This window comes from Etheostoma spectabile, chromosome 11 (genome assembly GCF_008692095.1).
Source record: "Etheostoma spectabile isolate EspeVRDwgs_2016 chromosome 11, UIUC_Espe_1.0, whole genome shotgun sequence".
Lineage (NCBI taxonomy): Eukaryota > Metazoa > Chordata > Actinopteri > Perciformes > Percidae > Etheostoma > Etheostoma spectabile.
Genome location: NC_045743.1, coordinates 8,840,986 through 9,067,149, shown reverse-complemented (window position 1 = coordinate 9,067,149; position 226,164 = coordinate 8,840,986). Strand labels below are relative to the sequence as shown.

Sequence of the window (226,164 nt, the reverse complement as noted above, 5' to 3'; positions counted from 1 at the left end):
TTTGCATCATGATTTTAAATTTGGTTTATTTGGTCCAAAAAACATCATTTGTAGACAAAGGGGATAAATTTTATATTGGGATTGGGAAAATTTCCCCCTTTTTCATTAGTCCTGAAACTTTAAAATACATAGGATATATAAACTTCCCCAAAACCCAGCGTGTTCCCGGGTTTAAATGCTCTTTTAAAGGGGGGCCACTATGTCAAGTTAATTTTTGTCCAATCCAATTGATTTTGGGGAAAGGTTGAAATCTTAGGGGACAGTGAGGGGGCCCCCTGGGAAAAGCAAAATTCCAGTGTCCTTTTAAAAAATGCCATTTGTTGCTCGTCCTCTTGAGGAAGCTGTTGCGTTGGTGTTTTAATTTTTGGATCACAAGGGGACTCTTTATTTGGGAATTTTTTTCTCCCCCCGGGATGAGTCAAAAGGGAAAATAAAAATTGCCAGGTAAGTGGGAGTGCTTTTCTTTCAAAAACCTTCAGCTGTTGCTTTTTTTTTTGATTTCCCCTGTTTTAAAACCCTGTTAAGGGGCCCCCTTGGGGGTACATTTCGTTTCCCCCCCCAAGAGCTGAATGGGGGAAGGCTAAATGGGAATAAATTTACGGCTCTGTGCTATACAAACCCCCTAACTTCAACTCTATTGAAATTATTCTCTGGGGTTTTAACCCGGCAAAAAATTTTTTTTCTGTCTTTCCAGGATAATGGAAAGTCTTTTTCAGGCTCAACTTTTAAAGGGTTATTAACAAAAAGTTTTGTTGTAGGACAAATTATTGGGTATAAAAAGGGGAGGGAATTTTTTCTTCTTCAGTTCCAAGTGAAGTTTCATTCAAAAAGGGGTATTTCAAAAAAGGGAATTTATTTTTTTTTTTGTTTTTTGAAAAAAAATTTTTTCTTGGGGTTTTGGGGTTAATCCTCTGGGGAGGTAACTGTGGGGACTGTATATCATAAACCCAGCAGGGATTGGCTGGAAAAAACTGGGCGATCCCCCAATAACTGGGGATTAAGGGAGCCCATTGGAAAAGGGAAAAGTAGGGGAAAAGGGTTACAGGTGACCAAAAGAAGGATGGGATTTCAGGCAGGTAAAAGTGTGGACCCGATCAACGAAAAGTCATGTTTACTGAGAAAAAATTTTGCAAAATTTCCAAAAATCCCTGGCACAGCTGATGTCTATTTTAAAGTTCCCCCTAAAAAAAAAAGTTTTTTTGGGATTGAACTGCTTTGAAAATTTGCGGGCCCGAAATTCCCTAACCTAAAAAAACCACCCCTTGCAGATTTAATAGCTGTTTAAAATTACGGGTTGGGGGAGGAGAACTGAAAAATGGTTGAGGAAAGAACCAGCAAAGGGTTATTACATAGGGGGGTTATGAAGCATCCAGAAACTCATTCATTAATGCCCTCTTTTTTTCCCAAACCCCTTTTTTGGCTTAAAACCCCCCTAAAAGGAAAACATGATCCCTTGGGCCCCATCTTTAAGGGTGTAGGGGTTTTAAAGACCAAAACAATGAAAAAATTTTTCCTCCCCCTTTTATTTTTTTTTAATTTAAGCCAAAACCCAAATAAAAACCTTTTTTTTGGAATTAAAAGAAAAAAAGAAAATATTGGGGAAAAAATATTTGTAAAAACACAAAAATAAATATAATTTTGTGAAGCAATATTTTTAAGCCATGCTAGTGGTTTGGCTCCATGGATGGAATTTAGTACAAGTATCAATAAGGCTCAGATAATGAATCCTAATGACTTTGATGACCCCTGATTTTTTGTCTAGTCACAGAATCAGTATCAGCCTTAGCTGTGATTTGTGTTTATTGCTAATTAGTAAATGTTAACATGCTAACATGCTAAACTAAGACGGTGAACATGGTAACCATTATACCAACTAAACATTAGCATGCTAACTTTGTAATGGAAAAAATGTTAAAAGAAAGTTCAAAGCACTGCTGTGCATAAGTACAACATCATTTGCATGGCAGGAGACTCTTAGTCCTGTTTCCTGCTTTACTATCTCTTAATTGTGTGGGGAACAATTGGATTTATTGTGTGACCTCTTTTGTGAGTCCTGATCCCCGGGTTGGAAACCACTGATTTAAGTTAGGGTGCATTTTTGTTATGCTTGTGCCTCTTTGTTGGATCTCCTGCATTTAGCTTCATAACTAGTTTTGGCCTGCATGTGACATGACCGCATGTGTAAAATTAGTAAGTCTGCCACTGGTATAAGGCAACAGGGAAACATAAGATTTTGGGACACCTTTGTGGTTAGTGCAAAGTCACCTTTTTTTTGTTGTTGCATTTACTAACCTGCTGTAACTGCTTTAATTGAGCCTTTACCTTGATTAATGTGTAGTATTCTGTTGTCTTTATGCCTCAGGCCAACCTATCATATACATACAATAATAATAATAATAATAATAATAATAATAATAAAACTGCTTTCTTACTTTGTAGTTAATTTAATTGAACACTTGATAGAACAAATGTAGTGTTTACTGCTTTGCTGGCTAAATTAGATAACTGGAACACTAATCTGACATCACTGTATGCTTCCCCGTGTTAGAGTACCCCATAACCATTTATTTTAACAGTTTTTTTCATGACTGCAAGAACTCATAATATTGTGACAAAATAAAAAAAGCAAAGACTAAATCCATTGTGTTTTTCTTCATAACTATGTGACTTGTCTCAGCATGCGAGCCATTCAAACAGAGTAAGTTACCAGTACTTTTTCCTCCTTTCCATATTGATGCAGTTGAACTTGTACTTGCTCCAGTGATATATATCAACATCTCCCGTTTTCATTTATTTCCTGTCATGTTAAGTCTAACACACTCTCACCAGAAAGTGTAGCTGCTGCATTGGCTGTATCCTTTCTGTATGTCCGTTAATTTGTCTGTGTGATAAGACTGCTGTAGCCTCTGCATTGGCAGCGTATTGTGCTAGTGAGACTTGGTCTGAGACATGGCTGGGATTGTGCCAATGGAACAATCTCCATCCTGGCAGTGCTATCCACCATGATGCTCCCCTGATGGCCATGAAGATGAAGATGCTTCCTTTCTCATCCCTCTTCCTGATTAGACTGCTGACGCTATCACTCAGACATACAGGAAGAGAAATTCTGCCTCTCTGACTGCTGTGTCTCCCTTCCTCTGAGATTTACTTTGATAGAAAAGCACTACCAGAAATAGTTTAGCACCCGGGCTCGTCCCTTCCTTTGTTACTGACTTTATGACCCTATCTGTAGGAGTCTAATTATAGTCAACCTATTATTGGGTCTTCTGCTGTGTTTCAAATGAAACCCAACCTGAAATATTTAGGCATAAATGTTATTTCTCATTACATTCCTCCATGTTATGTGCTTCTCATTTGCATAGCATAATCTCTGTCAATTCTATGTTCCAACTTGGCCTTTTTTCTGTTGCTGTTTATAGGATGTGGACGAGGAAATTGAGGCAGAATACAACATCTTGAGGTCCCTGTCCAACCATCCTAATGTGGTGAAGTTTTATGGCATGTTCTATAAGTCGGACAAAGTATCAGGTGGCCAACTTTGGCTGGTCCTTGAGGTGAGCTCTTCTTATCTCTTAGTCTCTCTATCAGTGCCTTAGATCACAGTTTACTGGTTACCCCAGAATGCATCTTTGCCTTGCATCCTTGCACACTATAGCATGTAATTTCAGTGTAAACAGTGTACCAGTGCTAATAGTTTTGTATTTTGGGAATCACATTTGTTTGATTTTTTTTTTTGCTGAGAGTTTGATAAGAAGATTGATACCACTCTCTCACTCCTCAAATGACCACATGAGGCAGGCTCCAAAAGCAAGTCAGTTCCCATTGACCCCCATGTTAAAACGCCAAACTTTACTGCAGAAATGAACATGTCTACAACCACAAAAAAAGGTTTGTAGGAAAAAATCTTAATACTACTGCACTGCAAATTACAATTGCATGTTTTGGTGTGGTCAGGCTCATAGAGATAGATAGTTTTGAATTTTAAAATTGAAGTGAATTTTGCGCTTGGTCTGAAAAGACCTTAAGCCACACAAAAACTGAAAACTGAAAATGGTTGGATATACCTTTGTTCAGAGCCAGGATAGCTGTTTCCCCCTGTTTCCAGTCTTTGGGCTAAGCTAACTAACCAGTTGGTTGTAAACTTTAACTTAGAGATATGAAAGTGGTATCAATCTTCTTATGTAGCTAACTCTTTGCAAAATAGCAAAGAACCAGAATTCTCAAAATGTCAGACTATGTCTTTAAAAGTACCCTGTGGAGTTTGACCTCTAGCACTATGGTTGCCTGCAAACAGACCTCTGAAACTGCCGGTCTTTTGACTTATAGTTTTGTGCCATTGAAGTTTTTTTTCCAAGGTTCAAAAAACAATTGACCAATCAGAATGGGGATGTCATCTTTCTACATTGTTAGCTTGCTAGTTACGTTCCTGCAGCCGTGAGAAATAGCAGCAAAAAATGGCATCAGGCTCGGGTGAGATTGACGCAGTTGCACAAAGTGTTGTAAGTCAACTTACAGAAATATAGCTACTTTATATGTAATATCTCATGCTCTGCTAGTATATTGACAAGCATGCGGGTAACACCATCCATTTCTGAAACTGCAGAGTGCATTATTGCAAATATGTAGAGCACGAAAGTTTTAATAAGGAAGAAGAAGACAATTGCATCGGTGCTAAATAAAACTGGCATGTTCCTCAAAGACTGGCCAACAGTGCAGCAAAAAAAATCTAATTATGTGCTAGAAAATGGAAGGAAAATAAAGAATGCTGACCGATGTATGTGGATGTCAATGAAAATTATATTTAAAAAATAAGTTTGCAAATCTCTTATGAGAAACCGCTTGAAGAAGACACTTTGAATGTAAACATAACTATTTGTTTACTGGACAACTCCACTGGGTACCTTAAACTCTTCCTTGTCTAAATACTGCATTTTTGTTTGTGTGAGCCCCAAAATATTTGACACTTGGTTTATTAATTTAAATCAAATACTTAAGAAAAAAAGGGCCTCAGTTTGTCACAATAACCTATCTACATGTACTGGATGTTGATGCTATAATGCTACCATGTGATGCTGCATTGCTTCCTCTTGTGTGTGTGGGCTACCTCTCCCCATGAATCGTTATCTAGACTCTAGAGTGTTGAGTGATGGACGAGTCACTGGAGTTTCTCTGTGTCCCTCCCAGCTGTGCAATGGCGGCTCTGTCACAGAACTCATCAAAGGCCTGCTCATGCGAGGCCAGTGTCTGCAGGAGCCGGTTATCTCATACATCTTATACAGTGCCCTCTTGGTAAGATGGCCCGCTGCAAAGCTGCTAATGTTAGGGAGGAGGTGGGATGCAAACGTGCAGAAAACGTGCTGAGCATTAATTTTCAGCAGGGGAAGTATGGCAGTCGGTAATGAATGTCCCTACTTCTGAACAGCTGTGGGAGTTCTTTTATATAGTTTGTACTGCTTAACCTTTTGATGCATCATATTCTAATTGATACTAATGACAAATTACTAATATTGTGATGATGATTCATGCTGACCATCTTGTGTTTTTTGTCCTTTAACTTAAAAGGGTCTTCAGCATTTGCACAACAACCGGATTATCCATCGTGACGTCAAGGGCAACAACATCCTCCTGACAACTGAGGGAGGAGTCAAACTGGTTGACTTTGGTAATGGTCTTTGAAAGAGGCAATTTAGCCAATTCAGGGACTTCTGGAAAGAGACAAATGTATCAAGGTCTGAGAAATGTCTCTCAGCTTAATCTTTTCTCTGAAGTGCATTGTCAGATAAATAAGGTATTTTTGGTATTTGACTGAACTATGGGAAGTGTCAGCAGCACATCCCTGCAACGCTGTTTGTGAAGGCGAACACAAGCACAGGATAAATCATTTTATGTGCCCCACACTTTAGTCCCTTGCTCACCATAACATCTTTTTATTTCATGGACCGTAGCCTTAACCCAAGGCTATTATTGCTCATTTAAATTGCATTATTTGATCCTTTGCATATTAAAAGAAAGCTGTTATGGCAAATGACTTTGAGTCACCCCTAGGCATGTTTATGTCCTCTGTGTCATGGAGATGAAGTGGACTCATGCTGATAAAAATCTGTCCTACATAATTTGAAATGATTATAGCCCATTATTATTGCCGCTTGGCAGGTTGCCACACTAAATTATATGCAAGGATTTATTGATTATTTCAAACATTTAGTCTCTATCACAAATTGTATTTGTATTCTGAGCAAATTCACACTGATAAACATACTAATATCTAAATTGGAATCACTATAAGAGGTGATACAATATACTTTTTTTTTTTATTTTTTTTTTTTATTTTTTATTTTTTTAGGTGTTTCAGCTCAGCTGACCAGTGCACGATTGCGGAGGAACACATCAGTCGGGACTCCGTTTTGGATGGCTCCTGAGGTCAGAGTCCAATGCTAATGATGTCTACTGTATAACAATGCAAACAGTTAAATAGAACACAGGTTTTTGTGCCTAATTGAACATTTAAAATGAGCAAAGTCTCTATAATACTGTATGTGCCACGAAAAGAGAAGGAGAGAAGCTCAGATATTTCGGTGTGACTCTCCCCCTGTGTCATTGTGTATTCCCCTCCACGGGTGCAGCTCTTGCGGTCGCCTCAAGGTTAATAGCTGAGAGGCTGTGGCCCCTCGGCTTACTCTTTGGCAGAAATGAGCTGTGGTGATTGGGCTGGTAGAAAGGGACCTCAGGGGCGCTTAGAATAAACTCCGCTGTAAAATGTAATGTCAGTTATAATTACTGACTGTGGAAAAAAGAGGCTCGTACCACCAGCAGCTGAACCATCCTACCTTTTATAGATGTTTATAGACGGATTTTAGGCAGCAAGTAAGAGACTGCTATAACAGGAAGTCAATTTCGGCTTTGTGATCCTTTTAAACATAATTCTCTACAAATTATTACTTAATTACTCTAAGGTGAGATTAATAAAGTGCTTTATGTCAAGAATCTGACACAATGGTCAGGTAGTAGTGAATTCACTGTTGTGTTGTATTGCCAGGTCATAGCCTGTGAACAGCAGTACGACTACTCCTACGATGCCCGCTGTGATGTGTGGTCGCTCGGCATCACAGCCATCGAGCTGGCAGACGGAGATCCCCCGCTGGCTGAGATGCATCCAGTTAAAGCACTCTTCAAAATCCCTCGGTGAGTCCACTAGAGGGCGCTCCTACCACACAGCTGGAGGCTGCCCACACAAGCGTGCTCAAAAACAGCTTTCCATTATGTCAGGAGGACAATGGCAAGCTAAATTTGGTACTAGAGGTGATGAAAAGAAAAAAATAACAGTGTCTTTCTTGACAATTGAACTTGAAATTTAGAAACCGAAAACTGGATATTTGTGGTTTATCAATGTTTCTTGCTGCTATTGCATTTTAATTTTTCCTATCTGAAAGACAGCATCTGCTAAATAATCAGATGTAGTAGTGTTTGGCCTTAAAATTAATGCAGTGATTCAATCTGTAAAAATATTCACTGCTGGAGACAGTGTGTGTCTGATGATCATTTGAGAGCTTAGTGGCTACACGCGGTTGACCTTTTGTTATCAGCACAATTGTGCAATTATCTCTCAGTTAGGTAGAGATATGCCCTTCTGATTGCAATTTGCATTGGTGATTAGCTCCATTCACATTGAGATGAGGCTGTCACCTCCTCCCCGTCACAATGTTATCTCCTCCCTGGCAAGCCAGGGGAGGAACATGGGTGACTTGTGTGGCAGGAATTATGGCGCTAACGCAGCATAAATTCATCCAGAATTTAAAATAATTACAAGAGCGACTCAGTAAAATGGATGCTACTAATTCAGAATTAGGTTTTTCTCAGATCTGCACCTTATAACACGTCACCTTTTTGGAGGAGTGGATGTGCTGTAACTGGGTTGTAGGTTTGGGTACATTTTAAAAATGCAACCTGAAACTGGATAAGTGGTTTCTGTCAAGTAGCAAGCATGCTTTCTTATCAAACAGCAGCCATAATAAGAGGGGGCATATGCATTTCCCATGTTAATGTCCAATCCTATTTCATTACTGCAGAGCACATTACTCTGACTTTGGGGATAACTAGGATGTTGATAGAATTTGACATATATCTTTTAACTGATGGTCCTCTCTCTCTGTTTGAATCAAAATAGATAGTTTGCCCTTTTGATATGAATTGGGACCTTGGGCTTTGTAGTTGTGGTACACAGTATATGACAGCAAATGTGTTGAACCACAACATTATTCTGTTAACATGTAATTTATCTCAAATATATTTTCCCATCACTGCTGCTCGGCAGACAATATCATGAGTAAAACGTGTTGTAAATTATGACTCCTGTATGAATTACTTTCTAAATAGGAAAATGTATTTCACCTTTGGGCTTTTAGTGGCGGTGAGAGTGATACATGATGAAATCAGAGGGATTCATCTTCACCGGTTTTGATCATTGTAAAGTTCCAGATTGTTTTTTCTCTATTTAATACGCAACAAACCATTACCAGAGAAGTATTGTCCTTGGGCAAAGCATGTTTTATGAAACCATATGAGCACTAGAACATGTAATAAGCATTTTCATCATTCTGATATTTTACAGTTGCACACAGTAATGCGTTTTCAGGCTCTAAAGGGTTCACTGTCATGTTGTTAATCTTGTGTGTATCATCCACTTTATCATCCCTCCTCTCTAAACACATCTAGACAGTAAACAACAAATATATAACATATAATACAATATTATATTCCATATATGAGAAAAATTCACCCCAGTTTTGAATCATGCTATACATTTTCTTGAATGTCCAAGCAGCGTGTGGTCAGCTCTCTGTCATTGTACATTTACACCTGTCCATGATTACTTTTTTCTGAGAATACCACTGAAAGATTTTTCCCTTGTCAAGCTAAAGATTGAATGGCTCCTGGTGATGACAAAATAAACACTTGACTACAGGGGCTAGCAGCAGATAGCCATTATCTCACAGATGTGGCTGTGCTAAGGGAAACCTGCACAGGTGGAAATGCTTCTCATCCCAGCCGGCTATGAACGATTAGAGAAGCTGTGATATCTGTCAGATGAGCTCCGTGAATTAGGGTCACCTTGATGCGTGGTCTGTTTGTGCTTCCGAAATATATGATACTTGATGAGCTGTGACATACTACCGATGCATGCACATGTTTAAATCCCAGGTAGATCATTCTGATATTTTTTTGTAGCTTCAGTTTATATATAGATAAATTCAAGACTTTTATGAATTTGTTCTTTATGATTAATAGCAACTGAGTGTGTTACAATGTGTGTGACAGATATGTGATGTCTACGGTGACCATGAATAAAGGCAACTGAACATGTCAGAGGATAAAGTTGTTAAATCATCAACTGCAAAATTAATTATGGATACTCAAGACAACAATGCTCTGTGATATTTGATATGCGGTAAGAGTGTCCATGTAATGTCAAACCAAAGTGTATGTAAAATACGTTGTAAAGGTTAGAGGCAATTGGCAAAGACATCCGAAGGTTGTGTTTATTCGGCCAGATCCCTGTAGATATTAGCCACATATTTAAAAGTATGTGTATCTGTCTGAGCGGAGACCAGAACAAGCGAGATGAAAGACAGAGGTAAATGATGGCTTGTCAAAAGCAACAAAGGCTAATCAAATCATGAGGCTCAGGGAGAGAAACCCAGACCAGTGTGCCTGTAAGAGACAGCTCTTTAAAAAAAAAAGGCCTGAGTTAAAATCTGTGGAGCAGAACAGCCAAGGGTGAGGGATATCAGTGCAGTTTCTGGTGTTTCTGACACAGAATAAAACCTTTTCTAGGGGTGAAAAAAAAGTATATATATATATATATATATATATATATATATATTATATATATATTATAAATTGCAGATTTGTTTTCATTTGCTTGACATGTATTTTTAAATCCTGTCCAGGCAAAATTGTTGTTCACAAATCTTTTATTCATCAACAATACTAGGAGCCTAGTCTAACTGGTGGACCAACTAACTGACAATGCCAAACCTTTCGCCTTGGTGCTAGCATGGCTAATGATTGCAGTTCAGTGCCATTTGCTTTTTTTGAGAGTCTTTGGGCAAAACAAATATTCATAAACAACGGTGAAAATGTTTTACTTCTGAGTGATTACAGTTGATAACTTCTGCTATCTTTAAAGAACAAGCATGCCTTTAATTGTCTAAATTGCCGTTTCATGTATACAAAACTATGTTTGGATAGATTTACACCTTACAAGCCATTCAAAACACCATACACCTTAATGTCACAGATTTCACATTATCAGACACTTTCGCAGTCTTGACCCTTGACAAAAGATCATTGGCTGGTTGGATAATATTTACAATCATGATTAAAGGCTTAAATATCTCCGTCTTTGATAATGTTATTTTACTGCTCTGTGTGGTGTCTAGGATGGCAGCGTTTGGCGATGTGGCCGCCAGAGACATGATAAATGTAGCTGTAGTTCTGTGTGTTCATGCATGCATGCGCAAAGAAGGGCTGTTGCTCTCGCTACGGTGATAGATGAGCTGAAATTTTAAGCGGGTGAGCCATTCGCTGAATAAGTCTTTATTTTGGACCCTAGTAGTCATTCTCTCTTAAGCCTTGTTTCTGCTTTAAGAGACTAATTCTCTCTTTTTGCTGAAAACAGGCCAACAACCAAAGAAATACATTGTTCACCAGTTATTCACAAGGTCATTTTAAGATAGATTTACAATATTCGGTGATTTTCCTTTATAACTAAAAAGAAACAACTCAACATTGCTGCCTTGTTTTGGTAATTGAATAACCTTTATGTTGTCTTGTATAGTGGATTTTGAAGACTGTGGAGATCTGGCAAAGAAAGAGATATTTACAGTATGTCTCGATAATGATTCTATGTGAAAATAGAGAGCCTTTGGACATATTCCAAGTAAGTGAGCACTAACAATATAAAATAAAGTGGAGCAGTGAAAGTTTAAGTGTCACTCTAAAGAATTTCTTGAATGAAAAATACTGTTTTGCTACATATGAGAAGGGGAAGAGTTATAAATTCTACATATGACATATTCAAATATTGCATTGGCCTGATTTTTGTCTTCCTTCATGGCTTAGTTACAGCTGTCAAGTGCTGCTGACACCTCTGTGATTTTGCCTCAATCCACACTGAGTAACGTCTGACAGTACACGCTCTGCCTGGACCTAGATTTGAATAAGCCATTTGTGTTTACAATATGAGCCAGCACTCTCACAAATGCTGAAAGAAAAAAAAAAACTGCCTGAATTTGCTAAGCACAATGAGGGCACTTGACAGTGTTATCAGTAGTGTGCTGCTATATTGACTTTCTAATGTATAAGCAGTATGCTACAACATCAAGGCGAGAATGTGTCTTCAGGCTCATATTAGAGGTTGCATTGAAGCAGTCAGTTACTGGCTTTGATCTGCACTTTGGAAAGGATTGCCTGTCTGAATCCTTATCAAAGACTCTACTAACTTAGTGCGGCGGAAAATGACAGCTTTTGCACCCCAACCTTCTCTCCTCCTCTCCAAAAAAATTGAAAAAAAGATGTTAAGTATGTTGTCGTTTAATGTGTAGCTGCATCTACCTCTGGTTTGTTTGTGATAAACAAAATCCACCAAATTCATGCATTTTTTTCCTTTTACACAAAGGATTTCATATTCTACCTGTCTGTCAGCTTTGTGAAACAACACGTGTGAACTAATGCAGTTCATAAATGTCTCGACCAGGTCTGACACTGTTTGTCTGACAGTGACAAAAGGCTCAGCCTCCAGCTGTCAGACCTGTGGCTCCCTGTGAAGATGACTGTACTCAGGCCCGTCCAGCCTTGGCTCCTCATACAGACCTGCCTCTTGTCATCGTGCGCACTTGAAAAGTGTTAGCCTCATTATAGATGGCCTCCATAAATGCTGCTGACAGAGGTATAACTAGCTCCCATAACTTTTGGCTCCCACTGGCAGATGCTTGCTGCCAGACAGTGGAGGAGCTGTTATCATTTGTCAATTTTTCTGTGGCTGCCACAGACCTGGACCCCGACCAGCTTGTCCTCGGACCAAAAACTCTCACAGGAGTCTGACGGTCACACTCTGCTTGCCAGCAATCCTTTGTCAGCTTATTCAGGAGACAAGTCTTTCGTTTTCAGCTATGATCATGATGTCATTTGTATGCATTTAATGAAGTCGATTTCCATACTATGCTGACTTTTGTATGTGTGATTATTTTCAGAAATCCCTCCCCTACATTACGAAATCCAGAGCAGTGGTGCAGAAGTTTTTGCCATTTCATCAGCCAGTAAGTGACTCCTCTCAACCTGTCAAACGACCTATTCTGATGAACTATGGCTGATTATGATTTTTAGAATTTATTATTAATATATATATATATATATATATATATATATATATATTGTCCACAATGAAATGATAAAATGTACATTGAGATAACGTTTTTTTAAGAAGAGCTTAACATTAGCTTTAGTAAATTGTCAGGACGCGGTAATGTGCATGTAAACATAAAAGTAATTGAAATTTATGTTTTAGAGCCAGATTCTATCAACCCTCTCGTCTTCCTGTTCATTGACTTTCATTTGTGTAAATCTGCCACAGAGGAACAAGCTAATTCACCTGAGTTATCAGTTCTATCTGAACTTATCATTTCCTTCTCTGTGCAAAGATAATAATGTCAGGGGTGGCTCGTAATGGTTGCTCAGAATATACAACCTTAATATATACCACGCAGAGGTGTGTGCGGCTGAAACGTGAGAAAATGAAATTCATTTTGTCTGGGGAATTATTTATGTGCGCATGGTTTCCAGTTTATATTTTTCTTTTAGGTTTGTATTGAAATGCATTAACCGAAAAGGATTCATTGAAAAAACAAACAAACCTGTGGTAAAGGTCTGTTGTTGTTTTTTGTGTCACTTGAGTTATTGACTGGTCTGGACAGAGTCAAGGCATATTACCCCTTAAACAACCAACACACATTGTAGTGATATTAGTTTTTTTTCTACTTTTACAAGTGTAATTGCAATGGTGTTCATTGGCTACTTTTTTGGATTGCAAGTCTGTAATATGTGTCAATGGATTATGTGATAGCAGATATATCAGAAATAATCTCCCTGAACAAAGCCAGCAGAGTTTAATGTTGGGAGGCTGGACAATGTTATCAAGCTTTGCAGGCTGTTTGTGAAGCCTTTTCAGCCCTGTGTGTGGGTGTGCGTGTGCGTGCGCGTGCATGCGTGTGCGTGTGCGTGCATGCGCGTGCACGTGTCCATCACCAGTGTCTGCACTTGTGCAGCCAGAAAGTTGACTTCTGTGACAAAGTGGTCTGCCGTTCAGCATCCCGCCAGCACAGCCCTGCTAATAGCAGCAACCTCTGCTTAATGTCCTGACACTAATGAATTCATGGAATTAACTTTCAGAGCCAAACAAACTGATAAAAGAAACAGAATTCCAATGTAGATTAAGTGGTAGGAATTAGATTGGTGTTTTTCTCCTATCTCGCTTCTGCCTGCAATTGTTGGTGTTGTAGTGCTCGTGCACACATTCAGACATTCAGACGTTTAAAGTCTTTAGCTGAACAAGTAATTGAACAGTACAAAAGTGAATTGTTGATGGATGAATCGTTGCTGTCAGGTGGGAATTTAAAGTGCTTTAATTTCTGATTTTGTTTTACAGTATATCAATACTGTCTCTAATGAAAGCCAATTTTGCTCCCCTGGGTGTTTGGTGCTTAACAGTCAATATTTAGCAAACATTTATATCAGTAGCTAACTGATGCTGAATTGTGGGCATGGGGCAGTATCACAAAGAGACGTCACCTATTGGCAAACACTGCATATCACAGATAGGACTTACTGCTGTGCCAATGCAGGGCTTGTTGTCTGTCAGTACTGATCCAGACAAACCAGCGTTCTGTCATGTTCAGGTGAGGAGACAGTTTCTCCTCAGTGGTTTAATTCATTTGGATTTTAAGATAAATAACAGATAGACAATATTGGAGGCTACCTATGTCTGTAAGTGTTTAAAGCTTCCTCTATTTTTGTGATTGTAAGGTGTCTGATAAAGGATTTTGAAGCACGTCCATCCGTGACGCACCTCCTAGAGCATCCCTTCATCAAGCAGGCCCACGGCAAAGATGTTGTACTACCACAGCAGTTAGCTGCTCTCATCCAGGAACAGCAAGAACTGGGCTGCAAAATCAAAACCAAGTAAGTAAGTCCATTGATATTACATTCTAAAATTGCAGAGTAAATAAAATGCTGCAATGACAAAGCTAGTTGCTTCATTTGTGTGCTGTCACTGGAAATCTGTGTCGCTGCAGATGGGCACTGACTGAGTGGTGATATTCTTTCTGTCCAGTAGGGGGCAGGGTCTCATCTTCTTACACACAGTGATGATGATGACACCCAGTAATGGACATTACAGTATGTGATTAGAGAGAAGTTAGGGGAGTGTGACTAATTCAGAGGAAGTGATTGTGCTGACTAACCTTAGATTAATAAACTCCATTTATGCCAGTGGATGGAACAACCATCTGATGGGGAGTCCTTAGTACAAAGCACTTTCCCACCCAAGATTGAGTTACCTTTAAAAAAAACAAAAGTGACATTTCAACTGTACTACCTTCCTTTTGCTTGGTTTTGAATAAGATAAGTTGGGTTATTTTCTTCACAGATTTTAAAAGTAGCTACTGTACAAGTTGCTTGGAATAGATAGATAGATATGAAGAGGCAGGAACAGTGATTGGACAGCTCATATCCTAAAATGTGTAAAGATGAATAGTTTACCCAGACACTCTTATGGCAGTGAATGACAGAGCAGAAAGTCTCCTGTAGAAGTCTTACTAGAGAAATATTGACTTTGGCACTGCTTAATCTTTATTATAAAGGAGTTCGCTGAACCTGCCCTTGACTGAGAGTCTTGATGTTGTGCCAGCTCTGTTTACTCCCGAGAGTGTGCAGAGTTGGTGCCTGAGCCTGATCCCGAATTCCTGTCCACAGTGAAAGTGGATAATGGGATTAGGAGCTTGTAGGGCGAAAACTGGGCTTGTCTGGTTTAGTCTCTCATGCCACAGATCAGCACACAATGACTCCAGATAAGAATAAAGACATAGTGAACTTAAAAGTAGCTGCCGTAGGTGGAATAGTGTGATTTACTTCAAAGCAGAGAGGTAGAGGCTAGAGGTCTCAAGTTTTTTCTCCAAAGGGACACAAAGACTTAGAGGGACCATATTGAGCATGCAGCTTTTATTTCTGCACTGTTGAATTTACACTATATTCAGAATATAAAATGAAAACAATGGCAGAGGAGGAAACAATTCCTAACCTGAAGCTTGAATATTTCTTTTCATTTTACAATAGATTATTTATTGTAATAGAATATAGATACATCTTATGAATGAAATATTTTCATTTTTTTGAGAAGTAACAAAAAGTGTTTTTTCAGTAATTGTTATATACCAACAGTAAAGGACATTTATGTTTTTTTCTATATTTATCTTAAAGTTCTCATGTTATGCTTTTTGGCTTTCTCCCTTTCCTTTATTGTGTTATATATCTTTTTTGTGCACGTTATAGGTTTACAAAGTGAAAAAGCCCAAAGTCCATCCCAAAGAGACTTACCATCTTCCAGAGAAAATGGTTCACAAAGTATGTAGTATAATTTTTTTGAAGCAACAAAGTCATTGTTTTTAGCAAACGTTACTCAAAAAGGAGTAAATGCGTTTTCAGTTGAGGATTAATGCACAATCATCGGTATTATTTTGACCATTAATGAGCTCTTTGACAGAAGAATGAGCTATATCAGGCATTGGCTACACAGAAAATGCATGTTTGTAGGATCAATTCATTGTTGGGTTGGGTCTTTTCATTAGATTTGATGAAAATAAGACAAGTATAGAATATCACCATCCTTATCCTTTGTATATACATGTGTAATGCCGTAGGCACTCACAGACACAGCCCCCTTCACACACTCTCTGGTGTCCCCTGAGGTTTTCCACAGTCCCTTGGAGCCAGCTGGCTCCGTGTTGACCTCTGCCCACTGGGGCTCTTTGGAGAGTGATAGGTCAAAACACAGATGAAGTGCAATCACAGCCTGTGATAATGGGAGATGTGTCTCCTGGGAGAGCTTTAAGGGCTTCACACAAACCTTGGAAGTGACTGGGTCTTACACCCAGCCAGTCAAACTACTGTTGCTTATTTGGTGGTCACTTTACAGCTTTCTGATGCATTATCATGTGCTTGGCTTCATACAGGCAGGAGCGGATCAATACTCGTAAAACCCTCATAATAGAGAGTTGTCCTGATGATGATCTGGTAAACCTGGAGTTCTTAGATGAGGTAAGATTTAATATGTTCATTTCCTCATGTATTGATCAGTCAAAGGCACAATGTTCTTGATGCAATGTGTGTTTTTCTTTCCATCTCTTTAGGAGACAATAATCAGCCATCTCCAGAAGCGGTATGATGAGCTGCAGGTGTACACTTACGTTGGAGACATCCTCATCGCTCTCAATCCTTTCCAGAATCTCAGCATCTACTCTCCCCAGGTTGGTTATGGACCAGTCACACAAATGTTCCCAGTGGATTCCCAATCCAAAGGGAAACAACTGGGAAGGCTTCTTTTTAAAGTCAGTGTGAATCAGTGTTTATTTTAAATATTGAAACAGCCAAAAACCTAAATAAGAGAATAACAACACATGTAACAGAAATGTAAAAAAAATGTACTGCTTTCAACACAAACACATTTTATTTTTTTTATCCATAGTAGCGGCATGTCTCAAGGGATAGCAATGTCAGTCAGTCGTCTGGTCCACCACTTTGGTCAAGTCTGGAATATCTCAACTATTTAATAGATTATCCTAAACAATTTTTACAGACATTCATAATCCCCAGAGGTTGAAATCCACTGACTTTAATGATCCCCTGGCTTTTTTTTAGCACAACCATGAGACTGACATTATTTGTTTTTAGTGAATTATCCCGAGTTGTTAGATGGATTGTCCTGACATTTGGTGCAGACATCCTGTATATGACCCTCATTTAGCACCATCAGGTCATAATTTCAGTTTAACCAATATTTATGATCACATACCTGCGAAACCATTTACATTCCCATCAGCCTCAGTTTTACCTTGTGTTTAGCGCTTATTAGCAAATTAGCATACTAACAAGCTAAACTAAAACGGTGAACATGGTGAACTGCTAAACATCACCATGTTAGCAATTTTAGCACACTAACATTAACATTCAGCTGAAACGCAGCCTCACAGAGCTCCTAGCATGGCTGTAGACTCATGGTGTGTTCACAACTTTAGAGTTAGCGTTTAATGTAAATAATAAAAACAGGTAAAAATTGAGTTTGCATTATTACAACAAAACTCAAATTTTGGATATTTTTTGTAAAAAATCTGTACAATTAAAAATAATGTGCCTTTTGCATGTGCCTTATCTTAGTTCTCTAAGCTATACCACGGTGTGAAGCGGGCTGACAACCCTCCACACATCTTTGCTACTGCAGATGCAGCCTACAGAGGCATGGTGACATTCTGCAAAGACCAGGTACTACCCAAAAAACATTTGATCGGTGGAGTCTCAGATTGTATAACAGATAAAATGATGATGGAAATCTGTAAAGAAAATTATATTAAACAATTTACTGAAATGTTTTATTTCCTATAGAGGTTGAATAAACTTTTTAACATACTGTATGTACTCACTTTTGGACGAAAGCGGTGACGTCTGTCCAGAAAAATAGATTTAATTATCTACAAGGCTTTTACATGGTTAAAAAAGGGAAATGTCTGATGTTTTAGACACTAGATTTTGTTTCCTTTTTGTTTTAGTGCATTATAATCAGCGGTGAGAGTGGTGCGGGAAAAACAGAGAGCGCTCATTTGATTGTTCAACATCTTACCTTCTTGGGAAAGGTATAGTAACTGGGTGGCCATCCTTTTATTGTTAAATTGGTTAATATTTGTGCTGAATACTGAAAGAATGTCAAAGTATAGTTCTATAATAATTATGGTTTATTAAGAAACATGTTGTTGCTCTCAGGCTAACAATCGGACGCTGCGGGAGAAGATCTTGCAGGTGAACCCCCTTGTAGAGGCCTTTGGGAACGCCTGCACAGCTATCAATGACAACTCCAGTCGCTTTGGCAAATACCTGGAGATGAAGTTCACACCCACTGGAGCGGTCATCGGGGCCAAGATATCCGAGTACCTGCTGGAGAAGTCGAGGGTCATCAAACAGGCTATGTATGTGCTGCTTTGGCTTGGTCTGACTGGAGTTCTCTTTGTCACATTTCTGACTGCTCTGTTTGTTTTCTTTCAGGGGGGAGAAAAACTTCCACATATTTTATTACATATACGCTGGGCTTTACCACCAAGACAAGCTGAAGACTTACAGGCTACCAGACAGGACACCTCCCAGGTTAGCACAGCAGTTTGACTTTGACAGGTTCATGATACATCTTTCCATTCCCATCATGTTGGAGCATCAGCATTAATACTTATGATTACATCTGCAGGTATATTGACAGCCAGCACCGCAAAGTGATGCAAGACATTGTCTCCAGCAAACTGTACACGGAGCAGTTTGACGCAATTCAGGAGTGCTTCCGAAATATTGGCTTTACTGAAGAGGTATTTTAACATAATACTCATTCAAATACAGTATTTGGTTGCAAAGAAATGAAATGTGTTCATTTTTTCTTGTCTGTTTTTTAGGAGGTCAACTCTGTTTACCGAATTCTCTCAGCCATTTTGAACACCGGCAATATTGAATTTGCTTCCATCACATCCCAACACCAGACTGATAAGAGTGAAGTGCCTAACTCGGCGGCCTTAGAGAATGGTGAGATGCAATACATCAGGTGATGTGTTTTCTAATAGTCAGCGATGCTCTTCTTTTAGCCAAAGATACAGGTAGGTTTAATGGTCTTTGTGAAGAAAAAAGAGTTTGTAAATGTGATTCAGATGGGATTAAACAGGAAGCTATTCTATGCTCTAATCCTCCTTGTTTGATGATTGAAGGACTGTACTCTGTAGAAGAAGATTTTAAGAAGAAAAGCCTTTTGTGAAATGTGTTCACAGGTCTCTGTGGTATGGTTTTTTGTAAAGTAATGATTAATGTTTTGTTTAATAGTTATTTTGTGACACATGTTGTGACTTTGTGGCAACTTGTATGTGCAAAACAAACAATCAGTCAATCATGGCTTGTTACCCAGAGAATAGGGGAACATTTTTGTAAGGAGTAACCATAATATATCTGAAAGCACAGAACCCCTTTCCATTTACATAAAACATGTAAAGAAGCTGAGAAACATCAACAGTAAGAGATTGCTGGGGTTTATTTTATGCTAATGATAAAGGTAGATGAGCTCCTGATTATCACATTGATTAACTCTCTCGTCTTTTCTCTCAGCTGCATCTCTCCTCAGCATCGGCACTGAGGAACTCCAGGAGGCGCTGACCTCCCAGTGTGTGGTTACCCGGGGCGAGACCATCATCCGCACCAACACAGTGGACAAAGCCGCTGATGTCCGTGACGCCATGTCCAAGGCCTTGTACGGACGCCTCTTTAGCTGGATAGTCAACCGCATCAACTCCCTACTGCAACCTGACATGAATATCTGGTGAGTGTGTGCCAATGGTGAAGATCTGTGTGGACGTTCACTGTTCACCTTTATCTGTCTGTAGAGGCAGATGCAAACATGCAGAGGAGAATATAAATGGACAAGCACAAGACAAGCAAAAGAAGAGCAAAAAAAGTTTTAATAAATTTTTGATACAGAGTTGCGTGCAGAGAAAATAATGTTCAGATGATTAAAAAGACTTCAGAGAGACTGCAAAGAGGCTGTTCATTGATCCAAAAGAATTCCATGATAAATATGAGCATCGACTGTCAAGGAGTTGTCTCTGAGATGTATAAAAGCCAGAGTTCCTGTCTGCATTCCAGTCATCTTTGCCGTTTCCTTATTGCCATTAACAACCCGGTAGCACAGGCTAAAGGTGACCTCTACATACAGCGGGTAATGACTGATCATGAAAAGTAGAAGCTCCAAGCACTGAATATGAAATTCAGAGTGTTAAGTCTTCATGCTGTGTCTTAGAAGTAAGTATTGTTTGTGCAGAGATTGAAAATGACTCAAGGTTAAATCAATAAAGATTGAAATGAACCCATTTTAGAAGCTCTTACTTTTTGAAAGCTGATGTTTATGATTTCTCATCAGACTACAGGACTGTATTTGGGTTGAGCTTGGATTATCATTAAAGTTTTATCAATTAATATGCCTGCTGGGGATTTGCTTGTACTGTAACATAGAAGAATAAGTTTGTTTGTCCCCTTTTTCCTCCTTTGAAGTGCCGCAGAGAGCGGCATGAATGTGGGAATCCTGGACATATTTGGATTTGAAAACTTCAAGAAGAACTCATTTGAACAACTGTGCATCAACATTGCAAACGAGCAGATCCAGTTTTACTTCAACCAGCACATTTTTGCCCTTGAACAGGTAAGTTTGACATATAGAGGGAGGTTATTGATATAATATGTCTGTCCAAATACAGTACATCATGGTTATTCATGTCAAATGATGTGCTTGGAATGAATGCATCCACACAACAGTAGCAATAATACTGTGTATAAAAAAATCCCTTTAAAACACTTAGATAAGTCAGTAATTTTAGTATTAATTGTGTTTTTACATCCATCAGGGCAGAGATGCTCTCTAAATGAACATTTTGCTTTTAGCCAGGCTGCGATGTGTAAAGGATTACTTATACCATTACGCACCACCAAATCACACTCTTAATTGATTTAATGATGTTGTTTACCCTGAAGTGCGAGAGGTCTTTTTTTGTCTTGATGGAAATGAACAGATATTAATCAAGAACCAGTTTGCTATCATGCCTTTTGGTCTGTGTAGTTTTAACTTTGCAACAGTCCTTCTTAAAACTAGGTAAAGAAGGGCAAATTTATTCATTTACTGTAGCACTTTTTATTACTTAGTTATCTGCTTTACATTTAAATGTATACAGCAACACATGTACTGAAGAATACACAAAATAACATACAAATGAGATAATTCATTGAGGCAGGATTTCACAAATAAAATCTGATAATACTCTCTGTTCATTGATTTATATATTCCAGCTCTCTCCAGAAGCAGAACTGGAAACAACATTTCCCGTTTACAAATTAATCACAGCAGTGATAATTGAAAATAAGGCCTTTAAGCCTGTGGAAAGTTTCTCTTCTACAAACAAGTGCGAGCTGCCCCTGATGAAGGGCTGGTGCTCTGCGGAAAAGGGTTTCTACAGTCTCGCTGTACACAGAAACTGATTATTCTGAGTTAATGACTAAAACATGAGGACAGTTTAGATCCATTGGTTCCACTTTATTAGTAAAATATATATTTAAAAGAACTTTTTGATCCAAAATTAAATAGATGCAATAATATGATAAGACTCTGGGTTATTTGCAAAGTGAAATAAATTATAAATAAGTAAGTGTCTCTATTTGTTAGTTTAGAGCTGTTCTGTTTTATGTATTCAGTCAAACCCTCTATTATGCTGTAAGCTTCAGCAATAGACAGACTCAGCCGACTGCAGCTGTTTGGTTTTGTTGATTAGAAACTCCTTTTTTTTACCCTCAAAGATGCACAAATAATATTTAGCCCAGATTGTTTAATTGGGTCAGTTACAGAAATCCTTAACTAGATTGTTCTACATTCACTGGTTCTAATTAGATGGAATACCAGAGCGAGGGGGTGGATGCCAGCCTGGTGGAGTACGAGGACAACAGGCCCATCCTGGACATGTTCCTGCAGAAGCCCATGGGTCTGCTGTCCCTGATGGACGAGGAGAGTCGCTTCCCTCAGGCCACTGACCAGACTTTAGTGGGTAAGACTGGAGCTACTTCTGCAAAATGCTCAGACATCAAACAAACAAAAATCATGAAACATGAATAAAGGAGTTCATAAGGCCACTACAGCTCTTGCCACACAGCTTAGATACTTTAAAATGTTCCTACCTGTGCTGCTTGAAGCATCTTTTTTGTTTATTAAACTATTTTGCCTTTCTGCCAACAGATAAATTTGAGGACAATTTGCGCTGCAAGTACTTTTGGATACCTAAACGTGTGGAGCTTTGTTTTGGGATTCAGCATTATGCAGGAAAGGTATCAAAATGAGTCTATATCCGTGCAACAAACTTCCTTGTTCGTTGGTGTGATAAAAGATTTACCAGTGTATTAACAATAGCTGAAATGTTTAAATGTCTGTCAAAAATGTCAATTGATTTCAGTGATATCTGAAAATATAAGGCCTTATAAAGACAAATCAGATTGGCTCCTTTAAATGTGAGGAGCACTTGGAGTTTATGTGTAGTGTTGTGTGTCCTTCTTGACAGGTAATGTACAATGTGAATGGCTTTTTGGGGAAGAACAGGGACACTCTTCCTGCAGACATCGTCGTAGTTCTGAGAACATCAGAGAACAAACTTTTGCAGCAGCTGTTCTCTAGCCCCTTGACTAAAACAGGTATGCTATGATGTAGGCCTCAGTGAAACCTTTCAGCCACTAACGTGAACATTATTCTACCACTAACCACAATGGAAATGGTAATGAAAACTTTCCTTTTAGAGAAACTATTGTTAACAATGCAGGTATTCTGTGAATTGTGCATGTGTCTACTGCTTCCATAAATGTTCAGGTAAGTGGGTTTCTTAAAAACGCGGCTCCCAGGCATCTCCTGGTCCCCCTTCGTTTCAAGCCTCTGTGTGCCATGCTCGGATAAATCTGCAGTCTCCATTATCTCTTGAGAGGCTCAGCTCTCTGCACGGCGCTCTGTTTTTATTTTCACTAAGCTGTCCCTCTTGGTTTCCCACTGCTGAATGCTATCTACAGATTGTGGGTGCAGTGGGATATTTTTATGATAAGGTTTCTAAATACCCAGGGGATGAAGAAACAGTATTTAGAGAACACAAAAGAAACTCTTCCCACCTCTTTTCTGTTGGTTAAATGAAGGCAGAGTAATATGCTCGTCATTAGCCGTGGCTGAGGCCTCCTGGTCACTTGACTTAGCTGAAATGCTAATAGATGTGTTACATTATCAGATTCCCACTTCCTACTTTATTTCAGCTAAGCCACATTATGTGATTCACTTCTTTTTTAGGGACCTGTAAATGCTTGCTTTCAGTCCCAGGAGCTTCAGTTCACAAAAGGCACCTTAGCTGAGTAGAAATCTGTCTGATGTGTCTGTAAACTTCAATTGCAGGTTGTGCACATGGGAGCCTTCAACCATTTACTTTCTGCAATTAACAGCTTCAGAGGAGTACACTCTATAAAAGAAATTCAGTGAACACTTCATTTTAGCACACAAAGGCACTGAATAGATACTAAGGTGCTGACATGTTTACTGCTGCTGAAATAGAGTCTGTTAGATCTAAAAGCTTCTTTATTTCCTTTTTCCTCTACTGCACTTTGTGTGTCCTGACATTCAGACCGGTGGATCAAGCTAATGTGAGGATTTGTCACAGAATAAACTGTTACTGTGTTGTGCAGTTTGAGCCTTTTTATCCTAAAAAGCTCTACCAAACCTCACAGTAATTATATAGATTCTTTTGCATGTTCATGTAAAGGCAGTATGACTGCAATCTGCTCCTTGGAGTTGGAGGTCCAATTTTCTTATTTCAGTTTGTAAAACTGCAGATCATCTCATTAGATAAAAGCTATGAAACGCTCTGCTTTGGCTTATCATTCTGGCAAAGATGGAGCACTGTTTAAAGTGAGATACAGTATAGCATGAGAAAATTATAAATCTATTCTTCAGGGTAAAATTTGTGGGGGGATTTAATTTGCATTTTACTTCACATTATAGATTTACTGTTATCTGTGAAATTACCATTATCTGGAGGGATCTGATAAAAATCTGGTTTCACACCAGGGTGGTTTTACACTCTGGATCGCCTCCTCACAGTGTAACCACTAGGGGACACCCTCGTAGACCTGCAGCCTGACACTGTGATGGAAGTAAAATGATGGCTCTGGGATGTCAAACTACACACTTACATTCAGTTAATGTTAATGTTTCTGCTGGCACACACAACAAACAGTGCAGGGATGCAGGAACAATTCCTCTAAACCACATCATTTTCCTCTCTGTTATGTTTAAATGTTAAAAAAACAAAGGTTTAGTGACACACAGTCCACATTTATGTAATACTCAGTAGACCATTCATTTATTCCACACGGTAGATTGAGAATGTCATTGTCTAAGTAGTGATGCAGTTCAAATTTGGAGAACAGCAGGAAACTAGGACGGCCCCAGAAAGTAAAAAGCTCCCAGGCGGTGAATAGAGAGTCCACTTGAGCCTTACAGAATGTGGGTCCTTGAGGCTTGGACATGGAGGGGTTTCGTCAGAGGAAATAGGATGTATTTGCATGGACAAATGCATCAGAGCCAGGGCCTTTCCCAGATCAGGGGGATCACAGTGTTTGAATTGGCTGGGCTCAGCAGGGCCTAGCAGGGATGGGCAGTCTGCGCGGTGTGTGTGTGCGTGTGTGTGTGTGTGTTTGGGGGTGCTGGGGGGGGGTTTGGTTGGGGGCGCAGGGCTGCCGGGTTGTGCTGCACAGCACATCTGTTCATACACACACACAGCACCTTGAAATTGTCAGTCCTTTGTCAGAGCACAGTGACAATGTAGGATGTGCAGAGCTGTGTACCCTGTGAAAAGTTCACAGACAGTCGAGTATAATGACATATTTTACTTTTTTTTTTGCTATTGTTACTTCGCAGATTAATATTTTACTTTAAAAAATGTGATTAGCGCTGTGATATAATACACCATCCAGAGCAAATAAACTAAATCAGCTTCACTATGATCTGCTATACCATTCATTTACACTGTAATGCGTAATAATAATTAACATGACATCTAATACGTGATGTTACACTGAGCTAACTAAAGATTTCAGATGCAGAACTTTTACTTGTAACAGCTTATTTTTGTTGTTTTGGTATTGCTACTTTTACTAAGTAAAGGATAGGAGTACTTCCTATACTTACTATAACCCTTGTAATACTGACCCTTAAAACATTTCTTATTCCTATTTTACAATTTTATTACTAGGTGAGTTAACAAAACAAGCTCCATAATATTCTACAGTGGGATATTAGGGTTTATAAGTTTAAGACCATCATGTACGTTGAACAATTTAAATTGCTTTTACATCTTCACATACAGCCACAGTTGCAGTTCTGCCATCCTCCGCATCTCACTCCCTCTCCCTTCATGTCAGGAGATCCTCCTGTGTAGAAATGACAGGCATCTCCCAGCGATATGACATATTTGGCTCTTTGTTCTCTCCCAGTAGAAGCCTTTTTCATCCCAGTGGGCAGACACCCCAGTCTTTCACTAGACTTCCACACATTCTTGCTACCAAAAGAGACACTCACCAAGTGATACTTTTGTTCAATTTCTCCCCTAATCGTGGTATCGGAGAATGTTTTGAGTCAGCAGTGGGATTTTTGACGGCCCCACACATCAATAGCTAGGAGCCAGCGCTCCTAAGTCACATGGTACAACATCCTTTGATAAATGCAACACTGTGTTGTGTCACTAAAAGCCAATTACACCATGCTTTTTATGATTGATCTGCTCTGACAGTAGTGGATGGCATTTAAATCAACAGCCCCCAGAGCCATCTCTAGGCATACATGCTGGTGGATATGGAGGGTGGGGAGGGTGGCGGAGGGTTATGGGTGCTTTAATCTCATTTGCTTGGTTGCTGAGTTGAGTTTCTAGATCACATGTTTTCAAAAAGAGAGCGGGAGAATGGCGGAGATATCCAGCAAGCCTCTGCTCACTCAGCTCGAGAAGGCTGCTCTCTCTTACAACTTTGATTGTCCCCCGTGTCGACAGCTTGATCCACAGCTTCTGAAGTACAAGGCGCACACTGGCACTTATAAAAGCATGTAGGGAGGTGTCATATTGAACGCAGGATTGCTTTTTAATCCCAAGCACATTGACTGTTCTTGTCAATAGAACCCCAATACAACTGCCAGCTTGAGCTTTTTTTTCCTACAGGATTCTTGCTGGGCTTAATTTTCAAAGTGAATGCACAGATGCCAAGGAAGGATTTTTCTCTCTGTGCCCCCCCCCGTCCCCCCATCTACCCCCATACACACTGCTCTGCCTCACTCTGTGTTTGTCCTGGAAGTCTATGCCAAGAGCAACATGCGTGAAGCAGAAAAGATCAGTGGGACGCTCCTCCACCGCCTGTTTCTCAAGACTGAATGACCTGATGGGAAATATTCCCCTCACCTTCTCCTCTTTTAATTAATAAGCTTTATATGAAAAAGTTCTCTTCTCTCTTACTTTATTTTCATTATATACCTACTTAAGAGCATTGGCAAAAGTAAAAACTGCCTCAGTAACTAAAACATATGTGGCCTTCTTCAGAAACTGAATCCACTGTCAAAGAACAAGTCTTTTTTTTCTGCTTGTCTCTGTGTTTGAATAATTATAATCCACATCATTAGACAAGTTTCCCACTGTATCTAAATTAGAAGGTCTTCTTTCAGACCGGACATCATAGGTGTTCCCTTGGTTTCAAGTCTCAGGAGACGGAAATCTTTGAGGATACTGACTATTAACCCATGCTCTAATTATCTAGTCAGGAGCGGGTATGAAACCCGCCAGAAGAATGAATTAATACGACCCGCCATGGAATACATGAAGAAAGCAGTGAGTGTCCATTTGCAAGGCTTAGGTACAACTGTCATAGTTTCTCTCATCACGGCGCAGCCCCTTCATCTCCCCTTGATGGTGTCATGGAAGTGAGAGGCGTGAAAGCACAGTGACACTCCATGAGCCCGTTCCACTCGCAGCCGCTAATTCATCATGACAAATGTGCTCAGATGATCTGGCCCAGCAGCACTAATGGGGAGAGGAGAGAGCGCACTTCATTTGCACAAGACCCACTCCAATTAATCCATCCAGCTTTACTCTGGGCTAATTGGAGCGGGGCCCTCCCTGCCTGTGTGCTGGTAATATACCCGACACAGTTTAACGGCTACTGTTCTCAAAGATCATACTTTTTTTTGCATATGTGTGTTTTTTTATGTTGATTGTGCCGAAGGGGAGTTTGAGGATGTAAAATCTGTCTCTGTGATCCTGAAACACAAGGGCCTCTCACAAACATGTGTTCATAATGAGCAATTAACAGCTCACATTTCCATGTTATCATATTTTACACTTTCCTTTCTTCTATTTTTAGGTAGATATATATGAGTGGAGAAATAAATAATTACATATTAGCAGATATGTCATATGCTAAAAGCAGTATCATCACTAGCTTAAAATTACTCTCACATCATATGTTTTGGCTTGTTTCGACTACAGGTGTGTGTGGGTGTGTGTGTGTGTGTAATGTAAATTGCTTTGGCTCACTTTAAAACCTTTGGCACAAGTAGGACGTTCTTTTTATGAAGTTAGTAGTGGTCTTGCTGTTAATGGATTTTGATATCTCCAGTGTTTGATTGATGCTTTTAAACACACTTGGTAGTGCAGAGTCCTCCAAGAAAGACAGTTGTGATCCAGTGTTTAAGTTTTTGGCTCGTTGTCAGACCATGTCTTTAAGAACTGACGTGAGTCTTGAAATGATATAGCAGAAGCCGACTACATATTTGCATTTTAGAAGTTCATCTGTGTGCGGTAGAAAATCTAGAACAATTGTTGGCCTGTCACTTCAGCTTTATCTTAAAAAACTTACAAAGGTTTTCCTCCTTGCCATACACGGCTGCTTGGGTAATGCTGCCTCCTGTGTCTGCAGACATATTTTTCTAAAGGTGTGTGTGGCACATCTGTGCAGCTATTGTTTATTCATGGAGTAAACCCTTTGAAATGTGTTAAGATACTTCCCACTCATTATAAAAATCCTGCCACCCATGGATTAGGACTTTGATGTCACCAATCCTGCTTCAAAGGCTTCTTTCACTGCTATTAATCACAGTTTAGCCTCTGAAGATACAGCCAGAGAAAACATTTGGACATCTTGTGCAGAAACTTTGAAATGTTCAGACTGTCTTGCATATGCTATGTTCATATCCTTTCTGCTGTGTGTGGGGCTGTTGGACTGCTGTGCATGCAGCTGCGCTCCTGAGTCCATGGGATTCAGCTCAGATTTAGGCTCCCTCTGAACTGTCTCTCATACTGGGCTGCCGTATGAACACTACTTTTAACAAAGTAGTGTACCTTTGATTTCCTTATATATTGTATGTTAAAAAGGAAGATCACCCCAAAGTGTTTATTGTGTTTATATGTTTGATAGTTCACGCTCAATAGTCATTTCTTTCCTTTATTACACACAGCAGTTAAAACTGTGTTTCAGCTTTCAATAAGAACTGACAAGATTACTTGATGACTGTTTTCATGTTTTGGTATTGAACAGGAAATCTGGCGATGTCCCGAGCCCGAATCACAGCTGCCTCCAGATCTCTGCCACCGCAGCGTGGTTCAGGGCACACCAAGGTGAGGCTCCTGTTGCACAAATCATCACATCTGAGAACATAATGTTTTTTTATTTGTTGCTCAGAGGCATTGCACCATAAGAAACCCAGTAAAACGTCTGCTGTGAAGCATAGCCATATTAATTGACTACCCTGTTATTTTTGCTGTCTTGCTTGTGGTAATGCAGCATGGCCATCTGGCTTTTGGTATCTACGACATAAAAGTAGTTTTCAGACTTACGACTACTATTTTGTTAATGTGCACTAAAGTATTTGGAAAAATGTGTAGGTCCTCTGAAATCAGCTCAAATAACTACATCAACATACTTAAATAAGAGACCAAAATAGTTTTTTTGAATCGTATATTCCACAATAATTCTTGATGTAGCAACACTCAAAGGACATACTGAGAAGTACACTGACTGTGTTTGCATCCAATGTTGTTTATCAATTATATTCTTAATTTTTATGGTGTGACACGCACACACGCATGCACGCACGCATGTTCGCACGCACACACACACACACACACACACACACACACACACACACACACACACCACACACACACACACACACACGTGTGTTAGTACAAGAAAGCTAGCCAAAAGTTTCTCGATAGCAGAACTTTGTCTCTCTTTGACTCACACTTCAACAGCTTCATTTCACTGTCTATTTTACGTTATTTAAGGGGATTCATTTGGTCAAAGAAGAATAATTACTCATTATGAATTACAATGGAAAACCCCCTAAAGGTGAATTTCAACTTCTTGTCTTTCCACTTCTCGCTTCCTTTATTTGCATGTTATTTGCCTACGTGCCTTACTCAAAGTCTCCCAAATACCTATTGAAGGTAAGACTTCTGTTTAAATACTAAAATTAGTCTAAATCTAATTCACAGAAATCCACTGATCATCATTGTAATCCAAACTGAAACTTCAGTAATTTTAAATTGTGTGCAGCTTCACTCCTCTGACATCAATCACAGTCTGGCTTTCAAGTATTGTTTTACGCAGCCTCAATTCTGCAGCAATAATGTAAACAAATTATCTGTTTTGTATGTTTTTAAATTAAAGACATGCTTAATGTGGAGGACAAATACAGGCCAACTTAACTGTGGAGAAACTTTGTTGAACTTCCCGTAAGCACCTACTCAGTTATTCTTGAATGAGAAAGGGCTTCCTAATAACTACTCAGTGTGATTGATGTAAAATGTATGCCGTCATGTTCTCAATCAGAGTTGGGCAAAAGTTTACAGAAACTGACACTTACAAGAACCAGTACGACAAGATAAAAGAAGTGTGACAGTTGTTTGAATAGTGGATAACCATTTCTATGTGATCCGCTTTCAAAATAAAGTGTAAAAGCATCCGATTCCTCTCATCATGTAAGTCAGAGAACGTTTGACTTACCTTTCTTTCTCTGCACTGGGATGGAATAAAGAATTAAAATATGCACTTTGCTACGTAGACTTACTATAAAATATCCATTGCATCATTAATTTTGATGAAACCATGAACTGCAAAGGCCATTAGAAAGCTTATATTGTGTCCTCGTTAATCCGTCGTTGTCGGGATGACTGTCTGCTTGGTGACGGCTGGTCTCATTACTCAGAATGCTCTGCAATTTTCCCATGCCCCACAGCAGTGCAGAATTATTCTCTAGATTGTTAGCTTTAAGTGTTAATGGGGCTATGTTATACAGACAGCACAGTTAGCTATGTATTCCCAACTGGCCCATTTAGAGGAAGAAGACCTGCTGTAATAATACCTTTATCTCTACGGCCCAAAAAAGGATTTCAGGTTTGCAAACAAAGGGAATTCTTTTATACTCTGCTTTATGCCCTTGGCCTGATCTGGCCTGTGTGTAAATGAAAACTATGTTTGGTTCAGGTGCACCAGGAGATATGCGTCACCCTAGAAACCACAACATAGCGACAACCTACCCTCCTTTTTCCCCGTGTGGGTGTTTTTCTTTTTTGCTTCTAACTGTCTGAAAACAACCGTTTAAACGTGTAAGAACCCTCTGTTCAATTTTAAAATCAAAATTTTGTTGACAAATAACTTTCCCCCAAATTTTTTTAGAAAAAAAATTTTGACTTTTGAAAAAAAAGCAAAAAGGCCATAAAACAAAATGAGTTGTGTCAATGTTAGCTACTAGCCAAACCCCTTCCAGTGGGGGTGATGTTCTTTTTATTTGAGTGTTTTCTTTTAAATAAATTGCTATTTTTTTTAAATTTTACCACTCGGGGAGATGTACAAAAATGCTTTTTCCACATTCTGTTCCTCTAAGATGAGTGAAATACCCCCCCTAAAAGACTTTTATATGTGTATTTTAACAAATTGAACCTTCCCCTTTTATATGCTAATTCCGGAACCCCTGATAAAAAAAAATGCACATTAGAGAAGACCCGGGCATTACAAAGAACGTAAACCCCAATGACAAACCAAATGAAAACAAAAACTTTTTACTACTTCAAATCATTATTTATTTGCTTTTAATGAAATTCAACATTTCTGTAGATGTTTTACAAAAAAAAGACATACAGGGAATGGAGGGCTGAACAAAAAAAATCTGTTTGCACCAAATGGCAGACAGACACAGTTGCAACTAGCTGGTGAACATTGTGGAGCATTTAGCTGCTAAAGGGCCAGAAGTTTCCTGGGAGTTTTTTGGGACCAAAACGAGTTAAAGGGAGGGGACTGGGCTTAATTTTTGTTAGGTGGCCAGAATTTATTCTACAAATGATTGGTAATGTGGATCTAAATAAAATTAAAAAAAACTCTGTTAATTCAGTTATTTAGGTTATTATATGGAATGAAAAAACCTGATTCCTTTTTTCTATATATTTAAATTCCTAATTTTGGGTCGTAAAAAGTTCGGCAAATCTTATATGGACTTACACCACCTGACTGGGATGATGTGAATTAATATGATAACTTCTCTTTTTTCTTCCTTGAATCTGCCCACTGTTTATCTTTTTTGCCATTGTATATCTGCAGTACTCCCTGATGGACTTGCTGTCTAAGATGGTGGTGGGTCAGCCACACTTTGTGCGCTGCATCAAACCCAACGATGACAGGCAGGGACTGCGCTTCTGCAAGGAGAGGGTGATGTTGCAGCTGCGCTACACCGGAATCCTGGAAACAGTGAACATCCGTCGGCAAGGCTACTCCCACCGCATCCTGTTTGAAGAGTTTGTCAGCAGGTAAGAGCGTTGTCAAGAGAGGCAGCACCTACACTCTGCTACATGCACACATGTGGAGCACCGACTCAACCCCAGAGTGCAGAACAAGTGAGCTGTGCTCTGCATCACACACAAACACAGGTTCTTTAATTAGACAGGGGTACAAGTTGAGCAGGGCAAGAGGCTGACTAATTGGCAGTCATTAGTGATAGTGCAAGACAAAATCCTGCAACTCTTTTAACTGGGTGGATATTTCAGTCTTAAAATATGGATAAAATTCAAACAGGGAGGAACTGTGATTATATGGTGTGATGCATTAATTGATTTCCTTTTACTATTCATAAAGAGTTTGTTCTTTAATTCAGTGACCTGGAAAAGCTCAAATGTAGTCTCATGTGTGTCCCATTGGTATTACATTAGAACACAATTAAAACAAGATTTCATCATTAGCGGGACTTTACATAAGGGTGTTGTTTTTGTTTTTTAAAAATGTAGGACAGGATATGTTAACGTTAATAAGTGTTACGTCTACCTGTTCAGGATGCAAGATCCAATACTTCATTGCCATTTCAACAAAGTTGAAAAGAATTTGGTTTGGTGAGCTCAAAAACAACAAAAAACCCCACTCACATACAGTGACCACCTCAGGACATAGAAATAAATGAAGTAATAATAATAAATAATTAAAACAAGCATTCCCATCTGGCTGCTGTCAGTACCACACCAGCTATGATCCATACCACTGTATACAGTTCAATACATACATAACCATACATACATAACCATTCTTACAGATGGGAATAATAGCAGCACATTAATAATTAATAGTTAAGGGCTCAAACAGCCTCTGGGTAAATGCAAGCTGTCCTGATTCAGATACCTTTCAGTGTTTTAAAAAAGGGAGCGAGTTAAAAAGATGGTTAGCAAGGTGAGAGGAGTCACGATGAATATTGTGACCCTTCTTTCATATTACAGCAAGGGATGACGGCTCTTTGCATATGACTTTTTTATGCTGTGTGTACCATTTTGTCCAGACGTTTCCTGTATTGTGCTGAGGTGTTTCCATACCATACATCAAATGTCCAATCCCAAATTTAAAAAGTGTATGTCTACACATCCAAAGTCCGGTTAAGGAAAAAAAAACACACACATAAGACAAGTCTGTGGGAAAATGCAGAGAAACTTATGTTTGATCAATTTTCCTTTGAAATATATTCTCGCCCCCTCTAATATGGAGACTTTAAGATGATATAAAATTTAATTAACTTGGGCTTGTGGCCTGTAGGGAAAAAACTTTGAGAGGGATGGTTAGTCTCACTGCTTTAGGAAGGATTTAAAAATCTAATTTTGGTGTCCTAAAATTTTGAATGTCCTAGTTTTGGTCCCAATATTTAATATTTTAGTGTTTGATTGTTGAAAACCATCAAAAACCTGAACAATAATTTTACAGTTTTCCCTATAACACCTGAAGTGTTTATGAATGAGAAGGTGTATTTCCACTTCATACTACATTTTAACCTTGCCATTGAATCCATATGATCCTACCTGAGCCAGGCAGAAGTCATACAGACGGAGCTGAACGGCTAAACTGCACTTTTAGTGAAAACTGATTTAAATTTGTGCTCTTATATCAAAGGCTTGTCTGATGTTGCCAAGTAGTGCTTTGTATTTACCATCAAAGAAATAACAGGTATCAACAGGAATTAGAATGAAAGGCTGTAGACTGAGCTGGGGAGGGGAGTTCAAAGAAGTTTTTCGTCATGTTGTTCTTCTTTTTGACCAATGCCAGAACACAAGAGATGAACCAGTCGTTTTAGTGCCTTTATGTCCCTGAGCAAACAGTTAGAGACACTTTGTCCTATGCTGGTATTTTGTAAACTACAACAAGAAGATCAGTGGACGGATCCAGACAATGTGAGCGATAAACATGCAGTGGAGCTGATGAACACCGATAGGCCCGGGCTGATGGGCATCTTCTGTGGCCACTGAAATAAGAGACGGTGATCCATTCAAAAGAGCTCAAACAAAGGGTCTCTGTTGAAGACTCATGTCTCAGTCAGGGTCATTTTTCTGCTTTGATTAAGCAGGCGATTTTCCAGCTGTGATGATGCTTCTAGTAGTTGTGGGGGGGAAAATGCGAAGATTTCTAGTCTCTCCTTGACCAATGTTGGATTAAATAACTTTCAAACGTGGTCAGTTACTAAAGTTGAGCTCCATGTTTATAGTCAGTTATGTAATCGGCTGTGTAACCCAAATACTTGTAGTTTACTTTTGGATTATTTACCCTCACTGTTACGGTAATCCTAAATCTTACAGTTTACACTAAATCAAACAAAAGTAGTAGAGTAAAATCAAAAGGAATACTCTTATCGCTTTTCTGTCTGTACACTGCAAATTATACTACAGCCAGCAACTTGTCTTTTTTTAAATATACTTTCATATTACTTTTTAAACAAAGAATATAACATGTTTTAGTGATCTGTACATGTGCTGGTAGGCAGATATTGTTTACATTTGAGAATTGTCAAGCTAGCGGTTTCCCCCAGTTTGCAGTCTTTATGCTAAGCTAAGATAACAAGCTGCTGGCTGTGGCCTACTATTTAGTGGGCCGTTATGAGAGTGTTATCAATCTTCACATCTAACTCGAATCGCAAATAAGTGTATTTTTCAAAATGACAAATTTTAAATTCTAAAATATTATTTTACTGGCAACAAGCAGTAATCCATTACTAATCAATAATTAATAATCCACTGTGTGTTTGCGACAAGAAAATCGGAACTCTTGAAATTTTGTAATAGTTTAGTAATCCCTAAATGGTGATTAGATAACCTTTTTCCAAACATAATCTTTAAAGATTATATTTTTTTTTTAATTCAATTCTATGATCTGATCTCAAAAATCTTGCTACAACTTGATTCTGCTCTTGAAGTGCCGTAACTACATTAGATCAAATATTTCATTGTTTTCCCCGCTTCCTTTTCTCATAGATATTACTACCTTGCGTTTCGGGCTCACCAGATGCCTGAGACCAGCAAAGAGAACGTTGTCGCCATACTGGAGCGGGCCAAACTGGAAGCCTGGGTGCTGGGGAAGACAAAGGTAATGTGATTATTACACCAATAAATGAACCAATAAAGACATTTATGTTCGTATTATACATTTAACCTAAAATCACCAATAACCATGTATATAAACAGCAGTACAGAGACCTAGACTGAGATACTGGGATGTTCTAACCTGGGCGAAACATCCGATCAGGTTTTTCTTAGGTACTACCATGTGGAGCAGCTGAACCTGCTGCTGAGGGAGGTGATGGCTCGGGTGGTGGTGATGCAAGCTTACACTAAAGGCTGGCTGGGCGCCCGACGTTACCGGAAAGTGAAGCAGAAGAGAAACCGTATGGCTGTCATCATCCAGTCAGGTACACTTGTATTAATTAAACCGTAAACAGAGGTACATAATTATTAAAACTTTCTTTGAAAAAAAAAAAATGCAAATGAACTTGAAAATTCTGATGTATTCTTTTTATCACATAATGATGAAAGAGGTGCAAATTTGATGTGAATCTGACTGCTGGTTTCTTAATGACCTCTAGTCTATTATGTGCCTGTGAGTCTTCATAAAAGAGATGAGTTTGATAACCACAGCTTGACCTACATGGGTTAAGAGCAATGCTTCAGAGCAGACAATAAGACCTCAGATAGTTCAAAGGGATCTATCCATCTGCCACCTGGTTTAGCAGTGTTTTGAAGTGGGATCTTGTGTAATATGTGAAGTCTATTTTGTTTCACAGAGGCTGGTCAGCAGTCTCTAGCACACACGCACACACGCACGCACGCACACACACACACACACACACACGCACACACACACACACACACACACACACACACACACACAAACCGCACACTGTCTCTTTCTTTTTTTTCTAGCCTGGAGGGGCTATGTTGCTCGGCAGAACCTCATGCAGATAAAAAAAGAGCGGGAAGAGGCCGCTATCTGCATTCAGTCAGGTAAAGACATTTTTACATTTTTCTTCTGAACTTTTTCATATATCCAAGTGCAAACCTCTGGAATTTCTCATGTGTCCGGTGGAAATACATGCCACTTTTTCATCAATTTTCAAAAAGAAAATGGATAAAGGCCTGCAAACCTTACGTCTTTGTGAAACACCTTTTTGATCTCAATGAGTGGCCTACGAAACAGTGATAATTAATTAATAATGCATAAAGAAAAGCTTTTGAAACTTTGGGCAGCATTTGGTCCCCATGTTTCAGAAGAACAGTGCATACTGAGATCCTTTTTTTCCTTTCATCTCTTTCCCAGTAAAGGCAAGAGAGGGCTTATCCCTTCTGTTTCCTCACGACTTCCTCTCTCAAATTCCTGGCCTATTACACAGCTCTCACATACCAGAAACAAGATGCCTTTTTATACTGTCAACCTTTTCATCTGAAATGTAAATTAATTCTTACTCAGTGTGCCTTGACGAAGATCAAAGTGGGCACATTAACCTTCCCATCCCCTCCCCCTCCTCCTCCTTGGAGACTCTGACTGGAGGACAAGGGAGGGTGCCAAAAGGGGCAGGAGAGAGGAGGGCAGGGGGAGGAGATTTGGCATTGTTTCCCCTGGCTCTCCTAAGGGCTGCCCTCATCTGGCACATGGAGCATCTCAGCCGCCTGCACACCTTGTGTAAATGTCCTCCATTAAAAAACCCTTGTAAATAACGCTGCAGAATGGGTAAACATGGTTTTGGTGTGAGAAAAGCCCCTCTGTTGCCGCTGTCTTTCTCTTTAGAGAAGTATGTTTGTGTGTGGCCGCTGGGGTTCGGCGGGGGGGGGGGGGGGGGTTGGGGGTGTCCTGAACCTGACACAAGTGGGGCCTCAGCCCCACGGCGGAGCACTCCAGCACATTCACATTGTGTGTTCTCTGCAGCTTATAGCCTTTGAGGTGGGCTGCATTTGCATTCTGAAAATAAACAGATGCCTTTCAAATGTATGAGCCTGGTGGCTTCTCAGATCTCAACGGGGCCTGGGGGACATGCTCACCATCGATCAGATTAGACCATGCAAAATAGAACCATGGCTCAACAATGTACTTGAGCTTTATTTTCCTCTGCATATAATTTTACAAGAAAAACACAAAGCCTGTTGACGGAGTAAGTCATCAGGCTCCTTTTACTATCCATCTAAACCCAGTGTGTCTTCAGAATCACACAATGTTTTCCCACTGCTACACTATACTCCTTAAATGGATGATAAACACATTTCACAGGTTGTTTTATATAAATTGCTGTGAATTGTGTGAATTGCAACAATTATATTTGATAACTGCCTCAGTGGACTGTGTGTATGTTGTTTAGATAAAAGGGAGAGGGTTTTCTGACCATCTGAGAACTGACATTCATGTCCTGCATAGCTTACAGGGGCCATCGGGTGCGTCGGGACCGTGTACCCCATGGGCACATATGTCACCCTGAGGCTGGAGGAAAGACCACCAAGGAGGAGCATACGGGGTGAGCCTTTACATCTTTTGTCCTTCAGGATCGATTCTCATTGAAAGAATGTTTTCCTGCGGTTTTGATTTGATTTGATTTTGCAGTCTTTACCTTTTCTTCTTACAGCAACGACAATGGGCTTCACATATGACCTAAAATGAGACTATTAGAGACGGCTTATTGAGCAAGAGGTCTAACCTACCTGTCACTCATATTCAGCCCTGCTGGACGGGCTCCTCTTGCACTGTAATGTACTGTTGTTTCAAGCAGAAGAAAAAGCTCCTCCCTAAGCACCGCCTTTTGTTCACTTTTATAAACGTAATAAATATCTTTCAACCAAGATAGCACCATTGTCTGACCACAAATGGAGCTGGGTGCTGCACTGGTCTCCAGATGTAAGAGCTGAAGACTTTCGTGTTTATTCAGCATATGGGCAGGGCAGTCATTAAGAAAGTATGTGCTAAGGATGAGAGCAGCCACTGACTGAACAGCAGCAGTGGTGTTGATGTCGTCTTTTAGCTACGTGTTTAGCTTTTCTCCGAACCACAACTCATACATTTAAATATTACAAATACCCTAACATTAGGTTTGAGATGTTAGACTAAACATGTATCTATGAGGAAAAGCATGACATTTTTCTTTATGCACAGGAGCCTCAAAAAAAGAACGCAAATAAATTATGATGATGTGTGTGTGTAGAGTTGTGTTGCCTATCAGCACTCATAGTAAGCCAAGTCATGCTTATATAAAATATCGTTCAAATATTGGGTGACTTTTGGTCAAGTTGTGCATCTTTCTCCAGACTCAAACTCCAAAATATTAGATTTACACATCTGAAAATGTTATGCTTGTTGTATACTCAATCTGAGCGGAGCCTCATCTGGGATTTTTCTCTCAATGTTTACAATCATATTCCTTGGTGAGAAAAACTTCAAACCTCCACTTAACAATTCTGTTTAATCAGTATTGGAATCTCTCCATATAGATTTATTTTGACATGATCTGGCCCATTTTCCTCCTGTAAGATCTATGTTCTCACCTACATGCTGTTCTTTTCCCTTTTGATATCCCTCCTCTCTGCCACGCATGAATTCTGTGTTTGCATCCAAATAACAGAGCCTCCGGTTGCATCACCAAGTCCAAACTGGATGAGATTTTGTTTTTCTGGACTCAAAGCATGACTGGCATGCATCATTGTGTTTGCAGATGTCTCATTTGGTGTTTTTTCTTTTTCTTTTTTTAAGTAATTCAGTGATCATACACAGAAACATGTCTCTGTCTTGCTCTCTGCAAATTGCATAATCATAAACCAGAGCTGTTTTTCCATTACACATGGAGACATATGCAATTCGTGTTAATTTCAGTTAAAAATGCTTCTTACTTTCACAGGTCTAACAGCCTAGAAAGCAAGGAGGCACATACGGATCACATTCATAGAGGAAATGTAAGTAACAGAATATCAATGAGCATTTTCTTATGCCTGACTTTAGCTGTGTATGTAAAATGCTGCTATTCTACAAAGCAGCTTTAACCCAGATTATTCTTTGGGAATTTTCTGAGTCCTTGAGACAAAAGACTTCTCTTGCTCCAACCTTCATCTCAGCGGAGAAGACAGGGTGGTACGGGAACGAGAGAATCAAAAGGCTGGAAATTCACGGCTGAGAATAAATGCTCGCTCTTCCCTGAGGTGATTTGTCTTTGCGCTCCTCTTTCTACAGATGTTAGACCCCTTTTTTAGTAAAGACCTGAGGTTCTTTGGTAGCACTTTGATATCCAGCTCGGATTCAATATGTGAAATAGAAGAGCCACTCCGTGACTTGGAGCACATCACAGTCTTTGAAGTCTGATCCAATTTTTGCTGCTCACCATTTGATGTTGAAAGGATGAAATGAGGAAAATGTACAGTTTTTGCCAGTAACTCTGCTGAGCATATGTAAGATTAAAAAAGCAAAATCCTTTGGAGGATGTACTTAGAAATGTTAAGCAGATTAATACTTTCCTATAGCTCTTTTATTCAAAGATAAAATTAAATATGAGAGGAAGTCTGAATGAGCTGTTTTTTACCCTCACAATTAAGTCAGTGTGGTGCTGTTTGCTAGGAGGTAGGGCTAGTAAAGGGGGATATGCAATTGCATTAGCATTTGATTAACATTGCAAAGCACATTAATGGGTTTGAGTTATATGAGTGCCAAATTGTAAATTGTAAATAAATGAATGTAGTGTCTACATGACTAAATTGAAAGAGGAAAAAACACATTACAGAGCTTGCTTTAACTTGTGTCTATTTATCCGCTGCTTTCATTGACATTGCTCTTCTGGGTGTGTTTACGCCTCCTCTTTCAAGGTTGGCCTCGACAGCCTCGACAGACAAGTGAAAGACTTCAAGAGAGACAAAGGCAGAGCAGAAGACAGTGTAACGAAGCCTTGCAGGGAGACAGCTAGACTGCGAGACATGCAGTGTAAACAAGGTAAGCCCGAGCAGAGCTGGCGGGTGCAGGTAATTACACAAAGAGACAGCAAAAATCCCGCCTTAATAGTTAAAGTGCCATTTTTAATACAGGGCCCCTTTCAACCTTTCATCCCAGCCAATCCTCTGTTGCTATTCTTTGTTGACAACAAAAAAAGAGCAGTGTTATGGGTGATCATTTCTGCGGTATTTTAATAACCCAGGTCAGCTCATCATAAATGTCTCATGGCATGTGTGAGGGGGGCGGCTTTCAAAGTGGCATGACTACTTCAAAGCTTCCATTCTTCCGCATGGCGAGCCCTTCACTAACGCTTTCATCAATGACTCTAATAGACCTGCACAGTAACGGTGACAAGAAAATACACAAACCCTGATTTGTTGAACATATATTTAGTTTGCTTTTTGCCCCAGGTGTTGAATTACATTCATTCCTGTTGCCTGGGAGGCAGAGTGGGTGGCTGTGCGGGGGGTCTCCGATTACGGCCGTCACCTCGCCCACCACTGGGGTAGCCTGGGTAATGGGAGCCCGGCCCTTCATTAATGTTATTAGAGGGGTATGAGTTAAGAGACGGAGGTGAAATAGCATTTAGCAGCGCGGCTGAGAGATTATGGGGATTAGACATGATAATGTAACACAGACAGGGCTCTCCAGCGGGCCTGGGATTAGTGTCAGCACGCCACAGCAGGTCTGGGTTAGATAGCGGCTAATTCGGTAATGCTGCATACAGGTGACCCCCGCTCCCAGGCATCACTGCTGCTGAAGCAGTGTTTGATGAATTTGTAATGTCAGAGTGATTATGGAGGGCAATGTTGCAGCCAATGCCAGTATGAGGGCATTTTGCTCAAAGTATGTTTTGTCCTGTGTCACTGGAGCTTCCAGTCATTTTCTAAAAGACTTTTTAGATAATGGCTGAATTACCTTCTTGTTTTCATTTGTAGTTTGACACCCAGCTACCTAAGAAGAGGATGTAGGATGTTTCACTTGATGTTTAAAAGTCCCATTCCTTTGCACTTAGGATCCCCTCACCATGAAATTTAGCCCAATTCTCTACTTTTTACTGTATCACCTAATGCAGTAATCCCCGACCTTTAGTCTACTTGAAACCCCTATTTACGGGCTGTGGCCTTGTTGTGGAAATTACTGTTAAGTTTGTTTAATTTGAAGACTTTTTCAAAGCACGATGAGATGAGAGCAAAGCGACAAATATAATATCATATAATGTATTTCTTTTGTATCGCCTTGATTAACTAGTGCACATTGTTATAAAATAATGTCAATGTGGAATTGAAGATAATTTAAACCTATTTCCAAATGAAAATTTCTAGAAATTAGGCTCTTTATAGATACAAGAAAGAACAAATTAAGTTTCTGCTTTAAACTAAAGAAAAATTGATTTTAGAAAATTCTTGCCAAAAACAATTGTTTCACAATTGGTAAAGTGGAAATCTTCTCAATGCACTAGCAATTAGTTTCACTTGTTTTAAGAATTTAAGGGTGGTTATTACAATGGTCAGTTACCTTGGGGACCCATTGGAGGGTCCTGACCTTAGGTTGGGAACCACTAATTTAATGCAACCTAAAACTTTTTTGTTTAGTCTCTCTAGTTTAATCTCTAGTTTAGCATTTGGCACTTGAATAACCTTTCATATCTTAGGGTTAAATTCTATTTAAATGTCCTGCCATTTGCTTATTCTGTGTGGCGAGCAGGCAGATTTTCAGGTATTCACCGCCGCCCTTTCTCCTGCCTCGTTTATGTTCTGAGGCCTGCTTGTGGCTCCAACTTCTTTCAGGAAACCCCATTTGAATATGTTAAGGGAGGCCACGGTGGCTCAGGCACCCAGGGCACACTTTGATCGCTGCAGATCTGAGGGCATTTTTTTTCATCCCGAGGTTGAGCGAGTTGTGGAAGCCTTGCCCTGCCAGATGTTTGGAGACCAGGCTCCTTCCTGTGTCTCATCCTGCTGTCGCCTCTGGTGATTGCATCGGTTCTCTCGGGCTGGAGCTCGACCTGGAGTGTTTCAGGACACCAGTGGAGAAAAACAGAAAATTAGCCATGGAAATCAAATTACCACACCCCTACAGACACATGCACGCTTGCACACACTCTGTTCCCATTAATACCAAAACACCGGGGCGTGACCTGGAACCTCTCAATGTGTTTGACGGATGTTGGGTTTTTTTCTAAGTGATTTAACAAAGCCTAGTGTTGGGCTCTGTCCAGTTTACTTTCATGTGTGAAACAAAGCAGATTAGAGAGTGAGAAAAATAGGATATACTGCATATGTGACATCAGGCTATTCTCACTCTTTAGCAAAAATACCCACAATGTTGCATTTTATGGTGGGAAGAGAGCATTTAAGCACTTTGTACTCCAGGCGCTCTCAGATGTCTGCAGCACCAATCTTTGATTTCCAGTGTTTTGTCAGTGAAAAAGTTAAACATACACAGTGAGGTCATGTAAGCTGCACTCTCGTCACCTGTCTCCCAAACCTGAATATTAATACATCATGTTTGGAAATGAGTCACAGAGGCGTGTGTAAAAAGAAAGCCTTTGCTAGCAAGCAGCAGATATGATCAGAGTGCTGCTTATGCTCCTCGGCGTGGTAAACAGGATGGTGCTGGGGATCAGTCAGAGCTGACTTTATGGTTTATGAAAGCTGAGCTACTTATGTTAACAGGCTTTTTGAAGATTATAGTTGTGGTAAACATACATGTCAAGAGAGAGACACTGATAAAGTGGAGCAACAAAACAGAGACCAATTACCTCTGCGCCTTGAAGATAGCTAACCTGGTCGTTTGAATGGATGAGAAAAGAGAAAAATGAAAGGGGCTAAAGTAATTGAAGTTCATGTTGACTTACTGGTTATAGTTATGTCCCCTCAGTGCATACAATGGTACAGTCAATAAGAATTGATTTTATTTGTAGCCCTGAGTTCTCTCTGGGCTTTATTGCTGCAGCTTGGAGAGCTCATTGGAAATGTGAATGCTGTTTTACCCACACTGAGGTCAAACCCACACTCACCAGTACATCTCACTTTCCTCTCTTATCGCTCCCTCCCTCAGCTCTTAAACATCTTCCCACATGTCCTCCCACAAGGTTTGCAGCCACCAGGTGCTACTTCACAACATACCACCACCACCACCTTCAAAGCAGCAGCAGCATCACCACATCAACATGCATCTGCCAGACAAATGATCCACCCTCTTCATGTTCTCTAGACAAATACGCTCCCACCCTCTCGCTGTCTCTCAGCCTTTTGATTGATCTGTCTGTCTCCACATATTGCAGCGTCTCAACCGGATGGCTTCAGTTTTAGGCAAATTACAGGCTCCGCATAGCGGCAGCAGAGATTTGGAAGGGATAGGAAAGACTCAACTTAACTGAAGGAGTTGCCTCTGTCTGACGCTACCTACGTAATCCTCTTAATGTCAGTGGGAGTAGTTAACAGGATGTACTTCCAAACTACTCATCATCACAATTCCAACAGAATAATCTCCTCAGACATAAAAATCTAGGTGGAAAATGATATTCCAAGTTCTCTGTCATTTTGCACATGTGGATTGACTCATTTGATGCAGTTAAACTAAGTTTTTCCAAACACAAAACCTTATGATTTTGTTATTGTTGTTGAAAAAATACAGTATTATATACAATAGTTACATTTTTTATCTAATAAAATTACAAAGGATCACACCAATCAGGAGAAAAAAAGCTTAATGCCACTCATTTGCATATTTCATCTATTTTTAGCCTGGTTTCCTTGTAATTCATGTCTACCTCCTCACTACTTAAATGAATTATGTCTGTGACAAATTTTTGACTTCCACAAAGTTCCAAGATTTTTCCTTCACACAAACATTTCTTTAGAAGTCAAAGTTCCAAAACGGCTGTCAGTGGAAATGATTGATTTCAGTGTGAAAAATTGGTTGTAAGTAACAACATCCTCTGCTTGCATTAGTGAAAACAGATGCAGGAACTACTTTTTTCAGCATTATCTGCTCAACTTGACCAGTCTGTCTTATAATTTAAAGCACATGAGTTGCCATTTTAGTATGATGTCCAAAATGACGAGAGCGGTAATAAATCTCAGGAGCCCTAAAAAGTTCTGGAAATCCTCTTTAACCCTCTTCTGTTTGGAGTCTTTTTTTGCCACTGAGAAATTGTGTGTGTGTGTGTGTGGTGTGTGTGTGTGTGTGTGTGTGTGTGTGTGTGTGTGTGTGTGTGTGTGTGTGTGTGTGCTTGTGTGTGCTTGTGTGTGCTTGTGTGTGCTTGTGTGTGTGTCTGTGTGTCTGTGTGTGTGTGTGTGTGTGTGTGGAGAGGGGTCTGGGTTGCACATGCCTCATTTAGACATCAAAGGCCCCTGCTGATGATTTTTCCTTATAATCCATGCCTTTTGGTGCCTCTGCTCCCTACATCTGAATAAACAAAGCCCAAGTGGTTCTATGTGGTCTGGGTGAAGTCAGGTGATTGCAGCACGTGATTTGGGAAGTAAATCGATACAGATTCTGATTTTGAAGGGATTGCAATGTGGTATTTAGAGATGGAAAATGAGTCATCTGATGCTCTTTGAAAATGAAAGAAATACCTATCTCAAAAAGAATTATAGCCCTTTTTATCTCAAGAAGAAAAAATGTACACTATGTAAGTTTCTCACTGAGAAGAGCAAACTCTGATTGGCTTTCTTTTGATATGGAGAAATCAATATTGTATGAGCCGCGCTGCTTCTGTATACCCAGTTGACCATTATTCCTCCCCACCCCAAACAGCAGACATTACCCACCATCATTTAGCAAACCCCTGGTGTGAGCCACTGACTGACCCCTTCCCAGCTCGGCTGCACATGTCCAAGCCATGCTCACCTGCCAGAGGCCAGTTTGGCAGCCTCCTTGCCTGTAATATATCTGTGGGAACAGCATTCCTCTGGGGCTGGCCTGGATCAAATGGCAGTGATTTCCCAAACAGAGGCACAGAGATGGGAATTCTGACCCATCCTCTGATCTGCTACACGCACTAATCGCTGCAGGTCAAAATGGATAAATGGTGATGCTCAACCCCCATGTGTTGTGTTTTGGGCTCCAGATCTGCAGCGGTATATCCAGCAGCTGAGCCATTTAAGGAAAACATCTAATTGCGATTTTCTCAATATTGCAATAGTGATTTAAAATGCAATTATTTTTAGCCCTGTATTTGTTGATCATACTAACCACAACCAGAAATGCATCTTTGCAAAACTAAAAAGTACTGCAGTTGAAAGGTTTTGAGCTAAATCTTAACGTCAGCATGCTCACAATGACCACGTTATTGCTAAACATCATGTATCTTAGTTTGGCATGTGGGAATATTATCAGTTTTGCAAGTAGTAGGTCATAAACCAAAGTATTAACCTAATTCAATTTTTGACCTGATGATGATGAAGATGAAAAGTCTGGCAATCACCATAGATTTCCAAAATTTCACGGTGGCGCTGGAGGAAAAGTCAGCAGGATTCATCCTCCACGGATAATGGCTATCTGACAACCGTCTAAGAGCTGTAGAGATATATCAGTCTAGACCAAAGTGGTTGCCCGACCGACAGGCCGTGCCATCCAGCAATGTCGGTAGTTGTTAAAAATGATGGAGGTGTTGCTTCCTCGACTAAACCATTTTAACTAAAGTGTCCAGACACCAACTTGCAGAAAGCATATTACTCTAGAAACAGCCATGACTTATCTTTTCTGTTTGGCCAACCCACAGAATTAATTTGACTTAGCTTTGTTATTTACCGGCGACAGTCGTCATCACATAGCCGGAGAAATCAGTCGCAAAGTTCAACTTTCACTTGCTACAGCTTTTAAGAAACAGTTACAATGTTAGGATCAAGATTGTGGCACCTGCGGATTAAAAATAGCACTCTTTCCAATTACAATTTTGATATAAGAACAGAATCATTTAGCCCTACAACAGATTTCGTCTATTAGGTACAGCAAAGGGTCTTGCTTGGACTGAATACAGTTTAGACTCTTTTGTTTTTGGGAAGTTGCTATTTTTTTAAAGAAAAACAAGAGAAATGTTTGTTGAAAACACAGGCTTTGCAGTCTGTTTTACAAAGCGATTTAATTTTGAAACTTTGTTCAAGGACATTATGATTCATTATTAGTGATTGAGTGCTTTGATGCAATTTCAGGGGAATAAAGCATTTGCTTATCAAATCCATTTCTGCATCATTAGCAGAACAATGTCCTATATACAGATATTGTTTAACTTAAATGCAAAGTGCAAACGTATTATTTGTGCTGGTTTCTTTTCTTTTTTCCCATCCCAACATGACAAGCTCTTTTAGGTCTCACAAAGCAGCAACGCTGTACAATTTATCTCAATGTAATATTTAAACCTAAATGCTTTTGAATGCAGCCAAACCAAGCTACTTGTTTAGAAGAAAACACACAGTTGTGTTTTTCCTCAGTACACGAGATCTATCCAAATATCCTCTAATACCCAGGGGTGACAAGGATTCACACAGTGGACGGTTAGCACCTCTGAGGCATGGATAGATAAGATTCACGGTAAAAGTTAGCTAATATCTCAGAATAGACTGGAACTTTCTGGGCATTTACAAAGTGTGACTTTAGTAAACCTGTGCTGGTTTGAATAACATCAAGAAAGCCGAGGAAATATGGGGGGGAAGCTTGCCCTTTGATGTATAGGATTGAGATGTGATGAGGTCTGTTCAAAGTGAGTACAAAGTAGTGTTAAGATGGAAAAAGCAAATGCAGCTTTAGTCAAGGTAGAGAAGCCGAGGTAGCAAGAGATGATGAAGAAATGTCCTGTCTCACCCAAAAACGTAGGCAACGAAGATGAAACGTTATCTGACATTAAATATAGATGCTTCCTTGTAAAGGTGTCTCGGCTTTAAAACACACTTTTGTAACCTATGAATTTGAAACCCTGGATGTGCTGTAGTAGAAGAATGTTATAAGCCTAATTGACTTATGTTTGAATAATCAGGTTATCACGTAGCTTATCTTTAGTAAGTCATCATTAACTTTTCTTTGGGGAATGAATAATTAATTCTTTAGTACACTGTTTTGAATAAGTAAGTGAAACAACGTCATTCCGCCAAAGATTTGGTCATCTACCGGAAGAGAAGTAGCGGAGAGTAGAGAAGAAGTCATTCAATGGGTGGGCAATGATAACTTACTTCTTACTCTGTGTAACAGACTAGTCACGGCTCACTTTTGTGTCTTTTGGTTCAGAAGTAGGAGGGTGAACTACATCTAGAGTCCTGTAGATTTGCAGAGTCAGCATATGATTTTTTTCAGATCCTTTGTTCAAATGTGAATGGTGGAAATGTGCTCTTAATAGGCCAGCTAATGGTCGTCACTTCACTTTAAAGGGTCAATATATCCAAGTCGCCACAAATCAAATTCTAAAAACTTTAATTGAATTGGGGTGGCAGCAAACGTCTCAGATGCAGATATTTTATAACCTCAACAATGAAACCAAACCTATCTGTTATAAGAGGTACCACAAGGCCCATGTGGAAAAAACTTTTTGATTTAGGTGAACTCACTCTTTAAACGTACAATATGTAACTTTCTGCCGTAGGGGTCTCTCAATCAAAACAATGGATGGTAATCATAGACTTTTGATTATGTTGTTAGGTTGCGTGGAATTATAGGAGTTTGTTTTGGTAAATGCCAAAACATTCATACTAAAAATAACTTTATGAGCGTGTTGAATGATGTCGTAACCTTATAATGTTACCCACCAAGCATTAGCATTAGCTGTCTCTCAACCAGCACATTGTAATACCCTAACAGTAAGCTGGATCAATTGATATTAAGATCAATCAATATCAATAAGTAAGGTCTCTGCTGTATTACTGTGTTGTAAGTAGCCTGCAATAAATGAAAAATGTCATATGGCAGAAAAAAAACAGTATTACGTTAACTGAGTGTAACTCTTTCTGTGACATTGTGTGATGTACAATTACTCTCGAACGTATCATCTGGGTGCAATGGATTTGACGGAAGTTAGAGGAACCAGAGGGGTCCAAGGTTATGTGACGCCACTGACAGGCGACGACACGAAATGTCCCATGTCGAAAATAAAAAACAGATTTCTCTGGGTTCGAAAAATGTTGGGAACATTTGGTATAGTGTATGTACACAATTCAACAAAATATATAACACGGGTGTAGTCATTTTTAGAGGTTTTAATGCAGAAATGTTACATATGACCTTTGAAAGAATAGTGAACATTTTGGGGAAATGCGCTTATTCACTTTCTTACTAAAAGGTGATGACAAAATTGATTAAGACAATTGATACGACTCTCATCCTATACACTAAGTATGAACTAAAGCTGGCAGCAGGTCAGCTTAGCACAAAGACCGGAAACAGAAGGAAACCGCTAGCCTGGTTCTGTACAAAGACCACAAAACCCTCCTACCAGTACCTTTATTTGGGATTATTTTACATGTCTGCGTTTGACCAGCACCTGGCTGCATTTTACTGCTGTGCAGTGATTTCCGTTCCAATACATTAAGTTGTGCAACTTGATCATGATCTTGTTAATTGGCAAATTAATTTTGTTGCATGTATTCCAGAAAACTGTCTTCAGCAGAAAACCTATACCTTGTAAAAGACTAAGACAGCCACTCTAAACAACTCCTCGCAAACTTCCTCATTTAGGACTCACGCTACAGCACATACTAACTACTTCTTTAATTACAAGATAAAAATAAACTCCTCACTGAGACAAATGTTTGAAACAATGAAAATAAATCCTCTACTTAAACTAAATGTACTGAATTGTATCACCGCTTATTAAGTGACTACACATCCACAAAATATTATAATAATATTACAAATACAATTATCAGCCCTTTTTAAAGTTGCAACTCTTTTTCAGTGTCACCGCTCTGCAGTCAGTGTTAATTTTTGCTAGCAAATGTTTGTAGCAACATTTTGCGATGTCACAGCTGTCGTGTTTATGTAACGGGCACTACATTAGTTTTCACTTGTTTCTATTCAAAAGGAGTGGTAAGATCTGATCTGAGCCTCAGTGTAACCACATTCCAGTCTCACCTCTGCCTCCTTTATTGTAGCTATTTAGCATATTGCAGGAGAGCTATAATTAGATGTGGTTTATGTAATGTTAAACTGTTATTGAGTCAGCTCATCGATGAAATTACATAACCTGAAACCTAAACCGTCATAAATCTAAAATATGTTTTTACCATTTTGTCACACTAGCGTGCAGATTTAAAAAGTGGAGGGCAGATTCTGTTTACTGCTCCTGTCATCACCATCAGTATCATGTCGGTGCTTGTTGTTGTTTTGCTTGGTTGGATCCCTGCCCTCATTTTTCCTCTGTTGCAGGTCCAGTTATGAAGCTGCAGCAGAGAACTCCTCGCCGGCGGGGCCAGCAGCCCAAGCTGCTCAATAGCCCCGAAGACAGCCTGTACTACAACCAGCTAAATGTGAGTTCAAAGTGCCGATAAAGGCCTTTGTCTGACTTTGGTTCCACATGATAATACAATTAAACCTACCTGTGCCAGACCCTGGAGCCCCACCCCCACGCTTCTCTGCCTCTTGTCTTGAACATGTGCTTATGCTCTTTATCTGTTGCTTTCATGTCAGGATGTCTGCCTTCACGGTGAATAATTGATGTGGTTTATCAAAGCTGAGCAAGATGCATGCTTCATCAGACTCACTTGAGCCCTTTGATCAGAAAAAATTATGCTGTGACTTCTGATATTATCAGCATCTGCTTGCATTCAACACAAAATCACTTTGAATTAAAAATTAATGACTTTCTGCTCATCTTTTGACTGTGTGCTCTTGGCCCTTTCCTCAGAGAACTCTGGATTACCAGGGGAGCAAGAGGAAGCCGAGAAAACTTGGGTAAATAACTGCTTTCCTACTTACAGCAACTCTAAACAGAACAGGCCCTTTGTGGAATAGGAGAATCCAGAAATGGAGTTGTTTTCTTATAATGTAAATGGAGAGCCGAAAATATCAGGCTTTTTATGAGTTGCTCTGCGTCATTAGAGAGGGGGTTACATATTAAGGCTTTGTCAGCATGCTAATTTTAATTGTTGAAGGTCTGACTTGGATTTGTACTATAAATTACATTGTGGTTCAGCTCAGTATACTTAAGAAACACGTGCCTCATTGCTGCATCTGCAAATATTGTTTCTATTCTAAATGTCTAGTTTTTTACATCAAGATTGTTCTGTATCACAGTTACTTCTCAACCCTTTCTTTCCTATCACAGTCAAATCAAAGTGCTGGATGGAGAAGATGAGTACTACAAATTACTGTCAACTGTGGAGTCAATCCCTGAGGAAGAGAACGCAACCGCCCCCCCCTCCCACTCTTTCTAGTGGGCTTCTTGTCAGTCAGAGCTGAGCCTTACAACCATGTCAACCGGTAAGACAGACGCACAAGACATGCAGACAGCCACTCCAAAGAACATCCTCTTTGTTGGATGTGCTGTGGTACTGTATGTGGAGCAAGTAGCAGCAGTGCAGAATAAGTGACCTATACAGGTGTTGCCCTCAGCTGTTAATCCAAAGTGGTTGGAAAGTGTTTACAGGAACAAATTACTCATCAGTGTAATTATTACAACAGTTTTCAATAAGCATTGTGCTATGATTTTTGTAGTTAGCCATCAAAGTTTCTCCATTTCAGCTCAAGTTTCATAGCCATAATGCTTGAATATAGATGTCTGCAGATGTCTCTTATCAAACTTTTTTTCTTGTCCTGTGCCTGACTTGCTGCTATTATGCTTCACAATGTGGCAAAAAATGTGTAATGTTATTATGGTATTTGTCATTTTTCCAGAGGTTTTTCCGGGGTCTTAAAACCTGCACCAAATAAGAAATTATCAATCAGCTTAAAAACTGCTGTGAAATGAAACAGATGTTGCATCAATAAATTAATCAATGACAATATGTAATGTGTAATGTGAGGGGAGGTTTCATTAATGAAAAACAATTTGCAAAGTCACAATGAAACACTTACTTTTGCACCATTTGTTTTAATGTCAGATGTTTAAGCTCTATGCCAGGGTTGCAAGAAATGATTACTCTTATCAAGCGTGTATGCACTAATTATTTATTGATTGGTTCTTCAATCTGAAATGTTGAAAACAATGCCTGAGAGAAAACAAATGTCTTCAAATCGTTTCTTTTGACCATGTGTTTGACCATCAGTCATACTATAACATTTATAGTGACGCAAACTGAAAAAAGCGAACAAATCCTTTAAGTTTAAAGCTTTACCCAGCGTAGGTTTGGTGTTTTATCTCAATAGAAGACAACAATATCAGTTTGTTTCTTAAAAAGTAAAAGGATCATTGATTATTTTCTGTCACTTGACAAATCTTATTGTTTCAGCATTGCTCCACATTTAGTCTGAGGAAGCCCTCATCTTCAGGCAGCATGTTTCTTGTTAAACTCAGTGGTGTTAACTGGAATTGGTAACATCTACCTATTTTTGAGCATTATGTCTATCGTCTAAGATGGATCCAGAGACAAATCCTTCTGAAACCCCAAACTCTCCCTACGAGTTCTCCCACAGTGAGCCGCTGTAGTTAGAGGGGCTTTGTGCTGTCTGAGTGCTGGAATCACCACATATAGCCTCACAGAGGCAGAGCTAGACCTCACTTTTAATATCACCCTGAATACAGGAATTTTTTTTTGAGATATGAAGTGTCGGAAATACAGGGCTAGCGAGTTGATTTGTAGAGGATTTTATTATTATTTTTTTTTTCAATTTGCATATCATTTACTGCATCTCCCTTTGTTGACACCCGAGGGTGTGAGAGGAGATTTTGATCTTAATAGGAAGAGTAGGGTGGTATGACTGAGGATCTCATCCTCCTTACATTCAGTGGGGAAAACATTAGAGCTCTGCCTAGATAGCGAGACAGAGATAGGGGCTACACTTAGGTTGAGGTTCACACAAATCCTTGTGGGTTTAAAGAGACCCAAAGTGTTCATCAAATCATCAGTATTATGAGGGTCAGACTGGAGTTGAGACACTGAGGTCTGATTCATGACTTCAGCATCACTGGTTAAATGTGTTATTTCTCTTTTTGAAGCATGTGAAATATAAGGCATTTCTTTACTTGACTCTTTAAGATGATACATGGTTTCATCATTTGCCCACACTTGTGGTTTTAAACCCCGTCATTTTCTGACCATAATTATGCTATTTGTTGTGTTGAACAACCACGATGTGTGTCGTGGTTGTATGGTTAATCCAAAGTGTTGTTAAATGTTACACATATCCTGGTAGTACACAGGGATTGAAGACGTATTCAGATACTTCACCTTAAAATAGCAATTTAACCATGTAAAATACACCAGTACGAGTCATAACATGTGCGAGACTAATATCAGAAAAAGTTTTAAAAACGATGTCTATACAGAAAAGGGTTCCTGACATTGTTACTTTATTATCTACTCAATATTACATTATTATTACTGATGAGTGATGATAATGGGTAATCAGCATTTTATGTAACAGTTGTGCTGAAGCTAATTTTACTATTACTATATACTGGTAGTTTATTTTATAGCAATGCATTGTATTTTGTAAGTTCATCATATGCAAAGGAACTAGTCTTGTTAGTAAAAGTACAACAGTTCCCTGTGAATTGTAGTGAATCAGAAGTATTATTTAATTTTAATTTAAACTTTTTAGTTATCCCCAGGGGGGAATTACAATTTACACTCTGTTAGAAGTCACTACACAAAGGTCTGAAATACACACAAACTCAGGTGAAAATTGGAGAGATGTCAGAGTGAGTAGGCTGCCAGTGCCCTGAGCGGTTGGGTATGGTGCCTTGCTCAAGAGCACCTTTGCAGTGCCCAGGAGGTAAATTAGCACCTCTCCACATACCAATCCTTACTCCTTACGTTGGTCCGTAAGGGACTTGAAAACAGCCACCCTCCGGTTCCAAACCCAACTCCCTATGGATAGTAATGTATATTTGTAACTTTACATTTTTAAATGTACTTTGTTAGATTCCACCACTGCATTGACAATACTTCAGAGATGTAACACAAAAGCACTCCTTCTTTATTGAATTATGAATACAATATTTGCCTAAAATTTTTTATTGTTATGTTCCTCTTGGGGTTGCTTGAAATTTGGTTCCAGTTATCTGTGGACAACATTTTCTCAAATCAAGACAAAGTAGATGTCATGCTCACATAATTAGGCTGCATGGATTATAAAATCCTAGTCTTGTATTTAATATTATAATATATAACTCAAAAGAAAATCCAAAGAGCAATGCCCTAGACCTCTATCAGTGTTATAATGTGGTGTCACAGTTAGTTCAGAAGCATTTCACCTCCGGTCGTAGCCACAGATCCTGCAATAATTAAAATCCTTGTTGTGCATTACTCCCTTGCTGGGATAGTTGGTTCCTCTGAAGAGCAGTCTAAAATAGGTCACCCCAGCACCCTGTAGTGCATCTTAAAAGTACACTGAATCAATTAAATGTGATCATGCTCCCTTGATTATTTTGGCCCTGTTTTACCACAGAGAGGAATTTCAAATAGGCTCACTAGCTAGAATAACAAGGTTGGACTGTGGTGACAAATGGTTCCAGAGTGGGTGTTTCTTCCCCTGTTTTTCCCTGCCAAATTAACTCCCTGGCTGATTGCCTGCTTTAGCATATGAGCGGAGGTGTGTATGTAATTACCTTGGTTAGCTGATTATGTGTTGCAAAATGCAAATGTTATGAAATACTGTTGTCACATTCATGACAGAGGCTCTGACCTAATGAACTAAAGCTTCTGTTTGCTTGGACTCCTGGTTGTCTTACGGTTCTGTAGGCAGGACGGTGAGGGACAGACACAGTGTCAAGCCAGTTTCAGAGGCCTGACACCTGTGTTTTCTTTAATACGTCTACGTAAATCCTTCTCCCTCTTGTTTTCCCTCATTAAATCTGACAACATCTGTTGTGGGAGAGAGGACTCCTTTAATGTGGCTAACTTTACTGCTGGTGTTATTCTTGCCATTTTAGCTATTTGCTTCATGCGCCGCACTTTCATTAAAGCTACATCCAAGGTAGCCCCAAACACTGTTATCCAAAGTTTTAAACCACCTTTATGAAAATCGCTCGAGCTGCAGCCTTAATAAATGATGAAAAGCTTTTATTTTCTAAAGAAGCATACTTACCTTTTCACCTAATTGTGATGTCTCACTTCAAAGAGAGAACATGATTAGGCCAACATTGTCCTGTTTCTATATCCTTTGAGTTCAAAGGGAGAGTTTGAATACCAGTATTTCATGTGCAGCCTTTTCAAATACTGTTTTAATGCAGTTACGTGCTTTTGATATCCCAATGTCAGATTTCCACCACAGTAGAATATATCACAGTACATCATGATTGCATACCACAGCTTTAAAGTAAAGAATTAATGGCAAGTCTTGTTTTTGTAAAAAACAATTTCCTACCAACTTCGAGGCCAGGGGACAAACAAATACCAAGCTCAAACTTAGCGTTGTAATGATCTTTGCTGGCAAACGATTGGTGCCAAAGAAAGAAAGAGTTTCAACCAGATGTCAGATGTGTGTGAGCAAAAGAACATTCACCAAAGACGGCATTAATAAAGAAAACTGGTTAAGCCGGATAGAGACAAGGAGAGTGAGGAAGAAGGAGATAAAAGAGTCTGTTGAGTACATACATCAAAGGTCTCTTAATGACAAGGGATGCCATTAGGGTTACGGTGGCTTTTGTTTCAGCTTCCTCACACCTGCTGTTTGTTGAGGTCACTCTATGCACTGTTTTGTTGTTAACATTTGCATGAATAGAAAATGCACGGAGTAGGAGATAAGAGTTTGTTCTGGCTGCTAGTCTTGGTGGAGACCAAATGTTTTGGTCAGAAAAACATCTTCTTTTTCATTTGTGTAAAAGCTCGTATAAAGGTTGACATAGAACAGTAAAAACAGTATGGAAAAGCTGTTGTCCTGTATGCCATGGAATTCATTGACTTAAAAGTTTTCTTGGTTCCCCCGGTGCTGGAATTGGATTTGACAAATCAGAGCGTGAAATTGTGATTAGCCTCTCTCAGTTTGTAGATGGAGTGGGGCAATAGCAGACTTGGCATGGCCAAAGGTGTAACCTGTTTTGTTTTGCCCGGTGGTGCTTTCCCAGATGGTAAGACCAGCTGCCATTGAATAAACGCTGGACGGGTAACAGTGTGAGAATTACCACAGCCCTGTTTCAGTTTGAGATGCATTGCAGAAAGCTTGTCTTTTTGCCACTGCCAGGAGGATCAGGGACGTGTCACCCAGTGTGCAATCTTTGTATTGAGGTCACAATAAAGCAATGCCCAGTATTATTGTAAAAAAATAATAATAGATTTCTCTTATTTGGGTTGCTGGCCATGGAGACCCCCCCCCATTGTCATTTTACAGTTTTTTTTGTTACAAGCACCTAAAGATCAGCTGCTTACATATCTCTTGCATGCTCTTTCCTTCTTATTTTTAACCATTTGTAACAATATTTTAAAGCTAAATAAGTTGGTTGACATGGTCGACACAGTACTTTTACAGGAACATTACATCTGAGAGTGAAAGACCCTGTTCCCGTAAAAGTACCCGTAACATCTTATAGACACATATGTATTACATATATATACATACACGTATATATGTATGTTTATATATATGTGTATATATGTATGTTTATATATATATATGTGCATATATATATATACATGTATGTATGTTTCTTCCTGTATTTTACTTATTGTATGATAGTGTTAAGATAAAGGTTACAGTTCTCCATACAGTTTATTTTGCTCTCGGGTTTTTATTGCTTCTCTAAAACAGTAACATTTATAATTAAATCTTTACTAAAAGGAGCACATTTAGATTATTTTACCCACTACAACATGGAATTGTGTTGTAAAGAAAGTTAAAAACCTGAAACAAATTGATGTTAAAAGTATCACAAATTACATTTTGCAAAAATTTGCCATTGTTATTGTGTTCTGTTGCAGCAACCCACTGAAAACTAGTCACTAAGTGAAAGAATAATTAAAAATGTAAGTATAAATAGCCACCTGTTCTTAAAAGTTGAAAACATCTGACTATCTGAGGATCACAGTATATGTATGCTGATTAGTGATCTTTTTATTGTATATCTCCTGGGAGCGCACTGCAGGCTGTAACCTTGTACATTATCAATAGAGGGGGAGAGTTTCCCTCTTTAGGGCTGGATTAACGCATCCAGGGTGGGCTGAGAGAAGGTAAAATGACCTGTCCCGCCTTACGTGACCCCAGGCCAATCCTGCACATTGCCAAGGCTTTGCTCTTTGCTCTTGAATATGCAGAGATCCCCAGCTTCATAGGCTCGGAAGAGAAAGAGAGAGAGAGAGAGAGAGAGAGAAAAAGAGTTGTATCGCATTGCAGAGAAAATTAGTGAGACCAAAGTTGGAGTTTCTGTGTGTTGGGGGCTGCGAACAATGGCAGCTTTCTCTCAGACAGCAACTTCAAAGGTCTGCTGAGTGACTGCTCTGAGTTATACATTGTTGTAGATCACTGAGGAAATTCACAGATGTTTTCTCATACGAGACACCATTATAGCTGCTCAAGTACCCAGTAGCCTTGAGCATTTCTCCCTTTCCCCCCTCTCTCTCTTCCACACACTAGAATTCACTCTTACTCTCACACATGCACCCTTACCACCTTCCCTACCACCCCCGTCCTCTCAGATATCTCTTGTATGAGACAGATGTGGAACCTGTTTTTTCCTCAGCTGTCCAGAGAATGTGAAGGGTTTGTGTTGTGGCATTGCCCCCTGACTCTGTCAAATCCACAATTTTCACTGTCAGTTGCTCAAAATGTCCCAATAACATGCAGCTCCACTTTCTCAGATCTCTTTGGGGTCAATACAACAAGTAGTATATCATTTAAATAAATTGATATGACTTGAAAACCGCAACGATAGTGTTTATTATTTTGAATGTGCTGCATAATGAGAATTTACAATGTAGTTTTTTCCCTTTCTCTTCTGCAGATTGCCTTCTTCAACTTTGAACTGGACCTTAACCAAAACGAACTCGGCAACCCCCTTTATATCTGTTGTAAATGTATATTTATTTCTAGTAAACCAACATTTTATATGAATCAAATAAATATATTTAAACTACTCACTAGACTATTGGAGTATTTTTTCTTCTTTACCTGTTGAACTTGAAAATGTTTCATATCATTTTGACTGCAGGGAATTCAGATTTCTGAGGATTAGGAGTCAAAAGTGCAGAAAACCAGAAACTGACTTACGGTTTTGTCTGACTTTCATATATGTAAAAAAATACCTGCTTGATGTTCCTGCCCTTTAGATACAACAACTGTGTGTGTTTTGTGTCCTATTACAACTGCAATAGTCCCTAAATGCAGCTTCATTTACATCTCTGCATCTTAACAGTATTTCCCTTGATCAAGTCTCTGCTTAAGTGCCAAATGAAGTAGATAAATGGTACAGATTGGTTCCATGTTCAAACGAATGTACAGGCCGAAAACTATGGCAGCCGGGGTTCCTCTAAGTTAATTTTACCATCAAATGCAGCAGGAAACTTTTCTTTTAGACAAACCACTGCTGAGGTGACCCTGTAAAACTTGTGGCATTGCCACAAGACGGATGAAGGTTTGGAGCAACTGAATTACCTCGGGGACTGGTCATTGTATCCAGCACACAGTAATGAATTTCTTACAAACTATATCAAAGTCCTGCTCAGCCGAATCCATCTCTCAGCTGGAGTCCCATGAGATGCATTAAAATGTAAGAACTTGCATTTAGGGCTGAACCAAGTATCTCAAAGGAAGACATCAATAATTTGGTAATGCTGATGGTTCACAGAATTCATGCAGTTGTCACATATGTCTGAATTTGCGTTTGCATAGCATGACAGCTCACATGTAAAGTTGATTTAAGGGAAAATCCACCCTAAATCAGAATTAATATTGCCTACTTTAAGTTCCTCAAATCAGTGCTGCTGTTCAGGATCATGTGAAAATCTTAGTTCTGTTTTAGTGGGGATGTCCCCTTTACTTTAACAGTTTTCTGGTTTGACATAAGTGAGCAGATTACAACATTTTACATTTATCTGACATTTAAACCTGCATGCAGAAACAAACTCACAGCTCTTTTCTGTACAAATAAAAACTTTTGAAGTTGTGAGGAATGGCATAAAACTGTTAACTGTGGCCTCTTTGCTGGTCAGTAATTTAGAAGGTAACAGCTGGTTAACTAAGTACACAGCTTTCAGCCATTTTATAATCCTCTTTTCGCCTATTTTGAGCCATGTTCTGTCAAAAATCCTTTATGCATGTACAAACGTACAAGTCCCAGTAAAATTATATTTTGAGATCACTTTCTTATCAACCTTAAGCAGTAACTATCAGTTTAAATAAATGGTTAATTAATCATTTAAATCGTTTTCATAGTGCATTATGTATCCGTTATAAGCCATCAATAACAACTTCGGGGTTGCCTATGTAAGATGGATCTGTGTAAAAACCCTTTATTAATGAATTATTAACATACTGCAGACTGCAGAAAAGAAAGTGAGAAACTGCTGTAGTATTTATATTATTAGAAATAGAAAGGATGAACACCAGTCAAAGGATTTTTTTTTTACAACCTGACAACCCAAAACATGTTCTTACTGATCTATAAACCATTTGGCCATTTTATAATACTGTTTTTACCGTTTTAAGCACCTTTGTATCACAAATTCTTTCATACCAAAATGCACAAAGTGAATTCATCCAGTACCAAACAATTCACAAGTATTAACTAATAGCTTTTTAATGGTTACATTTTTTTAATTTACAAACGTTTCATACATCATTCAGAATCCTTTAATATGAGCAAGTGTCGGGTGGCCAGATTGTACACAAATCCCTTTGGTGGTTGTTTATCCTTTCTGTCTGGTAATAATTTAGTTATAAATATTGGTATAACATGTTGATGAATGTTTATAGGTTTCTGATTTTCTTCTCACTGTTTTTGTGCTGGAGGAGGATTTATAAAAGCAGTGGTATAAACTATTAGTACAGCAATTAGTTATAAACTCTGTATAAAGGGTTCTTTATTAAAAAGTGATACAAATATGTCTTGATCATTAGAAGACTTCTATCCACTCATTAGAAAGTCACAACCATTTAGAATATATTTTAATTTGACCTCTGTATAACTGGTAACTTATAAAAGTACTCACACTCTTGTAAACTGATTTAATACGATGTGGTGGCCTTGCTGCTTTGTGCATATTTTAAATGCTCTACACAATAAACTTCATCATCCATAGCTTGATGTAAACAAGGTTAATCTCAACTAGTTTTTTTTTATTTTTTATTAGTCAACAGTGTGACTACAACACTCCTGTAGCCAGTTTTGTAGTTTAACATGGCTCCAGTGCAGCTCAGCAGGACCCCCCCCTTACCCTCATGACTGTGTGTAAAGCCGTGGGAGAGGACTGGGAACATTAATCCCTTCAAAGGAACAGATCTAATTCAAAATCTGCCGCTCCAAACTAGTTGAGAGGACAGTGATTGTTTCTTCAGGGAAGCCAGATAAAGATCAGAGAGTTGATATAGAAAACTACAACTTCCATTCCGACTGCTCTGCCACAAAAGTTTGAGTATTATCATAAGAAAACAGCATACTTCTGCCTTCATTAAATGTTCTGAAACAAAAATATGATATGTGTCTCCTTTGTGCGGAAGACCCCTTACATTATAAATACCTCTGTGTAATGCTTCGGTGTGAGATCCTGTGCTGAACTTCCTCCCCAGACACATTGAAGTTACAAGCAAAGAGGTTATAACCTCTTGGTTACAAGTTTAAGGAAATTGAGGCATCACCATTTCAAGTGCTGCTTTTGTCACCTGATTTAAAACAGAGGTTTCCCTTTTGTGTCATGTTAAGTAACTTGTTATAATTTGAATTAGCTGCTGGGAATTTACCCTAAGGCGCTAAGCTTAGGCTACATGTTGATGCTCAACAAAGAGAAAAAGAAAAAAAAACTAAATTAAGAATAAGGTTCTGATAAAACAATGATTGAAATGGGTGAAGGGGCATTACACATTTAAATTATTCAGAGAGGGCATAATTAAGTGTTTAATGCCATGTTGTAGTTAAAAGGAACAACAAAGGAAATTTAATTCAAATTACAAATGTAAAAGAGACGCAGATTTTTGAGAGATGAGAACTTTGTGTTGAGTCATTTGATTTGGTCTCTTTCCTCCATCAAACAGTTGGGCAGAGCTGGAGATCTCCAGAGATAACAATGTCACATTGTCACATAGGGTTCTGCTACAAATCCTTAATTACAAAAAGAGGATCAGATGACTACAGCATCCAATACCGGGGTCTCCAGGCGGCATGGGGGTCTTTGATCAAGAAAATCCAATTATTTGTGTATATACATTTCCCACATAGTGATTACTTCATTAATTGTCCCGCCTTTATCTCCTCCCTTCCCATCCCCCTTAATAATCAGCTCCTTTATCCAGACCAACAAACACACCATAGGAGCTTTGTGGATTCAAAGGATTTGCTTTCCCCTCTCAAAGAGCCGCTATTCTTTGATGATTGGGCAGCGGCAAACTTCAAAGTAATAAATCTTATTTCTGACTGGCTGGCGGCCCACCAAAGTCCTTATCAAATTCTAAGAAGTGATCCCTCACTCTTCAGATAGACCAAGGATATCTCGGAGAGAGGAAGCACTGGAGAGTGGAGACCTGCTCGACGCGGTATTTTACTGCGAATGCACATATTTAACTGAAATTAGTGCTTTTATTTTTATTTGTTTTCATCAGAGAAGGAGGAGGACGTTTATCATGGCAGCAGTGGCTGTACTGCGGAATGAAACACTCCACGCTTTTCTTCAGGTTTGTGCGCAAGTTTCTGTTTACTTTGACGACTTTAATAAGTTGTGAATTTACTCCTCTGAGTTGATTTACGTTTGGGTAACGAGTCTTTTATAGTTTACAAGGATAAAAGTCGTGCTACTTTGAGTCCAGTGTCATATAATTGTATTACTAACCCTAATGGTTTGCGTCGTAATCTGCTGTAACATAACGCCAACTTTTATGTCACATCATCGCGATTCATGCGACAGGATCGATTTAGTGTAGATTACATTTAAACTATTTTTTAAATAACGTAGCACGTTATTTGTGTGTTGTTGTTGTTGTTTTTTTTACCTCATAGAGTGTAGTAAATAATGATTGTAATATAGAACATGTGTGTCTCGGTTATCCAGGATCGCACTCCAAACTCTTCTCCAGAGAACTGTAAGCACTCTCCGCTGGCTCTCCTGGCTGCCACTTGTAACCGGATCGGGCATCACCACGGATCAAACCACACAGATTTCCTCCAGGTCCCTTACGACCCAACTCTGGGCTCCCCTTCGCGTTTATTTCACCCATGGACTAACGAGGGAAGCCCTCAGAGCAGCCTGGCCAGCAACTCTACTTTCGGACTATCCTCCAAACCCCAGTTGTCTGCGCACATCCAGAGCTCCTTCAGCTCGCACCACGAACTGCCCCTCACTCCTCCGGCGGACCCCTCGTACCCCTATGACTTCTCCCCTGTGAAGATGTTACCTTGCTCCATGCAGTCTCTGCAGTCTTCCTGCCCTCCCACCTACGTTCCCGCCGTCAGTTACGCAGCCCCGACTCCCATTCCGCCTGCAATGCCAAGTTTTGTCACGGGACCCTCCGGCCTTGTGCATCAGCAGCAGAGACAGTTATCCCCAAACCCTGGAGAGGATATTCCGTGGTGGAGCCTCCAGCAGGGGAACCATGTCAGTCACTCTGCCTCCCTTGGTCCCCATCGCTTCCAGCTGCAGAGGGGCTTGGTTCTGGGACATACGGACTTTGCGCAATATCAGACGCAAATCGCGGCTCTGCTGCACACAAAGTCTCCTCTCGCAACTGCGCGGCGGTGCAGAAGGTGCAGGTGTCCGAACTGCCAGTCCTCCACGTCCAGCGACGAGCCTGGGAAGAAGAAACAACACATTTGTCACATACCGGGATGCGGGAAAGTTTACGGGAAAACTTCTCACCTCAAGGCGCACCTGAGGTGGCACTCTGGAGAGCGGCCGTTTGTGTGCAACTGGCTGTTCTGTGGCAAGAGTTTCACCAGGTCGGATGAGCTGCAGAGACACCTGAGGACTCACACGGGGGAAAAGCGCTTTGTTTGCCCGGACTGCTGCAAAAGGTTCATGAGGAGTGACCACTTGGCAAAACATGTCAAAACTCACCAGAACAAAAAAAGCAAGTGCCACGACAAGACACTTGACCATGTCAAAAGGGAGGACACGAGGAATATGTTGTAACACACCTTGTAGTCATTTTAAACAGTAGAAATCACTAGTGCAATACAGTCAGTCTTACATTAGCAAAGTACACAGTGAGCTGCATTTTTTTATAGGGTATTTTGTTTATTTTGATGGTTGATTTCTTACATCCTGACAATAGTCTCTAACATTGCTGGTCTGTGTAGCACATATTTGTACATAAAGTTTCATAAGTTAATTTGGGACCATGGAGAAGTTATAGCTCATGAGTTTGAATTCACTGTCTATATCATACCAAGGAAGACAAGTTTTCAACTTGTGTTTGATCATTGTCTTCGGTGGAAGATTTCACTCCCCTGTAAACTATATTTAATAGCTTTTGTTGAATGAAAGTGTCAGTTTTTTGCTCCATATGGGGTGTTTTTAAGCATGCTCTTGAAAAGATCTGCTATTGTTGATATGACCCAAATACTGTGTGAGAATAAAGATTATAACATTTTCCTCAACTCTAAATGTGAAAAATTCATTTGATACTCAGATACTAGTTATAGGTGATGAGACAAGCAAGTTTTATATGTAAAGAAATACATTCAGTATTACCTGGATCTGTGTAAAATGGAAACCCCAGTTATTAATTTCCAATTACTTTATTTAGTAATATCTAAAATGTAAGGGATTTGAGGACTTGCAAAAAACTGTGTGCTAATATTTAGTTTCCAGCTGTTGGTTGTGGTCAAAAAGGAGTATTTCAACCAAAATAAAACCATGTTTAAAATCCAACCTTTTGCCCTACTGCTGCTGTTGTTTAACCTTTAACATAAGCAAAGCGATGTTTAAGTAGTGACAGAAGATTAGTTGGTCTGGACTGCATTTGGAAATCTTCACAGAAATCATAAATGTACGCTGTCTAAAAATGTACAGTACAATGTTAACAGTAAAATGTAGTTCTGCAAACCCATAAATTTGTCCTCCAACTAAGACTAAAACTGATATTAAGCATGTAAGAGATCACGCTCTATCACACGTAGACCTGAGCGCTTCAAAGGTGTGTACAGGTGTTAATATTCTTCAACATAATTTAATTCAACTCCAAACCCTACCTTTTCAGGAAAGCGATACTAACGTCAGTAAATTATGAGGCTAGAGGTTTTATTAAAATGTTGCTTCTTTTCACGGACATACCTCAAAATAAATACAATTTTACATTAAGTTCTTTGGAGTATACACATTTTCTTCAGTTGATGTTATTTTTTTCTACCATTAGACTCAACTGTGAAAAATGCTCTAATTTGTTAATGCACTCTAATAGATGTGGTGTATTTGTTTTTTTTTTCTGCCACAGTTTTTGCGTTTTACATTTACATCTGAGGACTTTGAAGTGACACCATAGACTGAGAAGAGACCCATTAGACGAGAAACACTGGAATCTCACTGGATTCATGTTACACACACTTGTACACACAGTATGAGCAGCAAGTGTAATGTCTCACCTGTCTGACTAAGTCAATCAGAGCCTTAATGGGAAGTTGTCAACAGTTAAGGTTTTTTTACCAAACTAAATGGCGAAGAACTCTTAATCTTTTTTTAGTCCAAAAGAGTGAAAATAATTGCATTTGTATGGCAGATTGGAGACTTATTACACACAGACACCTACATTAAGTAAAGTAACTACTTGCAGATCAGTATTTTATGTTGACTTCCTCCACCCACATGTTCCCATGGCGACTGGGGATTAAAAGTGACCTTCTGGGGACGAAACACCTTGATTTTCTAACCTTGAAGCAACTACTTCCATATAATTAATCAAAACAGAGAAGTGATGAACTCCTCAGTGTCAAATAGTGCTGGATGATGACAGAAGGATCCAAACATCCAATTCAGTAAGTTAATTATTAGAGAGCAGCATTGTTGCCTGTCAGCAGGGACAGCCTGTTGTTCTGTCTGTCTTATGAGGGATCAGTGAAAATGTCAGTACGAAGAGAACAACCGCTGCCATTCAATGGCATGTTGTACTGTCAGTCTGCCTCAACAGCGCCCCCTTCAGTTTCCTCAGTGGTTCATCAGAGCAGACAAATAGTTGGACTACTGTAGAGGTCCTTTTGTATACAGAAAATCTTTTCCATTTTTTGCATGTTGTACATTATATCCTGGAAGGTTCAACAGGTTTAAATCAATTTTTATTACTCAATTTTGTTATAACGCGTATTGCTCAATCTTTATTTAACAGTGCAAACATAGTTGGTTTTGGCTACCTTGTTGAGTTTGCTGCAATATCAACCAGAAGGTTCTGCCTGTTGGAAATCCAGGTCGGTTTAGTTCATTATCTTGATATGCTTTACGCTTAAAGGTGTAACTAATTGACTTGGAAATCAATTTAACACCCATATGTAAACTATTATGCAGCCACACCAACATTCAAAATAGAGGATTGTAACTACTCATTCCCAAACTGTCTTCAACCTGAATTTAAAGGCCTATAACCAACGATGGATGCTGTAACTTAGCCTCAGCTAAAGGCCCAATAGACATGATATCAGTTGCACCACTTCTCTTTAAAGTATACAATGTTGTCTAACATTTACATTATAAATTTAAGGACCAACACTAAACAACAATAAAAATACAAGTCATTAGGTTAACTACTGTTGTTAAAGGTTTGTTTACATCAGTATTATTTGTGAATAGCAACAATTTTCTTTTATTTTATGTTTTATTTTTTTTAATGATCATTAAATAAAAAACACAAAATGCAGGTTTTCATCTATAACTCAGTTATATAATGAATATACCTATAATTGATATGGTAAAAGATTGCTGATTGGACAAAACTTTGTCTGCAGCAGTTTTATGTTATATTTAGCAACTATAGTACTTGAACCAGATTTGTCATGTCATTCCGCATCGTATTTGTGCACATCAGGTATTTTATATATTAAATGCCGCTATATGCACTTGGTAGTAATGGGCTAGTGAGAGTTTCCAGTTTTACCACATCCCAAGAATGGACAATCTACACTGCATTCATCACAACAAGATGAGCTATGAAAGGAAAACTTAAAGTATGATGAGATGTGACCCTGTGAACTGAAAAGTCTTTACCCACAAATTTTATGATCCTATTATGAAATGATGCCTGTGGATGGATATGTTAAATGCACCAGACGGGCTGTGCACAAAGGCATGGTTTGGCTTTGATTTGGCTTCATTGTCCAAAATTGAGTCACTATTCCTTAACACAGCAGGAGGCCATAATGCTTAATTAATAACTCAAAGGATATCATATACTGTGGCTGAAGTTTGTTTTCTAAAATGAAAAAGATTTAAGACCAGGTGGCGCTCTTACCAGGTTCCAAGGGTTTTTACTGAGCTGGGGAAGAAAGCCTTCTCTTACTCCGCTCCTTGGTCTTGGAATAATTTGCAAAACTTGATCCATTTAAATAATCTAGTCCCATTGGAAGAGTTTAAGGCCATGTTAAAATGTCATGTAATTCAAAAATGTAACTGCCCTATGTGACCTGTCCTTTCCTCTATGTGAGATTTTGTCTGTGCTGTATTTGTTTAAATTGTAACTGGTGTGCCGTCTTGGCCAGGTCTCCCTTGAAAAAGAGATTTCAATCTCAAGGGACTTCCTGGTTAAATAAAGGTTAAATAAAAAAAAAAAGAACATTTAAATATTCATATTACAATTGTCTGTCCATGTATGATTTAAAATGATTTAATTTATACTTTCAAATAGAAAGAAAATCGTCATTAATATTTTGGATCATAATATTATTGTAAATTAAATGCTCATTCCTAATTATCTTTTTTTGTATGCAATTCCTGTCAGGGTTTCACTCTTTTCAACCCCGCTTATATATAAAAACAATAAATTGTCAATCAATTGTTTAAGACACACTATAACATAGAGTAAATATATATGTTTATTAACGTTAAATAATGTGTCAAGTATAGACAGCCCAACTAGTGTATACACGCTAAAAGTCAATACTGCACCAATGCAATACCCAGTACCATACAGACAAAGGGCTATTTTGACCCAGTATATATCTATATATATATATATATATATATATATATATATATATATATATATATATATATATGTATTGTATTTCAGTTGGGTGATTTACCCAAATTAAAAGGGATAGTTATAATCTACTCTAGCTCTTTTTAAACTTATGTGTCACTATTTGTGACCGATTGTTATTAATACATGTATCCTTTGCAGTTTTGAACGTCACATGTCTATAATTTTGTTCGACTAACGATACATTTATGATTTTAGGGTAAAACTTGAGCTTGTTGTGTCCAGCGCTGAGTCAAAACTAACCATTCTGACACCGTAAAGGAAACACAGTATTGGATCTGTAAACTGTCTTAATTTTTTACATGGATACAAAGTAATTATGTATAATATAATAATATATGATCATATTTATCATTTTAATTATGTTTGAGTACTATATATATTAATTAAGTATTTATTTATAAATACTTTATCTCTTTCAACTTCACAAACACCTTCCACTGATGAAGGCCATGGGATGCAACTGAAAGCTCTGAAAGCGATCTAATAAGTTGACCTTGAGATAAGAATCTTAGTCAAATTGTTTTGAACTTTCAGGGACTGCTGAAAACAAAGAGTTCAGAATTATTTCACTTCTGGTTTTGAAGATAAGTTATTTTCAAATGTTAACTGACTGAATTAGACCCTTAAATGTAAAATATTTAAATTAAATAATTCATTGGTGTCCCGTGAGCTTTGGGGATCAGGTTCAGTCAGCACAGGGACAAAGTCTTTCATCAGACGTGATCCTTCATCACTGTGGCATTGGCTCTGCGGAGGCTGTTCAAAATAAAATGACTGACAAGCAATGGCATGACTCAAATCCCTGATGTCAACAGCTCTGCTGCACTCTACGGAGGATAGTTATGTACTGCCTGACATTTTACAGCTGGTGTTACATTTAGTGTAGCAAGTGGAAAAAGGTTTGTCTAGACATTTAAATAAATAATTACTAAATATGTGAGCTTAAGCTGGACTGTCTGAGAAGCATCTTTGTATCAAGTCAATGCCTCTGTGCAACTCCGTTCAAAGCCAACGGAAACTACAAAAGTATTTATTTCTAAATATGTCTAAATTTGTAATCGTTAAATGTACAATCGAAGTTGATGTTCAGAAAAAAACTTTAAAAAAAGGCTAACCTTTGGTTTGCTTATTAAAAGGTTAAGAGTGCAAAAGCTCTGATTGGTAAACAGAAACAGGATAAAATAATCACATTTTTCCAAACCGAGCATTGGTGTCCACCATAAAAAACAAAAAACTGCCAGAAAATGTTTGTGTTGATGTAGGATCTTGTAGCTGATTGAGAAAAGAGGTTTTCGGGATCTTTTAAGTAAAATGTGACACTGTTGATGAAATATTTAAACCAAAGTCATGAAACAATAATAATCTACTTATAACATCAATTCTTTTTTTTAGGGTGTCATGTAGGGCTTATCTACTAAAGATAGACAAAAAGGAGACAATTTGCAAAAATGAAACAAAAAACACAGGCAGTGATTGGAATGGAATGGCTTCAAATGATGACCGAACTTTTACTGAGAACATTTATTGTTCACTATGCTCCAGTTTTACACACAAGAAATAACAACTTAGGCCTGGCGGACACGGATTGCATCTAGCATCTCACGTCCATCTGTAAACCAGCAGGAATACACATTAAACAACTTCCTGTAGGCTTCTTCAATATAAAAGCACTTCCTGTGACAGTCTGCAGCAAACTAAATTACTGTTGTGTACCTTTTCAAGTATCAGTTATAAATCAAGTAAATAGTGAGTTATAGTTACACTGTAATTTAACATGTTTTAAACTAAACAACACACATTTCTAATTCAAGTGTTTTAAACAAAACATTTCACAACATTCTCTCGCCCGATGAACCACTGTTCATCACTCTTCGGCCTGTCACCTAATTAATCTCCAAAGGTTGAGTCAACTGAACAGGTCTCTTTAACAGACTTCCTGTAGAAGTACGAACAGAGCAGGAACGAATAAGTCCATCTCTTCCTAGAAATAGCTCTGTTATTCTGCCCATTTTCCAGGTCTGCCTGGGGGTGTTATCCTCTCCGATCAAGATGGCCTCTCCCACCTTTAGGACAGTGGGTGTGGGTGTGTCACACTTGTGAGTTGATTTCAAGTTCAGCAAGTTTGCCAGCTGTTCCAAAAGCTGATTATTAGTCTCTGTCGGTATCTCCATCACCTACAAGTCCTCTTGACTCACATTGATTGCTTGAGATGGAGGAAGTCCAGTCTTTGAGGGTAAGGAAGTCAATCTTTTCCCAACTAGAAAATGAGAAGGTGTGAGTGGCAGGGGCTCGGATGCTTTGCTGTCCACATAAGAAAGAGGCCTGGAGTTCAGCACAGCCTCCACCTCTGCAAGCATGGTTGTCAGTTCCTCAAAGTTTAGTGAAGCCCTCCTCAGGTCCCTCTTTGGGCATGTTTTTACAGATCTTACAAGCCTCTCCCAGAAGCCGCCCCACCAAGCAGCACGCTCGGCAGTGATCCCTTTGTCAGTAAACGGCACTGTAAGCTCTGATTCCTTGAATGACCTCCATAGTTGTTTCAGGTCTTGTTCTGCTCTCTTGAATGTCTTAGCATTGTCTGAGTATATAACTTTACACAGTCCTCGTCTCTCAATAAATCTCTTTAAAGCTAAAAGGAAACTTTCTGTAGTCTGATCTGAAACTAAATCTAGATGCACTGCTCTAGTCACAGCGCAAGTGAAAAGTGTGATGTGTGCCTTCTCAGGCTGACCACTGACTGACATATGGTCCTGCAAAATCTACCCCAGTAACTTCAAATGGTGCGTGGGGACTCTGTGACTCTATCTCTGGGTAACGGAGCTGTAACTTGCTGGGCTGTTCTTGCTTTTAGTCTCGGGCAAATGTTACAATGTAACACTACCCGCTGGATTATCTGTCTACCCCTAAAACCCAGATTCTCTCCCTCATTTGCACTAGAGCATCTCTGACACCAGAATGTAATATATTTTTAAGTAATAATGCCTAATATTGGCCGATATTAGTCAAGGATGCTGCAAATGAAAATGGCTAGTTGATTTAAGACAAAAAATTATAATTTATCGAATTAATCAAATTTGAACATGTCTGTCAGTAGCTTGTTGAGCTTTACATTGTTAGTTCATTTTCTTATCCTGGACTGGGACACACATATGGTTTAATAAAGTACTTATTGGACTTTAACTTATCAATGCACTTACATTAACGAGCGTAGCTGTCCTCAATTTAGGTCGTCCTGTACGTCTCATCTCAATTTTTTCCTGCATTCACCGGTTAACCCTAACCGGTCATTGGTCAAATTTGCGGAAAAGTTGCGGTGATTGGTCAAAATTGCAGATCAAACCAAAGTCGCGGTGATTGGTCGAATTTGCATGAATTGGCACGACTGTGACATTGCAAAATCCTGGAGGGACTGATTAACACTGCCAGTACTGGATCATTTGTGCCTTCTTGTGGGAAATCAGCAAGTTTCTGGCCCCTCTTCTTTAATTCCGTTTGGACGGGTTCACAGGGCACTTTCATCACAGCACTGCACACTTGAGGAGTCTCCACTGCTTCATTGTCAATTCTTTGCTGTGTATTTCATGCATTTTTCAGAGATACCTTTACAATGTTGCGCTGTGCAGTTACGGGACTAGTAGAGCCAAAGGTGTGAAGGTTTAGCGTCTCCTGCCTTATTACTGGTAGTCCCAAGACTTTAACCACGTCCTCATGAATGAAGCTTCTCTGGCTACCTCCACACAAAACACCTTTAACTTTTGTTATGTGTTTTGGGCCTAGGCACACATAACATCTTCCCAACCTTTCTCTTGTGTGCAGATACAGACTTTTGTGGACAGTGCTCTGGTTTATGGTTACCATTACAGTACATACAGTTCTGAGGGGCATTACTGGCGGTGTGCAGTGCAGTGGCTGAGGGCACACTCCATTTTTTAGGTTTGTTTTCACTGAAAGACTTGGGCTTAGCACTCAATCTGTTATCTGGTGAAATGTCCCTTTGTGTGTTACCTGGACGTGAAAGCTGAAGTGCTCTCTCTCTGCTTTGGACCTCGGTTTGCAGGAATTTGATGAGCTCAAGAACCTTCCATTAATCATTGAGGTCTGACTTGCTTGTAGGTACGCCAGTGCTATGTCCCCCAGGTTAAGAGCTGCAGAAGCACTGGGCATGGCAGGTATCCATATGTATCACTGGGAACCCCAAGGATTCTAGATGTGAATCTGTATTTCAAAATTCATCATAAAGGTGTCTCAAAGCTGCAACGTCTGATGACTTCTTTACAGGAGTTAGGCTCAGCAGCTTGGACTTATGTACACTGATTACAATGTATTTTCTTTCAAAACGGTTCTGAAGCAATTCCACTGCTGCATCATAATTGCTATCAGTCATGGTAAATCCCGTAACAGCCATGGCTGCTGCCCCAGTCAAATATGACTTCAGGTAGGTGAACTTCTCTCTTTTACACAGAACAGTGTTGTTGTGAATATTAGTTTCATACTGAGACCAGAATTCTTGCCACTGGCACTGCATTTCTCTATCATCAACTTAGGCAGTTTAACAGTCTGTGAATTAAGAGATCTGACTGAATTTGCACTTGCATCGCTTACCCGCGGGTTCTCTGACTCGGCTTATTGTGTGCCGTTTCTTTTTCATCCTTTCAAAGTACTCCATCATCACGTTAGCTACGCTAGCCACTAGCTTCCAACTTTGACAGTTCAAAGTCCCTCAAACTTGACTTTCCCGATTTCGGCAACCAAAATGGAATGGAACGGCTTCGAAGGACAACCGAAAACGCCTGTCTTTTGCAGGGAACTTTTATTGTTCACTATGCTGCTTCAGCATCTTAATTTTTCATCTAAATTGAAGAAGACTAAAACAAAATTGAATTTGTGGCTTCAAAGAAACATTTCTATTTTAGGAAGGATTCTTTTGACTAAATCAGAAGGGATTTCAAGATTTGTCTATCCTGCCCTCTCTCTCAATGTCCATGATTCAACATGTAAAGACATAAATACCATATTTACAAATTTTGTGTGGAAAAACAGACACCATCATTTAAAAAAGCAGTGCTCTCTGGCTCTAAGGGTAAAGGTGGATTTGAACTTCTGGACTTTTTGGGCTTGAATCACACCTTCAAGGTGAAATAGTTGAAGGAATGTTTGATAGCACAGAGTCTTTGTGGTACTTCATTCCCAATAACATTTTTAATAATGTAGGAGGTCTTACATTTTTTTTGAATTGTTACTACAATACTACAAGATTGCCGTTAAAACTATCCCACTTTTATCAACAAGCTCTTTTGGCATGGCAGCTGTGTCATTCCCATAACTTTTCTCCACACAACTCTATCTTGTGGAATAATGAATGCATTACTAAGAGGAACAAGTCACTCTATTTGCAGAAATGGATCGATAGAGATATTATCTTCGTAAAGGATCTTTTTGATTGTAATAGCCAATTATTTAACTATGAATCCTTTCTCAGAGAGAAGGCTTTCCCGATAACGTTCAAAGAATATAATTCAGTTTTGAAATCTATCCCTAATGGCCTATTAGAATTAATGAAAAGTTATAAAAAACAAAATTAAGTTCCTGGTATTAATTTTACTCTTTATATAAACGGTATGGATATTATGAACAGAAATTGTACTAATAAGCACATTAGAAAATGCTTTTTAAATTTTTAAATTCTCACTTCAATGATATTAACTGGCATAGGGCACGGCTTGTTCCTTTTAGATATTGTATCTTGAACAAAGTGAGGGAATTACTTTTAAAAATATTGCATAAACCATATCCTACAAACTTGTTTATCTCAAATTCATGCCAGTTGACAATTATTGCAGTTTTTGTAAGACCAAGTAAGAATCGTTAACTCACCTTTTTTATTGTTGTTCATTTTGTGTTACATTATGGAAAAGTTTTGAAAATGATATGGTATCTAAAACAACACATACATTCACACTTAAAGGGAAACATATTATTACATATTTTGACTGTAAAGATCTACACAGAAAAAAAAACATTTGAGAGAAAAAAGTTTTCATACCAATCTCTCTCAAAATACTTTTTAAACTCTCAAATATATATTTTTTTGGTATCAGTTTGAAAAAAAAAATCTCAAAAAAAAGTTCTCTCAAAACGTTTTACTTCTTGACGCAAGACCTAAGTCTTTGCTCCCGATTCAAGTTTTTGCTCTCATCACAGGATTTTTCTCTTGATGTGAAAATAGTGTCATGGGCGGGGCCACGTTCCTATTGGCCAGTTGGGTGAGCACCGTCTTGTCTTGGGAGTCCATCTGAATCATTACACCATTGTCACCGTCATAGATAGATAACTAGCAGCCAGCCCACTTCTAAATAAATACCTTTTAATTATCTAAACACTTTTTAACAGTCAAACTGAAGCACTGGCGGTGAGCTCCAGGTCCTGCAGCCACATCCCTGCCGAGACTTACATCCACAAGGGAAAATAAATATTTTTTAAGACAAAGCAGCTACTGTTTAAAAGCTAGGGTATATACAGTTCTTTGTCATGTTCATCGATGATGATTATAATTTTAGAATGTTTAGAAACATCAATGTTTTATTATCAATTCCTTGCTACCTGGATGCAATTCTTGGCTGCAGTTAGGGTTAAGAGATGCATTATTCAGCAGAAATTACTGTTGCTGCTCAAGCAGGTGCAATTTTTGGCAAGGATGCAAAATTTGGGCATAACATCAGCAAAGCAAGCTCTGGTCATGGCTAGGGGATGTGCCGCTGCTACTGGGTGTGTGGACTGGTTGGTTAGTTTGCTAACGCTAGCTTGCTATTCCACCAACACTGGTGGTGGGCTCCAGGGCGGTTGTGCCGCTGCTACCGTGTCTGGAGCTCTCCGTGTCCGGCTAGAGATCAGATCAGACCAGATCAGGTCGAGGCCGGCAGCAAAGCTTTCAAGCAATGTTTCCACGCTGCGGCTGCAGGACCTGGAGCTCACCGCCAGTGTTTCAGTTTGACTTTTAAAAAGTGTTTAGATCAGGGGTCTTCAACGTTTTCCAGGCCAAGGACCCCCAAACTGATGACGAGATGGAGCGGGGACCCCCTAATTATATATATTGTATAAAATTGTGTTATATCAAACTGGTCCTATAGTGCCATGTTTGCATTGATGACTGAAAGACATCTTCTGCCTCCATTTATCTGTTTACTACAGTGTGTTGAATTCATGTTAATGTGTATTTAAAGACATTTCAATTAGTGGAAAAAATTGCAGGGGGGTGGGGGGAATATAAAAAAAAGTCTAATCAACCAAAACTTTCGCGACCCCCATGCAGTACCTCCGCGGACCCCCTAGGGGTCGCGGACCCCCTGTTGAAGACCCCTGGTTTAGATAATTAAAAGGTATTTATTTAGAAGTGGGCTGCCTGGTAGTTATCTAACTATGGCAGTGACAGTGGTGTAATGATTTAAATGGATTCCCAAGACAAGACGGTGCTCACCCAACTGGCCAATAGGAATGTGGCCCCGCCCATGACACTATTTTCACATCGAGAGAAAAATCCTGAGATTGAGATGAGAGCAAAAAATGTTTTTGAGAGCAAAGACTTTTTTTAAAACTGACAGCAAAAAATATATATTTGAGAGTTTAAAAAAATATTTTGAGAGAGATTTTTTTTGCTATTGGGATGAAAACATTTTCTCTAAATCATTTTTTTTTCTCTCATAAAATGTTTTTTTTGCTATCAGTGTGATAACTTTTTCTGTTAAACTTTTTTTTTCTCTCACATCCTTTTTTCTTTTTCTCGCATGTAACAAAGAAACGATTCTAGCTCCACATAAAAATATCAACTCTTGCATGGTCTCCACACGCTGCGGAGCGGAGGAGGTTCTGTCTACTCCACACAGCATTCCGGGATGGGAGAACAACGTGCTCTGGTTCTATGGCATTTCTTTAAACCAATCACAATCATCATGGACGGCGCTGAGCTCCGCACGGAGCCGCTGCAAAATGGTCGTGCGAGAGTTTACACAATTTGGACAGATCTAGTTAGCTGTCTCAATTTGCAATGGAAGGATCTGAGGAGCAGTCAACCATAGTCCTTAAAAATCCACCGGAGGTTAAAATTCCAACAAAAAAGAAAGCTGAAACAAACGGAAATCAGCAGAAGTCTATGCATCAGGCAGAATTTCTGCGGCACCGGAGCCGTCCCGGAAGTTGATTGTCAAGGATACAGTATACACTTACTCCTGCATAACGTTGCATTAAAAGATAGCACTTTCAGATCTTAAAACTGATTTACTTTTTGACAGTACTTTGTAACAGTTTTGGAAGGATCAAGCAAATTATGTCATCCTGTCAAAAGAGGATTTAAAATGTGTACTTAACTGAAGACAGCAAACAAATTACCGTTATGAACAGTGATGTGTTCATTATTATACACACTGAAGTGTGTTTGAACAATAATGCATTATTTAGAGTAGATCAAATTTAACAAACTACATAGTGACTAAAAATCTTTAAACTGAACTGAACTAAATCATTTTTATTAGCAAAGTAATTCGTGTTTGTACCTCTACCCTCCACTAACTTGCATTGGAATAAATGGGTAGCCGCTTTCACAAATACTCTTTGAAGTGGACCATAAGTAAGAGATTCAAGCTCAGATCTTATGTGTGTTCACACAGGAGCGTTAAGAGTCTCTAGCTGTGAGACAGTGATGGGAGATTTTACTGTCTCACAGGAGACTAGTTTAAACTGCCCCCAGTGGTCAGGACAACACATCAGACTCATTGGGTCAAAGACAATAAACCTTGTTTTAGAGTAAGATGACCTTATATTGCATCCCATGCCATCTGCAAAGCACAACAGCAGGAGAATGAAAAACTCCCAGTTGTTCCTTAGTATATTTAATGTAAATGTGTTACTTTACTTCAGAGATGTCATTGCTCTATAATTTCATGGAGACTTGAAGATTTATTTTCCATTGTCAAATAATTCCTCTGATTGTAATTAGCCATTTTGAGTCATTTACATTTTTATGAGAACATTAAAAGATTGCACTTTTGCATATTTTAATTGGCTTTTAAAGAAAATGGGTTATTGGGTATTAAACCATGAAAAATTAGTAAATTAGATTCTAAGTTTGACTTTTTATATCTAGACATTGTTGTAATAAAGAGGACATTTCATGCCATTTCTGATTAAAAATAGCAACTCTTGGATGGAGGTTTGTGTGTAAGAGGTCAGAAGAGGCAGGCTCACGCTGGGCTGCACGTTTATACATCAGTGCACAGTGATTAAAATGTAATTAAACATGTTATGTTTCTTCATAACTGATTTCCATCTTTTCCATTGATTTTAGTGAATACATAAATATGTTTAGATTTAGATAAGCATTTACATAGGTTCACAATGTATGCCCAATAATACAAGGGGGCAGGGCTTGAACCAGCTACTCCCTACGGATGTGTTGTTTTCCTGAGCTTTCAAGATCCAATTTGTTTACAATCTGTCCTTGACCCTCTTTGAGGTTAAACTTTAGTCAAAACTTCTTAATTCATGTGTTATGATAGCCTCCTATATATCTTCTTTCAAGCTGCCTGGCTCTGTTCGAGTGTAACAAAACCCACCTACCAGCACCTGTAAAGCTCCCTTATAAACATGTTATTTCAATATTTTAAGTCTAAGAAAATCTATCTTTAGCTGTCAAATTAATTTACTGGAGTAAAAAGCACAATATGTGCCTCTGAACTGTAATGTAGTAGAAGTGTAAAGTTGCAAGAAATGGAAATATGGAAAGTACAAAACAGCAAAATTATACTACAAGTACTATAAGAACAGTACTTTACTAATTGTATTTATTAGTAGTAATGTTATTTTTGACCACTGTCATTATGTTCACATTACTTTTTTTAGGGTCACCTCAATCACAGCAAAGCCTCATCCTACAAGACCAATACGTTCTTACAGGGGGATTTACAATAATGATAATAAGATTTTACTGTTCCAGTTTGTTATTTTTCAGGTTGCAGATTTTCTGCACTTCCTAGTGGCCAAACATTATATCCTTACCATTGTCATGTGACATGTACAGGAAGTAGGTGTTCAGAATCACTGTTTTTTTGCCTCATCTGGGTGTCTGATATCAATCCATTTGCTCCTGCTCACATCCTCAGTCCTGTGGTAACATTATATGTATGTATTGGTTTATTTTCATTACACACATTTTTCTCAAGTGTTATTAGTAAAATATATTGTATTTAGTGAGTTTTGTATTGAAATTAGCTCAACTGTTTAATGTTTTCTTACCTCTTATGTTAAAGCTGGGTTAGGCAGTTTTGTTTTGGCATCATTGGAAAAAAAATCCATTATAAACTTTCAGTATATTTTAATTCAAGTGGTCTGAGAGAAAACTAGACTTCTGCTGCTCCTCTTGGCTTTGTTTTCAGGTTTCAGAAAAACTAGCCACAAAGAAAGACTTTGGCCAATCACAGGTCATTTCAGAGAGAGGGTGTTCCTATTGGCTGTTCTACAGATGCAGATGCAGACGCAGATGCAGATGTACATCCCTTTCAGTGAAAGTGAAAAAGTTGCTAGGACAGAGAGGGGAGAGCTGCTAGAGAATAGCAGTTTTTTCAAATTTTGGAGATGTTTTTGCCTTTTTCAGAAAACATCCTACTACAGTTTTAATGTGTTCTTGGGACACACTTTGTATGTTGTTGTGTTTTCAGTTTCACCCTTTCCTATCTGATAAATGTGTTGATAAAAGGTCATCTGTACCAATATCAGATTGTAAAACTACTCTAACAAGTAGAAGTCTAGCTTTTTAAATCCTACTGAAGTTGAAGTATTATCAGCTACAGTGGGGCTCGATAGTTTGGGCACCCCAGGTAAAAAATTGTATTAATGTGCATAAAGAAGACAAATTTGAAAAATTTGGAAAATCTCCAAAAGGCATCCAATGACAGATTAGACATAATAACATGTCACAAAAAGTTAGATTTTATTTCCATCATTTACACTTTCAAAATAACAGAAAACAAAAAAATAGCTTCTGCAAAAGTTTGGGCACCCTGCAGAGTTTATAGCATGCACCGCTCCCTTTGGAAAGCTGAGACCTGTTATGGATTGTTCTCAGTCATCGTCTGGAAAGACCAGGTGATGTCCATCTTAAGGTTTTAAATGCCCAGACTCATCTGACCTTTCCCCAACAATCAGCACCATGGGTTCTTCTAAGCAGTTGTCTAGAAAACTGAAACTGAAAACAGTTGACGCTCACCAAGCAGGAGAAGGCTATAAGAAGATAGCAAAGCGTTTTCAGATGCCAATATTCTCTGTTCGGAATATAATTAAGAAATGCCAGTCATCAGGAACAGTGGAAGTTATAGCAAGATCTGGAAGACCAAGAAAAATATCAGACAGAACAGCTCGCAGGATTGTAAGAAAAGCAAGTCAAAACCCACGTTTGACTGCACGATCCCTTCAGAAAGACCTGGCAGACACTGGAGTTATGGTACACCATTCCACTATAAAGAGATACTCGTACAAATATGGTCTTCATGGAAGAATCATCAGAAGAAAACCTCTTCTACGTCCTAACCACAAAAATCAGCGTTGGAAGTTTGCAAATGAACATATAGACAAGCCTGATGCATTGTGGAAACAAGTTATTTTTGGCCGGAATGAGCAAAGGTACGTTTGGAGAAGAAAGGTCACAGAATTTAATGAAAAGAACCTCTGTCCAACTGTTAAGCAAGGGGGGGATCAATCATGCTTTGGTGGTTATATTGCAGCCAGTGGCACAGGGAACATTTCACGAGTAGAAGGAAAAATGGATTCAATAACATTTCAGCAAATTTTGGACGCTAACTTGATGCGATCTGTGAAAAAGCTGAAGTTAAAGAGAGGATGGCTTCTACAAATGGATAATGATCTAAACATACCTCAAAATCCACGGTGGATTACATCAGGAGGCGTAAACTGAAGGTTTTGCCATGGCCTTCACAATCTCCTGACCTCAACATAATTGAAAATCTACGGATAGACCTTAAAAGAGCAGTGCGTGACAGACAGCCCAGAAATCTCAGAGAACTGGAAGACTTTTAGAAGGACGAATGGGCGAAGATACCTCAAAATAGAATTGTAAGACTCTTGGCTGGCTACAAGAAGCGTTTCCAAGCTCTGATACTTGCCAAAAGGGGCGGTACAAGGTATTAACTCTGCAGGGTGCCCAAACTTTTGCAGACACCATTATATTGTTTTCTGTTATTTTGAAAGTGTAAATAATTGAAATAAAATCTAACTTTTTGTGACATATTATTCGAATGTCTAATCTGTCATTTGATGCCTTTTGGAGATTTCTCCATGACATGACAAAGAGCCTCAACTAGTTACTAATATTAATGTTGGTTGGAAACCACTAATTTAATATTTAACAATGGGTTGTACTTTATAAGATGATCATATTTGTTTTATGCAGAATTTAAATCTGAACAACAACTAGTAACTAAAGCTGTCAAATAAATGTGCCGGAGTAAAAAGTACAATGTTTCTTTCTGAATTGTAGTGGAGTTTAAGTGTAAAGTTGCATGGACTCATGGCCCCAGCTCTTCTAATATTCTAATTACAACCCTAAAACTGTCTCAGATGAGGTTGCTGATGTTATCACAGCTTCACCTGCTTTAAAAAGATCAAACATGGCTTTTCACATAATGCAGCGTTAGCCCATTTTATCCTTGATCCTCAGTGCTGAGCTCTGAGTTGAACATCACCATCTCAGTGTCTTATCTCAGCAGGGGTCTGTTTGCTTAACGCTGAATTTTAGAATAGTTGTCTATAGACTGATTTTTGGATATAACTTTTATCAGACTTACAGTTTTTGGTGATTTTATTCATTAGGAGTTTTTTATTCAAAGCAGACCCATAACGCCAGATGAGTGTTTCTTGAGTGGAAGACATGGCTGAAAAGATGTTAAGTTTACAAGATGAGGGAGAGACCAGTGACACCAGTGAGACACCGTGTGACAGTGGAGGGAAATTCACTGACAGCTGCAGGCTCAGAGAGAAACAAGAACGACCAGGCATTGTTTTTCCTGTCAAGGAGATTTCTTATTTCTTTTCACAAGCTTATTTTCCAGTCACAGGTCAGACAGCTAGACTTGTTTAAGTCAGATTTTGCTCACAGATTGCAGTAAAAAATAATCACAAACACAAAGACATGTCTCCCTGGGACCCCTCCTCCTCCTTGTTTTTTTCACTCTCTACATTTGCATTATGCCCCATCTTGTGGACAGTTTCATACAGCTACTGTTAAAAACAAAACAAGCTTGCCCCATTTCCCTTTAGTTTTTACATCTTTTGTTGTATTTTTACACCAATCCCTTGCAGCTGAGAAACAAAAGACTTCATGACAGACGTTGGCAGAGGGCAGACACACAATAGATGTACGATGAGTATTGATTGTGCACCAAGCGGGATTATTAAGCAGACAAAATGGGCAACTGCCCTGCTGATAACTGTTTCAATGTATGTTAGTATTGCTTAAAGATAGATTTAAGAAATGTGAACCTACCCGGCTTAAAGGCATGTCCTGCATTTTTAATACTTTTATCTTGTAGATGGGCCCTGTTCAAAATCTAGTCTTTATCATTTATTTTATCATTTAATATTGTGCATATTTCCTGGAAAAGATATATGTTTAGTCAAATTGCCAAATCCTAACTGACACATAGCAATGCTTGCAGCCCCGAGAAGGAGGAACCAGGAACTCAAGGGAGGCCCAAAGCTGAATTTTGCCTCTGAGCACCTTTAGAGAAGTCAGGGCTGGACAGCAGCCTTTAGAAGCACACGCAGGCTGAGGAGCTGTCCAGTGCTGAAAACCCTTAATACTGTCCTCAAATGTGCTGTACATTTTCATGTGCTTTATATCAACCGTGTCACATGACCTGCAATCAGATCCACGATACAAAAGATAACAAAAGCCCAGAGACTGAGTGTGATTGCTTGTGATTGGCTTGTCTCCTGTGTGTCCCTAATGTCCCCGCGTTCAAGTATGATGGTGACGTGTTCCATATTAATGGGTCCGTTTATTATTAGCTTCTTGAAGTATTTCTGGAGTGGCCCGTTTGTGTCTCTGCTCCTGCAGGAGTCATTCTTGGTTTCTCACTGCCACCTTGTGGATTTCGTGTTTTTTGTTCTTTCAGTGTGTAATGATGTTGTCGGTTACATCTTCACCATTCAAAAACCTTCCTGCCTGCACAAAAAGTGGGAAAATAAGACGTTTATGAGACAGGTGCATATTCTATATATTACGATAAATAGTGTTAAGATCATCTGCAAACGTTTTTTTCAATCGACCTCAGTTCATAATGTTGACATGGCAAACTCATTCATGATTGGAGGGGCTTAGGGTTAGAACAATAAGGATTATTAATAAGGAGTATTTAGGATTGTGATTGCGTCTTTACGGTTGTCCTCTTGTTTTTCTTCCCTCAAAGAACAAAACCAGCGACCCTCTCCCCCTCCCCTCTTCGATCCTGATCTTTCCACGTAGCCCAATGTGTTGCTCATATCATCAAACTTAAAGTCCACGTCCGTGACCAGGATTCAAACCAGAGCTACATAGATCCAAAGACAATCAACCCTTTCAAAAAAAGTCACACTTCAGGGGCCGAAAGCGGCACCTATCAGTGTCAAACCTGCGGACTACCCTTTAGACGAGTCCGCTCCACAAATATGCAGTACCGATGGAGGTGGGCTACTAGTGACTCATTCGTGCGCAATGACAATAAACAGACAAGGCTTGCTTTAAATGTCTGCTAATCAAACCTACTCCAACAAAAGCAAGGTCACCTTGTGTGTGGTCTAGCAGAGATCTGAAGCTCAGGTCCGTTGTTTATTCTCCTTCTCGGAGTGGACCAAAGAGCGAAGCTGTCTCTCCTTCAGGACTAAATTTGGTGGTAAATTCACTTTTTTTTGTGACTGCACCTGTTCACCTGGACCCACATCATCACGGTAAGTGGCTTTATGCATTTTTAGAATCTCACCAGTCCAAACTAAACGAATTCTTTCTTAATTGTCATTGAAGATGCTCTAACAGGTGTTTAAGGTTCCTCTGCAAAGAGAATAGCATTAAGTGACAGAATCGGCCTGTAGCTTGTGAATGAATTGCACGTGTTTATGTTGCACGGGATTATTGTTACGCTGAACAATTCTCATTTAGTCTTTAAGGACCGGTTGGGGGTTTGGAAAACGTCATGCAAGTCGTGTTTTTTTTTCTATGGGGGACTTTAATCTGCATTAGATCAACAATGCAAATAATCACCTACAACTGATATTCGTCATGCAAGTTTGTGGATCCAAAGCCAGGCTTCTGATGACGATATAGGCCAAAATATTAATTGGAGAAAAGTACAATTTTGCCTGCGCTTTGTAGGCTTTATTTGTATATTTTGCACATAGCATTAACTCCAGATATTCACCATTTGCGTATTTCATAGCCTTCGCTATAGAACAATTAATGCGGTCCTATTTATTATGACGACAAACATGAAGGTGTCTGGCGGCTGTAAACCATCATCCATCCTGAGCAGGATCAAGATATGACACTGAAATGACATGCTCCTGTCAGTGGCTACTGGTTCAATTGGGGATTTTTCTTCTGTCAGTGAACAGCTGAAGAAGCTGAGCTTGTCATCTTAGATTCAGCGTTTTTCTTTGTGCCGGCTATTTGGAACTCAACTTATCAGACAGGCTGTGCCCTTGTCATCTACAGGTCTGTGTCCCACACTGAAGCATCTCCTTTTAAAATACTCTTTGTTCTTGGGGTTTTTCTCTTTCCCCGACAGTGAGCCTTTATTTCTTATTTTGATGGTATAAAGAGAGATTTTGGTCGCATTAAAGAAAAAAAAAAGTGACCGGGCTTTCTGAGGTGAAGACTTTGGCACAGGGTCTCTGGAGTGATGGCGGCGTCTGCACCCTCCTCCTCTGGTGGCGAACCGGATCCCAACTCGGCAAATTTACGACCACCGGGCTCAAGTAGGTCCATCACAGATAAAATGCTATTTCATGTGTGCTATTTACTCTGTGGGCAATGCCATTAATCATTTTCATCGAGGGAGAAGAGGAGAGGGGGGGGGGGGGGGGAGGTAGTATCCGCTGCCATTTGAGAAAGCTTCCTTTGCCACAAATCACCGCCGCATTTCATTCACCACACCGACCTCCCGGCATCTGCGTGACAGATGAATGCTGCTGTCAAAACCTGATGTCCTCTACTAACAGTCGCAATTAGCACGGGAAACAAGCCCGAGGCTGCACCACCGGAACATTCTATAAGAACAAAAAGATTATTTTTTTTGTGCAAAAAAAATGTGACTAATTATAATTATTATTGTTATTATTATCATTATTATTATTAGTATTGTTGTTATTATTATTATTAAAAGTAGTAGTAGGGGTGGTGTTTAATGCATTCATTTTTTTGTGTGCATTTGGCCAAATGGGCTCGGGCTAAAGTGCCTGCATGGAGAAATGAAAATTGCCCTAAAGTGGCTGTTAATTCAGCCATATTAAATTGCTCCTAATGGTACACTTAAGCATAGTAGTTTTTGAGAGAATGGGTAATGTAGAAACCATACAGCCAACCCCAGTCCTTGCATTGTCAGCTAGAAGAAAGAAAAATATAAGCCTGATCCTCCCAAGGAATAGAGGTCTAAAATCATGTTCAAGGTGTATATGCTTCTGACACAAGAATTATACAGATGTTGTTGATTTTTTACCTTTTTTCTTTTTAAATTAAAAAAAAAGCATGCACTTACATCTCTGTACAGTGCAAACGAGCTATTTCTTTTTACAGATGGTTGATTTAAGTATCGGAATGGATTTGCATCGTCTTTGCAAGTGTCTGGTAAAACACAGTGATTGTATAAAGTTAATTAGGCCAATGCAAAAATTGCCTGCAGCTAGCCTTCAAACTGCACCTCTGCCAATGTCTATAGCCTGGTCTGAATGCTGTTTGCCCGCACATCTGTTCTTGTGTCTTTTCTTCATTTTTTTCTGTTTTTAGTAGTCCTTTTGTGGCCCATCTCATTTCCTCTGGCTTGAAAAAAAAAAATCATTGTGGGGACTGAGTTAATGTGCGTCCAATGAGCTGAGCAGGGCAATGATTTATCTAATGATCCAAAGTAAGGGGTTAAATTGGGATGTGGGACTGCCCCCCCGCGTCCATCTACAACCCATCCTCCTCCTATTCCTCCCCTCCCCTAAATTGCTGCTTTTGAGGATTTGGTCTATGCTTCCCACCCAAGGTGCCCCATCCCCTCTCTGGCTGGAAGCCCTTGATAACGCAGTAATTCTCTATCTGTCACTGGCCAGCCGGCTCATGTCTACTGCTACCGCATTTAAACCGGCGCCTATTCACTCAATTCGATCTTTAGTTTGGCGTGGATCCAAACGGCTAATTAATTTGAAGTCCTCGCCTAGGTCATGAACGGTGACATACAGTGGAAATAGGCTAATTCAGATCCAGGGGCCTGAAGAGTGCCGGTTTAATGTTTAAATAATCCCAATACACCCATGCGGGCTATTTTTGTTTCATCATGCGACATCACTTGACCTCACACGTCTCTCTATTTATTTTCAACATTAAATTGTTCAAGATAAAAATGTAGCCTAGGCCTACCTACACTGAAATTGGATTTTTTTTTTCAGGCTTTTTGAGGCCCTCGCATTGTTTTTTGTTTTTGTCACTTCAGGCTATGATGCTTGGTGTGGAGTTGCTAATGGATGTACTAGAAAATTGGGAATGAAGATATGTGGTAAGTAGCTCTATTTTGTTTTAAATAAAGTTATGCAAAAACTATGAATTGTCAAATAGAGATAAAACTGCTATTTATGGCCTGTATCATATTACTCGCGGCTCAATGGAAACGGATTCCTCGAGGAACAGGATTTTGAAATATCATCCAAACAACGATCAACTAATTAGGTTGACCGATATTATTTAGTTCATAACGATCACATCTGATCTAGCTAATTTAACCAAAATGCAAAAATGCGAGGAACATCAACTGCCGAACCCATCAATGTATCTCTTAGTCAAAGCTGATGAAATTGAAGAGGGAATTAGGCAGGTGGGATTTTCCGATTTCTACTTTGAGAGTCTACTATTCCCGTCATCTACCACACTGACCAAGGGCGGACTGACATCTACCATAATGGTGAATGCCACGCGCCAGTGCGCAGCACAATCTTATCTTAAGTATTTTTGACCGACACGTTCTGCTGGTTTCATTTAGGCCATTTAATTACCCATAATGGGTAGCCTACATGTGGACTACATTCTCCCCAGCAGGCTTCATTGATACTTCACATCACATTATCAAACGTTCATTTGGCCTGTGTTGTTATCGGCTTCCTGTGCTGTTTGCTGCTCGTTGTCGGAGGAGCTTTGGTAACAATTTGTCGTCGCTACACAACAGAAAGTTGGTTTTTGCTTGGATGGAGTTTGATGCTGATGTCACCGGGTTCATCCTCCCACAGAGCCCTCCGCCCATAAATACGACTACGGAACAGGATGGGACCCGATTGTCATGAAAGAAGTGTGTGTGAGTGAGTGAGTGAGTGAGTGAGTGAGTGAGTGAGTGAGTGAGTGAGAAAGAGAGCAGTGTCGATCCTCGGAGATAGACAGAATGGAAACAAAAGTCAGAAATGAGAGCGGAGGATTAATAGTGGGCCTGGTGCAGTCTAAAAGCTGCAGCTATACATGTATGGCGAGTGTAATCACCCCGCGGATTCCTCTTCTTGTGATCGTTTAGGGTTTTTACAGAAGAACAACAGTCTGGAGGAAAGGAACAGAATTGTGAGTTCCTTCAAGGAGCACGCAGCCAAGAACCTGTTCTCCTGCGATAACAGCGGAGGTGATGCGCGTTTCAGACGCACGGAGACCGATTTCTCCAATCTGTTCGCCAGAGGTAGGTTATATGCTGGAGAAAAATGCGTAAGTATTTATCCTTTGGAATAAAATGTTATACATATATAGCGCATACAGCTTTGAGAAATGAACAGTGTGTGGACATTTGAATCTGGATTCAATCTGGATTATAAGAACTGCATTTGATGGTGGGTGTTAGTTCCTCAATGCTGCTTTTAACCCAACCGTTGGAGGACTTGCACGAAATAAATGAGTACAAGTAAATATCAACTTGCTGAGAAACCCAGAGGTCACAGAAGGTTCAACAGTAAATAGTGAAAAGGACCCTCAAATCTCCCAGCATGATGTAGGTTTACCAGAAGAGACACAAACAAACATCAATATAATGGATTTATTTAATTTTGTAGATCTGTTGCCCGCCAAAAATGGAGAAGAGCCAACCATGCAGTTCTTGCTGGAGATTGTGGAAATCCTCACCAACTACGTCAGGAAGACCTTTGACCGATCCACCAAGGTCCTGGACTTCCACCACCCCCACCAGCTGCTGGAGGGCATGGAGGGTTTTAACCTGGAGCTCTCTGACCAACCCGAGTCTCTGGAGCAGATCCTGGTGGACTGCAGGGACACCTTGAAGTATGGAGTGAGAACAGGTAAGAACAAAGATGCCCGAAGGCGCGCAACATGGCCTGCTGCAGTCAAAAACTCTGATTAACTAGTAACGATTACAGATACAGTAAGCCGTTTTCTCTCTCACATTCTCAAATGATGTGTTGTTTTTCAGAAGACTCTGTTGCTTTGTTGTCTCTTTATCGATCGCAGGTCACCCCAGGTTCTTTAACCAGCTGTCCACTGGATTAGACATTGTTGGGTTGGCAGGAGAGTGGCTTACCTCAACAGCTAACACTAACATGTGAGTGCTGGGATGCAGTGTCGTTTGTCACTGTAAAAATAATGTGTACTCCATAAATACACTCATGCAGATAATATTTGACATATAAGCAAGAATAAGTGGATCGAGTTTGGAAGTCATTAGGTTCTATTTTACCTTTTAAAAATTTTAATTTTACTTATTGTTTTTTAAATGGCCCATGTAAAAGAGAGTCTTTCAGTTACAATTGAAATGACATGCAGTAATTACTGTTGCTGGCAGAAGAGTACCCTGTATGTTCTAATAGATTGTCAATCAAGCAGGAAAATAAGAAGTAAAGCTCCCCCCCCCCCCCCCACACACACACACACCACACACCCACACCACATAATTGTACGCAAGCTGTGGTCACATAAATCAGTCCTGCAGGCAAACTAAATTGCATATTGATTCACATTCACAGTTTACATGGTGTCTTTGTTTTATTCTTGTGACATAACAATGCCAGGAGGGCGAAAGAGCCTCCCCCCCCTCAGACCAACTCCACACAATGTGGACCGCCATCAGTTGGACTCAGTGATGAGTTTTGCCATTGCAATGAGAAACTTATCTTTAGTTTTTCATGAGGGGTGTTGAGTCATCTCAGTCGTCATTCTCTTTCTCGATTAAATTGCATTGAATTGTTCTAGTTTACCTTATAAACTGGTGGCTCAGTGGATGAGGATTAACTTAGGGGATAAGACTTGAACAAAACTCTGGGACATTCTGACGGCCTAGTGGTCCAAGGTGCATACCATACGTCCCAGGTTGGACTCCAGTCATGGTCCATGTTTCCCATTCTCATTATTGTAAACCATTAAATAAAGGTGAAAGGCTGATATATATTTAAAAAAACTGGACCAGTGGGGTCACATGCGGCTTCAAGGAACCTTTTTGATTATTGCAGCCTGTTTCTTAACCTTTTAACAGGTTGTGAAAAGTCACTATCACTGATTGAACTGCATGGCCTCTTACATTCTGGAAAAGACATTTATCACGAAAAAATAATTTATTTAAGAAAATTGCTAAAATGTACAACTGCATTACCAGATAAATAGGTTAAACACCAGAAAAAAGGGATTTGTTCACCTCCTTTTCTTATTAATTGCTCATAATTTCTCTTCAAAGTTGTAAAATGAAAATGGTACCATACAGTAATTTATCAGTTTTATCAGTCCACAGTGGTGAAGCTTCTGAAGATTATATTAGGATTTTAGTGTAACAGAGGTGGAGCCTATTTTAAAATTCTGTTAAACCATGATTAACAGTCCTCAAACATGTTTTAATAGCCTCATTCCTTCTAACACGGTTCAACCACCAGTCTGTCTCCCACAGCCTGTTTTAAAGAAGCATGGTAGTCAGCTTTTGTGTTATTGGCGATATCACCAAGGATAACTTGAACCAGAGGGTGGAGGTTGCTTATATACTTGTAATTTACCTTTATTAATTACTCCATCAACCCTAATTACCCCTGGCAGATATTGACTGACACTAATCGACTGCCAATCACTTCCAGGTCTTACATAATCTGAATGATTGAGCGTTGTCTGCATGAATTAATGCAGTGAAATTAATGTGCGACATCTGCAGCGTGGCATCTGACTTGTTTATTTTTTCCCTCTTCCGATCACTGTGTGTGCATGCTGAATATGCTGTGGGGCACAATGCGACATTCTGCAATGCTGCACTGATTTATTTACTTTCTTTGCGTGAATAGGCAGATACTTATGTAATTAGACGAATATTGGTCAGGAGAAGATGGATGAGCCTGCCTGTTTTGTAATTCCAAATTGACTATGCTCTTCTTTGAGGCAGAGTGGTTTCAATGTACTTTGATTAGACGAGAAAAAGTATTTGCTGTGTCATTTCACTGCATCAAAGGCCATTTCTAAAAGAAGAAGATGGTTTTATCATTGACGTGCTGTACACTTAAAGTATACAAATGCATGTTGTTAAATATCAGTGAATTTCGTATTGATCCCATCAGTCTCTCATGCAGCCTGTAGGTAAAATGATATTTGACTTGAATCAAACAGAGAAAACTGTAGTATTTGTTTACTTAACACACAACAAAACACAAATGTTAAGTTACACTGTATGCTCAATCAGGTTTTTGTCACATATTAAAATGTTTTTTTTTTCCCCGGTCGGTTTCAGGTTTACTTATGAGATCGCCCCTGTCTTTGTGCTCATGGAGCAGCTGACACTGAAAAAGATGAGAGAGATTATCGGCTGGTCTGAGGAAGAGGGCGATGGGATATTTTCTCCAGGTGAAAGACAAACCAGTACCTCAATAACTCTCAAGACCTCATGCAAACATGTCAGACACTTGTTATTATTTCATACTATAAGATATACACCTAGATGTTCTGGGGATTTTTTTTTTTAGGTATTTAGGTTATGAATTTGAAGTTTTCATTTCTGAAAGATCTCATCTGGTTTCTGGTAGTGAAAGATATAGAAAGATAATACAGTACTCATAATGCAGGTTGGTGCATTTCAGAATGATATACTAAATTTGGATTCTAATTATTAATGAATTAATGTGTAAGCATCACTTTAATGTTGCAGCCTGTAAAGTTGGGGCTAACTTTAACCACCTTATATACTGCTGAGTAGTTTATTCTTTAATGATGCATCATAATTGATGTGTTGATTACTTTTTATTCTGCAGTAACTACTAATTAAATTAAATGGAGTGGAGTAAAAAGTACATTTTGTCTCCAAACCATGTGTAGTGCAAAACACGTTCAAATAGAATTACTCAGAAGTAGCTCAAATGTGTATTTAATCACCGTATTTACTCTCTCCAGGAGGAGCAATCTCCAACATGTACAGTGTGATGATTGCCAGATACAAGTTCTTTCCTGAAGTCAAAACCAAAGGCATGACAGCTGCACCCAGACTGGTCCTCTTCACCTCAGAGCATGTTAGTCTTAACACTGTCTCTGTATAACTGTACCTTTATCACAAAGTTTGACAATCAATATCTTAAGTCTAAATCCAGCTTGATATGTGACTGATCAAACATCCATTCTTACAGAGCCACTATTCCATCAAGAAAGCCAGTGCAGCTCTGGGCTTCGGGACAGAGAACCTGATTCTTTTGAACACAGACAAGAGGTTTGCTTTTTACTGAACCCACATGCGGACAGTCTGGTAAAAGATCAAATATCTGGTCGACTTGCTATTGCATCTTTTTCTTTTACAGAGGGAGAGTCATTCCTGCTGATTTGGAAGCCAAAGTCATAGAGGCCAAGCAAAAGGTGAATGTCAACAACAATGACTCTAACATCATCCCCTTTAACTTGTTCATTTGCTTCTATCAGCGTACATCGAGAAACACTTCTCTGAGCCGTGGAGTTTACTTGTAGCAAAGGAAACACTTGTGTGCCAGAGCAGCGAGGTTATTTCAGTGAGGTTAATGCTTCTGTCTGCTCACATGAGAGGCTGCCCCAGTCTAATGTAACTCCCCTCAAAGTAATCCTTCAAAGGCCAAGTGATGTGCAGGCTAGAGGAAATGGCAAAGCAGAAGATGCACACAGGAAGAGTGCATTATTACAGTGTGTGTCCATCTCTCTGATGTCAACAATCACAGGGAAAGAATTAACATAACAACTTGAATTCAGCCCACAATTGTAGCCAATGTTTTCTTCTCTCTCCAATGCTTCCGGTTTGCAGGGGTACGTGCCGATGTTTGTGAATGCCACCGCTGGTACTACCGTCTATGGAGCCTTTGATCCTATCAATGAAATTGCAGACATTTGTGAAAAGTATAACATGTGGCTTCATGTGGACGTAAGAGAATCTCAATAATCTTCATTACAAAAAAATAACATCAGCTGTACCTATCAGCCACTGTAATAGACATTAGCATCCTTACTGTCTTAAATGTGTTGTTTCCTGTGCAGGGTGCATGGGGTGGAGGTTTGCTGATGTCCAGGAAACACAGACACAAGCTGAATGGAGTAGAGAGGTAAAAGAGTGATACACATTTGAACATATCATTTTTTAAGTGTGGATAATTTAACGAATCAAGTTCAGTTTACGCATCACAGAGAACACTACTCAGCCTGTGAAAACAGTTTGTATCATGTCTCTGAATGGATAACACGGACATCATAAGGGTAATTCTAAACCTCATGATGTTGTCAGGGTTATTTTGGCATGGGCTTGACGTGGAGACTTCACCTTTTTAGGGAAGAAAAACTGCATTAAACTGGGGGCATTGAGTTTGAATGACATGAGCTTTTACCAAGTGGGAAGGGCCATACATAGATGCTAATGAGTTGCATTTTGAGAAATGTAGGATCTGGTGTTTTGGTGTCTTGACCCATACTTGAGAATGAATGTCAGGATATCTTGGGCTTTGCTATTTTGATTTTAAAACCAAATTAATCTATCTGTTTTTTCTCATATTTTGCTTTACATTCGTACCCTTTATTAGAGAGTAGACAGTAGAGGCATGACAGAAAATGAGGGAGGAGAAACAAATGGTGAATTACACAACAAAAGTCCCTATGGATGGATCACGCTAACCCTAACCCTCATGGAAGTCTAATACCAAATTGCTGCAGTGCCTCTTTAAAATCTGAGCCAAAAAAACTTGACACACACGCACACACACACACGCATTTTACACACAATCACAATAACAGAGCTGTGTTTACTGTTTCAATATCTGTGCAGGGCCAACTCAGTCACCTGGAACCCTCATAAAATGATGGGAGTGCCTCTGCAGTGCTCTGCCGTTCTGGTCAGAGAGAGGGTGAGTTTTCTTCACTTGCCTGCTGCTCACAATAACACTCCTGCACTAGCAGGATAAGATAACTGTTTTTGGCCGGTGGTTCGTAACCTTTCTGTTTCTTCCACCATGATTGTGTCCATTTTAGGGATTATTAACAGGCTGCAACTCCATGTGTGCTGGTTACCTCTTCCAGCCAGATAAACAGTATGATATTACATACGACACAGGTGATAAAGCCATTCAGTGTGGGCGTCACGTCGATATCTTCAAGTTCTGGCTCATGTGGAAGGCAAAGGTGTCCATTTTATTAGTTGTTTTCCAAAGTCTCTACTAACCCTGCTGCCATATCTAGAATTTAACCACTCCTTATACTTTCTTTTTTTCAATCTACCTAAAAGGGAACAGTAGGATTTGAGCAGCATATCGACAAGTGCCTGGATCTGTCAGCGTACCTTTATGATAAAATAAAAAACAGAGAGGGCTTCGAGATGGTGTTTGATGGAGAGGTGAGATAATTATTTACACAGACAGCAAATATTCACTGTACTGAGAAATCAGATGAATATAAATCTGAATGTTTTGGATACTCAAGATAATTCGCTGCAGCAAATAAGAAAAAATGTCTATACTATTCTGGTAATACTATTAGCTATCTGGGCTTTTCTGCTTTACAGAACACCTTTTCTGTTTTGATTAATGACTACAACAATATATTTCATATCTTAACTTGCTTTTAGAATTGATTGGACCATTTTGCAAGTTGACACGGAAAGCTGAAATAACAGAAGGCGGTTTTTATCGGCACTCATTACAAATGTTGCCATTTTCTCTTATCAGCCGCAGCACACTAATGTGTGCTTCTGGTATACTCCACCGAGCCTTCGCAGCTTGCCTGATGGTGACGAGAGGCGGGAGAGGTTGCACAAGGTAATGACTAATCAATGTCCTTTTTAAGCTAAATTTCTAGTTCCCCCTGCCTTTTTAAATTAATTCATATGGTGAATACTTAGATTTAGTGATTCACACAGTAACACCGTGGAGGAATTGTTTGTGCATATGCTTGTATCTGAGTTTGGATGGTAACGCAAAATTGTTTCCACAACAGGTGGCCCCAAAGATCAAGGCAATGATGATGGAGTCTGGGACTACAATGGTGGGTTACCAGCCCCAAGGAAACAAGGTCAACTTCTTCCGCATGGTAATCTCAAACCCCGCTGCTACCAAGTCAGACATCGACTTCCTGATCGAGGAGATTGAGCGACTGGGGCATGACTTGTAAAAGCCACACCTGAACCTCTTCCCCCCCCCCCCCCCCCCCCCCCCCAAACATTTCCAACTCTGGAGAGCCTTGAGCTTGGCTCATGTCTCCTTTTGTCTCATGAAGACATTGACATTTTTTGCTTACAGGTCTTTTCTGGCAATGCACAAGAAATAACACGCCCTGTGTATCTCTGTCTCTTCTGTCTTTAGCAGCAATTACATATATTCAAACGTTTAAACACAAGGTTATCTGAGTTAAAAAAAAGGACATTAGTCAAATCTGTGAGAGAATCACAAAAGCACTGGTATTCTTGCTAAACCATATGTTAACAGGAAATGGACCTATATACAATAATGTTGAATAAATGAGATTAACACTGGTTACTTATCATGTATATATGAAATAGCAGGAATATCTGAGAACTTGACTGATTCTTTCTATAGCAGCTATAAATAATATAATATATTGTACTGTTGTACTATATAAAGGTCAGAATTGAAAACAGAATTACATCAAAAACAATTCACAAGTATCAGAGCACAATGTAGAGAACCTTATAGCATTGACATAAAGAGTATTAATGTTATATATAGATATGGTATACTGACTGTTGGTGCTCCATGTCGTCTGTATAATTATCAAGCCAGATACACCACCACATTGTACCCTAGCTGTTATTTCCTTTTGATATTACGTAGGTGGAAATACATAACACAGTCATTGTACTTGATCGCTGTGTTTTCAAAAAAAAATGGTGTAGATTGTGTATAGTATTGTTACATTGCCTTTGTGCCAAATGTGTCCTAGTTTTACAGTGAAAAACTCCTATATATATATAAGTCGACCATACAGTATAGAATGTAATAGATGAATTACTTTATTTATATCCAGAGATTCAAATTGTGAATAGGTAATCTGCTGTTCTTTTCCATTTGTAATGTATTCTCCTTCCTATTTGGTAACTGCTGTATGATATCACAATGTTTTGAATAACATTGAATTCTTTTAGTGTATTTGTGAACCAAAGAAGGGTTGATTTACATTTATGAACATGCCCTTATTCTCCCTTATGGATAGATTCAGATGTTTGTATAAGAATATTTAACTTACCACCCTTTAGTGCAATCTATGTTGTGTAACTGTAAAATGTTATTGTGATTCACTGACTAAATGTTGACCAGACACTTGGAAGGCATGACTGGCAGTGCGGCTGCTACTGCCGGCGCTTTGTTCCTGATAAAAAGCACAATGCTTCACCATGATCACAGACAGCTTTCAGTCCACAGACATGGTGATTGTCTGCATTATAATGTGTTAAGTAGAGTAAATCTATGATATGCAAACTTTTATTTGTATTAACATGCTCAGTATAGGCACACATTTATGTTGAGAAAAACAATGTAAAAGAGGCTGGGATTATTTATCATGAAGAATTTAGCTTAAACAATGAAATGCATAGTGTTTGCTACGGTTTTAAGATTCATTGAAAAGTTGTACACAAGTTAATTATTGGGATGACATATCCCTTGTTAAATTCAATAGAGGCACTTTAACTTCATGCCATCATTTGCAGAGTAAAATTGTTGTATCCACAGCACTAAAAAAGACAAGCTGTAAAAGGACAAATAAATATATATATGGTGAAGAATACACGAGAAGACTTCCCTTGTTTGACATTCCACGTGTAAAAATAATTGCAAAACCAATCATTTCTGTCACATTCTTCTGAACCCCGCCCCACACACACACACACACACACACACACACAATATGTAGAAAAGCATTAATTTGATAAGCCTCCCTGCTACAAACTGCATAGCAGACTTGATTCATGTCATCAGTTCCAAATGATGTTTATTAGCAATTCTCATACAATTAGGAGTATCAAAGTGATGAAAAAATGCTAGATAGTTAAGGGACACTCTGTCTATTGTTCTGGCTATTCATCAGTCACTGCCAAAGACATGTTGAGTGTGCGAGAACTCTGTACTGGTATTCAACTTCTGGACAAATGTATGCAAATAAATAGTCTCCATATATGGAGAAAAAATCACGATGTGGCAGTATGATTAATCAATCTTGACCTGATAGTGTCTATTAAAAACTCCACAGTCTGAGGCAAATTTGCGTAAATGTGCATATTTTACATTTTCTGTCTTTCTTTTTTTCTTGTACATTTTTTTCAATCCACCTGGCTGTCACCAGCTATTGGTCAGATTAATCACCCTGGAGGGACTTTTTATTGGTCGATCATCTCACAACTGAGATTTCATGAGCACCGCTTGCCAATTCCTTTACTCCTCTCATTACTCACTCTTTTAAGATATTTATCATAAAAAGCATTAGACTGTGCATTCTCAACATTTTTTTCTTAGGCTCCTATTTCAAGGCTCTGCCTGGCTGGGTTTTATTTCGACACAGCCAGAGAGGGACTGGCTCTCTTCCCATCCTCCACCAGGGCAGACGCTGCTTCTTTGTTTCATGCTTCAGTGCAGCGATCATTACAGACTCTGTGTCACTGGCTGCTGTAGAGTTACAAGAAACAGAGGATTAAACAGATAACTACTCACATAATGGGCTAATAGAAATAATATACCCTGACAACTTCCCACATCTAAAGGGAGAGTGATTTTTTATTTTATTTTTTTGCTGCTCTGCATTGTCAGTGAAGGTTAAACGTGCCAACACGTAATGACATGGCTAATTTGGAAGCAGGTGTTGGAGGATCTTATACTGATCGAATGCAAATGAAAGCAGGCCTTCAGCTCCAGTAGTCTTTCACAGTCAGAGTAGTAACAAATGGCCACTCAAGTATAAGTATACAAATATCAGTCAGTTTTTTTTTTATTTGGTATATAATGGTAAATAAAGTTTGAAAAGAAGAAGTTTGTAGCTGGGTTAGAAAATAAAATTGATAGCATTATTTTAAGGGGTTCATCACTTTAAACAACACACAGTATCTCCTTCAATTCTAATTAGGAGCATGATTAAAATTTGATCAAGATGAGATCAGGCCAGTAAAATAATAAGGGGCTGACGCAGTTTTGTTTTAGCAGTAGCCTCTGTCTCTGGAGGGGTGGCTGGGCTGGCTCTGAACACCAGACTGTGAAACTCTTAATGTCTGTCTCTGCACTAGTCAGTTCACCCTCCATTACACACCTTACACACGCACGCACCACGCACGCACGCACGCACGCACACACACATGCACGCACGCACGCACACACATACACACACACACAGACAGACACACACACACACATAAGCAAGTACGCACGCACAGCACCATCCCATTCATTGAGCTGGTTGCATTTCCTTTTTTCTTCTTGTGTGTTAACTATATTTTCATTAAGGACACACTTTGGGAATATATTAAGGTTAAATCAAAGTTTTACTCACACACACACACACACATTAGGTCACTCCCCCATCTATCCACCCTCAGCTGTGTTACTGCTCTCCTTTATATATTTTCGAATCTCCTCAGTGGTTTCCAAAAGAGCCAAATATATCTCCCACCCCTGGGAATCACTGCCACATTGGCTTCTTGATAGATACTGACGTTCCCATTGTGTAAGGCAAGTCTAATGAAATGATGATGATGATGATATTGACTGCGGGCTGCTTGCCAGCCCTTCCCCCTTCCTCTTCTCCACAAATTGTTAATACATACATGCAACTCTTGCCACAATTTAGGCTGAAAATTATTTTCTTTTTAAAAACCTTTTCAACCGTATTCACGTAACAATCCCCAGTTCAACATTGGCAGCATTTTAGCTCAAATAGTTGTTGTAAAGGTCAATATTTATGTTTTCTTGTGTTATAAGGTGTTTATTTGCCACTGCAATCTGCTCATTTTGTTCTTAAATTCAAATAGCAAGCGTGCTTGATATTAAAAAAAACAGAATCAATTGTAACAGGCCTCTGACTTCTAAGGTAATTATAATTGGTTACACTTATCTAAATAGCCTCCTCTTATTGACTGTGTGTCCACAGCGTGATTAATCTTGGCAGAAAGTACATTTTAAGCAGGAGATTAATAGTCCAGAGACTGTCGCTTGTCTGGCTGTCTTCATGGCTGGGGAGTGTAAACCTAATGTAGCACTTGTTAAAGTTAAAAGGCTGTTAGTAAATGTCTCTGTTGGACATTTTTCTAAAGGAATAACCATAATCCCAGGAACAATTACACTGCAGCTAACCAAGTCTCTGTGTGGTGATTGCTATCATGCGTGCTAAATGAACAAAACAACCTCTAAGCACACAACAGTAATATAGTGTTCTAAAGCTTCTTTCCTGAGGCAGTAGTACAGGACAGGAAACGTGTCTGATGTTGCTGACATTAAAATGATATACAACAACAATAATGATGTGACTTGTACTGGTGTTTTCCTCTGCTGCTCTGTCATCTTAAAGCAGGCTTTTCTAATTCACTTAGCATTTAATCTCTGCCTCCCAGCACAACAGAGTGCATTATGTCAGCACGGAGCATGTATTTATTAGACGACCCATAGCAGGCAAGAGGACCTAGATATTTTATCAAATTATGGACATTTCAATTTCTGGCCACTATGTTAATGTATTCCTGGCATCACCAGACTTGTGGTATAAATACCTGAACTAAAATACAGTGCTTTGCAGCTTTAGCTGTAAATTCTGTGGAGAACTGAAGAAGTATAAATCTGAGAGAGCTATCCAGAATGATGATCACGGAGTTTTAAGGCGTCAGCAAGCTCCTTCTGAAATACAGAGTTTATTTATCTGCTTCCTATAGGAGCAAGTGTCACCATGTGAAATTTATTTCTCACTGGTTGTAGATAATAGATAAGAAGATTTGTTAATAGACCAATGAGTGATGTAAGTTTCAAATTTGTATGGTATTGATATTAGAACTGCAACTAATTATTGATTTTACAATTGATTAATCTGCGGATTTAAAAAAAAAAGCAGCAAATCCTCACATTGAAGAAGCTGGAACTTTGAAAAAGTTTTTTGCTTGAAAACTAACGTAAATGATTATGAGATTATGAGAATACTTGACAATTAATTTTGTGTCAAACAACTAATCGGTTAATCAACTAGTTGCTTCAGCTCCCTGTCTAAACTTGGACATTGCCGTCTATAATAAAGAGAAAAAAATGAATGAATTGATAATAATGAATGTCAAAGTAGGCTAGAAATATACTATATATTATACTATATCCTAAACACAATAATAGAAGAGATGCAACAATCTCAAATGATGGAAACAAGTCCAAGATGATTTTGAGATTTTACAGTTAAACAAATTGATCACAAAATAAGCACCAAGCATTATGTGAATGTTAAACATTTCATAAACAGGCAGGCCATTGTGTGCCTTCACAGAAGCTTCACAAGTTATTGTATGTTCTTGTTTTTATGTTCAGAAACAGACTTTAGTTTTACACTTCAGCTCTTTCCTTAAATGTTAAATGAGGATGATCAAGTAACATGAAAAGGTTAACCTCTAATTGCTTTTGAAAGCCCACGTGAAGGTAACCTAGGGTGTATCCAGATTTGAGCCATTGTTGATAATCTATGCTCCATTAGAAACTGAAAGGATTAGAGAACAATATTGTTTTTCTACCAAGGTGAATCCTGTCTCAATTTGGGAAAAGGGTGAAATTATTCCTCGCGCTGAGCTGATTTCAAGATCCTTGTCTTGTGAGCTAAAACATAAATATGTGTTGCCTCAGTGTCTCCAGCGATGTTGGTGCAGTTAATTGGTGGATTTTGAGGCTGTAGTATTAACCAATTATACGCAATAACCAATCGAATCAACCTGTTCACCAAGATGTTGTTCATGTTCTGCACGTCAAGCCTTTAGACTAATCCCTTTGTTGTATTAAATAGTCTTGTAATTAAAGTGGGCTACTCACTCATTTGTATTTGTCTTGGTGAATATGTCATTTTTTCCAAGATGTACGTGTACAGAACATTTTATTTCTAATTTCCAGTGAAATCAATTAAGAATGTTCTTTCTTTTTCTCTGTCATCATTTTAAGCAGGATAGTAAAATAATTATTTTGATGTGATTATATGAATCTCAATGTTGGCTCAGATCACAGTGTCAAGAAGAACAGAATATATCTATGATATATATAATATATATATAATTGTCAGAATACATCCCACAATGCTTAATCTGCTCTTGAATAAGGATGCAATTTAAGCTTAAAGTATCATCCAGCCCAGCCTGCAAAGACACAAAGCTCTCCTGCATAGACTGACAGCATAACTGATGATTGATGAGGAGAATCATAATGCTGTGCAAGTTTATTTCAAATTATTTGATAAGAGCTGCTGCACCATTCAACTATATATACATTAATCCACTCCTTGAGCCCATGTTCTTTAAAGTACTGATGATATCCCTTATTATCTCTGTTTGATCAAAGACACAATTTTATTCTTTTAAATCTCTCCTGACTCTCGTTTCTCCTCTGACATGATTATACAATCAAATCAAAAGCAGCTAGAATCTGAATAAAAGCTGAGGTTTTCACTGATAGCGCTCAGCTACAGTGATGCTCGTGAGTATTGGAACCCCTGCTTGAGTTGACTAAAAAAGAGGAATAAAAAAAATCATCTTTTGGAATTAGATCTTATTGTCTTAATAAAAAAATGAATAATGTAGCATACATAAATAAATGTGCTTCCTTAAAATACAGGGGGCATGAGTACACCCCAGATGAGCAGATTTTCATTTTTAAAGGCCAGTTATTTCATGGATCCAGGATACTATGCATCCTGATAAAGTTCCCTTGGCCTTTGGAATTAAAATATCCCAACATCATCACATACCCTTCACCATACATAGAGATAGGCATGGGGTACTTTCCATAAAATCATCTCTCAATGCAAATCAAACCGGCTATGAGGGTAACTGAATCAGAACCATGCCAATGGTCTGCCTGTTTCTATGGGAATTTAACATAGGGGTGTCTATACTCATCCCCACTGTATTTTAAGGAAGAACATTTATTTTTACGCAGGATTAATTTTTTGAGCTCTATGCTACCTCTCTCCCCTCCTGCTGGCTATTGCCGTAAATTACAATCAGCAGTATCTAAATTCATCTGGAAAGGCAAGCGGCTCAAGACGTCTACTCTACAGAGAAGGAAAGAGGAGAGTGTCCTCTCAGTTCCCAACTTCATACACTATTTCTGGTCCTTTGTGCTGAGGCCCCTCCTCACCTGGTTTAATCCAGATTCATCTGTTTGCTGGCGTACCTTAGAAGGTGCCATGACAAAACCTTGGTCACTCCATGATGTTCTTTTTGCAAATTTTTCTAACAAACAGTGCCAACTACGCTTTGGCTCCATTATCTCACATGCTGCCGTGTAGCTTGTAACTGGAACACTTTTCCTCCTATATTCAATAATGCAGCACTCCTTATTGGTGGTAGGCCAATAACAGCCCCATAATGGGAAAAAAGGGGAGTTTGTTGTCTAAAAGACATTTTTAGCAAGGTTGGCTTGTTACCATTCCCTGACTTGCAGAACACATTCGATCTATGGTGGTCCGTCTGCAGCTGCAGGACCTGGAGCTCACCGCCAGTGCTTCAGTTTGACTGTTAAAAAGTGTTTAGATAATTAAAAGGTATTTATTTAGAAGTGGGCTGGCTGCTAGTTATCTATCTATAACGGTGACAATGGTGTAATGATTCAGATGGACTCCCAAGACAAGACGGTGCTCACCCAACTGGCCAATAGGAACGTGGCCCCGCCCATGACACTAATTTCAATTTGAGAGAAAAATCCTGTGATGAGAGCAAAAAATTAAATTGAGAGCAGACTTAGATTTTGAGAGCGAGAAGAAAAACGTTTTGAGAGAATTTTTTTTCTCACACCGATATATAATACTGTATATATTTGAGAGTTTAAAAAAGTATTTTGAGAGAGATTTTTTGTTTTAAGAGAAATCCTTTTTTAGAGAATATTTTTTCACACTGATAGCCCAAAAAATATATTTAAGAGTTTAAAAAAGTATTTTGAGAGAGATTTTTTTTGCTATTGGTATGAAAACTTTTTCTCTCAAATTTATTTCTCTCTCTCAGTGTATATACTTTTTCTCTCAAGCATTTTTTTTCTCTCAGATCATTTATTTTCTCGCAAATAATAAGGAAACAATTCTAGCTCCATGTTTAGCGGTTAGCTTCTTGTCGTTGTCGATCCCCACCTGTTGAATCTGAATCTGAGAAAAACGTGGTTCGAAGTAGCATTTCTGTTTCTCCAGTGATGCCTTTGCAATGGCAATCGTTTCGCCGCGTTGAGTTTTGTTCTTGTCTGCCATTCTGCTTTAAATTACTCTATCGAACACAAGATTATAGAATACCAGATTTGGAACTATATAACACAACTATTTGGTAAAATTGGGTCGGGAGCTATAAGCCACCATCTCTGTCGAGCCGATCACGTGACTCCCCAGCCATGATTTTTTGAATTATAAGTTCTGTGCATTGACTTAGTTTAAACAAACAATATGAATACCTTTTTCATTTAAGTGGTCAGCATTTAAAATACCTGGAGACTAGCTTATGAACTACAATTTTCCCATGAAGACAAACCTTGTGGAACCCGCTACTGACCCTGCACTGTCTATGTCAACTCCAAGTTTACATACAGTAGGCTATTGTGCACGCAGCTGATAAAATAAGAGTAGATAAGATATACTTTTGTTGTCCCATAGGAAAATTTATTCTGGACCCGTACTGCAGTTTCACAGAAGATGAAGTCATACATGCTATGTGAACATCACATAACTTCATGCAACAAAAAGCATGAAGCAATAAGCTCAACAGTACAATACAACACAACTCACACAACGACTTATGGATACTAGTTAACTACTAAGTCACACATACACAACTTCTGACAATGGCGACCACCTTGTCCAACATTCTTCACTAACTGTTAGCACTGATAGTTGTAATGAACATGAAAGGCAGAAACGTTTATAATAGTTCGGTCTGCTGTCCTCTGAATCTTCTACCAAAAGGTAAAAGCTGGAACTCGGTGAAGAATGTTAATTGGATCAGTTATCACGCCTCCACGCCTAGGTAAGATTAGTTACTCTGCATTTCACATGCTGTCATCACTCATCAGGCAGCTCCCACACATAGACCGTTAATAATATACGGTCTATGCTCCCACACAGGGGTTGCGCATCTCCATACGGTTATACACCTGTTGTTCATGTGCTAGTATTGCTTTTCTGACTCTGCATAGTGCACTTTGTCAACTAAAATAAAATTATTTTAAAAAAACAGGGTTGCGCAACAGCGGAAGTTCGGGGAACCAGGAACTGCAGGAAGAAAAAACAAAACGAAAACACGGCACTGTGATGTTGTGGCGAAGTGTCGCCTGCTAACCAGGCTGTGGAGCTAGCCCACCCTGATACACACATTCAGGGAAACATGGGAGGCTCTCAAAGCGCCGACATACCGGGTGGAGGAACTGAAGGCTACCACGTCCTCAGAGTAAGAGCAGTTTTCACGTCCCGGTGAAACGCATCTTTTTCATTTTTTTTTAACTGCTGGCGACCTCCTGTTAGCTGCTGGGACAGGAGAGTAGGGCTCTGCAGCAGGCATGTTAGCACACTCGTTTAGGTGTATTATTATAAATATATAAATGTGAGAGCGTTATACGTGAACTGTCTTTACCTATTCATGTATTAGCTAATTTGTCAGGTTGTTTTAAAACTGCATAATTTACATGACGACGTAGTTAGTCAAGCAGCATAGGTACGCAGCCGTTATAACAACATCAGACGATTTCCTATTTACAGCCTAACGTTAGCCAGAATATAGTGAAGAGGGGTGTGTCCAATAGACCATAGATGTTATTTTCTGTATTCATCGTTTCTAAAATAGTGAAACATGCCCAAAATATCTCTCCAAAGTTGAAATATTCAAATAGCTTGATTTGACTGACCAACAGTCAAAATATCAGGGAATAGTCTGCAGAGACTTTTAGTTATTTTAGCAACTTCATTGTGAGACCAACCCTGACCTGACTTTATTAAGGGTAAGCAAGGGTCTTCACCATCTTCAAGCCAAGGACCACTTCACTGAAAGAGAGACAGAGCAGGAACCCCCTACTACATATATGTATATATATATATATATATATATATATATATATATATATATATATATATATATATAAATAATGCATATTAAACTGGGCCATTGATAAAGTGTAGGTTGACCTAAAATCTTCATGCATTCCTTTTTTTGCATAGAATACTAAGTTATTAAAATAGCTTAATAATTGTTTGATTTTATAAATGATTTTCTAATGTTAAACATACATGTGGCAGAGTGAATCCTTAAGAGTGCACCTGTGGTGGCATTAGTGACTACCTACACTTACCTATAGGCCAGTAAGCAGTGGGGTTTTATATTTGCTAATAATTTTGATTTAATTTAAGACTTTAATTTTTGAAAAAAAACTTTCAAAAATTAACAATAATTTGGAGTGTCCCCTTGGGGTCCTGGACCCCCTGTTGAAGATCCATGCATTAAAGGGGAACTATGCAGTTTCGGAGTCATTTGAATGGTAATATGACTTTTTTTGAGTTGAATGGTGGTTGTCTCGGTCCCCCCTAGTGCCTGAGAGCGAAAAAAAACCCTTGCATCTTTCGGCTGGCAAGTAGCCGGGCTCAGCGTCAGGAAGTATCGCGTGATTTCAGTTCTTGCGATGTAACGAATTGCTTCACGGCCCTGCACACATACGCCCATTAAGGAACCGGCTAACACAATGGAGTTTTTCTGAGTTTTTCACACTATCGTCAGGGCTGAGCCGGCAAAAAGGAATAAAAACTTAGGAAAGAATTGTTGGAGGAACAGAGAAAGAGGAAAACGACAGACTGACGGAGACAAGTAAACATAGGCACTGCCAAATATCTATTCCAAAGCTGTAGGGGGAGTTCTATAGAAGGGATTGTGCCTTGTGGGCGATACTGTGTCTGTCAATGCCATTATAATATTCTTTTCCACTATCAGTTTCATCAGTTCAGTCATCATGACAGACCACCATCTCAATTTGTATTACCACAACATAATCCCTCATGTTACGTTAGGCTACATAAAAAACAACTGCAATTTTAATTAGTTCATGTAGCTACAGATCTTATGCAGATCATACATGTAGGACTAGTCTAAATCACAAATTCCAGAATTAACTGTCTCACTCTATTTAATCCCTTCATAAAAAGACATATGGCTAATACTTCACCGATCATACAAAACACTTTCTTCATAATATTAATCTCTTTAAATGAAAACAATTATACATAATACTTTGAAAGTATCTCGTGACCAATTGAGGGGTCCTGACCCCCAGGTTGGGAACCCTTGCTCTCAACCATTTGATTTTTGAGAGACTGAGAATAGGGTTGATGTCCTGACATTTTCAATCACCAGAGAAATCGATATTCATTAAACCAGAAAAGGTTTTTCCAGTCCTCTACTGTCCTGTTTTGGTGAGCCTGTGCCCAGTGTAGCCTCAGTTTCCCGCTGTGGTCTTCAGCTGCCGTAGCTATCTGCTCCCAGGTCCCGCGTGGTGGCGTTCAGAGATGCTCTTATACTAGCACTGTTGTAATGAGTTGCTGATTAGATATTGTGCAAGCAGATGTGCTGGCCTAACAAAGCGGCCACTGAGTGTAAACATCCAGCAGATGATGGCATTCCAGCATTATGATAATTTTTTTTACTCTTTGTGTTTCTTCCATACCCGCCTTATTTAGTTCCCTGATATTTCATTGGCTTTAACTGTTACCTTCTGACCATCAGCTGTAATTATTCATCCCCTAGCTACATCTTATAATTCCCAATTTCACATAGGTGTATGACCATATTTTCACTGTTTGTAAGACTTTATTTTCCTATCTTTATGATTTTATAGGTGCAGGAGAATTCCCCCGGTCAATGTGCAGGACTAGAGCCATTCTTTGATTTCCTCATTTCCATTTGTGACACTAGACTGGTATGTTTATTAATATGACATTATAAAAACTTGCTGCAGATATTGGACCTGCTTTGCTGTGTTATGACATATGATTTAAACATTGATATCTGATAGAACAAGGACAATGACACCCTAAAAGAGTTGCTGAAGATGAATGTGGAGAGGCCCATCAAGATACTGTTATATAGTAGCAAGACACTGGCAGTGAGGGAGACAACAGTCACACCCAGCAACATGTGGGGTGGCCAGGGCCTTCTGGGAGTCAGCATTCGCTTCTGCAGCTTTGAAGGAGCCAATGAAAATGTTTGGCATGTCTTGGTGAGTGCAGTCTGATGAGGAATTATCCTGAAAGGTTGACAAATACTGTATACTGCATTGCAGATTTGGCAAAACATACTTAACATGTTTTATATATACAGTAGGTTGTATCTGTAATTTATACATGTAATTGCAAATTGTTCATTAAAAGTAATAAGCAACAGAAGTGTAAAATCACATTCAAAGATGAACATAAATAAGCTTTTTCAGAAGTTATTGCCATCACCTAAATGTGCATACATGTTGTTGGAGTTCAGGAAGTGGAACCAAACTCTCCTGCAGCCCTGGCTGGTTTGAGGTCCCACACTGACTACATCATAGGAGCGGACACTGTTATGAATGAGGTACTTGCTTTGCAGATCAGTATTAACGTTGAACCTTAACTTGAAGTTTGCAACAGGTTGACCCGACTTTGTATCTCTGCTCTATCAGACTGAAGATCTGTTCTCCGTGGTTGAAACCTATGAAGGGAAGGAGTTGAAGCTGTATGTTTACAACACAGACACAGACAACTGCCGGGAGGTGGTCATCACTCCAAACTGTGACTGGGGTGGAGAGGGCAGGTGAGACGGTCTGTATTTTACTTGTGTAGCCAGAAAGCCATAGATTGTTTTCTATCAGTTAGGAATACTTTTGGCAAACCCTTTAAGAACGGATTGAACAGTCCTTTTGGACTGGCTCAGTTGGCTAAGGCACATACAGTACGATGAAATAATGTTCCAGGTAGACGTCTAGTCCTCAACCTTGCTCAGGACTACACTACCCCTTTAGCATCACTTAATAGCACATTTACAGGTTGCTCGAACCTTTTCCACTTGAAAAAATAGAGGGTTTTATGTTTAATTTGAGATTCTCTGTTTAAGTAGATTTTGGGTCGGTTGGTCATTTTTTGTGGTTTTTTTCCCGTTTTTAAATTTCAATATTTTAAAAACGTCTTAGAACACAGTTTTGGTATACAGGGTTATTTTAGCACGCGATTAACCAAACAACAAACCCAATTAATTTTTTTTAAGGGCATATGTAATTGAAGCTAGTTTTTAAAATTTACTTGCAGTACAATTCAAATCTGGAAGTCATCTACCCGGCCCCTCCTCGATTTGAAGTCACGAGTTGCAGGCTAGACGATCAATGTTTGTCTCAATCTCCAGACATTACTCCAGGAGCGGTAGTAACGTTAGATCTGGTTATATTGACAGTCATAAAAGCTGGCTCTTTAAATCTTCAATACACCCTCCATATTTACCGGGGTTTGACGTCTCCAACCCCAACTGTAGAAACTGCCAGTTTCTTTTTTTAGGTGGGTATCTCCTTTTGGGGTTTTTTGTTTGCTGCTTTCGGCTTACTACTTTTACACTGTAGGGGTGGGTTTAAGTTTTTACAGACAAATCTGACAACCGGTTGGCTGCCAACGGGGCACCCTGATAACAACACCAGCCCCCCCCCCAAAAAAAAGAAATTCCGTCACCGAACGGAAGTTAAAAAAGGAGAAAATACAGGCATTAGCATTGTTGTCAGAAATGATAGTCTTTCAAATTAGCATGTTTCCTTAATATCTGATGATGCATTGGGGTCATTTTTTGATTTATTACAGTAAATATATTACATATTGGACCATTAAAGTCACGTCTTGTCATTTGGTTCCCCCAGAGAGGAAGTTTTTTTAATTTTATGTAATCTTTAAAGCTATAGTGTGCAACAATTTTATAATAATGAACGTCCGTTACATTCAAGCCATTGCCAAATGAGTTGATACAAAGCGAATTAAGCCTAACCGCACCACAAAATCATTTTTTACTGCCTCTGTATTTCTCAGTTTGGCTATGTTTAAAAAATGGTGTTGCCAGAAGCTTAGAAGCTTGAGTGATGATTGTTATATTATTGCTCAGAAGAACAACAGCGTTCAGCTATGGAGACAAAAAGGACATAAAAATATAAGATAATTACCTCTTCTGAAGAGTCCATAATGTTTTTTTAATCCTCCATGTGCGTTTTGATTTGACATGTTAAAAGCTTTTAGCAACTGTGTGGAAGAGGGGTGGGGGTGGCATAAAGTGAAGGCGCCAATAGTATTGTTGTGATTATTTTGAATTCCTTGTGGGGGCGACAGAAGGAGCAGGAGCTTTAAGGCTACTTTGAAGTGTTCAACCATTTCTCCTCAAAGTATTTTGGTCTCTTTAGTCTAGGATGTGGGATTGGCTATGGCTACCTGCACAGGATACCTATACTACCATTTGGAGAGGGCAAGAATATCAGTTTCCCTGCACAGACTCCTAGTGAACCAACTAAAGATGGCTTCACAGAGGTAACTCAGCACTTTAAACAAAGAAATAATAGTTTCCAGCTTGTGTGAAAATTTACTGAGAGATAACATAATTTTTGGTTACCAGGTCCATCTCTCTGCTGTTATTCCAACGGTTCCAGTTGCTGTGTCTTCTGCTTCGACTGGATCAGAGCGGTCTCTCGCCGGCTTGTCAGTCAGCTCTAACCTAACCGCCGTCGTTAGCGATCTACAGAAAGGTACACTATGATCGCTGACAGATCAAAACATCCTGTTTGAACGTTTGTTTAGGTTGACCAAGCTATTGCAGACAATGTAAACCATGTAAACAGACAATTCAGGTTTTGTTAAAAATGGTTTCAGGCGCTTCTACCGTCCCACTGTCCAGTCACAGCCCTTCTTTACAAAGCGCTCCCCTGTCTGTCAATCCTGCTGCCACTCTACCAGGTCAGTAGAAATTATTTTAGGAGGTTATAGACCCCGTGGTGTGGTGCCAAAGCTAGCTACTCTGAAGCCAAACTTTCAGGACATGAGCCTGCTAACCTAGAATTGTCTATTATTTATGATATTTGTTGCACAGGTTTAATGCCCTTTGCTGGAGATCTTCCAACCTTTCCTCATTTACCAAATCTAAATATCACCCTGCCAGACATGGGCCACGTATTGCCACCTGGAGTTGGTGGATTACAACATGCAGGTACTGTTTTGTTCTTCTAGGATGTGCTTGGGTGAGTTGTAAATTATCTTAAAACAATAAGTTTGGTGTTTAGTCTATTTAGTTATCGTCCATAAATCCCATGAAAACACCAAAACCTAGTATGCATTGATTGTACTAACAAGTAGTGCATGTGTAGTACAAAGCATGGTATAAATCATTCCTCTTTGCCATAGACCTCCATTGTTGTCCAACAACTATCAAAAACACATCAGTGAGCTACACTGTTGCACAGTGACAATTTCCCTCAGAGATATACATAGGCACTAATGTTTTTGATTTAATCACCTATAAACCATTCTGCAGCTGTGCTCAGTAAACTAAAGTCTATCAAATGTGTTAGTATTGTTTGCTAAAAAGTACAATGTTCTTACCCCCGTTTTAAAGATGAATTTCTTATACTGCATTGCAACTTCTATTCTCATATTTAATCTGTTTTTAATTTAATCGTTTTTGTAAAATGTACTTTGAATTGCCCTGTTGCTGAAATGTGCTATACAAATAAAGCTGCCTTGCCTAGGAACAAATTGTCTTACGGCCACATGTCACGTTTGGGGGTTGGTTTTGATTTTTCTATGGGATTTGTTGGATAACAGTTATAGAAATACAAATCTGTAGTTCTGAAAAGGTTTGTAGACACGTGTACAAGCTTTTTCCACTAAAACAATGTTGTATTGTCAGATTCAATTCAACAATGAGTTAATTTAACCTTTTACATCAGAGATGTGTCCTCTCCAGGAAATGTAGCATAGGAATGAAGGCGATTCATCATAATAATACTAGGCAGTTAGCCACATCTAAACACAAAGCTATCACTAAAAATGTTGAATATTTTAAAATGGGGTATTATACTGTAATAACTTCAAAGTCTATGCAGTAGTAGGTTACAGTTTCTGTTGTGTTCCGCAGGTCTTCCATCACTCACCCAGCCGATTGTGGTCCCTGGTCTAACTCTGCAACCGTCTGACTTTGTTCTTCCCCCGAACACTGCTGATGCAGTTCCTGCTGTAACACAGCATACAACGTACCCCTTCTCCACTATCCGAATGAACGGTTTGACGACAATCCCCATCCTATCATCAGTGGCCTCAGAATCAATAAATATCACAATGACTGCAGACTCATCTTAGCAGAGAACATTGTTTAAGGTTGTCACTATACTCTCAAGTCTCAAAATATAGATGGTCTATTAGCTGCACCACGCAGTTGACAAATTGCACCCGCACATTGTAAGGATTGTTTTAAAAGTTCGTCCAAGCAGTTTTTCGAGGATACTGAAACCTTGTGCTGGCATTCTCACATGAAGTGTGAATGTGTGTCCAGCAGCAGCAGCAGCCGCCGCCGCCCTGCTGATGGCAGGAGAAGGAAAATGACAAGGAACATTCAAACCTCTCAGCGGTATTCAAATTTTCTGAACTGAACAATTATGAAAACAACAGTTCATACCTGAGAATAGGGCTTTTTTTTTGGGCTTGGCTTAAAAACAAAAATATATAAATATATTTATAATAAAATATGTAGAAAACCGGTTACTTATACTGTAAGTGTGCACATCAGTATCTTTCAGTGATTAAATTCCCACGGAGCCCTCGAAGGGTCACAATAGGAATTCATTTTCTTGAACTACCTTTCCGCCCAACTTTTATTTTTGCAGCTGTTCTGATTTAAAGGAACTGTTGTGTGTTGGTCTGGTCCAGTTCTAACACAGGGAAATATGCAGATTCTACTAAAAGGAAATATAATTGCCAATTTCTCCTCTCATAAGGTCAAGCTCCAACAGTATACCCCTGGCTGTGGTGATAACGGCCAAGGCTGTCATCCCACAGCTACAGTCAAAAGCAGTCTCTCCCAATCAGTCTTGGCAGCAAGCGTTGGGAGCTAGGTCAACTAGCTCTGCTAGTCATCTATTCAGCTGCAATAACAGAGACCTGTACCTGAGCCACACACAGCTGAGGGTGCACACACAGAACCAGCAGTGGTCTACCACATTCATAATAAAGCTCAGCCTCTCAAAATCCCACCGTGACCTTTCAGTGGCTCTGTAAACTACTGAAGGTCTTCTGGGGGATATACAATCGGGGATTTTTCTTCAGAAAAGCAGTTTGTGCCGTTTGCTTGCTGCAGGCATTAAAATATAAAACTTCGGATTTTGTACAAAAAATAATTTGTTAAGTGATCATTAACTTGATTAAACAGATTCTCTATCTCTGCCTGTGGTCCCCACTTTGTATACTATACCTTGTAACTGCAGTACCAAACAACGCCACAGAGTGTCAGCTTCATTTCAGAAAAGGGAGACAAATGCCGGCAGATTATATCATCAGGTGAGTATGAATATTAACTTGGACTGATTTTACAGTACCATTCACTAGATGAGAAAAAGATTTCCTGGCATTTATTATTCACTCTTAGAACTGTACAATTTGTACCCAAAGTGGAACATATAGGCCTTAAACAAGTAAGAGCAACAAAGCAGCAAAATGAAACACTCCAGGAAACTAGTTTTGCATGGGGAAATTTTAACTCTTTGTACACATTACTGCTGCAGTTCAAAATTTGAAAATATACCTGTACAGCATATACAGTTTCCAATTAATGTTAATATTCCTGCATAGGATTTTATACACTAATTTTTCTATATTTGGTTACTTTGTGCATTTAACATAAGTATGCGGCCCCAACCTACATGTCACTAGAGGCCACTTGTATGCTACACATTACATTCTCATGGCTAAGTAACTCAAATTAAAGCCTAATATTTGTATAAAACAAAACATTTTGCCAAATTAATAGACTAATCTTTGTAGTTCTACACAAATATGACTGTCCTCTCCTCACACTAAATTAACTTCTAGCAGCTGAATCATTTGCACCCTGGCAGCACCATGTTATTCGATCTAAATGGCGTGCTGCCAAGTCTCCCTTTGGCCCTTTAAGGCTTTATCCATCTGCAACATCTGAACAGAGTGTCCAGTTACATTTTCTTCAAGGTACTTTGTCAGTTTCAGTGCTTTTATCAGACCCTCAAAGATCCTTTTATCCATGTCCTTTAAAACATCACCTCACTGTCCCATCATTGATCATGACCTCGTAAACAAGTAGAAGCCTGGCACAGGTCAGAAGAGGCCAGGTGAGATCTCCTCACTAGTGTCCTGCTCCCGCTGTTGCTGGCTATTCCTCCTCCCGCCAGCCAGAGCCTCTGAGAAGCTCTGCAGGCGTGGGAGCAACTTGGTCAGTTTGCCTTTTTGTCACAGTACAATGTCACAGCAGGGCTGTCAGTATGAGAGGATACTGGAGGAGGTAGGTCCTGAGCCAGCAGCATTCATCTGCAGATTTCCAGAGGAGCTTGACCTCCGCATGTGAGGGAGCAGGTACGGGTCACTTCCCATCTGGTGAACGTCGATCCGGTCCTCCTTCCTGTATGCCAGGCACCGCCTTATAAAGGCCTGGAAGGGGGAGGAATAGTATAAAAGATTTGCAGGTCAATCAGGTTATAAGATATTTTTTCTTTGATAATAAAGAAAGATTTTTAAATGGCTGTATCCCTTTTGTAAGTAAGTTCACATACCTTTGCTTCATTACTGGAAACAGGCTTGACAGGAAACTGAATGTCTGTAGCTTTCAGTATGGTGTTCTCCTGCAGGATGTCCTGTTGTGACTGATTGTGGCCAAAAGGCTGAAAAAGTAGGAGAAGTGCTTAACCATGCAGGGAATTACAGAAACATTAAAAGGGTAGAATCTGAATTGCCCTTCTTACCTTCCTTCCATACAGACACTGAAAAAAGATAATGCCCACAGACCACACATCCACCTTATTGGAGATCTTTGGAGGTTCTTTGCCAACCACAAAACATTCAGGAGGTAAGTACCTGACCAGAACAAAAAAAAACATTTAGTGGACAGTAACTCAACACATTTACTCTCTTCATACAGTGATTAAGTACAATTTATTGGCACTTGTCCTTTACTTGAACATTTCTATTTATGCCACTTTGTACATATTACTCCACTACTATCTATTTAACAAATTTCACTAGTTACTTTTTATTTGTTGAGATTTAAACCCAAACAAGTTAAAAAATATGAAGATATGAGACTAAACTACCACTGTACATTCAGAAGTTAAACTTGCCCCCACTGCAAACCATTACAGCATTAAGTACTGCTTACAGGTTAATGCAACATTGAAAGGGATCACTTTGCTTAAGCAGTACCTTTATTTTGATACGTGTTAATTTGCACTTTTACTTATAATGGAATATTTTTATAGTGCGGTATTGCTACACTGCATGTATACTGTATGTGTTGATGTACTATATATAAATGACATTTCTTCTCACCAATAAGTCCCTGCACCCTGTGATGTCAAGTCCATCCCATCGACGCCATAGTTGTCATCATCCATAATTTTTGATAGACCAAAGTCAGTGATTTTTATTTCCCCACAGGCTGTGCCGTCCACCAACAAAATATTGCCTTAAAATCAGAGTAAATGAAGTCAGCACTAAATAAGAAATGGCATACCATAAATTGGATGACTGCTTCAGCCAACTAGATAACTGACAGTCAACTGGCAAAATCCCACTACTATACTTAGAGAATGGTGTGTTCGTTTGTGGTAACCGTCAACATCACACTTTCCTTGGTTTACTGCTGGAGATCAAATGGTTTGAGTCCTGTCAACTGTTTATACCAAAAACATTTAATTTTACTGATAAATACTTGGCACTTTTACTTTTTGTTCATGTTTGCATCATGACTTGGCCCAAATCATCCCAGTTGGAAAGTTGTGCCACAAAACAGAAAAACTTCCAGAGTAGTCAGGCAAGATTTCTGAAGTATATTGCAGATTTGTCGTTTGTCCTTAGCTAACATTAGCACAGTGTTGGTGTTTTGGGATTCTTGTGGCCAGAGCACAAGTTAGAAGTTATCCTTCAGGGCTTTATTGCTGTTTAAACCTAAACCTAGTAAACTTTATATTTTACATTTATTGTTTTTATTATTATTACAATTATTGTTTTCCGATATTTTCCAACCGCACTTGAATGCACCTTCATTTCACGCAAAACGAAAAAAAAAAAAAGAGGAGCAGCTGTGCTTTGTGCTAAAGCTTGTTGCAGGAAACAGTCAGCTGTTGGACGAACTCCTGAGAAGTTAAGTGCTTGTATTTCATTTTTTACCTGCAGTGTTTTAGGCAGTGATGTTTCCTGTACCAAACTCTCACACCCCCTCAAAAAACAGACTGCCAAGACTGATCGCTGGTTACATGATTGACTATCACAGGGTGACGTTTAGTTACACTTCTCCAAAAGTTGAATCTGTCTCAACCTTTTGCTGCAGCATTTTTCCAGCTCCCCCTGCGGCCCCCACCACCACAGACTAATCCCATTCTGAATGAATGGAAGGACCTGTGTTTTTGCCAGAACGTCCGTGGACCGCTGCAGTCTATACGAAAGCAGCCTTAGTGTAGAAAGCTTGGTCTAACCGCAGCACCGCTGTCAGTGTGGACACCACGCGTGAGCCGCAGGGAGGGAGGCGCTGTGGTTTAGGCGTTACCCTTTCATGTATGTGTCCACTATATGGATATACCATTTAGTCTCTATGACGTATACATTATTCAGCAACACCGGGGGCCCGCAGGGGACGGTCCTCTCTCCCTTCCTCTTCACCATCTACACCACAGACTTCAACTACCACACAGAGTCTTGCCATCTTCAGAAGTTTTCTGATGACTCTGTTGTGGTTGGATGTATCAGCGAGGGGGACGAGGCTGAGTACAGAGCTGTGGTGGGGGACTTTGTCACATGGAGTGAGCAGAACCATCTATAGCTCAACGTGACAAAGACTAAGGAGCTGGTGGTGGATATAAGGAGAGCCAAGGCACCAGTGAGCCCTGTTTCCATCCAGGGGGTCAGTATGGACATTGTGGAGGACTACAAATACCTGGGAGTGCACTTGGACAATAAACTGGACTGGGCCAAGAACACTCAAGCCTTCTACAGGAAGGGCCAAAGCCATCTCTATTTTCTGAGGAGGCTGAGGTCCTTCAACATCTGCAGGACGATGCTGAGGATCGATGAGGTTTTATGAGTCTGTGGTGGCCAGTGCTATACTCTTTGCTGTTGCATGCTGGGGCAGCAGGCTGAGGGTAGCGGACGCCAACAGATTCAACAAACTGATCCGCAAGGCCAGTGACGTCGTGGGGGTGGATCTGGACTCTCTGTTGGTGGTGTTAGAGAGGAGGACGCTGCCCAAACTACATGCCATCTTGGACAATGTCTCGCACCCACTCCATGGCTTGCTGATAAATCACAGGATTTCAGTGATAGACTCATTTTACCAAAATGCACCAGAGCGCCACAGGAAGTCATTCCTGCCTGTGGCCATCAAACTTTATAACTCCTCTCTCTAAGATTCTGACACGCAGACAGGTTGATACTGGACAATATTATCTGTATTATCTGTTTTGTGCAATAACACTGGCCTGACATGACTACTGACAACTACAATTAATTATTATTATTACTACTTTTCACCATTGCAATTCCTTAATCATGTAAATAATGTATAATACTATTTCTTTTTACTATGTAAATACCGTACATATCCACACTCCTTAAATTTCTTTATTTATATTTCTACGCTGATATTTATACTATTTGTGCAACTGCAACACAGAGTTTCCCTTCGGGGGATCAATAAAGTTGTCAGACGCAGCACTGGTTGTCTCATGTCAACTATCTGAATTTTTGGCTAAGACCTGGAGGACAATCTGCAGAGAAAGAGCACTGGTGCTGCCCAAGGCCACAGGTGAATACTCATGCTTTCCTATAACTCTTTCCAGCTGCACATGTATTTTGTTACAATTTATTTTCCGGTTTGACCTCTTTTAAAATGTACAAATGATCCTTAACATATTGCTGATTCACCATTTTTCAGACTATGTCATTGGAGCCAATGTACAAAATGCCACTTCTTTCTTAGGAGATGCACAGCTAATTTATCTATAATGTACAATGACAGTAAACGCATTCTATTATTACTGCACCATAATGTAAGAGTTGCAATATGTGCCATACACCTTTTGTCACATCCCTTAATTCAGTTTATTCTGCTTGGAGTTCAGCCCTTTGCACAGGATACTTTTAAGGGGTGGGGTGAGGGTCAAGGGGGATTAGGAGAAGTTAGGGGGGAAAGCAATGAAGAGGGCTGGGGTACAGGGGCCAAGTCTCAGAATTGGATTAATGTATAGTAACTTATATTTTGTTGAATTGACAGGATGAGAGTCATCAGTTGTCCAATTAGGTGTGCTTACCTGGTTTAAGATCGTAATGGATGATAGGGGGTTTGATTTCATTCAGGTATCTTAGTGCGTTTACAATCTGCATGACTATAGATCGTGCTTCCTTCTCAGACATTAGCTTATGCTGTTTCAAGTAGAAATCCAAGTCGTTGCCTTCGCAGTACTCCATGACAGTGCAAAACCTAGTGAATGGTAAAAAAAAAAAAACTTTTTAAGAATTACGGCCCACATATAACATAAACTGAAAAGTGCTGGAAAGGAAAAGTGCACTAACGTGTCCGTGTCCAGTGAGAAGTAATCGTAAAGTTTCACGATTCGGGGGTGGTCCAGCTCCTTGTGTATTCTGTACTCTCGACATGCATGTCTGTGGAGAGAAAGGTAATTGTGCTTCTATTACGAACCAAAGCATGACAGTACAAAGTACTGCACCCGCACTGACAGCCTGGCATTTAGGCTTATGGAGGAATAAGTAAAGGATATCAGAACAGTTTGTTGAAGTATGTCACAACATTTGAAGCACTAATTACAGTACACTGCAGGTGAGGTTACATATTTTCACATGGGCCATCATACTTGTGATAGTTCTCCTTTTTTTCATCTCTCCAGTTCTTGTTAAGTTGGTGGATTTTCACAGCAGCATATCGTTGCTCAATCAAGTCAAAAGCCTGCAGAACATATGCACAAAAAGTTGGCTTATACTTGAAAAGCAACACCTGCTAAGAATATTATTTCACTTTGACACCTATGACATTAACATTTAATGACTAACCTTGTAAACTTCACTAAAGCCCCCTCTTCCTAGAAGGTGTAGTAGCAGATAGCGTTCATTCAACGTTGGGTGATCTTTGAATCTTTGGATGGAAAAAACAACACAGAAGACAATCAACATAACATGTATACCTACAGTATGTGTCACTGACCAATTCTTCAACATTAGCTTTGCTGTGCCAGTACATGACCAATGTAGAAAAAGACGAGAAAGCTTCATGCAGTGAACAGTTACTTAATATCATCACTAGGGTCGGGTACCAAGACAACCGGTATCAGCTGGACCAAAGAGCAACGCGGATTTAGGGGCCTCATTTCGGGGCCACTTAAATGTCGGTGCTGGTCTCTGATACGACGTTAGAGGCGACAGAAGCATCGCTGCATTAGACGCATGTTAACATTACACTTGGCAGCAGGTAACATTAACGTTAGCTAGAAGCTGGCTTAAATACGGTTATAATGCTTACAGCTACACGTGTAAAGTGTGACTGTATTTCAAAGTAGGGGATTCCAACACCAGGATGTACAACAGTTTGCAGCTGCTGTTGTTGGAAAAACACAGATGGTGCCTTTCCGTGCATTTAAAGTTGTTGTAGAATACCCTTTTCCCATCTAGTGGTCATTTACATTTGTAATAAATCATTTAATTTTGACCATCTGGTTGTTGTTTTTTATGTCGGCGACAATCATTTTGATCTCTTCCTTTTTTCTTCAAGTATCGTTTTAGCACAGGTTTAAAAAAAAAAAAAAAAAAAAGCTATACCCAACCCTAATCACCACTATGGATGAAGATACTGGCCTTTTGTGAACATCATGCTCCAATGTCAATACAGTAACTGTCAAAGAAATTGATTCAGACTCACTGTGAGCTGTCTTCATTATTTATTCTCTTCAGCTCTCGAATGTGAAGGTTGCGCACTCTCTCCAGACGTTCAAGCTCTGCCTGGATCTCAGCTTCTTCCTATAAATGATTCATGCACACAAACACACAAATGCACAGAAGGGACTTCAGAACTCTGACTACAAGAAGAGGAGCGCATCAAAACCTACTTGCACACAGCTGACTAGTTCTGTGTTAAATATTAACGGTTGACTTAGTGCAGTCTGTCATGGGCTGCCTGTGCCTATTCATTGGGAAAACAATGAAAACGTCGAACTATAGGGTGATTCAAACAAAGGAACAGTGGTTCAACTCAAGAAGTAAAAGAATCAGGCTGAATATGTTCTTTATGTTCATATTGAAAACAAAGATTTCCTATGAATATGCATATGTAAGAAGATAATGAATCCAATTAGGTTTATAAAAAAAAAAACGGTGTAAAAAGCATCCTTGTTCTACACTGGCCCCTGGATAAATTGAGTAACTTGAAAATAATAATTATAATAATATTACATAAGGTAATGTGTCTGTACTGCACAGAAAGACAAATTCCCCCCCCCAGAAAAACTAAAACAAATGTTTTTAATAAGTTGTTGCTGCAGGTTCAGCATTGGCAAACCTTCTTGAGATGTCCAAGACGCAGTTTAAAGATCTCTTCCTGTTCATGGTACTCTGCTAATGTCAGCCTTTCCAGGATGAGAGAGATAAGAAAAAAAAAATTATTTTCGTTAATAGCATCTACATGTTTACTTTGAATACTACATTCAGTTTTACTTTCTGTGCATACAGTACTGTTACACTTGCAACCTACAACAGAAGACTATGCAAAATAATAAGCCAAAACAACACTCAATAAATCAACTCTAGGACTAAACTTACAGTTGAGGTAGGTTGGGTTTTAGAAAGGGATCACTTTCTGCTCCATTCACTGCCTTGGTTTTGCGTTGCTTTGGCTCCAAGTTTGTAGTTGGGGTTTGGGAGCTGCTGGACGATGGAGGTTTCCTCTTGGCTAAAAGTTTTCTCTGCCTCTCAATGTCCTCTCTCTGTTGGTTTATCCACTCTTGCTGTCTGCAAGTGGAAAGCAGGGTTTTTTTGTTAGACAAGATTGGTTACGAATTCCATACCCATGCTCCCATACGTTTGCAGTTTACATCCATGTCTGTCCAGACTTACAAAATATTATATTATGTAGAAGACTGTGTAGGCATTTAAATAAAAAAAGTGTTTTTACTGCAAAACATTGATGCTTCACGCACATCTTTAACCCTGCAACACAGAAGATCTATACAATCGCCAGTTTTAAGGTGGGCACCCAAAATTAATGTCACCAATTTAGTATCTGAACAAATGTCTCCCCTTCCGTGTAAGAGTATGGCTTTGAATAATGGCCAGAAAAGTGTTTTTTTTCAGAGCATTATCTTGTCACAGTGAAGTTGACCTTTTGGATATAAAATACCAGTACTTAATTTTATATTTTATTAGGACAACATTGTGAAAATTTTGGGAGGTCACAGTGACCTTGACCTTTGACGAGGGCAAGGTAATATATCAATGTTGTATCGATATCACAATATAAGACTAGATATCGTCTTAGATTTTGGATATATCGTAATATGGTAAATGTTGTCTTTCCTTGGTTTAACAGGCTGCATTACAGTAAAGTGATGTAATTTTCTGAACTTACCAGACTGTTCTAGCTATTCTATTATTTACCTTTACTAAGTCATTAAATCATTTCTAGAGAATAGAGAATTTATAAAAATCTCATTGTGTAAATAACCTTTTGTTAAAGCACCAATAGTCAACCATACAATATTGTTGTAATAGACATCAAGGTATTTGGTCAAGAATATTGTGATATTTGATTTTCTCTATGTTGCCCAGCCCTACCTTTGACCACCAAAATCAAATCAGTTCATACTTCAGTCCAAGTTGACATTTGGGCCAAATTTGAAGACATTCCCCTGAGGGAATGTTTCCACCTGTTGCCGGCCAACATGACTTTGAATAAACATACACGCCGACTTCCTCAAGCCAAGTGGCATGTTATCTGTCTGCATTTTGAGCTAACTGCATGTATGTCTACGCTGTATACAGCTGGCGTACACACCACTTGCAGTCTTATCGCAAGAAGAAAGTGATGGTTGAGTTTAGGAAAAAAAATGACACATTGGGTTTAGGAAACGAAGAACCGGTTGGGTTCAGAAAAAAAGAACGGGGTTGGCTTTAGGGAAAGAAAAACAACAACAAAAAAAACGGTTGAGTTTAGGACACGTGACACGCAGGACCAGATCCCTGGTCTCCTGAGTGAAAGTCCGGTGTTTTACCTATCTACCACCCCGACCAACCTCAACACGTACATTTTCGCTCTTTCATACTAATCACTACGGCGTACATTCACACGTTATAGCAAAGTAATGTAAGTCAATAGAGGCCAAACAACGTTGATAAAACACGATAAAAACCGAGTATGCATCTAGATAACACGGCAATAATGGCATACGAATTGCCGAGTCATACATACGCCATTTCATGCAATCAATCTGCACAGAGGTATAAAATTGTGCTTCACTGTAACAAGAATGTTTCTGAAAAAGTGTGTTTCTATAAGGATAACTAAAAATAAACTAATAAACAAGTGTGTAAAACAACTAGAAAATAACATGATCAATAAGACATAATTTCACTAAAAGCTTCTTACTTTACAAGGTTCTGGAAGGCATAGCCATCAGTCCACTGTTCTGTGAATGTTGCTCCATGTCTCACTGTAGTGAAATGGCCTAAACGAAGTCTATCCTGCATGCTTTTCTCCCGACAGGCCTGCTTCTCCTGGGTGCTCTGAAGAACAATACAAAATATATAGTGGGGCTCAAAAGTTTGGGCACCCCAGGTAAAAATTTGTATTAATGTGCATAAAGAAGCCAAGAAAAGATGGAAAAATCTCCAAAAGGCATCAAATAACAGATTAGACATTTGTTTAATATGTCACAAAAATTTAGATTTTATTTCCATCAATTACGCTTTCAAAATAACAGAAAACATAAAAAAGACGTCTGCAAAAGTTTGGGCACCCTGTAGAGTTAATACCTTGTACTGCCCCCTTTGGCAAATATCACAGCTTGGAAACTCTTCTTGTAGCCAGCCAAGTCTTTCAAGTCTTGTTTGAGGTATCTTTGCTCATTCTTCCTTCCAAAAGTCTTCCAGTTCTTTAAGATTTCTGTCACACACTGCTCTTTTAATCCATAGATCTTCAATTATGTTGCAGTCAGCAGATTGTGAAGGCCATGGCAAAACCTTCAGTTTACGCCTCTTGATGGAATCCAAATTTTGAGGTGTGTTTAGGATCATTATCCATTTGTAGAAGCCATCCTCTCTTTAACTTCAGCTTTTTCACAGATGGCATCAAGTTAGCGTCCAAAATTTGCTGAAAGTTTATTGAATCCATTTTTCTTTCTACTCGTAAAATGTTCCCTGTGCCACTGGCTGCAATATAACCCCAAAGCATGATTGATTCACCCCCATGCTTAACAGTTGGACAGAGGTTCTTTTCATTAAATTCTGTGCCCTTTCTTCTCCAAACGTACCTTTGCTCATTCCGGATATTAAGTTCTATTTAAACCTCATTGGTGCACAGAACTTGTTTCCACAATGCATCAGGCTTGTCTATATGTTCATTTGCAAACTTCCAACGCTGATTTTTGTGGTTAGGACGTAGAAGAGGTTTTCTTCTGATGACTCTCCCATGAAGACCATATTTGTACGAGTATCACTTTATAGTGGAATGGTGTACCATAACTCTAGTGTCTGCCAGGTCTTTCTTTCTTGAACGTGGGTTTTGACTTGCTTTTCTCACAATCCTGCGAGCTGTTCTGTCTGATATTTTTCTTGGTCTTCCAGATCTTGCTTTAACGTCCACTGTTCCTGATGACTGCCATTTCTTAATTACATTCTGAACAGAGGATATTGGCATCTGAAAACGCTTTGCCATCTTCTTATAGCCTTCTCCTGCTTGGTGAGCGTCAACTATTTTCAGTTTCAGTTTTCTAGACAACTGCTTAGAAGAACCCATGGTGCTGATGGTTAGGGCAAGGTGAGATGAGTCTGGGCATTTAAAACCTTAAGATGGACATCACCTGGTCTTTCCAGACGATGACTGAGAACAATCCATAACAGGTCTCAGCTTTCCAAAGGGGGCGGTGCATGCTATAAACTCTGCAGGGTGCCCAAACTTTTGCAAACCCCATTTTTTTGTTTTCTTTTATTTCCAAAGTGTAAATGATGGAAATAAAATCTAACTTTTTGTGACATATGACATATAATGTCTAATCTGTCATTTGATGCCTTTTGGAGATTTTTCCATCTTTTCTTGGCTTCTTTATGCACATTAATACAATTTTTTACCTGGGGTGCCCAAACTTTAGAGCCCCACTGTAGATTTGCATGGGGTGCTACAGACATACAGTATATGTTGAGTAGGGATGTCATGCAACCAAAAATTTAGAATTTGATACCAATGCAGGTAAAATTTTGCGTTTCTTATCTTCCATGAGTTCACCTAGAACTCAAACGGCAAGTATGTTAAGCTAAGTCTGATTCTCTCTAACATTGTTTTTTCACATTGAACTGGGCTGATTAAAGTTAACTGACGTCATGCTGAGGTCCGCTGGCTGGAAAAAGCGCTAATGTCAGCTAGCGTTAACATTAGGCTCCATGTGAAAAAACAACAGCAGAAAGACAGACTTACTTGTGGTTTGGAAGTACCAGGCAAACTTGTGAAAGCTGTTGTTGCAGATGTACTGTAAAGCCAGAGGCTACTGCAGTCAAGTCGAGCTATTCTGTGCTGATTGAAGTTCTTTAGCATTTAGCGGCAGACTAGAACACTAGAACATGCAAATATGCTGTCCCCCTTAGGTCCGGAAGAATAGCATCCCCAGTACAGCCAATACCTTTGGCACTATGGGAAAATGAGTACCAGCATATGTTCTGAATTTTGGCATTGACTTGGTATTGGTTCTTGTGACATCCCTAATTATGTTTATAAAAAGGGTTAAGAAAAATAATTAATTTACCTTTTCTATGAGCAACTTCTTGCTCATTGTGATGCATTTATTCAAGCGTTCCTTGTACTTTTCAAGTAATTTTTGTTGTTCGTCTATCTGTCTCCTGAGATCACAGTTTGCCTACAAAAGCAGACAAAAAAAAAAACGGTATCAGTAACTGGACAAATTATATTATTCTCCCATTCCACCAATCATTTTAAATATTAAAAATACTGCTTATAATGTTGACAGACAAATTAAGGTCCGTCTAATCTTTTGTAGAACATTGTCCAACTTGTGTTAAAAGTCACATCACACTCGAGTCTTCCTGCGATTAAACAGAGTAAGATCTTCTCCTTACCCTTAGCAAATCGTCTATTCTGCCTTCCTTCTTCTCAAGGTCTAGATTCTTAGTGCTTTCAAGGGCAGCTAACTTCAACACTGTGAGGTCAGTCTAGAATAAATACAACAAAAGAAGTTGTTTAAAACTTGTCCAGAAACTTCAAACCCATTACAACAATAAAGAGCTGGTTGTGCCCTCACCTGAACAAATTTGACTGCTAGTTGCTTTGGATGAGTCATGTGGTCCCCAAAAGACAGACCTGTAGGAGAGGAGCTATTTTGTCTAACCTGCAACAGAAGGTGCATTTATTTGATGACAGGGCAACATCAAACGGAGCAGCAAGAGATTTTGAATGCAAGTTTTTGTGTAACTTACAGCAATACCCTGAGCGGAGTGGGAATGTGAGTTCTGGGGTGAACGAATCACTTGTGGGAGACCTCTCACAGGACTGGACCCATTTCCTCCCTGGAACTACAAGGTTAAGAGAAGAAAGTTGATATCACTGCCAAACATTTAATATAAGCAAAGCCAATAGTGGCTCTTTTTCTATCACAGTACTGTTATTTTGGAGACAGGAAATGGATTATGCCTCAGTGGTTGAAAGTCTAATGTAGCACACATTCACTCAACACTTGCTTTCAATGTTTGAAACCACTGACAAAAGACAAAAAAAACAACCTGAAAACTTACATCAAAATAATCACTTATTTTGGGTCCTCGCACAATTGATTTCCCTGTGAAAGGAAAAGAATGTTATTTATTAAAGTATGTCAGAAATTGTGTAGCAAAAGTGAAAATGTAACCAGTTTAACACCTTGGCTGCTCTCTGATTGGATCTCAGGTTTCCTTTTTCTGCCTCTGGCTGTTTCTGACTGTTTCTTCTCTGGAGTCTGAAAGATAAATTTTGTTGAACAATGTTTGTTTTTTAAACACTTACTACACAAAAGGGCTGTTTTGACCTTTAGACTTGCTGCTGCTGTAACAGCATCACAACAATGTGGTTGTCTGAAGCTACCTGTGGGAACAGTCTATACAAAATAAAAATGTTTTTCTTATCAAGTTGACAAACCAAAGCATTTATTTCAACATTTAATTAAATGACTGCAATACAAAGTACTACTGAAAATTACCATGACATATTTTAGCTGTAACAATAACAGATTTCACTATGACTCATGCAACTGCTCTTTATAACCACAGTGGTGGAAGATAAACAGCTCTTATCAGAATAACTTTTATTTTTAAGATTTCATCATATACCTACCGAATAAGCAGGAGAACCACTTCTTTTCACATCTGACCCCTATTAAGTGAGAAAGGCAAGATTTTTTAGACATACATAAAATGGAGCACCAACTGGGTATAACCAGCAGATTCTGTTAGTAGAAACAAGACAGAGAAAGGTCAGTAAAAAGGTCTACAAGTATTCTTATAGGGTGATATAATGAACAGCAAATAAGTCACAATCCTAGATTACTTATCACATGGCCTACTATTCCACACACTTTATGACCACTAAATCCAACCACGGCATTAATCAACAGGGACTGGTGTGATTGGAATTGTCCCTTATTAGGAACAATGTCACAAGGGAGTGCTGAGCAACCAGAGTTTCCAGTTATGTATAAATAGCAGTGTGTACAGGTTAAGATCAAAAATGCTAAAAAATGCTGCTGAAATAGGTTATTGTAGCCTTAAAGGGCATTAAGACAAACAGCAGCAATACTGAAAAACAAAACTGTTATGGAGCAAGCAGACATCATATATACAACTTAGTCACACTAGGACTCAGGTATTTTACGATACATACAACCCTAAACATGCTGGTCTACTGTCCAGCTAAAAAAAAGAAATCTGATCTGGTAAGCCATTGTCACTTAATACTTGGGCTCCATTCTTATGCAAGAACATATTTACTTATATAATCACCTAACTTGTTTACAATAATGATTTGTCACTAGTATGTGCCAATAGGTTAGTGTACCTCTGACTCCTTGTCGCTTGAGGATCCCAGGCTTCCAAAACTGTGATTTGAACATTCATTATTGGTCAAACCCTTGGAGAGAGAGAGAAAAAAAAAAAAAAAGATTTTAAGTTGAGATGTGGACAATTAAAACTGTATTTTGACCAATTACTATGTACAAACTGACACAGCTAAATATTCACTCACTTTGGTTCCTCCGCTTGTGCTGCCAGTGCTGCCCCCTGTGCTGCCGCTGACCCCGCCCATAAAGCGTGCCTCCAGCAGCTCCTGTCTCCGGGGGTCCAGGCTGTGCAGCTCCTCCATGGTGCCTGGGAAGATTAGCAGCAATTCACAGTAGGTCTCAGTTATTCAAGAATAAACTTAATTGAAGCCTTTAAATGCACCCACTCAAGAGCAGATGGCGCAGAGTTGTAATATAGGGGTAATTATTATTTTAGTCCAAAAATATAGGCCAAGACCCATAACCCATCGAGGCATGTCAAAGACAGGTTTCACTGTGAAGTACTGAGGAGTTAAGCAAGATTTTCTTTTCTAATGTTTACTCCGGTTATCACAACCAGAGGCCTGTACTACGAATCAAGATCAACATGCCCTGGATTTATTTCAGTTACCCAGCTTCACCTAACCTAACAATCGCAGTCCTGCATAAGCTGTGTCACGAAGGTGGTTAACAACTATGTAGTGAATATGTCCACTACTTATTAGCCACTACTGGTTGCCAATTTAGATTATTGTTTCTAACGTGTACTCACAATAACAATGTCCAGTCCCTTCCAATAGATTGCATTTGTGGCATTTACTTTCTGTTGCCTTACAGCATCGACTTAACTCAAATTAAGTCCAAAAACCATAACATAATCCGAGCAGTTAAAAATTGGTTGCTCCTCTTTTTCAATTAACACCTGTTTGCATCAATACAGGAACTTAAATTACCCAAGGCCAACCTTGGCAAAACAATGCAATACATTGCCCCGTGTGGCTTGGAGGAAACCCATCTGCATGGCTTCTACAAACTTGTTCAATTAACGCAGGGTTTCCTAATCCAGCGACAGGCGCGTTCACATAAAAGAGACGATGTTTACACAGAATGTCCAATCACAAACATTTACCAGAGCCACATATTTTAAATAAGAACAGCAAACTATAATTCTACATAAATATGAAAAACACAGACACAGTCGCTGCTTTCTAAAACAGGAAGGAAAGCTGGCAAAAAAAACAGCAGATGATGTAAATGCTTAACTCACAACACTTATCAATATCACTTCCCCATCAGTCAGGTACAGGAGCTGACCATAACTACACTTGTTCTTTCCATAACGGTCATTACTTTAGCCTATTATTACAGTTGCAACCCTGGCAGTGGTAAGCGATCGTGTTACGGGGTTGTCTAAATGTTTCAACTTTTATGCGCGCACCTCTCTCTTTCTCCGCGCACCTAGCTCCAGTGGATCTTCTAGGAACGGTGACGCTGTCATCAAATCGATGGTATTAATTGGTCGGTAGGCGATGCTTTTACACCGGTTGATCTCTAATCCTTAACATAACCTGCTCCCAAGTGATCCATCATCGTGATACACAAAACCCTGGGTTGAACCTGAAGTTACCTCATTAACGCCAACTCTTGCTTCGTAGTACATGCCTTAGATCTAGGGCACAGCTTAACACTAAAAAAATAAATAATAATAATGTCACCATAGAAATCTATGATAACTCAAAATGCACAGTAAACATCCAGAAGAAACAGGCATCTATATGCCACAAATACTATTATCCTGAGAGTCCAAGAGCAATGTTTCAACTGCTAGGTACTGATGAAAACTCTGCTCCTTATGTGAGCTCCCTGGGCTTTAGTGTTGCTGCTGACTCAGAGGGGTCTGCCCACTAAACTTGTGATTTAATGGAGACAATCATTTTATATCTACGTAGAAATCAATTTAAATGGAGAACATAACACACTGAGAAATATTTCCTAATAATAACTACAAAATCCAAGTAGCTGGGAGTAGGGCATCCTTGTGGTCAGACAAAGATTACTTAATGAATGTGCACCAATAGATAAAAATGCTAACTCTTACCATCCATTTAAAGCCACACACCAATCAACTATGACAGCAGCAAACTAGCAGTCTAGAGAAGACATGCTCCGATACCATTTAATAGCGCGCACACACACACACACACGCACGCACGCACGCACGCACGCACGCACGGTTGTCCAAATAGCTCATTTAATTACACTTTTATTTATATAAAAAACAACAGTGTTCCTTAATAAGTAGAAAAAGTCAAATACTACTAGTGTACTTTTAACTTCTTTGTTGACGTACAGTATGCAAATAAAACCTTAGCAAGAATAGCTGACTGAAAAAGCCATTCATTACATCCACAAAAACACTGTCCACTTTTAGGTTATAGGCCAACATTACAGCAAGCACTTCAGTGTGCAACATGAACCCACTAGAAAAATGCACCGTGACAGGTATACAGTCATCTCACTAATTAATACGAGACTATATTCCAGATCAGCAGATGATCCAGTAGGTGTCCAAAAAAAGCAAATAAATGGCTCACATGATTATAATAGATATTATACGTTGTTATACATCTAAATCACCTCCAGTCAGTAAACCAATACCATCCACAAAACCAGTTGCAAAATATAGTAAATCATTGTAAATATTTAAATAAGTTCTTGAACAAAAAAATGAATAGCCTATTTTTATTACCAGTGTGTTTATTATAATTATAACAAAATTATTATTATTAAATAATACTAATAAAAGGCTTGTATCTGGCTCCAGCTTGCAAGCAATAACCCACCAACTTATACAATGAGAATTCAAACATCACCCTCCTTTTTAAATAACCACCATGGTGCTAGTTTTGGATAAATTTAACATACATTTTAGGACTTTTTGATTGAATGTTTGCTTGACTGACTTGCTGGTTATGAGTCTGTCTTCAGTTTTAACCTAAACTGTGCTATATGGGATACAATTTGATGCCAAATCTTGCGATTACTGTTAATGTGCCAGATTTAGTGATACAGTTTTGATTTACCATCCTACTCTGTAAACCATATGTTGTATTGCAGGGAAATGGAAGTGTCAGCTCTAGCAGCACGGAAGCAAAGGAAATGTAGGCCAAATTCAGTGCTTGATATTCAATTATCAGATGCATATAATTGTTTCAAAACAAACATGCATCATAATAAAATCTCCATGAAAGTTATAACTTAAAATAATAATGTGGTTCACTGAAAGACATTTCCCTGTATTAAGACGTTTTTGCTTGACTGCCAACCTAAATTGTTTATATTAACCTTCTCTTGTTTGTCATCCACCAGAAACAGAAGGAGTTTGACTATTTCAACAAATTTTTGCCAGCTCACTTTTTCCAGATAACATCCAAGATCACATTAACAGTCACTACCCTCCCATGCTAAGAGACACTTAAGTAGGTTAAAAAAAATGTTAATAGGACAAACCTTAGTAACAATCTGGCAACAGGTCAATTTTTTCTTCCTAATAAAGAGTATAGTAAAAGAAAACTGACATATTGTCTGATTATTACAAAGACAATGGGTCTGTGGCTTCTATTCAAATTTGCAGTCTATTTTGCAAAAAAAAAATCATCTTTTCTGTACAACTAGAAAAACGAACGAGCAAGTCTAATTTGCATTTTGAGTATATACAATGGTTCTAAATATTTAGCCCTGTAATTACCAATACATACATACATACATACATAGGTTTTCTCACTTAATTTGCAACCATTTTATTTAACAGCCCACTTTGTACCTTTTTACACAAGTACAACTCATGTAGTGAATACATGATTGGTATGATCAGTGTTTTCAGTTTTATCATTCATTGCAATATTCACAAGAAGCAATTGTTCTAGGCATTTAATTGACCAATGCAAAAGATACTTTTAGAAGTCTAGCTTTAAAACTTCTCTGCTACTTTTCATAACAATCTTGGTCTAGCTGAGAGGCTCCATAACCATATCTCACTTTCCCCCCAGTTTTATGCCAGTTTCACATCATAACATATCAGATGTTATAGGATGTCCCTTTGTTTCAAACATGAATGCCTCAGTGCATAACTATTATCTACATTCAAGCCCCTGCAGGAACATGTGGTTGAACCCTTTTAACTCTTGCTGTGGATGCCATTTAACCCTGTGCTGCTCAGCAGAGTGACCACCTGTTTAATGGCAGACCCTTGGAAAGTCCAAAACCTCTCTGGCATAGACTGAGTTGGATTACTTCCACCTAGGTTCACTCATTGACAATTTAAAAACAAAACACAGACAACAGTCTCCCAATTTTCTATAACCATATAGCTATCCATTGAATAATGTACATAATGCATGTAAGACTGATAATGCTAATACAATGAGAAGATTCCTTAATGTCCAAAGCTAAGTAAAATTCTTCCATCTTTTCAGTATTCAGTGAAAACTACAGAGGGTGCAAGAAGGCGTAATTGAAATAAGTCACAACTACATTGGGTCAACAAAAATGGTCAAATTAGCAGAAGTTAACGTTATCGGATTGTGTGTGTGGATTAGCATGCTGCACTGCCCAAAAACAGCATGAATCCCATGGGTGTCCCTCGTTTTTGTAGGGGCATCTAGCGTTAGATGATGGTCTTTACTCTAAGTAAGTAGGCTAATACTAACAGGCCAAACAAGGCTAACTTACGTACCATCCAGTGCAGCAGCATCTCTAGCAAAGGGCTAATTTAAAGACAATGACTACACTTAATGTTAGATACCGACCGTCATGTTTAAAACCGATCTAAGACCTTTCTGCACCGTTAAGATGATTAACTTTTAATCAATACACATGCACAGATATTATGACCACTGTTGGTAGGGAAACACCAGTCTACACACAAACACAGTGCGATGCCCACCTAACTTATCCGGTGATATTACGTTAACCATCTTCAAAAAACGTTTGACTTATCTTCTTGCATTAACTGATCCAGTTTCCATCCATCTGTAACTTGACTAGTGTTTAACGTTACTGCTATAACAGCAGCATGCTTAAAGGATGTGCCGACTAACGTTACAGCAGTAGCTAAGCTTTCTGTTCTCGCAAAGGTTTATCGATATTGAGCACGTTGTTTTAGGGTTAACGTTATTGCACTGGCATAGCCAAGACTGTCCTGTCTTCAGTGCTAACGTTTCTAGCTAGCCAAACAGGCTCAATTGACTTTGGAGCCGACTCGTTAGTGTAACGTTAGCTAGGAAGCTGGTGTCGCCACCAAGATTTGCGTGGTTGTTTTAATTCGATTTTCTTTCGTTCTACATAATAATGACCTAAACCGCCAGGTAGAAAAGACATGCACGTCTTAATACGTTTAACAAACCTTCCTGTGCCTTCACCACTGCCGTGGTATATTGCTGAAAACACGGTCCGTGTTGGGGACGTGGAGAGCTGGGACCAAAGATGGCGTCCCCTCCAAACTTCCAATACTTTGGACACTCATCAAGATACTTTTTGTATGTTCGTACTGCAGCGCACACAGTAAATCTTAAACACAGGCTGTGAAATTAACCAACTGATATACAACTGCTGTTTTTAGATGGACACGGCGACTACCACTAAGTGAAAGTGTCTAATTATTATCTGTTTTTAGGGTACAAACCTCCTACACCTCAGCAGTGCGTCCTGGCTCGAGGGCCACCTCTCGTCTTCAAGTGGTTGTTGCCTATGAAACGTCATGCATCGTGTGCCATAGATAACTATGTCGTGTGCAAAATTCTTATCGCGAGGGTAATATAATTTTCTCAGCGTCAATAAAAACATGAAGAAAACAGTCCAGACATAAAGACTACCTTTAAATGATACACTGGACACATGCATACCGGTTACCACATGATGTGTACACGTTGTAGACTGGTGGAAAAATTACTGTAAATTACAATGTTTAAAGTTTAAATAATTGTAAATATCAGACGTTTAACTTTAAATTAATTAAATAATTGCTAGACGATATCAAAAGATTGCGGATGCCCATTTCAGCCAAAAAAAGTATAAAATTCTGAGATAACTGAAATATGTCATAATTCTTTTACCTAATTTACAATTTAGTACATCAGTTTGAACTATTTGAACTATTAAGTCAAAAGCTGGACATATCTCAAAGTATGGATTTAGTAAGTCAAATGCTTGATTTGTCAGAATTCTGACTTGTCATGATTTTTGTTTATCATGCAAAACTATAGTGTTCCTCTTTGTAATATATAGCCTAACTAAAATATAAAAATAAGGAAACGTTAATTTTATTCCAATCCTAATCAAGGTTTTGCATGTTTAAAGTCTAATGCATGTTCACTGTATTAATGCAGTGATCCACAGGAAATAAAACCAGTTAACACCACAGCTTTGTTTGACAACGTTTTGTTAGTTTATTCAATAGTTTGTTGTTGTACACACACTCCTTTGGTTCAAGATTGAAATAATAAGCGGCAAAGTATAAAAAGGCATATACTATAGCCCCAAATTATATGGTGGGGTTTAGTGATGTTGAAAGTGGATATGATTTCCTGTACTTGCTCTGCATCCAAACCCGGTGCATTGCAATTTTCTTCCCTCTGTTCACTTGGAGTCGTCTGTCCTCCAAATTCTGTATTTCTTCCAGTCCAGCATTGGAAAATAAATGATGTACCTCATCTAAAAAGAAAAGAATGAATTACCGTGGGCCCAAGTCTCCACTTCCTCAGAAAACTTTGACAGACACAAAAAGAAAAGAAATAAACTTTCAGATTGTTTTGTTAGTATTTTTTCATATAATTTTATCCATTTAGTTAACCCTTCACTGTATTATTTGTATTATTTCCCACATAAAGGTCTAAAAGCTATTTTTTAAAGCCCTTTGCTCACTGCCACAAGTAAAATACAGATGGGGAATATCATTGAAGATCTCATGATTAGGAAATACCTTTAGTGAAAAAGTACACGCATGTTCCATCTCCACGTGTGTAGAAATTCTCGGATAAGCACCGCCCTGAAATTGTCACAAAAACTCCAACATATACAACAAATAAGGTAAAGTAGATACAATGGCTATATTCAGGTATGCAAGGCTCACCCTTCTTAAACCTGAGTTGTGAGAAGTCATATCTCCCGTAATCACGGAAGAGGAATATCCCTCCATGTTTCAGGTAAGTAGATAGTCGGTTCACAGTTCCTTGCATTCTGTCAATTAAATGTCAATTAATGGAACATTAATGTGTATGTGTAAGAGTATGAATGCTAATGGGAAAATAAAGGCTATATGGGAATTCATTAATTAACAAACTACTAAACAAATAACATATTAGAAGCTTAGGTTTCTCTGTACGTGGACAGTGCTAAGGTGCCAATGCAAGTGCATTTGGTAACAATACAGCCTAAAAAAAACAACATGCTGCCATCCCTTGAATGTCAAGTAAAGCACTGTACAGTGTTGTACTCAGTAACATAATACAGTTAGATTCATGTGTTTTTTGTAATGACATTCAGGCAAAGCCTGGGACAAGTGAAGGTGAGTCAGGGGTGTTTTAGGGGTTGTGGAGGGGTCCACAGAGGGTAAGAAATGATACCAGGCTCTCATCTGTGATTTAACCTTCACCTACCGCTCTGGGTGAATGGAAGAAAGCACAAAGACTGCAAGAATAACATCCAGGCTCTGAGGAGGGAAGGGAAAGGAGGCCATCTCCTCACAAATGTCATGGACAAAGGCATGACACACAGAGTCATCGTAGTCTGGATGGTCCTATATGAGGAGAATAAAGTAGGCTACATCCCAAACTGTTTTATAGTCACACAAAGTACATTACCAAATGGTAGTTTAGACACAGATTTTTGGCAACTACATGCAACTATTTTTTCAGATATACTGACACATGCTGAGCACTCATACATCCACTAAGGCTGCCCATAGACAGGTGCCCCGAACAGTTGGGGGTTTGGTGCCTTGCTCAAGGGCAACTTGGCATTATCCAGGAGGTTAACTGGCAACTCTCCAGCTACAAGTCCACACTTCGTACTTTGGTCCATACTGGGACTTGAACCTGTGACCCTCTGGTTCCCAATCCCAACCACTGAGCTACTGCCACCTCCATAATTTTTAATACTTTTTCCAAACTGCAAGTATCAAAACAACTAATTTCCCCTTTCCCATAACTTCTCTATAATATTCAATGTATCTTAAATATTGCAAGGGCACTGACACTTTGACCTTTGCACTCCTTCTGTTAGGTGGCTGCCTATAAGAAAAGTACTGTACAGTATCATTTAGCATAAATTTAAGTCAGATTAAAACATAAATGTACAGTATCACAATGGCTGCTGCTATAAACAATCCAATAAATTTGACTTACTTATCTCTAGATAATGACTTGGTATTTAATTTATTATTTATGAATTAAATATTTTAAGAAAAGGGCGCCCTGGTAGCTCACCTGGTACAGCGTGTGCCCCATGTACCAAGGCTCTGTCCTTACCACTGCGGCCCAGGGTTTGATTCCAACCTAAGGCCTTTTTTTTTGTCTTCCCCCTCTCTCAACCCCCTTCCAGTCTGTCCTATCAATTAAAAGCCAAAATGCCCCAAAAAAATATTTTCAGAAAGTTTCTCATTATTTTCAGAAAGTTTCTCATTATTTTCAGAAAGTTTCCCCTTTGTTGAGATACTAAATTGTTATTTTGAGAAAGTTTTTTGTTAATCTAAGACACTAAGTCATTGTTTTAAGGAAGTTTCTCATTATAATGACTTACAGGATTTTTTTTCATCACAAGGCCAAGCTCTCTTGTTTATTTTTTCCCACCGGGGGAAATGGGTTTCAATATAAAACCAATGATTAGTTTAAATTAAAGTAGTTATTTGCCAAACCCAAAATAAAGATAATTTACACTCAAATTACGTTAGAACCTGTGCAAAAATATCACCTATGAATGACCAGATTCTCTTTCTCTTCACATTTAAATTGATTGATTCAGCTGTAGCTACTAGAGAGGGAGAGCTTTGAGTTATTCTTCAGGACTTTGAAGTATGCACATTGTGTGTGGGAACAATGGTCTAACTACAAAATGAATGGTCATTCTGAAAGCTCAAAGATTGGCATTAACAACACTTCAGTGTACACTACAGTGAATAAATTAAATGTATTACTTCATCAAAAATTAATGTAATCTGTTTAACCTTTTAGCAGTCTATTGTATGACTGCAATTACCCTCGACATATTGTCCACAGGACATGACCACAATAAGTATACATCACTTCTAGTTTAAATTTTTAAGTATAACTGATATTAGTCAGTATTGCTTAAAAAAAAAAGTATTAACCTCAATACAGTATATATGTGCATGTTGGTACTATGCAATTTAAAAAAAATCTTACCTTTACCAGTTGAATGGCACATGTGGAGAAGTCACAACAGTATAAAAATGCGTCTGTTTCTCTGTGAAACAGAACAGCCAATTTAACAACCCTTGACTAATTACAAATACAATCCAACTACACTTTTTTTTTTCATGGAGCACTTATCCGGATTATGTACTGAAGCCAATATTTTACTTTTATGTATTGCCTATTGACAAAAAAATTGTACAAATGTGATCTCTGCCTATCTGGAAAAACAAAATATAAGGATATTGCAGAAACAGGAAGTATAACATATTAAAGGATCTCCTCCGGTTCAAACTAATGGCTGAGCTGCTTCCCAATACCAGCGAAATGTTACTCTTGTCCTTCAACACTGTCTTTACCCGGAAATTGATTTTAATGCTGATATATTGCCAGCTATCCTAATAAACAAAGCAATTTAAGACCCCCTGCCGGAATCATTGTCTAAAGAAGCAAAACAGGGCCTTTTGCACAGAAGACATTTTGACATTTTACAGTAGGAAAAGAAAATGTGTAAAATAGGTCAGGGTCCTGGTAATGGCAAGGACACTATCATGGCTTACTGGGGCACTTGATTAGAACAGAGCCAGTGTCATTGTTGTTAGTAACACCTGTGCAATTTCCTACTATGAGAAATCAAAATGTCTGCTGTTAACAAGTATTTTGTAATCACGTTTGTTTTCTGTACAAAAGTAGTCAATGTGTATCTTAACAAGCAATATGTGCATATTTCATCCAATAATATAAATAGCCCCAGTTCATGAAACTGTAATAATATGTTAGAACATATTTTTCATGATGAGCCACAGATTTGTGCTGGTTGAGGATGTGTTGCTGGATAATATCATGGTGCATGCACTATAGACAATAAAATGGTAAATACAACTGTGGTTCACTGGCCATTATTGTGTGTCCTGAAAATGTTTTGCTTCTGTAAACATAGGTTGCGTTGAAAATTGACCTATGATCCACACAGATAATGTTGAAATGCACTTAAATGGAATATATGGAAAAAGCTCAAATATTTACTCACTTTATGGAATTAACAATGGGAAATACACTGTTACCCACCCCACAACCAACCTGTGAATAAAAAAAAAAGGTTTGCTGTTATGTAACACTTTTGTATAGCAGCTAACAGATGCTACTTTTTATAACTCAACTGTATATTGGTCCACATGCAACAATCTATATGAAAAAAAAATTGAAATAAATATATGTGAGTTTTTAATACCTCCAAGATCCTGAAAGATGCACACTGGCCAGGGTAAGTAGTAGTCTGTTTGGCATCTTCAATTGTTTCTAGTGCGGCTCCTTGACGGGACTCTGTCTGGGGATTTGATGTGTCTGTGTTTCTGTGATAGTGTGTGGGGCTGTTGTGTTGCTGGTGTCTGGTCTCGTTGTCTCTGCTGGATCCAGAGGGCAGTGGGTATGACGCCTGCTGATCATCCAGACACCTGTTTTTGGCTTGACTTTTTGCACCGGAAGGAAGCAGTTCTGGGAACTCTAAAAACAGCCACTTGCGATCTTTAAAGAACTTATCCTGGTGCATCTCGTAAAACTTGTCCCAGTATTGGAAAGCATCTGTGTCAAATTTACCTGTGTGAACAAGATTTCAGGATAATTTTACAAAGGTTAGTCCCAATCAAATTAAAATCCAACTTTTAAAAATATTTTTGCGGGAATAAATTCTTGCCTTGTTCCTCTAAAGGAATTTTTATAAAGGCATTTTCTTTTGCCTTCTGCTGTGCATTTTCTTTATCCTCTTCTGTCCATTGCACATGATCCCTAAAATATAAAGCATTACAAAAGCAAATTAAAGAAAAAAACAAAATTATAAATACAACACTTTTGTTTTTGACCCATTTTTCATGAGCTAAACTCAAAGATCTAAGACTTTTTTTTCCCCATGTGGCCGTTTATTGTGACCAGCCTAAGGCACACCTCTGCAATAATCATACTGTCTAATCAGCATCTTGATATGCCACAGCTGTGAGGTGGATGGATTATCTCGGCAAAGGACAAGTGCTCACTAACACAGATTTAGACAGATTTGAGAAATAAGCTTTTGTGTACATAGAAAAAGTCTTAGATCTTTGAGTTCAGCTCATGAAAAATGGGGGAAGAAACAAAAGTGCTGCATTTATCATTTGAATTTTGTTCAGTGTATTAAACTGTAACATATAAATGCATTGTTGTGTGTTGCGTTTTGAAGTTAAAAAACTCTCAACTGTAACCCCAAATTTCAGCTCAGTATCATTAAAAGTAGGCACACCTATTCTGTAATCCTACTATCATACTGTCTTCATAAAGGCATACAGACATGTGACAACTACTCCTGTATATTACTGACCACATGTTGTGCTTAAAGATGTCATCAGGGTTGGTCAGAATCCTTGAACCCAGTGGAGCTGATGGTCTTCCTCCTGTGCCCTTCAGTCTTGACGACAATCTGCTGTAACCTTTAGCCAATTTGGCCACAGAGAAGCTCCGAAGTTTATGCATTTACGCTGTAAAAATGCAGGAAGAGTAATATATTTTTAATGTTTTGACAGTGCACCTCCAACTATTAAAGCTCATGGGAACTGGTACTATTATATGCAAACAAAATAATTGAATTACTCTTCTAGCAATATTTTGCTGCGGGATATTGTCATCAACATCTTCACATTCTTTCCTCAATAATATGCATTTTATTTTCAGGAACAATTATCAGTTTATTATTAATATATTCAAGCAAAAATGACATAAAGAACCATATTTTAGATCTAACTTTTATTATGCTCTGTGCTTATGAGAACCTATCAGGGCAGCAATTTTATGTTGTTGTTTTTTGTTGGGAACAAATTTCATTTTTCATTCCCCTGCCCCATATACAGCAACCTAAGGAGTTGCTATTGTAAAACATATACAGTTTAGGAATCTTGATTTGTTTCGGTTGTCCGAAGACAATGCATACGAAAGACTGAATACGCTTTTCAACAAGGAGGTTTATGTTTTGGCAAGATTAAAATAAGATTAACATAGAACTGCCTTTATTGTTGAATGTTATATGTACTGGATCGTTCGAGACGTTTTTGAAATGACCTCAATGACTCAGTTATTAACAACAAACTTAATTCTAGTGGGGATCCCAAAGTTAGGTAACAAATATCAGGCTGAAATTTGAAAAAAAGTGAATGCACAATACATGTGGAATATTTATATTTGATGGAACTGTGCATCCAAAGAGTATTTTGTTAATGTAAACATATAGCTTCAATGGAGAGTTGGAACAAGCCAATACAGCATGTGTACATATAATACAGTTAAACAGTGTGAAACGGAATCAATTTTTTTACCTTAAAGCTACTTCAGTGAAAATAAAACTAAATGTAGAGGGGTGGTAATATAGGGGAATTAATCTGCAGTATGGGTCACCAGATTACACAGAAATAATAAATAGGTCAGTAAGAGAAATATGGCAACGTTCATGGGATTGTGAAAGGAGAACTTATTGTTCAGTACAAAGAATGGTAGCAAAAGACAGATTATAAATGTCAGAGAAGAGATGCAGTAGTCTTATCCAGATCGAGGTTTGGGCATTGTGGGTTGAGGAGTGGGCTGGCTCTGATTGGTAAACATCCTGATGGAAAGTGTGAATGTGGAGACAAGGAAACAGTAAATCATGTATTAGTGCAGTGCAGGAAGTACTCTAATGAAAGGAAGGAACTGTTCAGGGAACTGGGAGCAAACAGTTTTTAATTTACACTTTTTATTGAATTTGGACGGTTCTAACAAATTGAAAAAACTGGAGTAGCCTACCTGCGAAATATTGGAGCGTATAAAAAGATATAGACAATTAATAGTAAATAAATTGTAAATAGCGATTAGAAAACAGAGGAGGGCAGCAATACGCCATAGTTGCGTCTAGCCTGCCAGAAACAAGAAGAAGAAGTGGAAGACTGCAAATATGGAGCCGCAGCTACTAGCATGCGATGTTATTGTCCACTAGCTAACCTTTAACTGCTGACATGGATTATTTGTTTCACCCCGGGGCAACTTACGTTAACGTTTCACAGCTCAACCAACGCTAGCTTAAATATATAACGAGCATTGTTGACTTTGACTTTTAAACGAAGTAAACGAGATATCGATGTTGCCATAGCTCAAAAGCGCTAACTTTAGTTAGCATTAACTGTTAGCAGTTAACTTTTAGAGCCAGGGAAGATGTTCAGTAGTCTCCGGAATATGGAGCTCGGTGCCTTCTAACTTTCGTTGCTACCTCGGACTGGGAAACCTCAACGCCCTTACCTGGCTCTGTAAGTTCTTGGGGTTCACCGGCTAAGGACTAAGGTTTGTTGTCTCCTGTCATGCTACCAGACAGTCCGCTTGCAGAAACTACCACATGCTGATGGCGCCGTACCGGAGAAAAAGAGCCGTAAATGCTACGGAGCTGTTGAACCGGAGGAGTAGAGGTATCAGAGATGCTGGGACTCTGATCAGACACAATATGAAGGTCCTTAGAGGGATCCTCCTCCAGGTAATAGAAAAAAAACAATCTTTTAGATATTGACTGTAGCTAACTGATTTCAATAAATGTTTTAGTTTCTAACATACAATCTTCTTTATTATTGTTACATTGTAGGACAACAGGGATTTCATTAAAGCATGGAGCAAGACCTCAAAGTCCACTATGATGTATGAGAGTGGTAAAATCTATTTTGAAAATTACCAGAACTGCTACAGCTGGTGAGTGTAAATAATTAACTTTAGTCTTCAGCACACACTCAACAAATACCTTAGAGCAGATAACAGCTAAAATGCAGCATCTTAAAAACTGGCATGAAATGGTCTCATAATAATACACTAATGCATCTCCCAAAGAAATCAAAATCTGAGAATCACTGCAGGGCAGCAGTGAGATGCAGACCATTTACTTTCTGAAAGAAAGGGATAATTCCACATCATGATGTAATATAAAACTTGCAATTTATATAAGATTGCCATCTTTTAAGAATTTAGTGACAGGCCTTGTCTTCCGAGACTCGATACATAGCTTACCAGATACAATTTTACACAGTTCATTAGTAACATCTACTAAATTAAAATTGTTGTTGTGTGATTAAAACATGTTTATGTACACGTAGAGCTGGGTGATATGGAAAAAAATAAATTTCACCATATTTTTGGCCAAATACATCAATGTCGGTATTGCCGCAATATTGTAGGGTTGAGTTTTGGTGGTTTCACAAAAAATGTACACAATGGCTTTTTAGATACATAATCATCAATAATGTGGATATACTGACTAAGTGGGTAAAGGCAAATAATAAACCAGCTAGAACAGTCTGGTAAATTGAGAAAATTACATCACTGTACTGTAATGCAGCCTGTAAAACCATGAAAAGACCACACGTGTCATATCACAATATGACGATATCAAAAATGTAAGGTGATATCTAGTCTCATATATCAATGTCAGTATAATATCGATATACTGCCCAGCCCTATGTACATGTAAATGTGTGTATGTAAGGGACACTGAGAATAGAATAAAAGGTGTTACCCTACACAAAATGAGTGATTAAATCTTCTGGTTTCAGTGTTCATTCAGAGCCTCAAGTTCTATACAAACTGCCTAAGAAATCTAAATTGGAGAAATTTGAGGATGCCTTGCTGTGTCAGAGCCCACTTGTAAGTGAGACAAAACAAAACTAAAGGTAAACTTTCAATAACCAGATTTAACAACCCAGGTTCAGATTGTTGTTTCATTTGTCTTGTTCACAGGACAACACATTAGCCTCCTCCTCTGATCATAAACCCAGCCTCCTAGTTTTGACGGCCAATAACTGGCTGTATCGCCTTTCAGCTGAAACAGGAGAAGAGCTGCAAAGAGTTTACCTCTCTTCCAACCATAAGTTCAGGTATCATCAACGCTCTGAGTTCTATGTTCTCACAAGGGAGATTAATTCCCTATTTTAGTTTATATAAAAATGCTTTACTTTACTTTGTTGTTTTTGGTAGGTATCTTGGCTGGGATGTTTCTCAAGAGATGTTTTATGTTAAATCTGTTCAAAACAAAGATACAGTTTTAGCCCGACAGGTAAGTTATTTTCATAAATTCAAGTGTTGTGCCTTATTGAAGAGTGACAATGCACTCGATTTAAGGATAATAAAGCATAGGATCTTCCTGTACATAGACTTTTTGCAGTTCATGAATTTTAAATTTTCTCATTGTATAAATCTAAGAAAATGGATTTAAATCTTGTAATGAGTCAGTGAATTATTTTAGGTATCACTTGTTAATGACAATGATGCCAAAATGCTAATTACAATTTCTCAGAGAGCAAGGTGACATTTTATGCTGGTTTTGTTCTAAACCCCAAAATGTTAAAGGTCCCATGGTGTGAAAATTTCACTTTGAGGTTTTTTAACATTAATATGAGTCCCCCCAACCTGTTTATGGTCCCCCAGTGGCTAGAAATGGTGATAGGTGTGAACCGAGCCCTGGAATTGTTGGGCTAACAATTATGTCCGAGGTTCTTACTTAGAAGAAAGATTCACGATCTCAGTTGGAGTATTGAGTGTACTTTATTACAGAACGTTCTGGAGACAAGATGCAGGCAAAATCCAGAGAGACAAGTCTCAGCAGCAGATTACCCAGTCTCACTTCCTCTTCCTTGGCTGTCCCCTTATTCACACATTTCAGACACTCCCAATAGGAAACCTCAGCAACTTTAGGTTTTGGTAGATACAAAACAAGGTCATGTAAGCACATAATTTATTACAAGAATTATAGACTACTCCTTTGTCTGGTGTTATCTCTTCAACTGCTACATTTGCCTGATGTTCCTTTCCACTGCAACATGTACTCACCCTAACTGAACACAACACCCTCAAATGATGGTTAAATTCCAACAGTATCCTGATCTGGCTTTGAGAAAATGAAAGCTCAGATGGGCTTTCTCCGCTTTTCCCACCCAGAGAATTTGGCCCACCCATGAGAAAGAGAGAGACATCATGGCTTTCAAACGAGCAAAGTGGCAGTAGGTCAAGGCCGCACCTCCACCCTCCACCTCAATAGATACAGACTCAGAAATTGCACATACTAAGGAAAGCTCATTGTGGGACTGGCTGTAATTCTGTGCCATGGCTGAATTTTGGGAAAGAGACTTCAGATACAGTATTAGGCAACCACTAAGGCCTATATAAAAGAGACTTCAGATACAGCATTAGGCAACCACTAAGGCCTGTATAAAAGCAGCATGTCATGGGACCTTTTCATTCACAATAATCAGCAAATCCAAAAAAACATTTTGAGAGTCTGGAAGCATGAAAAACAATTCATTTTTGCTTAATAAAATACTAAATAGTTTCCTTTCATTTTTTTTGTGGATCGACTAATCGACTGATTAACTAATGATTTTACTACTTGTCTAAAATCTCTGATATGGGAAATAGATGACAACATGTTATCTGTTCTTTTTAATTCACAGGCAGGTATCACTCAGAACACGGTGATGCACCTGGCCGTCTTTCATGTCTTTCCATTACAAATTGTAGGCATGTTGGAGATCAACAAAAAGGTATGCAGACGTGATCGTAGTTTTTCTTTCTTACATTTTTTTAAATGTGCCCAGAGGATTGATATGTTGTTATTAAAATGTATCTAAATTATATTCTTTCAGGTATTTGGGACTAGTGTTACTGATGTTGTTCTGTCTCAAGGTGTCCTTGTGGTGTCTTACAGCAACAAGTCAGTGAAACTGTACAGCTTTAAGCACATTGTTCAAAGGGTATGTATTTTTTAATCCTTAAACAGCACTTTGGGCGCCTGGGTAGCTAACCTGGTCGAAAGGTTAAGTCCTTGATGCAGCGGCCGCGTGTTCAATTCCGAACCCGCGGCCCTTTGTTGCATGTAATTCCCCCTTTCTCTCCCCTTTCATATCTTCATCTGTCCTATGAAAATAAATGCCTAAAATGCCCCAAAAATAATCCTAAAAAACTAATACAGCATATAAATATAAAGGTTTTAATCAGATTTTATAACATTGCAACACGATTACATTTATTGATTATTGAATATGTGGGAATATTTGCATATTCAGTGTTTTATTATGCTTCTGGCTCATCCTGCTGCTTATAGCTCTATGTATTTGATGAATATTTTCTTTGTTTTTAGTGTTTGACAGAGAAGTTAACACTTGGAAAGCAGAGTTCACTTCTTGGAGGCAAAACAGTGGGAGATGTTCCGTTTGGTATCCCGGTAAATATCCAGATCACAGGCAAGTCTATTTTAAGGCTAGACAGGTGGTATGAGACTTTAGTAAATCTACTTAGCCACCGTAGGAAGAAATGTTTTTTATTACAAAGTAAAGTGTTTTTTTATTGTTGTATTCTGCAGATTGTCCTCCAGTGCTTTTTGAGGTGTCATGCACTGATAACAGTATCCAGATTGGAGGCTACCCGTGGCACTACATCTACACACCACCGCATAAAAGACACAAGGGCACTCACCACATCTGTTCACTCAAGGACAGCACTATGGTATGCTTAAAAAAACATTTAAACTTCAAAAACATACACTAAAATATAGATAAATATCCCCAATCTTGTTGGACCACCAAATTGGCCGGAGGTTATTGAAAGTGTCAGGGTAAGAAGGGCCCCAGGTGTTTTTGACAGGCTTTGTATCTAGCTGCTACACGGAACCAAACCTGTAATCACTATTCAAAACTCCCAGTCAATGATCCAAATACTTGTGTGGAGATCTTTTCTGCATGTGTACTGTAACATAAGCTTATGCTGGGTTTGGTGTCTTTCCTGACACAGCTCACATGTATTTCTTTCCGGAGAAAACTGTGAGCAAGTAAGGTGCATACTATTGGAAGTTGTGTGAAAAAACATGAAATCACATTTAAGCTGCTGCATTTTCCAAAACACAAGAAACCACAGTTTTGTTTGATCGGTGTGGTGTGCCTGAAATAATGGAAAAAAATACTGCATACATTTACAGTGTAAAAGAGAAACTTGTGGTATTCTTTTGAAAATGAAAACATTTCTCAGCATCAGAAAACCCCCAACAGTATGATCCATGTTCAAATCCAGTTGCACATCACAAAAAAACTTGTTAGTAGATTTAATATGGAAAAGAATTTATACTTGACTTGCCTGCTAGATTTTCTTTTTGATTATTTTTAAGAGGAAACCTGGTTATAGTTATGTACTCATGGTACTATGTGCAGTTTGCTATGCAATTGATAATGAACAATGCGTGTCCTAGTTAGGGAGTTAATGTGCTACTTTTCAATTTGATGACATTAGGCAACAAATGGAATTCAAAACATGAACTGCTGCTCTCTAGAGAGTGATGGGATCTTCTTCCACCCTGATGACTCAGGAAGAATCATTCATGTTGGACCTGCCACCATAAAGTGAGTACTACAGTCACCTTTTACTTAACAAAATGAAGACAGCGGGGAAGTATCTTGTGGTAATTCTCCTCATCCCTTGTCACTAAAAGCAATTTTGATGTGATGTTTTTTTCTTTTTCTTTTCTTATTATACTGGACATGTCCATTGTTTGTTTGTTTGTTTTTTTCTTCAAGTGTCCTTAAAATTTGTGGTGAACTAAACAGTGGTTTGCCATCGAAGGTACTTGAGGATTTCTCTATGGCAACCCATCGGAACAGCAATGTAAGTGTCAGTTTACCTTGCTCATGAATCGGCCTCATATACTGTATAACATGTGTGCACTATAACATTGGTCAGTCAGTCTTGGTGTGATCCAAATGAAATGTTTCTGCTTTACATCTTTTTCAGCCTACCTCACAAGTCACTGTGACCTCATCGGGCCGCACGGTGAAAAAACGATTTCATCAGCTGGATGATGACCCAGATCAAGAGGTGCCAAAGGGATTTTGCTTTTATTATTGATTCATTATCTGCAAAAAATATTTTTTTAAAGAAGAAAGATTTAAGTTATGAAGACCTAAAATGTGTATAGGATTTATTTTAAATAACATAAGAATTATCCTTTTAAAATACATAATTCTTCTGTGAGTAATAACTTTGACAACACAGCAACACAACACTGGCTGTAACAAGTATTACATCTTGATTGAAGATAAGAACAATTTATAATAAAGGATAAGCAGTGGTACATTTTAGTCCGTTAGCCAGCGGTTTTGTAACACTGTTCCTTTTTGTCTTTTATAAATAACTTTCAAAGCAACTAGTTAGGGTTGCCTGGGTAGCTCACCTGAGGCTCAGTCTTTGCTGCAGCGGCCACAGGTTTGATTCTGACCTGCGGCCTTTTCTGCATGTCATTCCCCGTCTCTCTCCCCCTTTCCTATCTTTAGCTGCCCTGTCTAATAATGGCCAAAAAATAATTAAGAACGAAACTAGATGTACACTACATAACCTTCCAGCTGGAAATGGCGTCAGTTCAGCAGCTCCATTATTCTCAAGTCCTCAGGCCACTCTTTATTTTTACAGTTTCTTCGGTCATCCTCCCTTTGATTTTGACCAAAATCTGACCAGTGGTGACTGATACACCACCTGAGAAACAGATGACCACAGTTAACACAAGTTCAAAATGAAATCAAACATGATTGTTGGGTTTTTCAAACAGTTCTGTTTTTATCAGACCAATGAACCAAGGAGTGGTTTCCAATTGTGCATTTTATTCAATGTGCAGAAAGTTCAGGATGGACAACTTGATTTCTTCAATACATTTTATTAACACCTTTCGAAAGAACTGTCTCCATCTTCATTGAAAGAACTGTCTCCATCTTCCGGCCACACCATTGTTGGCTGCACCTGTAACCACTTCTAATACGTTATACATTTATGTAGCAAGGTCAAGTTGATCTCAAGGTCAGTGAAGACTAGTAATAAAGTTCAAGACTGGTGATACAGACTTCTCAGTTAGCTTCAGCTTCAGTAAATGATCCTTTTAATTTAACAGACTTTCCGTATGGTGGAGTTTGAGGATGAGCTTGACCTTTTGGCAGTGGTGGTAACTAATGGTGAGGAGGGAGAAGGCAGAGCCCATATCCGACTGCATGACAACCAGAGCGGGCAGTTACTGCGGACGGTTGATCTGGTGGAACCTTGGGACGAGGTGAGTGACCTGAGATCAATGTATCAACGTTAAGCTGAAGTTTGTGTATATAGATTCATTGGTGTTCTTATATTTTTTTTGTTTCAGACCTATCGACATGAGTTGTTCTTTGACAAAGACACAATTGTTCATATTGAACAAAAGAATTCCAACTTCTGCTGCCATGTTTACAAACTCAAGGCTGTCAGCAAATAAGTGACATTTATTGTTTAAGATTATGTAAATATTTGTTTCCAACTCTTTTTGTTCAGCTATTCTGTGTGGAAAACCCACATAATGCTGTTTTTTTTCATATTTGGATCACTGTCATTTTTGTGTGAATTACATTTGATAATCATGGTTTGTGACTGACATCATTCAAAGCTTCTGAACTGTATATTAACATGTTCTGTCTTCTTTACCTACGTATTACATTTTTTACACTCTTAATCTTTCTCTTAAATTAAAATCAAAAAATTTTTTTTTTGGTTACTGTGTATTTCTGCCTTCTCTACGTTATGTTCATCCAAATTTTAAGATATTCAAAAGTTGCTTCTATGTAATATGTATGAGTTCATCGTCTACTTTCTTTCACAATCCCCAGTTCTAATATGTTAGTTTAAACCATAAATAATAATAATAATAAATAAGGTGGTGAAACCTGGCTATTTATTTGAAATTGTAGGTTTCAATTGTAGGTCAAGCTACAGATATACACAAATATATATTAGGCCTTGAAGTAATGTAGTTTTTTTTCTGCCAAATTTAGAATAGTTGTAATTAGCAAAAAAAATACTAAAAGATCCCCCCCCCACCCCATTCTAAACATGAATACAACCTTTATTTACACAAAGTAAAAAAACACATGAAGTGTTCGGAGTGTACATCATAGAAAAATAACCGTGATAAAAGAAGCAAATATATTCAGTAAAGAAAATGTTCAAGAACATAGTGATTGTCAAAACATAACTTGCGGGCACCCAGATAGCTCAGTTGGTAGAGCGGGTGCCCATGTTTAGAGATTTATTCCTCGACGCAGCCGGCCCGGGTTCGGATTCGAACCCGGGCCTTTGCTGCATGTCACTCCCCCTCTCTCTCCCCTTTCACAAAACCTCACCTGTCCTGTCCATTAAAGGCCTAAAAATGCCCAAAAAAAAATCTTAAAAAAAACATAACTTGCAAGTAAGAAAGCGTCCAAGAACATAGTTTAGTAAAAAATATAACTTGTTAGTCTCAGTGTATAGCACTCGTGAAAGAACATGCGCAGCTAAAAAAAAAAAAAACCGAGAAAGATGCAGCGCAAACTAGGCGCTTCCTGGTCAGAACGAAAACTTACTCAACGTGTTTTCTCTACACAGCCACAGCCCTCGGTCATGTGACCGAGGACGAGGACCCTCCTTAACAGCAACCACTTGAAGTTAAGTTGCAAAAACAGCTGCTTCGGTCATTCGGCCCCGTTCTGTTGCTGCTCGACACCGACAGCGATGGAGAACTTGAAACAGTTGCTGGCCGGCCAGGCTGCCGCCGCCGCCGCCGGCATTATCTCCATAATATTCGTGCTCATATGGGTTCTCAACTATAAAGAAGGTCTTGCCTGGGATGGAGGACTGGCTGAATTCAACTGGCATCCGGTTTTAATAGTCACCGGGTTTATTTTCTTCCAAGGAATGGGTGAGAGAATGCTTCTTTTTTTTTTCAACAAGGATGGAGGGAAAACAATGTGGATGTAGTTTGAAAGGAATGTCAACAACTGAAAAAAATGATTGGCTCCAGGCCAAGTTACACAAGGCTCGCTTTTCCGAGATTCTTCTCTAAGAGGAGGTTACTACGTGTGTAAGTGCGTAACACTGCAAACGTGTGGTCCACCAACTAAACCTCCACTCAAACAGCTGTCATTAGAAACTGTTTATTGGCTCGTATCGGCTAGCGTAGCAATCCCAAACAGGGACGTGTGATGTAAAGTAGCCTACGTGAATTACAAGTTAGTCTAAGATAGGGTTTAACAATAAGCAAATTGCTCTCAAGGACGCATGCACCTAAAAATGTCATTTATATAATAGCAATAGTGCTTTCTTAAAGTGATTACCATCATACATGGAAAATCTCACTTTTAAAAACAACATAGTGACAGGTTAGCCAACTTTTTAAGAGGAATAAAAAGACGTTTAATATTGGCAACATGTTAAAATATGCATTGTCCTATTTGCATCAAGAATTGTCTGAATGACACCGAGTTACCTTCCCTTGTCTAGCCATCATTGTCTACAGACTCCCCTGGACCTGGCAGTGCAGCAAACTGGTGATGAAGTTCATCCATGCAGGCTTGCACCTCATAGCCCTCATTCTTGCTGTCATAGCTATGGTGGCTGTTTTTGACTTCCACAATGCTGCCAAAATCCCCAACATGTACAGCCTGCACAGCTGGCTGGGCCTGACATCTCTGATACTGTTCTGCCTACAGGTAAATAAACTCTTTTTTTTTTTTTAAAGTATTTGAAGTAATGGAGAATAAAAAAAGGCTCCTGGTTTTGTTTTACAGTACTGATATTGCTACTTGTATTAAATAGAAGGCCACATTATGTGAACTAGAGTTTTCTTTTTTGCATGTTTCAACCACCGCAACTTTACCAACCTAATCATCTTTGATGGAGCTATGGACTGGTTGTAAAATAATACAGAGTAGGGTGGTATGTTTTAAACCCTAAAAAACAACATACTCCTCTGGTGTTTCCTAAAATGCCAAGTCATAGTGGACATCAGCCTCATTTAGTACAATATCTGATAAGTGGATGTTTTTTTTTCTACTTCAATTAACAGCTTGTTCTTGGAGTTGGCATATACTTGATACCCGTTACACCTGCATCCTGGAGAGCAGCGTATATGCCCCTCCATGTCTATGGCGGTCTTTTGCTCTTTACCAGTGTAATCGCCGTGGCACTCATGGGCATTACTGAGAAACTCATTTTTGGCCTGTAAGTATTACAAATATAAATAAATAAAGGCTTGCAATGCACAAACCAGTTTTACAATGTTAATGTGCTGCTTAAGAGTGGGCATAACTGATTTTTTTTGTACTTCATTACCTAAGGAGCAATCCGAAATATAAGGACTCTCCCCCAGAGGCAATTTTCGTGAACGTTCTGGGAGTCCTCCTTGTGGTTTTTGGAGCTCTTATCCTCTGGATTGCCACTCGAACATCTTGGAAACGCCCCAGTGACCAGGTTATGCATACTCTGCATACCAATGGGGAAGGTGAGGACAGCAGCAAAGTCGGTCCAGTCCTGTCGCAACTATCTGATGGCAGTGATGCTGAGCCCTTTGGGGATGTCAGGAGGAGGAGTAACAAATTAGATGATGAGGCTAACTGAATACAAGTTAACTAAATAGGAGCAGATACTGTATCAAGTGTTGAATGCATGTACAACCAGTCTAAACTGCTCAGAGAAAGTCATAATGAAGAAATATAGTTTTGCTGATCTTTCCATACATAAATGTATCTTGCACCTTAAGTATTTAATTTGGTTGGCATTTTGTTGTTTACCATTTATCTTAAGTGTATGTAAATAATGGCGAGCTACTTTATAACAAGATTCAGATAGGCCTTATATTTTGATATCTGGTTTTGTTAAATATGTTCAGAACCTACATTTTGCAATGAATATTTGCAACTTCTACCTGCATTGTATATTTAGAAATATGTTTATAGACAACATGAAAAATATTCATACATAGTCAACAATAAAAACAATAATGAGCACCACTTTGTGGTTGTTTATCACATTTAACGTTAGTGCTCTGATTTCTTGTTATTGTTTTATGGTAATGTCTCTCAAAAATAATAGTGCAACATTCATTCACAATATCAACCACTATCATTAGGCACTATGTCCAGACTTGTATTGACACTATTAACGCTGCTTTTTTTTTAGGTTTAATCAAGCTCAAAACACTTTCTTTGACCTCAGATGACAGCAGCACAGTTACATCAAAGCGAAGTGCTTCTTTTTGGCTCTTCCCAGTTCCCGTAGTTGTGTTGGCAGCCCGTTTGTTTTGGCTGTGGTTGTTGTAGCTAGCGTTTGGCATTTGGTGTCAGGTCGAAAACCTGCTTTAAGGTTTGTAATCTACACAGCAATGTCATGTTAGCCATAGTATCACACACTTGTAACATTGATTTGTATTCGTCGCTGTGTTCGTAGCCCATTGCGCTTTATTCATTGTGCGGAGTTGAAAGCGAATGACAGCACTCCGGACTAAGGTCCGGTAGACAGTTGTAACGTTAGCTATTTGCTAACCCAATCAAGCTAATGCTTCATCTTCAACCATAAATCATCTATCGAATAGAGTAAGGCACATTTTATGACCCGAAAAACTTTTTTTACTTTGAATTACGTCAAACTATGTGTGTTTGAATCACTAATTAAATATACAACGAGGATGGCTAAGCTAGATATGTAGCCATTTGGAACAAGGAAGGCTAGCAGCGGCACAGGCCGATTCGATGCTAACGTTGGGTGTTTTCTATTAAACTACGGTGCTGTTAGTAAAATGAAACAACATATTAACATGGAGAAGGCTTGTAGTTTGAACGCGTATACAGCAAGCGGATAAGGACCAGGGAGAAGTGGCTGAACCGGACAGGATAACCCTGTGCTAAGCTAACCGGGTGTGCACAGTAGTAGGGTGGGGCTCTCTTGTTAGCCGGCTGACAATGACTGGCTACATGTAGAGTTTCAGAGTAAATATGTCTCCGAACAGCTAAGATGTTTAACTCCCTCAGCTGCAGAGAAGACAGAAAACACTGTTGGATGGTCATTTTAAGTGCTATGGCGGTGAGGTTGTGTAACAAATGTTAGCTGTCACCATTGCTGCCCAAGGTGGTGCTGAAGCTGAGAGCATCAGCTGTCGGGTACCTAGAAAAATAGTATATCATATTAAACTATACATATAAATAAATTGGATGTGAAATGATTGCTAGCATTTGTGTAGGACCTGGCTCAGGTAAACACTGTAAAACAAAGAAATGCATACAGAGAATGAACGCCATAGAACTTCCTTTTATCATCTAGTTTGACAGTCAGCCATGACGGGAGAAGAACAAAAATAAAAACTATTTTTAAAGTGTTTTTTTAAGGTTAAACTAGGTGGTAGAGTTCGGTGCATGAGCTCGCATTATCCACCGATACCAGCATTTTAGGCATTATTGGAGGCTTTACCTATACTGGGATCGGTGTCGGAAACAATCTAATACTTAAGTCTTAAAAATACGATTTTTTCCCCAATGTATTCTCATTGAAACACGTAGAAAAACAAAAATGTTTTTTGTAAACAGCTGTGGCATCATGTCGGACAAAAGTGAGCTGAAAGCAGAGCTTGAAAGAAAGAAGCAACGCTTGGCACAAATCAGAGAGGAGAAGAAAAGGAAGGAGGAGGAGCGCAAGAAGCAAGCGGTATTTAACATTTTGTAAATGCTTTGCATATTTTCGGATTTTAAATACACAAATGAATATGGAGAGTAAACAGCATCAAAACCATTAATGGCTCAATGTGAGCATTGCAAAAATAATTTTTCGATTAAAATGCTAATGATCTCCCTAAACTTAATTTTTGTGAGTATCGGTAGTCCATATGCTGCAACTAGTCATTGAACATTGTACATAATGTGTATGTTATATGTATTTATACACTTTTTTTATATACCTGCTTCCGTCTATACATAGTAGTCAAATGTTTATGCTTATCTTGTTCAGCTTTGATGTGCTTGGTTTTAGCCTAATGACTATTTCTGTGTATGTACTTTGAGAGCAACAAAAACAAAAAGCCTGAGTTAAATTCTTTGTATGTGCTATGCTCACACATACTTTAAATTAAAGCTGATTCTGATGGCCACTATTTGTATCTGAGTCAAATGCAGATTAGAGCCCAAGACAACTGATTATGTTGACAGACGTACAAAACAGGTTGCAAAGACTCTTACAAAGATGTAGAGTATAGATTATAAAACATTTATAACGATAACTAGTTTGTATTTGTTAAGTTCACTTGTAAATGAAATGCCGATCAGTTGACATTTTTTTATTGCAAAATTAGCTGTGAGATGTATACATCATTTAAAAATCTCTCCAATGACCCATATTGTGTGCATGTTGAGATACAAAAAAAAATATCCTACTTCTGTCATCAAGGATTTCATATTTGTGCCGTTTTATGTTTTATAGCCAATGCATTTTACATTGACTAGCGTCTTCTAGTGCACTTGGCATTTTCTATTCTTGGACATTAGTTAGATATTCTGGCACTAATTGTAATTAATTAATAACGATTAGTCAGTAAATTACTATGCTAAAATATGCACTCAGAGTCTCTCAGAGCTAGAAATCAGAAAACTTACAACAAGTTAAAATTGTGTCCACTTAGTTGTTTGAGATCACAGCAATGCAATGTGGATATTTAGAGATTGCAATAACAATTATGTTTCCAGGCAGACCAATTTAAAGAGGCTGCGCAACACCAAGATGATTCTGACCTGGAGAAAAAAAGACGTGAGGCTGAGGCTCTTCTACAGAGTATGGGCATAACCTCAGAAACTCCTGTTGGTATGTTTTACATAACCTGTCGGATTGTACAAATTTACTTACAAGTTAAGTTTAGATTGTTAGACCACTGACACGTAGCCAACAACAGGGGGCAGAAGAGATCCATTAGAAAATCCTGAAGAGTCTCACAGGATGCAGACAAACCAGAAACAGAAATGAAAAATATCAGAGCTTTTTGTGTATTACTCAAGTAAACATTAAACAGTAACATTAATTTAATAAAGACAAAGTCAGTGTAGTTGTTATTAAAGCTTCTTTGCATGTGTTGATCTTGCAACAGCTTACGTTTGTTATATACAGACTGATGTGCATATTTAACTTGTTTAATGTCAAGGCTTTACACACATCACAGCATGCTAACTAACATGTAGCCATCAGGAAATCTACATTAAGATTAATAAAATTCAGCATGGATGCATTTGTTCTCTGTTGTGAATATCTTTTCACACTGTAACAGATGATTATTGTCTGTCTTGCTATGTAGTCCCTCCTCCCATCTCTCCAACTACCAAATCGGTGGGCACACCAAGTGAAGCAGGGAGCCAAGACTCTGATGGAGCCGTGGGACCCAGGTACGCACACACTCACACACACTCGCACACTCTTCAGCAACAGTTTGTTTGAGTAGCACAACTTCCCCCCCGTTTCTAGTACAGTACATTACAAGTGGGGAAACAATGCCAACATCTCTCTTCATGAAGAATTAATGGCAGTTACTCCACCTGAGGCAAAATGTTTACCTGTTTTTTGCTTTATTGAGTTTTACATGTCTTCTCAAAATGTTTGCTGTGTGCTCTATATTTGCTCAGCTATGCTTGTGCCAGGAAGAAAGTAATTTCAGCGTCCTTGTCACTTAAACTGCAGATGTGTTGTACAGCAAATTAGTTTGGAAGTATTTTGAATATTGCTTAGAAAAATGTCTCTTTTTGTTTTTATAAGCTCTGCATCACTTTCAACTCCAGACAAAGGCTATGAATATATTTAAAGCATGATTACACTGAGCAAAAGCTAAAATCCTTTAGTCAGTGAATAATGAAATGTTCATGCCAACTGAGGGCGTGTTTATTTCATTTGTGTGCCATTGAATTAAGACAATCCTAAATTAACAATAAAACAGCAGGCTGTTGTGATGCCTGGGGGACTTCTTAACCCCTAATTAGAGCCCCTTCCCTGGGCTGAAACTCAAGCTCCCCCAGTGTCCCACCAGGCCCAGGGAGCTGTTCCCCCTACGTGTTGACTCATTTCCCTCACCAGCATGGCCATTTCCTACACACATGGAGGTCATGTTTTCTCCCTGAGGGTTCTCTTTTTCCCTCCCTCTCTGTTTGCACAACACTCAGAGTCTTTGGTGTGACACAGTTCTGGCTGTATCAGCCCCACAGGCTGCACATTACACCCTGTGTCATCTCACTCTAAGAGGCTGTGTGTCCATGCATTTTAAGCAGATACATTCTTTCATCTCTGAGCTTTGTGCAGGCCGATATTAGCTGGAACTGAAAAAGATCCCGTTTTAAGTGTATTTTGATGACATGCAAATGTAAGTGATTTGTGACATAGGATCCGATCAGCATGTTGTGTGCCATAATGCTAACTTTATTTCCTCTCCTCATTTGTGCTGGCTTGTCTCTCTCTCACTAATGCTGCCTTGTTGCTGTGACACTAACCAGGACTCTGCACTGGGACTCTGACCCGTCCACTCTTCAACTTCACTCTGATTCTGAGCTGCGGTACTGGACACTCTCTTCTCTCCTTTCCTGGTCATTTTCCCTTCTCTCAATCTATGGCATGATTACTTTGTCTTCCAAAGTCATTATTCAGTCATTATTATTTAGTTAATGCAGTCCAGGGAAACAGTCAAGTCGTGCATGCAAGAGTGGTCAGGCAGAACCTTTTAATTGATCCACAATGGTTGTTAAACTAATCTGAAGTCTCTGCCATCCCATGAAACACTCATTTACTTACTTTGATTTCACTTGCAAGGAGGTGGAAATTGTTACAGAAACAGATGAGCACAGTGATAACACTTACTCTTTTGTATTTTTTTTTGTGGTGAAAGTGAGCTGTGCAAAGTTTGAGTTGTCCTGTGCTTTTAGGCGTGGAACTCCAAAACTGGGAATGGCCAAAGTCACACAAGTGGACTTTCCTCCACGTGAAACTGTGTCCTACACAAAAGAGACCCAGACACCTGTCATGACTCAGCAAAAAGAAGGTGATTCTCATATATTGTTACATAAGTAAACTATCAAAAAATGGACAAACCTCCTGTGTACATGAACCATTAAAATGTATAGCTTCTTTGCTAACAAACATTTTGCTGCAAGAATGGTACACCACCTATGGAGAGTTCTTCATAACAGGGAAGGCTGTATCCGTGGGTAACGGAAGTGAACGAGTGGAAAAGATTTGATTTGAGATGAAAGTAAAGAAAAAAATGAGGCCCAGGAAACATAAGAAGTCAAAGGAGAGATTAAAGTCAGACAAGCCCTGCTCCTCTGAACCTCACAACTAACTGCTTCGGTATAATTAATGAACAGGATGAGAAAACCAGTGACAGGAAGGAGAAATGCGATTGAGGGGGAAGATATGAAGCACTGCACATATGACTGCTTACTGCCTCTGACGCATGTTGACATGTATGTAATTGCTGCACTGGAGTTTTTATGCGGTTGGCCAAAGAGAATATTCACTACTACCATCATGAGTTTAACACATGCTCCATGAAATATGCAATTGCTTGTTCTTGGTTAATTTATGTAATAACATGGTAATTAATGTGCTCAACTGAAATCCTGATGAGTTTTTTGTTTTGTGTTTTTTTGTTTGTTTTTTGCCAAAGAAATATCAGAACAATCCTACATTACCTCCAACTGCAACTTTAGGAATGAATCTGTCTTTTTAGCCTTTTGCTCAATTTATTTGCATCAGTTAACACATCTTTTTAAGCAGCCTTAAAAGCCTGGTAAGGATTTTAAACATTGTAGGGATTGCTTGTTGTTGTCCCATCAGGTGATGTTCAGTAAATCCGGAGGTGGCATGCAGCATGAGCAAGATAAAATTGTGTGATTTTGTGGAAATCTGAGCAGAACTAGTGAAGGATGAAGAGCATCTCCCTGTTCCTCATCGCTCTTTACTCTGGACTCTACTGGGCATTGTAAAACTGTGTTAAACAACGATGGTTTCTGCCAGCTGTTCAACACTAGGCCCCCTTCCCCTCTCTGCCACTATGTAATCATTTCATCAACTCCTTCGCTTCCCTGTCTTCTCCCTTCACCGAACAGGCACATAACAAAACACACTCAGTGACATTGTGCATTTTCACACCATCACTTCTGGCACTCGATGAGACGGCATCCCCTTCCCAGCTTGCTCCCCTCGGCGCATTTTTGATGTGTGGGGTGGCGTCAGGCATGTTCTCTGATTGAGCGATTTATCATGTTGTCAAAAGGAGGCAACGGCGCAGCACTCTCAAGGTCAGCAGGCGGTGGCATTAGAGGGAGCGACTGCGGTGCCCCGACTGCTGCAAACCGAGGGTTCCCACACTGTGCGCTAGACATGTTGGAGAAAGGAGTTAAAGCGTTTGAACATTACCTGTCCTATTGATCCAAAAAAAGCTGCCTGAACAGTCAAGGAGAACCCATCATCGGGTTATAAGCTGTTGACAGTATTGCGTCATTTTACCACACAAGATGAACTGGACAGTCTTTGAAATCTCTCAGATATCTACTGTATATAACAATTCTGACATTAATTTTCCTTAATCTTTATTTGGGACCGTGGGACAACGTAGATGCATTTTTTTCAATAAGATTGGTGAATTTCTGTGCCGTCGCTGCAATATTCCCAGACTGCACCATTAGGTAATATGCAGCATCAGTATGCACTTCTCAACAAGAGGCTATAATTATGGAGTAAGATATGGTTGGAGGTTGGGGAGTGGTGGTGTGTGTGTGGAGTGGTTGGTCTGGTGCAGTGTTTAAAAAGGCTTGTCAGGCATATGAGTATGTAGAGCAGTTTAGTAAATCTAATATTTAATTGAATCCAATTGTTTTAATCACTGAATTCAGAGGCAGGTCAAAACTTTTTTTTTTATCACAAAAGCCCTCAATGGCCTTCTTGTTTGAAGTGCCACTTGTAATCATGGTCAGCCTTTATACACTTGAAGATTAGTAGTTTTAAACATCTATTGTATCCCTCTGTCATACAGTAGCTAATCATTTTAAATGGAAAATTAGAATAGAATATTTTTTTTGTAAGTATGCGAGTGTATGCGAGTATTTGCACCTTTACAACCTGCTTTTGTTCTCAATCTCATTTAACAATATAATATTTTTGTATATATCTATGACGGACGTTTTTCTTCAGTAGGAGAGTGATGGTTTTGGATTTCTGCTTACCGTCGGCCTGCTTGTGATCTTGAGACATCAGTGTCATTAGAGACGTGTAACCATGTTGAAGACGTTGAAAAGAAAAGACTCCTGTGTTACAGATGACTAAGTCTCGTAAAAGTGTTACAAGATTGACAGAAGTCTGACTGCAGATGTCTTTGTATTTATTTGCCTTGCAGCCTATTTACATTTTTTTTTTTTTATAATTATAGTGCACATATTTGTGAGTATGTGGGTGTATGTATCCATAGTGTTTTGTCTTCTTTTGTTGTTAGCCTTTATACAGGCAGGCAGAGGATATAAAACCCTGCTGCATGTGCTGAAGTCAGACCCTTATTGTGCAGGGACATATAGAAAGTGGAAGACACCTGCAGCGGAGAGCAAATGTTATTTAGTTTTATACTTTGTACATCACTGGCTGCATACTATGTTTGCAATAATATATTGTCTATTGACTAAGAACTGTGATTACCGCCTACCCCTCTTTCCTGTCTTCCTCCCCCTAAAAAGCTTTTATTTCTTAAGTGATACAAAAGCCATAATTGAGCCTGCTTTGAGAGGAGGTGTCAGTGTATGGGACATCGGTGATCCGGGTGAATTCTGTTAAATGCAACCCCCCCCCCCCCACCCCCCACCACCACCACCACCCCCTTCCACCACCCCCTTCCACCACCACCCACCCACCCATCGCTGGGCGCAAATACCCCCCTACAGCAGGGTCACCAGGATCACTAGCTTTTCTCCAAATGGCCATTTTGGCTGGCAGGTGCATTATACCCTTTATTTTCAGATTGTCTATCCGCTCCTAATGCCTGGCAGGTTGATTGCTCTGGCTGCCTCACCAGGGAAAGGGCTGACGAGCACAGCCGAGACTAGTTGAAAGACAGTGATTACTGTTTTCCTTTAAGCCTGATTGAGGCCCTTGAAAGGAAAGATTTTAACCTTCTCCTGTTGGTTGCAGAGTATGGCCGTACATTGAAATGCCTTGTGTCATCAACCCAGTTCTGTAAACTCATCAGTGCACCCAATAACCTTCTTCCCCAAACCTCCATCTAGGAAAGGGGATAAATCACTTCATGGACAAAGTGACAGATGACATTATCATTTAGATTATCCCAGTAGGAAGGAACTTCTGGCATGCGGTGTTGTCTTAGATTAACTATAAGGCTTATACCAAGATAAAGGCTTGAAGAATCTGAATCTGTCTTGAATCTGTTTTGTCCTGCTTTTGCTATTATATTTTACACTGAAAGCATAGGTTATATACAATCACTAAGAGATGTGTTTTGAAAAAGCGTGTTCATCTTCTTTGAGGTAGAACCGGTGTGCAGTTTGCCAGCTGGTCTGGCCTGTATTTTGTCGTACATTCTCTGAGGTTGAATAGGAGTTGCAGGACCTCCTGCTAGGATGGTAATTGCAGAGGCTTGCTGTTCAGTGAGAAGCTTGTCTCGGGGCAGCCAGGCGGAAAACCTCTGTGCCATCTCCATGCCACCTCTGAAGAGCACAAGACAATCCCAGCATCACCATCTGCTTTTGCACCATGCCGTCATCTGGCCAGACCAATGGGACGGGCTTGGGCAGCTGCTCTACACCCTCTGCCCCGCTGCCCTGTGGCCTAGAAGGGGGCAACCTGCTGCAGAGGAAACAGCTACACTGACAGCTAGACTTTCTATTGAATGGCTAGAGTCTCATTAACAGTTGGGAAAAGCTAGGGGTCCCTATGACAACAAGACACCCGCTGCGCTGTGTCCGTTTAACACAAATGACAAACTTCCCTGCTTTAGAGGAGCAGGGTTCTTTTTGAAAGGCAACATTGTGCTGACAAACCAAACAAATGCAAGGCAGAGATACAAAATCAGTCTTTAGCTGGGCCTATTATCTCTGGGTGGAGCTTTTATTGGAAAAATAATGGAGGTGAAAAGATGTGGTGACCAAAAGGATGAAACGTTTGTATGGAGGCACAATCGCTCGTTAAGCGAATTTTGTAACTTTCAATTTGATGTTTACATTTGAAGCTTGGTCAAAAATTTCTTGTGTGGGAATATATTGATTTAGAGAGATGTTTTTTTTTTTCCTAACTCAATGTTTTTTACAGTGTTTAACATAGTTCAATTTCTAAACAACAGAGGAGGAAGAAGAGGAAGAAATTGCTGCACCTCAACCGGTAGTGGAGACTCAGACTGAGAAACCGGACCAGAAAGAGGAGGAGGAGGAAGGTACTTTACTACAACTGACAATACTTAAGTGTACAATACAAACTGAGCCAGGTTTTTCTAGGGATTTTCTATTAATATTGCAGCATACAAAGATATTTTTATTCCTGTAAAGCAGTCCATCAAATGCTTTATCATAATGGAGATGAGCAGCAGGGATCCCTACTACATTTCAGTTTGTTTTTGTTTCTCTGTGTAGCACCCCCCCACGAGCTGACTGAGGAGGAAAAACTCCAGATCCTACACTCTGAAGAGTTTGTGAATTTCTTCGACCACAGCACTCGCATTATTGAGCGGGCTCTATCAGAGCATGTGGACCTTTTTTTTGACTACAGCGGCCGTGACCTGGAGGAGAAGGAGGGGTAATAGTTGGACAACTAAAAAACAAACACGGTAATTGGTTTTTGAAGTGTTTTTATTGATTTTTGTTGCTTTGTTTCCCCCCAGTGAAATTCAGGCCGGAACAAAGCTCTCCCTCAACAGGCAGTTCATGGATGAGCGCTGGTCCAAGCATCGTGTCGTCACCTGCCTGGACTGGTCCCTTCAGGTCTATTTTTTTGTTTGTTTTTTCCTAAAAAAAAAATCAATTTATTGTGTTAGTAATATGGGCATAAGTGTTGCTAATTGGCTGTTGAAACAACTTAGCTTTGCACAGCCATAATGCTTTATGATTACATTGCTTGAGTTTGACAGCATTTACTTTTCGCCACAAGTCCCTCAGGAAAAGTAAGTTATGTCCCACACATTGTCACTCAGTCGGGGGCCATAATGATTTGTTTCCGCTGGTGTCTAAGGTCATTTTATGCATGATTCTGCAATGACTTTTGACAGAGATTGAACACCAACTCTTTGTTCACAGTATTTACCAGCTCAGAGTGATATCCATACCCATGTGATTTGAAATTCTGATTTAACAAACTTTAGATCTCAGATCAAGTATTACAAGCAGCAGAGGTTAATGGTTTGTTTACATCCGGGTAGTGTTTCTGTAGTCATTCTCTGTCTGTGTTTCTAATATGCACTTCAGTGAGTTTTAGATTCTCAATGAGTTTTAGTTTTAATCTGTTTTAGTCCTCTGTTGTTCTTTTCAGCGATCTCAGAAACATAGCTTTTTGTCTAAATTAAGAAGGGAATTAAAAATCCAATTTACCAAAGTGCTTAAGGGGGGTAGGGCTAATTAAACAAGCCATAAATCTTGAGGAAAGGTTACTCATTCTTTAAGGCATTCAGCAGCACCACACAGGGCAGGCGAGGCTTTTCCACATGGAGCCAAGCCTGGGGGGCATGTCTGCTTCCCCTCCGACATTCATTTGGGCTGAATTTCGTTTTTCTTTTTTTTCACCAGTATCCTGAACTCCTGGTTGCCTCATACAACAACAACCAGGACGCTCCTCACGAGCCAGACGGCGTGGCCTTAGTATGGAACATGAAGTACAAGAAGGCCACACCGGAGTACATCTTCCACTGTCAGGTACCCGACGCCTTTCTGCTTCTTTCCTCCACCCCCTCCCCACGTCCTCCCCACGTCCTAACGGGTGGCTACTTCCATGACAAGCGTGGAACACCGCCAACCAACCCCTGTTTGCTCCCCCGTCTATCCTCCTCCCCGCCTTCATCCACATTGTGAGTTCACCATACTGGCATCCACCTCCACCACATCTTTCCGCAAACACATGTTCGTGAGGCGCCTGAGAAGACCTGTGGTGCAGGATTTGAATGGAATCCAAGCGCTGCAGCAGGATTAAGTGTGTGGGGCAGGGCTTGTTATCATGTGAATCCAAACAAGGGCCCTGTGTTCAGACAAGCTAGCAGGGAGAGCAGCACAGCTCTTCTGCTCTGCCCAGCCTTATTATAATGCCTGCCCTGAGGCTCCTTCACCAAGACAAGTTGAGTAGAAACACATGCTGTTGCCGACAGAGCGGATGTAGATGCAGGCGTATTGCTCAGATGAATAAAACTGAACAGAAGTGAGATCACAGTTTTCTCCGTGCCTCAAAGTTGGCTCATAATGAGATATTCCTGAACCATGTGTCACAATTTTTGTCCAGAAAAGTCCCTTTAGAAAAAATATTGAGCTACGATTGTGATAGGTGAAGCGATGAATGAATACATTTCTCCATTTTTTGCATCTTTAGTATTACTCTCTGCTGCCAAGTTATTAGGTTATCTTGCTAAAACTGTCTCGCATGAAGGTTATAACATTTAGTTTTTATAACAGTCCTAGAGAGTTTGTGTCTACACAAATAAATTCGGTGGACAAAATAATAGAATCATCTGTCAGCAAATACAGTTGAGCAGCACCACAAACTACATCCTTGTCCAAAATGATCAAACAGTTAAATCAACACCTATCTTGGGCCTGCATTCCTGCTCTTTTTGATTGGACATATTGTTTTTTCTAATGACCTGTTGCCGAGCTGTCTCTCTAGAAACAGGTTCTTTTTCATCACTAGAGAAGCTAAACATTGCCTAACCCTTTCTCCATTTTAACCTCTTTCTGACAGTCTGCGGTTCTGTCGGCTGCGTTTGCCAAGTTCCACCCCAACCTTGTGGTGGGGGGCACATACTCAGGGCAGATTGTACTATGGGACAACAGGAGCAACAGGAGGACCCCGGTGCAGAGGACTCCGCTGTCAGCAGCAGCACACACGGTACACTAAACAACCAACACAGTGGGCTTATACTTTATTCTAACACAGCAAAAGAGTAAACATGTCTCCCTCATTCTCTTTGCAGCACCCAGTGTACTGTGTGAATGTAGTTGGCACCCAGAATGCTCACAACCTGATTAGCATATCCACTGATGGCAAGATTTGCTCCTGGAGTCTGGACATGCTCTCTCAGCCACAGGTAATGTGTGTATGTAAGTGTGTGGGTGTGGGTGGGTGGGCGAGGTGTGGTGGGTGGGTGGGTGGGCGGGTGAGGGGGGGTTGGGCTGGTCTGGGTGTTCTCCTATGGGTTGTCAGAGGAATTTTTCTAAATTACATAAACAATTCAGGGTTAAATATGTAACCATAAAATTGTGAATTGCCATATTAATAATACCTTGCATTTTAAAGCTATTAGCTTTTTGAGTTTTTACATTTTTATGTACTTTCTGTCTCTTTAGTCTCACATTCTACACACTTCCTGTCCCTCCCTTTCATACTAAATGGCAAACATTTTGGCCAGACCCCTTCTTTTTAGCATTCCAGTTTGGCATTTCCCCTGACTTTTTTTCTGCAACTCATTTTTCACTTTCAAGGAAATTAACTTTGCTAGCTGTGTCATTTCATCGGTGCTGCCAAGACCTCAATGTCAGACTTCCATTTTTTATAAAGTGCTAGTTGAATTTAGATTATATATTAATAAGCTGTCAAGTGATTTTTATAGGTTGTGCTTGGCAGAGTGTGTGTTAACATAAAGCCTGAGCAGGGAGCTTGTTAAAGATGTTGTTCCATGTTGCCTCCCCTCCACAGGACAGCATGGAGCTGGTGTTCAAGCAGTCCAAAGCTGTAGCTGTCACCTCCATGTCTTTCCCTCTTGGAGATGTCAACAATTTCGTGGTGGGCAGTGAGGACGGCTCTGTCTACATGTCGTGTCGTCATGGAAGGTGTGTTCATAAGCAAACCGCGGCCCCCTGGCGTCCTTCCCGAACACCGCCAGGAAACTAAGGCGTCTTGTTAGGCCCACGTCGGACCGAGTGTCAAATAAATATAGCCCACTCACTTCCCAGTGCAACGCAAATCCAACACTTGATCTCCTGCTCTTTGAGGTTTCACTCCTGCCCAGTCATCCTGTTTTTCTTTTCCGCCTGTCAGTTGTGTTTGTAAAGGTCGCTCAACATAAACAGGGCACACATGCAGAGGAAACAAATCATTTTTTCCGTCTTTTTTTTCTCTTCTCAGTATGGTTCTCTGGGTGAGAGTTTGTTTGCAGTCAGTCTTCTCGGGGAGAATTAAAACTGCAGTTCATCCCACAATGTTCTCATTTAAGACACTCTTTGTGGTTGGTCCTCTGGTGAAGAAGCAAAGAAATGTGGCTTAAATCAGAGCTGCCACTGAGTAGCGTGTTAGCCTCACAGTAACTGTCCTGCAGTATGCCCAGAGTCCACAGAGAGGGGATAGCTGCTAAGTTTTGCACAGCAGAATCACCTTTGTAATTGGGGGAATAATTTTCCACCTCATTTACAATGGTATGATACTCTCATTGCAGTTAATAATGCATAAGCATCACTCATGCTGAGTATTTACCTCTCTACGTTAATTATCAGGGCCTCAGTTGATGAACAGCTCTGCAACATGTGGTTGAGGGATAGCAGGACACATTTGCCACCCTGCTGGAAATAACAAAATATAAGTAAATGATTAATGTGAATACGTCTGTCAGAGGTATCTGTGCCTTCTTGCATGCTTAATGTAATGCCCAAATTAATTAAGCACAGGAGTATTAACTGTTTGGATTTTCTTTGTTCCCTTTGTACATAAATCTATATTCAAACTGCTGCTTTTGAAAAATCAAATTTTGCATGCTCACTTGAATCTGTCAGGACATTTACACTCACTCCTTACTTCATCTTCTGTGTGCTCCACAGCAAAGCAGGCATCAGTGAGATGTTTGAGGGCCACCATGGGCCCATCACAGGGATTCACTGCCACACAGCTGCAGGGCCTCTGGACTTCTCCCACCTGTTTGTTACCTCCTCTTTTGACTGGACTGTCAAGCTGTGGAGCACCAAGGTTAGAGCTAGATATAGAAAACCTCTTATTATATATTATGATTATTTGGTTTGACTAAAACCCATCTGTGTGTAAGAAATATTTTCCACCCTCTGTGTGTTTTGTGTCTTACTAGGTTTCATATAATCCATCTTTTGTTCATTTTCAACTGCAGTATAGTTCAGTGTGGTTCAGATTTTACACCTTGCTTATCCAAAATAACTCATTTTTTCCCTCTAATTTAACAAGCATAAGAGTATAACAGCATAACAGGCGACAGAAAGTACATCCCAGCTATCGGGACAATCTGGGCCTTTCGTCACATTTAAGACTTCAGCCACATTGTCCAATCCTTTATCATCCGTTCCTAATATGGCTATGCATCAGACTTGCGCTGCTTTTTCTGCACAGCCTGCTGTTAGTGCAGAGGCTGCTGCCTGCACTCCATTTGAACAGGTGTACGTGCCCTTACTGCTATGGAGCATAGCCAATAATAACATGCTAATGTTTATCAGGTACTGTTTACCATCTTAATTTAGCTATTGAAATGGCTGTCAAAACAAACTACAGCTGATAAGAATGGCATTAGTTTTGCAGGTATTTGATCATAAAGCAAAAATATTTTACAGATTCTGACCTGATGTTGGCACAAAATGAAAAGTTTACAATTTGTCTAGTGTGGAAGTTTTGTGCCAATCCATCAAATATTTGTCAAGATATAATGCATTGAAGTTGTTTTGTGATCTTATTCTATTGAGAATGTGCCAGATGAATTAAAGGCATTTAAAAATAATGTTCTTAAAGATGAGTGCCTTGGGTTCTTCCTGGATGTCTGCTTGGATTTGTTCATGCCCCCTACCAAACAGCACCATCTTTTGTTCACTAACACTAATTCCAAGAAGCTCTCCAATCTCTTCCGTTCTTCATTATTTGTCACAATACTTTGACTCTGGACCAAATTTGTGCAGCCATCCCTTGAGCCTCATCGCTAGCATAGCTAAATAATTAGGCAACTTGAAAAAGTTTAAAAATGTCACAACCTGAAAACATAATCAAATATAGTACTCACTAATTATATTTGAGCTTATCTATATATCATATGGTGATATCTCTGTATAAATAAATGGACACCCATACAGCAAAAATCTAAACTCTAAAGTTATATTTTGCAGAACAACAAACCGCTTTACTCATTTGAAGATAACTCGGATTACGTGTATGACGTCATGTGGTCTCCCACTCACCCTGCTCTGTTTGCTTGTGTGGACGGAGTTGGCCATCTTGACCTGTGGAACCTCAACAACGACACAGAGGTATTACATTCTTACTGACGGCATACACATATTTCACCACATTTATTTTTAGTTTCCCTTAACATCTTAAGAGGAGACGTTTTTTTTGTAGGAGAGCCACACTCAGAGCATGTTTCCACTCTTCTACTTGGTGTTTTATGGCATTGTTGTTTTAGGTTCCTACCGCCAGCGTTACTGTGGAGGGTAACCCGGCGCTTAACAGGGTCAGATGGGCTCATTCTGGCAGAGAAATCGCTGTGGGAGACTCTGATGGGCGAGTTCTTGTGTATGATGTTGGAGAGGTGAGCAGGCATGATTCTACTTTTTTTTTACCAACACATGTCTCTTGAGTGCTCTTTATTTTTTTTTGTCATAATCACTTGTATGTAGTTGCAGACATGATTCAGCCTCTTACCTGCTATAATTTGTCCTGTCGTGATTAGTGACTAATTGCACAGCGTCAAGTGGCTTTAACTCAAAATGATTCTTTATGGCTCGAGTATGTAATAGATCCATTGTCTATAAATAAGCGTACATGTGATCTTGTACCACCCCATCCCAGCAAACTGCGGTTCCACGAAACGACGAGTGGACCCGTTTTGTTCGCACGCTGGCAGAGATCAACGAGAACAGAGATGATGCAGAGGAGCTGGCAGCTCCGCGCCTGGCTGCCTGATCCATTCACCATGGAGGCGATGTTTAAGGGACCAGTGGTGCGCTTGTTAATATCAGCCCTGATTTTGATGGAAGGAAAAAATGTGATGACATGACCAATAGAAAAAGATGAAGTTATGATCAGAAAGAAGTATGGACACCTTTTGATTTCTTACACCTTCTTATTTGGACAACTCTGCCTTCTCAGATAGCTGGACCATCACCAGTCTTTCTTGGATTAACACAAGCGACAAGGCTATCAACCACAGACACTAACATGAAGCCATATTCACGAAACTCAAACCAATCGTCCTTTATTCAACCAGATGCCTTAAACTTTTATTTTAATTTTTGATTGTAAAATCTACCTGTCTTCATTTAGGGCACGTTAACATGAGGCTCAATTTTTTTTTAGTTTTTTTAACTAAATTGGTAACACTCATAGCTGAGCTCCATTTCCACCAACGTGTAGTAGAGCAATCACATCTTTACACACCTAGGAATGTAAACTTATAACTGTAGAACCATGTTGTCATCTCCATTCCTTTGAGACTTGATAACCTAAATATTCACTAAAATACTAATGTCCAAAAATCCAGATGTCTTTCCACTTTCTGTATTGTAATACTGCACATTTTCCCTTAATCAATGAAGCTGGTTAGACTAGAGATAGTTGGAATATCCTCAATGCCTAAGAAGATGATCATGTATGCTGTAACTGCTCAGTGATATATGTTGACAGGATCTGAACAGAGATCATTTGTTTCCTGAAGGATCTCAAAGCTTTGTGTCAAAACGGAGAATGTACTTTTCACACAGTAGAAACAGTCTGAATGATTTATTTCAATAAAATACAATAAATACATTTAAATTATTTCCAGAGTACCGGGTCATGATTTCAAAATACACACTTTTGAAAACATCTGTACATCCTTGTGTCTCTTAAGTTTAACTGACGCAGGCACACCAAAGCCATTGCACACCAGAAAACGCAGTTACAATTCTTCGTCATGCCATAATGTCCTTCTGGAGAAGTACAATAACGTTTTGCAAGCTATGCAAAGAAAATGCAATAAAGCCATACTCATGCAGCATTCAAAATAAGACAACCGTTCAAATGTATTTAATTGAAACGTGGCTCAATCAAACCATTTTGGAGGAAACATAATGACTGGACGAGAATGCAGCCCTCGCAGGCACGATGAGTGACGCTTTATGAAGCCTGTGACTCCGTTTTGGGCACCGCTGGTTTGACTGTCCCCTCTCCAGAAGGCTTGAACTTGGGCAGATGTAGACCAAACTTTCTCTCCACGCCAGCAAAGGTTGCAGCAGCCAGATGGTAGCCGCCTACGTGGTCTGCAGTCACGGAGGGAAGGTCCGTCAGGGGTTTCGGAGTGGGCTCAGAGCCGGCAGGGCGACTGAGGAGAGCGTCAGATTAGGTTAAGATGCATTTCTTGACATTGACAGAGATACTTACTTGTGCAAACCATGTTCAAGTACTTACTGTCCTCCAAAGTCCAAGTAGAACCATCTCTGTAACAGTTCATATGTCACCAGGGTTACACCAAACTGCGGTGAAGATCTAAAGACGCGAGCTAATGGAAGATAGTTTGAAAATTACAATGTAGGATTTAATATTCTTACGATGCCTTCTCGACAATTACAGCCACCACAGCAAGCCTTGTAACCCAGTCATGAAACCACTTAATGGACTGTGTGTGTATATGTGTGCATTTACCTCCTGTACCCTTCCAAAACGCCCTGAAACCTTCCTCCCTGAGGATCTTCATGAAGCAGTCAATGACTCCGCTGTATGTCGTCTGGCCTGCTCTGGCCGACACCTGGAGCCTGGTCTTGATGACATCAGCAGGGGTCACCAGCGAAGCCGCTGGTACACCTTAGGAAACATTTCACAACAGACATAATGAAGTGCTTTCACTATGCACACATGGGTGCCACATCCTGACATCCCTTCTGCAGCATCATGCAGAGATTGAAATGGGTATATATAATATAGCTGTATAGTGTGATATGACAAAAGCACTGTATACAGTGAGAGAAAAAAGTATTTGATCCCCTGCTGATTTTTTACGTTTGCCCACTGACAAAGAAATTATCAGTCTATAATTTTAATGGTAGATTTATTTGAACAGTGAGAGACAGAATAACAAGAAAATCCAGAAAAATGCATGTCAAAAATGTTATAAAATGATTTGCATTTTAATGAGGGAAATAAGTATTTGACCCCCTCTCAATTAGAAAGATTTCTGGCTCCCAGGTGTCTTCTATACAGGTAACGAGCTGAGATTAGGAGCCCACTCTTAAAGGGAGTGCTCCTAATCTCAGTTCGTTACCTGTATAACTGTCCACAGAAGCAATCACTCATATTCCAAACTCGCCACCATGGACAACTCTCCAAGGATGTCAGGGACAAGATTGTAGACCTGCACAAGTCTGAAATGGGCTACAAGACCATTGCCAAGCAGCTTGGTGAGAAGGTGACAACAGTTGGTGTGATTATTCGCAAATGGAAGAAACAAAAGAACTGTCAATCTCCCTCGGCCTGGGGCTCCATGGAAGATCTAACCTCGGGGAGTTGCAATAATCATGAGAACAGTTAAGAATCAGCCCAGAACTACACGGGAGGATCTTGTCAATGATCTTCAAGAAAACAAGTGGTAACCCACTACGCCGTGAAGGACTGAAATCCTGCAGCGCCCACAAGGTCCCCCTGATCAAGAAAGCACACATACATGCATCCATGCCAAAATGGAGCTCTTTGGCATCAACTTAATTCGCTGTGTTTGGAGGAGGAGGAATGCTGCCTATGACCCCAAGAACACCGTCAAACTTGGAGGTGGAAACGATACATTTTGGGGGTATTTTTCTGCTAAGGGGACAGGACAACTTCACCGCATCAAAGGGACAATGGATGGGGCCATGTACCGTCAAATCTTGGGTGAGAACCTCCTTCCCTCAGCCAGGGCATTAAAATGGGTTGTGGATGGGTATTCCAACATGACACTGACCCAAAACACACGGCCAAGGCAACAGAGGAGTGGCTCAAGAAGAAACCCATTAAGGTCTTGTTAAGTGGCCTTGCCAGTCTCCAGACATTAATCCCATAGAAAATCTGTGGAGCGAGCTGAAGGTTTGAGTTGCCAAATGTCAGCCTCAAAACCTTAAAGACTTGGAGAAGATCTGCAAGAGGAGTGGGACAAAATCCCTCCTGAGATGTGTGCAAACCTGGTGGCTAATTACAAGAAGCGTCTGACCTCTGTGATTGCCGACAAGGCTTTTGCCACCAAGTACTAAATCATGTTTTGCAGAGGGGTCAAATACATGTTTCCCTCATAAAATGCAAATCAATTTATAACATTTTTGTCATGTGTTTTGCTGGATTTTTTTATGTTATTCTGGCTCTCACTGTTCAAATAAATCTACCATTAAAATTATGGACTGACCATTTCTTTGTCAGTACAAAGTCAGCAGGGGATCAAACACTTTTTTTCCTCACTGTATACTGTATACAGCCAGGGTACAGTAAGATTCAACGGATGGAGAAAGCCCAAATGAGAGAAAAACAAAATGCATTTTTTGGAGCAGAAAATGTGACACTTCCCACGATTAATCTCGGATGTTCAGACGCTGAGCTTTCCAGATGTTTGTTACCTGCAATAGCTCCAGCAGTGAGCAGCTGTAGTGCCCCCAGCCTTCCGTCCTCGTCTGCCAGTTTCTCCTTGGTGTGGGCATAAACAGGAAAGTAGATGGCGGAGAAGGGGATGTCACGCAGGAAGCATGCTTTGGCTCCCTAACAGAAAAAAAAGATATGTTTGAAATATATATATGCCATGAACCACAGTCAGTCACAGGCAGAGGCAGTGGTTGAGGAGGTTTGTCTTTAGGATTAAGTTGTCTGGGAGCTGTCTTATTCAACCTACAGGGGGCTTAACTGTTGATGATGGAGCCAAAGAGCCCCAGGCAAAGCTGCAGTGCTGGGCCTCTAGAGAGATCCATCACACACACACACACACACACAAACACACAACACACACACACACACAACACACACACACACACACCACACACACACACACACACACACACACACACACCACACACACACACACACAGAGCACTGCCATGGGCCCCAGTGTGCTAGGTTCTTCTGCCAAAAGGAAGTCAGCTTTTTTACTTTTTAACAAGCCACACACTGTCTGCTACTCATTAAAATATGGAGTATGAACACATGACTGGAGCTGTAAGTAAACCCACAAGGATCTGGAAAAGGAGCAGTAGCAAAGCCTAATTCCTCACTAATTTGCTGTTGGTTGTTGGCCACAGCTCTTTTTTGCATGTTTAACGCTGTTTTGGAAAATTGCAAACAGTCAGCAAAAAGACTGTTTGATTCTGACCTCCATTATGTCTATGTACGTACACATATTCAAATACAGTATTATTTTATTTGTGCATCATTTCAGGAAAAAAACTAGAAAAAACATCAAATCAAAATCAATTGTTGTACAAAAGTACTGTGTTGTACTTTTATGTTACTTTACACTTTTATTTAAAGGTGCTCTAAGCGATGTTGGGTGACGTTATTTCTTGTTGATATTCAAAGTATTTATACTTCCCACCCCCACCCCCAAATCCTTCTTGTTGGTTATTGGCTGGAATGCTGGAACACCGTTTGTGTATGCTTCGTGGTGCAGGTGGGCACACTTTGTTTTTGTTGCCGTTTGTAGAGCCTAGGCGGTCTACAGAGACTATGATTTTTTACCATATGTTCTGGGGACACGCAGCTCGCGGATAGTGAGGAGATGTTTGCTGTATTTGACAACAAATATTGTATCTTAAAGCGTGCGTGACATTGCTTAGAGCACCTTTAACCCCATGTAAGAGAGAAATTTCACCACTATATTTAGTGTATTTGACCGCTACAGTGATTTGTTTTGCAGTTTAATATTTTTTCCCATCACACAAAATATGGTTATCTTCGAAAAATAAGCATTATTAAAATACCCCGGGCACCCATATATAGAGGTTTACTCCCATACGTTAGAATCTGACCTTCGGCCCCTTGCTGCATGTCATTCTCTCTCTCGCTCCCCTTTCATGTCTAAGCTGTCCTGTCTAAATGAAGGCCTACAACGCCCAAAAAGTAATCTTTAAAAAAACAACAACACTATAGCTAAAAGTAACTCCTTAACTTATTACCACATGAAAATGCTTTTTAAAGTATATGCGCCATTAATAATAATCCAGTAGAAGCAGTTGTAGTTATAATAGCAAAAAGAGTATTTATTTTTGTGTTATATTATAACTGCTAAAAGATAATTTTTGGGGCATTTTAGGCTTTTACTTGTACATGACAGCTGAAGACATTAAGAGGGAGCGAGAGGGGGAACACCATGCAGCGTAGGGCCGGAGGTCAGATTCGAACCCGCGGCCGCTGCTTTGTGGAGTACAACTCTATATAAGGGCTCTACAAGGTAGCTCACCTTGTGAGCTACCTTGTGAGCAGGAGTAAAAAAATAAAAATAAAATAAAGAGTGCTTTTACTTACGTACATTGTCCTGATAATACTTCTATACTTTTAAGGTGTGTTTGAGGTGTTTTTTTGCATGGAGGAACTTTACTTGAGATAAAGTGCCATTACACTGTGGTATTGCAAGTCTTACTTAAAAGTAGAGCTCACATGTTTTGTTTATTAATCACAAACAAATTAGTCTATTTGGAATTGTAATTCAAAGTAATTCCACCTTAATTGTGAGGATTTGCTGTTCTTTGTCTATTGTGAAAGTAAATGTAATGTCTTTTTGGACAGTTGATTGGACCAAACAAAATATCTGAAGACGTCACCTTAGGCTTTAGGTAAATTGTGATTGTGCATTTTTACCTTTTCTGAAAATGTCTTCCACCAAACTTTTTCAATAGTTACTATAAAAAGAGGTGAACAATAGATAAACTGTTTATGTTTTTTTAGTATGGTGTCTCAGGAACATAAGAGCACCTTTCACTGCCCTTGTATGACAGTGAAGAGCGGTTGATGTTGCAGATGTAATGGTGCTAGAGAGGTGCTGACCTACCTTGTAGAGGCCAAAGAAACCCAGGTCTCTCACAACACTCAGGGCTTTGACCCTGGGGCCTGTGGTGATCTCTCCAGCCACCTGCAGACGGATCTTAACAATCTCCAGAGGATTGGTGAAAATCACCTGGGAAGCTCCAGCCTGCAGGATGCAACAGGACAAAGAAACCGCTGATGAGGTTTTTTTTATGCAGATTTAGGTTTCTAAGATTGAGTGAGGGTACACATCTGAGGGGTTAACTTTGGGTGAACATGTAATGATGTGTAAGCATTTCTCCCTAGTAGTCGTTTTCTAATTATCTCAGTAAACTTCAGCACAAACGCCCCCCCTCCCCGATCTGATTTCATATAGTAAGAGAGTGGCCTTGACAGGAGGAGGAAAAAGAAGGCATTGATAGAGGAACAACGGAGGTCAGAGTAGAGCAGGCTTAGGGTGAGGAGAAGCCCCGGCTCATGGTTGGGAGGCTCTGACCCTGGCACCAGCCCTCTGCCCCCTTGCCTCCCCTGAGGCACCTCCTGTGGCAGGGTGAGCGGCCCAGCCTGGCCTCGCCCCGCACACTTCCCCAATTCACCCCCATTCCCAGGGGAGAGCGCTGAATCACCCGGACGGCTCAGGGTCCGGGCACGCAATGCCCTAAAGGCACGGCACCCTCTGACTCTGGCACATTTATCACCCTCCCCAAATCTAATCAGGCCCCAGGATGGCTGCTGGTGACATTCAGGGCAAGGGTCTTATCTGTAAACATCCGAGCAAAGGTCTAAAAAAAGCTCTAGCACATTTAGTCATTTTCAAAGTGGAGGGGGAATATCCGCTGCTCTGAAGATTGATGCATTGGTCCCGTCTCTTTTATCTTCTCCATTTCTCTCCTCTGATGGGAGCACTAATTTAACAAGCTGTCAGATTAACCAGACTTTTAACTTTTATCAAATAACATGAGGATATCATCCAATTCATATACACAAATAAATCTACATGCAGGTCATAGAGGGGATGTATCCTGATCAGTTAATATTCCGTGTTGGAAACACCATCCTAGTTGTCCTGTGTGGGGACCTGCACTGTGACCACGCCTCAGGTATGTCCCGTGTTGTCAAACTCAATCACACTGAGATAGACCCAGCTTCATTCAGGACCCTTCAGGGCCTCTTCCTACAATTACACCCTGACAGGGGTCACAACCCCGCAGACCCCGCTCCTCTGTGAGCAACCTGCGGGCTCTGCTGCGAAGCCGGCCTGTTTCACTTCACCACAGCCAATGGAGAGGCAGAGTGAAGGAATTACATCTTTAATCTAGTGCTGCACTCAAAGGATGTTAGTACATTGCAATTTGGCCAAGAGTTCTTTTTAAAAATCCAATTCAGGGGATTAAGGGATGAACGTTAACTATTAGCCATGTAGGATGCCAAAAACAGTGACATAAGAAGCTAAATAAACTAAATAAATAAGTGATTACTGATGGATTTCTTTTTTTTAATGTGAAGCAAAAATATATATATTTGTTTAATTACCACAAAAATAATCTGGTAAAATGGGTTTTTCAATGAAATGCAAAAAATGAGTTCAGTTCACTTGACCTGGTATGATGTTAGGGTGAAAACATACAAAACTTAAGTGAGTATTTTGTGTATATAGTAAGTGTAACTAAGTACATCTACTCAATTTCTCAATGTGCGTTATTTGAGCATTTCCAATTCAAACTACGTTATTACTTTACTCCAATATGATTCAGAAGAAAAAAAACTATACTTCAGTATACTTATCTTACAGCTTCAGTTTTTAGTTACATACAAAACATACAAAGATCTTATAAATCATGATGAATATTGTTACAGATTAAACTACTCAGTACATGAAATAGTGGAAACCTCGACCAACTACATAATTAAATTACACTTACAAATGAATGTATCAGAAATAATTATCCAATAACATAATATATAGTACTATAACACTCACAGGGGGCTTTTTCTATTTTATGAGTACTTTTACTGTTGATACTTTAAATACATTTAGCTAATAATACTTGAACTTAAGTGACATTATCATTGTAGTATTGCTACATTTACGTCAGTCATTTCTATTAAAATGTAGGAGCTAAATTAGTAGTAGCACTAAACTTGAACAATATCACATTAAAAGACTAAAGAGTAAAATAAAAGAAATAAAGAATAATTTCCACATTAATTACTTTAAATCATGGATATTTTTCAAAAGTTGTAGGTCTTTTTACTTGGCTTTGAGTTCATCTACAGACTGAATTTAAAAAGATCACTAAAGTAATGCTTACACATCCACCAGCGAGAATCTCTGCAGGCAGAGGGATGGTATTATCTTGTGTAGTGAACTTGTCTCTGATAAAATCATTCATCTGGAAAAAAAAGAGGGAAGACAGAAGAAGAAGACATCAAAAAAAAAAGGGCAGATGAGACACAATCCCAATCTTGATAGCAGGGCATTAATGTTTACTTGTGGTTGCAGTCACATCTTGATTGCGAAGTGTGTGTTTCTTCTGTGCTCTATGCATGTTTTTTTTATTCACAGTGAATCATTTGGAGCAACTTTCTGAACACTCTGAGCTACACAGTGGATTGACTTGCCGTGAGTTTGATAGCTTTTTCCGGGGCAACGCCGATGAGCTGCGGGAGCAGACCTGCAAAATATTATTCATAGATACCATTAGAATACCTGACAGAGAGAGAGAGAGACAAAGCCCAACTCCAAATGAATGCACATGTTTTATCTTTGCTGACTGAATACATCCACTGACAGCTAGAACAACAGCAGGGTTCTTGTGTGCGTAAAACAAACCCATAAATATTTACAGATGTGGCTGATACATTTGATGCACAACACAAAAGGTCCCATTGAAAATGAACAAAAGTCCAAAAATATGACACTACTGGTGTGTATGGGATCAGCATTGTTGAGGCCTGATCCCACTGTTAGTGGAGAACAGAGAGAGCTGTGTGGTCACGGACAAGATCGGGGGGATTGGGGGGGGTGCTACGGTGGCGATAACCGCCATACTGTTTCACCGTCTGTCCTTCATCAGGCCAGATAAACTTCTGAAGGAGCTGCTGAGTGACTGCTGCTGGTATGCCGCCAGAAAACAGCCGAGCGTGTCTGTCTCTGAGTCAATCACCCTCTTATCATGTGCAAGTAAGGAGGAAGGAAGGCAGAGGGAAGCAGATCAGAGCAACAAAGAGCTGCAGTGGTTGAGGTAGCAGTAGATGGCAGTCTTGACTTCCTTCATATGAGCAGACCGAGGGTAGAAGTGTTGTATATCACTAAGCCTTCAGCACCATTATCACTCTCCCGGGCAGAGGCAAATCAGACACTGCAACTACATGAATTCTGCTGGTCATTTTCCTCAGGGAGCTCTCCCAGGTATTGAGATAATGAAAACGCGACCCCTGGGTGTTGCTTTATTCACTGCTGAACAGAGAGGGCAAAGGTTTCTGGTATCAATTAGCAAACCATGCTGCTGATATTAGCACACTGACAACTCCTAATGCCTTCCTATCTGATGGTTTGTTTTGCACGAGAGCCATATGCTGGCCTGCACACAGATTTCCTTTTAAGCACTATAAAATCTGTAAAGGATTACCTCTGTAGAATCCGAAGAAGCCCTCGTAACGGAGCACTTTTTTTGCACAGTCAAAGCTGTTCTTGTACATCAGTTCTCCTACAAAGGAGCCTGTGGAGCGTTGGTTCTGCATGCGCGTCTTCACCAGATCAATGGGGTACACAGCCGTAGCACCGGTTGCTAAAAGACACACATATTTGTCACTGGTTAAAATCTTTGTTTTCTAGAAACTCTCATTTCTGAGCCCACTGACCACATGTCACAAATGATGTTAATTCAAATTTGTATAGTTTACTTCCACACATCTGTGAGGATTAGGGCTGAATTTCTTTTTTAAAAGCCCATTACATTTCACAGAACCCAAGTTGGCATCTTTCAAATTCCTTATTTGTCCAACCAACAGTCCAAAGCTTAAAGACAAGCAATATAACATTATATATGAGTAAGAAAAGAAGCAAATCCTCACATTTAAGAAGCTGAAACTGATAAATATTCGGCCTTTACACTTGAAGAATGACTGGAACGATAAAGTTAATTTATATATCAATTAATTTCCTGTGGCTCGACTAATAGATTTAATCATCTTTTCAGCTCTAAATTTGAATTGTTTAGCTCTTGGACAGTGTGCATATAAGCCATCTTGTCATCCTAATTAATTTGTAATTATCCATGATAATTCTGAAGATATATTTGGGGAGGGGTCGTTTAATGATCACTAAGAAATAATTTACATAGAGGTGTGTTTGTGTATAAACTATAAACAAACTGTTATTAAGCCGAGAGTAGGAAGTCTAGTAACTGAGGGAAAACTGTTTGGGGAGGCAATGTTGCAGCAGGTTGCACTAAACTCCTGCTCTCGGCTTTACTTGCCTTATCTTGTCTGACATCAAAGGCTGCTGTAATGACTATTCTCTCAGACATGCAACAGCTTGGTCAGCATAGAGGGTGAGTAACAGCTCATTATCGGCAATTTCACCACCAGCCTCATAATATATACTGTGTGTCGTTTGGATCCTGCCTGAATTGGCCACTGGTGAAGAGGATTTGATGTTTGGGGAAGGCACACACACCACACACACACACACACACACACACACACACACGCAAACACACACACACACACACACACGGGGCGAGAGTGTGTTCCTATCTGACGGGCAGTTATGTCAGACGTTCCTTGTATCAGTTCCTTCCAGTGTAATTAGATGGAGATTCCAGAGAGTGCGGTTCCGGAAGATTTGTGTCATTCCAAAGCTCTGACTCCAACGACAGCCTGGAGCCACCGGTGGCACGGCAGCACAATGCCGGAGCCTCACATCACAACCCCTCTCCCATGCAGCACAATGGCCGGCCCCGGGGCCTCAGAGCGCCTGTCTGGCCAGCTAAGGTTACCCCTCGGGCGGGCCGGGGGCTCTGCTGCAGACATGTCACTCACCTCCAGCGATTGAGCCCAGAGAAAACCTGTAGCCAGACTCTGCAGCCTGGAGCCAGATGGGCCGAGACGTTTCATGAGCATGCTGTGTAGGAGAAAAAGACACCAGTGGTCAAATTAATCTGGAGAAAGACGGGGGGGGGAGTCAAAACACTAACCATGAATCGGCTGACTATTAAACTATAGCGAACCAGATACTTTGTGGAAAGAAAAATTCTATAGTTCTCAACATTGGCAGAAGGCGATGGAATGTGGACATGTCACATAACGTCTAATTCATCATCAGCCAGTATTAAATGTCACGGAAAGACCAGCTCTGATACAGTAAATGACTGTGTGACCCTGTAGCAGAGTTTTCCATTCTGCTGCATGTGGGAGGCTGCAAGCTAAAAGGTTTTATTTTATTTTAACAGCAAAGTATATTTTCTCTCTTATCTACTTGATCTCTGAATTGGTGTTTGATGTTGAAAGCAGAGCCCCTTTGTTTTCACTCTGGTGCAGGGGAACAGATTAGCCCCACTGGCCTTTTCCATGTACAGATAAGTATCTACATGAATATTACACAGTCCGAGTGAGACTCTGTTAAAGTATGTGTGTGCATGTTGAGGCGGAGAGTAACTTTTCCCAGACCAGATGAGTAGAGCAGATCAGTCTTTTCCTCTTCCCAGATGCTTCCACCGAGGGCTGCATGCTAACGAGAACTAGGTCTTGATCAAAGGGCTTAAACAATTAGCCTACTTCCACTAAAGGGCAGGCCAGAGAATTGCAGCATCCCCCCAAAGGAATCAAGTTCCAGACCTCTGAGGGAGTCCCAAGAGCATGAGTGGCCTGAAAGCTCTGACCACAGCCTGATATAGAGCCGTGTTATCCGGTGGAGGCAGGAACTATTTTGTTCCCCCACCTCCACCTTGACTCCTACTCCCCTCCTGCCATTAGCAGACTTTTCTAAAGGCTCCTAAAACTCCTCAAGCCCCACACTGATAAAAGCCTCTTATTAGCGTCTAAGATGTGTGATTCAAGCTCATGTGTATGTGCAGCTATACTGAATAAAAGGGGGAGAGCCTTTCATGGAGAGGTGCAAGGCAAGAATCCATTCCTCTTCTATAACTATAATTGGTGTACTTTTATCTGGGAGTTAAAGTAATGCACTTCACAAGGGAAGAAAAAACATGGGCACTCTGCTAATTCAGCCGCATTCTCCCTTTTCAGCTCCTTTCTGAGAAGGAAGCAGAGGGAGAAGAGGAAAAGGCTTTGATAAAAGGCAGGAGGATGTGAGGTGAATTAGAGGAGTCAATCAGGCTACCTGTCTCTGGTCCTCTGCTAGGTGGTATGGCATAGCTCCTTCCTCCAACGGGGCTATCCTCTCGATGTCTGCATGGTTCAGCCGCCTTAACACACAACAGCAGGGGAGGGAGGGAGTTAGGCCAGGAAAAAGCAGAGAGCCCTGCATCTCCTTCGAGCAGCAGCCAGTGATGTAAGATTTTCCATGGGCTTTTTACTGGCATATAACTTGAAGTTACTGCTTTTTTAATTTAAGATTATATAAACAACAGGCAAACAAAGCTGGATGAGTCGGGATGAGTGCCCGTGGCCCAACAAGTAAATGAAAGAGTTTTGTTACTAAATGTTTGAGACACAAATATTCCCCACTGGCATGATGCATCGTAAAGTCTGTATCCATGTTTTATGTTTGTCTTGTAAATCCGCCAGTGGAGCCACTGTTGTTAAACCGAATGAGCAATAACTTTATCTTTATAGCCTATAAACAGACCTACAATGTATTTATTCCATTCATGGTGTAATAAAAAAATAACACGGTTTTGTATACATTTTTTAAATTTAATTTTGAGCCTTTTCCCTGAAAGTCTACACATGCCTGTATAAAAATAAATATAAATAATTCAAATTTTCAAAAAATTCCTTTTAAAATATGTATGGTCTACAGACATATATGAGACACTGTGTAAAAGACCTACATCAGCACTTTCAACTGGCTCTCTCGGCGTCTTTCTATGTGATATATAAATAAAGCTGTTACTTTAAATAAAACATGTTCAATGTATTCACAAATTAACAGTCAAACTCCAGAAGGTTAAAACTTTTGGAGGGGTTCAGAATCTTACCCGGAGTGAGAGTGGAGACCAACGAGCTGGTACAAGATGTCAATCTCCATCGGAGTGATTTGGCCAAACTTATTTGAAACATAAACAAACTCCTCTACAATGCAATAGAGAGAAGATACAATTAAAGGATGCATACAGGACTTTAGGAAGCTTAGGGGTTAGCCATGTCAAGGATTTTCTACAGCAGGCCAGTATCAATAATATTTGCAGACACTGTTGCTTGTGTGTTTTAGTGTTATTGTGAATGCTTGCTGCTAAATATAATATTTAAAAGGGAATTACAGAAATATATTTAAAATCATTAATTCAATTCTATATGTGCCTGGAGTCCACTAACTGAGCATGCACTCTCTCAGCGGCACCCTGTGCCACTTTTTTATACGTGCTTTATATGTGTCTTTACTGTTGCCTGCTGAAAAGCTCCATTACCATCAGGTGGTCTTTCTCAAAGCAAACCTAATGTTAGTTGTTGAAGGAGGGAAAGAGTTAGTTATACACTTCCCCCACAAAGACCTTCCTGTCAGGTCCAAGGATTGCAACCTTCGGTTACAAGCCTGCTTCTGAGTACTGCAATGATATGCTATTGTGTGACTGACAGATGACACGTGAGTTTTTGCTTTACACTCAATCTGATGTTTGGTAATACAAATAACAATAATTATTTGCAAATACTATTTGCCTTAAATCTTTTCTATAAGAAGGGAAACCACAGGGAGAAAGAAAAGGAGCAGTCTACAGTTTACGTCTAAATGGGAAACACAATTAGGAGCAGATGTGACTGACAGTACAACTATCAGTTACACAGGTCTACATGTAGGAGATGATCTGATTACCGGGTTCAAAAATCTTCATTTACCTTAGTAATTTAGTTTTACAGTAAATGTTCCTTGTGTGTTCTCTCACACCACTCTGTCAAGAAAGTTAAGACATCTTAGCACAGCTACATTTTATATCACATATGGAACATGTCTCATTTCCGTGATGTGGTGTACCTTTGGTCACGAGTGTGTCTTTGTGAGTGCCGGCGAGGGTGCTGTAAATCTTGCGGACCAGCTCCATGTTGTTGAGGAGGGAGTTGAAGGCATTGAAGTATGAGAAGCTCACCATGTGAGAGGTGCTGCCTCCTGCAGCCTGGAGAAAGATCCAAAGTATATCAATGCTTCTGTAAGGGAAGGCTTCGGCTGGATCTTATTACAGTATATTCTCTTTATTCCTCTTTGCTCTGCAAAATGACTGCAGTACTTGAATTATACTGTACATCACGGATGTCCAAGCTCACTGTAGACCCACTGGATCCTAATAAAAGCCCCTTAAAAGGCAAATTTGTGATTTATTATTTATGATTATTATTATTATTATTATTATTATATAGGATATATATATATATATATATATATATATACATTGATAGAAATACAGATTTTTGGGCGCTTTGGGGCAGCAGGAACAAGTTGTAAACACAACACTGTTACAGCAAACTTGTTAGCAAACAGTAACTTATACATCCAGAAATAATGGGGCAACAAGGTCTTTCATCCATTTGGAATTGCATTTCAGGCCATTTGATAAGTGTTAGTCCAATATTCACTCTCTTTTAGCTACCCTTTTGGTCTCTACCAATTCCTGAGGGAAATATCTGGCTCTTTAGCTGTTAAATGCTCCACTAAGTTCCCAGATAGCGGCTAACTGTTTGTCTGCTGCTGAGCAGATAGTGTATCGTTGGTTTTTAGAATTCTTTTAGCTAAAAACAGCTGCCTGATGTGGCCAAAACAATGTTATGAGAGCGGTGAGATTGAAACAAAAACACTAAAGTTGTGGGCTGGAGAGCTAAACAATGAGCTGAAACTCGCTATAAAGTTCTGTACTCTAATTATTTTTGAGTATAGTCGCTTTAAATGTTACATGTATAGAATTTGTTCTTAAACTCACTGAAACCAGGTTCTCCTCTACAAATGGAGTCAGCATGTGGTGTCTAATGGTGGCCATGATGTCGCTGAAGTCCAAGGCAGTGATGGTGCCAGCTTTCTTCTTGTCTTTTTGTGCAAACGCCTGGCGGGCATGCTCCAACTGCAGCTCCTGCAGCAACACACACAAAGAGGTCAAGCTGTTAGCTGACAAAAGAGGAAAAATATGTGTTTCTGTGATGAGGAACATTGCATTACAAGGGAACAGAGAAATAGAACTTTAGAGGATGAAAGTGTAATAATGTCAGCGTAGAACAGATGTGAAAGTCATCAGATCTGACAGTGTTAGACACTGGGTTTTGTAATCACAACCGTCTCTCTGGAGACTAATGGAAACCATGTCCCGAGAAGTCTGATCCCTGAGCAGAGCCGAGCCAAGCTGTTGGTGAGGAGGCTGGCAGGTGTGTCCGCAGGAAGATGATTTAATATGACAAGCATGCAATCAGATGGGGATGTGGGGGAAGGCTGACCCCGGGTCAATGTCTGCTGTCAAAACTCATCACATCCAACCAGAGGATCACAAAGCAACGTCACTGCAATATTCAGCTGATACTTTATCTTTACACTCTGGTTCTGATAACCTCATCAGTGGATTGTTGCTGGAGATTAATTCTCACAATGTTTGCTGATTATAATGTTGAAACTCAAAACTCATGATGATACTTTGTTGCTTTACAAACATAGTTTTCAAGCTTACAAATGCTCTACCTTGTCTGCACTGACTGAAGTTTCCTGTCCAGCCAAATACTGCAACAACCACAAGGTGGCAGAGCCAAGACTGAAAATCTAAAATCTAATCTACACATCTGATCTGGTCTGGTTTTGTATTTTAAGTAATACTCAGTTACAAGAAATGAAATGTGTTTGGACATAGCAGAAAAACAAGACAATAATAATGATTGATGTAAATTTAATCCTGCACACACAAGAGTCCTTGGTGTAACGGTAGGAAGCCCTAGTCAAGTATGATAAACCACAAAGTGCTCTGAGGGATCCCACACTGGAAAGCAGCCTGTCTTACTCTCGGACCACCCAGCTTCTGCTTAAGAACACAGCCCTCGACTTTAAACCAGGTTCCTCCCTGAACGTACTGCTGCTGCTCATTTAACAGCACAGAGGTCTAAGTGAGATACTAGCAACAACCAATAAAGCAAAACAACTACGTTAAGTGTCTTATTGACACACTGGGTGACCGCGAACCACTAGAACATTTGAAGAAATGAAACACTAAAAACGCAACACCACAACTTCGTTTATCATAAGAAATCATATATGGCATGTAGTTCAAGTTACATCATTACCATTTGTCCCTCAGCAGGATGTAAATACCCATAGGCGTCGATTTCGGTGGAGACGGTGGGTACGTGTACCCATCAGATTTCCTCATGAGTCATTTTGTACCCACTACTTTTTTTGAAAACCTCGAGCTCAATTTAGTTTAAAAATAAAGTTCATAAGTAACACATATAATTCTTGAGCGACGGATGCCATGAAATCAACAAGACAGGCACAGACAAAGCTGTTCTGCTGCTGCGCTGGCTACATGCTCCTCTGTTCACAACTGCCTGTCGGGATATTCTAAAACGCTTAATGTGAAAACGCTTAACGTAAAATTCTTAACATGGTTTAATGTTAATGTTATCTTGTTATGAACACTTAAGTCTGCCAAAAAAACTAAACTAAAATCCAACAATTAAAGAAGTTATCTCACATTAACGTTTTCTTCTTCATTGGCCCCTATGGCATGGAAAAAGATTAACGTGGTTTAATGTTCCTAAACAATGATCAGTGATTAGGCTACCAAATTTCTCTCTCATATTGCTCCTCAAAAATGATTGATCGTTGTTTAGTTACAGTAAACCCCGTTAAGCCTTTTCACATTGTGACTTATAAAGCCCACGAGAACCGTGGGGAGTCAACCCACAGCCGCTCTGCTGCCCTGCTGTGAAACAGAAACGCTTATATCATATCTTATGTAATATCAGATAACGTCCATAATAATAGGACTTTTTGTTCGATTTTTTGACAGTTTTCAGTGGTTATGAGGAGCAATATGAGAGAGAAATTTGGTAATCATTGATCATTGTTCAGGTACATTAAACCACATTTTCATTTACATTAGTAAGCTACAGAACAGCGTCCTTCATGACCTGAGTGAAAGAGAGAGAGAGAAAAAAAAAGCGTCATTGATTGTACCCAGCACTTCTGGAAATGCCCTTCCGAATGCGTTTCTGTCCCCAGTACATTTCAAACCAAACTGACGGCCATGAATCACCACGGGATGAAGGTGATCATTATGAAGGGTTTCACATTGCTTGTCTGTGACAATTGGCACAAGTTTGTCAAGCAGCTAAAACCGATGACTGTAGAGGTCAAATATATACCTGCAGAAACTGGGTGAACTCTGTGTAGCTGAGGTTCTTGTTTCTTTCATGACCAAAGTGTAGCCTGATGAACTCACAGTCCCAGTTGAAGGGAATGTGGTGATGAACTGTGGTCTGGCTGAAGATATCACGTACATTCTCTGGAAGAGTGAGACATGAATGAGCAATAACATGACACAGAGGGAAGAACATGCAAGACGCAATTGTAAAATCCATCTCACGTCGTAGTTAAAGTAGAGGAAATAGTCCATTTGGTCGGCAATAGGCAGTTTGACAGTCCCACTTCTTTTACATTTCGAGGGTTTTGAGTCCATCCAGGAAATTTTCTTTATAAGCACTGCCCTCAATTTCAGTCTCCTTCATGGAGGCCCCATACACAGACAAAGTATAGCATCACCTTCTTTGTAAGACTCTGTATCTCTTGGTTTATGACATGCTGGATTTATTTCTCTGCTTGTTAGATGAAGCTGGTTATAATGTGATGTTCCTCACAGGTCGTTGGCTGTCCTGCCTTGAGATGAGACTTGCTGCTAGCATATGTAATACATAAAAAAGACATGGCCCCTACATACACTGAACAACATTATAAACACAACACTTTTGTTTTTGCCCCCATTTTTCATGAGCTGAACTCATTTCTTTTTTTTTAACCCTAACACCAGATAGTGATTGGTTTTCGGACCCCCTCCCCCCCCTTTACAGTAAAACTGCACATTTTTAGAGTGGCCTTTTATTGTTGCCAGCATAAGGCACACCTGTACAATAATCAAGCTGTCTAATCAGCATCTTGATATCCCACATCAGTGAGGTGGTTGGATTATCTCGGCAAAGGAAATGTGCTCAGTAACACAGAATTAGACAGATTTGTGAACAATATTTGAGAGAAATAAGCCTTTTGTGTATATAAATGAAGTCTTAGACCAGCTCATCGAAAATGGTAGCCAAAACAAAAGTGTTGCGTTTATATTTTGTTGAGTGTAAATTGGCAACACTTGCTTTAGGAAGAATAGCCCTTGCAACCCACAATGTTTGAACATACAACTAAAACTCCTTTAATATCTATTATTATCTACATGAAGTACAACATCCTTAGTGAAATCATTCTAAAATTATAGTGTTTAAACTACACTGTATGTGTATAACATGATGCTTAGTCCCCTGTAGTTGAGCATGACATACAACCTTCACACCAGCGTGCATCTCCATGTACATACCAAATGAGATGTTCCCTGTGCCAGTCTTGTCAAACAACTGAAAGGCTACTATGAACAGGGCGTCCGGGGCACATAGGACTGACTCAAAAGCCTGAAACTCCTGGAAAGAGATCAGTCTGTTTGGACAAGAAAAAGAGTGCTATCGGAACAAAGTATCTTTGACACAATTACCAAAAACATATTCTGAAAAAAAACATTAAAATACTGACTGACAAAAGGACAGCAAGAAAATGCAGTAATGTGACTATAAACCTATTTTTCAGCTAAGCTTCAATATTCATTCTTGATCTTAGAAACAACATTGGACAAATTAATTTCACCAACACCAACAAGGTCCATTTAGCAGCTCTTTTGGAGCTTTCAATTATATGATCTTCATTCATCAGCATAACTGGATTTTAGCTGTAGGTGTAAAATTGATAAAGATACCTATTTACTCAAATCATTTAAATAATCCATTCAGCTATTTGGCACCTACTACACATTTTGGTGGCACACTGCTTCGGTGAACCTGAACAATATTTAATCAATAGAGCACAACAAGTGGGCACTGAGAAGAAAACTGATTTGATACAGATTATAAGTATAAGTGGGTGTCAAAGTGGCTTTGAAGGTTAATTGCTGCTTGATCATGTGATATTCAGCCTGCTTGTTCACTTGAAAGTACCTTAAGAACCTGGTGAAACAGGAATACATGGTTTGCTTTGTGGTAAATACCCACAAAACCTAAATCCACCTGGTTCTAAATGGATGGAAGCCAAGGGGTGCAAATTAGATTTTCCTTTTATTTGTTTTTTATAAAAAACACTGTTTATTGGTGCAATAAATGTACAGGAATTTATGACATAAGTTTAGGAAAAAACATAACCTTAAACACAACATAATCCTCAAATAACAGCAAAAATACCCACCTGTTCCCTTCCGTTAGTAGTGATGCGTAATATTTACTTTGATATACATTTAAAATAGTTAACAGCTAACACTGGGAATTTAAGCGTGAGGAAACCTGCACCCCGAAAATTCAAAACAAGGTCTACAAAACATTCTTTGAGGAAATACAGACATTAATAAGCTACATGTATTAACATACCTCTGCATCAACAGAGGAATTCCACAGCAACTTCCCTTACATTACTGTAGGCACTCACCCATCTTTAGTCGTGTCAGCCACTCCAGCTATCAGCTCCACAGTTTTGGGATTATGCTGAGGCTGTGCATGTAGACCCAGGTAACTCTGTACAAAGTCCTTAGGGCTCATGTAATGCTCTCCATCCTCCACCACACTGGCATACTGCAGTGGAGACACAGACAGACCAATAATCAATGTGGATGTCTCGTGACATATGTGAGTTTGGATAAGCAATTTGTTGGGTAGAACACCCATTGTGTGCATAGAGAATGAAGTGGGATGCTGAATGCAAAGAAAGATGAATCAACAAGTCTGTTTTTATGTTTTATCTCTTTTCTTTGTGGCAAATAAAGTATTTTTATAGTTTTCTATGCCATTGCATATAGGTCTCAGTTTACTAGCACTACACAGCTACACTATTTTAAATGTATACAATCCTTTCCTGTATCCAATCATGATAGAATTTATGAAAAAGTATCAGTCTCTTTCAAATCATTGTCATCCACTGACTTCATGTAGTGCAGAGATACATGTCTCCTTGCACTAAATAGACAGATTGAGATTCACTATTACACTTAAAAAGACAAATATCAGATACATAACTTAATATACAATATGCAAAGTGCATGATGTGCCCTGCACCTTTATAAACATGTCCTGCAATATATAACATGATTAATGTTTTGATGATAGGGGAACCGTGTATAACTGTGTTTTAACATGTATCTGTTCATGGAAGTACTACTCAGAGCCAGGCTTCCTTTTTCAGGAACAACCTTTACACATGTATTTACACCTGGAAGCTGTCCAGCAACTCTAATGGCTCCACTGGAGCATTTTGGGGTTCAGGGTCTTGCTTGAGTAAGTAAGTAAGTAAACTTTATTTCTATAGCACTTTTCACAGACCAGGGTCACAAAGTGCTGCACAAGTTTATAAAGAAAAATAAATTAAAACAACATACAGAAACAGTAAAACACAGTATTGAACTAAAAAACAAGTTTAAAAAAGTGGGTCACCTGAGGGCACCTTTGGGATGAGCAAGTGTTGCTCTTTCAGTTTCTTCACTCAAATTGTATCCTGAACCGAGACTCTCCGGTCACAAGACCACTTATCCAACCTTTAGTTTAGTTTACACTGCCAAAAATCTAGTAAAATATTTAAAATCAAAACATATATATATCACGATGCCATAGGATATATATTGTGATGCACTACATTTTCTGAAAAGTAAGTCATTACCCACTTAAGGATGCAGTCAGCAGATGAGAAGAATTTTCAGAAAATTAACTCATTACCCATTTATGGATGCAGTCAGCAGATGAGAATGATTTTATTTGGCTAGTCTAGTGATTTAAATGTCTGAAAAATCAAGGTGCTTCATTGCATTAATGTAAAAATCCTGTGAGTCTAATATTAACATAAATACGTTATGCTCTTTGATTTTCAATGACCTGAAACACCCAGAGACAGTAGCTCCTGTCATGAAAGGTTACGTACAGTGGGGCTTGAAAGTTTGGGCACCCCAGGTAAAAATTTGTATTAATGTGCATAAAGAAGCCAAGAAAAGATGGAAAAATCTCCAAAAGGCATCAAATGACAGATTAGACATTCTTATAATACGTCACAAAAAGTTAGATTTTATTTCCATCATTTACACTTTCAAAATAACAGAAAATTAAAAAATGGCATCTGCAAAAGTTTGGGCACCCTGCAGAGTTTATAGCATGCACCGCTCCCTTTGGCAAGTATCACAGCTTAGAAACGCTTCTTGTAGCCAGCCAAGAGTCTTACAATTCTTGTTTGAGGTATCTTCGCCATTTCTTCCTTATAAAAGTCTTCCAGTTCTTTGAGATTTCTGGGCTGTCTGTCACGCACTGCTCTTTTAAGGTCTATCCATAGATTTTCAATTATGTTGAGTTCAGGAGATTGTGAAGGCCATGGCAAAACCTTCGGTTTACGCCTCTTGATGTAATCCACCGTGGATTTTGAGGTGTGTTTAGGATCATTTTCCATTTGTAGAAGCCATCCTCTCTTTAACTTCAGTTTTTTCAAAGAACGGCATCAAGTTAGCGTCCAAAATTGGCTGAAAGTTTATTGAATCCATTTTTCCTTCTACTCGTGAAATGTTCCCTGTGCCACTGGCTGCAATATAACCCCAAAGCATGATTGATCCACCCCCATGCTTAACAGTTGGACAGAGGTTTTTTTCATTAAATTCTGTGCCCTTTCTTCTCCAAACGTACCTTTGCTCATTCCGGCCAAAAATAACTTGTTTCCACAATGCATCAGGCTTGTCTATATGTTCATTTGCAAACTTCCAACGCTGATTTTTGTGGTTAGGACGTAGAAGAGGTTTTCTTCTGATGATTCTTCCATGAAGACCATATTTGTACGAGTATCTCTTTATAGTGGAATGGTGAACCATAACTCCAGTGTCTGCCAGGTCTTTCTGAAGGGATCGTGCAGTCAAACGTGGGTTTTGACTTGCTTTTCTTACAATCCTGCGAGCTGTTCTGTCTGATATTTTTCTTGGTCTTCCAGATCTTGCTATAACGTCCACTGTTCCTGATGACTGGCATTTCTTAATTACATTCCAAACAGAGGATATTGGCATCTGAAAACGCTTTGCCATCTTCTTATAGCCTTCTCCTGCTTGGTGAGCGTCAACTATTTTCAGTTTCAGTTTTCTAGACAATTACTCAGAAGAACCCATGGTGCTGATTGTTGGGGAAAGGTCAGATGAGTCTGGGCATTTAAAACCTTAAGATCGACATCACCTGGTCTTTCCAGACGTTGACTGAGAACAATCCATGACACTGTCAGGTCTCAGTTTTCCAAAGGGGGCGGTGCATGCTATAAACTCTGCAGGGTGCCCAAACTTTTGCAGACACCATTCTTTTGTTTTCTGTTATTTTGAAAGTGTAAATCATGGAAATGAAATCTAACTTTTTGTGACATATTATATGAATGTCTAATCTGTCATTTGATACCTTTTGGAATTTTTTATCGTTTTTTCTGGGCTTCTTTATGCACATTAATACAATTTTTTTACCTGGGGGGACCAAACATTTTAGCCCCACTGTAGGTATAAACGGTACAGAAACACTTCTGACAGTTAACAATTTTCAGTTGTCTCACGGTATATGATATTGTCATAACACCTGAACTAAATTTGAAATGATGAAATGCATAACACACAGTAACAATAACTCAATCTATAACCATCAACTTGCAAGCTTTGTGTTGTGACTCTGTTTCACTTGACTGAAGCAAAAACCTGCACAGCCAAAACAGCACTGTGCTAAACCTGAGATCTCAGTCAGGCTTTAAGACATACGGTCATTTATAGAGCCTGGGTTGGGTTTCAAGTTGGGAACAGAGATAGCTCTGGAAAGACATGGGCCACATGAACTTGCAACAGAAAGGCCACGCTCATGGGTGTGTGAGCTTAGATAGAGAGCATGATATAAACAGAGAAAGGGTGTGGAAGGAGACCTTCATGCCAAGTGTTTTCAGGGCTAAAATTCAATGCACTCAATGCTGAATTAATGTTTTAAGTGGAAATATTAATTCCAAGCAATTTATTGCCACATTACTCCATCACATGAGTGTATCCATTTACCCTCACAGTAGGCATCAAGTAGTTCTTAATCAGATTATACAGGCAGTCAGAATGAGCTTCCAGTAATTAACTCTTCCACCTGAATATGCATTACAAATTAAGCAGCCCTCTTATAGCGGAGTCAAGAGATGTGTAGGGACCATAAGCCAACTTGTACCTAAAACAAAGTCCCTACTTTCAGGAACAAGTTTATACTCCAAACAAGACATGTGGGGGTAAAGAAGCCTATAATGGCTGGGATTTTGAAAGGTAACAGACAGAACGTGATGAAAAATCTAATGACATGTTGAAGATCAAAACACACATGAAGTCAAAGCAAGGGCGAGATTCTCTGTTGAAGCAGATCCAAAATTAGTAAAAAGCATTTGTGACCTTTACTGAACTGTATCCCAATGGACACCACACATAAACTACTCACTAACTACAACATGTTAGTAGACTTTGAACAGATTTTTTCTATGTGTTGTGTTGTTGGTTAATGCTCCAAATGTTTTGTTTTTTTGTGAGTAACAGGTTTACCTTCAGAAAAATAGTCTTCAAGTCATGTGGGTCGGCTCTTTTTGTTGCTTGCACCTATGACACACAAGTTGAAATTTGCTATAAAGAAAATTCAAAGTCATGATGCCTACAATTAAGGATAGCTTCTATACCATATGTTCAATCTGTTAAAAAATAAACTGAAGTTCAGACTGTCACTGTTTAATTTTAAGCAAACGATCCCAGACGACTGTAGCAACAACAGCAAACTCCAGGCATGTGAAAATAACCGTAAATAAAACCGCTCATAATAAAAGTCAAGTCTCTCTCATTTACAAATACAACAGAGGAAATATATTACAGTTGTCTCTGCGAGGCCGGCAGTGATGCGCCTAGGAAAACATGCAGAACAAGAATGGGGGACTGCGCTGCATATAAGCCAAGAGCTTTACACCCACGCGTCCGCACAGACATGCTGTCCTTCATAACGGTCACTTTACTGACTTTAAAATTATTATCTGATAAGAAATATTGACGGAGTCACCTTGACCGCCATGCTGGGTGTGACGTCAGCTGCAGCGGACTAGCGCAGGCGCTGGGCAGAAGGATGACAGCGAGCATGACGGGACGGCCGAGATCTCAGACACCAAATTTAGCCAAGCATTGTCTCTTTCTGTGTGCAGGGCGGTGTTTCGGTGGCTGCCGAGACACAGGCTCCGGACAGAGACTTGGTCCTCAGATGCAGTGTGTTACAGCGTTTCCTGTCTGCTCGGGTCACACGGGGACACGGTTCACTGATGCGTTCACTAAATGTGTTCCGACTCGAGTGATAGGCTAACCTTAATGGTTAAAAAAGAAAAGAAAAAGGGTTTAACTTTTAAAAACACTACGCATATTTAGCTTCAGAAAACGAATTGTGTAATAGGACTGCGACTAATATTTCCACTGGGCTATCAGATTTTTTTTAATGTCTAGGCGATCGTTGTTTCGTCCATAAGGTTGCCATAGTCCAAAGGGACGTTTTCACTTGTAGCCTATTGTTTATTCAACAGTTTAAACCCCTAACATATTCGGGTTACGATAAAAGAGAGAAAATTAACAAGCCTTGTTGTTTCAACAAGCACATGTGTGATTAATACATTCAGGCAGGCTTGTTCGACACTAAACGAAATATTTAGCCCACTTCATGACTTAAAATCCAAATAGGCCTACATTTATTTAATCGATTTGCTCCATGTTATTTTGTTGTGAGCAGAAATATGTTGGAAATCATGTTTTGCTGAGTCAGGCCAGGCTAGGCCTATTTGAAATTCTAAATATTTAAATTTTTAGACCTAGGCTACTTAAAGTTATAATGTGTGTGTGTGTGTTTCTTTTATTTCTTTTTTTTAGATCTTCCTGAGCTCATCCATATTTTTTATATTATTTATAGTGGACATTTTTTCATCAACAAGTATCCAGCAATAGGTGTAATTTTAGTGGCAGGGTCGGTCCATTCCTGAAGGATACACATTGCCTTCACATGTAGAGGGGGTTCAGGGGACCATGCAGCATGTATTCCAGCATTACCGTTTATAATTTATCCAACTGATATCAGCTTACTGAGTCATAATTCAAAAGCAAGTGTTTGGAAGTAAAACAATAGCTAATCTGTTTATAACAGCTATTAGGTAAATATAATGCACCATATTTCTGTTCAATATAGTCTTACAATGTAAAATACAAAATGGGCACTATGTGTTAATTGAATGTAGTTTGTTACTTTCCACCTCTGCTTTCAAATTTTAGCTGAACATTTAACCCCACTTATGGCATTGCACCACATCATATGCTCACTTGTGAAATGTGGAGGTGACAGTGTGTGTCTTTTCTTCTCTCACTACACAATATAACATTCATAACCACCAACGATATAATAAATGGCCAAACCACTACCACCTGAACTACTGCAGCTGACCTGCATGAGGACTGGGTATCGGTACTCACCTTTAATGTATAAATGTCCTAATAACCCACTACCAAATAGTATTGAATCTTCTCCAGTCAAACGACCTGCATGTGATCCTTTTTGTACCCGGATCTAGAAAAAAAATACTATTTGTATGGTTTCGCCCTAAGCCTATCACCGCAAGTGTTCTTCTATTTAATAATAATAATAATAATAATACATTTTATTTAAAGGCGCCTTTCTTGGCACTCAAGGACACCGCACAGGTAATTCATATATTAAAAACAGCAAAACAAATACTATACAACAGCAGAACAAAACAAATACTATACATAATAAAACAGCAAAACAAATACTATACAGCAAAACAAATACTATACAGCAAAACAAAACATAATAATGCAAGATGTGATGGCCCATTACTGCACCAGCTACAACCCATGCAGTCTGTGGTGTGGTGATTTTATGGAGTTGCCAGTTCAGCTTGCAAAGATGCCACCAAAACGTTCAAAAGTATAGTTGGGGAGGTTTACTCCTCGATGCAGTGGACCCGGGTTCGACTCCAACCTGCAGACCTTTCCTGCATGTCATCCCCCTCTCAATCCCCTTTCACGTCTTCAGCTGTCTTGTCAGTAAAGGCCTGAAATAAAAAAGTATATCTGGAGAGGAGTGTTAGTGGCGTTTGACGCAACTGAATGCTTAGATTCACATGATGGGTATTGAATGAGGTAGAAAAATAAGGTGTCAAATGAAGTACTCTATTGGTATTATCAGTATCCTTTCAAGGGTACAGATATTGGCACTGGTATTGTGATTTGTTAAACGATACCCAGCACTACCTGTATGTAACACATCTATGCGTCTGATCAAGCCAATTCAGACAAACTTATAAAATATTTATAGAAAATGTCTACCAGAGGACTGACTGACACCAAAACTGTTTTACACTACAACATTGTTTATTTACTTCCTTTCTTGTGTAATCTTTTCATTCCTTGCATTTGCAGAGAGAAAAATAATCCAAACGACTGTATTTCAAAGTGCAGAGATCAAGCAACATGTATTGCCTCCATGCAGACACAATTTGTTGCCTAAGGATTGTAAAAGGTATTGTTCAGGAAAGGGATAATCTAGTGCTGGCAGTGTAGTAGAGGTAAAATTACAGTGGCTTAGACATGACTGGGTAGGTCATTCAATGGTGCACCTGGAGGACCAAATAGTTGATGATAGCAAAGCATTACCCTGGCTTAGAGGGATGTTCACTATTCACTTCCCCCCAAAGAGTCAATTTCTGATTATTTTATTAAGCTATCACTGTAGTCTAACCAAACTAGTTTCTGAATGAAGAGTTTATTTATTTTCACTAACTTTTTCAAAGGAGGTGTGATTGTATTGACATGTGTTGTTTAAACTTATCAGTGCTCTCAAAACTTGATTCAGGCTTTGTCTGGTCAGAGCAAAACTGGTTGGGCTCTAGAGCATCACCATAAAATCCTTAATGTTTGGATTAATTTCTGTTTTATAATTGTATTTTGCTCTCTTACATAGAGAAATGTAATTAGCTTTAACTTACTACTAATAATTTGCCTGAGCAGTAATGACACTAAATGTAAGCTAGGCTTTGTTAGGATGTATAACACAACTTTTCAGCAAATAACGCAACATTCCTTATTTAGTTTTAAAGGTCCCATGGCATAGAAATTTCCCTTTATGAGTTTTTTTTTTATTTATTTTTTTTAAATAATATGAGTTCCCCCAGTCTATATGGTCCCACAGTTGCTAAAAATGGTGATAGGTGTAAACCAAGCCCTGGGTATCCTGCTCTGTCTTTGAGAAATTGAAAGCTCAGATGGGCTGATTTGGAATCTTGCCCCTTATGACCTCATAAGGTTACCACCCCTTTTCTCTACTTTGCCTCTGAATTTGGCCCACTCATGAGAGAGAGAGATGGCTTTCAAACAAGTAAAGTGGCAGTTGGTCAAGGACACCCCCCCCCCCCCCTCCTCCTCAAAAGCTACATACTCAGAAATGGCACATACTAAGGAAATCTCATTGTGGGTGGCTGTAATTCAGCACCTTATGACCTTTATAAAAGCATCCAAAGAGCACCATGTCATGGGACCTTTAATGAATGGGGGTAATTAGTGCAAGAAGGACATACTTTTACGTGTTGGTTTTACCATTCTTTCTTTGTCTGAATCATGTGTTTAATCTATTTAAAAATGTTGACATTTCAGTGGGTATTTCATAAAACAAACTAGGTTGATGACTAATTGCTAACAGTGGCAATAGCCTAATCGATTAGTAATGTTAAGTCATATATTAAGCAAAAATACCAAAACATTCAACTTGCTACTTCTCCGTTTTATGATGCTGTAATGGTTCTTGGCATATCTGCTCTGCAGTTTATTGTAAATTATTGGCCAACATGTAGCAAGACAATATATTTGTAATGAGTGAATTTTGGCTTGAATATCAGTCTGGACACTTTGTCAGTCTGATGGTAGTTCTAGAAGATATCACTTTTATTTGGGCTGATATTCTTTTCTAGTAGGCCTATAGACAAAACAGCTAGCTAAGCTAATTGATTAAGCTATTCAAAAAGAAAAACTTATTTACAGTACAGTCCCTGACAAAAGTCTTGTCGCTTGTGTACAAATTGACCTGAAGTGCCGCTGAAATATATTTCTAATCAAGATTTATTTACAAGAAATGGCTCATTTTAATCCCAACAGCTTTTGTAATCATGTTTCAGTGCAAAAAGAAACTGTCAAAAAGTATTCTAATATTCACAGCTTGGTAAAGCCCATTGAGTCAATTTTTGCAAAGACATAAGTGTTGTCGCCTTGTCATATGAGCTTCACCTGGGACTAATAATGGATCAATTAGGTCTCAGGTGTGTATAAAAACAACCCCAGTACACTAGACCTTCACATCAACTGCAACTAGACATCTGCAAACATGCCTATAGATTCACCCTGAGACTAAAGTTTGGATTATCAAGAGGTTAAAGACCAGATCCACTGCTGATGTGGCAGACACCTTCAATGTGTCTCAGCGTCAAGTACAGAGGGTTAAAAAAACATTTGAAGACACTGGAGATGTTTTTGACAAGCCCAGGTCAGGCAGACCCTGCAAGACAACTGCTCGAGATTACCGTTTGTTGGCTCGAAAATCCAAGGCCAGCCCATTTTCCACTGCAGCAGAGCTCCACCAGACCTGGTCCCCTGAAGTCCCTGTGTCAACCAGAACGGTTTGTCGGATTCTGTCTCGAAATGGCCTCCATGGTCAAATCAGTGCCCAGAAGCCAGCACTAAACAAAAGACAATTGAAAAACCGTGTGGCATTTGCCAAGGCCCACAGCAAATCATGGTCTGGGTTACATCCAGTATGGGGGTGTGCGAGAGATCTGCAGGGTGGAAGGCAACATCAATAGTCTCAAATACCAAGAAATCTTAGCTACCTCTTATATTCCCAACCATAAAAGAGGCCAAATTCTGCAGCAGGATGGTGCTCCATCGCATACTTCCATCTCCACTTCAAAGTTCCTCAAGGCGAAGAAGATCAAGATGCTCCAGGATTGGCCGGCCCAGTCACCAGACATGAACATCATTGAGCATATGTGGGGTAGGATGAAAGAGGAAGCATGGAAGACCAAACCAAAGAATATTGATGAACTCTGGGAGGCATGCAAGACTGCTTTCCTAGCTATTCCTGATGACTTCATCAATACATCGTGTGAATCCTTGCCAAACCGCATGGATGCAATCCTTCAAGCTCATGGAAGTCATACAAGATATTAAATTTGAATCTCACAGCACCACTATTTAATTTGCTGACATATTTTAGTATTTGTAGTAAATTTATTCAATTTATGTATAGGCGACACAACTTTTGTCTTGCCAAAATTTGACCTTTTTGTCTTGTTTAAATGATAAATCTTGTTTCACTGAAACTAATTTATTTCAGTGCATTGAACATCATTTGGGAGGGTTTTAGCTTTTCATATGAGATATTTCTTACACCAATTGATTAATTAAAAGTCAGGGTAATAGCAGGTGTTTCTACAAAATAGATAAGCGACAAGACTTTTGTCAGGGACTGTATGTTAGCTCAATTTCTTTGAATAGAATAGAATACTTTTATTGTCAAGTGCAATACCTGTGCAACAAGATTGAAGCAATCCCTGACAGTGTCAACAAGAAATATGAAATATAAGATATAAGTAGGCCTAGCGCAGAAGAAGGGGGGGGATGAAGTGCACAGTTCCTGATACGACTATATACAAAATAGTAAGAAAGATTGTTGCTCAATTTGTCAACACTTCAAAGCTTTTATTCTTATTCTTTCTTTTTACTGTCATCATCCCACATTGAAACCTTTAGTTCACAGCACCACACCGTAGCACACTCCCTCCACTACAAATTGAAGTCAATATACATTTATAAATTTGTTCACATAGATGTTAAATGCACTTTCTGTGGATCTGAGACAAAACCGCCTCGCTTTATATGTTTTTGAGAGACATAGAGAAATGTCTTTATAAGTTCACTGAACACAACAATTAGGCCTAATATTAGCCTACTCATTTGAATGAAGTAGCCTACCTTTTGAGTTACATGACAAATATACAGCCTAATTGTTAAATTGCAGATGGCTACATAAGGCAAGATTCTTTAGGTCCTTCCCAAATTTGTGCATCAGTACATTAACCCTTATGACAAAAAAGTGAATGCAATGCAAACTGTTATATTTTAAAAGAATTAAAATATACTATATAACTAAAGAATTAGGCTAGCCTACTTTCTGTAGCCCCTGAGTAAGTTATATTGACTTATTTCTGTCTTTGTTTATTTATTATGTTTAGATACCTTATGCTTTATATTTAATTTAGGCTACTTTTGATTGATTGAAGTTTTTTATACACTTACATATTTAAGCCTTGAATGTCCCTGACCTGCTGAATGTCTGCCTGTTCACAATGTTTAATACAAAATAAAATAAAAAGTTGTAGCCCTCATTTCTGTTTGTAAAATTGTGGTTTTAACGTATTTAATACATCTTTGTTGAAACGTACACTTTTTGTTCACATTTTGTGTGGCAAAGTCACAATTTTAACCAATACAATCATTTGAGCTGTTAAAAAAAAAAAAAAAAAAACTACATCCTGTTTCCACGGAAACACAAGGACCCGGAAGTCGCCCTGATTCCGCGGGTCTTTTGGGACAACCATAGACAGTTAAAAAAGGGGACAACACAGCGCCGCACAACAGTGTGTAGAAATGGCGGGTAAGTGGCTAAACGCTTTCATGCTTTAATACTGTTGTCTTTATTTTAACGTTGTCCCTGCTTAACGCTCGCTGGAGTTGTAAACTAGCTTTTCATCTGTTCATAACATAGCTAGCTTAGCTAACGTTACATTGCAAAGCAGCAGTGGGGGCCTGCCTGCTAACGTTGGTAGCATGCTATTAGGTTGTCATAGCATAGCAACGCATAGCTAGTGTTTGTGTGTTTATAGAACTTAACGCTTGGGTGGAAAGTTGAATGTGTACCTTCAGTGTATGGGTATGGATGGATGGATGCTGGCATCAAGTTACTTAGCTAGCTACGTTCGCTTTAATGCATTTTCTCACTTATCTTACGCTTACCTTGTTAATTTTTAAAGGATCACTAGTAGTACATCCTTGTAACGTAGAGTAGCTCAAATTGGCAGAACACATGATCTAGCTAGCTAGCTAGCTAACGTTATACTTTTGCACGCCACTACGATCGCAACACGTTACGTTAAGTTACTCCATGCATTGAATAACTTGACATAGAGTGCACAGATGAATTGTAACTACAACTTGGGGTTTAGGGGGTTAAAGAGTCCACAAGTACTGTGATTGGTCAGCTTGGACTGCTTGTGTTTCTCAATCTTCTCCAGCAAAGACTTTTCTAATATTGTTAAAATTGAATCTACAGTCATAAAATATATACAAAATTTCCTATACCAGAGTACCCTATTAATCCTCTAGTGTCATCAAATGTCAACAGTGTCTTCCTTATTGTGTTTTATATTCTTTATATCAGAATATAAATACAGTTGTATTTTATGATAACATTTGTTTCAGAATGATCTGCTAACTAAACATCTGTGATGTCTTAAGCTGCTGCTTTAATTAGCTTTTCTTTTTAAGAAACCTGCACCACTGTTATTGTTCAGATAGAAACACATTAAATAATTAAACTCAAGATGTAATGTAGAAGTACAGAATGGTTAGTTTGAAACAACAAATGTTTAAAAACTGACAAAAAAACCCTATAATTATAACATGGTTTGTGTGTTTCTTCAGGAGTAAATGCTATGGAGAAGAAACTGGCTGAATACAAGTGTGACACAAATGAAGCTATATGCTTAAAGCTGGGTATGTTTGTTTTTGCTTTTTTATGATTTGTAAATTAATATTATGTATATATGCAGTGACAATGTTTTGGGGAATTGGCTTCAAATTTTGTCACTTAAATTGGTTGAACCCTATCTCCTCTCAGTTCGTTTTCCAGAGGATGTTGAGGATGAGGGCACTTCATTTCACCCTGAGTACAGCCACCAAATTTATGGGGATGAGTGAGTATTTTTTGTCAATTTTTTTTTTTTTAATTATCACATTGTTTTCCCTGTGCAAAGAAGGAATGCCTAATTTTACATTCATCCAAATATTATATTCACACATGTGAGCTGCTAGGTACACCCAGTTTAATTAACACTCAGAAGCAAAGTGGCTAATGTGCTTTGCCCAAGGCCCCCTTCATGATAGTTTTTGAAACTGTTGGAATTTGGCTGAGAAGAGTTGTGTGTCATATGTGATAGCAGTGTAATGTCAGTTTACAATTCACTTTAATATTTGATACATGACTCATAGTTCAATTCACACACAATACTTTAAAAAAACAATAATGAATGAAAAGCTTTTGACAGTAGAATAATTCATTCTTTAGGCTTAACATATGAAATAGAAACAAATATTATAGCATCTTTTCATAGTTAGTTGTGTAGAGGATGCAAGGAAGTTTAGTGTCAGGTATGTAAAGGTTAAAATGTGTGAACATTAACAAAGGTCTGTCCTGCGTGTTATTTTTGTTCCGCTAAAACTGTAAAAAGAGTTACCCTACATAAATAACTCTAATGTGATGCACAAAAACGCTTTGGTACTTACAACATTATTGGCAGTGACACCTGTGTCTGTGTGTAGGCTTACAGTAGCATGTCGTTATGCTCTAAATTGCATTCCCAAATTAGTCAAAACTAGGATTGGTTATTTTTTCACTTGCTGCAATCAGCTCAAAGGAACTCAGTAATTGGGGCATTAATTATGCCAGCAAGTGTAATTGCAAGTGAAGCTCAATCACACAGTTGCATAATGATGAAATCTATTTTGCCGTAAACTGCCAGTGATGTAGTGGTGAAAAAAAACAATGCAACACGGTGAAATAAGTGGCCAGACCTTCAGTAAGCATGTATTAGTCACTCCAGGTGTATACTTAAAACATTTGATTAGATAGGAATTCTCATTGTCGCCCTAATATGAATATATCCTAGACTGCACACTAGATAAAACAGCTGTTTTATGTTCTGTTTACAAATTACTGTCCAATTTATAAAAAAAGTAACCTTGCTGATTTTTAATGATTCAATTCACTTTGACTGCAGTGAGGTTGCTTTTGGATACAAGGGTCTTCAGATACAGCTTTTCTACACTGCTGGAAACCTGAGCACCCTCTTCAAAGTGAAATATTCCTCAAAAGTCACGGAGGCGTTTGATTGTGTTGAGGTAGGACATGCATTTCTAGCATACTTAAATGTGACTATCTGTGCTGTGGCGGGATGACTGCTTACTATACAGCCATTTTCTTATTTAATGTTGTTGTAATGATGATGGTTAACTATGTGATGCTAATTGTCTACCACTATAAACAAAATGTGCCTTAAAGGTCCAATATGTAACACTGACAGCTAGTCTAAAATGGTTACCGCAGTCCAAATTCAAAATACCGGATAGTCTTCTCCCTCTGCCCTTCCTACCCAGTGTAAAAGTTCACGGGGGTTGCCAGGTTGCAAACGCTAAACCCAACGTCCCACAATGTTACTGTTAGCTAGATGCTAGTCTAACGTTGCCAGACTTTAACATTACTCCACAGAGAAGCAGAGTTGCTAGATGCTGCTATGTTTACGGCCACTGAACAGAAGTGGGGAAAGAATTTTGGCAAGGGGAGATTTTTGGTACTGCTACTTTCCCCCGTTATACAGCTATCAATCTAGGGTGTTTTTGTGAATGTACCAAAGTCAAACCTTTGTTTAAAAGCCTATTTAGGACTGAAAGGCCACTTTTAAAGCAGCTCTAGAGAAATGTTCCCATTTCGGTCTTACTACAAGTTGTCTCATTGGAACTACAGCTCGCTCTACCCAATCTTGCAAACTTACATAATGTAATGGACAGTTGCGCTTCCAACTCGTACGGGGACCAAAGCAAGAAAAGTTCTCTAGTGTTGCTTTAAGATTTACCGTATTTTTGTTTTTCGTTCAAATGGCCTTTTGAATGGGAGTGCTAGGGACACTAATATGATCACATCAAAGTCGCTTTTTTTAAAACACTAAGAAGACTTGCCACACATGAAACTTTGCTCAAAGTATCACAAGGGGCTCTACACATGAACTCCAGTATTGAGAACATTGTACATGTACAGAGTTTACCAAAAGATGGACAACTCACTTTAACTGTTGATGTTTCAATTCAATTGTTTTTTTTAATTGAATGTTTCATTTAATTGTTTTTACTTAGAAAAAGAAAAGTCTTTTTCAGTTGACCACTAGGATTCCGGATGAGGATTTCATTATTATTTGTCAAAATGATTTGAAAAAACTCAACAGCACATGAAAGTACAGTAATAGACGTCCTTAATAATCTGAAGTTTAGTAAATCAAAACTGTAACTTTGACAGACAAATACTAACCTAACCTAACCCTAATGTATGACAGCAGGATTGTGCTATCAATTATTCTTTACGGGGAGTAGATGAACCTATGGTAGTCTATTGTTGTCACTTTTTGGTACCAGGATGTTGTTTCTTCACATGCTAAAGTTACTTAGAGCCTCTGTGGGTGGTGACATTATTCCTGTAAGAGATCGCCTGTTTTGAGACTACATCTCAGCCCACTATGGCCCCCTGCGCCATAACACTAATCCTACTCCCTGTCGGACGAGAAGGGCTTTAAAAAGATTTTGTACGTGGGGTCTAACGTGAGGCATTGATTTTTTTTAGAGGTTTGTGTGATTGAATCAGCAGGAGGAGTAATGTGACACAGTTGGATATCTTGTACATTTATTTCCTGGAGCAAATTGTTGCTCAAGTCATCAACAATTGAAATCCCTGAGGTTGAATATCTGTATACGGAATGTCAGTAGGTTTATGTGAGACAGTCCTTTTTAATATGTAATGGTGAATGCATTAACTTTATTACTCTGCTAATGACTTGACAATGGGCTTTTATGTTCTTGTGAAAATTAAACTGCTTGCTTGGTATGTAAAGCCTTTTTTTTAATTGCCACACATAATAATTTACATATCAACAGCTGGTATTTGGACAAACTGGACAGTAAAGTGAAATGCTTTAATGTCCTGGTAGCTCTTTCTAGAAGACTTCACAAAAGGCCGCTTGCAGCTTTGAATATTTCCTGAAGCTGTCAATGCAGCAAACACGCAAAACGAATACAAGAATTAGCCAGGGCCCCTATTGAGGTCAGATGATTCAACTCTGGGACATCTGTTCTGTCTGGAAACAGCAGGGGCTCCTCCATTGGACAATGTGGCCTTTAACTGGTGGTAGTGGGAGCAACTTATAAACTTGTCTGGATTTGGTTTTTCTGTGGATGCACTCAAATTATAAATAACCCCAAGCAACAGCGATGGTTCCTTCCAACAGGCATTCAACATAACTTTCACCTCTGGTATCGCCAAAAAAAATGCCATGGCAACGAATTGACTGTTTATAAACCGTAAAGAGAGCCATTAGACTTTTTGGGGACATAGTTTTGAAGCTGATATTCAAACTAAAATGTGATGGCTGGCTTTACTGTGTGCCACTACTTTAGTGTTCAGCGTTGACCCCTGAGTGTTCACCTTGCTAAGGGTTTGAGTGCAGCTGGTGTAGAGTTAGAGAGTAAGGGGAGCAGCAGAGTTCAGGCTGCATCTGAAGAGCGTTTGTCTCTGAGTGCATGTGGACGGTCGAAGTGCGGTGCAGCTGGTGAGAGAAGAGAGCGGGAGGCAGAGATGGAGTTTATGCAGCTGCTACGTTGATACAAGACTCTCATCATTGCATCACCTTGTCCCCTTTAAATCAGCCAAAAAAACTGTACCTCTGGACCTCTCACAGAAATCACTGATTTTTAGTGCCAGACCTTTTGTGCACATGGGCTGGAAACTGCTGAATGCTTGTAGTAATTGTATGCTATTAAATTCTTAATCAATGTGGATTTGTAAATATGCTTTAACTTGAAAAATTACAAAATACTTGTACAAATAATTCAAAACTAGACTGCAGATTTTGAATGTAGTATGGTCTTTGGAGTAGATTAAAGAGATAAAATAACACCAACACTACAAATTAGATAGTTTGTACTCCCTTTGTGCTTATTGTTAGAAATCAAAGACATTAACAAAATGTTCTAAAGGTACTTTGTTAAGTTACATTCATGCCAAACTAAGGCATCTATTCTGGAAGGCTCTGCAATTTAGTGTCTAGTATGTAGAAGAGTGCTCGGGACAAAGGGACTTGTTTGTCCATGGCCTTTTAAGTATGGTCCTTTTCCTTAGAAATGTGGCTGAACAATTACAATGGTTAAGAGGCATTCAGCTGCAGGTGCATTACTTCCAGTTAGATATTAGCTGATGTCTGGGGGTGGGGGGAATTAGCAGTATGTTGTATTAGCCTTTTGTAGTGCATTTTGCTCAGACCTTCTTCATTTCCCAGTTTTCAATGCTGAGCAGCAAGGGTCTCTGTGCTGAAATAATGCCCATCACACATGTAAATGGTGTGAAAGGGCTGCTTAGCAAAGTGTTCTCATGTCAATCCTTGTGGAAATGGATACAATGCAAACATTACAGCTGAACTAACCACAGGTTGCAGTGAGTAAAAAGTCCAAGTGTAGGGCCCCTTTGTCTCTGATGCTCTTTGAAAAAATGCAGGGGCAAATTCATTTGATTGGGTTCATTTGGCAGGATTAGAGGAGAGGCCTCTATTATGGATGCCCCAAAGGTTTGTTAAGTTGAGATCAATTCATAAGATTTTATTTCCCAGTGAGAAGCTGAAATGCTTTTATTGTGGCAACTTCATCACATATTCATGGTTTAACATAAGTAGTAAATGTACTGATTTAAGTGGTCTTTTCACTTGGGAGGGGCTGCTGTCGTATCTGCTCAGCTGACAGTTTTAATTGCCTAATGGTTTTCTTTTCATAGGCACAAAATGTATGCTTCCAGTTTAATTGTATAGGATGTTTTGCGCCTCTTGCCCATTTTAAGAAAAACGTTTTTTATGAACATACACACAATCTGTATACAAAACAAAAAACATATTTTTACATTTTTACTTTATTAGACAATACGTTGTTTGTTACATTTATGGAAATAACTCAAAGTCTAGGCTAGATTTTCCTTTTATCATCTTGATCTGTTTGTTGCACAACTAAATACATGCACACTGTGTCATCCAGCCGGATGACATCGAAGGGAAGATCCGGGAAATCGTTCCCGCTGGGTTCACCTGCAACGCTGATGACTTCATCTCACTGTTGGAGAAGGAGGCCAATTTCAAGCCCTTCGGCACCCTGCTTCACACATACACAGTCCACAGCGAGGAGGCAGGAGAACTCACGTACCAGATTCACAAGGTACAGACATCACACTTACTGTCTCACCAAATATTTTAATATCAGTTTCTAACTTTTTATAGTTGCTGTTGCATGATCTAATGGCAGGGATGAGGTTTATCTCTAAGCCATATCCGACATTGGTTTTGTCTTATTTTGCCCCAGGCTGATATTACCTGCCCAGGATTCCATGAGTACCACGAGCGCCTGCAGACCTTCCTCATGTGGTTCATAGAGACAGCCAGTTTCATCGATGCAGACGACGATCGTTGGGACTTCTTTCTTGTGTGAGTGCCCTTCTTAATTGACATCATACCCCCCTGCACCCTCCTCTACGCCCACTCCTAGCCCAAAGCCTTTATTGTGTCATTGAAAAACAAAGCCCCCCTTTGTGGCGCTTGTGACCAATTACCAGGCCGGTTTGATTATATTTCCTCCATAGGAGAATTGTTGATCAGGCAAGAGCTTCCTTTGTGCCAAAAGCCCTTTTCAATTTTTTCAGGGGCAAGAGCTGAATTGAATACTGTTGTCTTTTGAAACACTGAACAATGTCTTAACAGTAAAAAGAGCCTCTGCCAGTGTTTTCTTTACCCTGGCAACTATTAATACCGACAATGGGCAAAATGGACTGAAGTGATTTTGAGGAGCTCAGTCCCTCCTCCAACCCCTTCTCTTCCTCTAAGTTGCAGTACTCCAATTAAGTGCATAATGTATTCAGGTTGTAGCAGGTGTACCAATCGGGGCCTGGCTGCTCTAACATGCTGACGTTTGCGGGGTGAAAGGTGGGCACGAGAACAGAGGCTAAAATGGACACTGCATGGGAGTGTGCCTGTAATTGACCTGTTTGCCTTTGTGTTTCGTCTGCAGATTTGAAAAGTACAATAAAGATGGGGAGACTCTCTACGCAACTGTTGGCTACATGACAGTTTATAATTACTACGTGTACCCAGACAAAACCCGACCACGTGTAAGGTAATTGCTGGGGCAGCACGTGCCTTCCCATTCTTTTGTATGAAAAAGGAGTGGAAAATTATACATTTCTTTATCCTCTTCCCAAAGAACCCAAATTACTGGCTTATATAGCCAACCATTCAACCAGATTTTGTTTCATTACCAAACCAGGGTGATTTGTATCTGAAAACAACTTTATAGATAAGCTTTTGATGTGATTAGATTTGTTGCATTGATGGATCAAGATAACAATATATTATTTCTTCTTTTGAATTACCACTCAGATGCCACATAAATTTGTTATGAGACAAATTTTGAACAAGCCTGTTTTCTCCCTGGCTCTATGTTTGAATGTATGTCTGCTCTTTAACTAAACAGCCAAATGTTGATCCTGCCTCCGTTCCAAGGAGAAGGCCATGGAGCTCAGCTTTTGGAAGCAGTGCACAGATTTTACTGCAGCCTGCCCAAAGTGCAAGACATCACAGGCGAGCATCTTGGTTTTTGTTTTTAAACGGCATTATACTGCGTTGAAGAAGGCTTGGGTAAACATTTAATCTGAAAACCTTAACTTCTCCCACAAACTGTTCAAATGATTTTTCTCTGCAGTTGGTGGATCCAGGGGTTGAGTTCATTTAGAGGGCTGGAATGTATACCAGACTGCGCTAAGGCTTTATTCAAACTAGATGGATTGAAATAGTTTCTTTGCATGGACCCAGAGGATGAATACTAAAGAGGCATCCTTTGAGAGAGGAATCCTTTTCAAGAAAGAATTTAACATTTAGCAGTTGAATAGGCAAAACGTTCCTGCTAAGTTTGTTTGGCCTCAAGTAATATTTATTCATTGTTTTATAAGTAGCTTCTTAAAAATGTTTTTTTTAAATTTGAAATATTTCTGTTTTTACCTTTTTATTGTGTAGACCCAAAAATCCTTTAACTGCTTCTCCAATTTAATACGCTGACCTCAATATTAACAGTGTTGAATCATGCTATGTTTGTCACGTTTATTGCAAACTGTAAACTCATTTTAAATGTGTGATGGTGTTTGTTATCAGCTGAAGATCCCTCTGAGAGCTACGTGAAGCTGAGAGACTACGTGCTGGTCAAGCTTTGTCAAGGCCTGCCGTCCTTCGCTGTGGACAAGCTGCGCCTCGGCTTCTCAGCCGACATGGCCAAAGAGGCACAAGACAAGTTGAAAATTAATAAGGTGTTGAATGAGGCTGCAACTACTAATTTTATTTTTTTATTGTGTTCAATCATTAGTTTTGTCTATAAAATGTTAGCAAATAGTAGAAAAACGGCATCACAATTCTGTAAAACCCCAAGGTGACACCTTCATACTTTGTTTTGCCCGGACAGCAGTCCAAACCCCAAAATATTCAATTTACATTGATTATAAAACACAGTAAAGCAGAAAATAGTCACATTTAAGGTGTTCAAAGCAGATTGTGTTCTGCAAGCTTGAGAAATGACTCAAGCAATGATGGATTATCAAAATTGTTGCCAGTAAAACTAATCCATTAATTGACCATTAATCCAAATCATGCTCTATAAAGTATGTATGTGCAGCATTAAGACCCTAGTTTTAATCTTCACAGTATGGGTAATGTTTGTGTAACTCTGTTTTACCAAAAAGTTAGATTTATTTAAAAATCACAATTTATAATAGAACACAGATTCCTTGTCCAAACTTGTATTATCTCTTCCACAGTATTAAACATGAGCTTTAATACTGTAAACCGTGCATTTGATTCTATATTGGTTCATGTCACTGGTTATCATATCTGTGAGTGAATGCTCTAACCGGTGGCTTTCCTTGACAAAGACTTTTTACTCTCCTTGGAATAGATAACTAGAGGCCCGATTCATCATAAGCCCTGAATAGCTTATGACTTCCTGTAGCCATTGTGCTGCAAAGTGTGTTAGGCTCCCAGTGAGGCGCACTGGTGCTTTGTATGTTTAGGAATAATTAATTAAATCATTTTAATTTTTGACTTTTCCTACAGAAACATGCCAGGCGAGTGTATGAAATTCTGCGCCTGAGAGCAACAGACATGAGTGATGAAGAAAAAGCAAGAGAGTACCGTTTGGAGGTGAAGAAGAGGCTATTTGGACCATACAGGGTGAGATTTTAATCATCACAGCTTCAGAATGGTTTATATGCCAGTGTGGAGAGGGTCAACAAAAGTGCATGCAGATGATGTTCTGATGAAATGATTTCCTGAGTTATTCAGAAATCAATCAGAATGTACTCTAACTTTCAAACAATAATCCAGTGTGTGGTCTTCTACCTTTTTTGTTAGCATACCATTACAGCTGTTCAGTGTAGGAAGCAAAGTGGCCCATTTGTAGCAAACACTTGATTGGTTTACAGCTCCGTTTTGTCACTGTTTTATTATATCACCTTTTTAAAACGGCAGAAAAATTGATCTTCAGTCCCGTTTTCTGATAAGTGATAGATTACTAGTGCCGTATTGTTACAGCCACAATAGGGCACACCACGCGTCTGTGGTTTTGCTGCTTCTGGAGCTTTATTCTATTCAGGCATATGTCATTAGTCAGGATTTACATTTCTTTGGGATAAATTGTTTTGTGAGTTTGAAGCACTTTGTCAAAAACTAGCTCCATTTGGATTTCTGTAGCTTTACTATTGCAGTGCTTTTAGAACTTCACCAGGAAAACCGCAATTTTATAAAATTGCTTTTATTTTCTGACGTTATCTGGGCAAGTTTTGAGTTTCAGAGATTTTGTTTAACACACTTAAGCATGGTGAACAGAATATCATAAGCTTCTCTGATTATGTTTCACCAGACTTGACAGTGGGAAATACTGAGTAGATCTGTGTGGACCAACATATGACACCCTACATCCAGTTTTCTTTGTGACATTTTATGTTTAGCTGCTCACTCAGACTCTGCATATCAGCCATTAGAGAGTTTGCTGTCAGCAAGGTAACCACATGTAAAAAAAAAAACAAAGCTGAATCTGATGTGGAAATGACCCATGTGGTGAAGCGGGAAGTAGGAATTCCTTAGGAGAGTGGCAAGGAAAGATCTGGTGGCCAGATGCACAGCATTTTTCCTTCCCTGAGGAGATTTAGCATGTAGTTAATTGAATGGCAGAAGCCACTGCTCTGTGAATGTGAGGGGGATCATACATTTCTGCTCTTACCCCCGGTGACCACGTCTGCATGCATGTGCGTGCAGGAGTTTTCAAGCAGCAGATTGCACTGAACTAAGTGAACATGTAATTTGTCTGTCCATGTCCAAAACACCTTTCAGCATTCTGATTTCAATACAAATGTTAACACCACTGTCTAATAATGCTCTTTTCCAAGGGTACATAAACTGTTACCAATGATTCATTTATTGTTAAGAAATAAGTTATTAATGCTTCAAAGATAAGTAACCAGCCAAAAATAACATTTAGTTGGCCTGATGCATTGCCTGGTCTATATCCTTATCTTGCATAACATACTTTGTCTTGTTTAATAAGGTCTTTAATATGCAGAAAGATCCCTTAATGGAATCTTTTTTAATAGAAGCGTAACACTGGTGATATTTACATTTTTCCAAAACAAAACTTGAACAACGGTAACCACATAACCAGATATTATAACATGACATACTCTGATCCATGGAAAACACGAATCAAGTCAAACAACCCATTTTGCAATGATTTGAGACTTCATATTGTCAATTTGTACCTGGTGATCTGTCTCGTTAGATAATCAAAATACCTAAACAAGGTGTTCACATGCTGTTTTTTTTTATCTATCCAGCCAAATCAGAAACATAATTCATGAGGAATGATGATTATTTCCACCATAAGCACTATGAACATGGTACATTATACACTCACCTAAAGGATTATTAGGAACACCTGTTTAACTTCACATCAATGCAATTATCTAATCAACCAATCACATGGCAGTTGCTTCAATGCATTTAGGGGTGTGGTCCTGGTCAAGACAATCTCCTGAACTCCAAACTGAATGTCAGAATGGTAAAGAAAGGTGATTTAAGCAATTTTCAGCGTGGCATGGTTGTTGGTGCCAGACGGGCCGGTCTGAGTATTTCTCAATCCGCTCAGTTACTGGGATTTTCACGCACAACCATTTCTAGGGTTTACAAAGAATGGTGTGAAAAGGGAAAAACATCCAGTATGCGGCAGTCCTGTGGGCGAAAATGCCTTGTTGATGCTAGAGGTCAGAGGAGAATGGGCCGACTGATTCAAGCTGATAGAAGAGCAACCTTGACTGAAAAAACGTAAAACGAGGCATGCAGCAAAGCATTTGTGAAGCCACAACACGCACAACCTTGAGGCGGATGGGCTACAACAGTAGAAGACCCTACCGGGTACCACTCGTCTCCACTACAAATAGGAAAAAGAGGCTACAATTTGCAAGAGCTCACCAAAATTGGACAGTTGAAGACTGGAAAAATGTTGCCTGGTCTGATGAGTCTCGATTTCTGTTGAGACATTCAGATGGTAGTCAGAATTTGGTGTAAACAGAATGAGAACATGGATCCATCATGTCTTGTTACCACTGTGCAGGCTGGTGGTGGTGGTGTAATGGTGGGGGGGATGTTTTCTTGGCACACTTAAGGCCCCTTAGTACCAATAGGGCATCTTTTAAATGCCACGGCCTACCTGAGCATTGTTTCTAACCATGTCCATCTCTTTATGGCCACCATGTACCCATCGTCTGATGGCTACTTCCAGCAGGATAATGCACCATGTCACAAAGCTCGAATGATTTCAAATTGGTTTCTTGAACATGACAATGAGTTCACTGTACTGAAATGGCCCCCACAGTCACCAGATCTCAACCCAATAGAGCATCTTTGGGATGTGGTGTAACGGGAGCTTTGTGCCCTGGATGTGCATCCCACAAATCTCACTCAACTGCAAGATGCTATCCCATCATTATGGGCCAACAAGTCTAAAGAATGCTTTCAGCACCTTGTTCAATCAATGCCATGTAGAATTAAGGCAGTTCTGAAGGCGAAAGGGGGTCAAACACAGTATTAGTATGGTGTTCCTAATAATCCTTTAGGTGAGTGTACATCAATTTCAGTTCTGACATATTGTGTGTTTGTGTGTGATTTCATGCAGAAAAATCAGAGGGAGCTGACAAAGATGAGAAAGTGCCTGCGGCCGGAGGAGCTTGTGTCCCACATGGATCAGATGGACACTCCGACGCAGCACGAGGAGCTGGAGAAGAGTTATCAGGTTGTTGTTGAAGACTACAGGAGAATCATTGAGAGGATTGCGGCACAGGCCTGATCAGACTCTGAGATGCTGCTGGCCTGGAGCCCACCCATCTCAAAAATACAGGTGGTCTGCCCTGTCTGTACAAAGCCCACACCACCACAGACTTTAGCTGCAACCAAGAAGAAACTCCTGATGTAACAAAATCACTGTTTTAATTAAAGAGTGTCACTGATGTATCGTGGATAGATTGCAGTGGAGAAGAACTGTTTCCCGGCTGATGTTGATACAGTAAAGAAGAATGGTGCAGCTGGAGGGTTTAGACTTCCTGTTTGTCCCATGAGTTTAATCACAATTAAACAATTGTGTGAGATTAACTGATGTAAAATTTCAAAGGTGATAGGTCCACTACCCTGCAGAAAACCCCTGCTTCTTCTCCATTGTTGACATTTTCTAAAGATCTTTTGTCAAAACAATTCCATGTGTCTTTTGAAGCACTTCATACTGAAAATAAAAAAAATAAAAACGTTTTGTATATTGCTCAAATAGTGTGGTTCTTAATGTAGATAAAACAAAAATTAGCAATTTATAAAAAAAAATTAATTTGTTTTTATTTGAAGATTTTGACACTGTACAACCTCGAATTTTATAAAATAGCGTTAAAGCATGGATTCAATTTGTGGAATTTGCTGGTGGTAACATTATTAGTTACAATTTAAGTCAAGGCAGAGGTGATGTTCCTGACCTGTGGGATAGCACATGCTCGTTGAGGGAAATGAAAAGTTCAGTCGTAAGGTTAGTTGTCTACCTCCACCAGTCAGAAACACATAGGTGAAATATGTATTAATTTCCAAATAGGCATATTAATCGCCAGGTGCCCTCTTCAGAGACATGCTTTACTGCGAGCCAAAGCCCTGAAGCCCGGCCCCACAGATGCGCACAAGCCGCTTAGTTTCATTCATATTTACTAATTGTCCAAATTGATCCACAATCCAAAAGCCAAGTTCATTGGGTACCAGCAATACACCCGCCAAGCATGAGGTAGATTGGATGAAAAGTTCTCAAGATATTTGAAAGACAACACACACACAGGGTCTATGCTTGTAGTTAGATGTAGGCTACTATTTTAGATGAAATCAACTTCTTGAATTCATAGTAGTAGAAATTGCATTATGCAATAGCACTTCCTCAATCTCACTTTTATAAATTGCCTTTTCATCTCAGGCTTAACTTTGTGAGAATTGAATACTTTTTTTTCATAAAATACAGATGTAGAATATACGACGAATATAATAAACTAAGAGTTTCATTTAATTTCTCCTCTTACCTGTTAAGCCCAACCACAGACCAAACTGCTCCTTAGCTGTAAATATTTCCACATCCCCTTAATCAGTTAAATTGTTCTTTCCCTTGCTTAAGTACTTCAGTAGGCTATCTTTGAATTACTGCTATATAATGCTGCTGTATTGTTTTGAATATATTTTCTTTAGCATTCGTGGGTATTCTTATATCCTCCCTGATCTTAAACTGATAAATAATAATTGCAAAGAAAACGCCATCAATTTTTAAAGATCAATCTTGACAGGGCTGTAACTGAAAAGTTCAACACTTGAATGTCACCTTAATGAGGCCTAGTATATAAAGGAGAGATATTCATAGGATTTAGAATATTGTTAGTGCATAATCCAATGCTTTACATCCCAGCTGTTCTGATATGTATTTAAGCTGTTTTAGGGATGTAATTTTGTCCTCTCATGGCTAATGCAACTTCTGATTGCGGCTAATGTTGAGTGTTACACTAATGAGTATTTTGGTTTTCAATTGAAAACCTTTGAGCCACTGTATTGCCCTCGCTTGTGCAGATCATTTTGATGAATACTCAACATACCTTATGATACTTTAGCACATTGTCACTAAATGAAGGCTGCCGGGTCAATTTTCATTTTTTCTCCCTCTTCACATGAAACAAGACAAAACCTTGGAACCCTTCACATCTCTAATTCAGATTGATTGAATCCACTTGTGGCCACAAGGGGCCTCATCTCACTGTAGTTTTCTCTGCTTTTTCTGCTGTGAGTGCACATTTCACATTGCTCTGCACAAGCTCAGCAGACTGAACTGCTAGTGGGAAGTGGCATCATTGTTTAGTAGGCACATGTGCTGTGTCATTAATTCCACCAGCAGAACCCAACTATTTAATAGAACCATCATCACTTTTTTGTGTAGGATGTCGATGCACCCATACTCCAGTCCTCACATACATGGTGCCGTAGGAGAACAGACTAGTGTGAATGTCGGTTGTTTGGAGGATCTGCAGGCATCTGTGCAGTTGTCAGAAGGTTGTGAAACCCCTTTTGCTCCTTCAGACCACACAGTTGAGTTTACAGAAGCTTAATTATTCCGTCCACAGTTCACACTAAGTCCATCCTCATGTCCCATTGCAATATGTAAAAGTATTAAGGAGATTGTTTTATTTAAAGGAAACACTTGACATTTGGGAAAATATACACACTCGCTTTCTTGCACAGAGTTAGACCAGTGGCCCAGCAACCAGCGAAGTCCCGGAGACCTTCAGAACAAACGGTGATTCCATGATTGTGATTTGACCTAAAACACTGCCACTATGCTTGATATTTCTTACTTCAAAAGCAAAGTCCCTTGTTCAGTATGGTGTTTGCACTTCTGATTAGAGCTTAAATGATTGGTTGAATAATTAATTGACCAAAAATGTTTTGCAGTTTGCAGCTATTTAGATGATTGATTCATTGTTTCAGATAATTTTTCAAGCAAATATGGTAGGCTAAAGCTGTTTCTAGCTTGCCATTTGTGGGGTTTTTTGTTGCTTCTTTCCTTTGTCATTACATTAGGGTAAACTGAATATCTTGGGTTTTGGACCAATAGTCGATTGACAGATGAATTGATAATTACCAGTTTCATGCAGCACTAATCTGATATGATGCACTTCACTAATTGTGTTTTTGAAAATGACTATTTTAGTGAACAAAAGTTTACTCTCTGTTAACTTTTTTGGTCTTTCCTTTATTTTCAGGCCAAAGTGAATATCATACAAAAGCACAGAATTTGAAACTGTTGCATCATGCATGAAGTACATTTCTGTGTTAAGATTGGTCTCTTCTAGTGTTTAAGATGCCATAGAATATGTCAAGGTTTTCTAAAAAAAACAAAGCTACATCCAGACTGAAAAGTGCAATATTCAACACTTCTATTTCAGCTTATTCCCCCGCTGCAGTCGATCAGATATTCAGGTGCAGTGGATTGAAATCTAAAGAAGGCAGTCCCCTTTCTTCTGGAGACAAGGCTATTACAGTGGATCCAGCAGTGGACCCTCAGTCACTGCGCTTTTGTAAGGGGGGCACAGTCTGTCTATTATGTTGTGTCAGAGTGGAGATGTGGGAGGTTGATTTATGTCTCAAACTGTCATGGGTTTCAATCTACCCTCTCTCACTTTTATTATTTCACAAGGAAAAAAGGGAAGGGACATCCATTAATCCTTGCATTTCCTCACTTTTCCCTATCATTTTTAAGTGAGTTTAATGATGTAAATAATTCCATGTAACTTACATTAAAGTAGGTAGAAAGGCTTGATTCCATTATTTTGTTAAACGACAACAGTATCAAGCTTGACTTGAATATTTGGTTTCACCTGTTGGCGTTTCTGCTTCTGTTACCTCATGGCGCCTCCACATCTCTCCACTGAGACAGACAGTGAGGGAGTTTTGGACCGGAGCCCAGCTGTACTGAGGGACCTGCTGAACATGATACCTGTGTGGAGGAGCTCCAGCATCTTGGCCTCCAGGTTCCCAGGAGAGAGCCGGGCAGGAAAGTTCCCCCACCCCCTCCGCCCTCGCGTCCCTTCCACCATCACTGCTTTTCTTATCATGTTCACATTTCTTTTGTGTTCCTTGGTTACTCACATACCCCGAGGCTACCAAGCCCCCTCTTCACCGTCGATGAACCTGGCCGGTCCTTTTTCTCTGCTAAATGAGTCCTCTTTAAGATAATGTTTGATGCGCTGACAGCAAGTACCAAAATAGTGTAAAAGAAACCGAGTTTGACATCTTTTAATTGTACGTCAGAAAGCAGAGATTGTGGTTTCTTGGACTGCTTTCAGATCAGGCTGCTGATATGGTAATTTGCTCAAGTGAAGGATGTGATGAAAGTGGTGGTGTTGATAGTTCAGTAGTAGAAGTCCCTGGAGTCCAGTCTCCTGGTTCCCCTCTTCATAAACATGACATGATTCCTCTGGCAGTGCATATTTAAACAGTATTTGTTTCAACAAATTTTAGTGTCAGCAGATCTAAAAATAGCAACAGCAATTGGGGTTTTATTTTTTAACAAAATGTTTTTGCATTTTTTCTCTCTTGTAATGAACAGATGCAAGTATTCATCATAATTTAAGAAAAAAGAAATTACAGGTGTGCATTAAATGAGTAAGTCCCGAACATGCCAGTGCATTTTGTGTGTTCATGTGTTTTACAATATTCAAAGTAATTGATTTCCATCTGTGTACGACCAGAGCTTGTGGTTGTGTTTGCATCTGTCATCTTAATGATTTGGGATCATGGTGCACTTCAACTCGAGCGTGTACTAAGCCAGATTTCCATTTAGATTACATAAAATAGATCAGTTAGTGCACATAAAGCACTGGATTGTGTTTTCTTGATTGAGAGTAAGCAAACAGCCGCGTGACAAGACTTTGTTTTTTTAATCACAATTGATGCATGTTTGTAGAAACAATCCTGTCACTCATTACAGCCCAAAAAAGACAATAAAGCTTATTGAAACCTATTTACTTTTTCCTCTATCTTTATGTTGTGCTTTTTTTTAATTGACTTAAATAAATGAAAATGGCTAAGTTCTGAGTCATCATGCTACGTATAACCATCAAAGACTGGAACTTGCTGTGGTATTTGGTTTTCAATTAGTCCATGAACAGGATGAAATAGGACACAACATCTACCAGGAAGTTTGTTGAACAAAATAGGAATCATTATGAATGTGTGCTTTAAAGAAAAAATGACTAGGCTTGTTGGAAGAACGGGAAGCATTCATGTGTCTGTGTGCTGCACAGCATGGAGGATTTAATTGTGAAGATATTTCTGTAAGAAAATATTAAGAGTGGGCTTTTTGTTTTGATCTGCGCATGAATGACCTCCTTGAGTAGCTGTTTTTTCTCAACACTGACTTTTCTTGTACTGCATGACCTGCCTGCGTATTAATGTCTTAAATGAGCCATGTTGTGGATTTGGATGAACATGTGCTTTCCTAGATGTAGTTTTCTAATTAAAACTGTCCCATTAGGGTGTAATTGGTGCTATCTGAGGCTGGGACGGAGCCGCATGGGAGGAGCAAGCATTCAGACTGAGATGGTATCGGGGCCGAGGAGACAGGAAGCCACTGTGTAATCTTGTCAAGTTGGAGATTGAGGCTGCGATCAAGCCCACTGGACTGAACTGTACTTGTCTGCTGCTGCTCTGTAGCTTTAGAGCAAATGTACTGAACTGCTGTGAACTCTTATCTTTGTTATTTCCACCGGACCCTGCAATTCACCTGGGTGTTAACATGTTCAACTTTGTATTTAAGGAGAGTTGTTATGGTTTTGATCAATGTGTACAAAATCTAATCTAAAGGGATTTGTGGTTAGTTTAGGTCAAAACTCAGGATAGAATAACACCAGTAGAAGCTGAACATGTGAAGACAAGTTGTTTCTCTGCTGAGTTTGTGGGAACCAAAGTCCCATCAGATTGTGTGCAGTTTTTTTTTTTTCTTCTTCATATGGGATATGCTCAGTTACTACCCCATTAAAATACTATTTTGCTGCCAGGCAAACAGACAGGTATCATTATCCATTTCATACTGAATGATTGAAACAATAGATCCGCTGAAGAGGAGTGTTTTGTTCAAAATCAAATTTAATAATAAAGGCCATTCAGAAGAATTAAACAACTTCACAAAGACAGGATTCTTTCCTAAGCTAACACAGCAGTGGATATGTTGGTGTGGGTGTATGTGACCAATAGAATTAGAAATGCTCTGAAAACCTTAACTGTACACAAGAGTCAGGGAATAGTGAGAAGACTGCTATTAAATTACACAAATGCCACTGACAATACTAAAACAAAACACTCGCAGGACCCCTGTCTAAAACGCTGTGACGCTCTCACAGCGTTTTTTTCAGCAAGCTTACTATGTAAATAGTAATGTTGCACACAGACACACACTGACATTTGCCAGATGCTCGGTGCTAATTAGGGCCAAGTATTCCCCCTCGTATGGAGTGTGTGAGAAACCACAAGTGCACCGCTGGCTGACCTGTAAGACCTGACTGGGGCGGAGATCTGTGTTTGTATTCTGAATGCTTGAACATCACAGACTTAAGATTGTTATTCAGAGCAGGAATTTGTTGTTTCAGTTTTAATACAAGGAGTAGCACATGGGTTCCAGTTTTCTTTGATCTAAGTTACAATTTTTGACTAAGATTCATGTTCATTTGGAATCCAAATAGACAATTTGCAATACGCAGTATGTTGCTTTTAAAAATGGCAAATCCAGCAAAGCCCTGGATCTCCCCGAAGCTCCGGTCAGATGAATGAACAGATATTGCTCTGCCTCTCGACTCTGTCATTTAAGATACTTACATTCTTGCCGTACAGTGGTGCCTGTGGGTGAGCCACAGAAAAACGCAGGTGCTGAGTAGTGAAATGGCTTTTCGCCTTGTTGCTTTTTTCAGGAGTTTGCCATTGCCACATTGTCCTTTACAGCTATGACAGTCAACATTTATCATCTAGCCTCCAGGTTTTCAAATCTAAGCCCCCATACCACCTACATGCTGCCAAATATAATCTACCCATATCCAAAGACCTGTCCCTCCCTCCTGCATACTGACCTACTCTGCAAACCCTCCTCCACCCCCCAAAAAGGTGGTGGTGGGGGCTCTAAGCAGGAAGTGAAAGGAGACCTGAAAGCTCCAGCCACCCACAGACCCACCCCTCACCCTCCTCTCCCAGGCTGCAGCGTGGCTCTGTGTCCTGGCTCTTGTCCAGGTTCTGGTGCTGTGATGGGGAGGGTCACGTTTTGTGTCTGACCCCGGGCCTGCATGTTGGATATTGTTATTAGTAGTGCTCCATGCCCCCCGGGCGGGCAGTCCCCAAAGCAGGAGGAACTGTTGGGCTCTGGAGAGGCTCTGAACCTGGAGAACAGCTGTGCAGGTTAGAGGCTGCTGGGGCCCCCACAGTTCACTGAGAGCACTGCTGCACCGGCTAGCCAGGAGGTATAACTGTTTCTTGTACAGACTCACTGCACAACCTCCTCATCACACACTGCTGAACAGCAGGACCAAGCTAGGTTACTGGATACATTGTCTGATGTACATGCAATAAATGTCACTATAGACAATATATACTATCAGAAAAACTATTCTGTCACGATATTTTACGATATCGTCCGTTAATTATCTCGGGGTGTTTTAGACCATTGGTCTTCCAAACCTTTTCCTGTGACCCTTTAAAATGAAACAATCTGCACTTGGGTGCACTGATCTCAACTTATTCAGAGAGATGTTTACTTTTCACATTGTTTTATTTAACGGGCTTTTAGATGCCTGAGGAGCTGAAAGTATCCTATATGTAAATGAAAAAAAGAATTATGTAGCTGATTGTTTTTTCATCTTGTGATGCTCTGATGTATTTTAGGACTGATTGGGGCATCCTGACCCCAGGTTGGGAACTACTGTGAAAATCATCAGGATGGTTTTATGACAACATCGGATTTAATTGTATGAGTGTGATAAAATACTTTAATTTGCTCAATTGGCCAAAAATAAACATCCTATCTGTCTTCTTTTAATCCATTAAAAATGTCTCGGTTGTAACAGGTGCTCCTGTCAGTGTGGGAATTTATAAATGTGTTTTTGAATCTACCCCTGTATTCCTTATACACACATCACAGACATATTCTTTTTGTCACGTAAGCCATCAGTTTCTTTGTGAATGAATTGCAGCTATATAAGGGAAAAGTGTATATAAAAGCCTACCTTACCTCTCTGCCATCTTAATTCTGCCTATTCTTGGCAGTTCTAGAGGGGGGGCTTCTAACTGTGTAAATAGCTCTGGAAATTGCATGTGGCCTTTGACTGTCTGTAATTGCGAAACTCTTGCAGTATTTTGCTTGGCAGTCTGAGAGGTTAACCCCTGAGGGCTGGAGGCCTGGAGCTCTCTGTCTGACTGGCAGAGGGCTCCTGAAAGCCCCACTTGTTCACCTTCCAGCCCGGGCAGCTCTAAGCCGCCGCTGATCCTCTTCTGGACGAGAGGTAGAGTGGGAGGCTGTTGCATTCAGCTGTGGCTGAGGCTCTGCAGGGTGAAACCTGGAGTGTCACAGTGCCTCACCCAGCTCCCCCTGGTTGCACTTGGGCAGACGGTAGCGTTTGTAGCCTTGTCATCAGCACTACACTTGGGTTTTAGCTGTAATCAGATTGTATGGACGCCGCTGCTGCAGTAAATGGTTGATCAGTTTCATCCACAAACCTTTTTCCCATATTCCCATGAAACTGTTCCTGTAGTTAATGATGTGCATATGGATGCACTTAGTTTGGTCATATAGATTGAGTGTTTGATGCAATTGTGCACTTATAAGTCAATTCAGCTATTTATACAATGTATCACTGTTCATTTACAAAAATGGTCATTACAATGCCACAAAATGCACTTGGCAGCACAGAAAATAATAAAGAGAGAGTCAGTTTAGGAAAATAAATGTTGAGTGTAGCATGTCCAAAAACAATGTCGTGTTAAACTGCACATTAATCCGGAATTTTGAAGGGTTTCAATTCCATGGCACTGTTGATTTTGAATGTCTTCATCCCAGAAGAATTCAGGGGTCAAGATGGGGACTTGTGCAGAAGGTGCAGTCAAATCTGTCTGCAGTGATGGATGATGTTGCTGTATGAAATGGTCTGTAAAGATGCAGCCTCTTTTGGAGTCATAGCAGAAACTGTAAAGAAAAGACAACATGTGCAGTATTCTCCTTGGGTTCCCACATTGTTCTCTCCAGCTCTGCTCCCCCTGGGCCTTGAGAACAACTCTGTACACCCCAGACAAAAGTACACAGGCAGAAAAGAAATATCAAGGCACAAAAGCTCTTTATGTAATGCTGACAAGTTGCATTGATTTCTTTTCCCGTATATTTGACAGACAACATAAAATCGTTGCTTCATGTCATGTCAAGCTGGGCCTCGGAGATCGCATCTGCTCTGCCAGTATCACTCAATTCTTTTGGTAGTGTTTTTTGGACGCGACATTGTAGAGAGATGTTGACTGTGAGTAATTCATTTGTGTGAACTCTCAACATGTTGCTTTTCCACAGCGACACAAAAAACAAACCGTTCTAAAAAGAGTCAACCTGAGTTATTTTTGCAACTAAACTTTGTATCCCAGACCACGAGGCAGTGTGGAGTAAAGTATCTGAGGTCGGGTCTGTTTCATCAGTGGGATAGGGGATGGATAGATGGATTAAAGGACTGGAGCAGGACTGGGGTGCTGGTTTGTCTCTGGGTTTTTGTGGAGTACCAGCAGCTGTGTAATCAGACCTGGCTCTGACCCTACCTGTCCGGATGTTCCTCCAAACCCTCCATCATGTCCATGTGTCACACACACGCTGATGAACCGCTGGTCGCGTGTAGCCTCTGAGCTGGCTCAACCTCTAGTCTGATTTAGTGTGGATATGCCACAACTGCCAGTACTGTAGGAACTACTGTAACAGTACATGTTTCTTTTTTCCTTAACATTAATCAGGGCTTTATTTAAACTCCCAGTGATTTACTCTTGACCTTTGGCCACCCGAGCTGTGCAATAAATGTAAGAGAAACATTGTGAAAAAACACAGGACAAATTTTAGGTACTTGTAGTTACCAGCTACGCTGGTACTGTTTTCACCTTGTGAGTCTGTGGCAGAATCTTGCATTCCTGAAATTGCATCCACGGTTCCTCCACTTGCTTCCCTTCCTCACAACTTAGTCCGTCCCACCGCGGAAGCATGGAAGAGACGGAGGAATACATGCTAGAGAGGAAATAAGGAAATGTGTTTTTAGAGGGATGAGATGTCCTTTTTCTCTGAAACGTCACATGAATACAGTGGTCAACTGTATGGGCAGAGTTAGCAAAGGTTTTCAGCTGCATGGTTTCCGGGAAGGCTGCTCTTGTGAATCCTCGCTCATAGCTCCTCAGTTCCGTCCTCAATCCTCGCTCTTTGTTATTCGGGCCAGGAATAACAACTTTGAGACGGCTTTCACAATGGAGGGCCAGAACAAGTTCTGGTTCAGCCAAGGAGCAAGGAGCCGTCAAATAAGGGAAGTGAGATTCAGACTGTGTGTGTAGTGTCCTGGTGAAACCTACTGTAGCGGGAACTACCACAGAAGAGGATATGAGTACTTTGCCAGGTGTTTACATTTCTGTCTACAGACAGATTTTGTCACTATAATAGCATCACAACAGTCCATCCATCCATCCATCCATCTTCATCCGCTTATCCGGTATCGGGTCGCGGGGGCAGCAGCTCCAGTAGGGGACCCCAAACTTCCCTTTCCCGAGCCACATCAACTAGCTCCGACTGGGGGATCCCGAGGCGTTCCCAGGCCAGGTTGGAGATATAATCTCTCCACCTAGTCCTGGGTCTTCCCCGAGGTCTCCTCCCAGTTGGACGTGCCTGGAATACCTCCCTAGGGAGGCGCCCAGGAGGCATCCTTACCAGATGCCCGAACCACCTCAACTGGCTCCTTTCAACGCGAAGGAGCAGCGGCTCTACTCCGAGCTCCTCTCGGATGACTGAGCTTCTCACCCTACCTCCTACTTCGACGGACCAGACCCGGGCAGCAGAGCATCACAACAGTGCAAGATGCAATCACAAAACTTTACAGGTGTGTAGCATGGATGTGGTGTTTAGTTGAGATCAAAATGAAGGCAGAGTTTGAAGATGGGTGTGGTCTGAGCAGGTGCAGAAGTAAATATTAAAGATACTCGAATAAAGACGGGAAGATACGTAAAACATACTTTATTTATCATGATAAACTTGGGCTTGTGGCATTTTATTTATATCTGTATTTTTATTTGAAAATGTTCACATATGTAACGTTAAATAATAAACAGGCCAAAATGAAATGAAAAAATTAAATAAAACTCAGAATGTTAACACATCTCCAGCACAAGCAGCTAAATTCAGCAGTTTTTCATTCTGCGTCCCCCCCTGAAAAGCGCTAAAAAATCCGCAGATTACGTTTGGGTCTGCTGATAAAGAGCTCATGTTATAATTGAGGTTTTTTTTTTATATACAGTATGTGTCACCTAAAGGTGTATTTTTGATGTTTGATTTACAGCGGTGTCTTGCAATCACAAGCAGGATGGGTCGACAGTTAGATTATTTATTAAATAATAATAATAATAATACATTTATTATTTATTATTTATTTCCACATCATGCTTTTATTACTGTATGGTATTACACAAAAAAACTAACTTTAGTGATATGACATTAATAAAATTAAGACTTTCAGTTGTATTTTTACATTGCAATATGTGTAGCAACTTTCACTTAAGTAAAGGATCCGAGTAGGTCTTCCACCCTTGCTGTCTGATAAAGAACCACATTATCTGCTGACATTGTTGGAGTTGAATGTGACACAATAGAGGAAGCAGCCAGTGTCAGACATGTGGATGTTCTGTGGTCCCTGTGGAGAACACTAAGCTTTGTATTTGCACTTCTCTTGCTGAGGATAACAGCCTCTCCAGCCCAGGTTAGGAGTGGGGCTCCCTGCAGCTGCTGTCTCTGAGGCTGATTAGTGCGGTGATGAGCGAATGAGGGCCAGGGGAGCCGCGCACACACACACTCTGAAAGGGTTAAGCAGCCAGCTTGGGAGGAGACCTGCTCTGTGTCCAGGATGTAGAGTGCTGCAGCGCGATGGTGTGCTGTTACACTACATGAGGCCTCAACTACACTTGGGTTCTGATTGGGCCTGTAAGATCACAGCCACCCCCCCACCCACTCCTCTCTGTCAACCCCCCCCTCCCTGAGGGTTTCTCTCTCTACATCCTCCCTGCTGATTATCACCACTGCCAGAGCTGACTCTTGCACTCCAGCTGCTGTCCACACTCTGGCTCTGGGGCTAATTTAACCAGGCTGCATGGAGGGAGAAAACTTTCTCACACAGCCTGGAGAAGCAGAGCTGCTGCACAGCAAAGCTCCTCCCAGGCTGTAGCATGCTCACTACAAAAAGAGCCGCTCTGCTAATACGACATGCCTCTCCGCCAGGCTATCCCTGGTGGTGCTTTTCAACAATATCCAGAGCTACAAATGATCAAAACAAGGTCACGGTTCTCTTAGGAATATTTCATCAGTGCAAAATAGACAGCGGAGGGTTCACTGCAGACCAACATGTGTTGCTCTTTACAGGTGTTTCCTCTGAGCAAAGTCAGGGCAGAGTGCTGCCTTCACTGTCCTAAAGGTAACTCTCAGCAGTCATCTTCAATGTGAAACTCAGCCCTTGAGCTCTTGATATAAAACATACATATATTATCTCACTAACTACTGTATATCAAAGCATTGTGTGCTCCCATCACAATACAACCGTGACTAACACAGGTGAATGATGTTTAGTTCGGAAGATTGATGCCTTCTTTTTCCAAGAAAGATGATTAAGGCTGGAAAGTGAGTTTGAGTTTTGTCCCTGAATTGCTATTTTGGCATCAGGGTATTTTAGTTTTTACGTTGTTTGTTTAAAGAAAAGGATGAATAATTCACACAACAAGACGGGGCTGCGAAAACATCTATTTGACTTTGTGGGGCTGTGAGGAAGAAAAACATAGTAATTGACCAGTTGAACTAGTGACTTTGGAGTAGGACAAAAGAGTTGATCTCAAAGAAAACCGAAATCATAATAAAGTGTCGCCTTAAGATTTCTGACTTAAAAGTTAGTTTGAAACGTAGCTTGCAAAGAATGCTCACTTATGTCAAAACTGGCTTGTCAAATCCACAATTAATATAGTAATTACAATAATTAATTAAAATACAGTATTTAATTATGTGCGGCAGTTATCAATTCAAACAATATGCACACTATAAATATTAGGTGGATCCTCTGACCTGGCAAAAAATCCATAAGCCACTTGAACTCGTGCCAGCAGCTCTCAAACATAGTCTTACTTGGGAGTGTGTGCCAAAGAAGAATCATGTGAGTGTTGATGGGAAAAGACCTCTGTCAGCCTGCGGGGCTCCGGTGTCTTCAGCAGAGCCGTCCTGGGTCGCACAATTGGGATCAGAGGGGAAGACGCTGCTCCACAATCCCTGTAACCCCCCCCCCCCCCCGCCCCCCCTCCCCCCCACATCAGCCCGTCATTTTAAATGGAAGCATTGTGACTGCAGACCTGCTCTCATCTTCATGTACACTTTCTTTTCTTTTTTTACTTCTCCCAGTACATAATGACCCCAGACTATGTGACGACAAGCATTGCTTCTGACTGGGCCGACCACATAGAAATTAAAGATGAGGATCTGATTCAGAGGCAGCTGCAGGTCTTTTTCTGCTTTATTTTGTCAATGGGTCCAGCACTGTTTAAGGTGTATGGGTATACGTGTGTGTCTGTTTATTAAATCCCTTTTTACATTCTGATGCTGTGGGTGGTCTCACTCATGTTGCAAACATGGAGACAGGTGGTAACAATTGATTAAAACAAATTTCTGCCCAGAGGAAGAATTCAATATGGATTAGACCTGTAATCTGATGCATTCGTGCCTTCACATGTAGACTGTGTAAATTGTCGTTATGGTGTCTTTATTGTTTTAATCCCTGTAATTTAACTTGTTCATGTCATTTTAGAGCTGTTAAAAGTAAACGGAGAGGTTTTACATGTGAGAGGTTGTCAATATCAGATGTGTTCAAGGTGCATGGTTTTTTAATGTAAATGTATAAATGAACAGGGGATCACACACATCTCACGCACACACACACACACACACACACACACACACACACACACATAATGTAGACAAGAAGAAAATATTACACTATAATATATAATATAAAAATATTTTATTAAGATTGAAATCATTCAGATAATGTTTAGAAAAAGTAAAATCACACATTTTTACATTTCCTCTCGACAGAAATGTCCGTCAGACTTTACAGTGAACAAGCAGACACACTACACCTGACAGGTATTTAATCTCTTTTTATCTGGGAATTCCCCTCTCTCCCAGTTGTGAAGTGCAATTTATAAATCAAACCCAGGAGCAGTGTTCGCTGGCAGAGGAGTTATGAGGCGACCCCCCCCACCCCATTACGCTTTGAGAACTCACACAGCGAACACACTCTTTTGTGCACAAGATAAGTCCTGAAACATTTTCATGAGGATATACAGTCGATGATATTTTCAAAAAGGTGATTGTGTCATGATGAAAAACAATACAAATGACAGAGCGGCAGGTTATACATGGATTTGTATTACAGAAATAGCACTGTATGATTTTGTCACTATGTATTGTTAAAAGGTAGTCTTGACATCTTTAATGTGACTGTAGACGTAGAGACACAGAGATAGATATTTTTATACTGTTATTTTCTTTTTTGGAAAATGGTTTACACATTTGCAGCATTCGACATGAATGAATTCAACACTTTGTTTTTGTAAAGTTAAAACTGACCACAGAGATAGCATCTTAGGTCTCGGAAGGCAATTAAAAAGAAGTTAACTCTCATTTTGTGTTGTCTGTGATTTTTCCATGTTTATTTTGACGTTTCTTGGAAACTCCCACCTTTTAATTACACCAAATTCTCATTTTGGTTGTTTTTTCACCAGCTTCCACTGGTCTGCAAAATGCTGTAGATGCAATCAACAGTGATGTCAGTGTGGTTATTTCTGACACACACACACACACACACACACACACACACACACACACACACACACACACACACACAGATCTGGTGTATAAATAATTCACATAAGGTCAAGCTTTGATCCTCTGATAAAGCCTCTTGGATTGTCAGTAGTGGCAGGAAAACCAGTAGATTGAAAACGAGGAATGCATCAAGGGGTGTGCCATTTACTTGTAGTGCGGGCAGCTGGTTAGCCACCCCTCTGTCGTTTACACCCCCCTCCCTCGCTTTCCAATTCCAGCCAGACCCCAGGCTTGGTCACTAACTGGGGGCTGGAATATTGTGCACTGGGGATCAATGCGGCCCTGAGTGAAATGTCAACTGTGGCCCTGTGATGTGTCAGGCTGTGAGGGAGTTGTAATGGCTATTGATCCACTGTGCGCTTAATGCAGAGCTGCCCCGCCACGACGCAAGCCAGCTGCAGCAGAAAGATATATGTATGAGATGAGCTAAAACTGAGAAAATAGAAAAGAAAGAGCCCACAGTTTTGACCCCCTCCTCACATCCCTCCTTCTCTGGCTGCAGATTGATCTTCCTCTTCCTGCTGATTCTAACTGGGGTCTGTCATTATCTTACTCTGTCATTAGGGGCTCCATTGACAGCCTTGGCCTGTCTGTGTCACTCTATTGAGACAGCAACACTTTTCCCATGCAGTGTTCCCTACATTTATTAAAATCTCTGACAGCCTTGTCTTAGCTTTCTCCATAGATGGCTGAGCTTCAGGCAGCGGTGCAATTGGAAGACGAGGCTCTCTGTTCCTGGCTAGTAATATCAGTGAGGTACAGCTGTAGGTCAGACTGGTTTATATCAGACTGCTGGCGATGAACAAAATCAGACCCCCTTTGTCTGATGGTCAGTGTCTGTGCAACAGTATAGACCCTATATTTAGGTCTATTTCTGTGAATCAAGTGTATGGGAGTTTTCATGCTGCCACTGGAGAAAAAATAATCCTCCCAAACTGTGAGGTAAATGAAAGTATACAAAATATGAGGTCACTCTCAGATTAGGGAAGAATGGGAGGACCCTTTGTATTTTTTCTCATCCCAGAGTTTTTTTCATCTTTTCATTGAAATCAACTAGAAGCTAACAGGATGTCAGAAACAGAATAGGTTTGAATCTTTGTTGTTAGGGATTGTACGCTACCTTCACTTTTTTTCTGCGTGTTAACAGAAAGCAGACCTACAGTTAAGGTGTTAAAGTGTCATGGAAGATGAGAGTGACAACTGTTGGGTAAAAAATAAGGAATGGCTGAACTATATGGTCAAAGGGCAGGGTCAGATGAAAATGTTAACCATGATGGGGAAGTGAGCGACGTGGTTCAGTTCCAATTCCCCTCACAAATTATCATTGCAGCGTTTTTAAGGAAAGCAGTCCCTTTTGGCTTGACCAACATATTGGGTTTGAATGAAAGTTTTTGAAAAGGTTTCATCAGGCTTGAGCTCCCAGAATTTTCCAAACCCATAGTGGCAAGTCAATACTATTCATATAAAATTGCATATTTTCCTCAAAGGCCTATAAAGTTTGTATAACAACATGACATTCTCAACCTTTATACCCTCAACAGCAACATATTTTAGTGCTGTGTTTTTGAATCATGCTCAGCAACACATGCTTTCGTGATCAGAGACTTTAGACTTTAGAATTTATTAAAGGAGACAAACCCTTCCTGGCATTTTTCATATTTTCTTTGGACCACCTTCTTGCCTTGATAAAATATTCAGCACATCTCTCACTGCACCTAAAAATAGCAGAACAGTATTGAGTTGGAAATATTTATTTTACTATATACCATTAGTAACTAAACATCCATGAATGATTTAGGATGCAGCTGCTATTTAAACCTCAACATACAGAACAGAGCAGTAACTTTCACTACCAAGTAGAATTAGCTATTGGCATACACTGTGGCAAACGTTTTTCTTAAACTGAAAACTTTTCAATGCACCATTGTTATCACAGTTACTGAAAGGTTTATCCGATGATGTTGGACCAGTGTGTGAGAATAAAGAAATTAAAATATTAATGAGATGAGAAAACACTGGAAGACTCTCCCCTACTCTTCCAAAAACATCCGATTTCCCTGCCTACAAATCACATAGACCTCCTCTCTCCCTAATTATTTTCTCACAGTCCCTTACCGCTGTTCAAGCTAAATAAACAAGTTTGTAAAGATGAATCTGTGCTCAAATATCTGCTGCTGCAACTCAAAGAATTAAGAAGCCACTTTGGTTCAATGTCAAAGTGACCAAGTAGTAAAAACATCATGCCATATTCCAATGTGAAACAAAGTGAAAACAGCAAATGAAAGAGCCTGTAAGAAACAACCCAAACTGTTTAATTCTGCCAGTCTTTACATAAGCTAAATTTCTGATCATATTATTATTGTTTAGTTGAATTTCAGCGACTCAAACTATTACTGTGGAGACTTGACAACTTGAAAACATTTCTGGAGGCTGTCGGGAAGTGCACAGTGGGGTGCACTGAATTGAGATTGGTGGTGTGTGTGTGTGTGTGTGTGTGTGTGTGGTGTGTGTGTGTGTGTAGTGTGTGTGTGTGTGTGTGTGTGTGTGTCGTATGTGTGTGTGTGTGTGTGTGTGTGTGTGTGTGTGTGTGTGTGTGTGTGTGTGTGTGTGTGTGTGTGTGTGTGTGTATGTGTGTGTGTGTGCGTGTGTGCATGCGTGCGTACGTGCGTGCGTAAAAGTGATGCTTAGTATAGGCTGGTGTTGGGACCAAGCTGCTTGTCCATGTTGCAGGAGGCACAATCAGGTAGGACCAGGGGGTCTCTGGCTGTTCGGCCCCATAACACACGAGGCTGCTCAATGGGACGGAAGTTATTGGAGGGTTGGGGTGAAACAGATGACATGGTGTGTGACAGAGACTCATCATTTGAGTGTGATACAAGTATTTGAGCTGCAAGGCTGTAATGTTGCTCGGATTGTTTGGAAAGATTTATTCCAGATTGCAGGGCCTGAGGGGTCAGTGAGTGACCATACTCCCAGGGAGGTTTCCCTGGGAAAAAAATGCACTTTGGGGGAAGAACTTGTGAACATAATGAAACAACACTCAAAAGACAAAACAATCATTCAAGAATGTATCTAACTATCATATCTATTGACCAGTGCTGAACATTTTAATGACATATAGTATAATAACAGTTTCCCACAACACAAAGACAAAGTATAGAGCTGTCTTGCAAAACATGGTGGAGAGTTACTTCATTGTTTGCTTTAATGCAAATGCACATATGTGGCATTAAATACAGTGAATTTCTTTCTGCACAAAAGTTGAAATTATGGCCTCGCTCCTGTCTGAGAAGCTT

The 226,164-nt window shown here is 39.5% G+C and overlaps 11 protein-coding genes across 18 annotated transcripts; 8 read left to right on the top strand and 3 right to left on the bottom strand.

Annotated features, from left to right (window-relative positions):
* Positions 1 to 2,662: 2,662 nt before the first annotated feature.
* myo3b (myosin IIIB) lies at positions 2,663 to 56,834 on the top strand (the record flags this gene model as incomplete). Its single annotated transcript, XM_032530333.1, has 36 exons — positions 2,663 to 2,698; positions 3,420 to 3,554; positions 5,185 to 5,289; positions 5,563 to 5,662; positions 6,344 to 6,420; positions 7,037 to 7,182; positions 12,252 to 12,317; positions 14,080 to 14,235; positions 16,284 to 16,368; positions 16,461 to 16,577; positions 17,485 to 17,589; positions 17,874 to 17,957; positions 18,085 to 18,287; positions 18,364 to 18,462; positions 18,560 to 18,674; positions 18,759 to 18,885; positions 19,456 to 19,666; positions 20,395 to 20,542; positions 21,779 to 21,932; positions 22,121 to 22,209; positions 22,440 to 22,569; positions 28,483 to 28,562; positions 29,373 to 29,393; positions 30,475 to 30,501; positions 31,543 to 31,748; positions 34,716 to 34,827; positions 34,987 to 35,149; positions 35,661 to 35,741; positions 37,144 to 37,240; positions 38,612 to 38,666; positions 38,826 to 38,909; positions 39,567 to 39,690; positions 49,054 to 49,154; positions 49,532 to 49,578; positions 49,952 to 50,106; positions 56,723 to 56,834. Coding segments are annotated over 35 exons (3,795 nt in total), but the record flags the coding sequence as incomplete, so codon positions are not given.
* Positions 56,835 to 59,697: 2,863 nt separating this feature from the next.
* On the top strand, positions 59,698 to 62,528 carry sp5a (Sp5 transcription factor a). Its single transcript, XM_032528988.1, has 2 exons — positions 59,698 to 60,603; positions 60,978 to 62,528. Exons 1-2 carry the CDS (start codon positions 60,553 to 60,555, stop codon positions 62,052 to 62,054), a joined length of 1,128 nt encoding a protein of 375 aa, XP_032384879.1. The 5' UTR covers positions 59,698 to 60,552; the 3' UTR covers positions 62,055 to 62,528.
* Positions 62,529 to 80,508: 17,980 nt separating this feature from the next.
* LOC116697616 (glutamate decarboxylase 1) lies at positions 80,509 to 93,543 on the top strand. 3 transcript variants are annotated; one of them, XM_032528950.1, is made up of 17 exons: positions 80,509 to 81,093; positions 82,028 to 82,116; positions 83,832 to 83,894; positions 84,894 to 85,049; positions 85,417 to 85,659; positions 85,829 to 85,919; positions 88,074 to 88,186; positions 88,730 to 88,845; positions 88,960 to 89,039; positions 89,128 to 89,182; positions 89,598 to 89,714; positions 89,828 to 89,892; positions 90,606 to 90,684; positions 90,809 to 90,958; positions 91,062 to 91,169; positions 91,501 to 91,590; positions 91,769 to 93,543. In XM_032528950.1, exons 2-17 carry the CDS (start codon positions 82,041 to 82,043, stop codon positions 91,940 to 91,942), a joined length of 1,776 nt encoding a protein of 591 aa, XP_032384841.1. In that variant the 5' UTR covers positions 80,509 to 81,093; positions 82,028 to 82,040; the 3' UTR covers positions 91,943 to 93,543. The 3 variants fall into 3 exon arrangements, with proteins under 3 accessions (XP_032384841.1, XP_032384839.1, XP_032384838.1); XM_032528948.1 differs by having other exon boundaries at positions 80,510 to 81,093; positions 81,969 to 82,116; XM_032528947.1 differs by having other exon boundaries at positions 80,510 to 81,093; positions 81,927 to 82,116.
* A 7,650-nt stretch (positions 93,544 to 101,193) lies between these two features.
* Positions 101,194 to 109,378, top strand: gorasp2 (golgi reassembly stacking protein 2). The gene is made up of 10 exons (XM_032528976.1): positions 101,194 to 101,423; positions 103,852 to 103,932; positions 104,029 to 104,232; positions 104,490 to 104,576; positions 104,665 to 104,795; positions 106,411 to 106,534; positions 106,620 to 106,749; positions 106,874 to 106,957; positions 107,091 to 107,207; positions 108,135 to 109,378. The coding sequence occupies exons 1-10, from the start codon at positions 101,361 to 101,363 to the stop codon at positions 108,353 to 108,355; spliced, it is 1,242 nt and encodes a 413-aa protein (XP_032384867.1). The 5' UTR covers positions 101,194 to 101,360; the 3' UTR covers positions 108,356 to 109,378.
* A 206-nt stretch (positions 109,379 to 109,584) lies between these two features.
* tlk1a (tousled-like kinase 1a) lies at positions 109,585 to 129,273 on the bottom strand. The gene is given in 24 exon segments (XM_032528938.1): positions 109,585 to 110,671; positions 110,794 to 110,901; positions 110,983 to 111,094; positions 111,566 to 111,701; positions 114,541 to 114,710; positions 114,803 to 114,892; positions 115,102 to 115,193; positions 115,298 to 115,379; positions 116,160 to 116,257; positions 116,796 to 116,862; positions 117,056 to 117,244; positions 118,878 to 119,014; positions 121,246 to 121,356; positions 121,577 to 121,669; positions 121,759 to 121,845; positions 121,934 to 122,029; positions 122,249 to 122,292; positions 122,373 to 122,448; positions 122,823 to 122,861; positions 123,543 to 123,614; positions 123,729 to 123,850; positions 128,927 to 128,969; positions 128,971 to 129,003; positions 129,005 to 129,273. Coding segments are annotated over 24 exon segments (2,310 nt in total). The 5' UTR covers positions 129,047 to 129,273; the 3' UTR covers positions 109,585 to 110,500.
* A 649-nt stretch (positions 129,274 to 129,922) lies between these two features.
* Positions 129,923 to 137,432, bottom strand: mettl8 (methyltransferase 8, methylcytidine). 2 transcript variants are annotated; one of them, XM_032528972.1, is made up of 10 exons: positions 137,241 to 137,432; positions 135,301 to 135,457; positions 134,644 to 134,735; positions 134,182 to 134,546; positions 133,981 to 134,030; positions 132,942 to 133,002; positions 131,178 to 131,317; positions 130,652 to 130,758; positions 130,502 to 130,567; positions 129,958 to 130,233 (listed from the first exon to the last, which is right to left on the bottom strand). In XM_032528972.1, the coding sequence occupies exons 2-10, from the start codon at positions 135,450 to 135,452 to the stop codon at positions 130,064 to 130,066; spliced, it is 1,203 nt and encodes a 400-aa protein (XP_032384863.1). In that variant the 5' UTR covers positions 135,453 to 135,457; positions 137,241 to 137,432; the 3' UTR covers positions 129,958 to 130,063. The 2 variants fall into 2 exon arrangements, with proteins under 2 accessions (XP_032384862.1, XP_032384863.1); XM_032528971.1 differs by having other exon boundaries at positions 129,923 to 130,233; positions 130,502 to 130,758.
* Positions 137,214 to 145,612, top strand: dcaf17 (ddb1 and cul4 associated factor 17). Of its 2 annotated transcripts, XM_032528958.1 has the most exons (15): positions 137,214 to 137,469; positions 137,575 to 137,678; positions 138,533 to 138,623; positions 138,717 to 138,853; positions 138,954 to 139,032; positions 140,426 to 140,515; positions 140,618 to 140,725; positions 141,112 to 141,214; positions 141,334 to 141,476; positions 142,254 to 142,363; positions 142,538 to 142,625; positions 142,752 to 142,835; positions 143,899 to 144,054; positions 144,142 to 144,248; positions 144,304 to 144,521. In XM_032528958.1, coding segments are annotated over exons 1-15 (1,536 nt in total). In that variant the 5' UTR covers positions 137,214 to 137,334; the 3' UTR covers positions 144,305 to 144,521. The 2 variants fall into 2 exon arrangements, with proteins under 2 accessions (XP_032384849.1, XP_032384850.1); XM_032528959.1 differs by lacking the exons at positions 144,142 to 144,248; positions 144,304 to 144,521 and adding an exon at positions 145,392 to 145,612.
* cybrd1 (cytochrome b reductase 1) lies at positions 145,457 to 147,638 on the top strand. The gene is made up of 4 exons (XM_032528996.1): positions 145,457 to 145,704; positions 146,286 to 146,494; positions 146,851 to 147,005; positions 147,122 to 147,638. Exons 1-4 carry the CDS (start codon positions 145,518 to 145,520, stop codon positions 147,399 to 147,401), a joined length of 831 nt encoding a protein of 276 aa, XP_032384887.1. The 5' UTR covers positions 145,457 to 145,517; the 3' UTR covers positions 147,402 to 147,638.
* A 384-nt stretch (positions 147,639 to 148,022) lies between these two features.
* Positions 148,023 to 164,741, top strand: LOC116697613 (cytoplasmic dynein 1 intermediate chain 2). Of its 4 annotated transcripts, none has more exons than XM_032528944.1 (17): positions 148,023 to 148,145; positions 149,363 to 149,480; positions 150,512 to 150,626; positions 151,111 to 151,198; positions 152,294 to 152,353; positions 152,720 to 152,835; positions 157,138 to 157,227; positions 157,424 to 157,586; positions 157,672 to 157,771; positions 158,570 to 158,695; positions 159,729 to 159,875; positions 159,961 to 160,074; positions 160,683 to 160,816; positions 161,798 to 161,942; positions 163,094 to 163,234; positions 163,390 to 163,515; positions 163,776 to 164,741. In XM_032528944.1, the coding sequence occupies exons 2-17, from the start codon at positions 149,373 to 149,375 to the stop codon at positions 163,887 to 163,889; spliced, it is 1,887 nt and encodes a 628-aa protein (XP_032384835.1). In that variant the 5' UTR covers positions 148,023 to 148,145; positions 149,363 to 149,372; the 3' UTR covers positions 163,890 to 164,741. The 4 variants fall into 4 exon arrangements, with proteins under 4 accessions (XP_032384835.1, XP_032384834.1, XP_032384833.1 ...); XM_032528943.1 differs by having other exon boundaries at positions 152,294 to 152,383; positions 157,138 to 157,222; positions 157,422 to 157,586; XM_032528942.1 differs by having other exon boundaries at positions 152,294 to 152,383.
* Positions 164,691 to 188,693, bottom strand: LOC116697611 (calcium-binding mitochondrial carrier protein Aralar1). The gene is made up of 18 exons (XM_032528940.1): positions 188,433 to 188,693; positions 187,931 to 187,984; positions 183,808 to 183,950; positions 182,660 to 182,775; positions 181,446 to 181,585; positions 179,027 to 179,173; positions 178,090 to 178,228; positions 177,098 to 177,191; positions 176,278 to 176,362; positions 174,978 to 175,059; positions 173,564 to 173,722; positions 172,554 to 172,606; positions 172,244 to 172,324; positions 169,957 to 170,097; positions 167,540 to 167,678; positions 165,606 to 165,764; positions 165,372 to 165,462; positions 164,691 to 165,285 (listed from the first exon to the last, which is right to left on the bottom strand). The coding sequence occupies exons 1-18, from the start codon at positions 188,442 to 188,444 to the stop codon at positions 165,081 to 165,083; spliced, it is 2,040 nt and encodes a 679-aa protein (XP_032384831.1). The 5' UTR covers positions 188,445 to 188,693; the 3' UTR covers positions 164,691 to 165,080.
* A 6,391-nt stretch (positions 188,694 to 195,084) lies between these two features.
* On the top strand, positions 195,085 to 208,444 carry hat1 (histone acetyltransferase 1). Its single transcript, XM_032528977.1, has 11 exons — positions 195,085 to 195,125; positions 196,172 to 196,243; positions 196,368 to 196,443; positions 197,527 to 197,647; positions 201,587 to 201,763; positions 201,908 to 202,029; positions 202,610 to 202,714; positions 203,072 to 203,178; positions 203,746 to 203,897; positions 204,697 to 204,813; positions 207,809 to 208,444. Exons 1-11 carry the CDS (start codon positions 195,119 to 195,121, stop codon positions 207,977 to 207,979), a joined length of 1,227 nt encoding a protein of 408 aa, XP_032384868.1. The 5' UTR covers positions 195,085 to 195,118; the 3' UTR covers positions 207,980 to 208,444.
* The last annotated feature ends 17,720 nt before the right edge of the window (positions 208,445 to 226,164 follow it).

What these genes read in the sequence shown, in the direction of transcription:
- LOC116697613 (XM_032528942.1), top strand. Translation starts at nt 149,373, where the DNA reads ATGTCGGACAAAAGTGAGCTGAAAGCAGAGCTTGAAAGAAAGAAGCAA. An exon ending in GACCTGGAGGAGAAGGAGGG is followed by an intron (nt 157,587 to 157,671) that starts GTAATAGTTGGA and finishes GTTTCCCCCCAG; the next exon opens with TGAAATTCAGGCCGGAACAA. An exon ending in ACATGCTCTCTCAGCCACAG is followed by an intron (nt 160,075 to 160,682) that starts GTAATGTGTGTA and finishes TCCCCTCCACAG; the next exon opens with GACAGCATGGAGCTGGTGTT.
- LOC116697611 (XM_032528940.1), bottom strand. An exon ending in GTTTTGGAAGGGTACAGGAG is followed by an intron (nt 165,463 to 165,605) that starts GTAAATGCACAC and finishes ATCTTCCATTAG; the next exon opens with CTCGCGTCTTTAGATCTTCA. An exon ending in TACTTGGACTTTGGAGGACA is followed by an intron (nt 165,286 to 165,371) that starts GTAAGTACTTGA and finishes CGCTCTCCTCAG; the next exon opens with TCGCCCTGCCGGCTCTGAGC.
- gorasp2 (XM_032528976.1), top strand. Translation starts at nt 101,361, where the DNA reads ATGGGAGGCTCTCAAAGCGCCGACATACCGGGTGGAGGAACTGAAGGC. An exon ending in AAGGCTACCACGTCCTCAGA is followed by an intron (nt 101,424 to 103,851) that starts GTAAGAGCAGTT and finishes ATGATTTTATAG; the next exon opens with GTGCAGGAGAATTCCCCCGG. An exon ending in CCATTTGTGACACTAGACTG is followed by an intron (nt 103,933 to 104,028) that starts GTATGTTTATTA and finishes GATATCTGATAG; the next exon opens with AACAAGGACAATGACACCCT.
- mettl8 (XM_032528971.1), bottom strand. Translation starts at nt 135,452, where the DNA reads ATGCATAAACTTCGGAGCTTCTCTGTGGCCAAATTGGCTAAAGGTTAC. An exon ending in AATTCCTTTAGAGGAACAAG is followed by an intron (nt 134,547 to 134,643) that starts GCAAGAATTTAT and finishes TTGTTCACACAG; the next exon opens with GTAAATTTGACACAGATGCT. An exon ending in CCCATTGTTAATTCCATAAA is followed by an intron (nt 133,003 to 133,980) that starts GTGAGTAAATAT and finishes TCTGTTTCACAG; the next exon opens with AGAAACAGACGCATTTTTAT.
- dcaf17 (XM_032528958.1), top strand. Translation starts at nt 137,335, where the DNA reads ATGCTGATGGCGCCGTACCGGAGAAAAAGAGCCGTAAATGCTACGGAG. An exon ending in TACCAGAACTGCTACAGCTG is followed by an intron (nt 137,679 to 138,532) that starts GTGAGTGTAAAT and finishes TTCTGGTTTCAG; the next exon opens with TGTTCATTCAGAGCCTCAAG. An exon ending in CAACCCATCGGAACAGCAAT is followed by an intron (nt 142,626 to 142,751) that starts GTAAGTGTCAGT and finishes CATCTTTTTCAG; the next exon opens with CCTACCTCACAAGTCACTGT.
- LOC116697616 (XM_032528950.1), top strand. Translation starts at nt 82,041, where the DNA reads ATGGCGGCGTCTGCACCCTCCTCCTCTGGTGGCGAACCGGATCCCAAC. An exon ending in ACATGTGGCTTCATGTGGAC is followed by an intron (nt 89,715 to 89,827) that starts GTAAGAGAATCT and finishes TTTCCTGTGCAG; the next exon opens with GGTGCATGGGGTGGAGGTTT. An exon ending in GGCGGGAGAGGTTGCACAAG is followed by an intron (nt 91,591 to 91,768) that starts GTAATGACTAAT and finishes TTTCCACAACAG; the next exon opens with GTGGCCCCAAAGATCAAGGC.
- sp5a (XM_032528988.1), top strand. Translation starts at nt 60,553, where the DNA reads ATGGCAGCAGTGGCTGTACTGCGGAATGAAACACTCCACGCTTTTCTT. An exon ending in CACTCCACGCTTTTCTTCAG is followed by an intron (nt 60,604 to 60,977) that starts GTTTGTGCGCAA and finishes TCGGTTATCCAG; the next exon opens with GATCGCACTCCAAACTCTTC.
- cybrd1 (XM_032528996.1), top strand. Translation starts at nt 145,518, where the DNA reads ATGGAGAACTTGAAACAGTTGCTGGCCGGCCAGGCTGCCGCCGCCGCC. An exon ending in TATTTTCTTCCAAGGAATGG is followed by an intron (nt 145,705 to 146,285) that starts GTGAGAGAATGC and finishes TCCCTTGTCTAG; the next exon opens with CCATCATTGTCTACAGACTC. An exon ending in GAGAAACTCATTTTTGGCCT is followed by an intron (nt 147,006 to 147,121) that starts GTAAGTATTACA and finishes TCATTACCTAAG; the next exon opens with GAGCAATCCGAAATATAAGG.
- hat1 (XM_032528977.1), top strand. An exon ending in TCACGTACCAGATTCACAAG is followed by an intron (nt 201,764 to 201,907) that starts GTACAGACATCA and finishes ATTTTGCCCCAG; the next exon opens with GCTGATATTACCTGCCCAGG. An exon ending in ACAAGTTGAAAATTAATAAG is followed by an intron (nt 203,898 to 204,696) that starts GTGTTGAATGAG and finishes CTTTTCCTACAG; the next exon opens with AAACATGCCAGGCGAGTGTA.